We start from the raw sequence: 203,418 nt of genomic DNA, 5'->3' as shown, positions 1-203,418 counted from the left end.
TCACAGCTCCACCAGCTCACGACAGGACCAGCAGCCTCCATCCCGATAAACCACCCAGCCTGTAAGTACCAGACACACAAATGGTAGGTGGGGCCAGAGAGATAGTACAGCGGGTAGGGCACTTGCCTTGCATGTGGCTGCCCCAGGTTCGATCCTCGGCATCTGAGCCTGTCAGGAGCGACTCCTGAGCACAGAGTCAGGAGTAAGTCCTGAGCACTGTTGGGGTGGCCCCCAAACAAACAAATAGAAATGGCTGTGTGCTGAAGTCTAAGGGGCCACCACTGCCTTCCCGGGATGATTATCACATCATGTACTTGTGGTTTTCCCCAAATCTGAACAAATTTAGAATCCCCAGATATATGTGACTCAGGGCTTGGGGATGCATAATTGTGTCTTCATTGGCTCTTCTCAGCTTCCTTGATCTGGTTTTTGTCCTCTTGTTTTAGGAATCATGGAAGATCATGACCTCTTATTAAAAAAGTCACAAGGGCCAAACACTTTCCTTGCAGGTGTGAGGTCCTGGGTTCAATCCCTGGTGCCACAAATTAAATTCGATCAAAAGTAAGGGGTGAAGTGGGCTTTTGTGCATTTACCAAGTGCCCACAGGGTCCGGGACCCACAGAGAGTGTCATGGTCCCTGGGGGAGCACAGGGATTAGCAAGTGTCCCTGCAACATTTGATCCTCTTCACCCCACATGCCCCACCCACCAGGTATGGAAACATGAAAAGGGAAGCCAAGAGACGACGCGAAAGCCTGAGAAGAACCCAGAACCATCCAGCTGACGGGAAACAAGTCAGGCTGGGCTCCCCTCACCCTTAGCTGGGCCTCTCAGTCCCCAACCTGGGAACTTCTCAGTGGCCTGATCTGGTTTTGGTCTTCCCACCTTCTTGAGCTGTAAAGCCCCAAACAAAGGTCACACAGGGACTGGAGGGGGTGTGACCTCTAAAAAGCCACTTGCCAGGAAACTGACAGGGGGCCGGGGTGTCTGTGTGGGAAGCTGATCTACTCTACCCTCCTTACAGTGTCCCATGAGCAAGCATGACAGGAGCCTCTGCAGGCTCTTCTAGGACCAATCAGAAGGAGCTCGGCACACAGAAAGTGCATAATAGTTGTGTAAGAAGTATGTTAGTGTCACACCTGAGTGAGATGTATTTCAATACAGTAAGACCTATTTCCGGGGCTGGAGCTATAGCACAGCGGGTAGGGCGTTTGCCTTGCACGCAGACGACCTGAGTTCGATTCCCAGCATCCCATATGGTCCCCCGAGCACCAACAGGAGTTATTCCCGAGTGCAGAGCCAGGAGGAACCCCTGTGCATCACTGGCGTGACCCAAGAAACAAAACAAAACAAACCTATTTCATAAGGTTATCTTCATAAGTCATCATACAGACGACGGAGATATGCACCGTTTACATAAATGCAGGTACATTTGATTCAGATGTAGGCACAAACTCCATATCCACACGCTATGGAGCCAGAAGCTTTAGAGAAAGCTCTGGCCTATTTAGAAGTGGGGTCCAGCCAACAGTTCTAGGTGGTGGTGGTGGGTTGGTCTGGCGGGGGGGGGGGGGGAGTTCTATACTGTGGAAGGAAGAACGCCTCAAGAGTCACTGGAGTTTAGTTCATTAACACAAGGGCTATCTTCAAGCGTTACTGGCTGGGCTCGGGTTAGCTTTCTCCGCCTCTAACAGACCAGGAAGCTGAGGTTGGAGGGTGAAGCAATCCGTCTCCTTGGGGTTGGGGGGGGGCTCCCTCTGCCTGGGGCACACTAGCTCTGTGTGTGTGGGGTGGGGTAGGGGGGTAGATTGCAGCTGTTTCTCTTTCCACAAAGCAGAAGGGGCCATGCCAGGAAAGCGTGCGTGTGGGGGCTCAGAGCCCAAAGAAGTGAACTCACTGAAGTTCCTGTGCCCCCTGCTGCCCCCCACCCCTGGGCAGGAGTCCGTCCCTGGCATTTCGGTCCCCCCACCCTGGGGCTCCCGCTTCCCCTCACCTCACGTTCGCAGAGAAACAAGCCGTGCAGCAGAGAACCCCGGGCTCTGGTGGGTCCTGGCAGACGGTCGGGGGGCACCCAAAAGGAAACTCATTCTCATCCGGAGCCGGGCGGGGACTATTGGCAGAGCCAGAGGCCATGCCGGGGGTCCCAGGCTAGCAGGCGCGGGGGGGAGCCCTTCAGAGCTCTGGCTGGGTCGGGGTGTCAGGGGAGAGGAAAGAGCTGGCTCCGGGCTCCTTCTCTGGTGAGTCTGATGACTTTATCTTCTCTCTGACTCGTGGGGAGCATTGTCATCGTCACAGCTGAGTCATGCCAGGATGGGGCAGGAATTACCCTCTGTGGTGAGAAAAATCCCCAGGACGGTGACTGAAGGCTCGAACACTGTCCAGTCAGTCTGCAGCATGAGAGTGAGCGGGAGGGCGTGCAGGGGGTGGCCGGGGGTGGGGTGGGGGTGGGGACTGGGAACCACAGGACTTGCAGGAAGCACAGTGAGGGCTTGCAGAACCACCTCATCAGGGCCTGGATCACAGACTACCAGCCACTTGCTTATGTTTACTAGAATTTTCTGCGGGGATGCTGACCTCCCTGGTGGAAATCCCCAGGGCTGGGAGAACAGGTGGGGGAACGGGAGACACAGAGGATAGCGGGGGAGATAGTGGGTCCCAAAACCTCAAGTTCTGGGAGTTTTTTTTTTTGTTGTTGTTGTTTTGTTTAGAGAGAAATATAGAAATATATGCCTCTTGGAGAGCCCAGCAAGCTACTGAGAGTATCTGCCCACACGGGCAGAGCCTGGCAAGCTCCCTGTGGCGTATTCGATATGCCAAATACAGTAACAACAACAGGTCTCATTGCCCTGACCCTGAAAGAGCCTCCAATGGTTGGGAAAAGACGAGTAAGAAGATGCTGCTAAAATCTCAGGGCTGAAAGGAATAGAAATGTTACTGACGCCCACTGTAGTAAATCAATGATCAACGGATGACAGTGATGGAGTGATACAGTTGTTTTGTTGTTTGGGGCCCACTCCGATGGTGCTCAGCTTACTCTTGGCTTGTGCTCAGGGGTTAATCCTGGCAGGGCTCAGGGGATGATATGAGGTGCTGGGGATCCAACCTCAATTGGCTGCATGCAAGGCAGAAAAACGCCTTACCTGCTGTCCGCATGCTCTGCCCCAGACCTGCTGTCCTTTTTCCACTGAGTCAGGTTAAAAGTCTGTCTCTCATGGCAGGTCTCGGACACCCCAACTGTGAAAGAGAAAGGATTGGTCACTGACAGTTCCCAAGTCCCCACGGGGTACGGAGCCTAAAGCTCTAAGACCGAGGCTGTGGGGAGGTGCCCCAGCACCCTCTGCCCTTTTGGTCCTGGCCCTGTGGATCACAGGCGCCCACAAAGACTCATTACGCAAGACTGGTGAGGCCGTTGCCTGTGGTCCTGCTCAGGAGGCCAGAGGTGGCCTTACGGTCAGCACGGGTGCCAACCCCAGGAGACCGCAGAGCCTGGCGTGGAGGTGAGAACATTGAGCCCCGTGTTCTCACCCCTGCACCCCTGTGCCATCCTGTGGGCTGCCACCTGATGTTCTGCAAACATGTATCAGTAGTTTCAAACCCGGGGCTTGGCTGTCAAACAGATCCAAGTGGGATAACACCCGTGCCCCCTCTCCTCCCCACCAGCCCCATTCTTTACCTTCTCTGAATCTCAGTTCCTGCCTCTGCTGAGTGGGGATGACAGTCATAAGCCCCCCTTCCCCCAACTCAACTGGCCACTGGGGTGACTCACTGCTCACAGTGGAGTGTGGTCTGTTCTGGGGTCAAGGGGAGCATGGGAAAGGTTGGGACCCGGGTGCGGTGATGCCACACCAGAGGGCGGAAATGGGTTACTAGCCTCACAGCCATCAGTGCACAGTGGGCACATCCCGGGCCAGAGCTTCCCTCTCCCCCCTCCCCGCCTCCGGCCCTTGGCCCTTGGGACAGACCATACTCCCGCTGTGAGCACTGGGTCACTCAGCACCCACCCAGCTGAGTTGGGGGCAGGGAGTTTCAGGTCCTCCTCACATTATGTGGCTCTCCCAGTGTGGCCTTCCCCCACGTACCTCAGCCTGCCCGGGTGGCCTGGTGGAGTCAGGTAAGATACCTGGAACCCTCCTTCAGAGGCCAGGTCCCAGACAGGCGCCCCTGACCCCCACCCCCCACACTCTCCAGCACCCCACTTTCTTGCTGCTTCCCTTGGTTTGGCATAACCAGACTCTCTCTAGCCTCTTCTCTCTGTGTCTGGGGCTCCCTCTGCAGAAACTGGGCTGATTTTTTGAGTGCTGGCGGTGCCTTTGTTTCCTCAGTGAGCCCCATGAGGCAGGTCTGATCTCATCATCACTCCCAACTTAGAGAAGAGGCAACTGAGGCACAGCCGGGAAGCGACTTGCCAAGGTCTCACAGAAAGTGGGGCCTCAGGAAGCCCTTCCTTTCTCCTTCACCCCAACCTCCACTCCAGCAGTTATACCTGCTCCCCACTTGGATCCGAACTTACAGGAAAGACCATCCTCTCAGGGTCCCTGATTCCGAACTCCTGGCTTCCTCAACAGCAAGGCTGCCAGCCGCCCCAACCCCAGCTTTCTCCTCTGCAACCCTCCTAGAAGCAGCTTCCTCTGTCTCCTGGCACTTGTCCCCCCCACTCCCCCGGCTCAGCTCTAGCTGCAGAATCACCCCCTTCCCTTCTGAGTCAGTGTCCTGTGGCCCCAATTTCGGGGTTCCACATGCAACGTGCTGTTCCTTAGTCCAGATCTTCCACTTGCCCTTGGGGTGGGGTGGGGCGGCACCTGGACCGGAAGCCACTTCCCCAGTTACGCCCGGTAGCCCGGTAGGTAGGTCCGTCCCCTCCCTCCCCACCCAGATGGAGCTGGACGCTGGCTTTGTTATTCTTACTCTGTGCTGCGGGCAGAAGGTTGCAGTTTGCGCGCCCCCGCGCAAGGCGCTGGGTGCAGAGGCGAGAGACCCTCGAGGTGGGAGGGGTGTGGGGGTGGGGTACTGGGCCTGGGTGCAGCGCCACCCACCCGGGACGTGCCGCCTCCCCCCCCCCCCCCCCCCCGTACTTACTCTGGGTGCGAGGATGTGGCTGCGGGCGGTGGAAACCCAGGGCCGCCTAGGATGCCCTGGGGGTGGAGCCCGAGCTTCCTCGCTGGGGAAACTGAGGGCTGGATTTTTAGGTACCCACCCCGAAACAGTCAGTACGCGGAAGCGTCGGCCAAGTGTAGGCTATTAGGGGAGCACGGAGTGGGGCGCCGGACCCGCACCCCAAAATCCCGATCTCATGCCGAGGCTTCTGCGAAGGCGCCAGCTTTATCCCGGGCTCCTGGTCCCGAGCTGCGCCCAGCGGTCCCCGGGGCGCCCAGCCAGAGAGGCCATGGGGGTTGGGGTGGGGGGGTGGTTCCTGATGCTTTGGAGGGTGCGCGCACAGCTAGCAGGGCCGGGAGCCACGCGGGTGGGTGCGGACACCCTTCTGTAGCCGACCCGGAGAAGCCGTCCTCCCGCAGTGGAAATGGGTGGCATACCGGTATAAGAAAACAATAAAAAAGACGTTAAACATCCACGGATCCCCGCCCCCCTCTTTTTTTTTTTTAAATTTTGAACGACACCCGAAAGTGCTCAGGGATCACTCCTGGCAGAGCTCTGGGGACCCTTTGGGGGCAATCCGGATAGAATCCAAATGGGCCACATGCAAGGGAACACTTTCCTTTGCTGTCTATCTCTCAGGTCCCCCCACAGGAACATTTTTTTTTATTCCCCTGGGTTTGTGCATATAAATGAAAATAGGTATGGTACTTAGCTCTGGTATTGGACATTTAATTACAACATTTATTTATTTATTTATGCTCAGGGCTTACTCCTGGCTCTGTGCTTAGGGACCACTCCTGTAGGGCCTGCCGGCGGAGTCGGGGGGAGGGGGGGGACCAGAGGAGATGCTGGGGATTGAACCCAGGTCTTCCAGGCAGGTGCAGAGCTAGTATATTGGAGTTTTGTTTATTGGAGTTTCTCGTGTTCAAGACCCAAACCACCTTTGTTTCAGCTAATTTGCTCAGGACTCCTGGTTGAGAGCCAGGCTGCCCTCAAGGTGGTGGGTATTTTTAAGGACTGGAAAACACCTGGTCAATTTTCGGTATGTATTAGGGTACATGCTTTTGTCTTGACTGCCCACCTGAAGCTGGGAATTGACCTGACTGAGGGCTTTGGTTTTGTTGGGTTTCTCAGCCTGTGATGTTTTGAGCCTCTCACCCACCTACCTGCCACAGGCCAGCTCTAGCTTCTGAGTCACCCATTGTTGCTGCAGGGGGCAGGAGGGCTGGAGAGGTACCTGCCCACCCCCAGTAAGAAGGGAGCTCAGAGAGCCTCCGTGGAAGGTAGGCGGAGGATTTTAACAGAAAGAAAAAGGGTTCTGAGGGCTGGAGCAATAGGACAGCAGGTAGGGAGCTTGCTTGCCTTGCATGAGGCCAATCTGGGTTCGATTCCCAGCATCCCATATGGTCCCCTGAGCACTGCCAGGAGTAATTCCTGAGTGCAAAGCCAGGAGTAACCTCTGAGCATCTCTGAGTGTGACCCAAGAAGCAGGGTTCTGAATTCCTAGTTTCCAGTATAAACATTCATAGGTTCTCAGCCCAATCCATGAAGAAATTAGTGGTTTTTTTTTTTTTTGTTATTCTGCTGTCTTTTTTTTTTTTTTAAAATCAAGTGAAAAGTATTGGGGATACCTGTTTTCTGGTTTCCTCTCCCTCTTACGACCCACTCCCTTCCTTTCCACCCCAAGCCAGTGTAAGTGATAAGAACACACAGTTTGAGCTCACTCCCTTCATGGCCCACATCCTGTTTTCAGATTAACTAGCTCCTAGGATGGAAATTTACCAAGGGAAATAGTTTAAGTTTGGAAAGTACCAAAAACTTACTGGTAGTCACTCAGCTTAATCTGGGGGGGGGGGGGAATCTTGAAATAAGAGAGGCATCACCTGGCAATGTGGGGGGAGTGTGTGTTGCCTCTGGGTGCTCAGGGAAGGGAAGAAACTGCCACACTGAGCTCAGTGGGGCCAAATCTGACTCAGAAAGGAAATGAAACCGAAAGCCGGGACACCACTCAAGTCTACCAAGGAGAACCAAAATGGGCTTTTTTTTTTCTTCTAAAAATAAGTTTACAGAGAAAAGCGGTCCGTCTGGCTCAGGCCTAAAATTTGGTGTCTTGAGCATGGGGCTGCAATTGAGGAAGCAGAGACTGAGCCCTGGGAAGTGAGTAAGTACAACCTCCCATGGCCAGATCCAGCTGCAGGCTCTGAGAAGCAGGAAACAAAGGACTTTTCATTTTCTTCTCCTCAGCCCATCAACCAGGCTCTGTGCCTGGCGGCCTGGCCTTCTAAGCCCTGGGAGTTTATGGCCTCTGAAGACCCTTAAGGACGGATGAACTGGCAGGGATGTTAGGTCCTTAAGCTTTGTAGAGTAAGGGGGACAGACCCCCAGACTCCTGCCCAAATTGCCTCACCTTGTCCTGCCCGATTTCTCTCCTACAGTCAGGACTTGATAGCTCTTCAAAGAAGAGGAAGAGGAAAATGGTGAAAACCAACAAGGAGTTGAGGGTGTCATTTCATTGTGCAGTAAAAGGAAGTGTAGTTTTCTTCTTTCTTCCCTCATGGGGTATCGGCTGTGACATATTACGGTTTAGAAAGTATGGTTGCAGCAGTGTTAACTTGTCTGGTTTTGATGATCAAAGTTACTGCATTGATAGAGTTACTGCATTGATAGAACAGGAGAACTGATCTACATCATAACATATGATTTCCATAACACAAGGGTGGGGGAAGGACTTGAGAGGAAGGGTCTTGGGGTCCTTGAATGAGGAATGTGGGTACACTGGATGGATGAGGTATTGAAATTCTTTTCATGAGAAACCATTGTTAACATTATTGTAAAACACAGAATTTCAATAAAAAATGAAACAAAAGGGCTAGAGTGAGAGCACAGTGGGGAGGGCGTTTGCCTTGCATGCATCCGACTGGGGTTCCATTCCCAGCATCCCATATGGTCCCCTGAGCATCACCAAGGGTAATTTCTGAGTGCAGGGCCAGGAGTAACGCCTGTGCGTCGCCAGGTATGACCCAAAAAGCAAAACAAAGCAAAACAAACGCCCCCCCCAAAAAAAAACCAAGGTTCTGCACCTTCACTACTGCCAAAGTACCCAAGAATCTTCCCCAGTGTCTCCTCTGGTTGGCTACTCCCATTGACCCTCCCTGTTTGGTAATCTCAGTTCTGTGGCATAAGATCAAGGCTTTGTTCTTTTCTGATATTGTCGGTGGCTTGTTTTGTTACTCCATATACCACAGATAAGTGAGATCATCTGATATTTCTTCTCCCTCTGACTTGTTTTTGCTTAACATGATATCGTCAATTCTATCTGTGTCATAGCCAACTGTAAGATTTTATCTTTTCTTTTTTTTTTTGGGGGGGGGTTCTTGTTTGTTTTGTTTTTGGGCCATACCTTGTGATGTTCAGAGGTTACTCAGGCTCTGTACTCAGGAATTACTCTTGGCAGGCTGGGGACAAAACTGGGGTCAGCTGCGTGCAAGGCAAGCTGCTGAACTGTCTCTCCAGCCATTTTTATCTTTTATTATAGCTGTATAATACTCCAGTATGTTTATAAATGAAACTTCTGTATCCACTCCTCTGTCATTGGACATTTGGGTTGTTTTCCATATTGTCATTATTGTACTCAGTGCTGCAATGAACATAGGTGTGTGTACATCTTGTCAAATTAATGTTTTTGAGATTTGATAAGTGGAATCACTGGGTTATATGGAAATTCTATTCTAATTTGTCAGGGCTCTTTCTATAGAGGCTGAACCAGATAATATTTCCATCAACAATGAAAGTGGGTTCCTTTCCTCTACATTCTTGCCAACAATGGTGTTTCTATCTTTTCTTCATATGTAGCATTCTCACTGGTGAGAGATTTTATCTTATTATTTTGATTTGCATTTACCTGATAACAAGTGAAGATGAGTACTTTTTTGATATGCTTACTGGCTGATGGCATGTTTTCAGGAAACTACTTATCTCCTCTCTCCGCTTTTTGATGTGGTTATTGAATTTTCTTGTTGAGCTTTGTGACATCTCTGTATATCTCGTGTGTAAATATTTTCTCCCATTCAGTAGTGTGTCTTTTATTTTAGACTGAGTTTCTTTTGCCTTGTACACTCCTTTTAGTTTATGGGAGTTTAGTTTATTTAGTTCAGTTTTTTGCTTATAGTTTAATTTAGTGGTTAAGCATATGCGGACGTCTTTTCATTTTTGGTGTCTTTGTCAATGCGCATCAGATCATTGAAAAAACTTCTGAGGTCTCTATCTTGGAGGACTTTTTCTATGTTTTCATCAAGGTATTATATTGATTATAATTTAATATTGGGGTCTTTAATTCATTTAGAGTTGATTTTTGTATGTGATGTGAAACATGGATCCAATTTCTTTCTTTTTTTTTCCACATGTGACTATTCAATTTTTCTATCATTATTTGTTGAAGAGGATTTTCTTGCTTCTCTTCATTGTACCCAACTCACAGAGTATGTGTACCCATCTGCCACAGACTAACCATCCATTCAACTCAGGGTTGTCTCTGGGGTCTCAATTCTGTTCCATTAGTCTGAGAGTCTAGCGTGAGAGTCTAGCGCACTCCACACCGTTTTGACTACTATCATTTTATAGTATGGTTTAAAATTAGGGAATGCAGTACCTCCAATCTTCTAGCTTTCTTTCACTTTCTCCTCCTTCTTTCTTGGAACTGATTAAGCTATTCATGGAGTTTTATGGCTCCATCCCCACTTGAGAACATTCTATCTAAGTCCTTGAAGAAAGTCATTAGTATTTTGATGGGAGTTGAATTGAATTTAGGTAGGATAGACATTTTAAGTGAAGTGCACCACACAGGAAATGAACCCGGGTCAGAAGAATGGGAATCTTGCATGATATCACTACACCAGCGGTGCAGCTGGAGCGATAGCACAGCAGGTAGGGTGTTTGCCTTGCACGCAGGTGACCCGGGTTCCATTCCTCCATCCCTCTCAGAGAGCCTGGCAAGCTACTGAGAGTATCCCGCCCACACACGGCAGAGCCTGGCCAGCTCCCTGTGGTGTATTTGATATGCCAAAAACAGTAACAACAAGTCTAACAATGGAGATATTACTGGTGCCCGCTTGAGCAAAATCCATGAACAACAGGAGGACAGTGCTACAGTGCTACAGACTAACAATGTTGAATCATTCAGTCCATGAACATGGAATTATTTTCCCATTTCCTGGCGTGTTCTCTTCTATTCAAGAATGATATATTTTAGTGTGTAAGTCTTTCAGATCTTTTGTTAAGTTGATTTCTAGTTACTTGATGTTTTTGGACACTAAGTAGAATTGTGGAATTGTCTTTTTAATTTCTTTCTCTTGTAGTTCATTACTTTCATAAAGAATTACATCATTGATTTTTGAGTGTGGATTTTGTATGCTACTACTCTGCTGTATTGATTTTATTGTGTGAAAGAGGCTTTAAAGGAGGTTTTAAATTTTTTTTGTTGAACTACAGCTACAAAGTTGTTCATGACTGGGTTTCAGTCATACAATCTTCCACCACCTGTCCTTTCATTTCCCAATGTACATTTTCCCCACCAGTGTTCCCCAGTTTCCCTCCTGCCATCCCTCAGTGCCTCCCTCTCTCCCCCTGCATGGTAGGCACTTTCCTTCCTTCCTTCCTTCTCTCTCTCTCTCTCTCTCTCTCTCTCAAGGAGTTTTTAGGGTTCTCTATGTTATTGTTATCTAACCTATATCTAACGATAGTTCAACTTCTTTTCCAATTTGAATGCCTTGGATTTCTTTTACTTGCCTGATTGCAGTGGTAGGGACTTACAAAACTATTTTGAATAATAGTGGGAAAAGCATAATCCTTGTCTCGTGCCTGATCTCAGGGGGAAGACTTTCAGTTTTTCATCCCTGAGTTGAAAATGTAATGTTGGCTGTGGGCTTGTTGTAAATGACTGTTAGAATCTTGAAGTATGTTACTCTTCTATCCCTATTTTGTTGAGGTACTTTTTTTCAATCATGAATGAAAGCTGAATTTTACCAAAAGCTTTCTCTGCATCAACTGATTTCATCATATGATTTTATCTTTATTTTTGTTGATCTGTTGTATTGAATTGACTGATTTCCATATACTGAATCATTCCTGCATTCCTGGCATGAGTTCCGGTTGATCTTGGGGTATGATTCTTTTGCTGTATTATTGAACTTGGCTTGCTAAGTGTTTGTTGCGAATCTTGGCATCAATGTTCACCAGTCCTGAAATTTTCTTTTTTAGTAATGTTTACTTTTGGTACTCATCTAATGTTGGTTTTCTGACACACATTAGGAAGACTCTCCATTTCTTTTATTCACAGATTTGTGGTAGTGAATATTTTGGGGGACTTTCCAAATAGTCCTCATTGGCAATGCTCATCCTGTCTGTGTTGGTCTGAGACTCAAATGCTTGGTGTCTTTGTCAATGCGCATCAGATCATTGAAAAAACTTCTGAGGTCTCTATCTTGGAGGACCTTTTCTATGTTTTCATCAAGGTATTATATTGATTATAATTTATATTTATAATTTATTATAATCAATTGTGTGGCGCTACTGGGGTCTCTATCTTGGAGGACTTTTTCTATGTTTTCATCAAGGTATTATATTGATTATAATTTATATTTATAATTTATTATAATCAATTGTGTGGCGCTACTGGGGTCTTGGGGGTCTCTATCTGTGGTAGGCCACAGATGCAGCAGTCATTTGCAGTGATGCCACCCCATGACCTTGTGATCCCCACTGTGTGGACCCAGATTCTAGCTGTGAAGGAGGTAAGCAGGCTGCTGGATCCTGGCCGCCACCCCCTAGATGTGAAAGAACCAAGGAAGTGAATCCAGGCTTCTATTGATGCTTCTGCCCGACAATGACCCCTAACACGGGGTGCCCATAGTAGGATGCTGCTTCCCCTAACTGATGCTTCCATCGTCCTGGTTTCACTGCTCCATCCTGTGTGACTGAGTTTCTATTCATGCCTTGAGTTGTTTTGGAAAAACAATTAGTGAGCAGCCGTTGCGGTCAGAGCCTCTTGATCTCAGATTAACTTCTGATTCGGGTCTAGGACATCTAATTACATAGATGATTACAGTTGTTGTTGTTGTTGTTCTTCTTCTTCTTCTTCTTCTTTTTGATTTTTTCTTCTTCCTTCCTTCCTTCCTCCTCCTTCCTCTTCCCTCCTCCTTCTCCTCCTTCTCCTCCTCCATCTCCTCCTTGTCCTCCTCTTCTTTTTCATAGTTTAAAATTTTTTACAAATTTTATAAAGTAGCTCACAATATTTGATTACATTTAATATTCAATCACTAATCCCACCACCATACACCTTCCCACCACCATGTTTTGGGTGTTTCCATCCCATACCCCAATAAAGCAGAACCTAAATAATATAATATTTCCCTCTAAGATTGGTTGCCTTCTACTTTGAATCCAGTCAAAAGTGGTGCAGTACTCTTGGAGTATGGGTAGAGTGTGTCCTATGAAGTGTCCAGGAAAAGGTTCACTTGTGTGGAGAGCGGCTGTGAGCAGGGCAGTGGTTGAGTTGTGGAGGTTTTCAGCTTCCGGGACTGGGTCCCTTGGGATGGGGAGGGGTCTCACTCGCCCATCTCGCCCCGAGTGGAATAGCATGGTGCGGGGTCCAGCGGCATGATTATAGTGAGCATCAGGTTATGCTCCCTTCTGGGAGAGAAGGACATGTGATCTGGATAGTGGCCAATGATGAGATTATGACTACAGTTCTTCATTGCCTGCTAGATTAGTAGACCAAATGCTACTTGGCTCTTGAACCCCGACGTAGGTCTTCCCATGGAAATGCACATAAAACTAATGGCAGCAATGGAACTGCACATGAGCTCCGGAAAAACCAACCACTAGCCAGACAGTCTCAGTTTTGGGGTCATTATTCAAAACATCCCATGTCCCCTTCTTGTTTGTCTCCATCTTGGGTCTTATTCCACTTGTCATTGGCAATTTAGATAATGTGATTGCAAGTTTTCCTTTTCCTTTCTGCTGGAATCCATGGAATTAGATGAATAGATTGATTTTTAAATAAAATGATTTTTCAAACTTAAATTAAATGACTTCTATATAGTTACAAAGTTTTCTATGATTGGGTTTCAGTCATACAATGTTTCAACACCTGTCCCTTCACCAGTGCACATTTCCCACCTCCAATGTCCCCGGTTTCCCTCCTTCCACCCACCCCACCTCCAGACACTTTTCCTCTCTCTGTCTCTCTGTCTCTGTCTATGTCTCTGTCTGTCTGTCTGTCTTTCTCTCTCTCGCTCGCTCGCTTGTTCTTCCTTTCCTTTTGGTCAATATGGTTTGTGTTACAGTTACTGTACAGTTATCATGTATATCCCTTTATCTACTCTTAGCACACAATTTTTGTCCAGAGGGATCATTTCCAACTGTCATTGTCATAGTGGTCCTTCTCTGTCCTAACTGCCCTCTTACCCCTTTCCCACATTTGTGATGAGCTTCCAACTGTAGGCCCATATTTCTATTGTTCACGGGTAATAGTCTCATACTGTGTTTTTTTTTTTTTTGCTTTTTGGGTCACACTGGCGATGCACAGGGGTTACCCCTGGCTCATGCACGCAGGAACTACTCCTGGCGGTGCTCGGGGGACCATATGGGATGCTGGGAATCGAACCCGGGTCAGCTGCGTGCAAGGCAAACACCATACCCACTGTGCTATCACTCCAGCTCCCATACTGTGTTTTTTATATCCCACAAAATGAGTGCAATCATTCTATGCCTGTCCATTGTGAGCACATAAATTGAATGAGTGAAAGCCATTGAAGCAAAGCTGTGTCTCATGTCCTCATTATTGTTCCCCCATCCAACCCCACCCCCCAGCTTTGTAGCAAGTGGGGCTTGTAGGGAGACTCCAGTCAACACTGGTTCTGCAAATGATTCATGTGTCACATGCCCATCACGGGTGACATCCGCCAGCTACTTTGGTCTGTTTCAGGGGGTTGTAGAGTTAGAAACAACATCCCAAGAAAAATGTGAACGGTTGTTTGTTGAAGAGGGTTTCTAAGGGCGGGGGTGGTTTTTCCAATCTCACTGGGTTTCCAGATTTGAAGAAAAGTCTGACATATTATGAAGGCTTTAATTTGTCAGCTCAGGGAGGGGGGTGTGTCCCAATACTTTTCTGAGTGAAATCTGTAAGATCAGCCACTCTGAGAGAGCACAGGGATTTCGGCCTAGGATGGGTGTGTCATCTGCCCTTGAGGGCATGGTGACGTGACTGAGCCACACAGATCTTTTGAGAAGGACATGATCCTACATGAGGAAGGCAGGCACCAAGGAACATCCTGGCTGCTTTGGGCCACTCCTGCTGAACCTGAGCCAGTGCTGGCCTAAGGCACCTACTTTGCACTGTGTTCCAGGGATACCCTGGGTATTTGCTTTCCCTTCACACCGTCCTCTGCAGTGTGTGCCCTGCTTTGGGCCAGTGCAGCAGAATGTGAATAACTCATGGTTTGAAACTCGATAGTAGCCAGCACCCTGCTGGAGGAGGAGGCAGCCCCTCAGCCCCTCCTGGGTGTTCTAACCAGAACTTCAGTTTGAGGGGAACAGCAGGGAGGGGAAGAGTCTTAGTAGGAAGAAGAGAAAAACTGCCTTCAGTCTGCTTTCCTATGATGGCAGGAAAAGCCTATCCTGTTTGTGGGTGTCAACGTTCTGTCTTGTGATGTGGGACCATGGGCTTTGAGTGACTTCTGGGCCGAGCCCTTCACTACTTAGATCCTATGAGGGGCAAGAGGGGCAGGCTGCTCTTTCACCTGGACTTAGGTCTCTCCCCAACTTGGTTGAAGAGGGCGGCACTGGGAACCCCCAGAGAAGGTGCAAGAAGCGTTTGTAGCTCACTGGTCTTTTGGAACTTAAGACCTTATTTGTTTTTGTTATTAATAACAATGGCACTGTAGCACTGTCCTCCCATTGTTCATCGATTTGCTCGAGCGGGCACCAGTAACGTCTCCATCGTGAGCCTTGTTGTTACTGTGTCTGGCATATCGAATACGTCACAGGGAGCTTGCCAGGCTCTGCTGTGCGGGTGAGATACTCTAGGTAGCTTGCTGGGCTCTCCGAGAGGGACAAAGGAATCGAACCCGGGTCAGCCGTGTGCAAGGCAAATGCCCTACCCGCTGTGCTATTGATTCAGCCCATTAATAATATATATATTTTAATAATAATACACATAGCTTTCTCTTAAGGAAAAATTATTAAAGATATGATAAACACGCTGTCCTCCCATTGTTCATTGATTTGCTCAAGCGGGCCCAGTAACGTCTCCATTGGAGACTTTGTTGTTACTGTGTTTGGCATATCGAATACATCACGGGTAGCTTGCCAGGCTTTGCCGGGCGGGCGAGATACTCTCGGTAGCTTGCTGGGCTCTCCGAGAGGGGCGGAGGAATTGAACCCGGCTCAGCCGGGCTGGCTGCGCGCAAGGCAAACACCCTACCGCTGTGCTATCGCTCCAGCCCATTAAAGATATCTATTAATCATTTTATATATTTTAATAATTTTTTTTCTTAAGAGAAAGCTATGTGTATAAACCTCCTCCCAGGATTCTCTCCGAGCTCAGTCAGAGGAATTCCCGGAGCAAGCTGAGACTTGGAGGCAAGAATGCAGGGCTGGAAGCCCAGGGCTGAGGGCAGGGCGAAGGCTTGTGCTTCCTTCCACCATGCCCAGGCTGGGGGGTCAGCAGGAGGTGGGGGAGGCTGGGGCGGTACATGCCTTGGGGTCTGCACAGCTCTCTGACCTTACTGTCTTTCTGAAAGAAATGGTAACTGAGGCTGGGAGAGCAGCTGGCATCGGACGTGCCAGGCCCAGTTTCTTCTCCTGCTACTCCCATACCGCCCTTTCCTCAGCTCTCTGCCCCAGCCTGAGTTTCCTGGGGGAGGTACCCCAGCAGGGTACCCCAGCAGGTACCCAGCTGCCTCACGCATCTCGTGGCAGTGAATGTCTATGTTTACAACTTGTGTGCCATCTGGAGTGGGCCCAGGCGGGGGCATTAGGAGAATATCAGTTCCAGGAGTATTCACCAACTTGGCCTGGAGTATGATTGTTTTTAGGCCACACCCGGCTGTGCTCAGGGCTTACTCCTGGCTCAGGGCTTACTCTAGGCTCTGCGCTCAGACGATCATTTCTGGCAGGGCTCAGGGAACCAAAGGAGGTGCTGGGAATTGATGGCGGGTTGACTGCGCGCGCGAGGCAAGTGTCTTACCTGCTCTTCTATCTCTCGGGTTGACTGCTCAGTTTTATGGCACAGCACTGCCCGCCTAAGAGCCTTTCTGGGGAAACCACAGTCTGGACCATTTGGAGGCTTTTTTTTTTTTTAAATGTAAGGTCAGTAAACAAGTCCCTGCTGGCCTCTGGGCACGTTTTCTGTAGCCAAGGTCCGGGACAGAGTGCAGAGCCCTGAGCAGCGCCAGATGCTCTATCCAGTGAGGCCCTTTGACCGCTGAAACCGGAGCCGCCGGGGGCACCAAGTCCCTCCCGCCGCGCTGCGTCCGCCCTCACCGTTTCACCTGGCCCTGCCTCCCAGGTTGGTTTCCAGAGCGCATGTCTGCACGTGAGTCCCAGAGGGCCACCTTGGAGCCCCTCCAAAGCCAGTCCGGGATGCCTGCCAGGGGGACGGGCGCGCGGGAAAGGGCGCGTCTGTGGGAAGCCCGGGCGTGGAGGCGCACACGCGTAGGTGGGCTGGTTCTTCCAAGGTCTCCAGAGAAACTTGAGATCTGATTTTTTTTCCCCAGGTGAAACGCCTTGTTATAACATGCACGTGCCTAAAAAACCAAACCCGTCCAAGCAAATACCCGTACAGTCTTTGTTTGCGGACCTCTCGGCGACGCTGCAGAGGCTGGCATCCCAGGTCGAGCACGTCAGCGGTGAAGCTTGGGTCTAGCAGGGAGCTTGCATGGACCCGGCATGGACCCGGCTCAGAGCCTGAGCACTGGCATAGAAGTCAGTCACCAAGCATTTTTACGCATGCGCTCTCCTAGGATGGGTTTTAGTATTCCCATTTCCATTGGGTGGTGAAGAGCGCCAAGATCTGCAAGGGGGGCGGGGGTGGGGGTGGGGGAGGAGGAGAATGGGCGGTGGGGAGTTGGCCTGCATCCCAGCTGTGGGACTTCCAAGCCAGAGCTGGGAACCAGACCTCAGATGCCTTCGGAGGACACAATTCTAAACTGAAAAGTCTATTCTTGAGTCTCCCCGGCTCGACTTGGCCCTGTGAGTGCAGAGATTGTCTTGTTCATGGATGCAGCCTTTTGGCTCTGCATCAGGAGTAGATGGGGCCCACAGCTCCCTCCCCTGGGACAGGGAGAGACAGAGAAACCCACACATGGGCCTGGACAAGGTCTTCTGTGCCCAAGAGCTTGAAGACTTGCCCTCATAGGCACGTTGCCCACCCTGGCCCCACCTTATAGTTGGCCAATGAACTGCACCCCCCAATCCTCCCATTGGTGCCCCTGCCAGCTCTGCCCAAAGCATTCACAAATTGTTTTCTGGAAACTCTCGGGGCCGCTGTGGTGTTCTGTTTGCCTAACTCAGGAGACAACTCAGCAGTTTTGTTTTTCAAAGTCTGGGACTCATAAACCTGGAATCCTTTCTTTCTTATTTCCACCAGTATTTTCCTTGGCGGGGTGCCCTTCCCCAGGGCTGGGGCCAGGCAGGAGGTGGTGCCCAGAGCGCCCTCTGTTGGGCATGCCTGCCTCACCTAATGGGCACTCAGGCCCATGAGGACCTCAGATGCCACGCATTGCCGGTGGGAGGGGAAAACAGTCCCATGGTGGTCGTGGGAGAAGCCGGAGGTGAGCTCATGCCAAGTATGTGCCAGGACTCTCTACTAGGAGGTGGCCATATATGTATGTGTGCATGTGTATATTGTAGCTGTTGGAAATCATAAAATTAAAGACTAGTTTCCAGATATCAGACAGGCAGAGGAAGGCCCCAGGACTGGGGATGATGGATGTTGAAGCGTCTTATCCGATTCTCCTTCCCCTGAAGTCCCTGGCCTCCGCTCACTGAAATGGGCAGAGAAGCATGTTGCAGGGTGCAGAAGTGGGGGAGAGTGAATGTGTGCTGACCCTCTGGTCTGGGCGTTTGTGCTCTGTGCCTGGCCCTCTCTGCAGCCACTCTGTTGGGTTCTGTGCTCTCATTTTACAGAGAAACCCACAGAGGCCGAGCCTAGTCTAAGAATCTGAGGGTGACGGTCCTGCTGGCCTTTGAATCTAAACCCACATCCCCCATCTTGAACCTGCTCTTAGCTGCATGGAGAGGCGGTGACTGGGCTGGTCTCCCTCAGGGTCCTTCTGCTCTCAGAGTATCACGCTGACCTGACCTTGAGTTCGGAAGCTGTGGGTGCAGCAGCTGAGGCCCCAGGAGCTGCGGGGAGGGTCTTGGGCTGGCCTGGGTGTAGCCCTCTCAAACAGTGCTCACAGAACTGGGGTCTCCCTAAAGTGAACTCATGACAGGTGTTGACTAGGGAGATCCTGGAAGGGAAAGTGGGCTGGGAAGGATTTTTTCTTCTCCCCTCCCCCACCCTTTTTTTTTGCTTTTTGGGCCACACCCGGCAATGCACAGGGATTACTCCTGGCTCTGCACTCAGGAATCACTGCTGGCAGTACTCAGTGGACCATATGGGATGCTGGGAATTGAACCCAGGTCGGCCATGTGCAAGGCAAACACCCTACCCGCTGTGCTGTCACTCCAGCCCCCTTCTCCTTTCCTTAATGGGGCTCAAGTTAGTGACTGCAGGAAATAAGAGTGTGTTTCCCCAAGAGCCTTTCAGGCCCTCTCCACTCCACTCCAGCCTCCATGCAGGTGCGAGGGTCAGGCCCTGCAAAGATCTCATTCCTGTAGGAAAACACGGAAGCCCCTTCTCTTGTTTCTCTTTGGTCTGGCCTGGCCTGGCCTTCTTTAAACAAACCAGCAAGACTTCCCCTCCCCACATCTACCTCCATCCCCAGCCCTGGGTTCTGCTTCCCACATTCGGCTCCCAGAGAAGGCTACCTTTGAGCGAATCCAAGTCCTACTCATTCGTCAGACCAGGGCAGAGAAGGCTGCTTTCTCCAGTGCCTGCCTGCCCGACCCCAACAGACACAGTCCTTCCCGTCCTCCATGTGCTGACCCGAGGGAGAGTTCTTGTTCCCTCAGGGACAGAAACCCTTGAGAAATAGTGTCATACACTTTTGGGGTCATCTTTGACCTCTGCAAAAGCTAGTGTGCGTGTATGCACATAGGTACATGAGTGCCTGTCTATCTGTGTGAATGTGTGTGAGTGTAGATCTATATGTGTATACATGCATGTGATTGTGTGACCAGGCATGTATGTGTGTGTGTGTGTGTGTGTGTGTGTGTGTGTGTATGCATGTGTCTCTGTGTGCATCTGCCTTTTCTGCCCCTGAGCGGAATAGTGCCACAGTGGGACATTAGGACCGAAGGAGGATTGTCGTAGCCAGCACTGCTGGCTTCTTTTCGCCTTCTCGAGTCCAGGGATGGGGCTTCTTGGGGTCTGCTTGGAGCAGCTTACTATGTGTCTAGGGGGCCAGGCTGAGTTGGCATTTAACAGCCACATGAGAAGCAGAAGGAATGGGACCTGTGGTATCTGAGCAAATGCAGCCAAGGGGAGGTGGCAGTGGGCCAGCATGCAGGAAGGATGCACCATCTATGGTCATGCACAGTGGCTGGCCCTGGTAGAACCAGTGTGAAGGTGAGATCAGCCCTATGGGGTCACAAACTGAAGGTGTGTGGATTGTGGTAGGCAGGAGTGAAGTATGGGGCATACAGTGGACTGGTGGCTGGGTTAGGAGAGGTCCTCAGGACCTTAGGGAGGCCACTGGATACTTCCATGCATGTCTCGGCATTAAGTCTGATTTGAAGACATCAGGTAGCGCTCTCTCTGCTATCCTCTGTTCCTCCTCATGACTTCACCCATCAGCCACAGAAGTCAGCAGCTTAGCAAACAAGGAGGAAGTCTGCAGAAATGAGTTACAGCTGTCCGTGGCCCCAGCCACTTCTATAGGGCTCCCCTGCAGCACAACCTGCTTGGGAGGAAAGATGGAATTTTAGAAAATTAAATTTTTTTATTTTGCTTTTTAGGGCCAGATATGACTTCACTGAAGGATGATATTTAACTTTGTGCTCAGGGATCACTCCTGGCAGTTCTCAGGGCAGTTCTCATCTGGGGTGCCGGGGATCAAAGTGGGCTCAGCTACATGCAAGGCAATTACCTTAACCCCTGTGTTATTTTCCTGACCCAGCAAGTTTGGAATTTTGATCATCAGGGGAGTAGGCACTGCTCAACCCATGAGCAGAGTTTGGTGACTGGCCTGGTCTTGGAACATCAGAAAAATCTTAGAGAAATGACTTCCCTTCCTCCCCTCTGGGTGCATCATATGGGGGAAGGGGTGGGAGACAAAATGAAATTGATTTGGGTTATGGGCTGGAAGTCTCTTTACTCGATGTATTAGTGATATTTGCTGCTGTCACATAAGGCTCTTTCCTGTTTCTCTTTTTTCTAGCTGGTGGTGTTAGTATTTGTCCCTTCTTCCAAGGCAGGTAAGTCTCCTCAATGACCTCAGCTAAAGTCACTTAGCTCCAGCTGAAAGCTCATCTGTGTTCCAGGCCCCAGCTTGCTACCAAGGATGAATCTACGTGACCTAATGTCCATAGACTGAAAGGCTCAGGATCCATGGGCCTCAGGGGCTAGTTTCCATAATAAGTGCGCATCTATTGTCACTGTCACTGTCCTCCTGTTGTTCATCGATTTGCTCGAGTGGGCCCAGTAACATCTCCATCGTGAGACTTGTTGTTACTGTGTTTGGCATATCAAATACGTCACGGGTAGCTTGCCAGGCTTTGCCGTGCAAGCAAGATACTCTCGGTAGCTTGCTGGGCTCTCCGAGAGGGGCAGAGGAATTGAACCTGGCTCGGCCGGGGCCAGTTGTGCGCAAGGCAAATGCCCTACCGCTGTGCTATCACTCCAGCCCACACATATATTATTAATGTTATATATAATATATAAAATAGCGGTGATAATAAGTGCAAATAAACAAAGTCCTCCCGTCGCTCATTGATTTGCTCGAGTGAGCCCAGTAACATCTCCATTTTGAGACTTGTTGTTACTGTGTTTGGTGTATTGTATAAGTTACAGGTAACCAGGCTTTGCTATAGCTTCCCGGCCTCTCTGAGAGGGGCAGAGGAATCGAACCCGGCTCGGCCGGGCTGGCTGCATGCAAGGCAAATGCCCTACTGCTGTGCTATCGCTCCAGCCCTATAAGTGCAAAGAGTGCTGTAATAATGATAGTAAAATTTGGATTCTGAGTTTTTTGCTAAAAGTAATAGACATTTCCTCTTTCGCTGTGCCAGATCTTGTGCTTCTGGAAACAGAGGTAACAGGACAGCAGCCTTAGGCAGCTCGTGATGGGTGGGGTCTAGGTGGAAGTAGTCAGAGCCTGGATGCTGAGTTCCAGTGTTGGTGATGCTCAGAGAATGACTTCCTGGATGGAGGTCTTGGGCCACATCCCTCGTCTGTGGGGAGCACCCTGCCCCCCGCGGCATGTGTCTTTTGAGGTCAGCTCTTCCAGGAAGTCAGTCTTGTGTAACTTTTTTGCTTTTTTTTTTTTTTTTTTTAAACTACCTCAGCACTTTGTATTCCAACCATGTATTTGCTTACCCTGGTGTCACCTTTTTTTTTTTTTTATTAAAGAAATAAAGCTTGCAGCATAGAATGACATGCACCTTGTTCTAGACAATTTAGCAGAGTTGGAGCCTAGATCTCAACTCAGGCTGTTTGAGCCCTGCTCTCCTCAGAGGCAGTTACTGCATGGTGGCATCTTTGACTGTGTGGCCATGTCAGAAGCATCAGTTGCTGTCTCCATGTGCAACAATGTGAGAAGCTGTAGCCATCAACTATGTAACAATGTGTCATGAATCATCATGAATTGTGTGGGCAAGGCAATTTGAGATGTATTCATCTCTGACTGTATGTGTAGTAACATCAGAAGCATCAGTCATTGGCTGTGTGTGTAACAAGGTGAGAAGCATCAGACACTTGCTATGTGTATAACAGTGTGAGATGCATCAGTTGCTAACTGTGTGTGCAACAACAAGACATTCCTCAGAGCCTGTCTGTGTAACAATGTCAGAAGGTGTCAGTCATGGGCTGTATGGACCACATTATCATAAATATTGTCCAGGTTCTTACCTTTTTCATAATGACTCTCTTCAGAGGCAGTGTCATGCTTCCAGGGACAGATAATCTTTTATGATATTATTTCTCCTTGCTCCCTCCTTTGGGTGTCAAATTGTAGAGGTCACATAAGTGCTTCAGCAACGTGCAGAGCGTAACTTTGTGAGCTATAATTCCACACTCAGATGTCATCCCTGTGGGTCTAAGACTTATCAAGGAGAGACTTAAGGCTGCCCTGATGGGGACCCCAAACCCCGGAGGACTTGTCCACTCAGCGGGAGGGTGGAAGTCTGGAGGGAGGTGCCATCAGGGTGAGTTCCTGCTGGGGCATTTGGAGAACGGTTTCTGATAGTTTTGGCTGGCCCTTCTTGGAGTCCTGGTCATGCACACACATTTCTTCAATTTTGTTCATTGTCATGTGACTGATTTCCTTGGGGTTCCACATCCTCACACAATGTCTTCCTTTCTCTGAACGTCTGTCTCTGGGTCCGCCCAGTTTCCTCTTCTTGGTCTCCTGGGAGGAAGCACCCACTGCCCTCCGGGGTAACCTCACTTTCTCTACTAAAGAACCTCAGCAATAGCTTTATTTCCTATGAGGTCACAGTCTGAAGTATGGGGGAGGGCTGAGGATTTCAGTATGTCTTTCTGGGGGCGACAGTGTAACTCAGGTCCCATCCTTTCTCATTTTCCCTATTAAAACCTCCTCCTGGGGTCCTCAGAAGGGCAGACCAGCACCTGCAGTAGCTGGAGTTGAGTCCAGGAGGAATCCGATGCATCTCTTGTGGTCCAGTTCCTTCAGCACCCCTCTTGGCTTCAGTACCTGTAATATTCTGCTTCATCCTTTCATCTTTATTTCTACCTCTGTCATTTACCGTCAAGGGACAGCCACCCTTTTCCATGACAAGGGAAAAAGGTTTGGTGCTGGCCCCAAACTCTCTCCTGCTCTTCTTCCGTCCAGAGCTCGGTGTCATGCCCTTGCTTGGTATCATCCATGGACTCCAACGGAAGCAGCCGTGCTCACAGAAATTCTGGGCCTGGCGCTGCCTCTCCTCTGACCTCATCCAGGCTCACTTCCCCTTCCTGCAGTTTCCTGGAACTCTGGCTACTTATGGGCATTTGCCTCTCTTTCTGGAATGTTCTAGGGTGGACTTTTCCTGTGTCTGTTCCTGCTTGCCCTGTGGCTGTTAGCTTAAATGTCCTCTCAACTTATGTAGGTAGTTATTATTTCCCGTCTCCCGGTTATAGCATGTTCTCCAGAAGGAAAGGACTTGTTTGCCTTGATTTCCCCATCTAAAGTAGGAATTCATTAAATATTTATGGAATGAATAGTTAATCCTACATGAAGTGCTTTGTGTATAACTATCTTTCTCCCCCTCTGGGAATTTATTTCAGATAAAGAATCCAGTTAGAGGGAGATTGCTGGATGGAGGCCTCCCCGTGTATGTTGGCTCTTAAAATGTGTTGTGAAATTGCTTTGTAGAGAAGGACTATCGGTTTTCATTTCTTAGGCAATTTCTTTTATTCCAAGTGCCAGGGTAAAGGTTTTTGGAATGTGGGGCAGGAAGGGAGGGCATGGACCGGGAGTAGGCAGAGGAGCAGGACAGAGCTGTGGCTCCTGATGGATTGGAACTCTTAGCAACTATGGCATGGGCCAATAACAAATCAATTCAGAAGTCCCCCAACCTCCTCTTCACCTCCTGTTAGCTGGGGAACAACCCAGGCCTTCACGGCTGCATGAACAGGGCACGTAGGGCCCCCCTCATTGCATGAACGTGAATTGCATGAACTGCAAGTGCCTTGGAAGAGAAGAGTAGGATTGAGTTGAGATCTCAGTCTGTTTGGAAAGTTCTGGAAACCTCTCTCAAGAAGTGTGTTTAAATGCATACTAGAAAATTTGGGACATTGTTTTCCAAAAGTGGAAAAAAAAATGAAAGGAGATATTTGCCTTGGGAAAAGAAAGGCCTGAGAGCGAGTTGCAGAGAAACAGGTGGAGGTCTATGGTGCTGGCTGGCCCCAGGCCTGCTCTGTGGTTTGAAAACTCAGCAGCATCATGGGGTCAGTAGGTTACAGTGTCCAGACTGGGCCACTGTAGAATAATATTGGTTTGTCCTTTCTGCCTTGCCACAGGGAGCTTAGGTTTATTGGGTTACTCCCATCACAGTGCTCCCATTATTCTATGTTACTTTTAACCTCTTTCTTTGTGCTCTGCTTCCCCAGCTGGTCAATTACCTTTATCTCCTAATCAGATTGTGTTAACTTGTAAATATTGCTTTTCTCTTCTTTTTATGTCCTTTGCATAGTTAATTCAGAGCAATCTGTGACATATTCGATATGCCAAACACAGTAACAACAAGTCTCACAATGGAGACGTTACTGGGCCCGCTCGAGAAAATCAATGAACAACGGGAGGATACATTGCTACAGTTGTTTTTATATGGACACAGGAAGACAGTTAATGCTATGCTTTTGTAACTTGGGAGTTAATTGACTCTGAATGACGTTCACTCCTGGGCATCTGTTCTCTAGACTTAAGGCTCAGTTGCCCTTAGTTCCTAGCATCCCAAAAGCAGAGTTCCAACGAGGGACTGGATGGACCCAGGGCAAGATATGAGCTATCCTGGCATCGAAATGGGCCAGGCCAAAGTGCCATAATACTTAACTAAAAGTTAAGAGCATGGTCATGAAAAAATTCTGCCATGATCCAAAAAGTAACATCTAGATTAGGACCCTGCTAGGGTTAAGAAAGATTAATCTGGCGTGAGCACTGTAGTCTGAGATCTATATTGAGATGTCCCCAGGAGAGCCACCCTACTTGATTAATGTATCTCTTACTGTGTCCATACAAAAAAACTAATATTAAGAAGTAGAATCACTGTCACTGTCACTGTCCTCCTGTTGTTCATTGATTTGCTCGAGCAGGCCCAGTAACATCTCCATTGTAAGACTTGTTGTTACTGTGTTTGGCATATCGAATACATCACGGGGAGCTTGCCAGGCTTTGCCATGCGGGTGAGATACTCTTGATAGCTTGCTGGGCTCTCCGAGAGGGGCGGAGGAATCGAACCCGGGTTGCTCAGGTTGGCCGCGTGCAAGGCAAGAAGTAAAAATGAAGGCACGTGGGAGAATGGAATAAATGGCAACTGATCACCAACCAGCTTGGCCTTCATTTCCTCCTTTGTCCACCCATGGCATCGGCCGTCCAGGGTGGGGAAGTGGCCTGAGTCCACCAAACACAGGCGGTGAGAGTCGTGGGGTTTCCCTAGTCCCCCGGAAATTACACAGACCACTATGCTGGAGCAGGAGCTTCTGCATCTGGTGTGCTCAGTGGTCCCCTCCACTGAGAGAGAAGGTGACAGGGGATGCTTTTTCGTTTCTGGAGGGATCTCAGGATTCATTGTCAGGGAAATTTAGAAACATTAGATACTTTGGGAAATCTTTTCAAAACCCCCTCTTCCCTCTGCTCCGTTGATGCTGTTGTGATGACCTGGGTGGCAGATATACTTGGTTGTGATTCTAGGGCACTGAATTGTGAACATTGAGTTGTTGTGCATTAGGTTGCGGTGCCAGCCAGGGGGTCACTCTCCTTTAGTTGTGGTGCTCTTGTGCATCTGGCCATGTGGCTGAAGTTGCTCGCAGGGCTGGGGCTGAGAGACAGCAGAGCAGGTGGGTACAGAGAGCACCACTGCCAGGTTTGTGCTTAGACTATGTGGTGGTTCAAATTCATGGTCTCATACACGCAAGGCAGGTGCCACAGACCCTGAGCCATTTCTAGGTGTGCTGTGTGTTTTTGTGAAGAGAGTGCCCACACTGAACTTCAACAGGGACAAAAATCATCGTAGTGTGACTTATGGGGCACGTAGCAAGTCCCAGAGTCATCTTCTCTAATGGGAGAATGCAGAGTTTTCAAAATAGGGAATGTGTTTGTCATGGTTATCGCTATGTCTAGAGTTATTGTTACATTTCCATGAGCTTTTTTTAGTGATGCAGGTTTCAAATTTATTGAAAAAAAATCACCTATATCTTGCTTCAGTCTTTTCACATTGAACTCAACAAGTTGATGTGATGGTGTTTGGAAGTAGACTTGGTAGTGTTTGGATTGATGGGGAACTACTGGGGTTTGATCACTGACTCTGCATCCCTACTAGGCTGGGAAAATCATGACTTTCTGTGTTTTAATCCTCTCTACCCCCACAAAGGGGAGGATAATGATTCTAGGTCCTCATGATTCTTGATATCAATGGCAATGAATGGGGGCACTCTTTCTCACGATCCCTTCCAAATGAACTTCTGGATCCAAATGATTATTTCTAAAGCTCCATCCATGGGAGTCTCGTGGACCTGGTGAGGGTCAGAATGAGGCCTCATGATGCCACCCCGTTTGTCTTCCGTAGGTCACTGTGTCTTTCAGGAGAGCAATCAGGATGGAGTGAGATCCTGGGGAAAGAGTGTATGCTGGGAGGAAGTGGGGTGGAATGGGGAGCGATCTCTGGGGGTAAGCAGAGAGTAACAGAAGTGGGTACTGAAACTCTCCAACCTTCTCAGTTTGCAGGGGAATCTGAGATTGGGGTGTCTTAGGTCGAAAGGGCTCTCATGCTGTCCTCCTTTCTCTCTCTGTTTGCCTGTCTTTGTGTGATTGAAGCTGTGGAGCATAAAAGAACATGTTTTGAAAGCAATGCCAGACTTTAATGATGGGTTTTCTGTTCCTTGGCTCTTCAAGCAAAGGCCATGTTTTTGTAAGATACCACATTTCAATGGGGCTATTCTTTCATCCCGAGCAAACAGTCTTGAGCAGTAGGTTTGGGAGATGGTTCAGTTTATTGCTTCTGGTGTCCGATAACCTGGAAATGAGTGTCTGTCTCCATAATACCCAAGGCCATGTTATTTCAGAAACCAACAGCCCTTAAAAGTGCTCTTTAATAAAGGCAAGTGCCACTAAATTCTAAGAGAAGTGAGGTTTCCAAATACAAACAGCTGTGCATATTGAAAAAAAAAAAGGCAGGGTGGAGAGGTGGAGGAGAGAGAGAAACTTCAACGCCATCGCCAAGAGCCTCCCATTGGAATTTCAGGCATCTTCACAGCCATTTAGGAAGATATCTTCAGCAAAGGCATCTAAGTTAGCTAAAAATACTTGGCAGGATGGGCACCGTGTATCTGCAGGCCAATATTCAATCCATGTCAAGGAATCTAAAAGGTAGATATACCTGCCAAGAAAAGATGAAAATGGAGCATTTGTCTAATGGCTGCAAATAGTAAGTTTGATGGGTTCTGCCAGAATCCAGCCTGCCCAGAAAAAAATCAGCAATCAGAGAGTCACCCGAATCTTCCAGAACCCCTTCTCTTCCTGCAAAGGTTTGTAAATCTCCCATGAATCACGAAGCTGTTGGGAAATCCCAACTAAAGTCAGGAATAATTGGGCCAGAGCAATAGTACAGGGGGTACAATGTTTGCTTTGCACATGGCTGGCTTGACTTCGATCCCTAGAATCCCATATTCTCCTTTGAGCACCGCCAGGAGTAATTACTGAGTGCAGAGTCAGGAGTAACCTTTGAGCATTGCTGGATGTGACCCAAAAAGAAAAAAAAAAGACAGGCATGATATCTGATTCAATGTCTATTTTTTTAAAAAAACAGATAATAAAATACTTGGTTAAGCAATTTCCTTTGGTGTGGGGCACACCCAGTGATGCTCTGGGATTTTCCTTGGCTCTGGGCTCTGGGATCACTCTTAGTGGTGCTCGAGGAACCATATAGGATGTCAGGGATCAAACCAGGGATGGCCTCATTCAAGGCAAGTACTCTACCCACTGTACTATCTCTCTAGCCCCCAAGCATCTCCCTTTTTTTTTAAATCAATGGAACTGGGAACAAATTGACACAGGGAGCAGATATGGCATGAGACTCAGACTCGGTCTCAGACCTACGTGGCAAGTTCTGTGCTACTCTGCAGCTTGCAAGCTGCTCTTCTTTAATGTGAATCTTAAACTCACATTACTGATGCCCCGTGAGAAACATGGAGTGCATTTTAGCATGCAGGACAGTCAGTGTTAGAAGGGAAGATCAGAGCCCAAATCTGGGTGACTTACTTGAAGCTGAAGTTGTGCTTGATCTGGAGGGCTTCCTTGCCCATGATCAGATACTGGCTTTCTATCTCCAGATCAGCATTGGCACAGCTTTTCCTCTTCAGGAAAGTGATTTCGGAGCCTCTTTCCACAGCTGCTTCGCCTTAGAGACACACAGGTGGGTGTATCACATTCAAGTAACCACACTATGATTGACAAATGTAGCAGCCCTTCTGGGCACTGAGTGGAAATTCTTTTTGTTGTTGTTGTTGGTGGTTTTTAGGCCATACCCAGTGATGCACAGGAGTTACTCCTTGCTCTGCACTCATGATTTACTCCTGGCAGTGCTTGGAGAACTCTATAGGATGCCAAGGATGGAATCTGGGTCAGCTGTGTGTGAGGCAAGTACCTTGCCCACTGTACTATCTCACTGTCCACGAGTGAAGATTCTTATTTTTTTTCTTTTTTGGTCACACTCAGCGATGCACAGAGGTTACTTCTGGCTCTGCACTCAGGAATCACCCCTGGAGGTGCTCAGGGGACCATATGGGATGCTGGGAATTGAACCCGGGTCAGCCGCATGCAAGGCAAACGCCATACCCGCATGCTATTGCTCCAGCCCCTCTAAATTCTTATTGAGAGGCTGATGATGATTGGAAAGCAGCAGGGTCCCTATGAGTAAGATCTTAGGGTCTGAATCTAGCGGTTGGGGTTAAATCCCAGCTTTGGCATATCTAGGCGGTGCGGTCCCGGACCAGAATTTTATGCTGTCTATGTAATGACCTATATGAACAATGGTACGATGGTCAAACCTATTGAGCTGTTATGAACTCTCTATATGAAAAGTGCCACATATGGATTTCTTTTGTGTAAGTTCAGGGCTGACTCCTTGTTCTGTACTTAGGGATCACTCCTAGTGGGGCTTGCAAAACTATATGTGGTACTTGGGATGGAAATGGGGTGAGCCCCATGCAAGGCAGGTGCCTAAGCCCCTGTACTAGCCCTCTGGCCGCATGCAGGTGTTTTTTAGTTCCCTCATGGTGCTGATTTCTTTTATGTCTTAGATGCTTTCACATTGGCTCCATCTGTGCTCCTCTCCATCCCTTTAAGAATGACTGGCTCCTGGGGCTGGAGCAATAACACAGTGGGTAGGGTGTTTGCCTTGCACGCGGCTGACCCGGGTTCGATTCCCAGCATCCCATATGGTCCCCCGAGCACTGCCAGGAATGATTCCTGAATGCAAAGCCAGGAGTAACCCCTGAGCATCGCTGGGTGTTACCCAAAAACCAAAAAAAAAAAAAATGGCTAGCTCCTCAAATGGCTATCATGCTGACAGGGTTTTCCCTGTGCTTTCATGTCTGTTTCCTATATGACACATATCATAATTTAAGATAGTCTTTTTTTTTTCTTTAAAAATATTGTCTACTCCACACATGAAAAAATGCTCATCACTAAATCATCAGGGAGATGCAGATCAAAACAACAATGAGATATCATCTCACACCACAGAGACTGGCCCACATCCAAAAGAACAAAAGCAACCAGTGTTGGTGTGGATGTCAGGAGAAAGGGATTCTCCTTCACTGCTGGTGGGAATGCCAACTGGTTCAGCCCTTTCGGAAAACAGTATGGACGCTTCTCAAAAAATTGGAAATTGAGCTCCCATTTGACCCAGCAATACTGCTTCTGAGAATATATCTCAGAGTAAAGTAAAGTAAAGGCCCTCCTGTTGATCATCGATTTGCTCGAGCGGGCCCAGTAACGTCTCCATTGGAGACTTTGTTGTTACTGTGTCTGGCATATCGAATACTCTCGGTAGCTTGCCGGGCTCTCCGAGAGAGGCGGAGGAATCGAACTCGGGTCGGCCATCTTGGCCGCTTGTAAGGCGAACGCCCTACCGCTGTGCTATCGCTCCGTAATCTATATCTCAGAGATGCAAAAAATATAGTAGAAATGACATTTGCACTTATATGTTCATTGCAGCACTGTTTACAGTAGCCAGAATATGGACAAAACTCGAGTGCCTGAGAACAGATGACTGGTTAAAGAAACTTTGGTACATCTACACAATGGAATACTATGCAGCTGTTAGAAAAGATGAAGTCATGAAATTTGCATATAGGTGGATCAACATGCAAAGTATCATGTTAAGTCAAATGAGTCAGAAAGAGAGGGACAGGCATAGAAAGATTGCACTCATTTCTGAAATATAAAGTAACAGAATGGGAGACTAACACCCAAGAATAGTGGAAATAAGTACTTGGAAGATTACTCCACAGCTTAGAAGCCAGCCTCACATGCTGGGAGGAAAGGCAAGAAGGGACCATGAAGTAAAGAGTGCTAAGAGGGCCCACTCAGGATGGGAGATGCAGGCTGAAAGTATACTATAGACTGAACATGATGGCCACTTAATACCTCTAGTTGCAAACCACAACACTCAAAAGGAGAAAGAGAGAGCAAAAGGGAATGCCCTGCCACAGAGGCAGGGTGGGGTGGAGGGGATGGGGGGCGGTGGTGGAAGGGATGCTGGGACCATTGGTGGTGGAAAATGGGCACTGGTGGAGGGATGGGTACTCGATCATTGCACGTCTGAAACGCAAGCATGAAAGTTTGTAAGTCTGTAACTATACCTCACGGCGATTCACTAATAAAAAAATTAAAAAAAATATTGTCTACTCCAGTAGAATTTTTTTTCCTTTTTGGGCTACACCTGATGGTGCTCATGGGTTACTCCTGGCTCTAGGCTCAGGAATTTCTCCTGGTGGTCTATGGGAACCACTTGGGATGCTGGGAATTGAATGAAGTGATCCGAGTACAAGGCAAGTGCCATACTCAGTGTTCTATTGCTTTGGCCCTTCCAGTAGAAAATATTTTATGAACACTAGAACTCAGATGGTCTTAATTGAGTTGTGTCTAATGTATGGTCTGGCACATAATATGTAGTATTTTAAAATAAACATTTAGGGAAAGAAAAAACAAATGAATTCTTACCAGCTTTGTAGATATCCAGGAGGGTTGCACTGTACTTGACAAAAACATTTTCCTCGGATATGGATGTGATTTTGACTTTATAGGCTGGTGAAAAAACAGCAACAAACAATTCATGTTTAAACGTCTCAGTCATGTACACTGTAAGTCAGAGTTTGTTAAGTAAATGAGAAACAAAACATGGCATGCTCTTATATGATACACTGAGGTATTTCTTGTAAGAAGTCTTCACGAATGTTCTCTTTGATTCACTCATTCTTCTTAGAATCTTTAGCCCCTGGCCACCACATAGAACAGGCCAATTAAATCAAAAGCAATATTAGAAGTTATAAATAAACAAAACAAACAAAAAATCTGGGTTAGATGTCCAGTTCTGATTCTAGTCCTGGAGTTAATGGCATCATGCCCATGACGACTCTTTGAAGATTCTGTTCCCGCTCTGCTTGGTCACTGAGGGGCCTTTATCTGTCATTCATAGCAGCCGCAAGGGCCTACTCTTCCCAGTCCAGGTTCCTATAATACCTCCAGTGACTTTGATCTTTGTTGTTCTTAAACAGAATTCTGCTTTCTGACACATCTTTGTTTGGATTGGCATGAGCTAATCCCAATCCTATTTACTCTTTGTTCAGACATCAATGTTGAATCCATGTGTGTTTAAGCTCAGTTTTGGAATGATCTCCTTGGAAGGGAGCCATCCCTTCAAAGTTGCCCAGAAAATATCTCCTCTTTTTTTTTTTTATCAGTGGGGTTGAAGTGAATTACCAAAAAGTTTGGTATATATTTGAAATTCCAGCCAACTAGCTAGACATATAGAGGAATGGAATAAATTCATTGTGGAAAAATCCAAAGTTATGTGAATTAATGATTAAAGTAAATGTTAAAATGCCATGAATTTTAAATGTGTATAAGTCTTTGTGGGAAATGAGTAATGGACCTTCAATGGGTGCAGGCGGAGAGAGGGAACTATTAAAATTTGCTCCTATTCTGTTATTTCAGTATCAAACTGTACTCTCCAGAAAACAACAAAACAGTTGTCTTTTTTTGAAAGTAGTAAAATAAGTCCAGATGCATTATTAGTAATGCTAAAATAGGCTTCTGATATGTAAGAATTAGAGTAGTTCTAGTATGAGGGAAAGAAATCATGTAGAAACATTTCATTAAATCAACAAAATAGAGGCAAGAAAGCTATTACTAGGGCACTTGCATCCAGCCAACCCAGGTTTGATCCCTGGCACTAAAAATAGTCCTCAAATCCTCCAGGAGTGATCTCTGAGCACAGAGCCAGGAGTAAGCCTTGAGCACAGCCAAGTGTGACTCATAAAACTCCCCCCAAATAAATAAACAACAAAGTCTTTTTGTCAGAGTGCAACACATTTAAAAAAAACTTCAGAGCATCTTGGATGAGTTTAACAAATTCTCAGTGGTTGTTGTTGTTTTTTTGTTTGTTTTGTTCTTCTTTTGAATAGATCATACCTGGCAGTGCTCAGTGGTCCCTTCTGGTCATCAGGAGGACTACACCAGGTCAACCACATGAATAGAAAACAAAATAACCTTTGTACCATCTCTCTGGCTCCCAAAAGCTCAGCTTGAAAGATATAGAAAATTAGTGGGGCCTAAAATATGACTTAGTGACTTAAAAGCTTTTTCCGGGCAAGCATGAGGTTGAGAGCTCAAGCTGTGGTGTCAAGATAATTCTTACAGCTCTGTTGCTTGCGGTCTCTGGAGAGAAGGGCCCAGAAGATGGTTCAGTGGTTTCAGCACTGGGCAAGTGTGAGTCCACGAGCTTAATCCCATGTGCTTTGATACCTCCACATGCACTGAGGCAATTTAGAAAACCCCACTGTCTGGAGTTTCCCAGTGAGGGTAAAGAGAAAAATGAACTGAAGAAAGAAAGACTATAAATCGTATAAAATAAATTCTGGTGTCTGTATTTCCTTAAGGAGAATTCAGTGTAATATAATGGAAACTATGCTGGAGACCCAGATGCATCCAAGCTCTGCTTACTTAGTTCCTGCGGAATCTTGAACAAAGCATTTAATATCTCTAAGCCCAACTCATTTGACTGGTATAAAGGGTATAACCCTATTATTTAGAAAGAGATTCATAGGTCTCCAATGAGAAATGGTATATGGAAGCAGCTAGTAAATAGAGTACAGACTCAACTGTACTCATTATTTATAGAGAACAACCAACTGTTTTTTTGTTTGTTTGTTTGTTTTGTATTTGGGCCACACCTGGTGATGATCAGAAATGACTCTGGCTCTGTGTTCAGGGGACCATATGGGATACCAGGGATTGAACCCGCGTCAGCTAGGTGCAAGGAAAACGCCCTACCCACTGTACTATCTTTCTGGTCCGAGAACAAAACTATTTTCTAAGGAAATATTTGAGACAGTTTACTTGTATGTTCTCTATCTAAAATAAAACACGAATACACATCTACAGTTATGGACAAAAAATAAAGGAGTTAATTCTCAGAGGGTCTTGAGAAAAAAAATTGTATCTTCACTTGGGTCCTTGATTTGTTCTGAGTTCTGGACACCTTGAAGTGTGCCCTTCATTGGAAATGGAAAGAGTCTCAAACATGGATTGTAAAATTCTGCACCCATTAAAACTAGTTCAGTCTTAGTATTTTGACTCTATCTTTGAGGACATTAGGGGGGAAATCCAGTTTCCTGAAATTATCTTTATGACTGCTCAGCTCAATCAACTGGAAGAATCTTATCCTTGCGTGGCCTCAAAGGTTTTCTTTAAATATGTTTTAGCATATTTGATGAGCATCTTGGTTCAAGGGGGTATTTTGGAGCGAGTCTTTTATTTTTTGACATTCAAACTGTTTTTATTTTTTCTTTATGTGTGTGTGTGTGTTCCATACCCGGCAGTGCTGAGCATACTCCTGACTACCCTCAGTTTCACTTTTTTTTTTAATGTAGGAGTACTGCTATTTATTCAGCCACTGATTAGGCTGATTGAATAGGGCATGAACTCCACCTTACTTTATTTTTTTCATTTTTTATAATTTTATTTATTGAATCACTGAGAGCAGTTACAAAGCTTTTGGGTTTAAGTTTCACTCATCCAATGAAACACCCGTACCTTCATCAGTTCCCATTCTTCACCACGAAAAAACCCAGTATACCTCCATCCCACACCCTCTCCCTACCTGTGGGGCAGATGATTTCCACATTAATCTCTCTCTACTTTGATTACATTCAATATTTTGACACCAGACCCACCATTATTATTTGGGATTTTACCCCAACACTCAGATCTGAGGAAAGGGCAACAGTAGACAAGTTGTTTTCTATTGCTGGTTATGAATAACATATGATGTCACACGGCTGCAGTAGTGGCTGTGAGACTTTGAAATTCTGAAATTTTAACAATTAAATCTGGAGGGATTTCTACCACAACCTGCTGGGTTCCAAAATTTGTTCCTGAGTCTCTGGGATCATGGCCATTAAGCAGCTTGATCAGGAGCCAGAGAGGCAGTTTGTGGGCGGTGACTCGGGGTTTTGTTGGGGCAGGGAGGAAATGGCCGGCTCCACCCCCATCCTGTGAGGTCCCATGTGTCTCATCACTGTGGGCCCAAACCTGAATGTCCAATGGCCTCTGGAGGATGGCGGCCACTGAGCCGCCTAGGGGGAGCAGGTGGAGGGACAGCATCCTTTCCCGCACTGGGGTGGCCCGGCAACAGTAACCTACTGTGGGGTCCGGACGCATTTCTGCCAAAAGCCATTGGGTTCCGAGATTTGTTTCTGAGTCTCTGGGATCATGGCCATTAAGCAGCTTGATCAGCAACCAGAGAGGCCATGTCTCCAATTATATAGCTAAGCCAGAGGTGGTTTGTGGGTGTGTCTCCCACATACCTAACTTTTGGCCGTTTACTTTCTTGGTAAACTTTGCCCCAAGTTTTTGGGGTCTGGCCAAAAGCACAGCAGCAATTTTGGGGTATGTGGAAGTCTGAAGGCGACATCAGGCTGCTGATGCACTTGCCTCATAGGTAAGTGCTGGTGGCACCTAAGCAGATTGACCTGCTGGTGGCACCATACCCCCGTAGTCTTTTTTTTTTTTGACTCAGTGTGCATGTTATTCCCGTCATTTATTAAGAAGGAAAATCACACTTATTTGCTGAAGGATAGATAAGTTTGCATGTTAAAAAGTCAAAGTGAAAGTCAATATTTTCTTTCAAAAGAACACACTAAATACGGTATCCATATAATCATTATGTAACATGGTTGCTCTTCTAAACATCGCATATTCATAACATTTCCCATTTAATGGATGTGTATATTACACTTACCATATGCAGTCTCTGGTTTACAAGCAGCTTCTTTTCTAGTACCTGCAGAGATGGTCAGATCCAATTTTTCCTGCATTTGTCCACAGTCAGCTGGGTTTCGTAAAAAAAAATATTAGGTTCATGTAAAGATAGACATTCTCTCTGGGAGTAAATACTTTCTTAAGAGCCCTAAGTCCATCCAATATAATTTTATAAATACAGGTGACATTAAGACTTTTCTTTAAAGAAACTATATATGAAATAAGATATATGAATATATGAACAACTTTGTAACTGTGTATCTCACTATGATTAAAGTTAAAAAATAGAAAAATTTTTAAAGAATTATAAAAAGAAACTATGAAATAAAACAAAACACAATAAACCAACCCAAATGTTAGAACTAAGACTTGTTCTTAGGGTGGTTAGTAACTCCACATTTAACTCCTTGTAAATATAAATGCTTCTAAGCTAAATGCCATGAATAGAGTAATGGATAAAGAAGACAAGGCAATTGAACTCAATGGATTTAATATCACGATCACGATCATCCTGTTGTTCATCGATTTCCTCGAGCAGGCACCAGCAACGTCTCCTTCTTCCTAGCCCTGAGCTTTTAAAAGAGCCATTTCAATGCTCTTTCAGGATTAGGAGAATGAGACCCATCATTGTTACTGGTATTTGGCATATTGAATACGACACGGGAAGTTTGCAAGACTCTGCTGTGCAGGCAGGATACTTTTGGATTTAATATAAGTTGTAAAAATAATGACATTTTGTCATTTTTGGCAAAATAGAAGTACCCTGGAGGCACAATAATACTAAGTGAAAAAAAATCATGAAAATATCATATTATTTCACTCATGTGAAAGACGAATTTAAATGAAAACAACCATGTGTTTCCGTAATTCCACTTCTCAGTTCCTTTGGAACTAATAAAGAGATATATGGATACATATGTATGTATATACACACATACACACAGGTGAATTCAATATTCACTAATGAATGAAGATTGGTGTATTTATGCAGTGAAATACTATTCAGCCAAAAGAAAGGAGGAAACTGCCATTTGAAACAAGTTGGATGGACTTGAGGGCATTAGGACAAGTGAGAAATTAGAGGAGAAAGGTAAACACTGTATGATGGTATTTATACATGGAACCTAAGTCATAGAGAAAGTAAAGTGATGAACAATAGGAAGTTGAGGAAATGGGGAGCTTTTGGTCAAAGAGTTCAAACTTCAGCTACAAAATTCAGAAGTATGAGGATATAATGCATAGCTGGGGGATTCTAGTTAATAATACTGTGCCAGATACTCAAATGCTGCCAAGAGAGTAGGGTTTTAATGTTCTCAGCATAAAGAAGAAGTAACTGCTACATGATGAAGGTGTTTGTTAACGCTATTGAGAAAATCTTTTTACAGTCTATGAATATGTCAAATTATCACTGTTGTAACACCTTACATTGTACAATGTCCTGTATCAATTACATTTTAATAGAGCTGGAGATTAGGAATAAAGAAGAATTAGCATCCAGTTCCTGATTTTGTTCTCTTCTTTTTCTTTATTTTTTAAAAAAACAACGAATTACAGTGGATTATAGCAGTTTCCATATTATTGCTTTATACTTGCAGTGCTACTTTGATTTTTAAAATAAATTTTATTTTTATAAGTCTGTTCACAATAATTTATTACGTTCAATATCCCAGCACCAATCCCACCACCATTACACCTTACTCACCACCATTATTTAGAATTTTTCCAGCCACCATCCAAGCCTGCCCCTATAGCAGGACTTAAATAATTTATTTGGTATTGCTTATTATGCATAATTCTCTAAAAATTATCAAAAAAGCTTTCTTTAGAGGAACGTGCACGAAGATTTCTGTGTCTCACCCTGGAGCCACTGAATTCTTGTATAAAACATTTTTAATGTTACCGGTTGAGCTTTGTGTGCTAAAATTTTTTTTGAGATTGGTTGCTTTCTACCTCACATCCTATCCAATGTGTGCTACTTATTTACATCAGTGGTATTAGAGTATGAGATATTGCATGGCCATAGATGCTCCACAAATGCAGCTGCGCGCTCCAGGAATTCTAAAATTTTAAATAAGGTGATGCAACTTGAATTAAGTTTTTTATTTTATTTTTTTTTTCTTTTTGGGTCACACCCGGCAATGCACTCAGAATTGCTCCTGACGGTGCTTGGGGGACTGTATGGGATGCTGGGAATTGAACCCAGGTTGGCCACATGCAAGGCGAACACCCTACCTGCTGTGCTGTCGTTCTAGCCCCTTGAATTAAATTTTTAACTTGATAGTGACTTTCAGACCTGAGGCATCTCTGCAGCTTGTTGATCTCTTCCAAGATTTATTTGTGAGTCTTTGGATCATGGCCAGTGAATTAATTTATATGGCTGTTAATGAGCTTATATGGTGCCAGGGGCAGTTTGTGGACATCACTGCCAAGCTCCTGGAAAAACAGGGAGATGGGAGGAGATCTCTCATCCCCAATTCTGTGAGACCCTGGATATTTTGGTCACAAAACCTGCATACCTGAGTTTTTCAGCCGCTTCATTCATGAACGAGGCTCTTGTGAGCCTGTGGAGATAGTTCGTGAGCATGGCAGCAATTGGAATCTAGAGGTTTTTGGCTGCCATGGCTCTGTTAGAGTGGGTGGGGGGACTCACCCGCCCCCCTCCAGGGTGAGTATATATGAGGTTCAGCCTGGTGTGGTGTCTGGAGGCATCTCTGCAGCTTGTTGATCTCTTCCAAGTTTATTTGTGAGTCTCTGGATCACGGCCAGTTGATGAGCTTATATTTCATTGCTACTTTCTTCTGTAGGTTGTGGTCCCATTATACTAAAAGACCCACTTCATTCTAGACCTCCACCATATCAAGAGGCTCAGCTCCATATCTCCTGAACCTTTGCTTGCTCCCCTACCCCTCCAGGTGAGATTAATCTTTTGGCTGACATCTTTGAAGTTTTGGATGAGAGTGGATTTCCCATTCTTCTGGCTAAGTCCTGCCAGCATCCATACCATACATTCACCATATCAATAGACCAGTGCCATATCACCTGAACCATGCCACAACTCTACTCATCAAATCTTGCACTGCTCACAATTATCCTTCCTATCCTTGGGTGAAGACCAACAGGGACAGAAAAGAGCAACTCTTCCTCCCTCCCTCCCTCCCTCCCTCCCTCCCTCCCTCTCTCTCTTCCTTTTGCATACCAGGCAACGCTCAGGGCTTACTCCTCACTCTACACTCAGGAATTACTCCTGATAGTGCTCAGGGGGCCTCAACCTGTGTTGGCCATGTGCAAAGTAAGCACCCTACTCACTATATTCTCTCTCCATGAATTCTCCTGTATTCTCTTGACATTAGTTATTTTCTAAAGAAGCATTAAGAAGCTTCTTTAAAAGATAAGACAATAATCTCAATACTTTGCCATTTAATATAATATTCACTCATTGCTTATGTGGTTTTCCTTTATGGAGCAAGAATGACTTGTTTATCTTAAATCTAGGGATTGCCTAAATCTTAGGGATTTTATGCTTTTCAATAATGAATTAATGTTTTGTTTATGTTTAATGTTTTATGTCAGATCAGGTGTTTTATTTTTTAAAACATCCATGAGATTTTTATTACAATCTTTTATTTATAAATGCCGATACTTAAGCAGTATCTATGATAGTTTGTTAACATGAAACCAATACTTTTTTCTTAGGACAAAATACATTTTTATAGTGTTGTAGATTTTTCAGATTTTCTGCTTAAAATTTGCTTAATTTGTACAATGTTTCAGGCACAGGTCTCGCAACACTGTATGACTGAAACCCAATTATGAACAACTTTGTAAATGTGTATATCATGGTGATTCAATAAAAAAGTTAAAAATTAAAAATTTAAAAAATAAAAAATTTACTAATTATCCCCATTTACTAAATTTTACATTTGTAGCATTTATCTATTTCATTTATTTTAAAAATGTGTCAGCACAGAATTAGTCATACTATTTATATGCCTGTAAAAAAGAGAGATTTATCCTTTTGGAAAAAAGTTACCAACTTATAGTCTTCAATTCTGCGGACTTTTAGAAGTTTAGTTTAGTTTAGTTCAGTTCATCTATGTGTTTGTAGGTGTTACCACCTCCACAATAAATTAAAAAAATCTCTAATATGGGATAAAAAAATGTAACAAGTGAATAACTGGTCAAAGCATCAGTGTGAATTCAAGTGTGCGACGTGTCAACACATCAGAATTGGAGATTTTGTCTATCGAATGTGTTAACTCGGGAGGGGAGATGGTAGGTGTCCTTGGGATACTGGTGAAAGGAAGTGGGCTCTCTGGTGTGTGTTGGAATGATGGATGCATAAAAATATCGTAAGTCCCAGTGGTGCAATAAAAATGGTTAAAGTTACAAAAACAGAACAACTCAGGCAGAAGGTAAGAATTTCACATCACATTACTCCTATGATGTTAAATGGCGTTTCTCTGCCTCTGTAGAAATGACCTTAATGTTCAGGTGTTGTGAAGAAGTAGCTTTATAGCATTCAAGGAATCATTCCTTAGCCATCTGCGATTAAATGACACATTTTCAAACAGCTAAGCCCTGGTTAAGCCCTGATGACGAGTGTTGCTTTGTGCTGAAAGTAGAGAAAGGACTAAACATGATGGCCTCTCACTATCTGTACTGCAAACCTTAATGCCCACAAGTAAAGAGAAAGAAGAATATTGTATGCCATAGAGGCAGGGGGAGGGGTGGGATGGTAGGGCGGGAGGGATACTTGGGGACATTGGTGGCGGAAAATGTACACTGGCAGAGGGATGGGTGTTCCATCATTGCATGACTGAAACTCAAAAATGAAAGCTTTGTAACTGTTTCGCACAGTGATTCAATTGAAAAGCAAATTAAAAAAAAAATAAGCAGGCTCACAGCCCAAATGGGCTGAATGCTTACCTTCTACACACTTGCACGCTGTTCCTTCACAGACTTTCTGAAGTTTGGTGTGGGTTATGCTATAAAACATGGTGCATCGTTTATCTGTGGGGTGAAAACGTGGTTAGAAGTGAATGGATCAATGTACAACACATTTATCAGTCAGTGAGTCCACTTTTTTTTTTTGTATGTGTGTGTTGGGGGCATACCTGGTGGTGCCGAGTGCTTAATCCTGACTCTGTGCTTAGAGGATATCTGTGTTGCTGAGGTTCAAATCCATGATGGGAGCATGCAGGGCAGCAAGTGCCTTACCTACCTGTACTATCCCTCTGGCCCTCTCTGATGGGGACTTGGAGAAAGACCTACTCTCCTTCTGCTCCCACCTTTAATAGCTCAGGGAGGTGAGAGTATCAATAACCTGCCCTGGCAGGGGTTTATCCACCTTTCCAATATTCTCTTCTTATTAACTTAGTCATGTGCTTGAAATTCTGCCCAATATCTGTTTCATAGAATAAAAATATTTGGTGCTTCTGAAAATGCGAGGAAATACATTATATGATGAACCTGAAAGAATTAAAATTATTTAGCCTGGGGAAGAAAAGTCTGTTGATATGTAGATACCTAAATGTCTTGCAGATTTGATCAAAACTAAACAATCTTCTGTTCTCTTATATATATTCTCAATCCATCTCGGAGAGCCCGGCAAGCTACCAAGAGTATCCCGCCCACACAGCAGAGCCTGACAAGCTCCCTGACACGTATTAGATATGCCAAAAACAGTAACAGTAATGGGTCTCATTCCCCTGACCCTGAAAGAACCTCCAATATGGCACCGTTGGGAAGGACGAGTAAGGAGAGACTGCTAAAATCTCAGGGCTGGGACGAATGGAGATGTTACTGGTGCCTGCTTGAACAAATCGATGAACAAGGGGATGACAGTGATACAGTGAAACAATCTACATATATGATATATATGTATATATCTGTCACTGTCCTCCCGTTGTTCATCGATTTGCTCGAGCAGGCCCAGTAACGTCTCCATTGGAGACTTTGTTGTTACTGTGTTTGGCATATCGAATACATCACAGATAGCAGGCGGGTGAGATACTCTCGGTAACTTGCCGGGCTCTCCGAGAGGGGCGGAGGAATTGAACTCGGGTCAGCCATGTTGGCTGTGTGCAAGGCAAATGCCCTACCACTGTGCTATCGCTCCACATATATATATATATATATATATATATATATATATGGTAGATATTTTATTTGTGATATTAGAAGATATGCCAAACACAGTAACAACAAAGTCTCCAATGGAGACGTTACTGGGCCTGCTCGAGCAAATCGATGAACAACGGGAGACCATGACTGATTAGAAGATAAATTGAATGGGTGTCAAGAGTCTGCCACTTAAAAGTTTTTGTAATAAGTAGCCATGTTCAAAGGAAAGTAGTTTCTTTTGCCAACTGAGGAGATCTTCATTTCACTTCCTCATCAGTGGCTGAATGATCAACCAGGGGGTCATTCTTTTTTTTTTTTTGTCGTGGGGTCTTTCTTTAACAAACTTTCATCAATTACACACTAGGGACATTAAAATATGAAAATGGAAGCATTCTGTCTGGGACTGATGAGAAATACATACAAATGAGTAATTGGAACATGATAACTGTTCTAATAGAGCTGCCATAAAATGTGATGAGAAGAGGGTTGAAGCATAAATGAATTTTGGAAGAGTAAAGAAAAACTCAGTGGGCTTCTCTATGAAAGGAGAGAAGTGACCACTGAAAATGAACAACAGAGACAGAGCTGAGGCAAATAAATTTAATACTGGGAGCAATTTAATCCAGTTACTTAAAAATAAATAAACGATAACCAGTAAGATGAAATAATTTGTTCAAAAAGTCTTACAATTGCCTGCATGAAATCTTGAGAGAGTCAATATATAAAATTTCCAGGCCATGAGTGAATCTCTTAGGGTTCTGTAATGAATACAAATGAAAGAAGGTGGGGCAAGACAAGAATAGTTGAGATAAGTACCAGGAGGTCTGCTCCATGGCTTGGAAGTTGGCAGCACATGCTGGGGGAAAAGGCAGCTCAGATAGAGAAGGGAATACCAAATAAAGGATGTTTGGAAGACTCGCTCAAGATGCGAAATGCGTGCTGAAAGTAGACCTTAGATCGAACACGATGGCCACTCAATACCTCTGTTGCAAACTACAACACCCTAAAGGAAAGAGAGAGCAAAAGAGAATGCCCTGCCACAGAGGCAGAGTGGGGTGGGGGGATGGAGGTTGGGGGGGAGTGGGAGGGCTACTGGGATCATTGGTGGTGGAGAGTGGGCACTGGTGGAGGGATGGGTACTCGATTATTGTATAACTGAAACCCAAGCATGAAAGTTTGTAAGTCTACAACTGTACCTCATGGTGTTTCACTAATAAAAAAAAAAAAGAAATAAAAAAAAGAAGGTGGGGCAAGAATGATAGTACAGTGGGTAGGGCATTTGCCTTGCATGAGACCAGCCCGGGTTTGATCCTCAGCATCCCATTTGGTCCCCCAAGCACCTCCAGGAGTAATTCCTGAGTGCAGAGCTAGGAGTAACCCCTGAGCATTGCTAAGTGTGACCCCAAAAGCAAAAACCAAACAAACAAAAAACAAAGGAAGGTTAATGTAGAGGGGATTACCTGGCCTGTGGTACTCATACACAGTGAATGTAGCAGGACTCAGAAAGCCAACTTCAAAAAGTTCAAATACCCGGAATCGAACACAGAAGAAATCTTTGGAGGGAATCTGTTGAACAAATTCAAGACTCAAGTTAATGGGAGAGAAGAGGCATATAGTAAACCATCGAGTCTGTAAATTTTGACCAGCAGTAGTAAAGAAATTACCATTGGAGGTGGTGCTTACCGAATCCAGTTGCAGAATAACATGACCATCTTGGATTTGGTAATCATTTGCTAGTTGGTCCACCTTTTGCACAAGCTTAAGAAGGAAAGAAAAAAAAGCTTGGATTTAATTTCATGGTCTTTTTTGTTTAAATGCTTCTGTTTAATGATGGGATGTTAGATCACTGGAATATAATTTTATGAATTTTCTATTCAAAGATGTTAAAGAGCAGCTCTTCCTCTTGGTAAGTCCTGAACCATGTTATCAAATTGGTTCATATTTTCTGAATTGTGAATGTATGTATTGTTTCCCCACTTCATTTTTAAAAATCATAGCACTGCACTGTAGCACTGTCCTCCCATTATTCATCCATTTCCTCGAGCAGGCACCAGTAACGTCTCCATTGTGAGACTTTTTACTGTGTTTGGCATATCGAATATGCCACGGGGAGCTTGCCAGGCTCTGTTATGCGGGCAGGATAGTCTCGGTAGCTTGCCGGACTCTCTGAGAGAGAGGGAGGAATCGAAAAATCATAACCTATATAAATTTTCAGTTTGAAAGGATGATTTCAGGCACATGGATGACAGTGACACATCAGAAGGAAAGGAGATAGCTTTGTTTTAACTAAGTATAGAAAACAAATATTTAGGATAATATTTAAAATGAAATATTTACATCTTTTAAGTCATCTGTGTTTGCACTGATTCCAGTAGGCAATGAGATATCCATCACTGCGTGGGAGGATCCGGAGGATGATTCTCCCTGGCTGGGCTTGTAGCTAGAATAAGTCAGAATTAGAAGATGGAATACACAAGTGGGCTTTTAAACAAAAGATCCTATTTATTAGTAGTAGATCAGTCAGGTTGATGTTGGTGGTGATGGGAAGGGCCTGGTAATGAGTTCTTGAGAAGCAATAAAACCAAGATGGAACTTGAAGAAGTTACTTTGTCACTAGCCCTCAAGTAGCTAAGAGTGTTATGACTGGACCATTTTGTGGACACAGAAATAAAGGCTTGATAAGAATCTAACTGGCCCAAGTGCTGGCTCAGATGAAGCTTGGACCCTTGCAGGAGAGGGGAAACTACAACACAAATAAAGATCTGTGATGAGGACATGAAAGAAGATCACCAAAAGTCAAAGTTCTTCCTCTGTGGCAATACTTGGATTAACTTTTCAGTCCAAAGGAAACCCTAGGCCAAGGCAATATGAAGAAGGTGTTATTCTTTCTTTCTTTTCTCATTATCTATCTCTAAATAAAACTGTTTTGCTTCACTATTTGTCTCCTCCTGAAATTCTTTTCTACGAGGGAAAGGTGATGACCTAGAAAGCTTGGGGAAAACTGAAGACAGACTTGCCTTCCTTGCATCATGGCTCCATGAGGATTAGGGTGGCGGGAAGCATCTCCCACGCCTTGCAAAACAAGTGGATTTCAGCTGCAGCCTGATGGCTGCCTTGTGAGGTCTGTACTGTATTGGAGCTCATCATAGACTTTCGTCAGACCTAGAATTCCTAGGCACTTTCCTGGGAGTGGGCAGAGAGGAAGTGATAAATGCCCTTCTCAAGGCTGCCATCTTTTTCCTCTCCCCACTTTACATTGGTCATCTGCAACAGCAGGTTTTTCATTTGCATCTACAGATTTTTTTTAATAGTTTTTAATTTGCGTCTACAGTTATTTGTCTCTTTACAATAGGCATTTTGAAATCTTTGAAATTTTGAGCTGCAGGGGACCTGAGTTATCAATTTCAGTATTTTACTTTCCTGATGGGTCATCTCAGTGCACCATCATTCTGGAGTTGGAAGAGGTATAGAAATCATTCAGTCCAAGGTCATGGTTCATGAGTTGCAGAGATGGAGTTATTTAAGGTTACGTGACTTGTTCATGTTAGAGCTGAGTGTCTTGGTTCTCATGCTAGTTCTTTTATTTATTTTTTAAGTGTTCAAATAAGAAAATTAGTTATATTTTCAGAGAGACAGACTCAGTGAACATTTTAAAGAAGACTAAAGAGAAATGTATGAAAATATTAGCAATTGTTTTCTTTGGATGTGAGATTATAAATGAGTTTCTTTGTCATACCCTTTACTGTTAAAATAATTCCATAGGGGCTGGAAAGATAGTACAGAGAGTAAGCACTTGCCTTGCATGTGGCCAACCTAGGTTCAATCCCTGGCATCCTATCTGGTCCCTTGAACACTGCCAGGAGTGATTCTGAGTGTAGAACCATGAGTAATTTCTGAGCATCACCAGATGTGACCCTCCATCAAAAAAATTCCACAATGGCTTAAAAAATATTTCAAGATTTCAAATTTTCTCTATGAATCATGCTTGTGGAGAAACTCAGAAGAAAATTGAAAGGCATGAAAATTGATGTTTCCCCCACCCCTTCCCTTCTCCCCCACTGGGAAGAGATTAAAAAAAAAAAGAACTCTCAAAAGGGGAAAAGTAGGAAGCATAGGGATTTTATCCAAGTTCTCACTGAGATATTTCCATATATGATTTTCCTTTAAAGAGCTCACTCTATTATTTATAAAGTTAATTGTGAAAAAATTAAACTTGTGTTTTAAGTATGTTATAGGCTGACAGGGGATAGAGGGTCCTGGTAATCAGTTTTTGGGAAATAATAAAAGTTATGAAGAAATCATCTAGTCTTGAAGGAGACCAAAGACATGAGGAACATGTTCATTTGAGATGCAAATCCTGAGCTCTTCAGATCTGGAGAAACTGAGGTACAACCCAAATGCAGAAATGGAGGACTCATTCAGAGAAGGATGGGTCCCCTCAGATAAAGATAAGCTGATGGACAACGTAAAGGTGGTGATAAGAATCTGAAACGACCATCAAGAGTCCAAGGCTTGGGGCTGGAGCAATAGCACAGTGGATAGGGTGTTTCCTTGCACGCTGCCGACCCAGGTTCGATTCCCAGCATCTCATATGGTCCCCTGAGCACTGGAGGAACTAATTCCTGAGTGCAAAGCCAGGAGTAACTCCTGAGCATCACTGGGTGTGACCCAAAAAGAAAAAAAAAGAGTCCAAGGCTTTCCCTTGACAACACGCAGACTAACTTTAATGTATGCAGAAAGCTTCAAGACAAGACATTTCAGAGATACTGTATATGACCTTCTCCCTAAAGCAATTCTCTGCTTTTTCCTCTTCTGGAAAAGACTGTACCCTTTTTTGGAACATGTATCTTTCTCTTTTTTTCTCTCCTCTCATATTTATGTAAGTAAATTTCCTTAGATAAAAGTATTTTGCTTTACTATTCAACTCCAGAGACTATAAAACCCAGCTCCCGGAAGCGCGGCTGCATTTGCAGCCACATGACATCTTATCTCATTTTCACTTTGGAGAACCCGGCAGGCTACCGAAAGTATCCTGCCCCCACGCCAGAGTCTGGCAAACTTCCCGTGTTGTACTCAATATGCCAAATTCCAGTAACAATGATAGGTCTCATTCTCCTAGCCCTGAAAGAGTATTGAATATGGCTCTTTTAAAATCTCAGGGCTAGGAAGAAGGAGACGTTACTGGTGCCTGCTCGAGGCAATGGACGAACAACAGGATGATCATGATCGTGATTCAACTCCTCTGGAAATTCTTTTCTGAGTGGGAAGGTGACATTCTTGCACCACCTGTGCAGATGTCAGACTGACCTTTTCCTGCAAAAAAGCAATTTCTCACTAGAGCTAGCACCCACAGCTCCTGTGGAACTGGGGCAGTGGGTGCCAGTTCTGGCACGGTGCGGAATGAATGGATTTCAGGTGCAGATTGATGATTACCTCGTGGGGCTGGAGGGACGCAAGTGTCCGTGCTGTGTAGATGATTGTATAGACTTGGCCAGCCCTACCCCATGCCAGGCATTTCCCCAGAGGGGAGTGAGGCAAGTGCAGCAGAGCTGGGGAAACACTCTTTTCTTTCCTTTTTTCTTTTTTTATTTTTGCTTTTTGAGTCACACATGGCGATGCACATGGTTTACTCCTAGCTCTGTACTAAGGAGTTACTCCTGGTGGTACTTGGGGACCACACAGGATGCGGCCTACTCGCTTTACTATCGCTCCAGCCCCCAGCACTGCTTTGTTGAGGACACCTCCCTCACTCCCCACTTCACCCAAGGCACTCACACAAATATATCCAATTCCAAGGATTCATTCTGAGTTGCGGAGATGAGTGCTATCATGAGTGCAGCATGAAAGGCTTTCAAAGAGGGCCAAATTATCCACACAAGGTAGGTGTACTTCTGCAAAGGGGAGTTGGTGAAATGGGGGGTACTTTGGTGTGAAAGACAAAGCCTCCATTTCCACTCTCTAGCTGCTGTGAGCAGTCCTATTTTTGACTGGCCCCGCCCCACATTTAAGTTAACAATTCCCCAAGGTCATAGATTCTGGCCTAGGTCTTAGGTTCACTGGGACTAAGAGTCAATGGATAATACCTAACACTCAAGTTCAGTCAGATAACCCCAAAGGGCTGAAGCTAGTCAGATCATCAATCAGTACAATTCTTGCATTTTCCTTCCTTCCTTCCTTCCTTCCTTCCTTCCTTCCTTCCTTCCTTCCTTCCTTCCTTTTTTTGCTTTTTGGGTCACAAGTGGCAATGCTCAGGGGTTATCCTGGTTCTGCAGTCAGTAATTACTCCTGGCAGTGCTAGGGGGACCCTATGGGATGCTGGGAATCGAACCCAGTTCAGCCATGTGCAAGGCAAACAGCCTACCCACTGTACTATCCCTCTGCCCCCAATCCTTGCATTTTCTGTAAAAATTCTTGTCATTTGATAAGTAACACAAAGACCCAGTTTTCCTGTTTAAAAAAATCTCACAAAATGAGCCTATATTTAACTTGGTTGTATACTAAGTTCCTCCTCAGCCGGGCTGGAGCGATAGCACAGCGGGTAGGGCGTTTGCCTTACAAGCGGCCAACATGGCCGACCCGAGTTCGATTCCTCCGCCCCTCTCGGAGAGCCCGGCAAGCTACCGAGAGTATTCGATATGCCAGACACAGTAACAACAAAGTCTCCAATGGAGACGTTACTGGGCCCGCTCGAGCAAATCGACGATCAACGGGAGGGCTCCCTTCTATTTTCCAATAAACCATTCTATTTACATCTAAGTCTGAGCATCTTTGTTAGCCAATATTTTATTCTAGAAAATATTGAAGGACCTGGGAACCACGGACCAACACAGCGCCACTATCGCTGCTCCTGCTTCAACTGCCAATTAGTGAAGAGCGCGGTCACTCTGCTTCCTCACAGAGCCTGTTTCAGGCCAGACCTTTTGGAAGTTTTGGATGCCATATTTTACCATAATACTTAAAAATATCGTCAAAGAGCAGGCGGTTACAATTTTAACCCTATTATCTTACCAAATCAACGATGTAGAACAGCACAAAAGACAAGTGGGAACTAGATGATAACATCTGGGCATCTCCCTAATTGGAAGGGTATGTGTGGCCAGAGCAGGGAAACTTCGCTCACAGATGCAAATACTCTGTCAACAGGACGGAGAAGGCCTTCTGAGCAGAGAATGTCTATAAAAAGTGGCTGGAGCCTTGATGACTAGTTGCCATGGCAACGGTTTCACCCCCCGGGAACAGAAACCTTCCTTTCAAAAAAGCCCTTCGCTTGCTGCCAAAGCAATCTTCCCCAAAGACATTTTGTTCTGAGGGAAGGGAAGGAATGAAATCCCTTTTCCTTTTCTTCTGAAAGCAACAGAGCAGTTGTAAGAAAAACCAAAAAGAAACTCAACAACTAAGAACCAAGTAAATACATAAAAGAGACCCCCCAGACACAGAAACTGTACACTCGTATTTTGGAAAAAAAAATCAGGAGAGAGAATATTGGAAGCAAAGAATGTCTCATATGAATAGGTACTACACAATGACTTTTGGAATTTTTCCAATCAAACTCCAGAGTCTCAGAGTCAAAAGCATACTCCACCTGGCTTTTTTTTTTTTTTAAATAAAAACGCTCTATCTCCCTTTTTAACAACCGAAAGACAGAATATTCAATCTGACATCTTTCGTTCAGTAAAAATGAGAAAGTCCATTTAACAAATCTGGATGAATGATTTTTTGATAAGTGCCCTTTTTACTTCTATAGGTGGAGCTGAAGAATACCAGAACTGACAAATTGAGATGAGACAATCCAATAGTCTTGTTTTATAGAAGAACCTGGAGGAGTGAAGTGCATTGGTTGAAGATCACTAGAGTATTTCATGGCTGAGGCTCCCCACGCCAGGTACCCACTCACCTTTTCATATCCTCTCTGGAAGCTTCCCTGTTAGGTCTGGCATTGATTTGAACTCTACCCAGAACAAGTCTGCACATACCACCCTGTGATAAGTGTTATGGCTTCAGGTTATGGATTTAGGCCCAAGAGAGAGTAGGAGGGGCTATGGAGAGGAAGGGTGCTGCTTAGCAGAGGGTGGTCTGAATGAAAGATGGCAGGGGATGAAGATGGGTGTTTGAGGGGAAAAAGGGCAGAGATGGGCCCAGGGAGGCAGTGGGGACTACAGGTTGGCCTGCCTGCGAAAGAACCCTTAGAAGACTGTGACTAGGCTGGGAACTGCCAGCAGGACAGCACTGGCTGGGAAGGAGATGGTGGCAACTACATGTAATTCTGTGAGGCCATCTTGCCCTGATGGAAGAGGCTTCAGGAGCTGGACCAGGTTTCAGGGTCTGGGGATGAGGTCTCTACTTCTGTGAGAACTTGGCAGGTTATTTCACCTCTTTGGGTCTCATTTTCTGTTTCTCTCTCTCTCTCTCTCTCTCTCTCTCTGTGCTTTTGGATCACACCCAGCAATGCTCATGGGTTTCTCCTGGCTCTGGATTCAGGTATTACTCCTGGAGGTGCTCAGGGGACCATATGGAATTCTGGGGATCAAACTTGGGCTGTCTGCATGCAAGGCAAATGCCCTCCCTACTGTACTACTGCTCTGGCCCCATTTTCTGTATTTATAAATCAAGAGAAATCCCAAAATTCATTCCCCAAATCCTTTACAACATTAATCTGTCAAACAGCTTCATAGACAGTCTAAGTCATTCATCCTAAGTGTTTGGGCATCATGGGATATATGCAAATAACTGTAATGAGGGCAGAAAGAGTTAAGGAGAGAAAACAACAGGAGTACTCAGTGGAAGGGAAAGCAAAGGACTGAGTTCTAGTCCTGCCTCTGCCACTAGTGGACCCATTCCTTGTGATCATAAAGGGAAATTCACATGTTTCCAGAAACCCGTATTTTCACATACACTTTTTTGTTTTTGTGCCCCACCTGGCGATGCTCAGAGATTGCTTCTATCTCTGTATTCAGGAATCACCCAGGCAGTCCTTAGGGAACCATATAGAATGTGGGGGATTGAACCCAGGTCTGTAACATGCATGGTAGGCACCTTTCCCATTGTACCCACTGTACTATTGCTCTGGTCTCTCGTGTACATTTTTGAATGGTGACTGCGGTAAGTAGAAAAACACCTCTCACCCCCAGATACCTGTATCATACTCCTCTGAACATGAGACCATGTGTCTTGGGGAATAGTAGATGTGATAAGATTGAGGGTCTTAGTTTTTGTTTTTGTTCTTTTTTGGGCCACACCAGCAAGTGCTCAGGGATTACTCTTGGCTCTGTGGTCAGGGAGCACTCCTGGTGGTGCCCAGGGGACTAGATGAGGTGCTGGGGATAGAAATCGGTCAGTTGCATGCAATGCAAATACCCTTCCTGCTGTACTATTGCTTGGCTCCAAGTTGAGGATCTTATGATAGGGAGAATATCCTGCATTATCTAGGTGGGTCCAACTATCACCAGGGGTCTTTACAAATCAGAGGAAGAGGCAGGAGAGTCAGAGAAGTGATGATGGAAGCTGGACTCAGAGTCAAAGAAAGAGATTGGAAGAGGTGGTGCCGCTGACTTTAAAGATGGAGGGAGGGACCACAAGCCAAGGGCTCTGGGCAGCCTCTAGACTATAGGAAGAAAATAAGAAAATGAATCCTTCCTAGAGCCTCTGAGTCTGGCCTCCAGTCCTGTGGGACAATAAAGTGAATTGTTTTTAATTAATTGGTTTTTCATTGAATTGCTATCTAGTGCCAACAGTAAATGAATACAGTGGCCAATTTAGACGGCTGTATTCTGGCTATCCGAAGAGGGTAGCAATCCTTCTTTAGCCCGCACCGGGAGGGTGAAGAGGGGGTTCTGGGTAGTTTTACAGATTCTCCTCCTGAATACAATGAGCAACCTGAGTTGAGAAACTGGTTCTGAATAGGAGCTGTTTATATGAGTGTCTTTGACTCTTTTCCCTGATACTTTTATCATAGCTTTGCCTTTCTAAGTTAGAAAAAAATTAGTGTTAAGCTGTTTAAATTAGAAGGAGGATAAAAACAACCAGGAGGAAAAACTATCTAAGAGTACAACAAAACTGTAACCTATAGAGAGTAGTTTGATATTGACGAATGTCTATTATGATGCTCTGTATTAAAAAAATTGAGTGAGCACTTTTTGCATCTTCTGGCCATCCTTAAAAAGAGAAAGTTATGTAGAAATAATAACAAGGTGGAACTAGGGCTTGACATGTCTGTTCTCTCCCCTGGAGGGAAGGGCTCACCTGGCACAGGCTACTATGCGCTTGTATTCTGAGTAGTCGGAGTCTCCATACCTCGATCCTGGCACAAAAAACACACAGACAAGCAAAGAAATGAAAAATGGAGTAAACCCTTTGTTGCTAATTTGGAATCTGCCAAAACTGAAACATTCATCAACAGGTTTCTGAATACACTACAAATAATTTGTCATTTCCGAGGTATGAAGTCCTAGTTTTCATCTCCACAACACACACACACACACACACACACACACACACACACACACACACAAGTACTCCTCCCCACAGCCCTCATGGTTAGAATTTGACATGTCCCCCTCCCCCCACCCTGCCACCAGCGCCCATTCTTGACCACCAATGTTTCCAGGATCCCTCCTGCCACCTTCACCCCTACCAACCCTTGCCTCTGTGGCAGGCACATTCCCTCCTACCCTCTCTTTCACTCCTTTTGGGTGTTATAGTTTGCAATACAGGTACTAAGAGGCCATCATGTTTGGTCCATAGTCTACTTTCAGCACACATCTCCGATCCTGAGCAAGCCCTCCAACCATCATTTGCTTAGTGGTCCCTTCTCTATCCCAGCTTCCTTTCCCCCAGCACATGAGGCTGGTTTCCAAGCTGTGGTGCAATCCTCCTGGCCTTTATCCCTACTGTCCTTAGATGTTAGTCTCCTATTATGTTACTTTATTAGAATTTGACTTCTTTTCTTCTTTCAGTGGTGCTCTGGGGTGGAAGGGCAAGGGCCCTCTTGGAAAGTTTAGCAGGTCATGTTGACCTGATGGTTCAATGCTTGGCCCAGTGGTCCCTAGGGCTAGAGACACCCTGAAATTTGCTTGGAGGTTAACAGGGCCACACCCAATAATACTCAAGGGACTGTGAAGTGCTGGAATTGAACTCAGAGCCAGACCTGTATTCACTGTGTTGGGCATGCTCCAACCCCACTTTTGGGGATTCTTTTTTCCGGGAAGGCTATACCTGGTGGTATTTAGGGCTTACCCCTGACTCTGTGCTCAGGGGTCACTCTTGGTGGTGCTTAGGGTACCATATATGATACTGGGGATCAAAACTGGGTGGGCTGTGAGCAAGGCAAGTGCCTTAACTCTTGTGCTATCTCCATGGCCCCATCACTTCTGGTGATATTAAACGTTAATTTATGGCTGTGGACAATCCCAGGAAATCTTTCAATCTTTAGGTGATTCTTAATGAGAATTTGTAAGATTTAAATGATAAACTCTCAATGAATTTATGATTTTAGAAAGGAGTCTGAAAGGTTACTGTGAGTTGGCAATATGTTCAGGAAGTTGGTGGGAGGAAGGGCAGAATCCTGATTTGACTGGTAAATGAAAAGTTTCCCATATGAACAGGCCTCTGAGCCATCAACAGAAGCTCTCAGGGAGGAGAGAGGAGCCCTAGGTCTCCTGATACACTGAAAGGGGAGAGGCAAGAAGCCAGGAGAGGGGCAGTGAAGAACATAGGAGGGGGGAAAAACACAGTGAAAAAAATGCAAGTCCTGAGAAACCATGAACATGGAGACTTGAACATGTGCATTTGACAAACGCTTTGGAGTCCAGAAAGATTGGGGATGGAAGAGAGAGTTAGGGTCCTGGATCAGAGGCTTACCTGAGAGGAACAGAAATTCCAGACCTTTCAATGGTTTTACAGCTAGCTACACTTAAAACGAGCAGCTAGTCACCACAGTTTCTTGATTACAAGTGTATATAGTTCACTTAGATGTTAATTATTTAATATCCCCCTTCCGTCTATTATTAAAGTTCTCGCTATTATAACAAGGAGCAATGATGGGCACTCAGATATCAACCTACTAAAGGATTTAATAAAGAAGTTTGTTTTCTGAGCAAACTCCTTTTTCCCCCCTAAGAAGGGAAGTGTTCCAGTAGTCCTCATGCTTAACCAAAATGACGGTGCAAGTCCTGTTGTTTTACCTTCAATGTTCTGGATTTCAATCTTCAGATAAAAGTTGCAAACTTCATCAGAGGTACTGATTTTGTGAGCCACGGTTCTTACCTATGTTGGGCCAAAAACCCAAGAAGAGTCTACTTAAAATATGAAAATGGAAAAGGTCTCGTGTTGCTTCTGTATTGTTGCTGTGAGTTGGGTGCCTTGAGGCCATTGTCATAACCCTGGGCAAATGATGTGCTTGAAATATTCATTTTTCCCCAGCAAACTTTACAATGTGAAACAGAGATGAGACATCCAAAGTGACCACATCAACCTCTAGATCAACAGAGTCTCGGCCCAGCTCCTGTGCAGTCAAGGCTGAGCACCTTACTCTAACTTGTACATTTAGCCTATGCATTCTTTGTTGGGGGGAGGGCTCCCCAGCAGTGCTCAGAGATGTGGGACAGTTTTTTTGATCCAGACTAGGTATACTCGAGGATGCTTGGGACACACCTGGAGGTTCTGGGAGACCATCAGATTCCACCTGGTGATGCTAGGGAGACATGTCATACTGGAAATCAAAATTGAGACCTTGTGCATGTAAGGGTGTGCTCAAACCCTCGAGCTCTTTCCCTGGCCCCCTCACTCTAGACAGTCTAACTTAGCACATCAGGCCTCAGAGCCAGTTAGTTTCTCTTAGCCCATAGAGCAGAGGGTAAAGCAACAAAGTAGAGGTAGGTGTGTTTATGTGTGTGTTTGTGTATGTGTGTGTGTACGCATGTGTGCATACTAAATGTTGTGCTGAAGATATGAGCATTATCTATGGGTATGCCACCCTGAATGCCCCCAATCTCACCTAAAGATATGAATATAATTAAAATCATCAATAGAGTGCTAATTTATGCTCAAGTATACATCATTAGTTTTGTTCCATTGGCAGTTGTAAGGTACTTCAAGCTGCTTATTTGTATCCATGCAGACAGTGACAAAAATAAAAGATGTGTAAATCCTTATATTTATGTACTAATTCACATTGCGGGATGAATGAGATGTAGCTGTTGCTAACCATAGGAACATGTGTGAACACACACAGAATATGTACATTTACAGGTATAACAAAAAATTCTATAACTATACATAACTATATATTCCCATATACGTTATTTCCATAAATACATATACTTTATACAGGCAAGGGTCAACCCAGCCATTTGCAAAACAATTGTGAGGGCAGCTAAGATGGAAAGAATGATGTAAATGAATTTTTCTGAATTCATCGTAACCTAATTCAGATTTCTATAACTTAGTGGCAAAATCTCTAAGTGTTATGTTACTTAGTAGGTGAAAACGCATAACTCCCAATTATTTCAGCATTCCCAAGAGTTACTTACATGCACTGTGGCCAAGCCAGTGCTAAAGCCAGTACTGACAACAAGGTCATCATTGAGAGGCACCTAGTAGGGGGAGAGAGAACCAGGTTTTAAAAACGCTCATTTAATAGGGAGGCAGAAGAGGTTGTGGAGCATCATGAAAAGAGGGGGCCCACGCCCAACAGCCTCCTCTCTCACCACCAGGAGTAACCCCTGAGCATCACCAGATGTGACCCTCCACCAAAAAAAAAATTCCACAATAGTTTAAAAAATGTTTCAAGATTTCAAACTTTCTCTAGAAATTATGCTTGTGGAGAAACTCAGAAGAAAATTGAAAGGCATGAAAATTGGTGTTTCCCCTTCCACCACTCTTGGAGGAGTAAAAGGATGAGGCACTGAGGTCTTATTCACATAATAGCACTGTCATCCTCTCGGGGGCTGGAGCAATAGCACAGCGGGTAGGGTGTTTGCCTTGCATGCAGCCAACATGGCCGGCCCGAGTTCGATTCGTCCGACCCTCTCTGAGACCCCAGCAAGCAACCGAGAGTATCTTGCCCTCACAGCAAAGCCTGGCAAGCTACCCGTGACGTATTCAATAAGCCAAACACAGTACTGACAAAGTCTCACGATAGAGACATTACTGGGCCCGCTCGAGAAAATCGATGAACAACAGGAGGACAGTGACAGTGACATCCTCTTGAGCGGGCACCAGTAACGTCTCCATTGTGAGACTTATTGTTACTGTTTTTGGCATATTGAATACATCATGGGGAACTTGCCAGACTGAGTGGGATACTCTCGGTAGCTTGCTTGGCTCTCTGAGAGGAGTGGAGGAATCGAACCAGGGTTGCTTTGTGCAAGGCAAATGCCCTACCCGCTCTGCTATCCCTCCATCCATTCACATAATAAGGTAAAGGTAAAGGCCCTCCCGTTGATCGTCGATTTGCTCGAGCGGGCCCAGTAACGTCTCCATTGGAGACTTTGTTGTTACTGTGTCTGGCATACCGAATACTCTCGGTAGCTTGCCGGGCTCTCCGAGAGGGGCGGAGGAATCGAACTCGGGTCGGCTATGTTGGCCGCTTGTAAGGCGAAAGCCCTACCCGCTGTGCTATCGCTCCAGCCCTGCTATCGCTCCAGCCATTCACATAATAGAAAAGAAAAATTCCAGAACATCTCCGTGTAAATAAAAGGTCTGAGGTCTATTGTAAGTCAGCAAAACTGAGGCATCAGAGTCCCCTTTTGGTTACATTTTCATTTACAGATGGTCAGGATTAAATGGGTTCTTCATTGTCCTTTTCTGAATAAATTCCTTTCCGGGTCTAGCTTGGGGCTCAGCATCCTAAGCGCTAAAGTAGAATGTTCTCAGTAGCACCCAAGAATAGGAAACCTCAATGTAACTCTAAGGCGGGTGCCATCTGTTTTTGCTCTGCCCACTTTCCTTTTGATATTCTTCTCCTTCCTTTTCCCCCTCACTTCCAATTGGTTTCTGTTGATGGAAATCTGGGCACTTCACAAAACTCCCACTGAAGCCTGCCAAATCCTTAGGTGCTGCTTTTCTTTAGTCTCTTCTGCCAGGAGGGAAGTGAAGACATCATCTAAGTAGTTGGTTTTCCTTCCGGAGAAACTATTTTATAAGTACTCCTTAATCTGTAGGAAACCTGGAGAGATTTTGTTGAGCAAGAGATCTGAAGAATGATTTTTTGCTCACTCTAAGCTGCAGGATGCTTTTTCCTCCACCCAGCTCCTTAATGAAAAGGGACTTCCTGCAGATTTCAGTAGCACTGTAGCACTGTCCTCCCGTTGTTCATCAGTTCACTCAAGCGGGCACCAGTAATGTCTCCATTGTGAGACTTGTTACTGTTTTTGGCATATCGAATATGCCATAGGGAGCTTGCCAGGCTTTGCCGTGTGGGCGGGATACTCTTGGCAGCTCGCCCCTGGGCTCTCAACATGGCTGTGCATACACAAATTTATATCTGGTGATGGGATGGGGCAGCTGCTACAGCAAGTTAAAAACAGACTTTTCCAAGATCTTCTGAAAAATTGGGTTGTTATTTGGAGTTTTATTTGTTTGTTTTGTTTTTGGATCACACCTGATTTTTCTCAGGTCTTATTCTTGTTCTGCATTCAGGGATCACTCCTGGTGGGGAAGAGGGAGCCGTATGTGGTACCAGGAATTGAATCTAGTTAGCTGCGTTCAAGGGAACTGTACCTGGGTCAGCCCTACTAGCTTCACAGTCTTTCTGGCCCCTTATTTGTATTTGAAAATATTGGAATATGTCTGTCTTTGTCTCTATCATTACCATCTCTCTTTATATCTATATCTAATTTATATCTTCCTATACTACTAGCTTACAACTTCTGCATTTTCCTCTTATGCCTATTTCTGTTGAACAAACTGATTTGTAGAAGCTTTAGAAAGTATGGTCTACTGCTAGTTAATAGTATATTTCATCGTTTTTTTTGTTTTGTTATTGGGCCACATCTGGCTGCTATGCTCAGGGATCACTCTTGGCAGTGCTCAGGGTACCATTTGGGGTACTGGAGATCAAGCCCAGCTGCATGGAAGGGAAGCCCTTTACCTGCTGTACTATCTCTCTGTTTAAATATTCCTGCATATGATCTATAAAGGGCTAATTAGAAATAGATGCTTCAGCAGTTGTGTCCTTGCAGCCAGTTACTAATATAAAACCTCATTTCCTTCAGTGTGTCCTTTCCTTTGGAAAGTTCTCAGAGATAGTAAAGGATTTTAATTTTAAAAAAGTAGAAAAGGAAATGGGACAAGGTCTTGGGGGGCCTAGATGCCAATTCCCATCTGGTGACAGTTGGGAAGCACCCCGGTGTCCCCCGTCTCCCTGACTCTATTGTTGCACCTTTGTGCAAGTTGCTCTCTGTGTCTGGAATGTTCTTCCCTTTTCTTTACCTGCTAACTCACTGAGATTCTTCCAGATTTAATCTGCCAACGTGGCTAAGTTTGACAATTTCTTCCCACCTCTCAGTCTGTGTTGAGGGGGCCTTCTCATCTGTCATTCCGTCTCATCACACTCACTCACTGTTTAAATGACTGCCTCCCAAGTCCATAGGGTTTTTGAATCCCTTACTTTTGAACCCCAGTGTCAAGTGTAGATACTCTGCTTAGAACCAGCAAGGTAGGAATGGAGCAATAGTACAGCGGGTAGGGTGTTTGCCTTGCACACAGCTGACCCAGGTTCGATCCCAGGCATCCCATATGCATCACCAGGAGTTAATTCTTGAGCACAGAGCAGAACCAGGAGTAATCCTTGATTATCACTGGGTGTTCCCCCCACCAAAAACAACAACAACAACAACAAAACAAAAACAAAACAAAAACAAGAAAAAAGAGGTACTCATTATGTGTCTAAGAAGAGAAACATTGGAACAATTCAGGTAGAACAGATATTTCAAAGGTCCCATCAGATTTGAAAACATAAAAAGTCTTCATTCACCTCTACTGGCCTCCCAAGGAAATTCTTCTTTGTCATCTTATAAGAGTGGATGTCACCTTTGTTCTTGTAGGAGACTTTGATATTCATATTCAAGTCGAGTTGTCTAGCCAGGAGTGAATATTCTGTCAGGCCCTCAATTGCATTGATTGTATCCTATCAACAATCAGCAAGGCAGAAAAGTAGACTTAGCTTATTTATTTGCTCAAGTGCACAAATACCCTTTCTTAGGACACTTCCAGTGACTGAAGAGTTAAGAGTTCCAGGAAGAGATGAAAGTAAGCCCCACTCCCCCATGCCTCTCTCACAAGAATGTGGTGTTGGGAGGAATGGGGAAGAATCTGGGCCTCCATATAGCCTGAAAGTAGGTTTTTTTTTTTTTTACATAAAACACCTTCACCCCTTTGCCTGACAACCTCCTCCCATGTCTCAGCTTAAAACATCTCCCCAGGAAGTCATAAAGCTACTCTCCTCATGGTGGATAAAAGCATCAAAGCCAGAATGAGGGTGCAATATGGCAGAAGGCAGTAAAACATGTGCCCAAGTGGAGGAAACACTCAAGAAACATTACCTGGGTGGAATAAAAGCCGCCTCCATACCTCTGCTCTTCAGATAGCCACTTGATGATGGGGCTGACGTAACTCATGTCCTTCAAGTTCAGACTGGTGAGTAAAGCGTAGGCAGTGGTTTCCACCATCCGGGCTGTACCACTGTCAGGGGCAGAGCTGTCTTGCTGCCCATGATCATCCCTCCAAAACCGGTAAATGGGGATTGGATTGCCTGGATATTAGCAAATCAGTTCCATGAATAGCATTAAAAATATGTGGCTCGATCCTCCCAGGATGGGAGAAAGTAGACTATAGACCAAACATGATGGTCACCCATTGCCTCTTTTGCAAACCACAACACCCAATAAGAGAGAGAGAACAAAAGGGAATGCCCTGCCACAGAGGCAGGGTGGGATGGGGGGATGGGGGTGGGAGGGATACTGGGATCCGTGGTGGTGGGAAATGGGCACTGGCGGAGGGATGGGTATTTGGTAAAGGTAAAGGCCCTCCCATTGATCGTCGATTTGCTCGAGCGGGCCCAGTAACGTCTCCATTGGAGACTTTGTTGTTACTGTGTTTGGCATATATCATTGTATAATTGAAACCCAAGCACAAAAATTTATAAGTCTACAACTGTACCTCATGATGTCTCACTACTAAAAATTTAAAAAAAAAATGTGGCTTGAGAGACAATATAAGAGATAAGATGTTTGCCTTGCAAGCTGTTGACCCTGATTTGATCCCTGGCACATTTGGTCCCCCCTGAATACTGCCCTGGGTCACTCCTGAGCACAAAGCCAGGAGTAGCTAGCCCCAGAGAACTGTTGCATGTGACATCTTCCTCTCCACCAAACAAAATGTAAACCTGACAGAATTGTAGCAGGCTTTAAGAAGTTTCTTCTGGCTTCTACAGGCTTCCTAGATTTTATAACTGATTTATTTTAAATTATTTGTGTGTGTTTTGTTTGTGGTTTTATTTCCAGAAGCCAGAGTAGTGCCTGGTACTCAGCAGGTACTCAATAGGTTTTTATTAATTTAAGGAATGGACAGATACACACAGAGTAAAGGAATAAATGCAGGAACATTGGTCCCCTATTTTGTGATGGATTGTTCTTATATATAGGAATTATGTTCTTACTTAATTTTGCAGGCTGCCAGAGTCAGCTGGCTCTGTATGGTTAAGTAGGTGCTTGATGAATAAATTTATATAATGAGTCATACCTTTAACTGAAGCCTTCTTCTTCAGGGCTGAAACAATGGAAAGAAACTGTGGATGAGTTTTATCCCCCAGGGAGAGAGCATAAGCAGCAATGGCCAGTGTAAAAGTGCTCTGAGCTGAGATGGCATTGGAAAGCAGGAAGTTGTCAGCTTTAGTTAGGGCTGTGTCGATTTTCTGGAAGCAAGAAGAGAAGATATTTGAATTTTTTTTTTACAAAGTATCCGTCTATTAATTGATGTGAATTTCTGTAGGCTGCACCATGCAGAGACAGCCTCACCCCCCAAAAAAAGGTGCAAAAAGAAATGACGTTATAGAAACAGTGTTATGCTGAAGCAAATCCTTCCATGAAGAAACAGTCCGTAATCTCAGAAGGGAAAACATGACCATACAGACTGGGTTACATTTTCCCCTCTGACTTCTCCTCTCTAAAACCTTTTAAAGTGTTTTCCCTTTAGTTTCATCTTCCCTCATCAGTCCAAGCTTCCAAAAAAAAGGAAGCATCCAGCATAGAAAAGCAACCTTCATCATTTCCCTCTCTGCAAAGTTGAGATGGTTCATGGTTTCAAAAGAAATTTAGATAAATCATAAGGGGAAAAAAGTCAAGCTGCCAAGTGCTTTTTTTTTTTTTTTAAAAAAAATGAATTACTGTGAGATACAATTACAGACTTACAAACTTTCGTGATTACATTTCAGTCATACAATGATAGAGTACCCATCTCTCCACCAGTGCCCATTCTCCACCACCAATGATTCCAGTATCCCTCCCAGCACCCCCACCCCTTCCTACCCCCTGCCTCTGTGGCAGGCATATTCCCTCTTACTTTCTTTCTTTCCTTTTGGGTGTTGTGGTTTGCAATACAGGTCCTAAGAGGCCATCATGTTTGGTCCATAGTCTACTTTCAGCACTCATCTCCCATCCCGAGTGAGCCCTCCAAGAATCATTTACTTAGTGGTCTCTTCTCTATCCCACCTGCCTTTTCCCCCAGCATGTTACACTGGCTTGGAAGCTATGGCATGATTCTCCTGGCCCTTATCTCTACTATCCTTAGGTGTTACTCTCCCATTCTATAACTTTATATTCCACAAATGAATGCAGTCATTCTAGGTCTGTCCCTCTCTCTGACTCATTTCACTTAGCATAATACTCTCTATGTCAATCCATTTATATGCAAATTTCATGATTTCATCTTGTCTAACTGTGTCTGGCATATCCAATACTCTCGGTAGCTTGCCGGGCTCTCCAAGAGGGGCAGAGGAATCGAACTTGGGTCGGCCATGTTGGCTGCATGCAAGGCAGATGTCCTACCCGCTGAAACATAATCACTCAAGTTTGTAAGTCTGTAACTGTATCTCACTGTGATTCATTAAAATAAAAAAAAGAAAATGAAAATAGTTTCCTTAACTCTGTCCAGAGACCACTGAAATAGTTATTTTGAATAAATATAGTAAGAGGAGGCATGGTGCAATGCTGCTAACATCTTGCTTCATTTCTACTTTCCTGGCCCCATTTGTGTCTCACTCATGTGCCATGAGGGGACAACTAGTCATCTGGACCCTTATGAACAGGTCTTCTTTGATCATCCTTGTTCACTGTAAACAATTCTCTTGAAACAGACTAAAAAATTATTTCGTCTTATAGGTGAAGCCCTACATATGCCTTTGGATTATTCATCTCAGTTCTGCATTGCAGAGGAGTTTCACTTACCATTGTTGTGCAGGCAGGAGTATTTAGTATTTAACCTTTGGGTCTCTGAGGGATCCTCTGAGAGAACTGACTGTCCCCAGAGCAAAATATCTCTATTCCTCATGGGTATGATCTATGTTGATTCACTTTGGTGAACCCTTTCCATCCCACCCCTACCCACCCAACAAATGGAAAAGCTCACCCCCAAAGAGCAAACATGCCCTTGTGTCACCTTGGTAGTTCAGGAGATAGAATTTCAGCTATAGAACAATGATCACATGCGCAACATATTATGGGACAGAGAAAAGGGAAGGATACTGGGCACAGTGGACCATTCCCTCATCTGGATCACAAGCCATCAGTTCTAGTCTCAGCTCTACAATTCAGTAGTTTGTGGTACCAGACTATTACGTTGACTCTTTCTTACAGGTCTCAGTTTTCTCATCTGTCAATGAGTAGGTTGGATTAGGTAGCCTCTAACATCTATCCTATCACTGTCACTGTCCTCCCGTTGTTCATTGATTTGCTCGAGCGGGCCCAGTAACGTCTCCATTGGAGACTTTGTTGTTACTGTGTTTGGCATATCGAATACATCATGGGTAGCTTGCCAGGCTCTGACGTGTGGGCTATTAACTCTTGGTAGCTTGCCGGGCTCTCCGAGAGGGGTGGAGGAATCGAACTCGGGTCGGCCATGTTGGCTGCCTGCAAGGCAAACGCCCTACCACTGTGCTATCGCTCTAGCCCAACATCTATCATAGTTCTGAAATAATTTGATTCTGAAATTACAGATATTTGTAAGATCTCCCTCTCACCACCCCTCCGTACATGTTATAGAAAGAGACGAAACCATAGAGAGAAAAAGAGAAGAAAAAGTGCTGGAGAAAGAAAACTCTTGCTTACCATCAAGGGGCAAATATCGAAAGCCTTTCTAAGTCCAATCACAGTGAAGGCTGTAAGATACAAGGCATTCTCCTGGGATTCTACAGGCAAGGTACCCTAAAACAATAAGCAATGTTTTAAAAAGAGAGTGAGATGGTTTCTTTTTAAGAGAATCAGAACAGTTCTAAGCTTAGCTGTGTTTTGACTTTCCCTCCCTTCCTCCAGTGCTTCGTTTGGACTATTCCCCGTTACGTAAGTGCTGGCTCTTTATCACCAGCAGGTTTTTCTTTTTTTCCTTGATCATCGCTCCCCCAACTTCCCACCTCAAGTTCACCACACTTATGTAAGTGTACCTCCTATTTCAAGACCCCGTTAAAATGTCACCTACACTACAAGTGCTGTTTGGCCTCTGTTTGCTCATAAAGATCTTCTCTAGGGCAATGACATTCCAATGCTCCACAAAAATTGCTCTCTTTACCGCTCCGGATTTGATTTGCCATGTCACTCAAATGCCACCCCTTTGAAAGAACCACCTTCTTTTCTACTTCAAAATGCCAGGCCAGCTCTTTGCTCCTCTCTTTTTTTTTTTTTTTTGCTTTTTGGGTCACACCCAGAGATGCTTAGAGGTACTCCTGGCTCTGCACTCAGGAATTAGTCCTGGCGGTGCTTGGGAGACCATATGGGATGCTGGAGATTGAGTCCCGGGTCAGCCATGTGTAAGGCAAGTGCCCTACCCGCTGTACTATCACTTCGGCCCCTCCACTTGGTTTTCTTCCTTGTCTCCCTCCTACCTAGTTTCCAGGAGCCTCGTCTTCTCCTGTTTTCAATTCTACCAAGGTAGTTTAGATCTACTGTTTTCAATGAAGAGAATCTTTTCTTAACATGTATCACACATTTGATGTGATTTACCTAAAGTCTTATTTCCCTGTTAGATTGTATGCAATATGGTCTCAGTGAGCAAAGATGCTCTCTGTACTCTAACTCTACCATGCATCTCTCTGTGCACATTAAGTGAATCTTTATTGATTAAATGAATGAACACACACTTTTCTTAGAATTGCTGGTATTTATGCTCCCTACTCTCCCCATCAGCGTGGAAGCTTCTCTGTGGCAGGGCTAATCTCTCATTTCTCTTTTTCCACTCGTTCTCCTCATTGCAGCCATATATGTTCTTGTATGAATATATTAGGTGAATGGCTGTTGGATGCATGCAGATAGATGGAAGAAAAGATGTTACCTTAAGGGAAAGTTGTAAGGTTATTTTACTCTTAAATAGCACCTATATGATGTTAGAAGCCATATTCTGATGTCAGCACCTAGAGGACCTTATGAGACCCTGGCTAGACAGACAACCACATTTGTCTGATGTGGAAGGGATTGAATTTGTTTTTGTTAGGGTTTTTGGTTTTGGGGCCACATTAGCTAGTGCTCAGGGGTTACTCCTGGCTCTGTACTCAGGAATTACTACTGGCAGTGCTCAGGAGACCATATAGGATTTTGGGGATCGAACCTAGGTTGGCTGTGTGCAAGGCAAACTGTACTATCTGTATTTCCCACTGTACTATCTCTGATCCTGAAAGAGATTGAATTGGAACAGGAAAAATAGCCCCCCAAAGCTGTTGAATCTTAAAGATACATTGTAAGGTACCGAAAATATTGTAAAGATATTTTAGAAACCTGGTGTAACTACTTTGTAATTCAGCAATATAGATTCTAATCTCAATACAATTTTTTTGCACTTTTAAATTATTAATTCATTAATTAATCGGGCCACATCTGGTTGGTGTTCAGGACTTACTCCTGGCTCTGCGCTCAGGGATCACTCCTGGAAATCTGAGGGGACCACCTGGGATCCTAAAGATCAATCTGAGGTTGACTGTGAGCAAGGCAAAGACCCCACCCGCTGTACTATTGCTTGGCCCCAATTTGCTGCACTTTTAAAATAAATTGGCTATAATTCTGCCTTCCTAACAGATGTAAATAGAAACTTTCATCTTTTATAAAGAAGGTACATTCCATACCACAGGGTCCCTGAAAAAGTTAGTGGGTTACATACATTTTAAGGATCTCCAGTACTTACTTCTCTGAAACACCAATGCTTGCTACACAAGTTCCTATCATTAATTTAACCTCTAAAGACTTGTCTAAAGAATATTGCCAGAAGACTTTTTACATTCTTTGCCAGAACTGGAAAGGAATTTCCTCTAGGATTAAAGAGATTTTTTCCGCTTCATCTTCCTGAGATGAGAATGGGATGAGAATAAAACTCAAACTTGTCAACAGAATCATTGCTTATCTGTCCATTTGGCTGCCATACCTGTAATTTTACTGGTTGATAGTGGGACTTCTCCTGGAAAGATCCATTTTCTAGCTGGCACTTCTCAAGCAGCCACAGCATAGAATTGCAAATTGAATTTTGGTTCTGACGGATGTACTTATGTATTTGTCCAAGCACCCTTACAACGAAAGCTGTCAACCTTCATGACAAAAACCCAATAAATTAATACACAGGCATTGAACTCCAACTCCTTTTGAATTAAAATTTACAGTGTGTCTTTTTTTTTGGAGGGGGGTCAGATCCGGCAATGCACAGAAGTTACCTCCTGGCTTTGGCTTTGTACTCAGGAGTTATTGCTGGCGGTGCTTGGGGGACTAAATGGGATGCTGGGAATTGAACCCAGGTTGGTCGTGTATAAGGCAAACATCTACCACCTGTGCTATCGCTCCAGCCCTACAGTGTGTCTTAGTTTGCACAGTGTTGGTTCTTCAAAACAAAGCAGCATTCTAAATCAAGATAAGTCTGTTATCCGGTGAAAGGGCAGCAAAAATCCAGTCAACCAGTGTGAGTAGCACATCTGTGACCACAGCATTCTTAGATGGCATGCAAACTAAAACTTGATGCTTGATTATTAAAAGAAAAACCTATATAATTTTAAAGACAATGGTAGTGAAGCAAATAGTTTTGAGTTTGTGCTGGCCCATGAACATGAAACATGGAAGAGTAAAATTTTAACATTCTAGATGATAAAATTTGTGGGAGACACAAAAGTAATTGTGGAGGGAAGCAGACAGTAGTGGGGGATGTGGTGTTGGAATGTATGCATAAAGCCCTATCATTAACAATATAAATCACGCAGTACTGCACATAAAATAAAATCAATAAAATTTAGTAAATAAAATTAAAAAAATTTTTGTTGGGAGTCACCTAATCAGGGATCTGTGTGAAGCTAGAATTCCCTTCCCAACATTTCAGGAAATACTTTCTCATTTTCCCTTGGGTCATAGCATTGACCAGAACACCTAACAAGGAAGTTTTATTATTTATTTATTTATTTATTTGTTTGTTTTTTGGGTCACACCTGGAGATGCACAGGGGTTACTCCTGAATTGCACTCAGGAATTACTCCTGGCAGTGCCCAGAGGACCATATGGGATGCTGGGAATCGAACTCAGGTCCACCACGTGCAAGGCAAATGCCCTACCTGCTGTACTATAGCTCCAGTCCCAAGTTTTAGTTATCTTGATAAATATTTTAGTCAGAAAAGCTACTCCAGTCTCTACTAAAGTCTCTCAAGCACTATAACAGAAGATATAATTCATCATCCCACAATAACTTTTATGCTTCCATTTCTCTCTTTTCTCCTTCAACTACCTGAGATCTACCTCCTTAGTTCCTCAGATATCTCTGGGACCCAGAACATTTGACCCCAACCACCCCCATTTTACTCTTAAAATTTGTTTTAATTTATTTTAAAAATATGTTTAACATTTTAATCAGGTAAAATTTCATCGGTCTTAGTACCAGGAGGTTTGCTCCATGGCTTGGAGGCCAGCCACACATGCTAGGGGAAAAGGGAGCTCAGATAGAGAAGGGGCACCAAATAAAGGGTATTGGGAGGATCCTCCCAGGATGGGAGCAGCATGCTGAAAGTAGACTATAGACCAAATATGATTGCCACTCAATGCCTCTTTTGCAAACCACAACACCCCAAAGAAGAGAGAGAACAAAAGGGAATGCCCTGCCACAGAGGCAGGGTGGGATGGGGCGGATGGGGGGTGGGAAGGATACTGGGACCCGTGGTGGTGGAAAATGGGCACTGGTGGAGGGATGGACTATTTGATCATTGTATAATTGAAACCCAAGCACAAAAATTTGTAAATCTACAACTGTACCTCATGGTGTTTCACTAATAAAAATTAAAAAAAAACTTAGAAAAAATAAATAAATAAAATTTTTATCGGTCATGGTCCTCCCGTTATTCATCGATTTGCTCGAGGGGGTCCAGTAGTCTCCATTGTGAGACTTGTTGTTACTGTGTTTGGCATATTGAATACATCACGGGTGGCTTGCCAGGCTTTGCTGTGCGGGCAGAGGAATTGAACCCAGCTCGGCTGGGCCGGCTATGCACAAGGCAAACACCCTACCAATATACTATTGCTCCAAAAAATTTTCATGTAATCCCCAAACCCTCTGGTATACATAGGTTATAGAGTCTCTCTTTCCTCTGGATTCCTACAACCCTGTATCTTACTTCCTGCTACTTATGTATATTGTGCATCTGTCCAAATAAAATATAAGAATGGAGTCTTCCTATCTTTCCATCTCAGCCAAACCCAAACAATAGGATAATATTCACATCATCGTGTAATTTGCTTTTTAAAAATTTAATAGCATATCTTGGGAGTCTGTGTTAATATATGGCATTTTCTTTTTGTGTAGAGAATGGTTTTATTCATTAAGATACGTTTTAGTAGAGAGACACCAAAACTATCTCAGCCATTTTCCTACCTATGATTAATCTCAATCTTTCTTCTAATGGCTTTAATTATTAAAAATATCGAACATTTATTGAACATTTATTTTTGATATTAATACAATGTGTGTTATATGTCAGTTTTACTCAGTGATTTTAAAAAAGGTTCACGAATAGTATTTTTTGCCACATCTGGTGGTGCTCAATGCCTAGCTCTGACTTTGTTCTCAGCGATCACTCCTGATGGGGCTTGGGGAGACCTTTTGGGTTCCAAGGATTGAACCTGGGTCTTTTGTGTGCATAGTAAATGCCTTATCTTTCTGGAAACCTCTGAGTGGTTTTGAATAAAACGACCCAATGTCAGTTCTTATAGGGTCTTTCAGCCGCTGTGTTAAGTACAAACTGAAGAGGATCAAGGACTGAAGCCAAGAAGACCAGAGAAGGCTGATGCAATGATCCTCGTAATATAGATACTGGGGTGGACCAGGGTACTGTGGTGGAATTGGTGAGAAGTAAACAAGTTAAGAGTACATTTTGGAGATATTTTTCTGGCATTGTATGTGGCTTGTAAGAGAAAGAATCAGCGATGACTAGAACTTCAGCAAGTGGGCAAATGGAGTTCCACAGAAGTGTTGTTCTTTAGTTCCCCAGTCAACTATTATGTAGAAATGCAAGCCCAAATTTTTCACTTACCAAGTGCTAGCACTTTCACCATTCCACATGCTGTAAGAATAGTCAGCGTTTCTGTAGGACATGATGCTCACCATCCCTAAGAGGTACCAGGAAGAGAAAACTGCTGAGTGCTTTGTTGATATGCATTTCTAATTCAGAAATGCTTCATTAGCCCATGGGAATGATAAATTTACTTTGGTGGTGGGCAACAAGTATATTCTCTTGGCTAACACTGAAGTATATGAATTGATAGACTTGGAATATTCTACTTGATATTTTATATATACTTGATATAATATACTTGATATATATAATATATCAAGTAAAATATTGTGTCTTGTTGAAGAAGGAAGTGCCCTACAGGGTTTGGAATGTAGGTGTCTTATCTCTAATCCAGGTATTTTGCTAAATTAACCCCAAATTTTACTGTAAGTAGTACTTATTTATTTAACACAGCTCATCTCACAATTTGGGGGGTGGAAAGGTCTGAGATGCCTTTTAAATAAAATTTTGATGTTTTAACAACGTAGTTACCAATTTAATGAAATAATTAATATAAAAATCACAAGATTTTTATGTAATGTATTTTTACCTTCTTTTAATTTCTTATTCAGTTCTTGTTTCTTTTTTGTTAACGAATTGTGAGAAAAAATGTCCCAATTGCTTCCTGCTTCCAGGTAATGATAAACATAGAAGACTGGGATGACACTCATCAGTTCTGCCTCTGCATTGCCCTTGGGGAGGTGGGTAAGGAGATCAATGCCTTCCTGACTCAGAACTGCGGACATGACCTCACCCATCAGCAGCCCTGAAACAAATGAATGAAGGTCAAATCTACATGAGCACCTCTATAGACATCCGATTCAATATTTTGAACAGAAATAAGAACAATCATCTTTATATTTATTCTTTCTATATAGACAATTGGATCTTACTACTTCACAACTTAAGGTAAAGGTAAAAGGTAAAGGCCCTCCCGTTGATCGTCGATTTGTTCGAGCGGGCCCAGTAACGTCTCCATTGGAGACTTTGTTGTTACTGTGTCTGGCATATCGAATACTCTCGATAGCTTGCCGGGCTCTCCGAGAGGGGCGGAGGAGTCGAACTCGGGTCGGCCATGTTGGCCGCTTGTAAGGCGAATGCCCTACTCGCTGTGCTATCGCTCCAGCCCAACTGGAAGGGAGAAAAACTACCTGGTTAGATGGATTAAAAAAACCCATGGTGGAGGGATTGATGTGCTGCAGTAACATTGTATACTTAAAACATTAATATTAATACCACCGTATGTCATGATACCTTGTAAAAGAAGCACAATAAAAGACACAACAATCGATGTAAAATTACATTGTTAAGAAGAAAGTGTAATGTAGTGGGAAAATTACAGTATAGAAGAAATGGCCATTTGTCATTGCTCAATCTACAACTTTAAACAGTGTAAATAAACCAATCACTCCCAAGCAAAGCATGTGGTATGAAATGTATGAGCATTGAGAAGGCTCTGTCCACAACTCACTGTGGTCTTGAGCAAGTAATTTTCTTGCACAACCACCAGGGTCACATGAGATCAAAAGCTCCTTTCAAGGCTCCATGTCTGATCTCTGCTTCATCTTCAGTACAGCAGGAGCACAGCAAACCCAATGGGGATGATGCACCAAGTTCAATAATACAAAAGGCTCAACCAACATCAACTATTTATATAAATTCTTAGAGAATTGCTTTAGTGACATCATGTTGAAGATGTTTAGTGAGCTCAAAGAAATGGTCGTACAGGTAATCAGCAAAGCACAAGTATGAGAAGACTAGAGTCAGAAGTGACAGAAATGAAGAGTATGGTCCTGTCCTGTCCTCCTGTTATTCATCAATTTGCTCGAGCGGGCCCAGTAACGTCTCCATTGTGAGACTTGTTGTTATTATATTAAGGCATATTCAATACATCATGGGTAGCTTGCCAGGCTTTGCAGTGCGGGCGGGATACACTTGGTAGCTTGCTGGGCTCTCTGAGAGAGGCGGAAGGATCCACCCCAGGTGGAATATATATATATATATTCCAATATACTCAATAGAGGGGCCAGAGCAATAGTACAGCTGGTAGGGCGTTTGACTTGTCATAACCAACTTGGGTTCAATACCTGGCATCCTATATGGTCTCCCGACTCTCACCAGTCATAATTCTTACGGGAATTGGGCTGGTAGGGCTTCCAGAAATACAGGGAGGTGGGGGGAGCTCACCCATCCCAACTCCGAGAAGGTCTGGAATTTTTAGCTAAGAAAACCCATGTACCTGAAATTTTGTGAGAACTTACTTTGGGTGTGATCAAAAATTCAACAAAATAAAGGTCCCCCCATCTACCCCCACAACTCAATAGAAGGTCTGAGTAGCAGAATAATATTAGCTGAGAGAAAAAGATCAAGGAACTCCAAGCTGAGATGGGGAAAAAAGTCTCTGGAAAACAACAGAAGATGGAAAAACGTCTGAAAGGAAATAAACAGCATACCAGAGAACAATGCAGTAAATTCAAGAGGAACAGTATAAAAATCACCCTGAAGAACAGGAAGGCACGTTTGATGAAGAACATGTAGTTTAAAAAATCCTAGATAAGAATGTCCCAGAGTTGAGTCATATAGGCTCCTACATCCAAGAGGCACAAAGGGTCCAGATAAAATAGACTCAAATAGAAAATATCCAAGATATTTTGTACTCAGAATGACAAAAAGCCAAAGACAGACACAGAATATTGAAAGCAGTAAGTTAAAAAAAAAGAAACTTAAAGACTCATAAATAAATCTTGAAAGAGATTAACTAGCTGCAAAAATTTTTGGACACTCATTCCTGGCTGAGACCTGTGGGGCAATCTCAGGAAGGAGGTGGGACAGTTCTTGACCTATCAAAGCCCCAGCAACTGTTCCCACATCCTTAAACTTCAGCCTTACCACTAACCAGATCGCTCAGTTAAATATTCTGGATTTTCTGGAGCAACATCTCCAAACTCTACAACACTGACATCCCAGTAACAGCACACCAGATTGGATGGGATGTAATGTAGAATGACTTCCAGTCTCGACTAGCAAAAGCATTAGCATAGAGGCTTAACTTGCGACAGCAGCTTAGTAAACCATCAGACAAGGACTTAATGTCTGCATGATGAGATATAACAATTTTCACAAATTTTCTTCCATGGAAATAATTTTTGATCATCTAGTTAGCCATTTAGAGGTAACAAGCAAGATGAAAAAAATCACTGTGGGCCTGCTTCTGGGGTCAGTCTTGAGGGGTGACTGAGAAAACGAAGACAATGGTGGAAGGAAGGTGAGGGAGGTGGTGGGCTTGGGGTTGGAATATTGTATGCCTGTAACAAATCATCATGAATAACTTTGTAAACAACGGTAGTTAAGTAAAATGGGGAAAAATAACTTAAATGCAAAGGAAAACCCATAAGATTCACTGCAGATTCACTGCAGATCTGTCAAGCAAGACTATGAGGCTATTGAAAATGGAGGGATAAATTACAAAAACTCAATGAAGTGAGTATACCTCATCAAGAATACCGTATCCAACTCAATTATTATTTTATTTTAATTTTTTTATTTTATAAGGTAGTTCACAATATTTGATATCATTTAATGTTCAAACACCAATCCCTCCACCATTACACCTCCCCACCACCATCTTTGGGATGTTTCCATCCCAAACCCCAATCCTTGTCCTAAAGCAGAACTGAAATAAAGTATTTTGTGTTATTTGTTATGAAAAACCGCTGAAAATGCTACAAAGAAGTATCCACAGAGCAAAGAGTGTGAAGATTGTTCTATTTTGGCAGGGGCCATTAAGACCTTCTATAAGATGTCACTAACATGTTGTTAAAGGTTGAGCCTTGTGAACTTTTGTATATATATCTGTAAATATGTATATATGTATATGTGTATATTTCTCTCTATGACTGGTTGCCTAATATTTGAACCCCATCAAATGTGGTGCGGTACTTTTGGAATATGGATGGTGTGAGGTATTAGTTGTCCAAGAATAGGTTCACTCATATGCGAGGCTCGGCCCAAGTGTGTGGGGAGCGGCCTTGAGCATGGCAACTGTTGAGTTCTGGAGGTTTTTGGCTGCTGGGGCTGGGTCCCTTGGAGTTGGGAAGGCTCTCACCTGCTCCCCTCTGGGACGCCCCAAGTGAAAAAGCCTGGCACGTGGTCCGGTGGCATTGCTATGGTGAGCGTCATATTATCCTCCCTTCCAGGAGAGAAGAACATGCGATCTGGAGATGGAGGGGGTGGGGAGGGGGAAGGGAACGGGCAGAGGATCTTCGTTACTGGTCCCGCCAACTAAATTATTATTCATATTTGAAAGAATGATTCAAAGCTTCAAGGACAAGCAATAGGAAATCAACAGCCTTGAAACTACTCTTGCAAGAACTATTTGTTTATTTCTTTATTTTGTGTTATGCCCAACAGTGGTCATGCTCAGAGACAATAAAGGATGCCAGAGATTGAACAATTGAACCTATGGGTCAGCTGCATGCAAGGCGAGTGCCTGGCCTGCTGCACTACGTGTCTGGCCTCTAAAGGAGCTTCTTCGAAAGATAAGAAAAACTTCTTAGTACTTTGACATTGAATATGACATTCACTCAGAGTTCTTATGGTTGCCCTTTACTAGATTAAGAAAGGTTTACATCTAATTTACTAAGGGATTCTACATATTTTCAATAATAGATTAACATTTCATTTCTATTGAATATTTTATGCCTGTCTGATTAGGGTGTTTCCCCCCCTACATTCATAGACATATTTATTATAATTTTTTACTTATCTGTGCAGATACTTGAAATTGTCTAAAATATTTAACACATACATATTTATGTGTATAAATATATTTACATATATATTTATATATGCACACACAGGCTCAACCTTTAATGACATGTTAGAGATCTCTTACAGAAGAGATTTAATGGCCCCTGGGTGAAATATAACAATCTTTGCACTCTTTCCTCTAAGAAAACCTTTTTGGAGCATTTTCAGCAGGTTTTCATAACAAACAATACAAAATAAGTTATTTTTGGTTCTGCTTTGTGACAGGGGTTGGAGTTAGGGATGGAAACATCCGAAATATGGTGGTGGGTAGGCTTAATGATGGTGGGATTGTTGTTTAAATATTAAATGTAATCAAATATTGTGAAATACTTTATAAAATAAAAAATAAAAAACATTTAAAAATTATTCTCACTCTTAATAAATTTTACAGTTATAGGATTTATCTATTTCATGCAAATTTTAAAATGCATTAGCACAGAATTATTAATGATATTAGTTAAAAATTATATACCTGTAAAAAAGGAAGATATTGTTAAAATATTTTATCAACTTATCATTGATTTATAATTTTCGGGGATTTCAGGAGTTAACTCTATTCATCTCTATGTGTATAAATGTCACCATCTCCACAATACATTAAGAAAAACGTATCTCAGGGGCTGGAGAGATAGTACAGTGCGTAGAACACTTGCTTGGATGCAGCCAACCAGGATTTGATCCCTGGCACCCCATATGGTTCCCTGAGTCCACGAGGAGTGATTTCTGAGTGCCAGGAATAGGCTCTGAGCATTACCAGGTGTGACCCAAAAGCAAAAAAAAAAAAAAAAAAAAAAAAGAAAAAAGTGGACTTAAAAAGAAATACAGTAAGGGAACAACAACTGGTCAAATTAATGAAACTGGAGATTTTGTCTACAGAGTTGAGTTTGAATGGGAAGGTCGTGGGAGGGTTTTCCTTGGGACTTTGGTGGAGGGAAATGGGCTCTCTGGTGATGGGTGTGTTGAAAGTATTATCAGTTACATCATTAATCCCAGTAGAGCAATAAAAATGGTCTTAAAAAACCCACACCTACGATTCCTCTAACCCTCAGGTTTTTAATGTGAGATAGAATTAGGACATTCTATTCATTGCAAAGAGTAGGGACCATGAGGAGCTGACAAAGATGACACTTGTGCGAATGTTTGGATGAAAGATAATTCCACTAGGGTCCACTTGAGCACAGCAGAGCTGGTTTTGCACGTGACATTTGCAGGCCATATAGTTTCTCTAGAGTAGGATTGACCATTAAGGTGGTATAAAGTTTTTGAAGGCTAGAGGAAAGAAGGCCACACATCTATTTTTGAGAAATATTTGGGTCAGTAACAGACTAATTGCTCCATCATAAGAGAATGAATCTCCAAGGGCCGTTAGCCAAAGTTGATTTGAAAAGTGGTGATACGTGGTATTTGAAGTTGAAAATACCATTGTGGCACTCTGAGAGGTAAATTTATACCTGCCCCCGCGCCTGGCTGTCCTCGCTGGGGCCCCTTGGAGGGGAGCGGGTTGAGTTTTCCTCCCCGCCCCGACCAGGGCTCCGGCAGCCGAAGACCTCCAGAACCAGCCCCCACCATGCTGAGACCACTCTCCGCACACATGAAGGTACTGGCAAGGGAACAAAGGCATGTGGGTCCCGGGGTTGAGATCTCCAAGCCTACTAGGATCAGGGCTGAGCATCCTCCACCCAGATCCTCCAAACTCCAGTAGGCGGGGGTCACACCCACCAACTGGCCCCCTGGCGCCGTGTAATCCCATCAATGGCCAAGACTCAGAGACTATAAAAACCAGCTCCTGGAAGCGCGCGGCCGCATTTGCAGCCATGCGACATCTTGATAGCACAGCGGGTAGGGCGTTCGCCTTACGAGCGGCCAACATGGCTGACCCGAGTTCGATTCCTCCGCCCCTCTGGGAGAGCCCGGCAAGCTACCGAGAGTATTAGATATGCCAAACACAGTAACAACAAAGTCTCCAATGGAGACGTTACTGGGCCCGCTCGAGCAAATCTCATTCCTACTTTGGAGAAATTGGCAAGCTACCGAATGTAATCTGCCCATACGGCATAGTCTGGCAAACTCCCTGTGGAGTACCCAATATGCCAAATACCAGTAACAATGAAGGGTCTCATTCTCCTAACTCTGAAAGAGCCTTGAATATGGCACTTTTTAAAAAATCTCAGGGCTAGGACAAAGGAGACTTTACTGGGGCCTGCTCGAGGCAATCGATGAATAACAGGATGGTCGTGATTGTGATCGTGACTGGCCAGAGAAGACAAAATAATCATGAGGTTATTTTATTTTTGTTGAAGCACAAAGTGAGCTAGGAAATCAAAATTGTATTTTAAAATTTACCTTTTACACTCACAATCCTGTTCACTTTTGTTTTGGGGACCAAATCTAATGGTACCTTATAAGGGAATTCCTTTTGTCTGGTAGGAAATCCTGCAATTAAAAAATAAGAAGGTTAGATTTACATAGATTTTTCTTCTGGAAAACTATTTACAGTTATTTATAGTATATTTACTTCCTAGGAGCTTTTTTCAAATGAAAAATTCTTTGATAAGTGTAAAAATAAAGTTAAAACATAAAAATAGAGTTAAAAATAATGAAGGCTTTTAATCAAACCCTAGGCTTATAGAAAATTTTAAAATAATGTGATAAATTTAAATGCAAGCTTCCTGGTCATTACAAGACTGAAAATAAGTAGGCTTATAAATATTATTCACCAGTAAAAAGAAGCATGCTGTCTTTCCAAAAAACCAAAATTGTTCTCGGAACTGAAATCTAAAAATAACTAACAAGTAATTCCTCAGTGAAGGATATGTGATGATTATTTCCACTGGGAAACAAGCCCTGAAATTCTTTCCACCTTCTTCTCTAACTTAGACACTTTTCCTCCTTCTGTATAAAACTGCATTTAACTAACTGGTATCAGGGCATTTTTCTATGATAATTATTGGTGTATCTCATAAAAAGTCATCACAACTGTCATTGTACTAATAGAGTGTCAAGCACTGTGCTGAATTCTTTTGATGTAGTTATCCCAACAGTCTTGCACGCTAAGTCTATTTTTCTCCCTTCATTTTACATATGAGGAAACGGAAGCTTCCAGAGCACATTGCTCAGGTTCACAGAGCGAGTACACACGGAGCTGTGCTTGGAACTCAGTAAGGTTTCCTGTAGAGCTCACAGAAGTCCCACAGGGTCTCCACAGACTCTGGCCTGCAAACAAAAATTTGTAAGCAGGAGTCAGTCATCCGAAAACGCTATAGTCTTGCGTCCTAGCACTGTCCCTGGCACCTGGAAGATCTTGAAGTAAACAGGAAGAAGCAAGTGGCATTTTGTAATTTAATGGATAAGCCACGTGGGTGTTCAGAAGATACAGGCATGGAATTCCTCTCTCCGTTAAATGTTGATAACTACAGGTAGACTAAAGGATATGATATTAAAGTTCAGTGAATATAATTTAATAAATTGATAGTATGGTTGAAAAAGCAGAGTTCATGAAGAGCTCGCTCTATATTTCTTTTGTTTAATTCTATATTTTTTTGTTTTGTTTTTTGGGCCACATCCTGCAGTGCTCAGGGAATTCTCTAAGCTAGGAGCTCAGGGATTATTCCTGGAACTGTGTGGGGGAACCATGAGGTGCTAGGGATCAAACTTAGGGCTCCAGCATGCAATGCAGGTGCTCGGTCATCTTCCTGTGGTCATGCTTGCTCTTTATGTGATTCTGGGCCAGGCACTCAATCTTTCTATCTTTGTTCGTCAGTTAAGTAAAGGTGATAATATTGTGAGAGTAAAATAATACAGAAACTTGGCAAATAGTTCATGCTCACTATATAGTACTTCTAATAGTTGGAGAATGGAAATGATTTAACTTTGATACCCATCATTATTTCTGTTGATGCTGGCTCTTAATTTTTTCAATTCCCATTAGCCTCTCTGTTATCAGATGGAAAATGTACAGAAGAAAAGGCTAAAATTAGAGGAGTAATTTTTATTTCTGTCAGAGATCATAATAAAAAATCCATTGAGATATTACATCTAACTGTCATGTCAGTACTACTGGGCCCATCAGACTGATTTATTTAGGTTTTGGGAACACATCCAGCTTTGCTTAGGGCGTACTCCTGGCTCTGATCTCAGGGATCATTCCTGGGTGGACTTGGGGAGCCATATGAGGTGCTGGGAATTGAACCTGAGTTGGCCACATGCAAGGCAAGTGCCTTACCTGTTGTACTATCTCTCCAGCCTGGGATAAGCACCTAATTTGGGGAGTAGCCCTTGGGCACTCCAGGGACACTTGGGTGGACCTTATGAAAAGGCATCATGCATAAAGATGCCACTAAGATGAAAATATTTAAAAATTATATATAAAAATCAACAGAATAAAAAAATACAATATTAGCTTTGTGAACTAAGGGTAGGGAAAGACTTCTTGACAATTACTCCAAAAATACATGACCATAAAATAAAATGATAATAAATTTTACCTACGTAATAATAAAGAATTCTGATTCCAAGCTCATGAAAGTTCATTATTGCTCAAGAAGCATACAAAAGGAAAACCAACATAAAATGAAAAGAAAAGCCAAATAGAATATGCAAAAGATAGAAACAGACATAACAAGAAGGGAATGAATAAATGTTAAAAATCACTAGTAATCAGTAAAATACAATTTTAAATAAGAATAAAATATCACTTTATCCTTCTCAAAAATGGCATATTTTAGAGAGGTGAGTAATAACAAATATTGGTGAGGAAAAAGAGAGATAAGGGCCATCATGCTCAGCTCGTAGAAAAAAATACTAGTCATTCTGAAGAGCAATACGGCAGAAGCAAATAACATTCAGTAAGTGTGCATCCTCTCTCCCAGCAATTTCATGCCTGCATATAAACTAAAGACTCATAAGAAGGAGATGAATTAGGTTGTTCACTGTGCATTGTTCATGACAGCAACGACTTTTCACTATAAGATAGATAAGGAGACCTGGGGTGGAATGTTCTTTGAAATATTGCATACATGTACATAAAATGTGCATTTAATTCTTAAAACAGAGCGTTGACCATAAAAACTCATGGACATAATCCATAGGGCAATACCTTTGTTCTGTACTAAAAAGAAATAGAAACAAAACATTAACTCCTTACTCAAAGACATAGAGCAAACTTCTCAGCACTTTACCATTGAGCATGGAATTCACTCATGTGAATTGTTCTTTACTAGATATGGTTGCCATTTACTCGATTAAGAAAGGTCAATTTATAAATATACGCAATAAGTTAGCAACAAAGAGTCAAAGACAATGTAATGAGGAAACTGATCCACCAAACTGAGTTTGATGTGGGAATTTGAAAAGGAATTGGAATCTTGGGGGAGGGAGGTGGGTACACTAGTGATGTGTGCAGTGGTAGAATTATGTCCACAGGAAATTATCATCAATAATATTGTAAATCAAAGCACCTCGATTAGTTAAAAAGTTTGTAAAAAGGTTTGGTCCTAGTTTGGCAGGGATTTTATACTTTTCTAATGATGAATTAATGTTTTTCTATATTGATGTGCTATGTCTGTTCAGGTTATTTGTTACATCTATAGAGATTTTTATTGTAAGCGATTACCTATTAATGAAGATTCTTTAGCATGATCTATAATGTAATATTTTCTAGCATAAAGCCAATATTCTCATTTTAGGAAAACACACTTTTATGCATTTACAGGCCTATTCAGAGTTTCTCTAATGTTTTTCTTAATTTCTACCTCCTCTAAATTGTAGACTTGTAGGATTATTAAATTGTAGACTTGTAGGATTATTAAATTGTAGACTTGTAGGATTATCTATTCCATGTTAACTTTAAAAGATATCAGTATATAATTATTCACACTAATAATTTTTTCAGAATTTATGTACTTATAAAAGAGAAAGATAAACAGTTTGAAAAGAATGATTTCTCTGTCACCTTATCATAGATTCACAATTTTGTGGAATTTCAGGAGTCTAGTTTTATTCATTTCTATTCACTGGTGTCACCACTTCCCCAATAAATAAATAAACCAAGGTCTTTCTCATTTGTGGGATATAAAGATACATAGTAAGGGAACAACAAATGGCCAAAGTCACTGGAACTGGAGATTGTGTTTATACAACAGAGCTGATATGGGAGGAAAGGCTGGAAGACCTTGGGACACTGGTGGAAGGAAGCAGAAACTCTGGTGATGGGTGTGGTGTTGGAATGGTGTATGCATGAAAAGTATAATTAAGATTACTGTATACACTGTTTATTCAATGAAAATGGTAGAACATGAAAAATATATAGAACAAACATGAAAGGGGCCAGTCCAGACCAGGGAAGTCTATGTACCTGGAAGTGAGGGGGTGAGGAGCTGACGTTGCCCTTGAGACAGAAGGGTAGGCAAGAAAGCAGAAAGTAAAGACTTGGGCCAGTCTGGATTCTCTCTTGAAAATACATCGCACAATTACAGTCTTCCTGATAGCTCCATTCTCCCTTGCTGATTTTCCTCCCCAGATATCTTCTAACATTATTGTCTATTGACTTCTCCAGATATATCTTAACCTTAAACAAATAACAGAATTCTACGAAATATCTGCTATAGCAATTCCAATTATCCCAGATATATTTCAACTAATAATATCTTGGAAATAATATGGATAGAATGGATCATCGTCCTCTTAACCCTATTTAGCTCTCTTCAGAGTTATAAAGCTGTCTAAATCTAAGTTGTCTAAAAAGTCTTACGACTTTTTACTTTTTACTGGGAACTTTTTACTGAGTACAGGTATGTATCTTTCCTCCTCTATGCCCTGCCCCGCCCCAAGATTTTCAATAGAGAAATGTTTTCTTCCCAGATAAGCAGTAGTTCCAGCCTGTCATTCTAATTTTACACCTATGATGCCAGGAATAAGACAAGGCCATTTTGGAAAGCTGTTTGTGGATTCATTAGAAGGAAGCATAAATACTGATTTTTCTTTTTTTTTTTGGCGAGGGTGTGGGTGGCACACCCAGCTTTCTTAAGGATTTCTCCTGGCTCAGCATTCAGAGATCACTCCTGGTGGTACTCAGGGAGTAATATATGGTGCTGGGGATCGAACTCAGGTTGGTCGCATTAAAGGCAAGCACACTACCCGCTATAGCCCATGAAGCATAAATATTGAAAAGAAGACAAGTCAAAGGCCACAGTGGCTCTGAGGTAGGCAGGAGAAACAGGACATCTGAGTCTGTAAAGCAATTAATTAACATTGTTGTGTTTTAAAATGATAGAGTAAATAAGTAAATAGTATACGGTAAATGCAAAGATATTTCTTAGGTATTCTTTGTATTGATGGTTCTGTAAGACAATGTTAAAAATATTGTGATAAATAGAAAATGACTACTATACAAAGGAAGTAATGCAACCACTATTTTGGTGCTTAGCATTTCAAGCCGGAATTAGTTTTCTTTGTTCTAAACCTATACGTATAATAGCACAACACATGCTATAAAGAATGGCAATCAAACCACAATGCCCAAAAGGAAGGGCGGGGGTGGGGGGAAGAAAGGAAGAGAGAGAGAGAGAGAGAGAGAGAGCAAGCAGAGACAGACAGAGACAGAGAAGAAAAGCTCCTAGCAGGCTGGGGGTGGGGGTAATAGGAGGGAAACTGGGAACAATGGTGCTGGGAAATGTACCCTGGTGGAGGGATGGGTGCTGGAACACTGTGTGACTGAAACCTAATCATGAACAGTTTTGTAAGGGTCTAGTTCACAGTGATACAATTAACAAAAAAAAAAAAAAAGAAAGAAAAAAGGTAATCAACTATGAAATGAATATTTCTGATTCTAGACAATTAACATTTTGAAAAATAGTGTTTCGGGTTACATATACACTTTGACTTCTAGAGAAAAATATGACATAAAAATGTAAAATTATTTTGCATACCATAAATGCCATTTGGGTCAAGAGTAACACCAGCAGAACTTTCCTTTTTGATACCTTCTGGCTAAAAGTAAGGCAGAAAACATTCTGTTAAGAACATAATTAAATTTATACAACCTGAATTCCTTGGATCAACATTTTTTTTAATGATTTTTCATTTATTTATTTTTTGCATTTTTGGGTCACACCCGTTGGTGCTCAGGGGTTACTCCTGGCTTTGCACTCAGGAATTAATTCCTGGAGGTGCTCAGGGGACCATATGGGGTGCTGGGATTCAAATGCGGGTCGGCTACCAGCTGTGCTATCACTCCAGCCCCGGATCAACATTTCTTGATCACTTTTCTAATAAATAAAAGTTTTGTTTTTTTATTGAAAGTAGGCAAAACAAATATGAATACTAAGACTCATACATGCAGGAATAAAATTTTTTCTGGCTATTTGTATAATAATCAGAACAAAACTTATATAGAGAGGAGATTATAAGGCCTAAATGTTTTGGATATATTTGCTCATTTAATCTCAGGCATAGTTTATGAAGTAGATACTGCTTTACTCTATTTGATAGATAAAGAAACTGGCACAGAGAGTGATCAAGAGATTTATCTAATGCCATGCCACCTGGGAGGGGTGGAATCAAGATTTAAAGAGGGCATCTGCTCAAGGACTCACCGTGGAGTGATGCACATACCATGGATGGCACCAAATAAATTCCTATGTGTTTACTGAAGCAGATTTTAAAGTTAAAAACAGAGCTCAAAGGGAGAAGGGGAGGGTGGGTGGACTAGAAGGTACATTTTTACAGTGGAAGAGGGCCCCTAGGTACTCCGGCAGTGGTGCACGGGAAGTAATTTTGTATACCACATGCATGAATATAAACACTTTTGTACGTGTGTATATTCATGCATGTGGTATACAAAATGTCACCTCAACTATAATGATAACAACAATAATAATAATAATTGAACTAAAAAGATCCAAAGCTCGATAGACACTGTTCTGTACTTAACTAGCCATTTGACTCTCGGCAAGAATGTTATCTTAATCTAAATAAATTGATGTGAAAATTCTCAATAGATTGGGTCAATCGCATTTAACAAATGACTATTTTCTTCCTACACAGTGGAAACATTTCTAGACTCTTAATTTAAGATAGAAGTCTTATTTATTGATTTCTTCAGAGCCTACCATAAGGTTTGGCATGTAGTTTTTGAAACACACTCTCTGAATGTATTGGGAAAAAACAAAATCTAAAAATTTATGTACCAAGTTGTAAATATTGGGTATTTCAACTTTCTTCTATGTGTTTTTTCAGTATTCCATATTTTCTACAGTATTATTGCTTATCTAAAAATGTGAAGCATAATTACAGGTTAAAAAAAAGTTAGAGTCATACCAAAAAAACCTTTGCAATAATCAGATTTCTCAGAATTTACCAGATTGCCTCAAGGGTGAACATTTCTTAAGTTTATGTTATTATATCCTCTCTGTGTGTCTAATTGTTGAATATTTAAATATTGACTGCTGTAGCATTGCACTGTCCTCCCATTGTTCATCGATTTGCTCGAGCGGGCCCAGTAACGTCACCATTGTGAGACTTGTGAGACCTGTTACTGTGTTTGGCATATTGAATACATAACAAGTAGCTTCCCAGACTCTCAGTAGCTTGCTGGGCTCTCTGAGAGGGGCGGAGGAATCGAACTCGGGTTGGCCTTGTAGGCCGCATGCAAGACAAATGTCCTATTGCTGTGCTATCGCTAATAATTTTTTTCAGAATGGAGAAGTGCTGTTTTTTTTTTTAAAGAATTAGAAAAAATGTTTTTCTTACCACCACTCGTAATGTTTTTATTAAGATCTCTTTCCCAATAGAAGTTTCCAGTGAAAAGCTGATGTTGTGGAGACCAATTTCCAGAGGCAGCACGTTAAAGGTTACTGCGTGACTGGAGGAGCCCTCTATTTTCTGGTATTGACATCTGGAGCGTTTGTTCTCTTGATGGTTGATGACTGAGGTTCCTGAAGTACAGATTCCTTCCACAGGAGACATTTTCACACAGTACTGAAATATCACCAGTGGATTCACAAAGAAAAAGAAATGATATGTAATATGTTATTTAAGAAATTTATTTGTTTTAGACTGGAGCGATAGCACAGTGGGTAGGGCATTTGCCTGGCATGAGACCAACCTGGTCCACCCGAGTTTGATTCCTCTGCCCCTCTCGGAGAGCCCAGCAAGCTACCGAGAGTAACTCACCCTCTGGGCAAAGCCTGGCAAGCTCCCTGTGACATATTCGATATACCAAACACAATAACAACAAGTTTCACAATGTTACTGGGCCTGTTCGAGCATATCGATGAACAATGACAGTGACAGTGACAGATTTGTTTTAGGGCCACCCCAGTGGTATTTGGGAGCTACTCTTGATTTATTCCTTGGGGGTCACTCTGAGTGGTGCTCAGGGAGCTGTGGGCCTCCTGCATGCAAAACATGTGCTTCAGTCCTTTTATCTAACTCCTTGGTCTCCATTTAGCCAATTTAAAATAGATTCTGTTCTTTATGTTTTAAAGTTTGAGAGAACTGTGTTTATTTTTAAAGTATCAATGAATATTCCTAAAGCTACTGATTTGCATAGTTCTGACTGATGATGAAAGATGATGATGATGCCAATTTAAAATTATGCCAATAGGGTTGATATTTTTTTCACAAAATTTATATAAACAAAGCATTCACATGCTTTGTTTATATAAATTTTGTGAAAAAAATATCAAAATAAAAATTATATAATCAAACTATATGGAGATCATGGAAATATTTATACCTAAGGATGATAGAATTTTAAAAAAACATAAGAAAATTTTAGGTTTTTTTAAACTTTTTTTATGTTTTTAGGAACCAGAGTGATAGTACAGTGAATAGGGCATTTGTCTCACATGTGGTCCACCCAGGTTCAATCCTCAGCCTCCCATAGGGCTCCTTAAGCACTGCCAGGATCAATTCCTGAGCATAGAGCCAGGAGTAACTCCTGAGAAGCACTGAATGTGACCTAAAAATCAAACAAACAAACAAAACTCCCAAAATAAATTGATAAAAAGCAGATTTGGGGGCTGGACAGCTAGTATAGAGGATAGGGAACTTGCCTTGCACAACGCCAACCCAAATTTGATCCTTGATACCCCATATGGTCCCTCAAACCCCACCAGAGGTGATTTCTGTGAGCAGAGTAATCAAGAATATTATTATAAGTAATTATTTGAGAATAACCCCTGAGCACTGCTGGTTGTGGTAAAACACATAAACACCCAAGAAACAACCGATAACCACAATTTTTGAATGGAGTTGACTTCCTATACAAAATATTTTGTGATTATGACTTTCAAATGAAATCAGTAACCCTGTAGTATAAATATCAACTGGCAAAAAGGAAGACAAATGATAGATCTGACCATGGTTGGAGTTTTTCATGGGAGTTGACATGGTTATAATTAGTACAAGTATACTGATAATACATAAATTCCAACTGGAACAATGAATGAAATAAACACATTAGTGGGAGCAGAGGGTTTATAGATAATAAAATATAAAATGGTGGAGCCAATGGGTGGAGGTTTCCCGATGTTACAGAGCTAGAGTTAAGGCTAATGGTTGAAAATATAGGAAAGAGTGGTTAGTTGGTGGGATGTTTGAAATCAAAGTTTCAAGTATACTATCTAATCTACAAAGTGAAGATGAATACAAATGACTAAAATGAAGGAAGAAATGTGTTGTTAAAAGGCAGGTAGATCAAGGAAATTGATGTCCAGATTGGTAAGTGAATGAAGTATAAACTCATCTTTTTATGAAATACAACATTAACTTATCTTTTTAAAACCTCTCGGTACAGAGTTTATCTCATGGTCTTATAGTCTTTTACACATTGATGCTGGTTCTGAAATTTGTGTTTATTAAGTCACATCCAAGTTTGAGCCATGGGGTTATATGGCAGCATCATGTTAAATTTGAGTTGCATGGATATTTGTCTTAATTCTTTCTTCGTCTCCTAACTTTTAAGCAGCATAGCTAGTAAATGTCAGTATAAGTGCTTGATTCATATTATTGAATTGAGTTGAAATTTTATCTTGTATATGTGATAATTTCTATTGAATTCTCAGAAATGAGAGATCCTTTCCTTTTTCTATTTATTCAAATAAATAATAAATACCTACTTACCTGTATCCCAGTTATCCCATAGTTGTAAACAGTTCCTTTTAATTGGATCTGTTCTCCTCGGACAACAGAATATGGCAAATGCATTTCCAGGAATATTTCTTTGAATACCTTTACCTTGAGAGTATCAGCAACACATAAACCTTTAACCCAAAGTGAAGGGAAAATAGTAGTATAGTAGGGAATTCATCCAGTGTTTTATCAGTGCTAATAAAATGTCTCGCATTTGCTTTACTTCAATGAAATAAGAATGTTAGATCATGTTTCACTCTGTTACAACACTTTAATTTTGAACTTTCTACTCATTCAACTTTATACTGATAGATAACTTAATTTTATCTTATAAGTGGTTGATTCTCTTTAAGAGATAGGAATTTTTTTTACAATCAAACCAGCAAATATATTTAAATAGTCACTATTGGCTTCACTCAAAGGGCATAAACATTTTTATTGTGGGAATCAATATTTTATAAAACACTAAAAATAACAAGTCATAGCAATCCTAGAACTATTTATAAAGTATCTGCACTAAATCACTGTAAAAGCACGCCAGTCCTAGAGAAAAGTCACATATTAGTTTCAACTCTACACTAGTTTCTAGACACACAAAGAAATCCAGGGAAAGTAGAAACTTGATGTCAGCAATTTACAAATGATAGCGAACAAAACAAGAAATTCCTACCATAAAAGATGTGTACTTTTTGGTAACACATTAAAAAAAATATTTAAAAATGACATAGTTTTAGTCCTAGGTAAACTAAATAGATAACCACAAAAACCATATTTTGCTATTCAAATTGCTCTTCAAGTGAGATATAATTTAAGCTTGCTTACCCTGATCTGAAATGCCGATACCTCTAATTTCCCAAGTAGTCAGAGAATCAGGTAACACAAAAGGCAGCTGCTTTCTGGAAGTTAAAATGTTGACAGTCGTTAAACAACAGTGGAATGTTGATTAAACTGATTTGACAGTATTAGGAGAATTTTTGTTTCAAACTACTTTAGAAAAAAGGGGATAAAATCATACAACAAAATCATACCGTGGATTAAGGAAAAAATCAGACAAGGAAAATATACTCAGTCATTTTCCTACTTGTTTCATGCTTTTATATATGTCACCTAGTTCAAATTCAGAGTGATGTCATTGAAGAAAAATTACAAATTCAAGGTGTATATAAAACAATAAAGAATTTATTCATTGTCTAGTGTGTTCTATAATATGGGAAATTAGTTAATAAATCTTAGCTCTTTTCATAACAAAGTTGACATAGTTAAAATATTAAGGTCAAGCTTGTATGTTTACTATTGTATTCACAAGCAGTTGTTGTCCAAAAGCTTAGTATTAGGCATAGTGCTAAGTTCTGAATCTGTAGCACATAGGCTCCCAAGATTCTATAGTCTAATGGGAGAAATTGTTAAATAAATTATAACTAACTGTAGTAACTGTACCAACAAAGCTTTAAAAATTTTAGAGGTGGGGCCAGAGAGGTAGCTCAAATTGTAGAGTGCTTGTCTAGTATGTTCAAGGTCCTTTGCTCAATCCCTAGTGCTAATTCTCTTATCCCAGTACTACATGGTCTTTTTTTTCTTTTTGGGTCACACCCGGTCAGAAATCACTCCTGGAGGTACTTGGGGGACCACATGAGATGCCAGGGACCAAACTCTGGGCAGGCTGCATGCAAGGCAAATGCCCTCCCCGCTAACTATTGCTCCAGCCCCCCAAGTACTACATGATAGTACCAGTGCTTACTGGGCCAAAAAGTGACCAAATGTTCCTCCAGCATTATTATGGATAGTTTCTATAAAATATTTAGAGATGGTATACACTGTATATATACACATATACACAGCACCTGGCCCAGACAAGATCAGACCTGAACACCTGAAGAACTTACCATCAGTACTCATCAATACATTAGCTCGACTCTTCACACGCTACCTGTCTGAATGCAAGGTTCCATCCCAATGGAAAACCAGCAAGACTGCACTACTATACAAGAAAGGAGACATCCACGACATTGGCAACTATCGCCCAATCTGCCTATTGTCTGTCATCTACAAACTATTCACTCGAGTCATCCTGAATAGGATTAGCAGAACACTAGATGAAGGACAACCATGTGAACAAGCTGGATTCCGAAAAGGATTCAGTACCATTGACCATATCCACACAATAACCAAGCTCATTGAGGTATCTCGGGAGTTCAAGATGCCGCTCTGTCTAACGTTCATTGATTTAAAGAAGGCCTTTGATTCTGTTGAGACGGAAGCGGTCATGGAAGCCCTAGCCAATCAGGGCGTACAAACTCAATACATCAGGATCCTTCGTGAGCTCTATTGCGGATTCACTACCAAGATCTCACCATTCTACAAAGAAGTAATCATCCATATCAAGAGAGGGGTTCGGCAGGGTGATACCATTTCACCAAAACTCTTCAGTGCCACCCTCGAGAACATCATGCGACGACTAGAATGGGAAAACATGGGAGTGAAGATAGATGGTCGGCAACTACACCACCTCCGCTTTGCTGATGACATCGTTCTAATAACACCAAACATCAGCCAAGCGGCACAAATGCTTGCGGACTTTGACCGTGAGTGTGGAAAGGTCGGACTACAGCTGAATCTTACGAAGACAATGTTTATGAGAAACAGCCTTGTTCCTGACGCTCCATTCGCTCTCAACGGAACCACCATCTCCGAATGCAACAGTTATATATACTTAGGTCGAGAAATCAACATGATGAATGACCTGGCACCTGAGTTACGCAGGAGGAAGAGAGCGGCTTGGAATGCCTTCAAGAGCATTGAAGAAATAACTAAAAGGACAAAGAACCTCCAGCTACGAGCACATCTCTTTGATTCCACTATTCTTCCTGCATTAACATATGCCTCAGAGACCTGGACCCTACGAAAACAGGATGAGAACACTATTCGGGTCTCTCAAAGAGGAATCGAAAGAACTATGCTTGGAATATCACGATTCACTCAAATGAGAGATAGAATCCGGAGTTCTGATCTTCGTCAACGCTCAAGAATCAGGGACGCTGTCTCATTTGCCAAGACATCAAAAATCAGATGGGCTGGACATGTAATGAGGTTTACAGACAACCGCTGGACTAGAGCCATTACTGATTGGATTCCACGAGACATCAAAAGATCACGTGGACGCCCACCTATAAGATGGTCAGACTTCTTCGTCAAGACCCTAAATGATCGGTTTGAGGCTCTACATGTTCCTAAAATGAACAGATACCATTGGGCTACGCTAGCACGCAACCGGGATGAATGGAGACGTTACTGGCACCCGCTCGAATAAATCGATGAATAACGGGGATTAAGTGATTAAGTGAAGTGATACACTGACTTAACACATTAATTTTAATGCCTCTATACCTGAACTCTATACCAGATCCTATACCAGGTTGAGACTACAAAACAGAAATCTGAACTGAGTTATTGTCTTAGAAGTAGTTGCATTTTACTGTAAAAGACAGATAAAAATGGCATCGTACTACTAGGATAGACTCGAAGCAAGGTAAATTGGCCAGGGTAATTGATCCCATCATTAGAGACAGTAAGAGACAGTGGAAGGAATACCTACAAGCAGTGCTAACTAGGGAGTAATGGCAGCTGAAATGCTAATATTGCGGAGAAAGAATTAAAAGGGAACAGAGTAGGAATGAAGAGGCCATAGAAGATTATTGCCAGTATCTGCTTGACTGCTTTTGGAGAGTCAGTGCTTTGAGACCTTGGAACTATTAATTATTGCATTTAGTGCCTAGTATAGAGTGGCAATTTCATAAGTATGTGTTGAATAAGAAAATAAAACTCTTTTTTTGTCCTCCTTCTCCTCTTCCTATTCTCCACTTTTCTCCCCCTCTTTTACTGTCTCCTAACCCTCCTCCTCCTCCTCCTCCTCCTCCTCCTCCTCCTCCTCCTCCTTCTCCTCTTTCTCCTCCTCATCCTCCTTCTCCTCCTCTCCTCTTCTTCTTCTTCCTCTTCCTTTCCTCATTCACTTTCCACCCTGCTCCTTCTTCTCTCTACCTCTTCCTTCTTCTAGGTTTGTTTTATAATACAGAAATTACAGGATAGAAACCACGGCTTTAATGCAAGGCACACAGTTGTACTCAACCTATTACTGAAGTTGAGTGATAGTAAATGTAATACGATACTCCTCCAAAAGGTAATCCTGATCTGGGACCAATTATTACAACGAAACACACATTAAAAATGTAACGCTAACTAGAATTAAATTTGACCAATTGGTGGTATCATATTAACTCTTAAATAAACTACTGGAGAATGGGTAGTTTTCAGAATTTTGGCCAGAGTAGTTATATTTTCCCACATTTTTTTCAGAGAAATATCAAAGAAGTATAATACCTTTGGAAGATGTGATGAACTTCCCATAACCAGCTTTCCGGAAAATAACTCCTTATTTCTGGCTTGGTTACTGATAACATGGCCTTTATGTCTTGGGGAAAAAAGCATATTCAATTATGGAAAAAATAATATAGATTCTACTTTTAGCCACTTAAAAATATGGAGCTTAATTTGCAACTTAAGAATTTTCTGAAAGGTCAATGAAGTGAACAGAAAATAGTTTAGTGATTTCATAATAGAACTCTAAGGGTCTAAAGGATTTCTGCATGAATAACATTGAAAAAACAAAGCATAAAAATAATCTCTGATTTGTTTTTTTAATGTTTGCTTAATGTTTCGTGTTCTTGAGATTATAGATAACATTATCTAGAAAGATATTTGCATGTTTATAATTATAAAAATTATGTTTAGATGATAAAATAAGGAGGTTTTGTGTTATTTTCTACCCTAACTCAACTCTATTTATATGTATTTCAATTAATTTTTTTTTTCTGGGAGCTGAAGAGATAGCACAGCTCCTAGGGCCCTTGTTTTGAATGTGGTCAGCCCAGGTTCAGTCCCCAATATCCCATATGGTCCCGTGAGCCTGCCAGGAGTCCCTGAGCACTACTGAGTGTGGCCCAACATCTAAAAATTTTTTTCTGAGCCTCTCAAGTGGGTAGTTAGGGAGCCTGGGGGACACTCGCAACCACTCCGTGTCAGTTGGGCAGGCAGTTCAATGCCAGGGCTTGAGACTGCTGGGGATCAATAGTCCTGGAGGTGAGGGTCCTTAAGGGCCATAACTAGTGCCTCTTGGAGGTCTCTGGGACAACAGCTAGTGATGCTTGGGTGTATTAATTTGATTTTTAACTTAAAACATTTATTAAGGTGCATATTTACAATATTGTTCATGATGATTTCCCATATGCATATTTCCAAAATTGGTCATTAATTTTAATAAAATCAAACAGAACATTGCTCCCCATCTAAGATGTACTAATAAGGACTGGAGTTAGTCTTCAGCCTAAAAATACCAATTAAAATTTATGTAACAGGGGCCAGAGTGATAGCACAGTGGGTTTGCCTTGCATGCGGCTGAGCCCATTCAATTCCCGCCATCCCATAGACATATACATCCCCCCGAGGCACCACCAGAAGTAATTCCTGAGTGCAGAGCCAGAAGTAACCCCTGAGTATCCCAAAAAGTAAATTAAAAATTTATGTAACAACAGTTTTTCTACATTAGTACCTAAGTGATCCAGGACTGTGACCCTTGAGAGAAGTGAGGCATGAAATGAACCCTAACATTGTACTGGTTTGCTTCTTTGGAGGCATCTTAGAGGGCAGGGAGAGAAGTTATACAGCTGGGAGTCTGGGAAGCTGAGGTCTTTGGGATAAGGAGTAGAGTCCAGAGAGGGGAACTGCAGACCCCAAGTTCCATGCAACTGATGCCAAACCAGATGACGAAAACATTGCTCGAAAAAGTGGCCAATAAAAACAGATTACTAAGTTGCTCAAAGGGATACTTTGGAATCAGCAAAACTATGAAAACAAACCAAATATGTTTAATAACACAATTTTGGTAAATATCCACGAAAATTATACTTGCAGAGAAAAAAAACTAATTTAAATGGCTCTTGGTAAGTAAACAGGTGGTTAATCAGGAGCCGTTATTATATTTTTTTCTCATAACTATCTACTTCTTGTTTTAATATTACATATGCATGAAATGAAAGTCTTGAAAGTTCTGAAAACATGTTAATAAGAGTTCTGTAAGTTCTGAAAACATACGTTGGGGTGGTTGAAATTGAAATAAGATTTCTATTTTTATCTAATTATGCTTAATCTGAAGTTAAATTTAGAAATACTTTTCTATACTTGATAAATACATGCATAAATGACTTTTGAAGAGCTGTATTTTATGGGACCATAGAATTTTAGAATTCGAAGGCAAGCTAGCGAGTTCATTGGTCCACCTCTTTACTTTAAAATAAGTCTGAGCCAAGGACCAAACACAATGACCTCTTAGTATATGTATTTCAAATCATAATGCCCAAAATTAGAGAGAGAGTAAGAAGGATTGTACCTATCACAGAGGCAGGGAGTGGGGTGAGGTGGGGGTGGTGGGTGGGACACTGGTAACAATGGTAATGGAAAATGTGCACTGGTGGAGGGATGGGTGATCGAGCATTATTTGACTGAAAGGCAATCATATAAGTTTGTAACTGCATCTCACAGTGAGCCAATAAAACTTCTTAAAAAAAAGTCTGAGGATTAGAGTGGATCAATAATCATTCAACTTCAGGTAATGAATTGATTTTCCACTTGCTCTATTTTGACTCCAGAGTTGTGTATTCTTCTTTGTATGACACATACCTCTTTAGATAGTAAAAAGGATTGTTGATCTATTTTAGGGATCACACTCCATGGTGTTTGGGGACATGCAATACTGGGGAGACAAGTTCTAGTCCAAACACATGTCATGTGTGTACGAGACTCTGGATTTGTGCTCTACCACCTGTGCTATTAGCCCTTCCCCAATGACTGATTATTGTCCAATTCCCTTCCCATTGCTGCTTTTGTTGTTGCGGTGACTGGTGGGGACTGGGATAACTGGCTGAGGCTGGGTGCTGGAGGGCCTCAAACACACTTGATTGTGGTGCTCACCATCTGGTTATGGTGCTCTTTATGACTTTGTGCTCAGTTGTGGTGATTGGTGATTGTGTGTTTTCTGGTTGTGCTCACTGGGGGTCATTGTGGTGTTCACACACAAGCTTGCTGAGGGGAAGGTGCTCCTGGCTGCAGTGCTCACACATTTTCGGTTGTGGTACTTGCAAGGGATTGCACATTTTTTTGAAGCTGAAGTACTAGCATACACTAGAGATCACTCACTCCATTGGTGGCACTAGGAGTCCTGTATCCAAAGCTGCTTGGACCTTGTGCAATGCATGTAGGTGGAACCAGGGATTGAACTCATTACTTTAGGCTTGTATGGCAGGTCATTTTAGTCACTGAGTCATCTTCTAGACCCCTGGCTACCATTATTTAGAAAATGGGCTAAAGCCCATTAGTGTCATCTATTCTACCTTATTTTAAATATATCATAAATACTTCATTTTTTTTGGCTTTTTGGGTCACACTCAGTGATGCTCAGGGGTTACTCCTGGCTCTGCACTCAGGAATTACTCCTGGTGGTGCTTGGGGTACCATTTGGGATGCTGAGGATCGAACCTGAGTCGACCGCAAGCAAGGCGAATGCCCTAGCCTGCTGTATAATCGCTCTGGCCCCAATACTGGCTCCCTTCGCAGCATAAAAGATACAAAATTATACACACCGGGCAGAATTTGCATAGAAAATGCCAAACTTACGCTGTCTTCCCAGTTGAAGAATTCTGTGAGATGCTGTGGCACGATGTTGGAGCGCAATCTTACAGCATGCACTAAAAGCCGTGACGCACTTGTGGCCAAGCTTAATCCGAGAAGCCCGCTTCTCACAGCTTTCATCATCATTATAAATAGCTCCATCATAACAACATTTCTTCACCTTCTCGTGTAAGTATTTAGCAGCTGAAATAGTAATAATACAAATCTCATTAACTATGTCACTGTCACTGTCCTCCCGTTGTTCATCGATTTGCTTGCGCTGTAGCATTGTGAGACTTGTTATTGTGTTTGGCATATAAAATACATCACGAATAGCTCGCCAGGCTTTGCCAAGCGGGTGAGATACTCTTGGTAGCTTGCCAGGCTTTCCAAGAGGGGTGGAGGAATTGAGCTCGCATCGGCCCTGTCGGCCGCGTGCAAGGCAAACACCCTACCCGCTGTGCTATCGGTCCAGCCCAGTTAATACATTAACTATGTATTGAGCGTTGATATCTAAGGTTTAAAAAGGATCTCTAGGAACGCTTGGTTTCTCTTAAATGTTACCCCCTTCCCATGGCTAGTGTCTCACCAGCAAGCCTTTGCTTCTTTTATTTTTAATTTGATTATGATTCTGTGATTCACAATACTAATAATGATGGTTTTCTGGGCACATAATTGCAATACATCCATCACCCATATAACCACTTCCCTCTGGACCCTAGTCCCCTTCTTTTCAAATACTCTCCCCCAAATTCAGTTGTGTGGATCAGTTTTTCTGTTGTGTTTCAGCCTGTCACCCTTTGTTACTAACTTGATGAGTTTCTTTAAGTCTCACCTATTAAGTCCCACAGGGAGACTAACTAGTCTATGTCTGTCCCTTTCCTGCTGACTGACTTCAGTCAGCACGAGTTCCATCTATGTTGTGGTAAATTGTATGATTTTTGTTATTTCTTGGCATTGTATAGTATTTCATTGTGTATAAATACCATAACGTCTTGATCTGTTCATTTGTAGTTGGACATTCTCATATATATTCTCCTAAATTAATGTTTTTGTATTTTGAGGATAGATGCCAATAGTATCCTTTTAAAATTAGTTCATGAATAGGTAAAGTATAGTCTCAGTTCACTGTAATACATATTAATTAAAAAGGCTTTCTACAATTAATCCAAATACCAACTTTTAAAACTGTCAACTTTATTTCAGTACACTTTGAACAAAAGAGTTAACTGCATGAGAAGCATTCAAATGTTGGAAGAAACTAGTATTATTAAAGTATTAATTTTTTCAGTTAATATCTTATGTCTTCATAAGATATCTTATGTTTTCAAACATTTCTTGCATATTATGGTTTGTAGATTTTCACTAATGTGGCACATTTCCTCTTGACAAGTGCTTAATCAATATTTCTCTCTTCATGTTATTAGCACTTAGAGCAAAATTTAGAAATTAAATAACTCACACGCAAACTAAAGAAATTATTATATTGCAGTAGTTATGGGTACTAACAGAATTCAACTCCCTGGTTCCTGGTTTAATGGTTTATTGTAACATCAGCAACAATCAGATCTCCATTTAAGTAATTATCTAAAACACCCTTTAGATGTATTTAGATTATTTACAATAAATATTTTATTTTCCTCTCAATTGTTTTATAATGGAAGATGATTTTTAATTACCATATAATAAATTTAGCATTCTTTAATGAAAAAATTCCTATTAGACTTATTTTCTAAGTAATAATACAACTTCTTTTTATATAAAAAAATTTTAGGTATACCTCAAAGTTAATCAAATAATTTTGTCAGAATAAAATGAAAGGCTATGTTTGACATGGTGCCGGAGTGATAGTACAGCGGGTAGGGCGTTTACCTTGCGGGTGCCCCACCTGGGTTCAATCTCCAGCATTCCATACGGTCCCCCAAGCACTGCCAGGAGTAATTCCTGGGTGCAGAGCTAGGAGTAACTCCTGAACATCTTTAGGTGTGACTCCAAAAGCCGAAGAAACAAAAGCAAAAACTAAAACAGCCCCCAAGACAAAACCCAACAACATAAATTGTTTGATGACGTTTGTAAAAGAAAAATCTTGGGACAAATTACAGTGTATATTTTAGATTTTAAGTAAAAAAAAAGATTTATTTCACCAGGATGAAGGTTATAGAAAATAAACTCTAGATTTATTTGGATTAATCTCTCTTAGAAAGACAAGTTAGATATCTGCGCATATCTTTCTCTTTTATCCTTATCTTTCAGTTAGGGGAAATGAATGTTTAATTTTCTCCTGATTTTTAAAAATATTGGCCAAACACTTTACACCACAGGAAACTTTTCAGAATACCTTCTTCTTTTATTTTCTCATCCAGAGTTCTTCTTGGCCTGAGAATTTCTTTACAAGGTTCATCTGTTTAAAAAAAGGAAAATATAAAGACAAAGATTAAAATATCAAAAATAAATGTTCTGTGAATATAAGACTACTATAATCACCCATACACAAATTGCATAATCTAGAAGAACTGGACAATCAAACAACTTCCCCTTACCAAATCAGGAATAAATATAGATTGAAAAGACCAATAACTAGTATTAAAATCAAAATAGCAATCAAAAGTCTCCCTAAAAGTACAAGACTGGGAGTAAATGGCTCCACAAGTGAATTCAAAGCTTTCAAAGAATATTATCTTCTCAAACTCTCAAAAAAAATCAGAACAGTGGTGAGGAATACTCCCAAATACATTTGATGAGGCCAATATCACTCTAATTCCTAAGCTATAAAGGATAACTCACAGAAAAGAAAATGACAGACTGATATCTCTGACGAACACAGTGACAAAAATCTTCAACAGAATCTTGGCATGTTTAGACAAAAATAGAAATCTTATTTCAATCTCAACCACCACAACGTATGTTTCCCTCATAAAATATCATAAGTATCTTTCAACCAACAAGCCTAAAATTTTTAATGGAAACGTGAAAAACCCCAAATAGCCAAAAAAAAAAATCCTGAAAGGAAAGAAGAAAAAAAGGGCAACATCATGATTCCTGTTTTTAAACTATACTACAAAGCAGCAGTAATCAAAAAAGCACAGTATTGGAACAAATACAGTCACACAGACCAATGAAATAGAAGGATAGAGTGCCCAGAAACAAATTAACACATATGAACATCTAATAAATGACGAAGGAGACAACAGCACATATTGGAGAAATAAATGACTCTCCAACAAATGGTGCTGGAAAATATGGAATGCCACATGCAAAAAAATAAAACTAGATGAATTTTAGTACCAGAGGCAACAATTATTTTAAAATGTATGAAACACTTGAAAATTAGATCTTAATGGGTAAAGTACATAGAAGAAACCTGAAAGATACACTCCAGGATTCAATATTAGATATTTATCTGGAGATTCTAGTAGCAAGAGGAATTAGAAAATAGTAATGGGACTACACTATATTAATGAACTTTCACACAAAGAAAGAAGCTATCATGTAAACAAAAATCATTCCACCAAAGTGGAAAAGATATTTGGAAAAGGTTATAATCTACCAAACGGTTGATAATAAAGAAGGCATGTATAATTCATACAACTTTAACCAAAAAAACAAGTGGCTCAATAAAAAGATGGTCAAAGACATAAATACTTCTTCAAAAATATCTGAAACACGTGAAAATATACTTATTAATGTGGAAGTGCAAATAAAAAATCACAATGAGATATCACCTCATACCTATGAGAATGGCCAAAAAATATTGGAAATAACAAATGCTAACAAGAATATGCAGGAAAGAAGAACTCTGGTATTGTGTTAGGAATGTAAATTGGTATAGACTATTGTAAGTGTTATGAAGATTCCTTAAAAATGAAAATGGAAATTCCATATGACCCAGCATTACAACTCCTAGGCATAGATCTGAAGAATATGAAAACACTAATCTGAAGTGCATAGCAGCATTATTTACACTAGTCAAAACACTAAATAAAGCTAAATTCTCATAGACAGTGAGTGCATAAAGATGTGCTGTACATTCAATGAAATCTTCTCCGCCATTCAAAAAAGATGTAAAGTAAAAGTAAAGTAAAGGCCCTCCCGTTGATCATCGATTTGCTCGAGCGGGCCCAGTAACGTCTCCATTGGAGACTTTGTTGTTACTGTGTCTGGCATATCGAATACTCTCGGTAGCTTGCCGGGCTCTCCGAGAGGGGCGGAGGAATAGAACTCGGGTCGGCCATGTTGGCTGCGTGCAAGGCAGACGCCCTACCCGCTGTGCTATCGCTCATCAAAAAAGATGAGACTCTATAAAATTTAGGACAAATTGGCTGGAATTTGAAATGACTCTGCAAAGAAAAGAAATTAAAAACAAATATGCAATAGTTTTATGCATATGTCAAATATAAATAAATAAAGTAAATATACTTACAGAAAAAGTAACTATTGGACTCAGTAAATTGCGGAATGGAGAAATCTATCACTTGTGGTGGGATGGTACTGGGTTTTTGGTAATGGGTGCATTATGTGTTCCACATATATAAACTAACCCTGATGCTTTGTATATATTGTAAACCAATCATGATTAAATAATAAAAGGTAAAGGTAAAGGCAAAGGCCTTCCTGTTGATCGTTGATTTGCTCGAGCGGGCCCAGTAACGTCTCCATTGGAGACTTTGTTGTTACTGTGTCTGGCATATAAATACTCTCGGTAGCTTGCCGGGCTCTCCGAGAGGGGCGGAGGAATCGAACTCGGGTCGGTCATGTTGGCCACTTGTAAGGCGAACGCCCTACCCGCTGTAAAGTCCATGAAAATATTTATTTATTTAATTTTTGTGTTTTGGGTCACACCCGGCGATGCTCAGGGGTTACTCCTAGCTCTGCACTCAGGAATCACTCCTGGCGGTACTCAGGGGACCATATAGGATGCTGGGAATCGAACCTGGGTCGGCCATGTGCAAGGCAAACATCCTACCTGCTGTGCTGTCGCTCCAGCCTCCAAAAGTCCATGAAAATATTAAGGTGTTTAAAACACTGCCAGGGCTGGAGTGCTAGCACAGTGGTAGGGTGTTTGCCTTGCGCGTAGCCAGCCTGGCTGAGCAGGGTTCGATTCCTCCGCCCCCCTCAGAGAGCCTGGCAAGCTACCGAGCATATGTCGCCTGCATGGCAAAGCCTGGCAAGCTACCCGTGATGTATTCAATATGCCAAATACAGTAACAAGTCTCACAATGGAGACGTTACTGGGCCCATTCGAGCAAATTGATGAACAGTGGGAGGACCATGACCATGACCAAAACACTTTCAAGTCTGCTTTCCACTAAGCATCTTGCATTATATATCCTAATATGATTTACCTTACAGAAGCTCATGACCTAGGGCCATATCCCTTGACATGCTTGATGTGCATTTTTATTCAAATCTTGCCACCTTTTAAATCCACTTATTGCAGAGATATATCTAAGAATTTTAAGAAAAAGTTTTTGTTGCACATATTATTTTTATTGCTTGTTCTTTGTGATACGTTATCCAAAATAATATCATCAAGGATGTTGTAAACAATTTTAAAACAATAGAAAAAAGATCATTTACTTGTGGTCCTTGCATTTAAAAGCCCAGTTGTAGGCTTGCTCGTCAAGCCTGTGTTCTCCCTCGTAAACACATCTTACTTGCTTGTCTCTGTTTTTCGCTTGATTATTTCCATTCTGGAGAAGCCTGTGTTCTCTCTTTAATACACACTTCTTTTGCCCTCCCTCTCCCCTCACCTCTTTCTAAATAAATTTCAATAAAAACTATTATGCTTCAAAAAAATAAAATAAATAAAATCTCGGTGTAAATATTGGGACAAGATGTTTAAACAAGTTTGTAAGAATGTGCAATGATGTACTATTGTATTTCTTATAAGTATTTCTAATTCCTTACACTCTTCCCCTGTTAAAGAAGACAATGATTAATTTTGTATGGGGAAGAAGATTTGTAGAGGACATCAGTTACACTACCTGTTTAGGTTACTAAAAAGGAAAGCAGTCTTGATAAAGAAAGTCCCAAAGGTACAAAATAGCATAGTTCCACCTACAAATTATACTGTACAGTTAAAAGACAAGATAAGGTAGCACAGGATAAGATAGCTGGAGAGATAGGGGGAAAGATCCTTCATGAAGGCTTTGGAAACAGCATTAAAGAATGTCATTTATCTAAAAGTCAAACAATAATTTCAACCATAGTCCATTATAAGTGTTGGTTTAGAAAATATTCTGGAGAAGAGTTTAAAAAACAAAGTCTGAGAAGCACATGATCACTATAAACTTGAGCAACCAATTTGAAAAATGCACTGAAAATGCTGAGAATGTTACCATTTTCGTGGATGTTATCTGCATTTGCATTGGTGATAAAAGTGAGTCCTGCCAGATGGAAAACATCTGCATTGTTGCGACCACCACCTGCTCCACAACCCAGGTCACTCCTGTCAAACTCTTGAAATACCTGTCCGGAAAGGCAAACCGTTGAGCAATCCAAGATGTATGAATCACTTCCAAGGAACCAGAAACTGGAGCTGTCACCTGATTGGAACACCCTTTGACATACACAAGCCACTTATCTATCAAGTGGTTAAAGACCACATTTCCCAGCTTCATTCCTTTTTAGCTTGACCCTTTCTATTTACAATAATATGACTCTTCAAAATTTTGTCAAGAACTCAATCTTAAACTTTGATGAGGAAATTGTTTAGAAATTGATTGGCACATTGTGTTCTGTACTTCAAGTACAAGTGATGACCAATATAGCATTCAAATAAAACAATAAATGAATGCATGGATGAGTGAATTAAATTTTTAAGTGGAAGACAATGAAAAGTATAATATCTTGTGTTTGAGGGAAGAGGGTTCACAATTTCAAGTGGACAAAAATTATTTGGGGGAGGGGGTTATTTCGCCTTTAATTTGACCACAAATGCTTTCTTTATACTTGCTATTAACTATATAGTTAATTTTGTTATTTTATTCAAAGAAATTAAACTTACAAATAGCAGAACATAGGAAAGGTAAATGAGAACTTCAGGGAATTTAATTATTGTTCAAATTCTTCTGCACCTCAGATTATTTCTTTTGAGAGGGCCTTACAAGCAGTGCTCAGGGGCCCTGAGGTGCCACTAATGACAATACTCAGTCCCCTGAATGGACCAGATGATTCAGTGGCAGGCTTGAGTGCTGCTGGGTGTAATCAGGACTAAATCTTGAAGTGCTGGGGTTGTGGGTGCCATGTGGTACCTAGGATGGAATTTAGGGCCCTCCAAGCTATCGCTCTAATCCCTGCACTACAGATTTCAACAGAATGAAACCACAAAACCACACCAAAAAATCCCACTAGAAGTTGCCTAAACAAATTTTTCTATTGCTTCTACTATAAATATCTCAACTCCCCAGTTTCCAGACCTTCCCAAGTGATGTTGTATGGAGTAACTACTCTCATGTTCATATGTTTGAAAAGTGCTTTGCACTGCACTTGGAAACATGAAGAAGGATAGACCTTTGCTTTTGAACCTAACATGATGGTTTCCCCTCTTTATGGAGCACTGTTGGGAACAGATCACAGCAAATCACACCTACTGTTCCTTTAACACTTCCTCTAAAATCCTCTCTGGTGACCGGATCATATGCAACACATCCTAGAACTGCACTGCACACCAGTAACCAAGGTCATATACTACTTAACTTTTTCCATGGGCTTCTTGGTTTTCCTTTGGATTCCATAAATGGCACTATCTACTGCTGATAAAGCAACCCAGGAACTTGACTCAGTTACCAAATTCAGAGAAAAGCGATGACCTGGAGAATATGTTTCCGCACTTGGTGACACTTGAACCTAAAAGATCATTTAACAAAGATAAGGGTACTTGTAGGAGACAAAAGTTCACAAGTAGCTGCCACTACAGAAATAAGAAGGAAATTCCAATGTGAGTTGTAACACTTGTGGCTTACTTGGAGCTTGTTACCACACTTTTCTTCAATATTTAACCAAACGGAGTCGGATACTAATTCAGCCGTCTGCTCTCCTGTGACAATGTAATAGACCAGGAGTCGGGCTGAGGGAACCATGTTCTGTGTCACTGGGATGTTCACATGTTGAAAAGTTGAATCTGGGAGTTTCTTCCTTGTACCAAAGTTAATAATTTTTCCTTTGGATAGAACCTGAAAATAAAGAGTGCCAGCAACAATAATTATAGAAACAAAACCTTTGAATTAGGGTTTACTCGGAATAGAAGAAGAAATTTTGTTGTAGAAAAATAAAGTGGATGGGGCCTGAGCGATAGTCCAGCAGGGAGGGCATTTGCCTTGCATGCGGTCAATGGGGTTTGAACCTGGGCATTCCTTATGGTCTCCCGAGCAGTGCCAGGAGTAATTCCTGAGTGCAGAGGCAGGAGTACCTCTGAGCATTGCCAGGTGTGACCCCAAAAAACTATAACAAAAGCAAAAAATAAATAAAAGAAAGTAAAAGAAAAAGAAAAATGAAGTTGACTGGGGGCAGCGGTGGTAGGAAGGAAACTGGGGTCATTGGTGGTGGGAAATGTACACTTGTGAAGGGACAACTATTGGAATATTGTATGACTGAAACTCAATCACAAACAGCTTTGTAACTGTATAGCTCAGTGATTCAATAAAAATCAAAGGGAAAAAAAACTTCATGAGAAGAGAGAGAGAAGAAAAGAAAAATAAATTTAACATCTATGGATCTATTCTGGGGCAAGAAAGCTTTATGTTAACTTAGCCCATGTATTTCTCACATTGCTAATCCTTTTATTTCTCAAAATGTTGAATAGGGATATTAGGCTCCTGGTGTAGCTGCAGAGATTGAAGTTAAAGAACTAACTGTGTTTTAGTTCAAAAATCACATAATTCAGAAATTAGAGATTAAAATAAGAATGTTTATCTGTTTAAAGACATTACATAGTCACTAAAATCTTCTCTGTTTTAACATTTAAAAGAAAGGATGAGTAGGTTTAGTGCATCTTTTTAAAGATTTTCTTTGTTTGGTTTTACTTTGGGGGCCATATCTGGCAGAAATCAGGGGTGATTTCTGTTTCTCGACTCAGGGATCACTCCTGACAGTTCTTGGGGGACTATTAGCAGAGTCAGGGACAGAACTGGGGTAGCCTGCATGCAAGGCAAGCACCTAACCCCCTGTACTATTTCCCTGACCTCTAATAATTAAATTTTAAAGCCATAGGTTAAGTTCTAATGTGCAGATAGAAGGCCTAAAAATTACTAATCACATGAAGCCAAGAATCCCCAAAGATCCCTTCAATTACTGTTATAGAGAGGTCTGGTCTCAAAACATAAACCCTAACATGTCCTTGATTTCTTTGACTGCAAAAATAATATATTATAATGATATTTTCATGCCTTCCTCAAAAATGTCTTAAAAATCAGTTCCTGTTTGGGCTCACCATTGGAATAATTCATCCCATTTCCTACCTATTTGCTATGAAGCCTTCAGTGTTTCACACATATTTTTCCCTACTACTCACTGGCATGGTTGATTTACCACCTCTTTTTTTACAGAAGTTATAAAGTAGGGATGTGGCTGCCTGGTAAAAACAGAGCAGTTATGTATGACTCAACTCTTTAAGAACAAAATTTGGAGCCCTCTTTAATGCCAATGAAATATATGTATTTGAAAGAGATGTAGGGGAATGATCACTGACCATGAGCTAGAGAAGAAGTACTATGAGAATGTTATCAGGCTCATTTCTGTGAAGTCATCAGGATCTCTTTGGTGAAAGGAATGTCAGAAAAGGACTCAGTGATCCTAGCATACAAATTGAATGATGCTGGTGAAACTTTTTTTTGTAACTGTATGGCTCAGTAACTGTATAGACCAGGTTTTTCTAGCTGAGAATGGTCATGGAAATTATTCTCTTCTAAAAAATTTTGAAAAAGTTAAATTTATTAAAAAAATATTATAGTTAAGCAACATGTTTGCAATGGTAGTGAGATTTATAGTGTAGGTGTGCATGTTTTCTTTTAACCAGTTAGATAATGTTCTTGAAATGCTTTATAAATCAAATGTATCATTATAATGCTTCTTTGCTGGCAAAGGGAAATGCTTCTGGTAGGGTGGGGGGGAGAGTTGGATGCAAAACTGCCATTATTATACTTACCAAGAAATTATAGTGAGTTATTTTTTCAATGTATGGACTTTTGGGAGTAACAATAACATTCAGATCTTCTCCCACAAGCAAAGCCTTATAGTTTGCAGTCCAGTCAATATAGAGGTAGCTTTGACTGAGTGATGAATACGCTATTGCTTGATATTCTTTACTGGCCTGATTTCCTTCGGGAAGGTACGGGTCATCAGTCCTGACCTGCAAAAGACATTCTCAGAAAAAGACATCTGGTCTGTGATGAAACACTTTCTTTGAAACTTGAATCTTAAATTTAGTTCTTTGCTTTGTAAATGTTACATCAAATGCTAAAACACCCCACCTCCCCCCAAACTAAACATGATTACTCCGGTGTGTATACAGCTATGGCATCAAGTAACTTTATAAAAACAAACTCTAGATTATAATTGGGATAATAGAGAGTTATGGACGAGGGCAGGAAAGTCTGGTGGGGCAAAGAAAGAAAAATGTTCAGGAAATAACTATTAGTAGCTTGCTTGAAATGTCAAGGCAAGGTGGGAACTCTTCTTCCTTTAGGGTGGAATGGCAGAAACTGGGGGTAAGGGAAGGCTAGTAATCTTGAGGAGTGTGGGAGAGGAGTTACATGTGAACACTACAGAGATTCAGGGCCCACTTTCCTTTTTTTTAAAGACTATTATTTATTTTGATTTTGTTTTGTTTTCTTTTGGGACCATGCCTGGCGGTGCTCAGGAGTAACTCCTGGCCCTGCACTCAGGAATCACTTCAGTTGGTGATTGGGAGACCATATGGGATGTTGGGGATCTAACCCGGGCTGGCCAAGTACAAGGCAAGGTGATTGCCCACTGTACTGCCTCTCTAGCCCCAGAGGGCCGGCCCATTTTCATTATGAAATCATGGCACACAGAAGTACTTATAAACATGGGTGAAACAGAAATAATATTTAAGTAACATTGATCTTTGACTATCGTTGACTCATCTTTGACCCTAAATGGGATATGCACTGCCCCTATTTATTAATTATGGACAGGTTCTTTAATCACAAAAGAGCTTAGAAGCTGTTTTCTCAACCACAAAATGGCAAACATAATATTCTCTCAGGAGTTTTAAAGTGCTGGTTCATAGTCCTGGTGCCTATGCACAGAAATTTCCTAAGGGTCAGTGACAAGGTTATTCTGTCAACATAAAGGTTTTCTGCATCATCTAGGGCTATTTCCACAAGGGAGAGTCTGGCAAGCTACCCATGACATATTTGATATGCCAAAAATAGTAACAATAATGGACCTCATTCCCCTGACCCTGAAAGAGCACCCAGTGCAGCAGGGTTGGGAAGGACGAGTAAGGAGAGGCTGCTAAAATCTCATGCTCTTTGTGTTCCTGGAGCGAGCAGATGCCACTGGGCTACACCAGCACGGGACAGGGACCAATGGAGATGTTACTGGCTCCTGCTCGAGCAAATTGGTGAACAATGAGATGACAGTGATAGTGATCTGTTTATAATATATTCTTATTATAATATTTTTAAATCTTTGCCTCAGCAGTTTGTAAAAATGCCTCTGTTTTCATGGTTCAGTGGCATAAAAAGTTTAAAAGCCACTGTAGTAATAGAGCAGATTAGATAGGTATTCAATGTGTTCCACAAAAAATTCTTAGCACTCTGGAAGTGGATGGGAGTGAATAGATGTTTGCTATTATTGTTGACAAGTGTTATTTGCTTACCTAGTTTTAATTTGGGATTGGGAACTTAAATGTTCTTTTCTCAGAGGAAAGACTATTAACTGAGTTCTGAGGTACAATGGCTCACACAGCTGGAAAACGACACTTGGTATTCCTGTGGCTCTTAAAAGAAGAGAAAAGTGGTGTGTGTGTGTGTGTGTGTGTTTGTGTGTGTGTGTGTGTGTAGGGTAGAGGAGTCTACCATTGACTTCCATTTTGTAACTTCTAGATTCTAATATAGTCCTGTGTCAAAGAAAATAATTTCTTTGACATTAAATAATAATGAAAAATATTGATGTCTTCTTTAAGAATCATTCAAAGGATTAGAAGTTTGCCTCCCATGCACATTCTTTTTAGGTGTAAAATTGCGGAATTGTTCATTGGACTTTTATATAATATCTGCAGCATCCGTTCCACATGCTAGCCAAAACATACAGTCAAAAGTACAAGCTGTTCCAGAAAATTTAACAGAAGAACTGAGCTCACATTAAAATCCATCACTGTCACTCCAGATGGGAGATTAATCACAAATGAAGCTACTCCATCACTGGAAAGTGTTATACTCCTCTTTGGCTCCACATCATGCATTTCTTGATGTATGTTACTCATTTGTGCATTCAGGATCACTGGTACTCCTCCTACCAACTTGTCAAAGGAATCCTTAACTTGCACCTGTCGATCAGAACAATCCAAATCTGTTTCCACAGCTCAACATTTCTTTGAAAGCATTAACAATTCTGAAATACATGTTTCCCTCCCTACCAAAGTATTCAAGCTTGACTCAGTAAAAAAAATTGTTCTTCCCAGGATGGGAGAAGAATGCTGAAAGTAGACTATAGACCAAACATGATTGCCACTCAATGCCTCTTTTGCAAACCACAACACCCAAAAGGAGAGAGAGAACAAAGGGGAATGCCCTGCCACAGAGGCAGGGTGGGATGGGGGGATGGGGAGTGGGAGGGATACTGGGATCCGTGCTGGTGGGAAATGGGCACTAGTGGAGAGATGGGTATTTGATCATGGTATAATTGAAACCCAAGCACAAAATTTGTAAGTCTACAACTGTACCTCATGGTGTCTCACTAATAAAAATTTTTAAAAAATTGTTCTTTTCAGTGCTAATTAAATAATTTTGAGTGGATCTTCTTGTGCACAAAGCAGACAGAATATAAATACTATTTTATATGTCTGCCAAATAGGTGTAATAGGGCCTTCTGCCATTGAACATCTATAATTCATTCTTCACTTGAGATAAAACTGGATAAAGGATGGGGGCTGGAGCGATAGCACAGTGGGTAGGGCGTTTGCTTTGCACACGGCTGACCTGGGTTCGATTCCCAGCATCCCATATGGTCCCCCGAGCACCACCAGGAGTAATTCCTGAGTGCATGACCCAGGAATAACCCCTGTGCATTGCCGGGTGTGACCCAAAAAACAAACAAACAAACAAAAAAACTGGATAAAGGAGAAAATATGGCGATGATTAAAATTACTTATGGGGATGATTCTTCTGGATAAGAGAAAGAATGAATGTCAAAGAAAAATAAAGAGGAGAAAAGAATGGGGGAGATAGTTCAAAGTGCTGGAGGGAGATTTTTTAAGCTGGAGCCTCAGCTGAATCCCTGGCACTTCTTGGTCCCCTGACCACTCCCAGGAGCAAACTCCAAGTTAGGAGTAGCCTTCAGCACTCCAGGTGTGTCATTAAACAAGAAAAAGAATAAAATAAGCAAAAAATAATTCTTAATGTTCGCAGAGATGAATTTAATATTTTGTATGTGATATGAAGTATATAATACATATATATTTTGTTCCATAATACCATCACTTTAAAACATGAAAAATAGATAAAGAAAATATTAAAAGAAAAAATATTAAAAGAAATATTAGGGACTGGAGCTATAGCACAGAGGGTAGGGCATTTGCCTTTCATGTGACTGATCCGGGTTCAATTTCCAGCATCCTATATGGTCCCCTGAGCACTGCCAGACCCAGGCATCTCAGATGGTTCTCCCCAAGCACTACCAGGAGCGATTCCTGAATGCAGAGCCAGAAGTACCCCACTAAGCATTGCTGAGTGTGACCCAAAAGAAAAGCAAAAGAAAAGAAGGAAGGAGCAGGAAAAGGAAAAGAGAGATTGGGATAGAATCAAAAAGAATGGAGAGCAGTTACTCTGAGACAAGAAGAGACTTAAGTATGCACAAAGAGAATGTAGAGATAGAATAATAAGCACAGAAATACATATTCTGTGGAAATGCACAGGAAGCAACAAATTATGGTGAGCAGAAGGAGTTTGTTTTCCAGGAATGGAATCTCCAGATGAATGCTTGTTAAGCATCTGCCACCAAGTAATTTTAAATCTTAGTGTTTTTCGAACGATGTACTTGGGGTTTTATTTATAGATAATTGAATGCAGTGCTTATCTATCTCTATATTTATAGACTTCGTGCCAGGCTGTTTTCACTTGGGGCGCCCCAGAGTGGCACCCCGGAGCCCTCCCTGCCCCAAGGGACCCAGCCCCAACAGCAGACCTCCACTACCCAACCGCTCCCATGCTCTAGGCCGCGTTAGGGACTGTGAGGCACTTCCTATCCGTTTTCCATAATTACCACACCATATTTGATGGGGTTCAGATAGTAGGCAACAAATCACAGAGAGAAATATATAAATATATGCATCTCGGAGAGCCTGGCAAGTTACCAAGAATCCCGCCCACACAAGCAGAGCCTGGCAAGCTCTCCGTGTCCTGATGTATTTGGTTTGCCAAAACCAGTAACGACAACAGGTCTCATTCCCCTGACCCTGAGAGAGCCTCCAACTGTTGGGAAAAAAAAAACGAGTAAGAAGAGGCTGCTAAAATCTCTGGGCTGGGAGGAATAGAGACGTTACTGGCACCCGCTCGAGTAATTCGACGACAATGGGATGACAGTGATACAGGGATACAGTGATATTTATAGATAACCAAATGCCTAAACAGGTTGTAGCACTGTAGAACTGTCCTCCCGTTGTTCATTGATTTTTCTCAAGAGGGCCTGGTAATGTCTCCATCGTGAGACTTGTTGTTACTGTGTTTGGCATATTGAAAACGTTATGGGTAGCTTGCCAGGCTTTGCCGGGCGGGCGAAATACTCTCGATAGCTTGCCAGTGTCTTTGAGAGGGGCGGAGGAATTGAACTCCGGTCGGCTGCGTGGGCTGCGTGCAAGGCAAAATGCACTACCGCTGTGCTATCTTAACTAAATTCCGACATTGCCCTCAGCATTAAAGTTGGTTTGCATCTTCTCAGGCCTGTCCATATCCACAGGAGGAGAAAACCACATCCCCTCCCTCCCCGCCTCTCCTCATCCCCCACCCCACCTACCTTGACAGAATATGGAATCCCAGGCTTCAGGAAAAGAGGAGTAGCAACCAAATCCAGTTTGTAGGGAGAGAGAACATATTGAATGCCAGGAATTTCTGCTTCTTCAGAAAGACCACCTAAATAAAAGACAAGGCTGATTAATCTTTTTTTTCAGGAATATAATGGTTTGTGTGAGTTTCTGTTTATCTGTCTGTTCTCACTTATTCACCCTCACTCACTTGCTCTTCACTCTGTTCTTGCACTCATTCATCACTAGTTATCAGGGCCTGGGTCTTGATGCAGAGGGGATGTGCAGAGAAGCGTTCAAATGTTGGGAGTTACCAAAGCCACAGAGTTAGATACAAGACTTGTTAGATAGAGCTGGATTGAATTGGGAAGCAATAAAGGGATATCAATTTTTTATTAGTGGTCTGATGGTTAGTGGAACATGTAGGAAAGATTGAAAAGAGAAAGGGAGCGTAGAACAGAGACTGAACCTTAAAGGGGTCCACCTTTAGATTCCAGGGATATGGAAAAAATATCCAGGAAGAAAAGTGCTTGAGTAGAGAGCTCCCTTAGGATTCACCTGACAAGAGACAAATAATGTGTTACCCTTCAGATAAATATAGCCAAACTATTAAAATTAACACACAATTAATACCCCCCACCTCCTATTTTTGTTGCATATTCTATTCAATATTCGATATTACTTCTTCATGTCCCTATAAATATTCTATATTTTAGCCAACTGAATAACTTGTAATTCTCAAAAATTAGTCTTCATGTATGTTCCCCCCACACATGGGGTAACATGCTTTACCCCATTCTCAAAACCCTACTTATTTTTTTTAAGACTAATCATATTTACAATATTGTTCTTGGTGGTGAGCTCTGAAATAATATAATGCACTTTGCTCAGAACACACATGTAATTATTGTAACGAGTTTCTTTATTTACAAACCTTATACCTGAAACTAATTTCTAAGTCATTTTAGAGAGTTGGATTATATATCTTTCATATTTATAAGGCTATATGTTCAGCAATACTCTGAGTATCTCTTAATTATTGCTTTAACTGAATTTAATTGAAATAAATTGAGAAAAATATAAAACAAGAAGATTAAAATAACGTCAAGAGAAATAGCAAAAGTAAGGTCACCATCATTCTTTTCCATCTATTGAGTGCCTAACACATACAAGAGGCTAAATAATTACCAAATCATCTCAGTTCTTCATTTTGTTACTTAAAATGATATATTTAAAGAGATGTAAGGGAATTTAGAGTTCATCTTGTCTAACCTTAATTTTGCCCCAAAATGTGACTCATTATGGTTCAATGATGTGTGATTTGTTCAGGTTGGTTAGAGGTTTAATATAAGTTTGACAATATAAAGAACATTGTAGTCAGAACATCCTACAAGGAAGAAAATTTGATCCAATTTGTCTGGATTTGTAATAGCTATTACAGACGATTGAAGTATAATTGAGAGCTCTATCCATCCTTATTAAAAGGAAGTTAAGAAATAGTAGGTAGACTTAAAGAAAGGGAGAAGAAGGAGGAGGACAGAAGGGGAATGGGAAGGAGAGCAAGGAGGAAGGAACATAGAATGAGGATCAAAGAAAAGTGGAGAAGAGACACTAACATAAGTCTCTGCATATATTAATTGAATTTTGTTCTTATTAAATATATACTATTAAGGTATTCATTTTAGAGACATTAGGGCAATCCAAATTTAGGTGAATTTCTGAGTTTTACAGCTGAAAAGGGACCATAGAGAACATTTAGTTCACTGTACAGATAAGGAGATTAAAACAATAATGGCTGTATCTGTCATTTACATTGTAATCAAAAAATTTTTTCATATATACTATTTGATAGGGAGTCTTAGTAGATGAGAACATTGAGGTACAGGTTTTAAGACAGAGTTTGCAGAATCACTCAAGGTTATAGATTGGTTGCAATTATTCTATTTTTGAGTTTGAGACAACAGGGGCCCAGTAAATAGAGAGGGGCAGAAGTAGCCTCTAATTCTGCATTATATGATATGAAAACTACAGCTAACCACGACAGAACATATAATATTAAACAACAGTGCAATTCAGCACTATTTACAATAGCCAGAATCTGGAAAAAACCCGAGTGCCTGAGAACAGATGACTGGTTAAAGAAACTTTTGAGTATCTACACAATGCAATACTATACAGCTGTTAGAAAAGATGAAACCATGAAATTTGCATATAAGTGGATTAACATGGAGAGTATTATGCTAAGTGAAATGAGTCAGAAAGAGCAGGACAGACACAGAATGACTGCACCCATTTGTGGAATATAAAGTAACATAAAAGGAGAATAACACTTAAGGATAGTCGAGATAAAGGCCAGAAAGGTGGCCCTATGGCTCTGGAAGCCGATATCATGTGCTGGAGGGATGGAGGCAGGTGTGATGGAGAAGAGACCACTAAGTAAATGATGGTTGGAGGAATCACTCGAGATGGTAGATGTGTGCTGAAAGTAGGCTATGGACCGAACATGATCGCTTTTTAGTGCCTATGTTACAAACCATAACACCCAAAAGGAGAGGGAGAGTAAGAGGGAATGTGTCTACCACAGAGGCAGGGGTGGGAAGGAGTGGGGGTGATGGGAGGGACACTGGAAACATCGATGATGGAGAATGGCCACTGGTGGAGGGATGGGTACTCCCAACATTGATTGAAATATAATCACAAAAATTTTTAAGTCTGTAACTGTATCTCATGATGATTCATTAAAATAAAAAAATCAGTGCAATTTATTTATACTATTTATGTGCTATCTAAATATTATCCAAGAGAAAGTTTTGAAAAAATAAATTTGGGGTTGGAGAGAGTACAGAGAGCAGGGTTCTTGCTCTGCTTGCAGCTGACCTGGGTTTGATCCCTGGAACCATATATAGTCCTCAAAACCCTGCCAGGAGTGATGCCTGAGCACAAAGTCAGGAGTAAGTCTTGAGCATAGTCCAGTGTCCTTCCTCCCCAACACCCTCCTTCCTTCCCAGAAATAGAAATTTACCTGAAGATTCGATGACCGTTACACCAATATAAAGGTACTTGCCGTCTAAATCTTCTAGACTGTTATAGGGCAGTTCTTCAATTGCTTTTTCTGAGTTAAAACTTACTTGAGCAATTCCATTTGTCAACTTTTTAAAAAGGAAAAATGAACGTTATTTCAGAAAAGAGCTCAAAGGAAAAAATGAATAAAATCTGTTTCTATTGACCTCTAAGTTAGAAAGTAAATCAGAGTAGTGTGGATGCCCCAACTGAAGATTAAGCCAAGAATGTTAGTTTCTCATTTATTTGTTTGGCATTACAGACATGAAAGTATGGTCTTAAATAGTGTCTCAAGGCGACTTCTTTAGAGAGTCCCAGACAAACCCCTTCCAACCCCTGGGCCATCAACTATCTGTCAGAGCCTCTCAGTTTGTCTTTGTCCTTAACTAAGAGTTTTGCGGCTTCTAGGATTTTTAATTTGGCATCACTTCTTACATAGTTAAACTCGAATGTAAAAACATACAATAGGCAAAGGGGCTTCAACGTTGTCATTATGTGGTTTATTTTGTGAAAGAAACTTTATTTTTTAATATATTAAAATAATTTTGCCTTATTTTTACTTTTAAACTTGAGTAATTTGAGTACAGGTATTTTTGTCTTGTTGTTAAATCTCAGAGCCCATCATAGAATCTTACATTTAAAAGGGGCATTACATTTTATCTGAAAGAAAGAAAACTCTAAAAAATAAAATAAAGGCTCATTCACTGAAAATACAAACTCCATAAATGTGCCACAGTGAGGAAAACAGCAGAAATGCATATCACCCATGGTCAAATGTAAAGAGGACTCTAATCTATGTTTTAAGAACCATGAGCTCTTAATTGCGAATAAAAGAATTTCCCAATGAATTCACTGTAAATGAACTCACTCACAAATATTTATGGAGCAAGTACTTTTTATTTTTTATTTTTTTGGCCAGGAAACATACTGACTCTCAGCAGATAATGGGAATGATTTCAGTCCACACTCTCCACACTCAGTCTTTTGCAGAGATTGAAAGATCTTATCAGAACTTTTCTTTATGACATCTTATTATCTCATTCCTACTTTGGACAAACTTGCAGGCTATCGAATGTAGCCTGCCCACAGGGCAGAGTCTGGCAAACTCCCCGTGGCCTACCAAATATGCCAAATACCAGTAACAATGATGGGTCTCATTCTCCTAAAGAGCCGTGAATATAATCTCAGGGCTAGGATGAAAGAGACGTTACTGGGGCCTGCTCGAGGCAATCGACGATTAACAGGATGATGAAATGAAAATGAAATGAATGAAAGATAAGTACTTAAATCATTACAATAAGGAGGTAAAGGTTTCTTCTCAGACTTAGCACCCTTGACATTGGACAGGATTATAGGATAACATTAGTTTGTCCTTTCTATCTTGCCACACGGAGCTTAGGTTTATTGGGTTATTCCCATCACAGTGCTCCCATTCCTCTGTGCTTATTTGTAACCTCTTTCTTTGTGCTCTACTTCCTCAACCAGTCAATCACCTATATCTCCTAATCAGACTTTGTTGACTTGTAACTATTGTTTTTCTCTTCTCCTTAAGTCCTTTGCATAGTTAATTCGGAGCAATGTCCTTTTTGTATAGACACAGGAAGACAGCTAATGCTATGCTTTTGTAACTTGAGAGTTAATTGACTCCGAATAACATTACTCCTGGACATCTGTTCTTTCAACCTAAGCCTCAGTTGTCCTTACTTCCCAGCACCCCAAAAGCAGGGTCCTGATGAGGAACGGGATGGACCTAGGGCAAGTAGTGAGCTACCTTAGCATAGAAATGGGCCTGGCCAAAGTGCCATAATACTTAACTATAAGTTAAGAGCATAGTCATGGACAAATTCTATCATGATTCAAAAAGTAATAATTAGATCGGACCCTGTTGGGGTTAGGAATGATTAATCTGGCCTGAGCCCTGTAACCTGAGTCTATAGCGAGAGGTCCCCAGGAGAGCTACCCTACAAAATGTATCTCTGTGTCCATATAAAATAACTAATATTAAGAAGTAGAATTAAGATGCTAATTAAGATGCAATTTAAATTATTGAACTAAGGAGAGAAGAAACACCCTTAGGTGATATTTCCACCCTTGAGCCTGATGGGCAAAAGGAAGGGCTTTTGATATTTTGATGTGCTACCAGGCCTGGGTGTGTGGTTGCTACCACCAAGGGGGAGATGGTGAGAGACAGACCCAGGGCAGCAAGATGGAGCATGGAGAGATTAGCAAGGGGGGAACAGGGAGAAGAATGTGAGGGAAAAACGCAGGAGCAGACGCGTGGAGAGACTAGAGACACAGCTGCGAGATGGATTGTGGAGAGATGAGCGGGAGAGACAGGAGGAGCCGGGAATGAGGGGCAGTGTGAGACTGGAATGGGGAGCTTAGTTGAGACTGGAACAGGCGCGTGGGGAAAATGGATTAAACAGCGACTGATCATCAACCAGCCTGGACCTCGTTTCCTACTTCGTCTGCCCACGGCATTGGCAGTCCTGGCCCCATCCAGGAGCGGTCGTAGTCCACCAAACACAGGTGGCGAGAGAGAGCCGTCGGGGTTCCCTAGCCGCCTGGAAATTACACACAGGATGATTCTATGTAATAAGGGGCTGCTCTGCGCAGTAGAGAAGTTTAGCAGCATTTCTGGCCTTTGCCCATTCGGTGCCAGTTGTACCATCTTTCCTGATGATGACAACCACAAATACCTCCGGAAGTGGCTGAATGTTTCTAGGATGAAGAAAAATTACCCCTGTTTGAGAAACACTCTGACCAAGTGTGATATGTGCTGTGGAGTTCCAGGCAGGGGCAGTTCATGTAGAGGAGACTTTTACAGGTCTGTTTGCAGGAGAGGGGTTGCAATGGACTTACAGAACTGAAATGGGGAGGCAAAGAAGGGGCAGCAGGGGACTTTCCCCAGTATCCTCAGGAGCAGCCCAGTGGAGCAGTGTCCTGCCTAGCTGGAGGCAAGAGACACTACATGAATTTGAGCAAGTAAGATAAGCAATGCAAAGAGGAGGCTGGAGTTTACTGACCACGAGACAGGCTGTCAGAGAGGCTGGGGCCAAGGTGTGCAATAGGATAGTCCCTTGGGCAAGACAGTTTAGGACTTTTAAAATACAACGGGGCAAACAAAAAAATGTGCCCGGAAAGAAAAAGAGAATAGAACATTTAGGGTCTTTTAGATGTAGAAAGCAAGAACCTAGACAAAAATAGAATAGGAAACTCATCATTCTTTTAATGGTACCCACTGATTAGCAATGTGAAATATCCCAATTTATGCTCTTAATGTACCCATTGAATTTTGATGTGCTTACTAACTGGTCTTAATATCGCTGTCAACTTAGACAATAACTCACCACTGGGAACTAGGGTGGGGCAACAGTATTCCACTGAATAAATGCCCAGTTTGTGAGAGAGGGCTGCTGGGGTGATCCTAAAACTTGGGCAGTTCAAAACGTGTTTGTCTTATTCGGGACTGGAGTGATAGCACAGCGGGTAGGGCGTTTGCCTTGCACGCGGCCAACCCAGGTTCAATTCCCAGCATCCCATATAGTCCCCCGAGCACCGTCAGGAGTAATTCCTGAACGCACGAGCCAGGAGTAACCCCTGTGCATGGCAGGGTATGACCCAAGAAGAAAAATAAATAAATAAATAAATAAATAAATAAAATGTAGTTCCTCTTTAAAAAAAATGTTGGTCTCATTCTTTGGAGATGGAGGTTGAGGTGACAATCCAATTTTGCTTTAGACACCAAGGAAAGAGGGCTTTTTCCTAAGGACAATGAGAAGCCCAAGGAAGAGTTAATGGCTTAGGTTTTTGGTATACAGAAAGTGAAAGGTGAAATTTTCTACATTTTAAGTAACTTGCCATCTTTATCTTTATCATTTATCTTTTTCATTTATGACACATTGTCAGATAACATCTTACCACTGTGCTTCGAAATGCTTTTTGCATCATTTCTTTTTCATCATCTTTTAAGTCTTGTTTTATTCCAAAAGAGACATAAACGTCAGCCTCAGTGACTACTTTGTCATAAAAGTATCTGTTAAAAAAATAACACCATAAAACTGTTTTTGCTAACATGGTTAAAATAAAAAAATTCAGATCAAAGGATCACAAATACAAAGGACTTGATAAGCTATAAACTGTTTCCTTCCATGATCCCATTTCATCTCATGAAATCATAATAATAAAACTCAAATATGATTTTTTACTACCATATTCTAGTTGGAAAAATCCAATTTTGAGATAAAAAAAGACTCATGTCTGGGCCCTGTCCTTACAGGACAATCATTTCCACCATGATTTTGCTAACACTGGGGACTTGTTTCCTATTTTCTTTTCCATTTTTAAAGATAGAATGTCCAACCTCACAGTTATATTAAATGAATTTCCTTTAAAATTCTAACAGTGTATTTCTTTTTAAATTTGGATTGAAAGGAAGACTAAAAGGATCTTTCTGCAGAGCAAGTAATACTCTAGGAAAAGCTAACTTTCCTATTCACTGCTTGAACAAATAAAATGTCTATTTAAAAGAATTCTCTGTCAAGTAAGCCTTTTAAGTTAGCTTAGACTGACACTATTTTAGGAATAAATGCTAACAATAGAGGCAGTGCAGGGCATACATATTTTGAAGCACAGACTCTAGAACCAGACAAATCATGCAATTTACTAACTGTACAGTTTTGTATAAATTACTGAATATTTTATTTGCCTCCATTTACCCATTTGTAATATGAGCACAATAAAAGTACCTAACTCATGCAGTTTTCATGTTCATTGAGTTAATAAATATATAGAGTACTTTAACAAACTCCTGACACATATAGTTCTATAAACTGATACTGTTATTAATAACTGCATTGTTATAATTTTCAAACAACCTCAGCTTGTGTGGTAATTACTTGCAAAACGAAGCCCAATTCTCCACCTTTACAGAAACTTAAAAGGCTGCAAAGTGTGTCTGTTTTCTCTGGGCAGTAAATTGTAAGTTGCTTTGGACAAAAGAAGGTGATGGAATTAATGGTGTACTTCTCTGAAACCTAGTCCACTCCAGGAAGACTTTTATGCTCCTGTTTTCTCTGAACATTGTTGGGGATGCAGACTAGCCTGCTGGATGATGAAAGAACACTTCTGGTCCAACCAGTTTCATCACTTTGTCCCACTTTTTAACTCCCAGTTAACTCCCTGTACCAGCCAGCTCCATCTGAGCTGCCAAATGACAGCAGACACATGGCTGAGTCCCAGCGACATTATCCTGGTCCTCATCAGCAGAACTTCCCAATATGTGGTTGGGATGTTAAGGTACTGATACATTGTTTTTTTAAGTTTGGGTTTTGGGGCACACTTGACTGTGCTCAGGGCTTATGTTTGTATCTGTGCTCAGGGATCACTTTTGACAGTGGTCAAGCAACCACATGCAGTGCTGGGCATAGAAGGGAGTGCTCAGGGGACCACACATGGTGCTGGTGATGGAGCTTCAGCTGCATGCAAGGCAAGTGCCTTAAATGTTGCACCATCTCTCCAGCCTCAGGGTATTGATTCTTGAAGTAGTTAAGCAGCAGATCAAACCAATGGTACATCAAACTTCTAAAAATGACAAGAAGGGGTTAGGGAGATAGCTAGGGAGGTAGCATGCGCAGGACCTGAATTCCTGTACCAGCACCACATGTCCTCATGAGCACTGCTGTAGTTTTGCCAAACCCAGGACCACAACCCTGGGCCTGACCACTAAACTATATAGCCAAATATCACCAGAAGTGGCTTGAAAAGCCTCCACCCAAAATGATATAAAGGGCTGGGAGAAAGCTCAAAAGGGTGGAGTTCATGCCTTACATGCTTGAGGCCCAGAGTTCTATTCCTAGAACTTCCTGTCCTGTCCCCGAACTGACAGTGTGGCCCCAGAGGCCCCAGGAACACCAGTCCAGTCAACACTGCCTCAAAGAAGTTGAGTATTGTTGAATTGGCCAGAGCACCCTAAATCTGTGAAGGACCCTAAATATAGATGTCAAAAAGCAAAGTTTCATAGCTTAACCTCAGTATCGTAAATCATGCTTATTCCTAAAAAATGCACGGTATACTTAAATTGTTAGGATTTTGTTGCTGGTTGAGTTAGCCACAAAGCTAAAATTGGAATTAGTCTCCAATTCACAACAGATATTGCCAGTAAATCACAGGTTGCAGCAATAATATGTATTGAATCCCCACATTTCACACCTCAAATGTGCACTTTTATGTGTTAATTATATTTCTCAATGACACTGGAAAAAAAATAACATCTCAATTTGGGCAACTATCACCAACCAGAGTTGGCACTCAAATGAGCTGGATAATCAGAAAAATAATTTTCTTACCTTGCTTTTATAGTAATTTCAAAGTCATTAAAGTCCTTATATCCAATAAAATTATTTTCTGGTTCTATTGATACAGAAAAATGTGGCAATACTAAAGATGAAAACAAAGAAGCAATATTATCATTTAAATTAAAGTAACCTTTAAAACAAAGCAATAAATTCTACTTTCTGGAAAAGTTAGACAAATGATCCATCAACCCAATAATCAGTCACTTGATCATCTTTATTACACTCATAACCATCAGTATCTATAACAATATCTCCCACTCTACCAGAGAATAATCTAGTTCTATGTACTATAGACACTTCACTTTTACTTTGGACTCAGCACTTTTTATAGGCAATTGATAATTTCCTCTTCTGGAGTTAGGGTATTTGAAAACAAAAAACCCTCCCCCTTATTCTCTATTTATCTTTGAATATTGCTCCCATTCTCAACTTTCTTTCAAAAATTTGAGCAGAGTATATTTTTATCAATTCCTGTTGTATTGAAAATAGAAAAGAATTCTGTCTACAAGATCCACTCCATTCAATCTCCAAATAGCAATAAGCAACTCTAATTTCAGTCCAGAAGATCTTGTTTATAATTAAGTAGAAGAAAGATCATTCAAGAACAATTGCACATTGGGACAGAAAGGAAGGGTTTTTTTCCCCCTAATCGTATTTATGTCTTAGTTGTTCAAGAGAAAACAAGTTAACCTGTCAAATCAACATTGTCTTCATTTTATAGTTTACTCAGTTTACTATAGTTCCACTCAGATAGTTTACTAGGGCTTATGAATTCTAATTTTTTGCTTGCTCTGTGGTCACAAACCAGCTGTGCTTAGGGCTTATCCCTGAACCTGTACTCAAGGATCAGTCCGGGTAGTAATCAGGGTGTAATATATGCTGCCAGAGATCAAACTCAGGTTGATTGAATGCAAGGCAAGTGACTAACCTGCTGTACTATCATCCTTTGGCCCTGGATTTGAATTCTAGTAATCTGCACAACAATAGATTGGGTGGTTCAGTGACTCTGACTGACACTCAAGAGTAAGAGTAATGGTTTTCCTACATAGGGAATAGAATCCAGGGTCTAGTTCCCTAAAAAAGTGGCTTTTCAGTTGAGACTTGAAATGTAGGTAGGTCTTGGTTAAGGAATGAGGGAGGAGGAAAAGAATCTTTGGAGATGGAACATCAAGTGTAAAAAAAAAAAGAAAGTCACCATAGTTGGAGAGAAGCCAGGGGAAGCCTAATATAAACTGAGGCTGAAGGTGTACATTATTCAGGTGCTGCCCACGTCCCAGCTCAGGGCACTTGAAGGTTTTTATTTATTTATTTATTTATTTATTTATTTATTTAAAGGGGATTGTGTTTGTTTCTGGGTTACGCCTGGCTGTGCTTGGGGTTTACTCCTGACTCTGTGATCAGGGATTACTCATGGCAATGCTCAGGGCACTATATGGGGTACCGGGAATCAAGCCCGGAACATGCAAGGCAAGTGCCTTATCCACTGTACTATCTCTCCGGCCCCACATGATTTGTCTTTATGGATTTTCCTCTCACTAATTGTCTCTTTCTCTCCTATCTCATATTTTCTAAATAAAACTATTTTATCTTAACAAAATAAAATAAAGCTGAAGAGGAGGTAGGTAAGGGCCAGCTCAAAATCAGGACTGCAATTTTTGTTAGAAAAGCAACTCGGAGTATTGAGAACTTTTCTAGAGTTGAAATAATTTAGATTTTCATTTCACGATGATTTTGGTTACTTATTAAACAAGAGTAACTTGAAGTTAGAGGTAGTAATTTGGAGAGTTTTCAATAATTCAGAAGGGCACCTGGAGAGAATGAACTGATGAGGATGGCTGCAGAAAGTAATAGGCGGTTAAATCCCAGATTTTTATGGAACTCAGCAAAAATGCTTGGAGGATGGAAGAGTTCAATATACTGAACTCAATGCCTCTTTTGCAAACCACAACACCCAAAAGGAGAGAGAGAACAAAAGGGAATGGCCTGCCACAGAGGCAGGGTGGGATGGGGGAATGGAGGGTAGGAGGGATACTGGGACCCATGGTGGTGGAAAATGGGCACTGGTGGAGGGATGGGTATTTGATCATTGTATAATTGAAACCCAAGCACAAAAGTTTGTAAGTCTACAACTGTACCTCATGGTGTTTCACTAATAAAAATTAAAAAATAAAAACATAAGAGTTCAATATACTGAGAGTCAGTAATCTTAAATTTTACTTGCAATATTGCAAGTTTTTTTGGTCACTTATTATCTGTGAGTTGATTTTTCATACTTCTATGAATGTCCTGGGACCGTTAAAAGTGATTTGAAGCTGAAGAAAATTAAGTTTGCTATCAGAGTACACAAATACTCAAACAACAAATAAGAAATAACAAGATTAAGCTAGTATAAGTGTTATGCTATCTTATATATTTTATATATGCTACTCTCAATCCATCAATATGATTGATTTCAAAATAAAAGTGTCATAAATTTCCAAATGAGCACAGGGACTTGTGAAGCAGAAGATACATAGCTATGGTGCAGGGCTAAAGAATTCCATTTGTTCTTGTTCTGTCACTAATTAGGCATCATTATTTGGGCAACTCATTTATTCAACTTACTGGTTTCCAATCACTTCATCACTGATTGTTTTATTTTCTTCTAAAAACATAATTCTGCCAAGGACTTTAGCTTGCTCAAACTCTTCCAGGGATTAGACCTTTTCCGACTCTATGGTGAGGAACGCTAAGTGTAGAGAAGTTGGTGTGCCGAGATTACGGGAATTAGTGTACAGACATTTCCACCAGCTCTGTCCGGAGTACAGCCAGACATGATGGGGGTGGGGGTGGGGCTGCCTCATCTTTAGCTGGGTGTGCTTGCACACAGAATACATTTAGTGAAAAGAATGATCACAAAAACACTGATTTGGGGCTGGAGTGATAGCACATCTCTGTGTGTAGGGAGTTTGCCTTGCACGCCTCCGACCGGGGTTCTTTTCCCAGCATCCCATATGGTCCCCTGAGCACCGCCAGGGGTAATTCCTGAGTGCAGAGCCAGGAGTAACCCCTGAGCATCTCGGGGTGTGATCCCCCCCAAAAAAACACTGATTTTGGGTAAACCTCTAATTGTGAGAAATTACCATATTCTTTAACTTCAAAATAGGTGGTTCCAACTGTTGAATAGTCCTCTTTATATTTAGCTCGGATTGTCCACACACCGTATCTGTGGAAAATGTACACAATTATGGATGTCATAAAATAGTTTTAATTTACACAGAGGAAATTGAATCAAGTTCTATTTTACCTTATTAATGGAGGGGTTAGGGGGGAGGGGTTAGGGGAGAAGATCTAGAGGTGATCTAGAGAGAACTCTGGAGGATTTGGGGGACTTTGGTGTTGCTGGGGAACAGTGACTTTACATCAACACCATAAATGTTAACACTATTGTAACCTTGTTGCCTAAACTATAGCAACAACAACAAAAAATATTGTTTGAAAAAGGGAAAAAAATAAAAAGACCTATATAGCCTAGTTAATATATTTTATTTGCAACAGTTTTTTAAACAATAAAAAACAGTGTTTTCAGGAATTTACAAAATTTTGTTTTTGTTTATTTACTTAGGCTTTTTGTGTCACACCTGGGGATGCTCAGGGGTTACTCCTGCCTCAGCACTCAGGAATTACTCCTGATGGTGCTTGGGGGACCATATGGGATGCGGGGATCAAAACAAGTTCGGCTGCATGCCAGGCATGCAGTATACCCTACCCGCTATACTATCGCTCCATCCCCAGAAATTTAGTTTTTGTAAGTAGCTTTTTGTATGCATAATAATAATAATAATAATTATTATTATTTTTATTTTGGGTCACACCCAGCGATGTACAGGGGTTACTCCTGGTTCATGCACTCAGGAATTATTCTTGGCAGTGCTTGGGGGACCATATGGGATGCTGGGAATTGAACCCGGGTTGGCTGTGTGCAAGGCAAACACTCTACCCGCTGTGCTATTGCTCCAGCCCCTGTAGCATTATTTTTAAAGGTATTTTATCTTAGTGTAACTAAGCTCCAGCGTAAAAAAATATTTTAAGAGTCATAACTTTTCTTGTTGTTACTGTTTTTGACATATCGAATAGCTTGCCAGGCTTTGCCATGTGAGTGAGATACTCTCGGTAGCTTGCCAGGCTCTCCAAAAAGGGCGGAGGAATCGAACTCAGGTCAGCCAGGTCGTATTCGATATGCCAAAAACAGTAACAAGAAGTCTCACAACTTGTTGTGAGACATTACTGGTGCCCACTCGAGTAAATCGATGAATAACAGGAGGACAGTGCTACAGTGATACACAACTTTTCAGGTGAAAGATGTTAATTATATTGTTAAACTAAATATATAAATATACTGTAAAAATGGGCTAGAGCGATAGCACAGCAGTAGGGCGTTTGCCTTGCACGCAGCCAACGTGGCTGACCCGATTTCGATTCCTCCGCCCATCTCAGAGAGCCCGGCAAGCTACAGAGAGTATCTTGCCCGCCCCGGCAGAGCCTGGCAAGCTACCCATGATGTATTTGATATGCCAAACACAGTAACAATAAAGTCTCCAATGGAGATGTTACTGGGCCCGCTCAAGCAAATCGATGAACAACGGGAGGACAGTGACAGTGACAGTGACTGTAAATATTGATATACATGTATAAATACATTAGAATAAAATAAAAATAAAATCCATAATTATATTTCTAGAAACATAATAAAGACTGTCTATCAAGATGATAACATTTATATATCACATAACAAAGTATTTCCTCCGCCCCTCTCGGAGAGCCCGGCAAGCTACCGAGAGTATTGGATATGCCAGACACAGTAACAACAAAGTCTCCAATGGAGACGTTACTGGGCCCGCTCGAGCAAATCGACGATCAACGGGAGGGCCTTTACCTTTACCTTTACCTTTATAACAAAGTATGGTTTGCTTAAAAAGGAAAATTTCAGAAATATTTACTAAGCACTAAATTAAGCACTGGAATAAAAATGAACAATGCAAGTTGAAACACATTCTAAGCAGAGAGCAGCATGTGCAAAAGTACTGGGATATGAGGTAACCAGTCATGAGAGGCAACCAGGTCTGATTCATAATCAGTGACTGCAAATGGTGTAAGGTGAAGTTGGAAAACTGGGAAAAGTTATACAAAAGGACAGATTCTATTCTGTGTTGTAGAGTTCCTAGTATTTTCAAGGAAGAGCAATATTTAAAAATTACCCGAATTACTCAAATCTCTCACTTTTATCCAGATTTCTAGAAAATCTCCAGTACAGAGAGAACTATCTGGAAACTCCCTTTCCGAGAATATTGCAATATGATCACAAAATGTCACTGTCACTGTCCTCCCATTGTTCATCTATTTGTTAGAGCAAGCGCAGTAATGTCTCCATCGTGACACTTGTTGTTACTGTGTTTGGCATATCAAATACGTCAGGAGTAGCTTGCCAGGCTTTGTCGTGCGGGCGAGATACTCTCAGTAGCTTGCTGGGCTCTCCGAGAGGGGTGGAAGAATCGAACTCGGGTCAGCCATATTGGCCGCTTGCAAGGCAAACACCCTACCCACTGTACTATCACTCCAGCCCCAATCACAAAAAGATTTGATTTTAAAGTTCTAATGTCATCATTTGTAGTTGATATCAATTGTCCTACTCTTTTTCTTGGAGGATGGTGGATTCTTCATTTCTGTTTTGCATCTGTCTCTTTTTTCTTTGAACATGCTGGGAGTGTACATTAAATATGCATTACATGGGATTCTGTTAAAGGTATCTTAATCCTTTAGCATGAGACCAATGGGTTAAATGGCCTAAAGAAACTCTCTCTCTCTTGAAAACTGTCTTTGGATAATCTATGAAAATACTAGAAAGGAATGATACTATGGTCAATAAGTTCAAGGATATACAAAGATGGCTCTCAGAACACACAGCCTTTTCCACTGATTGTCTAGATTTCGTGAAGGAGGTTTGGATGAAAAATAGCATGGGGACTGGTTTTGCCTATTGACATGTTAATTTCTATTTCTATGTATAAAGAGAACTGCAGATGGGAAGTAATGGATACTTCACCAATTAAGTAATGAACCTCACTAATCACTAGAAAAGGTGGAACATCTCCTTTCTCTCATGAAGGCTTGGTTAACACTAGGTGGTTTCATTTGACTCAGGGGAAAGTTTCATAACAAGGTAAAGGTAAAGGTAAAGGCCCTCCCGTTGATGGTCGATTTGCTCGAGCGGGCCCAGTAACGTCTCCATTGGAGACTTTGTTGTTACTGTGTCTGGCATATCGAATACTCTCGGTAGCTTGCCGGGCTCTCCGAGAGGGGCGGAGGAATCGAACTCGGGTCGGCCATGTTGGCCGCTTGTAAGGCGAACGCCCTACCGCTGTGCTATCAGATCAGATAACAAATATTGTAAAATACTTAGGATGTGATGGAATCTTGAAGTCAGGAAAAGAGATGATTCCAGTGTAATCCTTTTCTTCTACGATGTCAACTTCTGATCCTTCAGGATCCTTTGAATAAAAACAAATAAAGAAGCAAACAAAAAACCCAAAATCTTATAAGAACCCAAACCACATAAAAAATTTACTTGGTTATATACTATTTTGCTTTACAAGAATCTAAGCAGAGGTACATCAACAAAATGTTGTGGAAGCCAAGTATGGTTAATTTAAACAATTTCTCTCCTTTTTGTGCTTTTTAGGCTGTCTTCCCTCTCTTACACACACACACACACACACACACACACACACACACACACATACACACACACACACATGCTCCATATCAATATCCAGAGTATGCTAGTCCCAATTGTCTGGAAGAAACTCCTCTATTTTATAACAAAAAATAAGTGTATCAATAATTGTTCTAATTTGAATACATGAACATTTTAACATGTGAACTTAGAAGCTTTCTAGACTCTAGAATCTAAATTAAATTTCATATCTGTTCATTTGAAGTTTCCAAAGCAAATATATTATAGAATTCATTTTTTAAGCCAGATAATTCATAACCACAGTAGGGATCTTTTGAAATTGAAGTGTCCAAAGTGGTTAAACAGACTTGGAAATTTTCATAGCAATTTGCCTTAAAGTTCCTTTTGTGTGTGGACTGGAAAATTATTAAATTGGAATGTTTCACTCTCTTCAGATGATAATATGTAGAAGCCAGTTTTGTTCTTAGTTCATAAATTTTCCATGATGAGCAGTGACTGTGAAGTGTGAAGTCAGGGATTTAGAATTTTTTTTTTTTTGAGTTACAAAGGTTTGTTTCTGGCAAGACTGAGAATCATAGCAGAATGTCTTCCTGGTTATTCTTCCTCCTCTGTAGGATGTCATGCATATTGCTTCTAGCATGCTGGCTTCTCATACGCTATTTTTGAGATAATTTCTGCACAGACTCAGCTTTATTCTGAGCTCAGATTCATAAATATTTTTCCTAGGGCTCTCATAGCTTTCTTCCTGGGCTATCTTATTCTTCTCACTTTTTTTTTTTTTTTTTAGAAACACCATGAAGTACAGTTGTAGACTTACAAACTTCCGTGCTTGGGTTTCAGTTATACAATGATCGAGTACCCAGCCCTCCACCATTGCCAGTTCTCCACCGCCAATGATCCCAGAAGCCCTCCCAACCCCACCCCCCACCCTCCCCTCACCTCCGGCCTGCCTTTGTGGCCGGGCATTCCCTTTTGCTCTCTTTCCTTTAGGGTGTTGTGGTTCGCAATTCCTTCTCACTTCTGACTCTATGCTCCACTGTTTCCTTCCCACCATCTCTCCTGCTTCTTCTGCAATTATCTAAATTCTACTTTATCCCTTGTTCTCTTTGAATCCTGAAGCTTACAGGAATGGTTATCAACCACTATCTTGGAATACTTTGATGTTTCACAATAAAGTCATTATAAATGAGATATATGTAAATGTTTATGATTTTTTTAGTTATAAGGAATTCAAAGGTATCCCTGTGTATTATTTTGCACCTGCATTCTGATAAACTTTTAAATAAAGCAGAGACAAGCTGCAATAGCATACAGTGACGGAACATTAATTACTAGCTTACATAAATGAGAAGTTATTCAAATTTTTATTTCTATTTCTATGTATAAAGAGAACTGCAGATGAGAGGTAATGGATACATTCTCCCTGCAGTACTGAATATCACAAATCATTAGAAAAGATAGAACATTTCCTTTCTCTCAAGAAGGCATGGTTAAGACTAGGTGGCTACAAATTTCAGAGGGTTGTGAAACAAACCAGGTAAGACCAGGGAAGTTTTTTTGCATTTCATATATATGCATATATGTAATTTTCTCTGTATATGTATATGTCATAGTGGATCAATAGGGACAGCTGCTGATCCTGTCTCCTGGTTTAGCAATGCTTTTCACGTGTTAGTTATTAAACTCCAAGTCCATTAATTCTAAGCGCTCTGAACTGTGATTATTGATTTTTGAATAGTACAAGTAAAACCTTCCTATCTAATGTGCATTCAATAATTATTAATGATAGATGTTCTTTTTTTGTTTCTTGGGATACACCTGGTAGTGGTTACCCCTGCTCTGTGCTCAAAGGTCACTGCCTATGCTGTGCTCAATTCTGGTGGTGCTGGGAGGCCTGTGCTCAGTCCATTGAGCATCTCTCTGTCCTGTAACTGATCTTCTTTAAAAAAGAAGTCACAAAGATACATTTAAAATCATTAGTTGAAAAAATGTAATTTTCACAATCTTGTTACATGTTCTTTTAGAGAAATATATCTGTATGCATATATGTCAGAGTGGTTCAGCAATCATCATTGATCCACTCTGACATAGATGCATCACTTTGAGATAACTTTATAGATTTATAAAATTATTTTCAGAGCTGTTTAAAAACCATTACTGAAAAGTGTAGGACTGAGTGTGGTATTTGGGTAGGGCTATGGACCAATAATTCTTGTTCTGAAGATAAGTTAGGTGATCGTTCAAACAAATGACATACTTACTATGAAGGTTAAGACAGTTTCTCGTAGGGCTGGCTTCAAGTCATCATTCAGTGAATAAACTCTAATCTTAACTGTAAGAATAATTGATATAAAGGTGACGCTTAACAAAGGGCTTAATTTTTTCAAACATATCAATCATTGTTGAAAGAGATGAGTCTCAATTAAATTCGATTACAGAAATAATATTAAGAAAGAAAAGACTAGCTTTTAGACCTGAGCATTTGCTTCTTTATGTCTGAAAAGGTCCAAACGTTATGGGCAGACACTATTTCCTTTTAAATCAGTCATCCTCTTAAAGTCAAGAAATGATATTAAAAAATCTGTGTGAGTTTTTTTATTAACACACCTTGTAATTTGTGTCTTCCTTCACCATTCTTTATCAGAAATATCCTTAAAACTCCAAATGTCTCCTTCCTCATACAGTTTTATCATAATTCTATCTCTGATAGTCTCAAAGGTCAATAACAGAAAGAGGGAGTGTTGGTGGAATAAAGTCTTTGCAGGTGTGAGCAAATTTGGGTAGTATTTACACTTCTTTGTTTTGTTTTTGGTTCATTGGGAATGTCAGTTATTTATCAAACATGGATTTTTGATGGGGTATCCTGCACTCACCCCACTAAAAGATTACGCAGGTATATGAAACTGTTCTAACAGAAATTTTCTTGATAGATTCCCTTAAAGAAGGAATATACACATACTTTTGTAATCTAGTTTATTTATTTATTTATTTATTTAGTCACACTATTGGGTGCTCAGGGCTTCCTCCTGACCCTGTGAATAGGGATCACCCTTGGTGGTGCTCAGAGGACCATAGGCCTGGGATTGAAAAGTTGTAAGCTGCATACAAGGCACCACCAACTCCTGTTGTATTTCCCTGGCCCCAACCTAATTATTATTATTTTCTTTTGCTGAAGCTGTTCAATGCCTAGAATTGGATTTGTTTCCTGAATTTAAGCATTAGCTCTGGAACTGCTAATGGGAATGTGTCTTTATAGTAATTTAAAATTTTTTTATAGTAATAACTGCTATTAGGAATGTGTCTTTATAGTAATATTTTTCCCATTTTCAAAATAATGTTTGCAAGTATATCTTTTTTTTTCTTTTTGGGTCACACCCAGCGATATTCAGGAGTTACTCCTGGTTCTGCACTCAGGAATTACTACTGGTTGGTGCTTGGGGATATGAGATGCCGGGGTCAGTCGTGTGCAAGGCAAACGCCTTTCCCACAGTACTATCTCTCTGGTCCGTGCAATTATATCTTATATTTGGTTAGTAAGTGACACAACACATTTCACCACTTCAAGTGAACCTTTTATTTTCCGCTTGGAATGACTTTATATAATTATTGATTTTTATCTGGGTTAAAAACTTTGCATTTAAAATCAAATTTAAATTTAATTTCATTGTGTCATTAGCAATTTCCATTTAAATTTTAATTTATTGAAAAAAATTTTTTAGTCACTGTGAAATTACAAAGTTATTCGTGATTGGGTTTCAGGCATGCAGTATTTCAATACCAATATTTTTACCAGTGACCACTTGCCCCCCCCCATCCATGTAAATGGTAAGTGGTATTTACAACTGTATGAGTCTTTTTGAATAGAGACTTTTTCATCAATCTGGAAATCTTTTATCATTTCAATTTAATTGTTGAAAAGCTCTACATTATAATGTCAATTTTTCCAGAGAAAGAACATCTTAGAACCTACCTGACTGGTGTGGAGTGTAAACAGGTTTGTCTGTATGAATAATGAGAAATCCATTATCGTAGGCTACTGGAATTTTTTTTGATCTTGAGAAATGCTTTGATACTACTTCCAGATACACATGTGAGACTTGGTCTTTTTTTCCAGACAGCTGTATAGGTTGTATCTGTAAAAGAAAATTTTGGTCGAAAGAACATAATAATTTGAGGGTAACAAGACAGATCAGTTATCTAAATATTACAGTAATCCTAGTAAATGGAAGACAACTATGGAGATTTAGGCATTTAAAAAGTTGTACTGGAGCCAGAATAACTATATTTTGACCATAGCTCATCAGTGTCAAATATCATAATCAAAATTTAAATTTAAACAATTCTCTTTTGTGGTTTTGTGTTTCTTCAATTTTAATGCATTTAGAAAGCTACTTCTATAAAAGCTCTCTTGAAATTAGCATACTGTTATGTTCTTGAACCATATCAGTGGTGCTCAGGATTTACTCCTGGCTCTGTGCTCAGGGACTATTTCTGGTGGGCTTTGCTTAACATGGTGTTCTCCATGTCTATCCACATTGCAGTGAACTGCCTGATTTCATCTTTCCTAATGACTGCATAGTATTCCATTGTTTATGTACTTTTTATCCATTCATCTGTTGTTGGACACTGGAGTTGTCATGTCCTGGATATTGTACTAAACAATTCAATGAATGTAATTATCTCTCATAATGCAGTATCTCTCACAATTAATGTTTTTGTGCTTTGGTGTAAATACTATAATATCTTAGTAGAAGGAAATTGATCCTAGTTAATTTACTATTACTGAGAATTATTCACTTCAGAAATCAGCAATTTTATTAGTTTTGAAAGCTACAATTATTTAATGCTGGGATTTAAATAAAATATGGTTAATGGTACCTGTGCAATATTTTAAGCACTGTAGGGCTGGTGTGATAGCACAACAGGTAGGATGTTCGCCTTGCACGCGGCCCACATGGCTGACCCTAGTTTAATTCCTCCACCCCGAGCCCGGCAAGCTACCGAGAGTATCTTGCCCGCGGGGCAAAGCGTGGCAAGCTACCTGTGACGTATTCGATATGCTAAACACGGTAACAAGTCTCACGATGGAGACATTACTGGTCCTGCTGGAGCAAATCGATGAACAATGGGAGGACAGTGCAGTGCAGTGCAGTACCGATAAATATTAATATTTTAATTTGTTTGTGATGATAATTTCACAGTAGACAAGTTTTAAAAATTCACCTCCAAATGTTTTCTCATACGTATAGTTTAATTTTCAAATAGGAAAGCAACAATTTACATTACTCATAAAGGCAGATATAACTTTTCAATTTAAAATTGTTTCATTCTATCATTATTGTGAACTGACTTTGGATAATATTGAGATAGAGTGAAAATATCCAATCTCTAGGTAAGGTAAGGTAAAGGCCCTCCCGTTGATCGTCGATTTGCTCGAGCGGGCCCAGTAACGTCTCCATTGGAGACTTTGTTGTTACTGTGTTTGGCATATCGAATACTCTCGGTAGTTTGCCGGGCTCTCCGAGAGGGTGGAGGAATCGAACTCGGGTCGGCCATGTTGGCCGCTTGTAAGGCGAACGCCCTACCGCTGTGCTATCACTCCAGCCCTATGTTACTATATTCAAACTATACATATTTTATTAACAATATTTTTGTATGCATAAAGAAAATAAAGAGTATATATATACCGTTAAAATAGCAGAGTTTTGGAATTTATTTTCTGCAGATAAACGAACGTATCCTGAAGAGTAACTATCTTTTTTATCAGGATAACTCTTAAGAGATATCGTTGCATCAAATGCTTCTGTGTATCCATAAACTTGAATTACAATATTTTGAGATGTTCCAACACGGAATACTTTTGGTGCTGAAATGACATACCTGTCAAAACAGAAAAAGTATCAATATATATATATATATTTTTTTTATTAGTGAGACATCATGAGGTACAGTTGCAGACTTACAAATTTTTGTGCTTGGGTTTCAATTATACAATGATCAAATACCCATCCCTCCACCAGTGCCCATTTCCCACCACCATGGATCCCAGTATCCCTCCCACCCCCCATTCCCCCATCCCACCCTGCCTCTGTGGCAGGGCATTCCCTTTTGTTCTCTCTCTCTTATTGGGTGTTGTGGTTTGCAAAAGAGGCAATGGGTGACAGTCATGTTTGGTCTATAGTCTATTTTCAGCATGCTTCTCCCATCCTGGGAGGATCCTCCCAACACCTTTATTTGGTGTTCCCTTCTCTGTCTGAGCTCCCTTTTACCCTAGCATGTGTGGTTAAACATGCCATGGAGTAAAATTCCTGGTACTAATCTCGGCCATTCTTGGGTATTAGTCTCCTATTTAAAGGTATCAATATTTTTTTTTTGCTTTTTGGGTCACACCCGGTGATGCACAGGGGTTACTCCTGGCTCTGCACTCAGGAATTACTCCTGGCGGTGCTCAGGGGACCATATGGGATGCTGGGGATCAAACCCCGGTCGGCCGCGTGCAAGGCAAATGCCCTACCCGCTGTGCTATCGCTCCAGCCCAAAAGTATCAATATTTTTAAATGATGTTTTAAAAAAATATTTTTACTTCCTTAGTTCTTCTAGAAATAGGGCCCCAACAACAGTAAAATGAAAAAAAAAATGATAAAAACTTATTTGTGATCTATGACTTTCATCATGGTATCCAAGAAGAAATAGCTTTAAACTAATACCTGAGACATAGAGCTGTAGATTTAGTTACATTTATATATTTATTTTTGGTTATGGTGCCACACCTAATGATGTGTAGGGATTACTCCTGGCTCTACAGTCAGGAATTACTCATGGTGATGCAGGGTGGACCATATGGGATGCTGGGCATTATACCTGGGTTGTTCACATGCAAGGCAAGCGCCCTACCAGCTGCATATTTCTCCAGCCCCAGATTTAGTTACATTTAAAGGTAATGAAAACGTCTAACCTGGGCTCAGGAAAAGAATACTTTCCATAGAGTTGATGGAAGCATACAAATCATTCAAGATTTTTGCCCAATGGAATAGCAACACAAACACCAGTCATTGAATTCCAGTTCTGCCATCTACTGGCTGAGTGACCACAGGAAAGTCACAAACCCTCTGTAAGAATAAAATAATTTACCGGAAAGTTTAACCTTTCCCAGGCTGTGTGGAAATATGAACTAAGAAAGTGTATATGAAAGTGCTTGTCATGCTTGGTGTTCAGTATGTGTTAATATTGATTACTTTTTAATATTGATCACTTTTACTAATCTGGTATTTATTTATTTATTTATTTATTTATTTTTTGTTTTTTTGGGTCACACACTGCGATGCTCTGGGCATGGGAATAGCCCCATGGCCTGTGACCATTGCCAGGATTAGACTTAATGTGAATGACAAAAAAATTAGACAGGTTTTATAATGAAAAACTAGGGGAAAAGGCTACTTTAATTTTTTTTGCTTTTTGGGCCACACTCAGTGATTTTCAGGGGTTCCTCCTGGCTCTGCACTCAGGAATTACTCCTGGCGGTGCTTGGAGGACCATATTGGATGCCAGGGATTGAACTCTACCTGCTGTACTATTCTCCAGTCCCAAAGCTATTTTAATTTAAGTGTTCTTAAAAGTTTTATATTTTTTGATGTAGTGTTTTAATCTTGAATTATTTATGTGGTGGTGAGGGAAGTGTCTTTAGTCCTATATGTAGACTTGTGGATTTTGATTTTTATTGTATTTTTTCCAGTAGTGCACTATATTCATAAAAAGAGTTTTATACTTGTCTTCTCTTATTAGCTGTAAAGGACCAGACTACTAAACTCACAGAGAAGCAAGAGTTTTACATTGACCTCTCACTGTAATAATCTTTTCCCACATATTTATATGATTTACTCTCTCAGTTCTTCAAACCAAGTGTTACCACTTCAAAGAAACTTCCATAACCACACTTTTCAAGAGTGACCTATCTTTTATTATCCTCTTATTCTCATTCATTTTTATTTTTCTGTTAGTACTAATAATCACCCACCTTATTTTATTCACTCATCGCTTCATTCATTTATTCCCTGCTTTCCCCAGTAAAATAGAAGCTCTATCCCCTCTACTCTATTTCCAGTGTCTATCACATGACATGTTTTCAAGAGATTTTTGTTGATTTAATCAAGTCATTAAATTGACTGATTATAGGGCGGGAGGGATAGTATGACAGGTAGGGCATTTGCCTTGCACGCGGCAAGCTCAGGTTAGATCCCGGCATTCTATATGGTCCCCCAAGCACCGTCAGGAGTAACTCTTGAGTGCAGAGCCAGGAGTAACCCTTGAGCATTGCTGGGTGTGAACCAAAAAACAACAACACAACAAAATTAAATTTACTGATTACTATGTTGTAAATGGCATCCTCTGACTCAGAGGAAGAGAGGAGATGCTTATTACCAGTCAGTCTAGTCTGGTAGAAGAATTAAGAATAACTCGGGACAAGAATCACAGAACCAGGTTTTAGTCTTAGTTCTACCACTTGGCTCATTTAATTTCAGTTTCTTTGAGCTTCATCTGCTTGTCTTTCAAACAGGAAAACATGAAGGCAACAGGGTGATTCTGCCTACATAAGAAAATCATATTGGGTAGTATGATATGATATCAAAACCATTCTCTTATATTTGTAACATGTTACGTACTTACACATTTGTGAGTAAAAGGAAGAAAAGCAAGGAGCAAGGAGTCCATAATATGCCTTTTTTCCCCATCTCTCTCCAGCTGCCTGAAGTTTGTAATGTTATTTCCTTTATTTGGACTCATCTCAGATGTGCAATGAGTAGGTCTAACTAGATACTCCTGCCCTTTCTAGTACTAAAATGTTATTTCTATTTATTAAATGACAAATTTTTAAGACATAATGTTAAGTGCACAGTATTTCAATACTGTATGGAAGGTGCTGAGTGACACCCTGGAGTTCTTGGGACTACATCTGGCTAATTCTCAGATTTAGCTCCCAAACAGTGCTCAGAGGCCATGCGAGGCCATGCCTTAACTCCCCTTACCCGACTCCAGCAATATCTCTCTGGCTCATTAATACTATATTAATACTTTAATAGCATTAAAATATGCATACATTTATAAGTAATCACAATAATCTTTCAAATCACCGTATTAGAATTGACCTCAAGTCCCTCTTTTTCAACTATGCAACGTACATGGAAAACATAAAATAAATGACATATCAAGAAGAAGAAATCAACAATCTCCAGGAATTTTGCTATTATTACTTGCTTTTTGGAAGGAGATATTGAATAAACACCTCATGTAGATCCTTACTACAATAATCCCATGAAGCTTTTATGTTGTCAACCACACACAAACCAAAATACTTTTATAACATTGATTCAGAGATGAACTATTCATTAAGCATTCTAGGAAGAAAGTTACTTCCAAATTAACACAATCTATTGAATTTACTTTTTTTTTCTTAATACAACTAAGATGAGTTGAAAAATAAAAATGGCTTCTTTACTTACGTTTGCTCCTGTCCCCAACTTTCCATCCAGAGGATTATAAAACAAAATACACCTAAAAGGCTCATAATTGGAGGTAGCAGCAAATCATGGATATAACCTTCTTGAAGCTAGACGCCTCTAAAACAAACGGAGTCTGGAGAATTGGGTAAGTTAGTTCACTGGTTAATTATTAATGCTAGAGAGGAGGACTTCTAAGCAGGAAAGTTAAATCAAAATCAAAATACCCTTTAATGCTCAGGTATGAAAGTAGAAAACATTTGATAGGCATTTACAACTGAGTTTAATTTGAATGATGCAAATAAGGAGGTTCGTACGTGGGATTTTGGCCCCGGGATGAATTGCTCAAAGTCAGAAACCAGTTAGTGATACTGTTTTTCTCCTTTACAGTCTTGATCTGAAGAAGTGCTCTCATGTGAAATTATTGGTATTGATGAAGACCTGTGTAGGTGCAGTATGATTTTAGATGAATGGGTCTGGTTTAGGTAGAGTTCATGAGTCTTCTTAGAGAAGTCCTTTATGGCTTTGGGACAGGAGACAGATTTGGGATCACTTGAATGTGCAAAGAAGATGTATGGAGTAGTTCTTCACTCTGTCCCATCAGAGAAGAGGTGGGACATCATGAAGAAAAAAGACTAGGACTAGCAATAAAACTACCAGGCAGACAGCTGATATTATTGTTTAGGAAAAAAGTGAACTAATACTCTGGTACTTAGTAGGGAATAATATCTTCTAAAATCTACTAATTCAGATAACACTAATTCAAAATTTGTATTGAGATATGAAAAGTCTTTCTTTAAAAGAATTAATTAGTGTTTTATTTTTGATGAGGATTTTTATATAAGAGCTCTTAAAAAATTTCCTACAACAGTAGAGTCTAGTTTTATGTTTACTATATATTTTTATTTATTTCATTTATTTTATTAGCAGTTATTTCTATCTTATTATATAATACCCTGTTTACAAATAACAAAGCACACATCTTTATAAATTATTATTATTATTATTTTGCTGGCTGTGCATGTTTATTTGTATGGCTATTTGATCATGGCTGTCTTCCTAACAGAAGTCCATCAGCACTATGTGGTGATGGGGCTCAGGGGACCACATGGAGAGCTAGGTACTAAATCCTGATAGGTTGCATGTAAGGCAGATACCTTACCTGTTGTGGTACTGATCCAGTCTCTTTGAAACTCTTTTTTTAAACTTTTCTAATTTTTTTAAATTGAATCACCATAAGATACGTAGTTACAAAACTGTTCATGGCCAGGTTTCAGTCATACAATAATCTAACACCCATCTCTCCACCAGTGCGCATTTCCCCCCACAAGTCTGATGTTTTTTGGTGATATTAGTATTCCTTGCTTGAGTGTATGTCTCTATTTTAACAACACTTTAGCAATAAGTTTATTAGGAATAAATGCACAAAAGGGAAATTTGACATACAAGTTTCACTTATGGTATCTCCTGTATGTTTACTAAAATCACAAAAGTATGTTATTGCTGACCATCCAGTTCATTTGTTTCAAAAGGAATCTGTAGAATTATTAAACTGAGTTGCGACAGATGGGTCAAGTTAAAACAAACAAAGTACTTTTTTTTAAAAATTAATTTTATAGAATCACCGTGAGATAGTTATAAGCTTTCATGTTTGGGTTACAATCACACAATGATCAAACACCCATCCCTCCACCAGTGCACATTCCCCACCACCAATATCCCCGATATAACCCCCTTTCCCACCCTCCCTCTGCTTCCATGGCAGACATGATTTCCCATAATCTCTCTCCAGTTTTGGGAACTATGGTTTGCAATACAGGTTCTGAGAGGTTATCATGTTTGGTCTTTTATCTACTTTCTGCATACATCTCCCATCCCAACCAATTACTCCAGCCATCATTTTCTTAGCGATTCCTTCTCTATTCCAGCTGCCTTCTCCCCTTTGCTCACGAGGCAGGCTTCCAGCTATGGAGCAATCTATCTGTCCTGTACAAACAAAGTACTTTTGCCATCATTTTCGGGAAAGGATTATTGGGGAAAGCAAGAAATTCAAATGATCATATACAATAGTTTAATTTTAACTACAAGAAGTTTGATTATATTACAATCTCAGTATAGGTAAATGGTATTTAAAAAACATTGGTATATTTCTATTATTTTTTATATTTCAATTCTATTATTTTATATTTACAATTGTTTTATTTTTTGACTTTTGAGCCACACTCAGTTGTGTCAGGGTTTTTTTTCATGGCTTTGTGTTCAGGGGTCACTCTGATGGGGCTTCGGGGATCATTTGTGGTGCCAGAAATCAAACCTGGGTTGACTGCAAGCAAGGCAAGTGCCTTACTCACAGTACTCTCTCTAGCCATTTACATTATTTAATTTAATTAATTTATTTTTATATATTTAAGTTTTCTTTTTGTTTGTTTTGAGTCACCATGAAATACAGAGTTACAAAGCTGATTATGCTTGGGTTTCAGTCATACAGTGTTCCAACACCCATCCCTCCATCAGTGTACACTTTCCACCACCAGTGTTCCCAGTTTCCTTCCTACCACCCTCTCTCAGCCTGTCTTTATGGCAGACACTCTCCTTTCCTTCTTTCTCTCTCTCTGTCTCTCTCTGTCTCTGTCTCTGTCTGTCTGTCTGTCTGTCTGCCTCTCTGTCAGTCTGTCTCTCTGTCTCTCTCCACATAGGGGCATTATGGTCTGCAATACAGATACTAAGAGGTTATCATGTTTGTTCCTTTACCTGTTTTCATTCAGCATGTAGTTCCAGAGTGATCATTTCCAACTACCTTTGTCATGATGGGTTGGAGTGATAGCACAGCGGTAGGGTGTTTGCCTTACAAGTGCCAACATGGCCGACCCCAGTTCGATTCCTCCGCCCCTCTTGGAGAGCCCGGCAAGTTACCGAGAGTATCTCGCCCGCACGACAGAGCCTGGCAAGCTACCCGTGACTTATTCGATATGCCAAACACAGTAACAACGTCTCATGATGGAGACGTTACTGGGCCCGCTAGAGCAAATCGATGAACAACGGGAGGACCGTGATCCGTGATTTGTCATGGTGGTCCCTTCTCTACCCCAATTGCCTTCTCCCTTAGCATTTGAGGGAGGCTTCCAACTGTGGACCAATTCTTCTGGCCCTTGTTTCTACCGTCCTTGGGTCTCAAATAATGTTGTTGTTGGTTTTTTTTTAATATTCTTCAAATGAATCCAGTAATTCTATGTCTATCCCTTTACTTCTGACTCATTTCACTCAGCATGATATTCTCCATGACCATCCACTTATAAGCAAATTTTATGGCTTCATCTTTCTTAACAGCTGCATAGTATTCCAGTGTGTAAAGGTACCATAGTTTCTTTAACTAGTCATCTGTTTTGGGGCACTGTGACTTCACAAAATGTAGGGGTACTTCAATGCTGTGCATTCGGAGTTCAAGAGCCGCCTCCTGGTCCTCCCCAGGCCTCCCCAGCAGAGAAACAAAGATATGGGGGACCATAGACTGATGGTGAAAATGGTCTGTTTAATACAGAGCTGCTGCCATACTTAGAGGACATCCGAAGGGGGTTGAGGTACAGACCTGCGTGTAGGTGTGATTGATCATTTACAGAGATAAAACATTTTGGCAGAGGCAATTCTCTTGGAGCAATTAACTCAAAGAGACACTCTGAATCCCAGGGACATCTATATTGCTTTTCTCTTTCCCTCTAGTTGTATATGTTAAACAAGTAAGTTTACTTCTTATCAATACTTGCAGTTATTTGGATACACACAGTAAGAGATAAAGATCTCAAAATTTAGTTTTCTCTGGACTCCTAGGGCAAGCAAGCCTTTTACTGTAAATCCCAGACTAAGTCCTCAGGATTGTTCAGCTTGTCTTTCCCCATGGGGATCCTGTCTCTTCAGTCATAACAACTTGCATCACGACTATGCATTTATGCTTTCTAGACTGTCTCATTTCCATGTGAGGGTAGCTCTGCCACTCCTCTGGGGTTCATCCCAGTCCCACAATGGGACCTCCCTTTTGGAGTATTAAGAACTACAGCAACTGAAACCTGAGTCAAATAGTTAGGATGGATGCCCAGAAGTTGATATATTTCAGAGTCAATCAACTCCCAGATGTTAGGAGCACAGCATTAACAGTCTTTCTGTGTATAAGCAAAAAACAATAGTGCTCTATAGTAAAATAGGAAAAGGTTATAGGGGAAATAGAAAAGCAGGTAATTCACTGCAAATACAAAGTCAAAGAATTATTCTGGTAACTTATAAGTTTTGGTTTATAAGCAATGAAGACTGACTTGCGGAACTGTGGCAATGAGAGGTAAAACACAAAGGAAAGATAAAGATAAGTAAAGATAAGCTTGGAATATTAGGGGTGCTCATAAGAGCACTGTAAGCTTCTCTGGGAGGAGGGAAAGGGGCAATTTACTGGTGAAGCCTAAAACACTTAGGATTAATATCCAAGAGGGCACTAGGGTTGTTTTCAGATTCTAGCTATTGTGAATAATACAGCAATGAACATAAATGTGCAGATGGCATTTGTACTGTGTGTTTTTTGACCCTGGGATATGTTCCCAGAAGTGGTATTTCTGGGATATATGGAATCTCAATTTCTACCTTTTTGAGGAATGCCCATATTATTTTCCAAAAATGCTGAATCAGTCAGCACTTCTGCCAACACTGAAGAAGAGTCCTTTTTTTCCCACATCCACACCAGTATTGGTTGCTCTTTTTCTTTCTGATATGTGCCAGTCTCTATGATGCGAGATATTTCTTTGTTCTTTTTATTTGCGTCTCCCTGATGATTAGCAATGTAAAGCATTTTTAATGTGTCTTTTGGCAATTTGTGTTTCTTCTTCTTTTTATTCATAATTTTATTTATTTATTTATTTATTCCTCTTATATTTATTTATTGAATCACTGTGGGAAAAGTTACTATGCTTTCAGGTTTGTCTCAGTCATACAATGATCAAATACCTTTCCCTTCACCAGTACTCATTTTTCACCACCAAGAACCCCAATATACCCCCTCCCACCCCTCCCAATACCTGTGAGGCAGATGATTTCTACTTAACTCTTCTCTACATTGATTACATTCATTATTTTGACAAAAAATGCACCATTATTGTTTAGAATTTCCCAACCAACAATCAGAATTGCTGAAAAGGAATTGTGAAATACTTGTTTTCTATAACTGGTTATGAGAATCATATAATGTCACGTGACCACAATTTTGGATTTCTGCAAAGAGCCAAATAATTACGGATTGGTTTCTGTGCATCTGGTGTTATGGCCATGCCAGAGAGCTGCTCATGGGAGGCAACTCGTGACCTCGGTAGGGCGTGAAGGATGAGCTGGTACCGTCCCCCTTCCCATGAGACTGCAGTTGCTCCGTCACCGCCGGTTCCTACCTGGCTTTCCTATAAGCTCTGAGGCAGCAGCCATCTTGCTGCTGGGCGGGGGGGGGGGGAGGCGGAAGGGAGCAACACCCTTTCTTTCCTGGGGAGGCATGGCGCCTTAGTTTAACGCATGGTCCATTCACTTTTCTGCCGCAAGCTGCTGGGCTCTGAATTAAGTCCTTTTGCCTCTGGAGCCATGGCCGTATCTGGAAAGCCACCTGTGGGGGGCAACTCGTGACCTCGGTAAGGCATGAAGGATGAGCTGGTACTGTCCCCCTTCCCATGAGACTGCAGATGCCCCGTCACCGCCGGCTTATACCTGGCTTTCCTATAAGCTCTGAGCCGGTGGCCATCTTGTATATGGTCCAGATGCATTTCTGCCAAAAGCTGCTGCGTTTTGAGATTTGTTTCTGAGTCTCTGGGATCATGACCATTAAACAGCTTGATCAGGAGCCAGAGAGGCCATTTATAGGCGGCATCTTGGGGTCTTGTTGTGATGGGGAGGAAAGGGCTGGTTCCACCCCCATCTGGTGAGGCCCCGTGTGTCTCATCACTGCAGGCCCAAACCTGACTGTCCAGTGGCCTCTGGAGGATGACGGCCACCGGGCTGCCAGAGGGAACAGGCCAAGGCATGAAACCTATTCCAACCTTTGGTGGCCCAGGGCTGGTGACCTACTGCAGGGACCAGACACATTTCTGCCAAAAGCCATTGGGTTCCGAGATTTGTTTCTGGGTCTCTGGGATCATGGCCGTCAAGCAGTTCAATCAGGAACCAGAGAGGCCATGTCTCCAATTATATAGCTGAGCTGGAGGTGGTTTGTGGATGTGTCTCCCACATACCTATCTTTTGGCCGTTTACTTTCTTGCTAAACTTTGCCCCAAGTTTTTGTGGTCTGAGAGATAGTATGGAGACGAAGGCATCAGACCAGGGTTCAATCTCTAGCATCACATATGGTTCAACAGCCCCATCAGGAGTGATTCCTGAACATAGAGCTAAGAAAAAGGCCCGAGAATTACTAGGTGTGTCCCCCAAACAAACAACAAACAAACCAAACCCAAAATATGAGATTTATTTCACTGAAACCTCCATTCAATTTCCCTGTTTGATACACGCATTGCCATATTTTGACTCTCACTGCCTCAGAAGTCTTTTGAACACTACACTAAGTGCTCAGTTCACTTAGCACTGAAGTGCATTGTGTTCACTGCTTTACCAGCTATTTAGGTGCTATGGTGCCACACACATACTTAAGTCCTGGAGTCTGGGTGCTGGAAATGTCCCTCTTCATTGGTTTCTGTAGCATTGTTGTTTATGACCAGGAAGTGATCTTCAAACACCTTCAGCTGCAATGCATCAGTAACACAGAGACCTAGAAGACATGACAGTTCATGAGGTGTATTGGGGTTCCCAGGGTCCATTAACTTCTCTAAACAGCTTGGATTTGATTTAAGGAAAAAGAAGAATCTCATATCAAGTTTCCTTTCCCCTCCTCCTCTATCTCTCTGGTTAATGCTCCTTATTTCCTAATCAACTAAAACTTGGAGAGTCTGCCATAGAACAATAGTCTATGAGAATGTTTCTTAATATTCTCAGCTATCCAGTATTCAGATTTCACTCCAGAGTTTGTGAGTTTTACACAGAAATGGATTAAGTAACTTCATTTAGTGGTAGAGGAACGTCCTTTAAAACTTTCTGGTAAAAGTATTAACTACATATACACAACTTGTCTTCAAGTTAGTTTATTCTGCTATAGGTATGTGCTGGCTCGGCCGGGCTGACTGTGCGCAAGGCAAACGCCCTACCGCTGTGCTATCACTTTTTTTTGATGATTGAAAAATCAAAGGAATGATAGCAAGGTATCTGATGGAATCACAACACTTTCCCCAAGGCACAGAACCTGGCACTTTAATATTTTTTTTTTTTGCTGCCATGTAATATCAGTGGAACGCGAAGTATACCAAGCAACTGAATGCAACCAACAAACAAGAAAGTGAAATCACAGGATGTTCATTGATCCTATATGGGAATATTGATGTTCAATAATTCAATAATCAATATCAATATTCATATGATATGGACTATTGATCCTACATGGACTATTGATCCTTGACTCTCTTTGGCATTGGCTTACCCAGGTGTCCATGCGCTTTGCTATCTCCATGACTCAGCCTCTTCAATCTTTCCTCGCACTACCTTCTGTCATCTCACCATCCATTTTTTGGTGTTTGTTTGTTTTGGAGCCAGGCCCAGTGGTGCTCAGGGCTTAGTCCTGGCTCTGCATCCAGGAATTAGTCCTGGCAGTGCTGGGGGACCATTTGAAGTGCCAGAGATCAAACCCAGGTTGGCTGCCTGCAAAGCAAGTGCCCTACCCATTGTACTATCTCTCCAGGCCCTCGCCATACATTTTTTAAAGCAAAGTACTGTATTTACTGTAATTTTTTTGGTCAGACTGTAATCCTCTAAGAAAGAAAGATTTTTTACTCTTTTGGTACCAAGGATGGAATAGAACTCACTGTCTTTATAAACTTTTTCATGGCTGTTGCTTTTTGTCATGGTTGTTGTTAGTGCTCTAGTTACAAAATTACATATATTTTTTCCAGTCTGTTCCTGCCCTATTTTTTATTGTTGGAAATGCTCATTGATTATTATGAACCCAAAATGAATTACGATACTGAGCTGTAAAAAAAAATCAAATAAACACTTTTAAAATTATTTACATATATATTAAGTTGCACTTACCCATATTTATATAGGAAAGTATGCACTATTAAGTCTTTTGTTTTGGGGTCACACCTGGCTGTGTTCAGGGATCACTCCTGGTGGGGTTTGGGAGACTACATGTGATATCAGGGATAGAACCAGGATTGACAATGCTCAAGGAAAGTACCCTACCTGCTATTTCTCCTGCTCTGTATCTCATTTTTATCCATCATATGAATACCTCTTAAAATAAAAAAGGGTTTAGGAAAATGGGGACTTGAAACTATTACTCATAAAGTTACATCTTAGAAAAATATTATTAGTGCCAGAGTGATAGTACAGGAAGTAAGACATTTGGTTCGTGATGGATCCCTGAGCTCAGAGACAAGAATAAGCCTTGAGCACAGTTGTATGTGGCTCAGAAACCAAAAATATTAAAAAATAGAAAAAATAAAATCATTGGGGTGAAAAGAGAGCACAGTGGATAGGGCGGCAATCCTTCATATAGCCTCCCTGGCCTCCATCACTGGCATCACATATAGTCCCCAGGGTACCCACAGTAGTGACCTCTGAGCACAGAGCCAGGAATAACCCTTGAGCACCCCAGGCTGTGGTCCCAAAGTAAAAAAATATTAAATAAGTATTTCAAAGATATATTTATTTTTTAAATCTTAAGTTATAATGAGAGTCATAAACATTATGGTCAATGAAATGATAAACATATTTCTATAAAGATACTAATATCTAATTTGGTAAATCATATAAGCTACTTACCTTTATCTGAAATGCTAACACCTTGGATTTCCCAGGTAGTTGAAAAGTCAGGCAATATCAAATCTACCTGATGCCTAGAACAAAAAAATATTTCACAGCTGTCAAATACACATGAGCCTTAATTAACTTGATAGATAAGGAGATAGATAAGCACTATCTCCTTAATAAGTTTACATTATCCAATGGTCCTAAGACAAGTGACAAGCAAATAAATTTAAAATAGTGCCCACAAGGATAAGTTTAAGACCAGAGAAACAAACAACAGAATATCTCTGGCATTGGGATTAATTGCATATAAGTTCATTAATTTGAATCATATAAGACTACTATTTGCATAGATGAAGAATGTTTGAATTATAGACTTATGTTTTACCATAGACTAAACATTAGTGTCCTAACCCAAGCTCAGAATGAAACTCAAATCTCCATGGTCATCTTCAAAGACATAGGTTTTGTTTAATAGATCATGAAGACACATTTGAGGTTGGACAGTTTTGTTTGTTTCTGTGCCACACTGGCAGCATTTAGGGTCTATTAGTGACTTGGTGCTCAAGGTATATCTCGGTGCTGCTCAGAGAACCACACAATAAAGGGAATCCAGTGGAGCTTTCCCATGCAAAGCATGTGCTCCAACCCTTTGAGCTATTTTCTTACTTTCTTTGGGCTTGGGTTTTAATATACTCACATAGGGGCCTGAAGAATCAGAGAAGAAAAATTAAATTTAAGTCTGAAGTCAGGGAATAGAATACATTTTGTTGAACCTTGGGCAAGTGTTTCACTGAACAAAAAAGGATCATTTTTCAATCTCACAGATAATGAATACAGATAATGAGTATTTTACAATGTGTGTTTAGTATGAGGATAACATTATCCCTTTTATTTGTTATATAGATAAATAGTATTGCAAACAAACACCTAAAGGGATTATGTAGTTGGTAGATACTTTGTTAAGAAACTGTATAGAAAGGTGGAAATAATTATGGAGAAGTGCAAAACCCAAACCAAACTGAGATTACTACTGGGTAAAACTTCATAATAATTGAAATAGCATTATTCTCTAATAATAATAATAATAATAATTAATTTATCAGTTAATCCTGATACTCATGAAAAAATAACACATCCACCAACTAAATTAATCTGGATCAAATGTTAGTGCTATTCTTAATTATCAAGGAAACTCTTAGGAGAGTAGGGAAACAGTTATTATCATTTTAATATTTTTTAAGATAAATAAAGTAAGAGTCTTACAATACCTTTTGGGAACATGATACACTTTCCATAACCAGTTTTCTGAAAAAGGTTCTATTTTAAGTGCTCTGAAACGTGCTGCTAACATTCAAATAGAAATATAAAAATATAATATAAGTAAAGCATATGATAAATTAATATGTTATCAAGAACTTAAAAATTAAATTAAATAAAAAATTTAAGACATCTGGGTGAAATCTATTATAGAATTGTTTCTATTGTTATTCGAAGTTAATAATGGAGTACAAAATATTTGGTAAAGTATAAAAGTACAACACAATAATATTGAACTAAAAAAGTCAACAGGACACATTATGATAATAAACAAGTGAAATTTGGAAAGCATTTTATTGTATTACTTATATAATAGATCACTATAAATATTAATATAGGTATTTAATAATGCACCTTTATGTATATCTACAGTTTATAAAACATGATAAAATCTTATTGTTTATATTTCTGAGTTTAATTTAGTTTTAGTAGTAAAAATAACATACCTGACATGATTTTACTTATTATATTTCATTTACGTTTATTTTATAACAGAATAAAATTTGTCTTGGCTAATATATCATATGCACTTGGAAAAATATATGTTCTTCTGTTGTTTGGCAAAATAAGCTATAAAGTTCAATTTTTCAAGTAAGTAAAAATTTCAGATTTTCTAAGAAGTTTCTTCTTAAATTTATTACTAAAAGGTGTGACATACACAAATATTCTTGTATATTTTTATATTTCTCTTTAACATTATTAACTTTATTTAAGCTGAAATGCTAATGACATGTGATACATGCAGGAAATAGTTATGCTTTATTAAAGATGTTTAAATAACTTAAATAAAATTTAAGACTTCTGGTTATACATTTAAATTATGTTATAGAAAATAGAAAAGTAAAACTCTTAATTTATGTTTGAAATTTAATCTATATAAAAATCAAGATTCAGAATGGCAATATCCCATAGGAACAAAAATATGTAAAAATATAAATTCAAGAACATATAGAAATTTTATGTAGGTAGAGAAAATTTTGGAAGAATATTAACTTTATAAGCAACTTTGTAAGAAAATTAACTTTATAAGCAACCTTACAAAGAAGATGAAAATGGTTCAGATATTTTATTCTATTTTTATATTTTTCTACACTATTTTATAATGAAAATGGCTTTAATGAAAATGGTCATATGTTAAATTTTTTCTTAATTAAATCATCATGAGATGAATAGTTACAAAGTTGTCCATGATTGGGTTTCAGTCATACTATGTTCCAACATCCATCCCTTCACCAGTATTAGTTGTATATTTTTAATAAAAGAGTAAATAACAATGTGTAAATGAAATTAACAAAATACAAGGATAGACATAAGAAATAATAAGAAATATGATTAAAATAACCACTTACGTTGACTAAAATGATTCCCAAAATACAAATGGTCAGTGAAATATTCAGCTTGTTTTTAAAAAGATAAATAAAATTGACAAGCCCTTAGCTAGACTATTGAAGAAAAAAGGAGAAAAAACCCTAATAAATAGAATCAGAAATGAAAGGGGATACCATAAACTAGAGTGCATAGAAATACAGAGGATCTTGATACTACTTAAAAAAAGTTTACATCACTAATTTGTAGAACCTAGTAGAAATGAATTAGCCTTAGAATCATATAACTTCTCAAGACTGGATCAGAAAAAAAAACCCTGAACATATTAATTACAATAAAACTAACTGAAATAATAGTAAAAAAATTCTGTCAAACAAAAATGCAGACAGCTTTACTAGTGATCTCTACTAAATGGTTAAGGATGATCTATTACTTATCCTCATACTCTTCCAAAAACTACGAGGTTGGGGGGAAGAAATTCTTTCAAAACTCTTGCTTTGTTTTTGAGCTATACCCACCAATGCTCAGGGTTTACTTCTGGATCTTTGCTAAGGGATCACTTCTGAAGCACTCAGGGGACCACATGCGGAGCTGGGGATTGATTCCAGGTTGGCAGCATATAAGGCAAGCACCTTATTCACTTCTATCACTCTCACTCCTCAAAAACTTTAAACGAAGCCAACATTATTAATACCAAAAGAAGATGGGGGGTTCTCGGTTCTCTCTCTCTCTCTCTCACTCACTCTCTCTCTCTCTCACGCACACACACACAGAGCCACAGATTCATGCATATCATAGATGCAAAGATCCTAAACAAAACCTGAGCTAACCAATTTCAGTTCAATAAGGGGTTCATATGCCATGGCCAGCTGAAATTTATTCTAGTACTCAAAGAATGTATCTCTGCTGCCAAGCCCTAGTCATTGCAGAAACAATTACATTAATTACATCACTGTAGCACTGTCCTCCCATTGTACATCGATTTGCTCAAGTGGGCCCAGTAACGTCTCCATTGTGAGACTTGTTGTTACTGTGTTTGGCATATCGAATATAAATATATTATATACCCTAAGGAAAACAGTTGATTTCTAAACAAAACAAAACAAACTATATACTGTATAATCCACATAAACCTATCCAAAGAACATGAACAGTAATCAGATAAAAATATATGCATACCTATGTTCACTACAATACCAATCACAGTAGCTAAGATTTGGAACCAACTCAAGGTACAAACATAAAGATACGGTCTCACATATATACAATGAGATATTACTCAACTATGAGATAAGATGAACTTTTCTCAATAATTGGGATGAAATTGGTGTGGACTGGCTAAGAAATTAGAATTAGAAAGACAAATTCCAGATCATTTCACTGATTTATCATATGAAAACAACAAATAAAGAAAACAAATAATGTTTGACAAAAACAAATGTTACAATCCAGACTAAAGAAATAAGATTATCAATTGGGAAGTTTGTCAGAACTGAAAGGGTGGAGAAGATACAATGTGGAGGAGGTATATTAGCACTTCGGAGTAGATATGGTGTGGTGACAATGGAGCTCTACACATAAACACATTCTACTACTATAGACTGTGTGTGTAAACATACAGCTAAAAATCCTTGTTCCTGGTACCTATGAATATGCTCTTATGTAGCAATAAGGCCTTAGCAGATGTTGAGAAATAAGATTAAAAAAGATGCACAAGGGTAGACCTTAAATACTTTCAAGGTGCCCTTATAACATACAGGTATAATAAGTCCTTCTAAGAGAAAGAGGACAAGACAGAAATGAGGAATTGCAGCCATGTGAAGATGGAGGTAGAAACTGTAGTAATAAATCAACAAGCAAAGGAGAACTAGGAGTTTAACAAGATGAGGAAGGATTCATCCGGAGAGTTTATGGAAAAATGTGGCCTGCAAAGAATTTTTCTGTAGATTATAGATGTTAACAAGATTATTTGTGGTAACTATTTTGCAATATGTATGCATAATTCACTCATTTTGATCTATATCTTGTACTTAGACAATGTCATATATGAACTGTAGCACCATCCTCCCGTTGTTCATCGATTTGTTCAAGCAGGCCCAGTGACGTCTCCATTGTGAGACTTGTTGTTACTGTGTTTGGCATATTGAATACGTCATGGGTAGCTTGCCAGGCTTTGCTGTGTGGACAAGATACTGTCGGTAGCTTGCCAGGCTCTCTGAGAGGGGCAGAAGAATCGAACCCGGGTTGGCCCAGTTGGCCGTGTGCAAAGCAAACACCCTACCTGCTGTGCTATCGCTCCAGCCCATATATAAACTAGACACATTTAAAAGATTAAAGGTTATATTTAAATTTTAAGTCTTTTAAAGTACAAATTTGAACTAAAGTTGCATTAATTTTCTTAGCCATTCTTTGCCTTAAAATTCAGAGGGAATTAGAGAAAATAGTTAAAAATTTGAATAAATTGTAGTCATTATTAGTTTGCATTCAAAGTATGTAAAATCAAATGGAGTTTGTTTCTTGTATGTACTATTAGAATTCTTTCTTTCTTTCTTTCTTTCTTTCTTTCTTTCTTTCTTTCTTTCTTTCTCCTTTTTGGGTCACACCCAGAGATGCACAAGGGTTACTCCTGTCTCTGCACTCAGGAATTACTCCTGGTGGTGCTCAGGGAACCATATTGAACCCGGGGATTGAACCCAGGTTGGCCTCGTGCAAGGCAAGTGCTTTACCCACTATCCTATCACTTGAGCCCCTTATTTCTAATACTCTTGTTGATTATGATTTTTGGTAGAACCTAGAGTTTTGACTCCTTTAAATTTACAATAATTTTATGAAAAATTTTATATCATGCATGGTCAATGACACATGCACAAATATCACATATCATTTGGTCAAGTATATTTTTAAAACAATAAATGCATGCATAATAAACTTTTAAAGAGTAAATATGACCTGAAATCACTACATAGTAAGTTAATGGTAAACTGGGACTAATAATGTGCAAACTACTATTTATGGACACTGCATAATCTGCTTTATTTTATTTTGCATACTCTGCTTTTTAAAGACAAATTTCAAGAGTTAATACTCCATCTTTTCTGTCTTAAACCAATTTAGAAAGTACTTCCTATACAGTACACACCCCACTAGGCAACATCTTACTGCCCCGTAGTTTTTTACCTGCAACATGATGTCCTCCTAATAGTTTCTCGATGTGACCATTGTGTCTTCGCCATAAGTTTGCTATGTCACAACACTTTAAAAAAGCTTGTGAACAAATGGGGCCGATCTTAATCCGGGCAACTCTTTGCTCGCAGGTCTCCTCTTGTACATGGGCTCCATCATAGCAGCACTTCTGGATTACAGGGTGTTTGAATGTGGATGCTAAGATGAAAATACAATTAGTCTTAGTGAAGTACAGATTCAAAGGACCAGGGTTGGACTTAGAGATTTGGGTCGAGCCTCCTTTTTTGTACCCCCTTGTGGCATCCCTTTTTTGAATAGCTTCTTGATGGAATTATTTCCTTCCCAGGTAGCTGTTCTATTTCACACATCTCCAATTGCTGTAATATTCTTCCTGACTTCTGAACCAAAATTTAATTAAGATTACTAGTACATCTGGAGTTTATTCCTTTGTGCAAGAAAGTACTAGACCCATCAGCTGGGTATTTGAAGACGCTCTGACCATCTAAGTTCTAAGTCTCATTGTTTCTCTGGTAAACTTGAATGGTTTTCTTTCTTTCTTTCTTTCTTTCTTTCTTTCTTTCTTTCTTTCTTTCTTTTCTTCTTCTTCTTCTTCTTCTTCTTCTTCTTCTTCTTCTTCTTCTTCTTCTTCTTCTTCTTCTTCTTCTTCTTCTTCTTCTCTTCTTTTTTTTTGCTTTTTGGGTCACACCCAGCATTGCACAGGGGTTACTTATGACTCATGCATTCAGGAATTATTCCTGGCAGTGCTCAGGGCACCATATGGGATGCTGGAAATAGAACCTGGGTTGGACACATGCAAAGCAAACACCCTACCTGCTGTGCTATCGCTCAAGCCCAATTTAGTGGTTTTCTTCTATTTAAAAACATTGAACTTGTTTGCAAGGGATATGACTAGTGTCTAAACCTTCAGAGAGTGATGTCCACTGGACACTCTTGGCAAAGACAGTCAAGCTACAGTCAGGCTTGAGAGTTTCCTTAGAGAGTAAAAACATTCACTGAGGTTGCCCTTCTGAGTGAGGGTTGGAGCCATGAGGCAGCATGATACTGTGAAGGGCCTCTGCATCACAGAACAAAAACTCTGACATGTGTGGCTGCTCCAGTGCTCTCCATCATTTGTACTAACGGGATGGAGTCATTTTTTCAAAATTCACTTCCCTATCCTAAGTTGATTATAGAGGCTGAGATAGTACAGAGGGTAGGATATTTGCCTTGCATACAGTCAAACTGATTCCATCCCTGACATTTCATATGGTCCCCCAAGTCTTTCAGGAGGATATGTGAAAGCAGATCCAGGAATAAGTTTGGAGTACCACTGGGTGTACTCCAAAACAAACAAAAAATAATTTTATTAAAATTCTGTCTAGCTAAAGTCAGAGTGTGGCTTTGGAAAGAGGCTTAAAAAGAACAAAGTAAGAAAGATGGCGGCCGCACAGGAGCCTTGTGGACAGCAGGTTTGAGCCGGGGGTCGGGGCGGCAGGGACCTCATGGGAAGGGGGGCGTTCCGGTCCGTCCTTCACGCTCTACCGAGGTCACCAGTTGCCCCCCACGAGCGGCTCTCTGGCACGGCCACGACTCCAGAGCACAGAAACCAATCTCTTAACTATCTAACTTTTAATAGAAATACTTCCAGGGCTAATAAGTAAAATAGCAGAAATCCAAAACCATGCAGCCGCAATAGCGGCCACGTGACAACATTTAATTCTTGAACCCAGCTGTAAAAAGCTAATCATTTCACAACGCTTTTTCAGCGTGTCTGATTTGGGGGGGGGTCGTAAACTCTAAATAATAATGGTGCAACTTTTATCGAAACAATGAATCTAGTCAAAGTATATAGAGTGTTAACTAGAACTCATCTGCCTCACAGGAATTGGGAGGGGTGGGAGGTGGGGTTCTATTGGGGTTCGCGGTTAAAAATAAGTATTGGTAAAGGGAAATGTGTTTGATATTTACATGACTGAGACCTAAACCTGAAAGCTCTGTAACTTTTCCCACAGTGATTCAATAAATAAATAAATTATAAAAAAAAAGAACAAAGTAGTATGTTATGGTTTTTGTATTCCTCCTGGAGTTAGTGCTCTACTTGCATAATCTCATTTAAGTCTTCTAATTCTGCAAGGAAGAGAGAAATTATTTCAATTTTGCAGAAAAACTGAGGTGTAGCAAGGTTAAATAATATGGCAAAAACCATATAGCTATATATAGAAGCCAACACTCAAATAAGTTAATTATAAGGAACACAAATTTTGTTCCTATGTGATGCCTTCTAAAGATACGGCTATCTTTTTGGCAAGAACCTTCTGGAATGGTGGGGGAAGACCATATCAATAGCATCATCATCATCATTATTAAAACATAGAATCTGTAACTCAGCTAGTAATGAACTTTTTAAGTATTGTACCTATAATTCAAGTGGCATATATAAATTTGGTTCACTAAGATACATCTTTTCTATAAAGGCGATATGGGAGGGAACCTGAGAAGACAGATGGAGGGAAAGTGGCACTGGTGGGGGGATTTGTGTTGCAATATTGTATGATTAAAACTCAGCTATGAATAACTTTGTAAATCATAGTGCTTTAATAAAAAATATGCCTATTTTGTAGTATGGATAGGTGTTCTGGATAGGAATGAACTCATAATATACAAAGAAAAACAGTGCTCAGTTAGACTAGTGACCCCAGTGCACAACTTTCTATAACATCCACTACCTGATTTCACTGGGTTTGTTGCTTCATTGTATGTTATTTAATTATCATTAATTTATCTCTGCTTTCGATGTCTTCATTCGGAAAATACAGATAATAAAAGCAGCTGTAGAATGTAATTAATATGAGGATTCAAAGAGAAACTTATGAGAGTTATGATGAGGTTTTCACAATCCCTGTTATAAGTAAATGGTGTATTTATTACTATCATTTTATTAAACATATAACGTTATCACAAAAGTCATATATTTTGGTTTAGTACCATTTAAGAGACAATTAAAAACAGATTCATATATAACTACAGACAATGCACTTGATGAAGCCCTCTTATCTTTACATTATGACTATGTAAATAAGTGCGGCTTTATTTTCCCAAGGTGCTTGAGTCATGGAAAGTTAAAAAATTATAAAACAACAGAGCCCACAAATATTTCCCACCTGCTCTACATCAATTAGCCAGAAAGAGAAAATGTCACAGATGCTGAGCTAATACACATCAGAACTTAGGAAAAGAAAACAAAACATTGAGTACCTGTTTCTTTTATTTTCTTTTGCAATTCTCTTTTTGATCTGAGAAGTTTTGTAAATGATCCATCTATTTAAAAAATCAGATTATCACTTAGAATAAATACTTCAGTAAAATAAAATAAGCACTGAAAATGGTTGTAGATTTGTGGCTGGGAGGATGCTTAAAGGGTCTTCTGTGCAAGGTCCTGAGTTTGACCCCCAGCATTTGCTGACTCCTTAATACCTCCAGGTCTATCCCTGTAGGGCTCCAATCAAACTCATTTTTTTCCAGATCTGTGTCATGCATAACAAGCATATGTGACAGATTTTCAAACTATATCCTTGGCCCCTGGATATTAATTTTTTTGCTTATGAGAATTAAAAAAATGTCAAAAAATAGCCTTTACACTGTCACTGAGTCACTGTCCCCCCGTTGTTCATCGATTTGCTCAAGCGGGCCCAGTAACGTCTCCATCGTGAGACTTGTTACTGTGTTTGGCATATCGAATACATAATGAGTAGCTTGCCAGGCTTTTGCCGTGTGGGGAGATACTCTCAGTAGCTTGCCAGGCTCTCTGAGAGGGGCAAAGGAATCGAACTCGGGTCAGCCGCGTGGGCCGCGTTCAAGGCAAACTCCCTAACCACTGTGTTGGGAGAGCCTTTACAATAGTAAAAAAAATTAGTGAAAAAACATTGTCCTCAAATCAACATTTGGAGTAATAATGAGTGTAGTGTCAGGAAGATCATTGTATTACTTTGAAATAATTATCAGAATAGGGGCTCAGAGAGAGTTTAGGAGTCAGGAGAGTGTGCCTTGTATACACAAAGCCCAAAGTTCAAATCCAATCCCCAGCAATGCATATTCTGTAGTATTCCGCAGGACTACTGGACCACATCCCAGAAGCCCCCCGCCCCTTCTCCCAGCACTGCCTGAGATGGTCCAGCTGACCCTTGAGTACTACTAGCATCTCTAAATCCTAGCCTCGAACCATCCCGCCCAGCTGGGTAAGGGGTACTAAGAGTGGCTCCTGGGCCTCTTCAGCACCATTTGGGAGAGCCTCCCCATACAATGAGAATCTTCAGGTTAGTAGAAAGCCAAATGAATTACCCTCTCGTTGGGAGTGACCTGCGTCCACGTTGGTAAGGACAGTCAGTCCCGTGGAGTAGAGCACCTCAGCATTATTCCTGCCCCCTCCTGTTCCACAGTCCTGGCCACGTTTGGGTGAAGTCTGAAGTATCTGTTCGAAGAAACCATCCCCAATCCCAAAGAAACAACAGTCAGTGGCCGCTATGGGGATGATCTGGATTGTATGCTAGTGACTAGCATACTAAATGTTACCATGAAATTCTCCAGCTTTTCCAAACCTTCCCCATCCCCTATTTTTATCTCAACAATTTACAGAGAACTTCTATTCAGATTCACTTGAAAAGTCTTAAGAATACGACATATGAAAGTATTTAGAAAGCAATGTATAATCTCTTAAAACAATCTACATAGAATTATATATCAACATTGACAAATGAATGAGTAAACAAAATACTATCTCTCCCCATCCTCCTCCACGTCTAGACTCTAATTTCTGACAGAGATGATATTTTTAATATTAAATTATATTGATTTCTTATTGGCCTACAGTAGTATAAAATTTTGCAAATACAGCTCCACCCCTCTACAAATACATCACTGTCACTGTCACTGTCCTCCCATTGTTCATCGATTTGCTCAGGAGGGCCCAGTAACGTCTCCATTGTGAGACTTGTTACTGTGTTTGGCATATCGAATACATCATGGGTAGCTATCTAGGCTTTGCCGTGTGGGCGAGATACTGTTGGGAGCTTGCCTGGCTCTCCGAGTGGGGCAGAAGAATCGAACCTAGGTTGGCTGAGTTGACCGCGTGCAAGGCAAACGCCCTACCCATGGTGCTATCAAATATATAAGACTCACAATATCCACCATCACAGTTTCAGTTCTATTGTTACAGGTGAGGGTGTGTGGGGTAGCTACAATAAGAAAAAAAAAGAAACTCTCTAAAAGTTTATTGTAGGTTTGTGATTACCAATTTCCTGATAAAGAGAGAACTTTGGAAAATGAGTTCAAGCCAGCGGGAAGAGCAAGATCAGTGAAGAGTATCCTGGCCTTATTTTACTTTTCTCCTTATTAAACTGAGAATTACTGATTACTGCCCATGCCCCCTAGATGCATACTTAGATTAAGGATACGTAAAGTGTATGACCGGGGGGATGGGGGTGGGGGGATATTATCCATGGTGGTGGAAAATGGGCACTGGTGGAGGGATGGGTATCTGATCATTGTATAATCGAAACCCAAGCACAAAAAATTGTAAATCTACAACTGTACCTCATGGTGTTTCACTAATAAAAAAAAAAGAAAAAAAAGTGTATGAGCAAGCATCTAGTCCATATATGTTTGCACAACTTTAACACCACCTCAATCATGCTTCTCATGCTCAACCCCTTATGCATGTTCCTCTCCTTAGTTATCAGACTTCTTAAGAACCCTTTACCCCCAAGTCCAGTGTGTGACTCTTGAGAGTTACTGCAATCATGCCTGGGGTGTGCGCTGTTTAATGAAAATCTTCATTACTATATTGTCTTGTTCTTGATTTTTTTTATCTGACAAAGACAAAAGCCAAAGTGCAGCAAGGACCTGGCCCTGTGTCTCTTCATCTCTGTGTCACTGCCACAAGAAAGGACCCCATTGTATGCAGGAGTCCCCAGGCTTAATTTCCAGCATGATGTAGGTTTCCAGAACCACTGGGAATGACCCCGAGAACCACCCAAAATATTCCCTAATTACTGCCAGCTGAGGTCCAAAGACACCCCCCCCGCCAATTTTTTTCTCTTTTTAATTTATTTTTAAATTTTAATTTGTTCCCTTTATTTAAACACTGTGGTTTACAAAGTTGTTCATAATGCATATGTTACAGGCATTCAATATTCCAATACCAATCCCACTACCAGTGTGACCTCCATCTTTGTTCCCATTTTCCCATCCACCCTCCAAACCTCCCCCTTAGCAGGCACAAAATAATTTATTTTATATTGCTTGGTACAGCTAAATGACTAATGCAATGATCAAAAAATACTTCAGTAAAAGAAAATTTGTGAAAGTTGTTATATCTCACATGGGGACATTAAGCCAATTTTTTAAAAGAAAGAAAAAATAAAATTTCTCCCATCTCTTCTTTTTTTCTCTGGTAACCCTATGGTTTTCCCAGAGAGACCCTGTGTTTCAGTACTTCTCAGTAGAGAAGAAAAATGGGGAGGGAGATGTTCAACAGATTCTTTTTCTATTTAAATAAGGAAAATAGTTATAAGAAAAAAATAGTGACCAAGATTGAGTGAACCAGGGGCTGGAGCGATAGCACAGTGGGTAGGGAGTTTGCCTTGCACGCGGCCAACCCGGGTTTGATTCCCAGCATCCCATATGGTCCCCTGAGCACCTCCAGGAGTAATTCCTGAGTGCAGAGCCAGGAGTAACCCATGTGCATCGCCGGGTGTGACTCAAAAAGAAAAAAAAATTGAGTGTTGAGTGACACATGAAATGAATGATGGGTTATTTGGTGGTAGGAGGAGGCCCCAGAAGGGAAATGGTTACACCCAGCTGCATTCACTTCCATGTTTATCTGTGTAGTCTGCTACTATGGCTCTGTTTTCTGCTTTCATCACAGTTCCATTTATTTAATAAACTCAACCAACCGGAACAGCAGAATTTTCAGTAATATACCTTCCTTGGAACATGCAAGAATTCCAATTTTATATGTGAGTGTAGGAAGTGTTTTCTCTGAGTCAATAATATTAGAGGTTATTCTTATAAATGACTTTTAAATAAGGTGATGATTTGAAGGAAGGAAGATGATTTGAAACTGGTTGCCTTCGAGGGTCAGTTCCTGAACATGCAATAAATTACATTTTAGTTTGTTCCCTGAGAAAACAAGACTAAAGAATTTGATTTGTTTTCCCAAATAAAACAAGTAAATGTAAAACAAAATAAATTGGAGAATAAATTAGCCCAAGATATCTATATCTATATATACTTGATAGAGATATCTAGATGACAGGCACATAAGTAAAAGGGGTAACTCAACTGATTGAGTTCACTTAATTCTACCCTTACTGGGAATCCACTAAGTCACCAATATGACTATTACAGTTTTCTTCATCAACATGAGAACTCCATTTATATTCAAAACATTTAAAAAATTATTATTTATATTGCGATAGCACAGCAGTAGGGCGTTTGCCTTGCATGCAGCCAACATGGCCGACTCGAGTTCGATTCCTCTGCCCCTCTCGGAGAGCCCAGCAAGCTACCGAGAGTATCTCGCCCGCACGGCAGAGCCTGGCAAGCTCCCCGTGACGTATTCCATATGCCAAACACAGTAACAACAAAATCTCCAATGGAGACGTTACTGGGCCCACTCGAGCAAATCGATGATCAACGGGAGGGCCTTTACTTACTTACTTACTTTACTATATCCTTCTCACAGGGTTGTTGTGAATCTTTAACAAACTTATAGATGTTGGGTTAGGGAGATGGTTCAAAGGCCTGGAGTACAAGCTTTGCATCAAGACTCCTTGGGTCCATCCCAGCACTGTATTGTTCCCTAAGCACTACCTGGAGCACTCCCCAAACACCTAGCTGGGAGTTGTCCTAAGCATTACTTGATTCCCAAACAAACAAAAGAATATAGATGTAAACATTTTAAAACTATACTCAAGAATAGTTAAGTGTTTAGTAAATACTGGCTGTTGGTATTACTATCCTTAAATCCAGTTCAGGAGACAGACATTGGTGTAATTGCATCTTTTATCCTTTGTGTTTCTCCTATGAGGAGGCCACAGACCCTTGAGAGAACCATGGAGGTCACTTGGCCCTATGTGGCCCTATGTCATGCCAGTATCAGTAATCATTGACTTTACTTAACTCTTTCCTTGGGATTTTTGCTTCTTTCTTCAAAGTGATATGAAGCCATGTCCACTGATGATAAAGCTACCCACAAATTGGACTGTGTTTCCATAGTAAGAGTAACACCTATGTCTGGAGAATGGATATCCTTATTTGGAGACAGATGAATCTAAAATAAGTTGAGAAAGAAATAACCTTAAATTCAGATTAAGTAGTCTTAATGTCAGCTTAAATAGGATAAATTCAGGCTGGTAAGAGTTGTGTAGCTTACCTGGAGCTGATAGCCACATTTTTCTTGAATCTTTAGGCAGACTGAGTCAGACACTAATTCTGTCGTCTGACCTCCTGTGACAAAGTAATAGACCAGGAGACAGGCTGTAGGAGCCATGTGCTGAGTCAGGGGAAGGTTCAAAAGTTGGGAGGATGAACCTGGGAGTTTCTTCTCTGCTCCAAAGTAAACAATTTTGCCCTTAGATGAAATCTAAAAAAATGCACAGCAAGAAACACCAAAGTGGGTTGAAAACTGAATTGATGCTAAAGAGGAAGACAATTATTGTCCGCTAAACATAGATTTTGCATTTGTCACACATACATGAACATGTTCATTGTGATCATATTATGGTTTTATTTAAACCCCTTTTAGTAATTCAGGAATTGAGACTCATAGATACAAAGTCTTCATTAATGTAAAAGGTGCTTCTCTTAGTATCAACAAAGGTATTGATTATATCAGAAACTGGCTTAGATGTTATCTATCACAACAAGGAAAGTATTTAGAATTGTGTCCTCAAAGGTTTTTTCTGAGCAGGAAAATCCATTGGGGTGAGACTTAAGCATGCTGATTTAAAGTCCAGGTCTTTTTCGATAAATCATGTTCTTGGTCTTGCTAGTTAGTACTTAAAAAAGGTTGAAATAATGTCTACCTTTTTTTTTTTTATAAACTGTGATTCTAGATTTAAACCCATTAGATTGTAGTGCTTGTTGGTGATACCTAAGTTTTAGTGTTTGCACTCACTAGGGTGTGTTGCACCAGATGTAAGTGTGACGTTTTACTAGGACGCCAGGGATCCCGATCAATAGTACCACCAGTATCACTCCATAATTGAATTGAGATGGGATCCTCAAACTCATGCCTGCAAGGCATGTGCTCTACGTATAAGTCATCCCTTGGTCCCTCTAGTTTGTATTTCAAACAGTCATGAGCAACACCAGGAATTGATATATCCACCCCCTGAGTACAGGATTAAGGTAAAGGTAAAGGTAAAGGCCCTCCCGTTGATCGTCGATTTGCTCGAGCGGGCCCAGTAACGTCTCCATTGGAGACTTTGTTGTTACTGTGTCTGGCATATCGAATACTCTCGGTAGCTTGCCGGGCTCTCCGAGAGGGACGGAGGAATCGAACTCGGGTCGGCCATGTTGGCCGCGTGTAAGGCAAATGCCCTACCCGCTGTGCTATCGCTCCAGCCCAGGATTAAATTCTTCCTTTTGTAAGTAAGGCATGCTTTAAAGGGATATTGGCAGGCCTTGCAGTCTAACTCCTTCTATCGCTTTTTTCTTGTCCATAATTAGTCTAAGGAATGAGTGAAGGCTCTCATCAAACCCGTAGCATCGTGCTGCAGGCTATCAGTTTAGAAGTCAAAAGGCCCAAAACAAAATCTTACCCCAAGTTCTTTCGACCATGGCAGGTCACTGACCCTCTCCACTTTGTTCCACTTGCTTAATGAATTCCAGAAGCTGTTATGAGGCTTTTTAACAAGACATTGTGAGTGTGCTATTTATTTATTTTCAATCTTTGTTGAAGCACAATGATTTATAACACTGCTAATGATGGAGTTTCGTGTATCCAACGTTCCAACATTGCAGCCAGAGTGTCTGCTTCCTTCCACCACTGTCCCAAGATCCCCTCTGATGCCTTTTTTGATGTCCCCCACTCTGCCTTTTTGATGTCCTGCCTTGGGCTCTGCTAAACTCAGTTCTGTGAACCAACTCTGAATGTGCTTTTTAGATTTGCAAAGTGCTGTGCAAGTGTATCTATTCCCTCATTGAATATCATTTTGAGTTGCTTTGTCTCAGGTGACAAAGGAATAATTTCAAGGATTATTTGTGATACTTTAGAGAACTGGAAACTTGCCATGCATGCTGCCAACCTGATTTGATCCCGACTACCCTGTTTGGTCCCTGAGCTTGCCAGGAGTGATCCCTGAGTAGGAGCCAGGAGTAAGCCCTGAACACTACCTGGCATAGTAAAAAAATAAAAACAAAACAAAACAAATTAATAGGAAATCTAGATATAGATACATTTCTATATAAAGAAATGATACATTTCTGGGTTTGACTTCTGGCTATTATGTCCATCTGTCCCTGAATTTATATATTGTTCTTTATTTTTGTGTTACTCTTAAAGAAAACAGGATTATGAAGACATTTTGCTTTGCATTTTTCTGTTAAAATATTAATGAACATTATTAACCACAAGAAAAAGGATTATTTGCATAAGTAAAGGAATGTGGCAATTAGGGAAATAGATGCAATTACTTACCAGGTAATTGTAGTGTGTGATCTTCTCAACATAAGGACTTTTAGGAGTGATAGTTACTCTCAGATGTTCTCCAACAAGCAAATTCTTGTAACTGTCTGGCCAAGTGAGAGAAAGAAAACTCTCGCTATTTGATGAGTAAGCCACTGCTTTATAGTCATTACTGGCCTGGTATTGTTCTGGAAGATCTGGGTCATTCGTTCTGACCTAAAGAAGATAATGACAAAAAAATGTCAAGTACTGAAAAAACTCTCAATCAAAGATGACCATGGTGTGGGGTATTAGTGCTCAGGGCTTTCCGTCTTTACTTAATAAGACTTGGTTCTAAGTGATTGATAGATATGAATGCATTTATGTGCTTTATATGACTTTGGCTTCACAATATCTTATCAAAAGGCAAATTCTCAGCTCATTGATTTACCACTGTACTAAGCTATACTGCTAAGTGATGACAGAAAGTTTATTGATTAAAAATAATAAAGTTAACTGTGAACATCAAGTGCTTAGCTCTTAAATATATAAAAATGATAGACTCATGTGTAGGATAACACTGTTTTGTCCTTCCTCAGGTAGCTTAGGTTTATCGGGTCACATCCATCCCAGGGCATTGAAATTGTATTATAAGTTAATATTGCATTTCTCCTCTCCTTATGTCTTTTTTTCCCCTTTATTTTATTTTATTTTTTTTACAGTTGTAGATTTACAATTTTTTGTGCTTTGGTTTCAATTATACAATGATCAGATACCCATCCCTCCACCAGTGCCCATTTTCCACCACCATGGATAATATCCCTCCCACCCCCATCCTCCCATCCCCCCTGTCTCTGTGGCAGGGCAATCCCCTGTGTTCTCTCTCTCCGTTTGGGTGTTGTGGTCTGCAAAAGAGGCATTGAGTGGCAAACATGTTCAGTCCATAGTCTACTTTCGACATGCATCTCCCCTCCTGGGAGGATCCTCCAAACATCCTTTATTTGGTGCTCCCTTTTCTATCTGAGCTGCCCTTTCCTCTAGGATACCCGACTGGCCTCTAAGTTATGGAGTAATCCTCCTGGTGCTGATCTCAGCTATTCTTGGGTATTAATCTCATACTTTGTTACTTTATATCCCCCAGATGAATGCAATCTTTCTATGTCTATCCCTCTCTTTCTGACTCATTTCGCTTAGCATGATACTTTCCACATTGTACCACTTGTATGTAAATTTCATGACTTCATCTTTTCTAACAGCTACATAGTACTCCATTGTGTAAATGTACCAAAGTTTCTTTAACCAGTCATCTGTTCTTGGGCATTCAGGTTTCTTCCAGTTTCTGGCTATTGTAAAGAGTGCTGCAATGAACAAACAAGTGCAGATGTCACTTCGACTATACATTTTTGCCTCTCTGGGATATATTCCCAGGAGTGGTATTGCTGGGTCAAATGGGAGCTCAATTTCTAATTTTTTGAGAATCGTCCATACTGTTTTCCAGAAGGGCTGAACCAGTGGACATTCCCACCAACAGTGAAGGAGGGTCCCTTTCTCGCCACATCCACGCCAGCATCGGTTGCTTTTGTTCTTTTGAATGTGGGCCAGTCTCTGAGGTGTGAGATGGTATCTCATTGTGGTTTTGATCTGCATCTCCCTGATGATTAATGATGTAGAGCATTTTCTCATGTGCTTTTTTGCCATTCGGATTTCTTCTTTGAGAAAGTTTCTGTTCATTTCATTGCCCCATTTTTGGATGGGGTTGGATGTTTTCTTCTTGTGGAGTTTAACCAGTATTTTGTATATCCTGGATATCAACTCCTTGTCAGATGTGTATTTGGTGAATATCCTTTCCCATTCTGTAGACTGTCTTTGTATTTTGGTCACTGTTTCTTTGGAGGTGCAGAAGCTTCTTAGTTTAAGATAGTCCCATTTATCTATCTCTGTTTTCACTTGCTCGGCCAGTGGCGTGGCATCTTTGAAGATAGCATTAGCTTCAATGTCATGGAGGGTTTTGCCAACTTTATCTTCAATGTACCTTATGGTTTCTGGTCTGATGTTGAGGTCTTTAGTCCATTTTGATCTTACTTTTGTACATGGTGTTAGGCAGAGTTCTGAGCCTATTTTTTTGCATGTAGCCGTCCAGTGATGCCAACACAATTTATTAAAGAGGCTTTCCTTACTCCACTTCACATTACTTGCACCTTTATCAAAGATTAGATGATCATATGATTGAGGGGAGATGTCAGTGTATTCAACCCTGTTCCATTGGTCTGCAGTTCTGCCTTTGTTCCAGTACCATGCTGTTTTAATTATTACTGCTTTGTAGTACAGTTTGAAATTCGGGAGGTTGATTCCTCCCATTTTCTTTTTCCCAAGAATTGCTTTAGCTATTCGTGGGGGCTTATTGTTCCATATAAATTTCAGGAGTGTTTGCTCCATTTCTTTGAAGAATGTCATGGGTATCCTTATAGGGATTGCATTGAATTTATACAATGCTTTCGGTAGTATTGCCATTTTGACAATGTTAAGTCTCCCGACCCATGAGCAGGGGATATCTTTCCATTTCCTCATGTCCTCTTTTATTTCCTGAAGTAGCGTTTTGTAGTTTTCTTTGTACAGGTCCTTTACTTCCTTAGTTAAGCTGATTCCTAGGTACTTGATTTTCTGGGGCACAATTGTGAACGGGATTGTTTTTTTCATGTTGCTTTCTTCTCTCTCACTGTTTGCGTATAGGAAAGCCATGGACTTTTGGGTATTGATTTTATAACCTGCAAGTTTACTATACGAGTCTATTGTTTCTAGGAGTTTTTTGGTGGAGGTTATTGGGTTCTCTAAGTAGAGTATCATATCATCTGCGAATAGTGAGATCTTGATTTCTTCCTTTCCTACCTGAATGCCCTTAATATCTTTTTCCTGCCTAATCGCTATTGCAAGTACTTCCAGTACTATATTGAACAGCAGTGGAGAGAGTGGGCATCCCTGTCTCGTCCCTGATTTTAGAGGGAAGGCTCTCAGTTTTTCCCCATTGAGGATGATGCTTGCTGTAGGCTTGTGGTAGATGGCTTTAATTATGTTGAGGAAGGTCCCCTCTATACCCATTTTGGCTAGGGTTTTCATCATAAAGGGGTGCTGGATCTTATCAAATGCTTTCTCTGCATCTATTGATATGATCATATGCTTTTTATCTTTTCTTTTGTTGATATGGTGGATTATGTTGATTGATTTCCGAATGTTAAACCATCCTTGCATCCCTGGGATGAATCCTACTTGGTCATGGTGTATGATCTTTTTGATGAGTAGTTGGGTTCTATTTGCTAGTAGTTTGTTGAGGATCTTTGCATCTGTGTTCATCAGGGATATCGGCCTGTAATTCTCTTTCTTTGTGGTATCTCTGTCTGCTTTTGGTATCAGTGTGATATTTGCTTCGTAGAAACTGTTCGGAAGTGTTTTTGATATTTCAATTTCGTGGAAAAGCTTAAAGAGCATTGGGAGTAAGTCCTCTTTAAAGATTTGGAAGAATTCACTAGTGAATCCATCCAGGCCAGGACTTTTGTGCTTGGGGAGACTTTTTATTACCATTTCGATTTCCTTGATGGTGATAGGTCTGTTCAGGTATTCCAGGTCTTCTTGGTTCAGCCTTGGGAGTCTGTAGGAGTGTAGGAATTTATCCATTTCCTCGAGGTTTTGATGTTCCGTGGCATAAAGCTTCTCAAAGTACTCCCTGAGGATCTTCTGAATTTCTGTGGTTTCTGTTGTAATGACCCCCTTTTCATTTCTGATTCGGTTTATTAGGGTTTTCTCTCTCCCTTTCTTTGTGAGTTTTGCTAGAGGCTTATCATTCTTGTTAGTTTTCTGGAAGAACCAGCTCTTGGTTTCATTGATCTTTCGGATTGTTTTTTGGGTTTCCATCTCGTTAATCTCTGCTCTGAGTTTTATTATTTCCTTACTCCTGTTCGGGTTGTGCTCCTTTTTCTGGTCCTTCTCCAAGCTCTTAAGCTGTGAGGTTAGGTTACTTATGTGTGCTCGCTCCTCCTTCCTGAGGAATGCTTGTAGAGCTATAAACTTTCCTCTTAACACAGCCTTTGCTGTGTCCCATAAGTTTTGGTAACTCGTGTTCTCATTTTCATTCGTTTCTAGGAATCTTTTGATTTCCTCTTTGATTTCCTGTCTAATCCACTCGTTGGTCAATAGTGCACTGTTTAATTTCCAGGTGTTTGACTTAGTTTTCTGTTTTTGTGTGTGATTTACTTCTAATTTCAGCGCATTATGGTCTGTGAAGATTGTTGATACAATCTCTACCTTCTTAATTTTATGGAGGCATGTTTTGTGGCTCAGCATGTGGTCTATCTTGGAGAATGTTCCATGTATGCTTGAGAAGAATGTGTATTCAGCTTTTTGTGGATGAAGTGTCCTGTATATATCTACTAAGTCCCTTTCTTCCATTGTTTCCCTCAAATGAAGTATGTCCTTGCTAAGCTTGAGTCTGGTTGATCTATCGAGAGGTGACAAAGCAGTGTTGAAGTCTCCCACTAATATTGTGTTGCTATTGATGTCTTTTTCCAAATCTATGAGTAGTTGTTTTAAGTAATTTGCTGGTCTCTCATTAGGTGCATATACCTTTATTATTGTAAGTTCTTCCTGTTGTACAGATCCTTTGATCAATAAGAAATGGCCTTCACTGTCTCTTATGACCTTCCTCACTCTGAAATCGATGTGGTCTGATATAAGGATGGCTACCCCAGCTTTTTTATGGGAGCTGTTTGCCTGTAGATTGTTGTCCAGCCTTTGACTCCGAGTCTGTGTTTGCTTTGACTATTGAGATGCGTTTCTTGCAGGCAGCAGAATGTTGGGTTCAATTTTCTAATCCATCCTGCCACTCTGAGTCTTTTAATTGGTGCGTTTAGCCCATTGACATTGAGAGAGATTATTGTTATGGGATTTCTTCCCATTGTTCTGTTAAAATTTGGTGTATTTGAGGGGCCTTTCTTGCCTTAAAGTAGCCCATTTAGTTGTTCTTGTAACCATCGTTTTGAGTCTATGAAGTTCCTGAGCTGTTGTTTGTCTGTGAAACTGTGTTGTTCCTTCTATTAAGAATTAGAGTCTTGCTGGGAAAAGTATTTTTGGGGAGGCATTTATTTCATTGAGTTTTTTCACTATGTCCCACCACTGTTTTCGGGCCATGAGGGTTTCATCAGAAAAATCAGCTGTGAATTTTAAGGATGCTCCTTTGTAAGAGATTTCTTTCTTTGATCTTGCTGCTTTCAGAATTTTGTCTCTGTCTAAGGTTTTGGTCATTTTGATCAGAATGTGTCTTGGGGTATTTTTATTCGTATTTCTTCTAGCTGGTACCCTTCGGGCCTCCTGAATGTGGTCACAAGTTTTCTTCAGCTCTGGAAACGTTGTAGCAATGATGTCTTTGACAGTTTCTTCTTCATCAAGGTTTTCTTCCTGTCCCTCTGGGACTCCAATAATTCTTATGTTACCCCTCTTGGCTTCATCACGATCTTCTCTTGCCCTCTGTTCCCGAATTGTGAGTCTCTTTTCCATTTTCTGCTCTTTTCTGGAGAGTCTATGAACTTCATCTTCGAGCTCACTGATTCTGTTCTCAGCATCTCTTACTCTGTTGCTGAGGCCTTCCACTGAGCTTTTCAATTCGCCTATGAGATTTTTCAGGTCTGACATTTCTGATTGCATTTTCCTCATTTCTGCCTTCAGATCCTCTTGTCTTCTATTGGCATTGGTTTCCATTGTTTCTTTTAATTCCCTAAGCATCCTAAGTAGCTCCCTTCTGAATTCCTTGTCAGAGAGGTTGTCTAACACTACAGTACTGTTGGTGTCATCTGGGCTAGACTCTTCAATATGAAAGTTTGGTGGGCTTTTGCGTTGCTTTACCATTGTGAGAGGTGTGGTTTGGTCCTTTACGTTCACTGTTGCTATTCTGCTTGATATGCAGTGTGAGTTAAGATAGGCTTATGAGTTATTGGCTACTGTGTTTCTAGTGGCTGAGCTAAAATAGAGAAATTTCCATCTAAGAAGGTAGCTTATGGTTCCTATGGCATATGTAGTGAGAAAATATTTCGCGGCCGCATTAGCAGCTGCGGCTCCGGAAAGAGTCCCTGGCACTGGGCGAGGAGTTGGGAACGTCTCCTGTTTGGAATTGGAGCCGTTCAGCTTTGTTGCCCAGAGCTGCGCCTCTGTGCCCGTCCCACGCAGATCAGGGGTTGAAAACCGGCTTTCTAGGGGCTGGATCTAGCTGCGCAAGCCCAAAGAGGGTCCCAGGCCCTTGGGGGCGGGCTGTACCTGTTTGGAATTGGAGCCGTTCAGCTTTGTTGCCCAGAGCTGCGCCTCTGTGCCCGTCCCACGCAGATCAGGGGGTGAAAACCGTCTTTCTAGGGGCTGGATCTAGCTGCGCATGCCCAAAGAGGGTCCCAGGCCCTTGGGGGCAGGCTGTACCTGCTTGGAATTGGAGCCGTTCAGCTTTGTTGCCCAGAGCTGCGCCTCTGTCCTCTCCTTATGTCTTTTGAATAGTTTACCTTAAAGCAATGTCCTTTCTGTATGGACACAGGAAAACAGTTAATATTATGTTTTGTAACTTGGGAGTTCTGCTCTTCTCTCTTTGAGGTCTTCCTTGACCGCATCTCTGCACTGCTTTGCGAGCTCGGACATTAGCTTGCGGTTGCCTGAGGCATGCACCAAGCCACGCTGGCGAATAAGCTCAAGAGTTTTCGAAGACAGGCTTTTTTTGTGGCTATCTCTCTCTTGGCGTTCCTCGCACATTCATGGAGGTGCTGTACCAGTCAATCGTATTCCTCATCAATGTTCTTCTCAAAGAGAGAAGAGCAGAAGTGCTGGTAGATGTGGCAGAAGCCGGGAAAAGTATTCATAACGCCCGCCTGTCCTTTGCCAACTACAAGACCAAGATGACTGCCCTCCGACATCCTGATGGATCCATCACATCCTCCAGAACGGCAATGGAGAAGATTATCCATGACTTCTACTCAAATCTCTTTGATAGCCATGTCCACTTGCCGACATACCAAATTCCACAGGATGGATATGTCGTTCCCAACGTTCTCCCTTCTGAAATCCGACACGCCATTTCATCGGTAAAGACACGAACAGCACCCGGCCCAGACAAGGTCAGACCTGAACACCTGAAGAACCTGCCATCAGTACTCATCAATACACTGGCTCGGCTCTTCACTCGCTACCTGTCTGAATGCAAGGTTCCGTCCTAATGGAAAACCAGCAGGACCCTACTACTGTTCAAGAAGGGAGACATCCATGACATTGGCAACTATCGCCTGATCTGCCTATTGTCTGTCATCTACAAGTTGTTCACTCGAGTCATCCTTAATAGGATTGGCAGAACACTAGATGAAGGACAACCATGCGAGCAAGCCAGGTTCCGCAAAGGATTCAGCACCATCGACCATATCCACACTATAACCAAGCTCATTGAGGTTTCTCGGGAGTTCAAGATGCCGCTCTGTTTAACGTTCATTGATTTAAAGAAGGCCTTTGATTCTGTTGAGATGGAAGTGGTCATTGAAGCCCTAGCCAATCAGGGCATTCAAGTCCAATACATCAGGATCCTCCGTGAGCTGTATTGCGGATTCACTACCAGGATCTCACCATTCTACAAAGAAGTGATCCTTGATGTCAAGAGAAGGGTGCGGCAGGGTGATACCATTTCACTGAAACTCTTCAGTGCCACCCTCGAGAACATCATGCGATGACCAGAATGGGAAGGAATGGGAGTGAAGATAGATGGTCGGCAACTACACCACCTCCGCTTTGCTGATGACATTGTTTTAATAACACCAAACACCAGCCAAGTGGCACAAATGCTGGCCGACTTTGACCGTGAGTGTGGAAAGGTAGGACTACAGCTGAATCTTACGAAGACAATGTTTATGAGAAACAACCTTGTTCCTGATGCCCCATTCGCTCTCAACGGAACGACCATCTCCAAATGCAACAGCTATGTGTACCTAGGTCGAGAAGTCAACATGACAAATGACCTGGCACCCGAGCTGTGCAGGAGGAAGAGAGCAGCTTGGAACGCCTTCAAGAACGTCGAAGAAATAGCTAAGAGGACGAAGAACTTCCGGCTCCGGGCACATCTCTTTGATTCCACTGTTCTTCCTGCATTAACATATGCCTCAGAGACCTGGGCCCTACGCAAACAGGATGAGAACGCTATTCAGGTCTCCCAAAGAGGAATTGAAAGAGCTATGCTTGGAATATCACGTTTCACTCAAATGAGAGAAAGAATCCGGAGTTCCGACATCCATCGAGAATCAGGGACGCTGTCTCATTTGCCAAGGTGTCAAAAATCAGATGGGCTGGTCACGTAATGAGATTTAAAGATGACCGCTGGACTAGAGCTGTTACCGACTGGATTCCACGGGATGTCAAAAGACCGCATGGCCGCACACCTAGCAGATGGTCAGACTTCTTCATCAAGATCATGAACGATCGGTTTGAGGCTCTTCATGTTCCCAGAGTGAACAGATGCCATTGGGCTACAGTAGCACGTGACAGGGCCAAATGGAGATGTTACTGGCTCTCGCTCGAGCAAATCGACCACTAACGGGAGGTTAAGTGATTAAGTGATTAACTTAGGAGTTGATTGACTCCAAATAATATTTACTCCTGGGCATCTGTTTTCTTGACTCAGTTGCCATTAGTTCCTAGCACCCCCAAAGCAGGGTCCCAACAAGGGACTGAATGGACCCAGGACAAGCTGTGAGCTACCGTAGCATTGAAATGGGCCAGGCCAAAGCGCCATAATACTCAACTATAAGTTGAGGGTATGATCATGGACAAATGCTGTCATAATCCAAAAGTAACTAACGACGAGATTAGTTCCCTGCTGGGGCTAGGAAGACTAACCTGGCCTGAGGACCGCAGAATGTATAGTGAGATGTTTATATCTCTTACTGTGCTCACACAGAATGACATTGCTAGAAATATTAGAAGTAGATTTACTACAACTATTTAAGTAGATTACTACCTGAGGAAAGAACACACCCTTGTTAGGATCCCACCCTTGAGCGGATATCCTAGCAATCTGGAGAAATCTCTTTAGATGAGATTTTATCCTTGAGTCAATCTCCTGGAGGAGCGGTCTTACCTCTCTTTGTTGATTTGTTAATGTTCAACCCACCTTTGTGTTACCACCCTAAGTGATTGCTATATAAAGTAAAAATGTAAGCTCGGAGAGAGCAGAGTCAGAAGTGAGAGAGCTCGGGCTCCAGAGATCCAGAGTCAGAGCCAGAAGGAGAAGGAGTTCCAGATTGGGGCCCAGGAGAGAAGGAGGCAGAGGAGAGACAGGAGTCTAGAGGATTGGAATAAACTAGAATTGATATCTACCAGCCTGGCCCTCGTTTCTTCCTTTGTCTATCCTTGGCCAACAGCTGTCCTGATCCAGGCCACACTCAGCGGCTCAAGAGCACCGAATGCAGGTGGTAAGATAGACCCGTCAGAGAGCCCGCAAACACACAACCTTCAGCGTGCTAAGATTTTACACTCATGGGCTATTTAGTAAATTTAATTGTATTTCCTATAGCCACAAGTCAAAATTTTCTGAGAAGTTCATTAGACTTATGTACAAAATATCTTCCATGTTTCTTGCATACTAGTTACTACACAGATTGAAACACTATTTGAAATTCAGCATATGAGAATTCTGCTTACATGGAACTCCAGTGTTGTCACATCAGTGGGAATATTAATGACAAATGAGGCTACTCCATCAGAATTTGTTTTACTTTGTCTTATATCCAGGTTTGTCTTCATTGTTTTGTGAACTACTTTTGCTTTCAAGGTCACAGCAATTCCTCTTATCAAATGGCCAATGACGTTCTTCACTTGTACCTGTTGGACCAAATTTATTTAAATAATTAATTAGCATTGTCATCTGTAACAGTACAGTAAACTAATAATTGTTAACATGGATTTTTTAAAAAATAAGAAAACCCTAAAATAGTTTCTTCTTTCACTCCCAAGTACAAATTGCTAGAATTTAACTCAGAGGTCAAATGCAATTCTACTAGGGTTTTGTTTTAAATTTTTAAGACATACAATTACATTTAATTCAAGGCATAATTACTGAATTATTTAATAAATGCTTGTTAAGAGTTTAGTTAAATTATTGTCATGACTGGATTGAATCTATAGCTTTTCCTCAGAGCTCTTGTGATTTCCTTGTTTATTTTTAATTTCCCTTAATCTATTCTCCATTGAAGTAGCTACACACCAGAGCAAGGTATCTCAGAAATCTATGCCCTTCCTCTACCATACCATATTAGACTAAAGGTGCACCATATTTGATTTTCTAGTCATCCCACCTTGATGGAAAATGGAATCCCAGGCTTCAGGAATAGAGGAGTGGCAACCAAATCCAGTGTGTAGGGAGAGAGGATGTACTCAACATCAGCTACTTTGTTTTCGTGGATAGAGTCACCTGATAGGATAGTAGGTAAGAAACTGGTAAGTACAATGGAGCATAAACATCTGCCTGTATATCTACTCTGTCTCTCTCTTTAGTTGGATAAGGACATGTTGTTCATTTATTTCCTGGACTTTAAAAATTATAACCTAAATCTGGTTCATTTCTGTAGTAATCTTGGAAGATTTTGACCCTTCCATGAACAAGTAACTTGTGGTTATCAGAACATAGGTAAGATTTCCATTCATTGGTTTCAGATATATTGTCTGAACAATTTTTTAAATAATTCATTCCACTTTACTTTCAGGTAGTGAAAAATACTCATATACTCTAGGAGTTGATAATCCTGTTGGAAGAGACACTTCTATCTGGTATTTATTTCAAAGGTATCATCCAAATAATGGGTGCTATGGTAGAAGACATATGTTAACTCTTTAATAATATGTAAGAAAGTGACTCAGTAATGTTTTCATAATTTGAATAATTTTGCTCTCACTTGTTTGTTGCAAGTAAAAATTCCAGGTATCAGCATTGCCTGCTCTTTCTGATAACGTAAAGTGCTATTCTTTACATTATGAGTTGGGAGTCACCATTATATAGTGATGCCTTTCATGAGTATACCATCTGCTTGGAGTTCCTGTACCATATTTGGAAAAGCAACTATACTTGTGAACTGAATATAAGTTACCAATTGATATCCAAACTTTAAAATAAGAAATATCTTTAAGATAACCTCAGTGGAGTACTATAACCATAATGTAAACAATTAAGTGTGCAATGTCAACGCCAAGGCCAAATGTGTGAACTACAAACAGAATGTGATTTCCGGTGAACGCCATAACCAAGCATGAGCTGCAACAAAAGTAGCAAAGAGAAGAGAACATGGAAAAAAATAGAAAGATGAGCTGTAAGAAATAATGTCCACATTACTTTAAAAACTCACCCTTTTTTACTTCCACAAAAATATAAAGGTACTTGTTATTTAATTCTTCTATGTTTTTATTCGATAATGAAATTGCCTTTGAAGTGTTAAAATTAACTTTTGCTATTCCATCAATAAGCTGTTTCAAGAGGAGACAAAAAAGTAGAAGCTATATTAGAGAAGGATTCACTAAGGGAACAACAGATTCTGCTTTCATCAGTTTGAAAAATCTCCAGTTGACAATGATATTTAGTGATAGGTAGAAACTACACAATCACAAGCACAAATCTGTAAGGCACTCTAGTCCTTAATATTTAGGTCATTCCTTGTAAGCCCTAAGGTTCAGGTTATATTGTAAGATAATAAGGACAGAATTTTTGGGGGGAAACTGAAAATCTCTGATGTATAAAAAATTATGTCTCATCCTGTCTAGAATTTGAGGCTGTAATTGGATATCAATGTGTATCTGTTGGAACTTAATATAAAAATACAACTATGTTCATATAGATTTTAAATTGCTTTAGAAAGCAATATTAAAAACTCAACTTTAAGTGAAACTTTCCAAAGTCTAAAGCATTATTGGTTAAGTTTAATTCTATAAACTCTTAGAAGTTAAAGCTCACTTTTATTATATATACTCTAGTGAATTGCCTCCTGTTCATTTCTGTAAAGGTTGCTTGAGCCTTTCTTACCTTCGTGGTTTGTGTTCCTGCAAGCATCATTTCCTTTCTATTATCATCTAATTTTTCTTTTATTCCAAAAAATACAAAAACATCAGCCTCAGAAACATTTTCATTAGGAGAATATCTGGTAAAAGAGAATACAGTTAACTACTTTTTAAACAAAGCAATTACAGTAATGAAATAAAATTTAATCAGGTAAAATTTTCTTTCTGCTCTGAAAAGAGTGTTTATATCTGCTAATGCATTTCATTCGTAGAACCAACAGGTGCTGTGCTAAGGGAGATTTTTTACAGATTATTTTCCTTTATACTTCAATGTTTTTTCTTTTATTTTTTTATTTTTATTGAGGTACAGTGAGGTACACTATGAGGTACAGTTGTAGACTTACAAATTTTTGTGCTTTGGTTTCAATTGTACAATGATCAAATACCCATCCCTCCACCAGTGCCCATTTCCCACCACCAAGAATCCCAGTATCCCTCCCACCCCCCATCCACCCCATCTCACCCTGCCTCTGTGGCAGGGCATACCCTTTTGTTCTCTCTCTCCTTTTGGGTGTTGTGGTTTGCAAAAGAGGCATTGAGTAGTAGCAATCATGTTTGATCTATAGTCTACTTTCAGCATGCTTCTCCCTAAGGGAGATTTTTTTAATTGGAATTTTTAAAAAGGTTTTGTTGTTGCTGTTGTTAATTTAGTTACTGTAGTTTCTAAAGATGTCAGTAACAGCATTTCAAATACGTTTCAAGTATACAGTCCTGTCACCACTGTCAGCATCCCTCCATCAATGTTTTTAGGTTCCCTTCTGACCCCAGTCTACCTCCTTCTCAGGCACACTTATTGTAGTTTGGGTATTATGCTTACAGTAGTGTTTGCCATAAAGGTTTATATAAACACAGCTCTATATTTACCTCAACTCTAAATCACAGATATGTCCAAGGCCTCTGATCCTGCTCTTATATTATTAAGTACATATTTTTATTCATTTTGACAAATGAGGAATTTGAGTCCCGGTGTGGTGAAAAGAACTTGCATATCTTCCCTTAAACGTTAAGTCCATAGTAACATGGTGGAGAACAGAACTCAAGATCTATGTGTTTGTGTCTGTATTTTATCTATCATTGTAGCATGATGTGACAATTGGTTCTTTATGGCACCTTTTATTATGGAGAACATCCCATTTGCGCCACAGTTATGGGAGGCAAGCTGTTTGTAAGTCAATCCCATATTTACCCTTTGAATCTATGGAAAATATGATTTTTTCTCTTCTTAAATATAAAACAGCAAGCCAGTGTTCTTAAGAATATTTTATAAAGGCTTTTTGGATAATGATTATAATCAATTAATATTGATTAAGATATGTCACAAATAAAAGTCACAAAATACTTTATTTCCGAGTAGTAGTAGTCACTTGAATAGTCAACATAATGTTCAATCTTTAGAATTATTTTTTGCTTTAATATTATAAAACAAAGGCAAGAATCCCATCAGCAAATATACTTATGCCAACAATTATGACCATTTTTGACTCACACACACATACATTCCTTTGTAAATTGTTAGAAGTAATTCAATATAAATTTTTAATCTCATAAACAATACTTTATAATTGTAATTTATATCTAAATTTCCTATGGATAAAATAACAAACAAAATTAAAACTAATAGTTAAAACCACTATAATTTTACCTACTTGTGAAATGTACTTGAGAGATACTTAGGAGAAAATGTAAGGTCTTAAGTGAAATGTTAGAAAAAGATGAGGTCTAAAACTGGTGTTAAATGCCAATCATAAACTTTAAAAACCAGTATAGCACAAGAAAGAAAGTTAAGAACAGTAACTAAACAGAAAAAGAATGGAATCGGTAATGACAAATATAGCTATGATTTTCAATCACACTGTTTTTCACACTTAATCTCAGAGTCTTTTTCAGCATAAGAACACCAGCCAAGTACTAGCATTCAATTATATTGACCCTTGAAATAGAATCTGTTTGCATTTGGCAAATAATTTTCTTACCTAGCTTTTATAGTAATTTTGAAGTCCTCAAAGTGTTTATGACTAATAAAGTAGTCTTCTGGTTCTATTAATACAGTGAATTGGGGTCTCATTGCATCTGAAGCTGAACAAAAAGAATAACACGGGTTCAAATGTAATTATATTTCAAGAAAGAAATGTCTGAATACAGAGGGGATGGAATACATATACATGATGTATATAATGATATACATCAGAAACATGTATAACCTTGTTTTCTATCCACTATTCATACCACATCTGATCCTTCTGTTAGGAGCCAATTACATCTTTTCCTGCTGCATTCCTGTCGCTATTAAATCATATGTGCTACTATTTAAGCTACTATTTGAGCTCTTGGAGAATAAGATTTAATCTTGCTTCTCTGTGTAAACTTGACTCCCGTATAGTAAAGTGTTTGACAGATGTTTATTAAATTGGAAAATTACTTGCTTCTTTAAGATGTCGATGTTCAATCATTTTCTTCCAGTTAGTGTCCAATATATAAGAGCATGAATCTTAAACTTTCATTTAGGAAATATATATCCTAGTTATTATCTGTAGAATATAACTATTTTTAAAACGGAACTAGAATCAAGAACATGAAGGGACACTTGGGTGCAGGGTGAGCAGGGATGGTGGTGATTAGAATAACAAAATCTCACTGTTGTGACTGCTTCTTCTCATGTCAGAGGAGCGTGCCCTTCAATGGACTGGCAAAGAGGCAGAGCAAGGACTTTGTGACTAGAACAGAGTTCAGCCACGGGAGTTAATATGTTGCTACCAAACCCCGAGTCTAATTGCTCTAGTAGATACTCTTCTGCCGTGCTTTAATATATTGAATGTTTCCAATTTTTCATGCACTTGATATTCTCTAATGAATGCTTCAGCTCTCTCATCAACCTGAGGGACAGAAAACATCGCTTAAATGGTTTAGGAACAAATTTACATATAATCATTCAAGTTAATTATTTAGTATGAATGAAAAGATCTAGTCATTAATTTTTATTAGAAATAATAGAGAGAAGTAATATTTTATCCTGAAATAGAATATATGGAAGTTGAACTAATAAGGTTTTATTTTAACCATAGTAATTTGTTAAAGTACTTCATTGAATATTTAGGGCTGATGGGAAGAAGTTTTTGCTGGTATTTTTAGAGGTCCATGCTCACTCTCTATTTTGCGTGGACAACATAGTGGTGAAAACTTGATATCAACCCATTTCTTTCAGCCTAACTCTCTTAACCTATCTTTAGATGAGAGGAACTGGATCAGATGAATCCTGAGAGTGTCAGACAAACACTGAATTTTGCTAAGACACTATCTAATCCTAGCTTCCTAAAGAATTTGACCCTTTGACCCACTTCAGAATTTAGTGATTGAATTATGGTGAGTCAGACCAAAAATCCTTGGTCTCCCATTTCCCATTGTACCTCTGTTCTATCACTCTTCATCGACCCTCTTCTATTATTAATTTGTTTTGAGGTAATAAAATTACTGTAAGCTATTTAAAAATCACTGTATCACTGTATCACTGTATCACTGTCATCCCATTGATGGTTGAATTACTCGAGTGGGTGCCAGTAACATATCTATTCCTCCCAGTCTTGATATTTTAGCAGCCTCTTCTTGTCTTTTCCCAACCACCGGAGGCTCTTTCAGGGTCAGGGGAATGAGACCTATTGTCGTTACTTGCATATTGAATACGCCCTGGGGAGCTTGTCAGGCTCTGCCCATGTGGGCGGGATACTCTCGGTAGCTTGCTGGGCTCTCTGTGAGGCATAAATGGGTAGGAAGTGTCTTCTAATGTGACGCGAGGTCCAGAAAACAGCCTGGAGTGTGACGGTGCTTGGGTAGTGGAGGTCAGCTGCCGGGGCTGGGTCCCTTGGGGTAGGGAGGGCTCTCACCCGCCACACAGCCTGGCACGAAGTTCCTATTCATATTTAAAAATAGGCAGATGCAGATCAAAACAACACTGAGATATCATCTCACACCACAGAGACTGGCCCACATCCAAAAGGTCAAAAGCAACTGGTGTTGGCATGGATGTGGCAAGAAAGGGACTCTCCTTCACTGCTGGTGGGAATGCCAAATGGTTCAGCCCTTTTGGAAAACAGTATGGACGATTCTCCAAAAATTAGAAATTGAGCTCCCATTTGACCCAGCAATACCACACCTGGGAATATACCCCAGAAAGGCAAAAAGGTATAGTCAAAATGACATCTGCACTTCTATGTTCATTGCTGCACTATTCACAATAGCTAAAATCTGGATAAAACCCGAGAGCCCTAGAACAGATGACTGGTTAAAGAAATTTTGGTACATCTACGCAATGGAGTACTTTGCAGCTGTTAGAAAAGATGAAGTTATGAAATTTACATACAAGTGGTACTACATGGAAAGTATCATGCTAAGCGAAATGAGTCAGAAAGAGAGGGACAGACATAGAAAGATTGCGTTCATCTGGGGAATATAAAGCAACAAATTGGGAGACTAACACCCAAGAATAGCCGAGATAAGTACCAGGAGGTTCACTCCATGGCTTGGAGGGCAGCCGCACATGCTGAGGGAGAAGGCAGCTCAGATAGAGAGGAGAGCACCAAGTAAAGGCTGTTGGGAGGGCCCTCCCAGGATGAGAGATGCATGCTGAAAATAGACTATAGACCGAACATGATAGTCACTCAATGCCTCTTTTGCAAACCACAGCACCCGAAAGGAGAGAGAAAACAAAAGGGAATGCCCTGCCACAGGGGTGGTGTGGAATGGGAGGGGGTAGAGGGGTGGGAGGGATGCTGGGAGCATTGGAGGTGGGGAATGGGCACCGGTGGAGGGATGTATTACTGAAACCCAAGCACAAAAATTTGTAAGTCTACAACTGTACCTCATGGTGTTTCACTAATAAAAATTAAAAAAGAATAAAAATAGGCATTGTAAATCTCAATTATTCACAGAAATTACCAGCTTTAATTTCAAAATACGCAGTTCCTGTTGTTGTGAAGTCCTTTTTGAATTTAGTTTTAATTGTCCATAAGCCATATCTGTGAAGGAACATATTAAAAAGTTTTGGTATTGGGATCAGAGAAATAACAAAGTAAGTAAAGTGTTTACCTTGTATGTGGCTGGCCAGGGCTTGATCTCTGGTATCCCAAATGGTCCCCAGAGATTTACCAGGATTGATCCCGGAGTGCCAAGCCAGGAATAAGTCCTGAGTACTACTGTATGTAACCCCCGGAACAAAAAGAAAAGTTTTATATCATCAAATAACATATATTTAATTAAAATAATGAAATGATCATGTCTCATATCCAAATTATTTTTATTGGATTTATTAATTGAAATAATATGTGACAAAATCACAGAAATAGAAATTATACAAGTATCTATTTAGAACACAGTGACATTAAGGTAAAAATTAAGCAAAAAAGGAAAGCTGAGAAACTGTCTATTAGTTGGAAAATGGAGAACATATTGCTAAATGACACTGATACAAAGAGAAAATTAAAGAAGGAACAAAAAATACATTTAGATGAATATAGTACCTAAGGGTGCTATATATATATATGTATATATATATATATATATAAAGAGAGAGAGTACTCAGTATTTTTACATCATGAAATGGAAACAGGCTCAGATAAATAACATAATCTCACATCATGAGAAGCTAATTAAAGAACAGCACTGAATCACAAAGTAAGTAGAAGGAAGGAAATTATTAAAATTAGGAAATTATTTCTATATCAATGATATAGAAATCAAGAAAATAATAAAATGGTAGATGATACCAGGAGTTGATTTTTCATAAGAATAAGATTTTAAAACCCTTACCTTGACTCACAAGGTTAAAAATAGAGAAAACAAATTGATAAGATCAGATATGAAAGAGAAGAAATTTCCACAGACTTCTTAGAAAGCTCAAAAGGGGTTACTGTGCCCAATATGTGCCACTAAGCTGGAGAACCTAGAAGAAATGGATCAATTTTTAGAATCACAAAAACTCACAATATTGAATTAAGAAAAGGTATAAAACACCCAGCGATGCACAGGGGTACAGGGGTTACTCCTGGCTCTGCACTCAGGAATTACTCCTGGCGGTGCTCAGGGGACCATATGGGATGCTGGGATTCGAACTTGGGTCAGCCACATGCGAGGCAAATGCCCTACCCGCTGTGTTATTGCTCCAGCCCCACAATTCCACTTCTTGATATCTACCCCCACCCCACAAAATCAGGGACAGAAATGATTCAATGGATTGAGCTCATGCTCTGCATGCAGAAGACCCAAGATCAATCCAGAGCACTGCATCACTGATGCAGTGAGCACGACTGGGAATGAGCCACAAGCAGAGAGCCTGGAGTTGCCCCAGAGTCCTGCCAGATGGGAACACAGAACCAAAAAACTCCCACAACAGCAATACCTGCCACAATGAACATCCCCACACAAAACAAAACAAAGATATCAATTCAATAAGATATTTGCACTTCTTTTTTAGTTCAGAACTATTTTTAATATATTTCCAATATCTTGTTTTGCAAGATATAGAAATAGCTCAAATGTCTAATAACACAGGAGTGGATAAGAAATGCATGTATAATGAAATAATTTTCAAGAAAAGATAAAATCTTGGAGGTTACTGCAACTTGGATAGATTTGGAGGGTATCATGCTGAACAAAGTGAGTCAAAGAGAGAAGGAGAAATACCAAAACATTCTACAGATATGTTAAATATAAAGAAAATATTAAGGCAGTAAACAAGGCTATCGATACTAGACCCTGACAGGCTGCCTATAGAACTGAGTTTGCTAAATGAAGATGGTAAGTGAAAAGAGGGGAACCTAGAGAATGTGGTAGAAGGATCCTGGCACTCTTGTTGTTGGTGTGTTGTAGTAACATTGTATTTCTGGAACATTTATATGAACATTATCATAAATCATGGTGCCAAAAACAAAAAAAAACTTAAGCTAAGACTATAAAACAAAAGTAAATACTGAAATTATAATTTTCGTTCTACTCATTCATTATTTAATGTATCATAGTATGAAAATTAGCTAAAAATATTTAAATATCAAGGCATTGCTTACTCAATCACTCTTGAAGTTTAATCATATTACTAGATATACTGTTCAGCCTGCTGGAAAATATGGAATATAGTTTAGCATCATTAGATTGGAAAAACTTATTAAAATAATCAAGTTTAATGTTGATGATTTGTAACTCAAGCCAGTGGGAGATGACCTACTTATGACTACTTATTAATTAATTTATTTTTGCAGTGTTAGGAATGAACTCAGGCCTTTATACATGCATGGTATTCTACCATCAAGCCTTATCTCTGGCCTCAGGTATTATTTTGGGTGGGGCCTAGTGGGAGGAGGACAGAATAGCAAGAATGGTGATCAGAGTGAAGTGATTTCCCAATTAGGCTCCACCACTTAAAGGCTGTATGACCTGGTCGATCAATTTGAAGAGACCTATTCGTTTCCCTGATCATTAATATTCTCATCTTGAAGATGAGCATGATAAAGGACCTGAGTACTAGGTATATAAGCTGGTATCCATAAATATACATTTTTCCTTCATTTGATGCATCACACTTTCAAGGCATGATGCAAAAGGGAAATCCCAAATCCTATTCCAAAAAAAAGTCTTCCATGTCCTAATAATGAATATCAGAGAATATTTGAGGCACAGGCTAGTGGGCATTTTCATTTTTCTTCTGTCTACTTATCTCTCAATATCTGTTAAGTTTCTTTCTCCCACAGTGTCTACTGCTTGAACTATTGTGAAAGTTGCTCTCTGAATCGAGTAGACCAGACTATCTGGCTGTTACAACAGGGCATATTATATCAGGCCTCTGCCTTGCATTGCAATAACCCAAGCGATATATCCTTTTACAGCTAGAAGGGACACTCACTGAGCCTGAGAAAATAAAACAGAACTTTCTTTACAGCAGCTCCTTTATGTCATATGCAAATGGCTCCGTCAGACTGTGCATGAAATACCAGGCACCTTAAAGCTTTGAAATAAAAACAATTTTAATAATAATTTAAAATACTTAGGATAAGGTCGCATCTGGAAATCAGGAAAAGTGGTAATCCCAACATATTCACTCTGTCCTACCATGACAGTTTCTGATCCTTCTGGATCCTACGAGTGAAAAGAAATGCCAAGTTTTATTTTTAAACAACTTATAAATAGAAGGTCACACACATAAAATGATATGTGATTGGCTTTGTGCTCAGGGATCACTCTTAGTGGTGCTCAGGGAATCTTATGTGATGCCAGGGATAGAACCAGGGAACAGTTATATACAGGGAAAGCACCTTACTCCCTGAACTCTCTCTCCAGCCCTGATTGATTATTCTTATAATTCATTAAGTTCTTAGAAACTCTGTTAAATTTAAGCTCATGGAACATCACCAGGCTTTGAGTACCATGATTCTCAACTGTCAGCTTTGATAACAAGACTAAGGCACTTAATATGATTCGTATTTATATCAGGTATAAATAGAATAGTGGATGTTTAGAATACATTAAGCATACTTTAGTAGACTCTCTCTTTCTTGTTCCAGAATTGGACTTGTAAAATATAATTCATACTTAATTTTCATAATATCTTTCCCAAAAGGTTTCCTTGGATCCTTGTCAATTTCAAGACCAATATATGTGAGGACATATATAATGTCCTCAATATATTAGGACATACCAGGGTAATGACCTCTAACCTCTTCAGTGTCTTCTCTTCATGGGAAATTCTAAGGAATTCCAAGGAAACCAGAAACTGCAGTGTCTTTCACATTTACACTAAGTTCATCTGACCCTGCCTATCCCCCGATAATTGCCCCAATGTAAGATAGTATACAGGAGCAGACACTGTCTTTCCCTAAATATTTCCAGCACATTCTGCTGTGGTCAAGCCATTGTCATGTTCAGTTTTCTATCTTGCTTCTTCATGGCTCCAGATGTCTATTCCTTCTGCAGTTACAAGACAAAGTCTTTTTAAAAATCTTAAATATTTCTCAGTAATTTTCTAAATGATCAAAATTAAGACATGCCTTAATGTTCTCAGTATAATTTAGTAATCATATTTGTTTTTTGCCTCCCTTAGAGCTTTTCTGCTACAGGTTTTGTATTTCCCTTAATCTGTTTTACTCCATTAAACTGGTATAACAAGTTGATCATTATCTGTATCATTTTAGGCCCTCCCGTTGATCATCGATTTGCTCGAGCGGGCCCAGTAACGTCTCCATTGGAGACTTTGTTGTTACTGTGTCTGGCATATCGAATACGTCACGGGAAGCTTGCCAGGCTCTGCCGTGCGGGCGAGATACTCTCGGTAGCTTGCCGGGCTCTCCGAGAGGGGCGGAGGAATCGAACTCGGGTCGGCCATGTTGGCTGCGAGCAAGGCAAACGCCCTACCGCTGTGCTATCGCTCCAGCCCCGTATGTTTCCGTAGTGTATCATTTTAATGATGACTTAATTTCTGTAAACCTCAATCTCTCATCTACGAAAAGAGGTATTGCTTTTAGTAACCCCATAAAGTTGTCATGATGATACAATGCATGCCATGGATTTCTTACAGGTACTACAAAGTACAGTAACAAGTCTCACAATGTTACCGCTCGAACAAATTGATGAACAATGGGAGGACAGAGCTACAGTGATACAGACTACAAAGTATACCTCTGTAACCCTCATTACTCTATCCACATTTCTCAGGTAGCAAGAAAATACAAGTATTTAACAAAATCATTTTAAAGACAGTTCTTGAAGGGTATACTTTAATGAGACATCACAGTATATTTCAACTAACTTTTGCCCACAAAACTTTGTGTTTATATAATAATTTTGTATAATGAAATTAAGCAATAGCACAGCGGTAGGGTGTTTGCCTTACAAGCAGCCAACATGGCCGACCCAAGTTCGGTTCTCTGCCACTCTCAGAGAGCCCAGCAAGCTACCGAGAGTATCGCGCCCGCACGCATGGCAGAGCCTGGCAAGCTACCCGTGATGTACTCGATATGCCAAACACAGTAACAACAAGTCTCATTATGGAGACGTTACTGGGCTCATTCGAGCAAATCGGTGAACAACGGGAGGACCATGACCTAGTGGTATACACAATAGAGGCTAAATAAAACTATTATTTAATATTTTGAAAGTTAATTGCACATTTGTCCAATATTAAAATAACAAAAACTTTATTAATATAATAAAACACAAAGGTTAAATTTTGAATTTAATCAATGTCATACTCACTATAAAGGTTAAGGTAACTTCTCTTTGTGATGGCTTTAAGTCTTCATCCAGTGCATAAACTCTAACTTTCACTGTAAAAAATGTCATTTTAGAAACTCTGTTTAACTCTAAATTGCTGATAATATTATTAATATATCTATGGTTTTATACCATGAAGTTTAGAGTAAACTTAAGAGAATAAAAATAAATACACATTTGAAGGGCAAGAAGATTCCATAAAATGCATTGAGGAAAACATAGGCAATACACCTTAAAAATGGGCCTCAGTGATGACTTCAATGATTCTACTTTATTGGCAAAGAAAAAACAAACAAATAGGAGTTCATAAACAAAAAAGATTTTCCCCAGCAAAAGAAACTCAAGCTAAAGTAGAACTGTATTGAACTGGAGAAAGTATTTGCACACCATACATCTGATAACGGGCTGATATCCAAGATACTTAAGTTACCCACAAGACTTAAAAACAAACAAAAGTCTCCAACAATCTTAAAAATACTGGGGAGAGAAGATGAACTGGCACTCCTTGAAGAAGACATATGGATGACCAGCAAGCAGATGAAAATGTATTCATTATCACTTATCATCAGGGAAATACAAATCCAAAGAACAATTGGGTATCACCAAATTTCTAAGAGAATTAAAAAAAACATATAGAACAAGAAAAAGTAGAAATCTTATATGACTCAGAGATTCCTCTCCTTGGCACCCATGCCAAGAACAGAAAAACTGTGATCAAAAAGATATATGCAGGGATCAGATTGATAAATAGCAGGTAGGGTGCTTTTCTTGCATGAAGTCCACCTAGGTTTGATCCCCAGCACACCATATGGTCCCTTGACTTTGTCAGGGTATAGAATACCTGAGTACAGAACCAGAAGTAAGCTCTGAGAGCTGCTAAGTGTGACTCCAAAACATATCTATCTATCTATCTATCTATCTATCTATCTATCATCTATCTATCTATTTTAATTGCAGTTCAACTTACAATAGCAAGATATAGTAATAACCCAAGTGTCCAACAGCAGGTAAGTTAATAAAGAAGTTGTGCTACATATGAACAATCGGATATTAAACATTTATAAGAAAAGATCAAATCTTGCCTTACGCTTCAACATTGATGGAGTTAAGCCAGAGGGAGGTTAAGTACTAAATGATCTAATTCATATGTGGAATATAAAGAAAAAAATCAAGGGCATAGACAGAATCTTATGATAATAAACCATTGGTCTTTGAGTATAAACTTGAGTTGATAAAGTGGCGTAAAGAGAGTGATTGTGAGGGAAAAGGAAGAAAGGAACCAGATGCAGATTAAGGAAAAGTGGTGGTGGGTGACCTCTGACTGGTGGAGGTGCTGCAACTTCATTCTCCAAAAAGCACAGGTATTAACACTATTGAAACCATAACACCACAATTACCACAAAAAACTTCTGTCTTCATACCTGGCTCATCTGGAGAGTAGGTAAATTTATCTGTCTGTATGAAGATGAATCCGTTATCATAGTGTAGTGGAATTTCTGTTGTTTTTGAAAAATGAGCACATGTAACTTCTAAATACACATACGAAACTGCATTTGGCCCTTCAGGCAAGTCTTTTGGTTTTATCTGTTTTTTTGAAAAACAAACAAAAATAGCTTAGTCGGGTTACTTTTCAGTTATATTTCTTCTGGTTAGTATGTAGTTGTAGAATTGTGGACACTTTTTAAAATTTCCTTGTACGTATTTCACAGTTTGAAAGAAATTTTTTTAAGTTCTAACATAAAGGACAAAAAGCCTATAATTGATACAGAATTAAGAAATAAACATTTTTTATTTAAATCAGAATATTTCCTAAATGATTATAATAATTTAAGAAATGTTCAGAATGCTCTCCATTTACTATTTTTCACCATTCATTAAAATTTTAAGAAAAATGTGAAACCTGTATGTCTCTATATAAATATAATTTTACCCCAATATTATATAAAATTTAGATACACAAAATATATTTTTCTAAGTTTCATCATGTAATTTTGAAATTTATTTATGTGTTGACTGATTTAGTTTTCATTTTTATAACTTTTAACTAACTAATTAAAACTCATATATCCTTACATGGCTCCCAAATCTATGGAAAATTCTTTAACATTTACACACACAAGCATGTATAAATATATAGCACCTATCATCTATCAGTGATCTAACTTAAGTATGAAGTATCACATATTTATCTACATAGGTATAAGGGATCAATGTATCATCTCTGTGTGTTGTGCTTTACAAAAAAAATTTGACATGTGAAAGAAATGAATACATACAGTTAAGCTTGCAGAGCCTTGAAATTTATTTTCTGGAGATAAATACAGTTGGCCAAGAGAATATGTGAAACTTTTGTCAGGATAACTTTTAATAGCAACGGACACAGCAAATGGTTCTGTATATCCATGAACTTGAATCACTACATTTTCAGAGGCACCAACGTAGAATACTTTAGGTGCTAAGACAACATACCTGTTGAAAAGTGAAATTATAGAAATAATCTTAATAAAACACAATATTTAAATATTTTTCACATAGGAGAATCAAGGAAATTCATTTGGGTTTAACACTTGGAAGTAGATTTTTAATTTTTCAAAATTTCATTAAATATGATTAAGACAAAAATAAGTGACTGAATAAGTCACATGCATTGATATGTATAACTATTAGTCAACCCTGAGGAAGTAGCTATTGTTACAGCACAAATTCCTGAAATGACTAGCTTCTGGGTTTTGGGGGATTCCAAGAAAGAATAGCATGCTGACCATCTGTAACACAAAACAATCAGTTCACCCAGATAAAAACCAAATAGATCATCTCTTACATGCACCTATAGAGGTGCCTGTGTCATTAACTTCCACTATAATAGTATGATGATTCCATTTCATAGGTAATGAAATAGAATTTCTAAACAAGCATTACCCAGATTTTTCTAATTGCCTCTTCATTTGCCTGTATTGTTCTCTAGACTTTAAGTTCCGAGAGGACTGGTATTGGTTGGATCTGACATATAAAATGTTAGTTAGTTAGTTTGAATATGTCTCTAAAAGCATCCTAAGGGTGCAAATTTATGGAGACAGATAAAAGAGAATTTATTAGTTCCATCAGGTGAAATTTAACAGAGTCCCCTAAAAGAAGTACAAATATGGATTATGCTCTGTCTTTTGAAGAATCAGTTTGAATCAAAATACTAATTACAAAATACTAGTTACTTTTTCATGGGGGCAAAATGTAGGTAATAGCCTATATTAGAATACAAACCATGCATGGCTGGAAATGACATTGAACAACAGAGAAAAGAGAAAATTCACTGGTGTTTTCAGAAAAAGCAAGTTAATTTCATAGGGTATGGACTAAATTTCTTTTCCTTTATAACGATCACCAAGACACACTGCAAATAAATATCTAATCCTTCACTTACGCTTGCTCCTGTCCCCAAATTCTTCCCAAGTAGAAAAAAATACAAACTATGCTTAAGATGTCCATGGCTGGGGTCGGCTGCGTCAAACTGTTGCTGAAACTGTTTTCCTTTTCGCAAGTATTGCTTAGAATGCTTGTTTAAATATGTCTTTGGATTAATTATTAATGGCCGATAATAGGTTCTATGAGAAGGAAATCCAATAATTTAAATGATAACCTTTTATTGTCACAGGAAAAAATTGAAATTTGAAGCAAAGAAAGTTGATTTTGACAAATAAAGTGAAATATCCACATGAAAACCTCTTGCAAAAAAATGTTTCATAGGTAGACACAGATATAAAGTACCTGACAGCAGCTCTGAACTTCTATTTTCTGAGGATAGCAGGTGAGACAGATTCTTGAACTATTCTATTCACTGAGTCTGGTGCATCTATCCTACTGGTGTTGTGGTATTGGTAGCTAAAATTGTCTAACTGCTCTTCTTTTCTAGGTAATTAATCTTACCCACAGGGAAAGTTTGTCCAGAAAATACTTGGGAGTCACATCTTTTTGCTAGGATTGGTGTCCAATGTCAACAACTGAATGATTCAGGGGCTACAACTAGTTACCCAAATTCAGTATTAGAACCTTGTGTATTATTCATACTTCTGCACCCCAGATCACACTAAGTAAAGATCTCAGTTGAATTCCCACTTTCCTTTGCATCTTTGCATCTTTTCTGCATTGTTCTACTTCTTTCACTGCTTCCAGATTTCTTTTGAGAGAAGTCTCACTATAAACCAATTGCAAAAGAATATCTGCCTTAGCTTCAGCTTCTAAAATAAAAGAATATGGGAGGAGGCTATCATGCCCATCTCATCTCAATGTGGAGACATTCTGAAATGTCCCCTGGCACAGATGTAGTTTGAATTTGAACCCATCAGTCCTTTAGAATAGATCTAAAGTTCCAAAGCAGTGTCTCAAATACTGTGGTATACCTAGAAATTCTAGCACTGAAAATGTCGCATCAATAACTGGGACACGGGAAAGGAAGCTCTGTAGTTGCCTTAACTATTGAGTGTATAGATCCATTCTGAATAACATGTCTTTAGGTGCAGGTGAGATGGCTGATGATTAGGCCGATGATTTTTGTAATTGCCTCTTCATTTGTCTGTATTGTTCTCTAGACTTTAAGTTCCCAGAGGACTGGCATTGGTTGGATCTAATACCCCTTAATTTGCAGCTAGTACAATTGATTTCCCTGGTATCAATCTACTCCAGAAAAATTTCACACCAACAGTGTCTGAAGTCACTCTGGTGAGAGTGACTATTGATGTATTTTATCTTTGGATAGACTGTCTCAATAATTGAAGCAATTTTAAGGGAAAACCAAAACTTGCCAGGATGTCAAATGTACTCAGAATGGCTTCAAACTTCTGACCACAAGGGGACACTGTATCTCTTATTTTGGACTCAGTCGTATGCATGAACTCACATTAGCACTAAGAAGGTACATTGCTAGATACAGAGAATTGTAACTCAAAATATTCTTGGGCAAATTTTTTACTTTATCAGTACTAGCATCACTTAAATAGACCACAAACATTTCATGCTTCCTAAAACTGAAATAATTATAGATATTTTTTTCCTCCACAATTTTAAGCAAAAGAGAGGGAAAAATAGTAGACATGGGAGTTATCTTAGTCCTATTTGTCTCAACCACAACCCTGCACTATTTAAAAATTTTTTAAAAAATTGAATCATCCCCCTACCTGTGGGGCAGATGATTTTCACATTACCTTCTCTCTACTTTGATTACATTCAATATTTTGACAACAGACCTACCTGTATTATTTGGGATTTTACCCCAACACTCAGATCTGCCAAAAAGTCACCAGGAGACAATTTGTTTTCTATTGCTGCTTATGAATAACATATGATGTCGCGCGGCTGCAGTTTTTGAAATTCCAAAAATTTAACAATTAAATCTGGAGGGATTTCTGCCACAACTTGCTGGGTTCTGAGATTTGTTTCTGAGTCTCTGGGATCATGGCCGTTAAGCAGCTTGATCAGGAGCCAGAGACGTTGCTCATGGGCAGCGACTTTGGGTCTTGTTGGGACAGGGAGGAAAGGGCCGGCTCCACCCCATCCCACAAGGCCCCGAGTCTTTTGTCACTGTGGGCCCAAACCTGACTGTCCAATGGCCTCTGGCGGATCGTGGCCACTGAGCCACCAAGGGGCAGCAGGCGGAGGGACAGCACCCTTTACCCCCTGGGTTGGCCCGGCGACAGTAACCTACTGTGTGTTCTGGACGCATTTCTACCAAAAGCCGCTGAGTTTCTGGGTTTCGAGATTTGTTTCTGAGTCTCTGGGATCATGGCCATTAAGCAGTCTGATCAGGAACTAGAGTGGCCATGCCTCCAATTATATAGCTGAGCCGGAGGTGGTTTGTGGATGTGTCTCCCACATACCTAACGTTTGGCCATTTATTTTCTTGGTAAACTTTGCCCCAAGTTTTTGGGGTCTGGCCAAAGGCACAGCAGTAATTTTGGGATACCTGAAAGTCTGAAGGCGACATCAGGCTGCTGATACACTCTCTTCACAGGTACAGATTGATCTGCTCGTGGCACCATGCCCCCAGGGATGAGACCCCTGAGCAAGTGAATTAAGGGAAGAGGATTATGATAAGCCATAGGTGATACCTGCATTAGACAGGTAAGGAGACACTACAACCTTTCACAACCTAGCTGGTCCAGACCAGGCAATAAGGAGCTGAATGGAGGAAGAAACCCTGGAGATGACTGAAAAAAACAGAAAATCACAAGAGTTACTTGGCATCCATAGGTGGTCTTTCTGGTCCTTGAGGAATGAGTTCTCCTGAGAAATAACCAGGCAAGAAGTTTGTGGAGAAGCGCCCAGGTCCACTGCCAGCATCACTCGTGAGGGTTTGGTTAGGATGAAGGTGGTCATTCAGGTTGTCCTGAATTTAATCTGAGCTAAGAAACTCAGCTCCTATTTTAATTTCTTGAAGTCTCCATACTCTTTTCCACTGAAAGTGAACCAAACAACATTCCTACTAACAGTGAATTGGGGTTCCTTTCTCATTGTATACCCATCAACACTGTTTTTTCTCTTATTAGAAAATAACAAATAATAATTATCTCATTATTTTGGTTTGCATTTCCATGACAATGAAGGACGAACAATTTTTCATATGCTTATTGGACATCTGTACATCTTCTTTTAGGAAGTATCTGTTCAGCACCTCTCCCATTTATCAATGGGGTTGTTCTTTAATTAAGTTTTGTGAGTACTTTGTATGTCCAAGTTATCCTTTTCTCAGATGTATGGCATGTGAATACTTGCTCTTCAGTAAGGTGTCTTTTGATTTTAGGTTTTCCTTTGTTGAGAAGACTCTGTGTGTTTGTTTTATGTAGTGTCATTTGTTATGTAGCCCTATTATTATTTTCTTTGTCAATGAGGTTGAATCACTGAAGACTCAGTTGAGGTTTTTATCATGGAGAATTCTGCCTATTTTTCCTTGAAGTATGATGTATTTGGGTAAATCTCAATTTCTATAATTGAGTCTTTAATCCATTTTGAATTAACCTACTATAAGATAAGGGTCCAGTCACTTTCTTTCTCTTCTGCATGAGGCTATCTAGTTTTCCAAGCCTATTTATTTCTTTTTTTCTTTCACTTTTTAAAAAAATTTTTAAATTGAATATCTGTAGGATAACATTGGTTTGTCCTTTCTCCCTTGCCACAGGGAGCTTAGGTTTATCGAGTTATACCCATCACAGTGCTCCTGAGTCACTCCCATTCCTTTGTTTATCTGTAACCTTTCTTTGTGCTTTCCTTCCCAACTTTTATTTATTTATTTATTTATTTATTTATTTTTTTACAGTTGTAGATTTACAATTTTTTTTGTGCTTCGGTTTCAATTATACAATGATCAGATACCCATCCCTCCACCAGTGCCCGTTTTTCACCACCATGGATAATTATCCCTCCCACCCCCATCCCCCCATCCCCCCCTGCCTCTGTGGCAGGACAATCCCCTGTGTTCTCTCTCTCCGTTTGGGTGTTGTGGTCTACAAAAGAGGCATTGAGTGGCAAACATGTTCAGTCCATAGTCTACTTTCAACATGCATCTCCCCTCCTGGGAGGATCCTCCAAACATCCTTTATTTGGTGCTCCCTTCTCTATCTGAACTGCCCTTTCCTCTAGGATACCCGGCTGGCCTCTAAGTTATGGAGTAATCCTCCTGGTGCTGATCTCAGCTATTCTTGGGTATTAATCTCATACTTTGTTACTTTATATCCCCCAGATGAATGCAATCTTTCTATGTCTATCCCTCTCTTTCTGACTCATTTCGCTTAGCATGATACTTTCCATATTGTACCACTTGTATGTAAATTTCATGACTTCATCTTTTCTAACAGCTACATAGTACTCCATTGTGTAGATGTACCAAAGTTTCTTTAACCAGTCATCTGTTCTTGGGCATTCAGGTTTCTTCCAGTTTCTGGCTATTGTAAAGAGTGCTGCAATGAACAAACAAGTGCAGATGTCACTTCGACTATACATTTTTGCTTCTCTGGGATATATTCCCAGGAGTGGTATTGCTGGGTCAAATGGGAGCTCAATTTCTAATTTTTTGAGAATCGTCCATACTGTTGTCCAGAAGGGCTGAACCAGTGGACATTCCCACCAACAGTGAAGGAGTGTCCCTTTCTCGCCACATCCACGCCAGCATTGGTTGCTTTTGTTCTTTTGAATGTGGGCCAGTCTCTGAGTTGTGAGATGGTATCTCATTGTGGTTTTGATCTGCATCTCCCTGATGATTAATGATGTAGAGCATTTTCTCATGTGCTTTTTTGCCATTCGGATTTCTTCTTTGAGAAAGTTTCTGTTCATTTCATTGCCCCATTTTTTGATGGGGTTGGATGTTTTCTTCTTGTGGAGTTTAACCAGTATTTTGTATATCCTGGATATCAACCCCTTGTCAGATGTGTATTCGGCGAATATCCTTTCCCATTCTGTAGACTGTCTTTGTATTTTGGTCACTGTTTCTTTGGAGGTGCAGAAGCTTCTTAGTTTAAGATAGTCCCATTTATCTATCTCTGTTTTCACTTGCTTGGCCAGTGGCGTGGCATCTTTGAAGATACCATTAGCTTCAATATCATGGAGGGTTTTGCCAACTTTATTTTCAATGTACCTTATGGTTTCTGGTCTGATGTTGAGGTCTTTAATCCATTTTGATCTTACTTTTGTACATGGTGTTAGGCAGAGTTCTGAGCCTATTTTTTTGCATGTAGCCGTCCAATGATGCCAACATAATTTATTAAAGAGGCTTTCCTTACTCCACTTCGCATTACTTGCACCTTTATCAAAGATTAGATGATCATATGATTGAGGGGAGATGTCAGTGTATTCAACCCTGTTCCATTGGTTTGTAGTTCTGCCTTTGTTCCAGTACCATGCTGTTTTAATTATTACTGCTTTGTAGTACAGTTTGAAGTTAGGGAGGTTGATTCCCCCCATTTTCTTTTTCCCAAGAATTGCTTTAGCTATTCGTGGGGGCTTATTGTTCCATATAAATTTCAGGAGTGTTTGCTCCATTTCTTTGAAGAATGTCATGGGTATCCTTATAGGGATTGCATTGAATTTATACAATGCTTTCGGTAGTATTGCCATTTTGACAATGTTAAGTCTCCCGACCCATGAGCAGGGGATATCTTTCCATTTCCTCATGTCCTCTTTTATTTCCTGAAGTAGCGTTTTGTAGTTTTCTTTGTACAGGTCCTTTACTTCCTTAGTTAAGCTGATTCCTAGGTACTTGATTTTCTGGGGCACAATTGTGAATGGGATTGTTTTTTTCATGTTGCTTTCTTCTCTCTCACTGTTTGCGTATAGGAAAGCCATGGACTTTTGGGTATTGATTTTATAACCTGCAACTTTACTATACGAGTCTATTGTTTCTAGGAGTTTTTTGGTGGAAGTTATTGGGTTCTCTAAGTAGAGTATCATATCATCTGCGAATAGTGAGAGCTTGATTTCTTCCTTTCCTACCTGAATGCCCTTAATATCTTTTTCCTGCCTAATCGCTATTGCAAGTACTTCCAGTACTATATTGAACAGCAGTGGAGAGAGTGGGCATCCCTGTCTCGTCCCTGATCTTAGAGGGAAGGCTCTCAGTTTTTCCCCATTGAGGATGATGCTTGCTGTAGGCTTGTGGTAGATGGCTTTAATTATGTTGAGGAAGGTCCCCTCTATACCCATTTTGGCTAGGGTTTTCATCATAAAGGGGTGCTGGATCTTGTCAAATGCTTTCTCTGCATCTATTGATATAATCATATGCTTTTTATCTTTTCTTTTGTTGATATGATGGATTATGTTGATTGATTTTCGAATGTTAAACCATCCTTGCATCCCTGGGATGAATCCTACTTGGTCATGGTGTATGATCTTTTTGATGAGTAGTTGGATTCTATTTGCTAGTAGTTTGTTGAGGATCTTTGCATCTGTGTTCATCAGGGATATCGGCCTGTAATTCTCTTTCTTTGTGGTATCTCTGTCTGCTTTTGGTATCAGTGTGATATTTGCTTCGTAGAAACTGTTTGGAAGTGTTTTTGATATTTCAATTTCGTGGAAAAGCTTAAAGAGCATTGGGAGTAAGTCCTCTTTAAAGATTTGGAAGAATTCACTAGTGAATCCATCCGGGCCAGGACTTTTGTGCTTGGGTAGACTTTTTATTACCAGTTCAATTTCCTTGATGGTGATAGGTCTGTTCAGGTATTCCAGGTCTTCTTGGTTCAGCCTTGGGAGTCTGTAGGAGTCTAGGAATTTATCCATTCCCTCGAGGTTTTGATGTTCCGTGGCATAAAGCTTCTCAAAGTACTCCCTGAGGATCCTCTGAATTTCTGTAGTTTCTGTTGTAATGACCCCCTTTTCATTTCTGATTCGGTTTATTAGTGTTTTCTCTCTCCCTTTCTTTGTGAGTTTTGCTAGCGGCTTATCGATCTTGTTAATTTTCTCAAAGAACCAGCTTTTGGTTTCATTGATCTTTTGGATTGTTTTTTGGGTTTCCATCTCATTAATCTCTGCTCTGAGTTTTATTATTTCCTTTCTCCTGTTCGGGTTGTGCTCCTTTTTTTGGTCCTTCTCCAAGCTCTTAAGCTGTGAGGTTAGGTTACTTATGTGTGTTCGCTGCTCCTTCCTGAGGAATGCTTGTGGAGCTATAAACTTTCCTCTTAACACAGCCTTTGCTGTGTCCCATAAGTTTTGGTAACTCGTGTTCTCATTTTCATTCGTTTCTAGGAATCTTTTGATTTCCTCTTTGATTTCCTGTCTAATTCACTCGTTCAATAGTGCACTGTTGAATTTCCAGGTGTTTGATTTAGTTTTCTGTTTTTGTGTGTAATTTACTTCTAATTTCAGCGCATTATGGTCTGAGAAGATTGTTGATACAATCTCTATCTTCTTAATTTTATGGAGGCATGTTTTGTGGCTCAGCATGTGGTCTATCTTGGAGAATGTTCCATGGACGCTTGAGAAGAATGTGTATTCAGCTTTTTGTGGATGAAGTGTCCTATATATATCTACTAAGTCCCTTTCTTCCATTGTTTCCCTCAAATGAAGTATGTCCTTGCTAAGCTTGAGTCTGGTTGATCTATCAAGAGGTGACAAAGCAGTGTTGAAGTCTCCCACTAGTATTGTGTTGCTATTGATGTCTTTTTCCAAATCTATGAGTAGTTGTTTTAAGTACTTTGCTGGTCTCTCATTAGGTGCATATACATTTATTATTGTAAGTTCTTCCTGTTGTACAGATCCTTTGATCAATAAGAAATGGCCTTCACTGTCTCTTATGACCTTCTTCACTCTGAAATCGATGTGGTCTGATATAAGGATGGCTATCCCAGCTTTTTTATGGGAGCTGTTTGCCTGTAGGATTGTTTTCCAGCCTTTGACTCTGAGTCTGTGTTTGCTTTGACTATTGAGATGCGTTTCTTGCAGGCAGCAGAATGTTGGGTTCAATTTTCTAATCCATCCTGCCACTCTATGTCTTTTAATTGGTGCATTTAGCCCATTGACATTGAGAGAGATTATTGTTATGGGATTTTGTCCCATTGTTCTGTTAAAATTTGGTGTATTTGAGGGGCCTTTCTTGCCTTAAAGTAGCCCATTTAGTTGTTCTTGTAACCATGGTTTTGAGTCTATGAAGTTCCTGAGCTGTTGTTTGTCTGTGAAACTGTGTGTTGTTCCTTCTATTATGAATGAGAGTCTCGCTGGGTAAAGTATTTTTGGAGAGGCATTTATTTCATTGAGTTTTTTCACTATGTCCCACCACTGTTTTCGGGCCATGAGGGTTTCATCAGAAAAATCAGCTGTGAATTTTAAGGATGCTCCTTTGTAAGAGATTTCTTTCTTCGATCTTGCTGCTTTCAGAATTTTGTCTCTGTCTAAGGTTTTGGTCATTTTGACCAGAATGTGTCTTGGGGTATTTTTATTCGGATTTCTTCTAGCTGGTACCCTTCGGGCCTCCTGAATGTGGTCACAAGTTTTCTTCAGCTCTGGAAATGTTGTAGCAATGATTTCTTTGACAGTTTCTTCTTCATCGAGGTTTTCTTCCTGTACCTCTGGGACTCCAATAATTCTTATGTTACCCCTCTTGGCTTCATCACGATCTTCTCTTGCCATCTGTTCCCGAATTGTGAGTCTCTTTTCCATTTTCTGCTCTTTTCTGGAGAGTCGCTGAACTTCATCTTCGAGTTCACTGATTCTGTTCTCAGCAGCTGTTACTCTGCTGCTGAGGCCTTCCACTGAGCTTTTCAATTCGCCTACGAGATTTTTCAGGTCTGATATTTCTGATTGCATTTTCCTCATTTCTGCCTTCAGATCCTCTTGTCTTCTAATGGCATTGCTTTCCATTGTTTCTTTTAATTCCCTAAGCATCCTAAGTAGCTCCCTCCTGAATTCCTTGTCAGAGAGGTTGTCTAACACTACAGTACTGTTGGTGTCATCTGGGCTAGACTCTTCAATATGAAAGTTTGGTGGGCTTTTGCGTTGCTTTACCATTGTGAGAGGTGTGGTTTAGTCCTTCACGTTCACTGTTACTATTCTGCTTGATATGCAGTGTGAGTTAAGATAGGCTTATGAGTTATTGGCTACTGTGTTTCTAGTGGCTGAGCTAAAATAGAGAAGTTTCCATCTAAGAAGGTAGCTTATGGTTCCTAAGGCATATGTAGTGGGAAAATATTTCGCGGCTGCGTCAGCGGCCGCGGCTCCGGAAAGAGTCCCTGGCACTGGCGAGGAGTTGGGAACGTCTCCTGTTTGGAATTGGAGCCGTTCAGCTTTGTTGCCCAGAGCTGGGCCTCCGTGCCCGTCCCGCGCAGCTCAGGGGTTGAAAACCGGCTGTCTAGGGGCTGGATCTACGTGCGCATGCCCAGAAAGGGTCCCAGGCCCTTGGAGGCGGGCTGTACCTCTCCTTCCCAACTTTTAAATCAACTTTTTCCCCTAATCAGATTCTGTTAATTTTTAAGGTCACATCTTTCTAGCACACTGAACTTGCATTGTAAGTTAACATTGTCTTTCGCATCTCCTTATGTCTTTTGAGTAGTTTACTTTAAAGCAATGTCATTTTTGTATAGACACAGGAAGACAGTCAATATTATACTTTTGTAACTTGGGATTCAATTGGCTTCAAATATTATTCGCTCCGAGTCATCTGCTTTCTCGACTTAAGCCTCAGTTGCCCTTAGTCCCTAGCACCCCAAAAGCAGGGTCCGATGAGGGACTGGATGGAGCCAAGGCAAGCTGTGAGCTACCCTGGCATTGAAATGGGCCAGGCCAAAGTGCCACAATACTCAGCTATAAGTTGAGAGCATGGTCATGGACAAATGCTGTCATGATCCAAAAGTAACGACAAGATTAGGACCCTGCTAGGGATAGAAAAGACTAATCTGGCCTGAGCACTGTAGTCTGAGATCGAGATGACCCCAGGAGAGCAATTCTATAATCTTAATGTATCTCTTACTGTGTCCATACAAAATGATTAATATTATGAATGTTTATATGTTTGTTGGACAAGGAGAGGAGAAACACACCCATGAGATTCCGCTCTTGGGTGGGTTGTCCTGCTGAATGAGAATCTGTCCTAGAAGAAGCTTCCCCTGAGGAAAGGACTTTACCCCTATTGATTGTGACCACACCTATGTGTAAACCTCAACCCCACCCACGTTCTTGGGGATTTAATTAGGCTGTAAGAGAGGGCTGGGGGATCCTAAGTGAGAAGGAGAATGAAGTAGCATGGGGGAGAAAGAAGCAGGAGGAGAGTCAGAGGACAATGGAGATGGAAATGGAATAAACTGCAACTGGCTCCAACTAGTCTGGGCCGTGTTTCCTCCTTTGTTTTCCCATTGCCATTAACCTCCCCAGGGTGGGAGAAGTGGCCCAAGACTACTGAATGTAGGCAGTGGAGATAGAGAACCATCCTGAGACCCCTTCACAATTTATTTTCTGTGAATATACAAATATCCACGAGATAGACCATTACAAAGTTGTTCATAATTGGGTTTCAGACATTCAATGATCCAGCACCCATCCCTCCACCAGTGTACATTTCCCTCCACCAATGTCCCCTGTTTTCCGACCACTATCCCTCAACACCCCACCTCCTACCCCCAGCCTTCCTCTATAGGAGGCCCTTTCCTTCTTGCTCTCTCTCTGTCTCTCGTTTTCCATTTGTGCATTATGGTTTGCAATACCCAGCCTATTTCCTTTTTTTTAATTTTTATTAGTGAAACACCATGAGGTACAGTTGTAGACTTACAAATTTTTGTGCTTGGGTTTCAGTTATATAATAGCGTAGAGTACCCATCCCTCCACCAGTGCCCATTCTCCACCACCACTGATCCCAGTATCCCTCCCACCCCTGATTCCCCCATTCTACCCTGCCTCTGTGGCAAGACATTCCCTTTTGTTCTCTCTCTCCTTTTGGGTGCTGTGGTTTGCAAAAGAGGTGTTGAGTGGCAATCATGTTCAGTCTATAGTTTACTTTCAGCATGCATCTCCCATCCTGGTAGAATCCTCCCAACACCCTTTATTTGGTGCTTCCTTCTCTATCTGAGCTGCCTTTTTCCCTAGCATGTGCGGTGAAAGAATCCATATTAGGGCATCAAATTTTTGTGCACTTTAGCTAACTTGCAACATTGCTTTCTGTAAAACTGCTTGGCTGCTTTGCACCTGGGGGAGAGGGGACTTGGAAAGTGATTTACTGTCCCTGAAATGTATTGTCTCACTAAAGCACCCTGCAGATTTGGGTAACTCTGAGAATGGTCAAGGGAGATTACCTAAGGCTTAATGATTCCAGCTATAACCTTGCTTGTGCTGACAATGCTGATCTTTGAATCTATAGGCTAAGGAGTGAGGTACTTTTAAATGGATTGGTTAAGAAAGTATATGTTGTTACAAATCTATTGGCTATGAAATGCGCGGGCTTTGCTGTAACGGCCAGTGAAGGCCTATATAAGATCCCCTTTGAAGAAGTTCGGGGCTCTCAGCCACTGCCCATTTTTGGGGTATGCTGTGGAGCCCCAGCATGCTGGTCTAAATAAACCCTGTTTTTACTCCTGCAGGAATTGTGTCTATCTGGTCTCTCCGCACCTCCCAGGGCTAGGGAACTCCCAATCCCAACAGCGGCTGGCCTCCAAGCCATGAAGTAAACCTCCTGGAACTTATCTCAGCCATTCTTGAGTGTTAGTCTCCTTATTTGTTACTTTATATTCCCCAGATGAATGCAATATTTTTATGTCTGTCCCTCTCTTTCTGACTCATTTTGCTTAGCATGACACTTTCCACGTAGTGCCACTTGTAGATAAATTTCATGACTTCATCTTTTCTAACAGCTACATAGTACTCCATTGTGTAGATGTACCAAAGTTTCTTTAACCAGTCATCTGTTCTCGGGCATTCAGGTTTTTCCCAGATTCTAGCTATTGTAAAGAGTGCTGCAATGAACAAACAAGTGCAGATGTCACTTTTACTATACTTCTTTGCTTCTCTGAGATATATTCCCAGCAGTGGTATTGCTGGGTCAAATGGGAGCTCAATTTCTAATTTTTTGAGAATTGTCCAAACTGTTTTCCAAAAGGGCTGAACTAGTCAGCATTCCCACTGGCAGTGAATGAACAGCACAAAATGAGATTTATAGAAAGACCCTAATCACTGTAAGACTTTGTTTAGCACTGTAACACTGTCCTCCCATTGTTCATTGATTTGCTTGAGCAGCCCCAGTAACATCTCCATCATGAGAACTTGTAGTTACTGTGTTTGGCATATCAAATACATCACGGGTAGCTTGCCAGGCTTGCCATGAGGGCGAAATACTCTTGGTAGCTTGCCGGGCTCTCCAAGAGGAGCGGAAGAATCGAACTTGGGTCGGCTTCTTGGGCCACGTGCAAGGCAAAGGCCCTACCGGTTGTGCTATAGCCCACTAGGTAGCGTGGCCGAGCGGTCTAAGATGCTGGATTAAGACTTGGCTTAAAAAAAAAGTTGCACAAACCTGATGTATACTGGTATGAATGTGGGAGATGTAAACATAAAGTGAGCAGGCAAATAACCTTATCCTCTACTTTCTATGTTTGAAATGACTGAAGGAATAAACCACATAAGGCCTAGAGTGCTCATAGTTCCTGGGATTTTATCTCTGTAGCACTGCAGCACTGTCCTCCCATTGTTCATCGATTTGCTTGAGCAGGCACCAGTAACGTCTCACAACAAATTGTGAGACTTCTTGTTACTGTTTTTGGCATATTGAATACGTCACAGGGAGCTTGCCAGGCTTTGCTGTGTGGGCGAGATACTCTCTGTAGCTTACCGGGCTCTGTACGATACTAATAATATACAAGTATTGTGCTGGGTATTTTGGCACCTAATATTTCTAAATTTCTTACATATTGATAAAATTCTGGCCTGAGAATATATTTAAAGACGTTATTCAATACTGCATGATTTCAGGAAGAATCGGTACAAACAATAAGCATCTTAAATGCTGAATAGCTAGAATTTTTTTGCTAAGTGTCCAGATAGGTTGATCATAAGCCAAATACAGAGGGTGCAATTCTGTCAAGCTTGTGGACTGGTGAAACTGTTTTCCATGGAAGCTTCATTAGACTTATTCACCAAGCCAACACGTTGGCCAGTACCTACGACAAATTAGATCCTATCTCAAGTTCCATTTCCAAGGCAATGGCATTGGGTACCTCAGTTTTATTGAATGCAACAATTGTTCTGATGACCATTTGAGTCTTTGAAATGCAGCCGTATTTTAGGATGGTACTTCTCCAAATACAAAAGTTGGTTGCTGTTAAAAGCTCCATGCCACTTTTGTCTAATGAACTGTACTGGTATTTTATCCCACCTTAAATTAATGCTAGAGCAACAAGTATTGGAGCTCTCCGAAGGTCTGCAACACAATGAACAGCAATGCAACAACCAGATTCTTCTCGAAATTTAATTTTTACAAGACTTAACCAGTCATCAACAATCTGGTTGGATGGTGATGCACCATCATCAAAAGGCCAATCTAGACCATGGATGCCTTCTTTCTCCACAAGTGTAGTGTCATAAGTTGCTTCACATACTCTTACTATTGTGGTAACTCCATACTTCTGAAGTTCCTCTATGAATTTGTTTAAGGTTGCTTTGGTTAGATTGTCTGTAATAAGAAATCTCATGTTCTTGTATATGACTTCCACAGGAGCTGGGTGGTTCATTTGAGCCATGTAAATTTAGTTAAAAAAACACTCAGTTATGAAAGAATTTTAAAAATTGAATGCAGAAATGATGCAAAGAAACTGAGTCCACTTCAATATACTCCACTTGAAATTCCCAGTGCTTCGAGCAATGGAGTTGGGAGTAATGAGGAATGAGCCTCCTAATAAGAAGCAGCAACTCTTCAATCCAGTAATACTGAGGCAATAGAAAGGAAGTGCACTGAGGTTTACCACATCCAGGTCAGAACTCTTGTAAAATGATCTGTGAATCTTAATTCCACGCTTCTGTGTCCAGGTTAACCACTCAGTTAACTTGTCTGCACAGAGGTCGTGCTGTGCCTGGCAATAATCTCCACTGCCCTTCAGAAATTCCATAAATGTGCCACCAAGAACACCACAGAACTGAGGAATATGTTTACTCATTGAAGTTTGTGGCCTAGTCATGCGGTCGGCCCAGAGGCGGCGGCGACACAGGTGGTGGTGGCGGTGGTGGCGGCAGGGCAGGGGGCGGTGGTGGTGATCTTGGGGCAGTACAAGCGGCAACAGGGGCGCCAGACTCTATCATGCAGTGAACGACTCCCAGGAGAGCGTGTCCGTGGAGCCAACCAGCAGTCCTGAGAGCCAATGCACGCGCCCAGGCCTCAGCCTATTCCTTGAAAGGAATTTTCTTCCCCCTTTTAAATGAATCTGTTTACTACTTCTTTAGTTAATTGAGAATTTATTTTTCTACTCTCAATTGTATTCTACTTTTCTTGGAGTCCCCATTTAGTCAAGAACCACATTGCTTTAAATACTGTTGGTATGGTTTAGAGTTATGTAATGCAGCGCCTTTCATTATTTATTTATTTATTTATGTATTTATCTTTGTATATTAGCTTTAAATAATAGCTTTGGCTATTCAGAGAGTTTTGTGGCTTCACAAACATTGTGGTAATTTTTTTATATCCTTCAAGAACAATATTGAAATTTTGATAGGGATTAAATTGAAGCTGCATAATGCTCTTTTGGTTGTAGAGTCATGTTAATAATGTTAATTATTTTGATACACAAACATGGAATATTTTTCCATTTCTTTGTATTGTCTTCTATTTCTTTTACTAGATACCTTTGTTAAATTGATTATTTTTTGTGAGTTGATTTTGTATGTTGCTCCTTTGCTGTATTGGTTTGTTTCTTTTTATTTTTTGCAAGTCTTAGGGTCTTCTAGATGCATTATCATATTATGTACAAAAAGTGATAGATTAACTTCTTTTCTAATTTGAATTCTTTGGATGTCTTGTCTGATAGCTTTGGATAGTACTTCCAATACAATGTTTAATAATGGTGGAGAAATTTGATTCTTTGCATGTACCTAATCTCATAGGGAAGGCTTTCAGTTTTTCACTATTGACTAAGAAGTTAAATGTGATGTTATTGTACATAGCCTATACTATCTAGAGTATAACCTTTACTATCTTTTTTTTTTATGTAGGAGTACTGCTATTTATTCAGCCACTGATTAGCTGATTGAATTGGGAATGAACTCCACCTTACTTTTTTTTTCATTTTTTATAATTTTATTTATTGAATCACCGTGAGAGCAGTTACAAAGCTTTCGGGTCTAAGTCTCGGTCATAAAATGAAACACCCCTACCTTCACCAGTGCCCATTTTCCACCCCCAAAACCCCAGTATACCCCCGTCTGACACCCTCCCCCTATCTGTGGGGTGGATGATTTCCACATTACTCTCTCTCTACTTTGATCACACTCAATATTTCGACACCAAGCCCACCATTATTATTTGAGATTTTACCCCAATACTCAGATCTGCTGAAAAGGCAACAGTAGACAATTTGTGTTCTATTGCTGGTTATGAATAACATATGATGTCGCGTGGCTGCAGTAGGGCCATGTGATTTTTGAAATTCTGAAATTTTAACACTTAAATCTGGAGGGATTTCTGCAAAAAGCCACTGTGTTTTGAGATTTGCTCCTGAGTCTCTGGGATCATGGCCATTGAGCAGCTTGATCAGGAGCCAGAAAGGCCTTTCATGTAGCCTTTATTATCTTAAGGTAGGTTTTTTTTAATCCTATGTAGTTGAGAAGTTGTTTTTTATTGTAAGTGGGTGTCAAATCTTGTCAAAACCTTTTTATGCATCTACTAATACGATCCTATGAAATTTTTTTCTTTTGTTATTGTGGTGTTATTACAGAAATGGATTAGCACATATTTATTCCTCTGTTGGTTTATTTTGAGGGTCTTTCCCATCTTCTGCTATAGTCTAGAGATTCTCTACACCTTGTCTTGTAAGTCATCTATTCTTTCCGTACAGCTGGTACTCTGCTGGTGAGGCCTTATAGGTCTGTCATTTCTGCTTGTATTTTCCTCAATTCTGCTCTCATATCCTCTTGTATTTTATTGGCAGTGCATTCCATGATTTCTTTGAGCTTCTTATGCATCCTTAACAACTCCATTCTAAATTTCTTATCAAAAAGGTTACATAGCTCTTTATTGCTTGTTGGGCCATCTAGGATAGCTTCTTCACTTCCTCAGCTTGGTGGGTTTCTGCGTTGCTTTACCATCATGACTTTTGCCATTTAAGGTTGTTAAATTAAGTGGTTAGGAGCCTAATTAATGTATCTGTATGTGTAGGATGAGCGACAGAGTGGTGAAGAAATGTGCAGCTGTGGAGAGAAGTGGAGTGAAGCGACACAAAGAGGGACACAATATCTGTGTCCCCGTCCTGGGGTCCTGATGGTGGGATTCCCTCTCCCTCAGTGCTCACACACTCCTTGGGGCAGTTATCCATGCATTCCTGAGAAGAATATATTTGATTGCACCCTATAATTCTTTTGATATTTGTTGAATAATAGTTACTAAGATTTTGTTGAGGTTTTGTTTTTTGTGTGTATATGTTCATCAAGGATATTGGCCTTTAATTTTTTTTTGTAATATCTTGTAATGTCCTTATAGAAGCTATTAGGGAAAACATCCAGTTTTTTCAATTCTCTGGAATTGTTCGAGAAGTATAGTTAGTAGTTTGTTCTTGAAGATATGCTAGAAATTTCTAGTAAACTCACTGGGACATGGCCTTTTGTTTGGGGGAAGATTTGTATTTACTGTTTTAATTTTATCTCTTTAGATCGTCTACTTTCTGCAGACTCAGAGTGGAAGATTGTATGAGTCTAAAAATTCATTCATTTCTTCTAGGTTCTTCAGCAAATGACATAAAGTTGACAGTCACTTCTTAGGGTCTTTTCTATTTCTGTGGTATCTGTTGCAACTTTTTCCTTTCATTTTTGATACCGTTCATTAGAATTTATTTTCACTTCTTTCTTTTATGAGCTGAACCAAAGGTTGTAGGTATTTAGGAAAAAATCAGCACCTCACCTGGCTAAATTGACATTTTGTGTTGATTTCTAATAATTTATTTGCTTTTATTTTAGGCAGTGTGATTTGCAAAACTGTCAATGGTAGTGTTTCATCCATAAAACATTCAAGCACCACCTCCACCAGATTGTTCACTTTCCTCCATCACTGTTCCAGTGTTCCTCCATCCTATTCCTTCATTCCCTTGCTGTGGTATACTTTTTACTGAAGACCAGATCTCAATTTCTGTTGCCTTAAGCCATTTGTTATTTTCTTACTGTTTTGTTATATCCTAGAGAGAGAGAGAGAGAGAGAGAGAGAGAGAGAGAGAGAGAGATCACCTTGTGTCTCTCCCTCTCCTTCTGACTAACATTGCCCAGCATGACACTCTAGCTCCATCCTAATAGCAGCAAATAATTTCATCTTTTCTTATAGCTGAATAGTATTCTACTGTGTACATTGTGCCACAGTTTCTATATCCAGTCTTATGTTCTTGGATATTTGGGTTATTTTCAGATTTTGACTACTGTGAAGAGTGCTACAATGAACATAGAAGTGCAAATGTCTTTTCTGAAGAGACATTTAGGGGCCCTCAGTTATATTGGGAAGTGGAATTGCTAGGTCATAGGGAAGCTCAATTACTAGTTTTTTGATAAGTATTTATATTGATTTCCCAAGATGTTAAACTAGGACTGAAATGATAGTAAGGGGGTAGGGTGGTTGTCTTGCACATGGCTAATGTGGTTTTCAATCCCTGGAGCCACATATGGTTGCCTGGGTCTTTCCAGAAGTGAGTCCTGAGTGCAAAGCCAGGAATAAGCCCTGAGCACTGCTGGGTGTGGCCCCCAAATTAAAAGGTAAATAAATAAAAGTTTAGACTAGTGAATGAGGGAAGCTTTCCCCCATGTTTTTGCCCAAGCTGGTTTTTTTTTTGTACTGTATGCCAGTCTCAATGATGTAAGATCTTATTTTTTTTTATTTTGCATTGTTTATCACTGCATTCCCCAATAATAAGTGATGCAAACTTATTTTTTATACCTGCTGGCATCTGTATGTCTTCTTTGATACATTTTTGTTCATCTCTTCCCTTCATTTTTTGATTGGGATTTTGAGTG

The 203,418-nt window shown here is 40.6% G+C and overlaps 4 protein-coding genes across 7 annotated transcripts in view; all 4 read right to left on the bottom strand.

Moving 5' to 3' along the window:
- The window catches only part of TRAF1 (TNF receptor associated factor 1), a 16,991-nt gene extending 14,859 nt beyond the window's left edge, over positions 1-2,132 (bottom strand). The window contains exon 1 of one of the 2 annotated variants that reach the window (XM_056138710.1): positions 1,993-2,132. In XM_056138710.1, the coding sequence (XP_055994685.1) occupies positions 1,993-2,132 (140 nt within the window). The remainder of the gene's footprint in view (positions 1-1,992) is intronic. The other variant, XM_056138711.1, reaches the window with a different exon arrangement.
- Positions 2,133-27,201: 25,069 nt separating this feature from the next.
- Positions 27,202-134,178, bottom strand: LOC130045816 (complement C5-like). The gene is made up of 41 exons (XM_056138699.1): positions 134,073-134,178; positions 130,263-130,455; positions 128,546-128,708; positions 126,837-126,907; positions 124,278-124,369; positions 120,965-121,047; positions 117,834-117,924; positions 115,408-115,522; positions 111,449-111,575; positions 108,420-108,535; positions 105,550-105,735; positions 103,366-103,569; positions 101,186-101,395; positions 100,920-101,069; positions 99,560-99,689; positions 95,560-95,622; positions 93,228-93,425; positions 89,880-89,970; positions 86,328-86,401; positions 85,497-85,636; positions 83,121-83,348; positions 81,299-81,359; positions 75,717-75,806; positions 69,115-69,330; positions 68,544-68,619; positions 65,414-65,573; positions 63,118-63,213; positions 60,536-60,707; positions 59,338-59,546; positions 58,770-58,922; positions 55,324-55,386; positions 53,977-54,058; positions 52,037-52,094; positions 44,135-44,237; positions 43,481-43,555; positions 43,258-43,363; positions 40,601-40,684; positions 35,655-35,744; positions 31,355-31,438; positions 28,388-28,526; positions 27,202-27,506 (listed from the first exon to the last, which is right to left on the bottom strand). The coding sequence occupies exons 1-41, from the start codon at positions 134,135-134,137 to the stop codon at positions 27,368-27,370; spliced, it is 5,046 nt and encodes a 1,681-aa protein (XP_055994674.1). The 5' UTR covers positions 134,138-134,178; the 3' UTR covers positions 27,202-27,367.
- Positions 134,179-139,607: 5,429 nt separating this feature from the next.
- LOC130045836 (complement C5-like) lies at positions 139,608-185,262 on the bottom strand. 3 transcript variants are annotated; one of them, XM_056138718.1, is made up of 21 exons: positions 185,198-185,262; positions 184,056-184,248; positions 183,201-183,363; positions 181,762-181,832; positions 179,558-179,649; positions 176,461-176,540; positions 173,505-173,607; positions 171,497-171,611; positions 170,826-170,943; positions 169,782-169,897; positions 169,129-169,308; positions 159,463-159,666; positions 157,195-157,404; positions 156,943-157,092; positions 153,102-153,231; positions 152,019-152,081; positions 148,758-148,961; positions 144,206-144,281; positions 142,950-143,023; positions 140,723-140,844; positions 139,608-139,692 (listed from the first exon to the last, which is right to left on the bottom strand). In XM_056138718.1, the coding sequence occupies exons 1-20, from the start codon at positions 185,260-185,262 to the stop codon at positions 140,723-140,725; spliced, it is 2,529 nt and encodes an 842-aa protein (XP_055994693.1). In that variant the 3' UTR covers positions 139,608-139,692. The 3 variants fall into 3 exon arrangements, with proteins under 3 accessions (XP_055994693.1, XP_055994695.1, XP_055994696.1); XM_056138720.1 differs by lacking the exon at positions 139,608-139,692 and having other exon boundaries at positions 140,564-140,844; positions 144,206-144,278; XM_056138721.1 differs by lacking the exons at positions 139,608-139,692; positions 140,723-140,844; positions 142,950-143,023; positions 144,206-144,281 and adding an exon at positions 150,828-150,890 and having other exon boundaries at positions 148,852-148,961.
- A 13,001-nt stretch (positions 185,263-198,263) lies between these two features.
- On the bottom strand, positions 198,264-199,253 carry LOC130045838 (protein tyrosine phosphatase type IVA 1-like). Its single transcript, XM_056138723.1, is given in 2 exon segments — positions 198,264-198,584; positions 198,587-199,253. Coding segments are annotated over 2 exon segments (513 nt in total). The 5' UTR covers positions 198,963-199,253; the 3' UTR covers positions 198,264-198,447.
- Between the last annotated feature and the right edge of the window lie 4,165 nt (positions 199,254-203,418).

This window comes from Sorex fumeus, unplaced genomic scaffold (assembly GCF_029834395.1).
Source record: "Sorex fumeus unplaced genomic scaffold, SorFum_2.1 ptg000129l, whole genome shotgun sequence".
In the NCBI taxonomy this organism is placed as follows: Eukaryota; Metazoa; Chordata; class Mammalia; order Eulipotyphla; family Soricidae; genus Sorex; species Sorex fumeus.
The sequence above is the reverse complement of the archived record's forward strand: the minus strand, read 5'-3'. Positions and strand labels throughout refer to the sequence as shown.

What these genes read in the sequence shown, in the direction of transcription:
- LOC130045816 (XM_056138699.1), bottom strand. Translation starts at nt 134,137, where the DNA reads ATGAGCCTTTTAGGTGTATTTTGTTTTATAATCCTCTGGATGGAAAGT. An exon ending in TGACAGTGATGGATTTTAAT is followed by an intron (nt 103,570 to 105,549) that starts GTGAGCTCAGTT and finishes TGTCTTTTGCAG; the next exon opens with GTCAGGACTGATGACCCGTA. An exon ending in AAGCACAACTTCAGCTTCAA is followed by an intron (nt 27,507 to 28,387) that starts GTAAGTCACCCA and finishes TTTTCTTGGCAG; the next exon opens with GTATATCTACCTTTTAGATT.
- LOC130045836 (XM_056138718.1), bottom strand. Translation starts at nt 185,262, where the DNA reads ATGGACATCTTAAGCATAGTTTGTATTTTTTTCTACTTGGGAAGAATT. An exon ending in TGACAACACTGGAGTTCCAT is followed by an intron (nt 159,667 to 169,128) that starts GTAAGCAGAATT and finishes TATCTTCTTTAG; the next exon opens with GTCAGAACGAATGACCCAGA. An exon ending in GCAAAAATCCCAAGGAAAGA is followed by an intron (nt 153,232 to 156,942) that starts GTTAAGTAAAGT and finishes TTCTTCGAACAG; the next exon opens with ATACTTCAGACTTCACCCAA.